Source organism: Chionomys nivalis, chromosome 4, assembly GCF_950005125.1.
Source record: "Chionomys nivalis chromosome 4, mChiNiv1.1, whole genome shotgun sequence".
Classification (NCBI taxonomy): domain Eukaryota; kingdom Metazoa; phylum Chordata; class Mammalia; order Rodentia; family Cricetidae; genus Chionomys; species Chionomys nivalis.
Window position 1 is genome coordinate 100,481,840 of NC_080089.1, and position 204,500 is coordinate 100,686,339.

At 43.5% G+C, this 204,500-nt stretch overlaps 4 protein-coding genes across 8 annotated transcripts; 2 read left to right on the plus strand and 2 right to left on the minus strand.

Annotated features, from left to right (window-relative positions):
- The first annotated feature begins 41,729 nt into the window (after positions 1-41,729).
- Positions 41,730-83,477, plus strand: Nphp3 (nephrocystin 3). 4 transcript variants are annotated; one of them, XM_057768436.1, is made up of 27 exons: positions 41,730-42,134; positions 43,676-43,801; positions 44,672-44,822; positions 46,721-46,873; positions 47,585-47,718; positions 50,318-50,478; positions 53,883-54,039; positions 54,565-54,639; positions 56,630-56,803; positions 59,535-59,638; positions 60,012-60,126; positions 61,124-61,267; positions 61,704-61,801; positions 63,192-63,294; positions 66,380-66,462; positions 68,013-68,151; positions 69,591-69,755; positions 71,452-71,546; positions 72,248-72,370; positions 73,817-74,003; positions 74,157-74,398; positions 76,031-76,106; positions 77,100-77,227; positions 78,242-78,482; positions 79,457-79,582; positions 80,113-80,228; positions 81,952-83,477. In XM_057768436.1, the coding sequence occupies exons 1-27, from the start codon at positions 41,754-41,756 to the stop codon at positions 82,130-82,132; spliced, it is 3,978 nt and encodes a 1,325-aa protein (XP_057624419.1). In that variant the 5' UTR covers positions 41,730-41,753; the 3' UTR covers positions 82,133-83,477. The 4 variants fall into 4 exon arrangements, 3 of the variants coding, with proteins under 3 accessions (XP_057624419.1, XP_057624420.1, XP_057624421.1); XM_057768437.1 differs by having other exon boundaries at positions 82,122-83,477; XM_057768438.1 differs by lacking the exons at positions 78,242-78,482; positions 79,457-79,582; positions 80,113-80,228; positions 81,952-83,477 and having other exon boundaries at positions 76,031-76,196.
- Positions 83,478-85,833: 2,356 nt separating this feature from the next.
- Uba5 (ubiquitin like modifier activating enzyme 5) lies at positions 85,834-103,126 on the minus strand. Of its 2 annotated transcripts, XM_057766346.1 has the most exons (12): positions 102,767-103,126; positions 100,378-100,423; positions 100,175-100,264; positions 97,128-97,237; positions 95,766-95,852; positions 94,262-94,346; positions 93,384-93,488; positions 93,117-93,244; positions 89,720-89,855; positions 89,396-89,474; positions 88,925-89,031; positions 85,836-87,477 (listed from the first exon to the last, which is right to left on the minus strand). In XM_057766346.1, the coding sequence occupies exons 1-12, from the start codon at positions 102,907-102,909 to the stop codon at positions 87,394-87,396; spliced, it is 1,200 nt and encodes a 399-aa protein (XP_057622329.1). In that variant the 5' UTR covers positions 102,910-103,126; the 3' UTR covers positions 85,836-87,393. The 2 variants fall into 2 exon arrangements, with proteins under 2 accessions (XP_057622330.1, XP_057622329.1); XM_057766347.1 differs by lacking the exon at positions 100,175-100,264 and having other exon boundaries at positions 85,834-87,477.
- A 214-nt stretch (positions 103,127-103,340) lies between these two features.
- Acad11 (acyl-CoA dehydrogenase family member 11) lies at positions 103,341-182,824 on the plus strand. Its single transcript, XM_057766345.1, has 20 exons — positions 103,341-103,811; positions 114,882-114,981; positions 118,084-118,209; positions 118,760-118,921; positions 120,988-121,152; positions 131,799-131,940; positions 132,627-132,748; positions 133,633-133,739; positions 134,893-135,019; positions 140,491-140,568; positions 141,298-141,436; positions 145,799-145,906; positions 147,933-148,031; positions 166,703-166,769; positions 167,533-167,618; positions 169,360-169,431; positions 170,214-170,368; positions 177,982-178,098; positions 178,866-178,975; positions 181,730-182,824. Exons 1-20 carry the CDS (start codon positions 103,669-103,671, stop codon positions 181,842-181,844), a joined length of 2,340 nt encoding a protein of 779 aa, XP_057622328.1. The 5' UTR covers positions 103,341-103,668; the 3' UTR covers positions 181,845-182,824.
- Ackr4 (atypical chemokine receptor 4) lies at positions 147,843-153,998 on the minus strand. The gene is made up of 2 exons (XM_057766348.1): positions 153,536-153,998; positions 147,843-150,492 (listed from the first exon to the last, which is right to left on the minus strand). Exon 2 carries the CDS (start codon positions 150,481-150,483, stop codon positions 149,431-149,433), a length of 1,053 nt encoding a protein of 350 aa, XP_057622331.1. The 5' UTR covers positions 150,484-150,492; positions 153,536-153,998; the 3' UTR covers positions 147,843-149,430.
- Positions 182,825-204,500: the final 21,676 nt, after the last annotated feature.

Below are 204,500 nucleotides of genomic sequence, written 5' to 3' on the forward strand. Positions count from 1 at the left end.
AGCTCAGACAGGAAGTAAGGTCAGGAGCTAAACCTTTAACCTCTCCTCCCCCAGCCAGTGAGCCACCTCTTCCAAAGGAAGCTTCACCTCCTAACAGTTCCACCAAAACAGCACCACCAATTAAGAGTCGAGTGTTCAAACACATGAGCCTATGGGGAAACATTTCACATCCAGACTGTTACCTGATTTAGGGGTCACAGCCCATGACCCAACAAGCCAGGTTCAGCACTAGCCCTCAATAACCCAATTAAAAGAGCCAGATTAATAGCGAAAAAGAGAAAAAGGAGATTTGGTCAATGTGGACACGTTGAGAAGAAAGAAAAGGAGACTCAGTGACTTCCCCCACGGCCATCTTCCGGGGCCCTGATAGAGTAAGATTTAAATAGAAAGCAAGAGGAATGCCTGATGGATCAGCCCAGCCAGCGTGTGGGCCCTGCCCACCACTGCCTCAGCTCCAAGACTATCCTGCAGGGTCATCAAATGAGCCGTGGGGTTTGCTCCAGGACACAATCTCCCTCCAGATGCCACCAGGGCTTCAGCCATTTCTTCTTCCTAGGGAAGACTGGGGAAAATCTAATTTCTTAGGCTCATTCCTTCAATAGTCTGATAAGGAAATATGCCCTTAGGTTATATTCACCCCTGCCAAACAGGTGGGTTATAAAACCACAGCACTTTTATTACATTCTTGCTATTCCTCCTTAGACGGCATTCTCAGAAGATAAGAAACAGTCAAGAACTACTGAAAATTAGATGAATCTCACAGATCATAGCATGTAGGGACCATGTCATCTTTCTGCATCTGGTCTCTTTTCTGCAGGACTGGGCTGAAGCAAATGCCTGGCTTATTTGGCTATGCAGCACTGTCCTGGCTTGGGAACTGCTTGGTGAGCAACCTAAACTTGGCTGCAGCAGGATGAGGTCCCAGAACAACCAGTCAGGAGAGAAGGCTCTGGCCGCTGTCTGGGGATTTCTGCCTCTTTGAGATGGAAGAACAATTTAAATGGCAGAACATTTTGAGATGCTTCGGATGCAAACACTTTGAAACCTAGGATAACCTAGAAAAATTCTTGTTTTTATCATTATAGGTAAGAGATTTAAAAAAAAAACTAAAGATATTTTAAAGCCCTTGTGGGAATGGGGAGACAGGGGTTAAGAGTGAGTATAGCAAAGTACAATGGTAAAAGTGTAAAGAATCATAATAAACCCCATTATTTTATACACTAACTGAAAATTAAAGGGACAGAAACCAATGAAGACCTTATTAATAAAACTAGTTAGTGATGTGGGATTCCCCTCTGTATGCTGTGAATTCCATCGGTTAATAAAGAAACTGTCTTGGGCCTGAGCAAGGAATAGAGTTAGGCAGGGAAATGCTGGTTAATAAAGAAACTGTCTTGGGCCTGAGCAAGGAATAGAATTAGGCAGGAAAATGCTGGTTAATAAAGAAACTGTCTTGGGCCTGAGCAAGGAATAAAATTAGGCAGAGAAATCCTGGAAGGAAGAAGGCAGAGTAAGGGAGAAGCCATGTAGCTCCGCTGGATACAGATGCCAGAAATTTGCTGGTAAGCCACTGCCACGTGGCGATACACAGATTAATAGAAATGGGTTAGGTTAAATTAATATGTAAGAGTTAGCCAATAAGAAGCCAGAGCTAATGGGCCAAGCAGTAATTTAGTTAATACAGTTTCTGAGTGGTTATTTTGGGGCTAAGCAGCTGGAAACCAACAAGCAGCCCCCTCCTCCTACAATTTAGAAGAATCATTTCTAGAAAAATACTTTAAGTAAATGTAATACACACACATATATTATGCTAGACTAGAAACTCCCTTTTAAAAATGTCTATATTAACAACTCATAAAGAAAGAACTGGTGAGTATCATGTGCTCTGGTTGCTTTAGTTCATCTGCATTCATGTTTCGGACCCAAACCTTCTATTTCTATCAAAGTTCCCAAATTAAATATGCAACTTTCAGATAATCCACAATAAATATTCATGATATCAATCTAGTTTACTTTGTTTGTATGTGTGTATATGTATATGTGTGGTATACATACATACATATATATACATACACACATGTATATGTGTGTGTGTGTGTGTAGGGCAGTGTATGCACACGTGTGTGTGTGTGTGTAAGGTTCCCTGGGCCTGTGTGCATGGAGACAAGAAGAGGACATCAGGTGTCCTGTTCTGTCACACTCTACTTCAGTCCCTTGAGTTAGGGGTGTGCCACTCAACCTGAAGCTATGTCCTCATAATGGATTGTGGGATCTCTGTGACTACAGAGATAGCTAAATAGTCTATCTGAGTTTGTAAACTCCCTAGGTGTCCAGATTCCAAGAAAATGACAGCTGACATGAAACCAGACCTTGGACATCTAAAGGCTGAAGCACATCCCAGCCCATGCTGTGCACACCTGAGGTCTCATTCCTCCACACCTCTGCTGCATCCTCTATATTCCTGCCTCTCTTCCCCACAGCAAGACACTCCCTTCCTTCCCCATTCCTAATGCCTCAAAGTAGGCTTCTTTATTTTCTATACTCCCTCTGGCCTTAAGGCATGTGGCCCCAAGGGGTGATCTTGTGTCTCGTGTGTCTGAGACCTACTACCAACAACACCTTTGTGAAGCAGTTATTTCTATGCTAGTTCTGCTCCTGTTCTCTCATGTTTAAAAAAGAATTCTGACAAAATACTAAGACTTCAGAGCGCCAAATTGCTCCAGTTTGTATCCACTGAGGGTAATAACCTTGCTGAAACACAAGGTTAGTCGGAAATGGAACAATTACCATGTGAATAAACTAAATTGGTGATTGATGTTAGCAGAGTTGCTGAGGGCCTGGCTTTACCATCCAAATGTGCACAGCGACCTAAAATAAGGAATGAGAGAAGGAACTAACTACAGAACAAACAAGATGCTGACGAGCACATCCTCCCTTCCAACCCAAATAAAGACTTCCATTTTTTTTCTCACTCATATAATTGTAATTCAAAAGCTCAAAAAAGAACCCTGTAGAAAATACCAATTAATGTTTTTCTATGGATAAATTTTAACTTGGTATTCTGGAAACATGTGGATTGGTTCCAGCAAAATGGTCTCTCCTGGTTGCTAAATTTCAGGCATGACAAACCTAAAATGCAAAAGAGGAGATGAGGATATAAGTCAGCAAGATGCCTTTGGCCACCGGGACCTGTTCAACCCCTCAGAACCCACATAAAAGACAAGTGTGGCAGAGGGAAAGTCATGTCCAGTCAAAAGAATAAAATCTCTCTGGCTTGAGCGGAGATTCAATGTTTCAGTTGGGCTGGTTCCATCCATCACCTGGCCCCGAGAACCCCCCCCCCCAGGAAAGCAGCTCACCTTGTCATGCTGAAGAAGCGGGTGGAATGATTCCTTCTCTAATAGGAGACTGTGCTTTTCCTCCCCAGAATCCTCACCCCAGTGCAGCAGCCGAGTGGGCCTCAGGATGGCAGCAACACAACCGCCGTGTAGCTTGCAAGCCTGCTGCTCTTCTGAATAGGTGGGGAAGCTTCCCCTTTTCTTCTTTCCACATCTTTTCTAAGTGTGCCTTCCTTAACACTTTGTACTTCCCCCAACACTGTGGACTTCCCCCCTCTTATTCCCAAAGCCTCCATCGCTTCATGTGGTGGCCTGTCTACCATGTATGACCTCCAGCTTAAATGCCAGCTTAAATGCCAGTCTTTTCCTTCTCTCCTCTATTGCCCTCCTCCAGTTAGCAGCTGAAATTTAGCTAGGCTGCTCCAGGGTGTAGGGACATAGCCCCACCCATTGGGGGCGTGTTCGCCTCGGGCTAATGTTTACGGATAAATCTGCCGGGCGTGAGCCCAGCAGCCCTTTTCTTTTGCTCCGCTTTTCCGGTACACCGCGGGAACCTGTGGTCCTGTAAGTTTATTTCCTTATTAAAGCTGTATATATCTATATAATCTGTCTACATTCATTTGCGCCGCCACATTTGGCGCCCAACGTGGGGCCCGAACCCACGACCCTGAGATTAAGAGTCTCATGCTCTACCGACTGAGATAGCCGGGCTATTTTGCCCCCGACCCGGCACAGGGGGGGCGCAAGCTCCACCTTTCCCGGCTAGTTGCCTGAGCTCAGGAAGGCGATTTACAGCGCGCTCCCTGCTCGCTTTCCCTTCCCCCACTCCAGGCCACTACAGTCGCAGAGCAGCGACCCCCCACAGAGCAGTTAATAGCTCCCTGCTTCTTCCAAACCCTCACTGCCTGATTTAAGTGAAGCACCCGCGGTTTTGAAGTAAAAGCCACCAACCCCTTCCCTTAACAGGCAGTACAATAATTTTTGTTTTGAGTTAATTGTTTCAGACCGGCTCTGGCTTAGACCACGTGGACTCAGGTGCATTTCTTTAGCCACCACTGGCAGGAAAACTTCATTACAGGTACATAATTTTCTTTTATAAATAAGAAAAATGTCTGAAAACATTACCATTCAAGACTTTAACAGCCTTTTCAGTTGTACCATGTGGGAGATTTTACAAGAAGTGTCTGTCAGCCCACAGATATGGATCTTTCTGGGATTCGTAGTTTTCCTTGGTACTGTATGGTTTGATAATAGAAATATGATAAAGTCTTTACGAGACGAGGTTGAACGCTTAAAAACAATTGAGAATGACAACAATCTTCTCAAAAATCAGTTTGAAGTTCTCCAGGCAGAGAACAGATCTTTGTTTAACACAACTCGACAAACTGAAAAAAATTTAGAAGAGGTACAGGCTGATGTTAAGGAGAAATTCATTACTATGGAAGAGGGAACAGCTGATTTGGATCGTAAGCTTCAGTCCCTTTCTGAAACATTAACGGCTGATATTAAGGAGAAATTCATTACTGTGGAAGAAGGAACAGCTGATTTGGATCGTAAGCTTCAGTCCCTTTCAGTAGGACCAGAAAAATTAACTGAGAGAATCAAAACTGCTGAATGTGACAATCGGATTTTGTCTAAAGCTTATGACAGATTGACAGAAAGATTATCTATACAAGAAGGCACGGTATATGCTATAAAACTTATGTCCAAAGATGAGACATTATCTCTAATGGACAAACTTCATACTTTAGAATCCTCAATGAAGGCTTTAGAACATAATTCTGGACAGGAGATTCAGACATTAAAGAAGGCAATGGTGAATAGAATTGAAAAGATTGAGGAATTTCTAAATTCTGAGGAAGAAGAGCAAGAGGTAGAAAGGCATATTTTAACTAAATCTGTGGGTAAATCCCTCCGAGACAATTCCCACAAAGCTCTACCTACAGTTCTACCTGCCTTTCCAGTTGTAACAACAGAGAAAGTAGTTGGTTCCAGAAACCCTAGGGTCATCAAGGAAGATACATGGGAACCTGTCCGTATGAATGATCTCAAAGAAATTAAACAGGCTGTAATGACTTTTGGAATGAATGCCTCTTTTGTTAAAGAGATGCTAAGATCTTGGGCCACGACGAATAGGGTCACGCCCAATGACTGGTTTCAACTGAGCTCTGCTGTCCTTGAGAGTGGAACGCAATTGAAATGGAAATGCTTATTCAGGCAAGAGGCTAGACTTTTAGAACAGCAGGAAAGAGCAAAGGGAATTGAGATTTCCCTAGATCAAATTTTGGGAGAGGGGCTATTTTCTGAGCCTCAGGAACAAGCTAATTTGAATGAAAACATACTCTCCGTGTGTACTACAGCAGCCTTAAGGGCTTGGGACAGGGTGCAAGACCCAGGACAGAGGATGGAATCATTTGTCAGAGTTAAACAGGGTCAGAGAGAACCCTTTAGTGACTTTTTACAAAGAATAACTAAAGCTGTACAAATAGGGATATCTGACCCAGAAGCAAGACGTATAATGATCGAGACTTTGGCTTATGAAAATGCAAATGTGGAATGCAAAAGGATTTTGGGACCTTTAAAGCTCAGATCAGCGCCATTAGAAGAATGGGTCTTGCATACACTAGATGTTGATACATTTGACTATGGCACTGAAGCATGGGTAGAAGAAGCAATTTCCAATGGTAAAAGGAGACATCAGAATACCAAATGTTTTAATTGTGGCAAAATGGGTCATATGAAAAGGAATTGTAGACAACGGATTTTCAGAAATAATAATAATGCATCTTCTAGAAATAACAGAAATAGGAGGACTCAGCCTTCAGGTTTATGTAGAAGATGTGGAAAGGGCAGACACTGGACGAATGAGTGCAGGTCTACAAGAGATAGACAAGGCAACCTGATAAAGACGGGAAACGTGAGAGGGGGGGCCTCACAGGCCCCCATGGCAAACATGGTTCAGTCATTTCCAGTTACTACAGAGAACGTGACTCGTCAGGACAATTAGAAAGCCCCATGCCTACTGTTACAAGCAATAATGATCAGAAAGATGAGTTCCGTGTGTTTTGGCAAACTTCTATAAATGACCAAAGACCAAAGCTGAGAGTGTGTGTAAATGGCATTTTTATTACTGGCCTGCTGGACACAGGTGCGGATGTAAGTATCATTACCCCAGAATCGTGGCATCCATATTGGCCTCTTCAAAACGTAAATGTTCAGCTCCTGGGAATTGGAACCCTATCTCGAGTAAGGCAGAGCACGAGATGGGTTGAATGTATAGGTCCAGAGGGACAAATAGGAAAATTAAGGCCATATGTAGCCAATATTGCAATGAATTTATGGGGTCGTGACCTATTACAACAATGGAATACCCAAATTAACATTCCTGCTACTTCTAGAGCCTATATTTCTGGGGATAATATTAAAAGATATTACAAACGGAGAAAACCGGCCATTCGGGCTGTACAAGAACAAGCAATTGATGTCCCTTCAGAGATACCAACAGCCTTGCCTTTAAAATGGTTGACTGAGAAACCAATATGGACAAAGCAATGGCCTTTAGCTGAGGAAAAGTTACAGGCTTTAGAACAGTTGGTACAAGAGCAATTAGATGCTGGACATATAGAAGAATCTACCAGCCCTTGGAATTCTCCTGTATTTGTGGTTAAGAAAAAATCAGGTAAATGGAGAATGGTGACAGATCTCAGGGCTATCAACAAGGTTATTCAACCTATGGGCCCTCTGCAATCTGGAATTCCTTTGCCCTCTTTATTGCCAAAAGGATGGCCTCTCATAGTTATTGATTTAAAGGATTGTTTTTTCACTATACCTTTACAAAAAGAAGATAGAGAAAAATTTGCCTTCACAGTGCCTACTTATAATAATTCTCAACCTTCGAGGAGGTACCACTGGGCCGTTCTCCCCCAGGGTATGTTAAATAGCCCCTCCCTGTGCCAATATTTTGTGAATCAACCATTGCAAATAATACGCAAGAAATTTCCCAAATCGATAGTATATCATTACATGGACGACATTTTGTTATCCGATTCAAACATGGATACCTTGAACAGACTGTTTGAAGAAATAAAAATACTTTTACCAAAATGGGGATTGCAAATTGCTCCTGAAAAGATTCAGAAGGGAGATTCTGTTAATTATTTAGGTTATAAAATAGGTTTACAAAAAATTAAGACACAAAAGGCACAAATTCGGAGAGATCGCCTACGGACTCTTAATGACTTTCAAAGACTATTAGGGGACATTTCCAGTCTACGGCCAGCTATTGGGATAACACCTGATCTAATAATTCATTTGAACAAAACCTTGGATGGTGACAAAGATTTAAACAGTCCCAGAGAATTAACAGCTGAAGCAGAAAAGGAACTGACGATGATTGAGGAAAAATTACAACAGGCACATGTGGATAGGGTAAATCCAGAGCTCGACTGTATTCTCGTCATACTACCGTCAAAAATTTCCCCTACAGGAATTTTAATGCAGAGAGATGATATTATCTTGGAATGGATCTTTTTACCACATAAACCAAGTAAGAAACTGAAAACTTATGTAGAAAAAGTCTCTGAGTTAATTATAAAAGGCAAGTTGAGACTTCGTCAACTAGCAGGCATAGACCCAGCAGAAATTATAGTGCCTTTCACTGCTGATGAACTAAAGAAATTATGGGAAGATAATGAACCATGGCAAAGAGCTTGTGCTAATTTCTTGAAGACATTAATAACAACTATCCAAAAAGCAAGAGGCTTAACTTCATAAAGAGAACTTCTTGGATCCTTCCTCGAATCGTCCGTGATACTCCAATAACTGGAGCCCGTACGTTCTATACTGATGCCAATAAATCAGGGAAGGCAGGTTACAAATCAGAAGACTTGGGTAAGGTGGAACAAAGTCCTTATGATTCTGTCCAGAAGGCAGAATTATATGCCATTCTTATGGTGCTAAGGGATTTTAAAGAACCTATTAATATAGTTACTGATTCACAATATGCAGAAAGAGTTATTTTACATATTGAAACTGCTGAATTTATACCTGATGATACAGAACTAACCTCTTTGTTTATCCAGGTGCAAGATTTGATTAGGAACAGGCTTTGCCCTATGTACATAACACACATCCGATCCCATACGGGTCTGCCAGGTCCTCTAGCACAAGGTAATGCAGAAATTGATCAATTATTGATTGGTAGTGTGCTACAAGCCTCTGAATTTCATAAAAAACATCATGTTAATAGCAAAGGTTTGAAGAAAGAGTTTTCTATTACATGGCAACAAGCTAGGGAGATTGTAAAGAAATGCCCTACTTGCTCTTTCTATAACCAAACGCCACTGCCTGCAGGGGCTAATCCAAAGGGCACCCAAAGGAATGAAATCTGGCAGATGGATGTGTTCCACTTTGCAGAATTTGGCAAATTAAAATATGTTCATCACACCATTGACACGTATTCAGGCTTTCAGTGGGCCACGGCTTTAAGTTCAGAAAAAGCTGATTCAGTTATCACTCATTTATTAGAAGTCATGGCTATCATGGGTATACCTACACAAATAAAGACAGATAATGGTCCTGCTTATGTCTCTAGGAAAATGAAACGGTTTTTTGATTATTACAATATCAAGCATGTTACAGGTATACCATACAATCCTACAGGTCAAGCAGTCATAGAAAGATCAAATCGAACTATAAAGGATATGTTGAACAAACAGAAAGGGGTGGAAAACACCCCCAGAAATAGGTTACATAATGCTTTGTTAACCTTGAATTTCCTCAACGCTAATGAGAAGGGAACATCGGCTGCAGAAAGACATTGGATAATGGAAAAGTCTACTGAACTAAATCAACCAGTTTATTTCAAGGACGTGCTGACCTCACAATGGAAGCCAGGAGATGTGCTGCGTTGGGGAAGGGGATTTGCTCTTGTCTCCACAGGTGAGGAAAAATTGTGGATTCCAACAAAATTGATAAAGGTTCGTTTTGATGAAGAGAAGCCAGTTGGGAAAGATAAATAACAATTCAATCACATGGATGGCAATCATACTGATGGTAAGTAATACAGATAGGTTGGGGGTAGGGTTCTCTTCTTATCTCCACAGGAAAATATCCATCTTCAAAGAATTTAAGGTACCCCTAATATTTAATTACTGATGGAGGGACTTGTTCTGTAAGTATTAATTTATATATATATATATATATGTCTTAAACTTTCTTTGCTTTTCCTCATATCTGTGTCTTTCTTTATATGTCAGTATATGTTCTTGTTGTTAATGTTTAAATTTCCCATAACAAGCAACAAATTTTCCTACAGTAATCTTTGAAGTTTCCAGGATGAAGATGGGGCCCCACAACATCAACTTCATCTGGTTTTTATGACGTCATGAATTTTTTTTTTAAAGCGCTAATATTAGACCTGTTTTTTGGTACCAACTACAAGAGACAATTTTGAATGGTGCACATTTTTGACAACACTCTGGTCGGACCTTTTCAAAACGCTCTGAGACTAGTTATAATTTTCTTAGGTCAAAGGTTAATTTGGGAATTTTACCATCATTTGCTTTCACAGGACCCCCTAAGAAGAACGTCGCCCCCATGTCAGCTAGAAGCAATCTTAGAGGACGATATCCCCTCTCCCAACAGAGTTTGCCCTCAGGGTTGGGGACATCTTTTAATGGTTGGTTTAGGGTTGAGGGGATGGGGTGATATTTTTGGAAAAAGAAGAAGAAGAAGAAGAAGAAGAAGAAGAAGAAGAAGAAGAAGAAGAAGAAGAAGAAGAAGAAGAAGAAGAAGAAGAAGAAGAAGAAGAAGAAGAGGAAGAGGAAGAGGAAGAAGAAGGGGGTAACTGGTTTTTTGGGATGATTGGTATTTGTGAATTACTGTCTATAGAAAATTGTACTGGTACTGTTTCTTGTATATTGATATGTTGAATATTGAATATGAGTGTTCCTACCTCTATTTTTGTATGAGTATGCTTATAACTTTGTCCATATTGTATTGATACATCTACCATATTACATTGTACATTTCTACCTCTGATACTATGACATTGTTTACAGTTGAAGATCATTGTCTTCATATATTGCACAGTTGTTTATTCTTTTAGTCTTCAAAGTTAGATAGGTATTGAGAATTATATGTTTGTCATATTTATTTTTAAGTTTATCAGGTCTTTTAGTTACATAGAGATTATATTTAGTATAGATAGTATGATCTTCAGCCTCTTCGAAGAGCTGTAGAAAATGGCCTTTAATCTAACCTAAAATTTCTATGCCAAAGAGACACAATTACTCCTGGCAACACCACTCTACTCCCGAGAGAACGTTGAGCACCAAAGACACTCCACTGGGAGCTTGTCTTCTTGGCAGAACTGGCCTTTGGGTTAAGAAAAGCCCATACCTCAACTTCTGACAAAGATACAGAATATCCCTAAGTGGATGAAACAGGATTGTCTTATCTTGCCAAGACAGGGTAGGATAGTCCTAAGAAAGTTCCTTGCCTTTAATAATGGTATGCCAGTTATGTTAGGCCTTAGCCAAAGTTGGTTGACTCAACATTGCAAACGAGACTTTGGGTGATTGCCCAGGTAGTCAGTTGTCTCTGTCAATTGTTGCACATTTTGGATATCTCTCGATTGTTAAGTAATCTTTATTCCCTTCTCAGATCTTTGACGGAGTTGAAGATTATATAATTGTAGTTACTCTCTATGTTATTTAGACTCCTTGAGATAGAATGTTTAGCAAAAGTTTTGTTCTCAATATTGTTTGTTATATTTATTATTTGTTATTATTGTATATAGTTGTATTTGGTTTGGTTTTATCTTATTTAGACAAAAGGGGGAGATGTAGGGACATAGCCCCACCCATTGGGGGCGTGTTCGCCTCGGGCTAATGTTTACGGATAAATCTGCCGGGCGTGAGCCCAGCAGCCCTTTTCTTTTGCTCCGCTTTTCCGGTACACCGCGGGAACCTGTGGTCCTGTAAGTTTATTTCCTTATTAAAGCTGTATATATCTATATAATCTGTCTACATTCATTTGCGCCGCCACACCAGGGTTTTTCTTTCCTTTTATTATTATTTTTAAATTTTTATTATGTTGTGTCTATAGATGTTTGGTGGCTGTACACAGTGTGCATGCAGTGGCCAAAGAGGCCAGAAGAAGGTGTCAGGTCCCCTAGAACTGGAGTTACAGATGGTTATGAGCTACCATGTGGGTGCTAGGAATTGAACACAGGTCCTCTGCAAGAACAGCCAGTGTTCTTAACAGCTGAGCCATCTCCTCGGCCCAAGGATTTTTCTTTTAAACACCAATAAAATTATCCTTGAGCTTCCATCTGAGTCTATTCTTAAATTCTTTTAACAAGCTATAAGCTCCAAAAGGGAACTCTGACTTCTTCTTTATCATCAGCATGTGCCTGTAACCCCAGTGCCAGTAGAAATGGAGACAAGTGGATATTGCTGGCCAGCCAGTCTAGCCAAGCTGGTGAACCCTGCGTTCGGTGAGAGACCCTGTCTAAAAAAAAGTAATGTGGAAAGGGATTAAGAAAGATGTTGTAGAATATTATTTTAACAAGGCAATGATGTGTTACAATTGTTTATACTGCAGAACATTAACTGTGTTAAGGCATGTTACTTTTGTTTATGCTGCATGTGTTTAACAATGTAAGGATGTGTGTTTAATTATGTAAAGATATGTTGCATTTGGTCCACGTTGCCTGCCTAAGGCACCTGATTGGTCTAATAAAGAGCTGACCGGCCAATAGCTAGGCAGAGAAAGGACAGGGGCTGGCAGGCAGAGAGACTACATGGGAGGAGAAATCTAGGCTAGGGAGGAATGAGAACAGGGGAAGGAGAGAACTAGGGCACTGTCTGGAGCAATAAGTCAGGCAAACGCTGCTGGCCAGACATAAAGAAGTAAAAATAAGATCTACAAAAGAAAGAAAGGTAATAAGCCCCCAGGCAAATGATAGATAAAGAGAAACAGGTTGATTCAGATGAAAAGAGCTAGCCAGAAATGTGCCTAAGCTAAGCCTAGCATTCAAAACTAATAATAAGTCTCTGTGTCATGTGTTGGGAGCTGATTGGTGGCCCAAAAGAAAAAGCCTTACTGAATTATACCCAGTGCCAACCTCTGACCTCCATATACAATTACACACCTGAATGCGCACTTTTGTGCAGATATGCCCACAAATAAACACATATAAAAGCAGACAAAATTCAATAGAAATAAATTCACTCATTGAGACATTGGGCGGTAGTCACCATTCTATTTGCTGAACTCCCGGAGTTTAAACTCTGAGGCGGTTTCTTATTTGACCACCGGCTTCGCTGACTTTGCAAGATGCTGCATTTCTGGCTAGAGCTGTGAGGTAATCAGTCAGCACGTTCTTCCAATCTTTGTCAGAGACCATCTTTAAGTCTACATAGTATGTATCTGCACCCCCCACTCAACCGCCCTAGGCCAGCAAGACCTTTGATATCCTTCTTGATACAGCCAAGATCCCTATTTCATAGAAGCATCGTAAAGTACACCCCAAACATTTCTGTGGCAGCCACTCTGCCAACCCCCACCCTTGCTAATATCAAAGCAAGACTGTGGGGGTTCTAGAATGTTCTAATATGGCCTGCCCTTCTTTAATTGTCAGTTAAGCCGTGACGGTTCTGGCTTTAGAATTCTCTCTTGGGAGCACTTCCAAATCTCCTGAGATGGAGTGCAATATTTTTCTTTTGACCTAGAAAAAGGGAACTATAAAAGGTTTCCTGCTGAGTTAACTCCCTAAAAAAGAGCTGTTTGGTAAATTTAGCTGTTTAACAACATCTCTGTTTCCATTTTCATTAAGAAAAAACTGTGGCAAGATGAAAAACAAAAACCACCTCAGTATGACCTTGCTCAGGATTGGAATAGCTGAACCCACCCTCCCCCCTTAGCCTGGGGTCACAGGGTCAGCTCTGGATGGTCTCTAGATACCAACTCAATCATTCATTCTTTCCACCTTCCAAGAACGTTATAGGGACTGTCTGTCATGGCTGAGTTTATCCACCTTTCAAGTGGGCTCAGAGTGGAAGCCCCACAGTAACTCATGCAGATTATCTATACATAGAGACATTGGCTCAAATGTTTTAAAAGTAGACAGTTAATTTAGTAAAATGGCCAAAGCCACTGCCAGTATAGGTACTGCAATTTATTCTGTGAAAATCTAACCGGAAACTTTAATGTTCTGCAGGAGAATGGGATGGGATCAATGGCAGCTTTGTTAAGCTGAGCTCATTGACTTAAACACAATGGATGTACTTGGAACACAGTTTACTCGGATTCTCACTTCTCAATCAATCTTCAGAAAGATCCTGAAAGAATTTTAGATTCACCCATGTTCTAGTATTTCCCCAGCTTCTGTCTAGGTAGAATACCTTGTCGCTAATCCACAGCTGCTAGAAATGTAAGTTCCTTGGAAGAAATGGGCCTGGGGTGTCATGAAAATGACCATACAATCCAAACCATGTCAACAAGGGGAAAAAGTTTCATTTCTGCAGATGGATGCAAACCTGTGTCAAATCAAAGGGGCAAGCACACCCAGTGTGGGTCCGGCTGGGTTTCTCTTCCTAATGCAAAAAGGTCCTCTGCCTCTCTCTGAGTGGTCAGAGCTCCACCTCGAATTCTTGCAAGGCTGGCCGATTTGAAGCAGCACAGCTGATAAGCAGAGTGCAATTTTGAGCCTGGAGGGCAACCTTGAGCATGTATATTTTGATTTCAAGAAATGCTGACCCTGGTGGAATTTGAATTTCTGCCAAGTGGCTTCTTCACCTTTCTTATTTTTCAATATGGAGTTTGTCTCACTTAACCATTGCATGGAAACACATTTCATTTTATTTACACTTCCCACATTACCTATCATAAGATGCATCTATAGCGACAGGCTTGCACAGGGCTCCCAGAAAGCCACTTGCTCAGCAAAGGTCAGCGGTGCTGGGTCATGACTCCTGCTCGGCGGTAATTGGTTAAGAGTGTGGGTACCGTGTGGGCGCCGTGGTTAAGAGTGTGGGTACCGTGTGGGCGCCGTGGTTAAGAGTGTGGGTACCGTGTGGGCGCCGTGGTTAAGAGTGTGGGTACCGTGTGGGCGCCGTGGTTGTTTCTTCGTCTCAGACACTTGGGCCACAGAACAGAGCAGAGACTCAAGAGCGTAGCACCGGGCTCACTTCTGATTTAAAAGCTGCATGCTTCTGACAGCTCTGAGCGGTGCTTTTTATGGCTTTGTTTACCTTGTTCTAAAATGAAATGGCAATTCATTTTTCACAAACAAGCTGAAGACTCTCTGCAGCAAATATTTCCTTTTCTTTGAAGTAAATTTAAGAGAGGCTCGGGGATGCATTTCTAGTTTCTCCTTAGACAGCAAGTGGAAAATCACCCCCAAAACTTTGCTTTCCGACTTCCGGTAGGAAGAGCCGCAAAGCGAGGTCCAGTCCATGGGCAAACGGCAAACTTCCCAAAGTCCTCGCTTGTTCTCCTTTATAAACACCGTTTTTCACGTGCTGCGTTGTGGTAGCCTGTTGTATTAGTTATTTTGTTGTTGCTGTGGTGGTGGTGTTTTTGTTATTGTTGTTGAGAAAGGCTCTCATTGTGCAGTCTAAACTATCGTGGAACTCTCTTGCCCAGGCTGACCTCAGATCCTCCTACCTCAGCCTCCCAATCACCGGGATTACAGTGTGAGTCACCACATGTGGTAAAATCATTTTTTTAGAAGGAGAAGACATGTTAGCACTTGGACTAATGGGCTGAGTGCTTAACAGTGCGTATTTGAAGCTAAAAGTACATCCATCGTGACTCAGCAATACCACTCCTTGGTATATACCAGTCAGACTCAACATCCTGCACCACAGATCCCTGTTCAGTCATGTTCATTGCTGCTCTGTTCAAATAGTTAGGAAGAGAAATGACCTAAATGTCCTTCAGCTGATGAAATGTGTTTTGAATGTGTGTACAAAGTGCCCTACAGCCAGAGGAGACAGAAAGATATTCAAGGTTCTGGTCGAAACTCAACCAATAGTTTTTAGGAAATACTTGTTTGTGAGAAAACACCCCAAAAGCTAAGCAAAATCATCTTCAAATCTTTCAGGTACACAATGAATCTATGATGTCATAATTCAAAGGAAATAACTTTATATGAGTACAATGTTTTCTATATATGATGAATATTTGTGGATCTGGTTTACCTAGCAACAGAGAGAGCACTCATGGTAAGGCTTCAAAGAGTGTGAGTGATGGCTAATCTCGATAGCCAACTTGACATACCTGGGAAGAGGGAACCTCAATGGAAGAACTGCCTCCATCAGATTGGTCTGCAAGCATGTCTCTGGGGGTATTTTCTTGATTCATGTAGAAGGCTCCAGCCCTTTGTAGACAGTGCCAACCTTAGGCAAGTGCGCCTGAGCTGTATAAGGCAGAGAGCTGAGCAAAGCAGAGAAAGTGAGAGCAAGCTAGTACACAGCATTCTTCTGCAGCCTCTGCTTCAGTTCCTGCCTCCAGGTTCCTTCCTTGAATTCCTGTCCTGGCTTCCCTTGATGATGGGTAGTCAGCTATAAGCCGAAATAAACTCTTCCCTCACCAAACTGCTTCTGGTCATGGTGTTTATCACAGAGGCAAGGAGTAACTAGGAGAGAGCACAGTGTCTTCACATGCTAGGAGAGCACAGTGTGTCTTCACATGCTAGGAGAGCACAGTGTGTCTTCACATGCTAGGAGAGCACATGTGTCTTCACATGCTAGGAGAGCACAGTGTGTCTTCACATGCTAGGAGAGCACATGTGTCTTCACATGCTAGGAGAGCACAGTGTCTTCACATGCTAGGAGAGATAGTATGTCTTCACATGCTAGGAGAGCACAGTGTCTTCACATGCTAGGAGAGATAGTATGTCTTCACATGCTAGGAGAGCACAGTGTCTTCACATGCTAGGAGAGCACAGTGTGTCTTCACATGCTAGGAGAGCACATGTGTCTTCAGCATGCTAGGGGAGCATAGTGTGTCTTCAATATACATCTTCTTCCTTAATCTTACCTTCTTTCCTTAATCTTCCAAGCCTATTACATATAATGGCAACTAAATCTGTTTTTGGCAATACAGCTTGTGTCATTGGGAACTGCTTTTTATAACTTTGCTATAAACATGAAACGATATGTGCATATCTACTACATGTTTATCTCCTACAAAGATGGAAAAGGGAAGAAATGGGGCTTGCCTAGTGTATAATATGAACTCTAGAATAACTTAAGGAGGGGCACTTTGCATTTAATTATACTCTCACCCAGGAATCTCGTAAATTTTTAATACTGATCTGTATTTCAGACATAGAGAAACAAGCTGAGGACCAACATTAGACTCATGAATACACAGCCATTGCTAAGCAGATCAAACACAGGAAGGCCTCACTTTGCCATCCTCATTGTGATGCTATACTTCACCTGTTGACCTTCCCCATCTCTGAGTTCTTACAATTGTACACTCATAAACATCTGCATAGCACTAGCAAAAAATTTACTAGGTCCACTAACAACATTAAACACCACATGTAAGCAATCTCACCAAAAACTGAAATATGTGGCGTGAAATAAGTGGTAATATCCTTCATATGTTTCTGGGAGAGACTCAAAAGGAGTAAAGCAGGGTGCCTAAAAACAAGCAATGCCTAAGTGAACAGTACATATAAATGAGCCATTCTGTGAGTTCGAGGCCAACCTGGTCTACAAGAGCTAGTTCTTTTTTTTTTACTGAAAAAAAAATTTTTCCGCCTCCTCCCTGCCTCCTATTTCCCTCCCCCTCCTCCCGCCCCTCTTCCCCTCCACCCACTCCTCTTCTCCTCCCTCTCCAGTCTGAAGAGCAGTCAGGGTTCCCTGCCCTGTGGAAAGTCCAAGGTCCTCCCCACTCCATCCAGGTCTAGGAAGGTGAACATCCAAACTGTCTAGGCTCCCACAAAGCCAGAACATGAAGTAGGATCAAAACCCCGTGCCATTGTCCTTGGCCTCTCATCAGCTCTCATTGTCCGCCATGTTCAGAGAGTCCGGTTTTATCCCATGCTTTTTCAGTCACAGTCCAGCTGGCCTTGGTGAGCTCCCAATAGATCAGCCCCACTGTCTCAGTGGGTGGGTGCACCCCTCGTGGTCCTGACTTCCTTGCTCATGTTCTCCCTCCTTCTGCTCCTCATTAGGACCTTGGGAGCTCAGTCCGGTGCTCCAGTGTGGGTCTCTGTCTCTATCTCCATCCATCGCTAGATGAAGGTTCTATGGTGATATGCAAGATATTCATCAGTATAGGATAGGGTCATTTCAGGTTCCCTATTCTCAGCTGCCCAAGGAAATAACTGGGGACATTGCCCTGGGCACCTGGTAGCCACTCCAAGTTCAAGTCTCTTGCCAACCCTTAGGTGGCTCCCTCAACTAAGATATGTGCTTCCCTGCTCCCCTATCTAACCTTCCTTTATCCCCAATCATCCCAGTTCCCCAAGTTCCCCCCATCCTCTCCTTCACACTTTTCTCTCTCCATCTCCCTTTTCAAATGGGGGTAAGAGCTAGTTCTAAAGCTACAGAGAAACCCTGTCTCAAAAAACAAAAAACAAAACAAAAAAATCTGATTCTGAATGAGGAAAGTGAGGCTGATAAATCTATTTTAAAACTTCAATTTGGGGCTGAAGAAATGGCTCAGCAGTTAAAAGCACTGACTGCTCTTCCAGAGAACTCGGGTTTAATTCCTAGCACCCATATGGCAGCTTACAATTGTCTGTAACTTCAGTTCCAGGAGACTGACACCCATGGCAAAACACCAATGCACATAAAAAAAAAAAAAAAAACCTTCCAATCTGATAATAGAAGAAATATTAAGTGACATTGCAAAAAATACCTTCTTAAACACATTAAGAAAGATAACACTTGAAGGCAGAATGCAATGAGCTAAGTATTGTCATATTGCTCCAAGGAATTGATTTTATTAATTAATTAACTAATTGGTGCTGGGGATTAAGCACAGTGCTTTGCATATGCTAAGTACACAGTTTACTACCTAGCTACATCCTTCATCCAAGCTGGAAGGCATTTCAATGATTAAAATTTTTCTGGAATGCATTTGAGAACATGATGATTATCCAGAGTCTCAAGATATTTCATACCATTTGGCCCAGTAATTCATCTTTGAGAAATCAGTCCAAAATGCACATCCATGTGCAAAAAAAATTGTTGCAAATATTATTGAGAAAGAACAACTTAAATATTGCAAAATAAAGGAAGGCTTAAATACATGCTGTCTTATCTGTGACCTAGGAAGTCAGAACAGCCTCTGCTGTTACTTAGGAAGCCTTCCCATCAATGTGTGAAGAGGGAGATGAAACGGCTTCAGGTAGAAGCAAGAGTCAAAGCTTTGTAAACAGGTTTGTTCATATTAAGATATACTATAGGCCTAAACAGGCAAGTAAAAAAGAACCCCAAATCTTTTCAAAGGAAGCAGAGACAGTGTTTTTATAATGTTATACGGGCCTTGTAAATAGAATGTAGACAGAGATAAACAAGAGGAACTTCTTGAAAAATTGGATTTCATCAAAATTTAAAACTCATGCTCATCAAGAGTTAGTGTAAGGAAAAGAAGAAGCAGGAGGGCTACCTGAAACAAAGGGACTGGGAAAATGCATTGAAGCCTACTGCCATATAGCCCAATTCAAAAATCATTAAAGGGCTAGAGAATGGGCTCAGCGGTTAAGGGCACTGGCGGCTCTTCCAGGGGTCCTGGGTTCAATTCCCAGCACCTACATGGCAGCTCACAACTTTCTGTAACTCCAGTTTCAGGGTATCTGACACCCTTGCAGATGATGTGCAGGCAAACCAGCAATGCACATAAAAATAAACAATCTTAAAAAAAAATAAAACCATTTAAAAAAAGAAAATATTTTTTAAGAAAAAAAAAGTAATTCAAAGATAAATAACCCTTGTAGTGAGATAATGCTATCCCTGGAAGCAGTGAGACACTAAAGACCCCAGTCCCTGCCATGGGCTGCCTTCTTAGGAGCTATCGGCCAAGTGACCCCCCAAAGACCTGATATTAGTTACTCTTCTTTGGCTGACATGATATCATAACCAAGAGCATCTTCTAGAATGGAGAGTTTGTTTGGGCTCACAGTTCCAGAAGTGTGGTGGTGTGAATGAGAGTGGTCTCCATAGGCTCCAATGTTTGAATGCTTGGTCCCCAGTTAAGAGAACTGTTCAGGAAAGATTAGGAGGTGTGGCCTTGCTGAAGTAGGTGTGGCCTTGTTAGAGGAGGTGTGTCACTGGGGGTGAGCATTAAGGCTTAAAAAGCCCATTCAAGGCCCCAGGGTCTCTCTCCTCCTCTCTCTCTCTCTCTCTCTCTCTCTCTCTCTCTCTCTCTCTCTCTCTCTCTCCAACTTGTAGATCAGATGAAAGTTTTCAACTACTATTTCCAGTACTATTCCTGTCTCTCTGCCTCCCTGCCTCCCTGCCTCCCTGCCTCCCTGCCTCCCTGACTCCCTCCTGTTGCCAGGCTCCCTGCCATGATGATCATGGACTAACCCTCTGAAACTGTAAGCAAGCCCCTAAATTAAATGCTTTCTCTTATAAGTTGCCTTGGTCATGGTTCCTCCTTACAGCAATACAACAGTTTCCTAATACTAAGTGTAGTCCAGAATGGTGAAGAAGGCACAGCAGCAGGCAACTGGAGCAGTAAGCTGACTGGTCACATCTGCAACCACAAATACAAAGCAGAGAGTTCAAACGGGACATGGATGAGGCTCTATAGTTAGGATATAAATCCTCAAACCCCAACCCTAGTGGCATACTTCCTCCAGCAAGGTTCCAACTTCTAAAGGCTGCATAACCTCCTCAGTCAGTACCACAAAGTGGGGACCAAGTGTTCAATACCTGAGTCCATGAGAAACAGTTCTTACTCAAATCACCACAGGTCCCCCCCCCAAAACAACACAGTTGTTTTCAGTTGGTTACCCACAAGAACAAATGATAAGAACTCCATTGTTGATGATGTTACATGCCTTGTTTGCAAGATGTGAATAAACCAAGAGGCTGGAAACCTCCTTCCTGCTAGCTTTCAAAGTGTGAAAGTTGTTATGCAGGCTAATTAAGAGATTCATGGTCTTATGAAAAAATTGAATCTACAAACTATGATATCAACATGCCAGGGAATATGCACTCACACATACAATAGTGGCACCACTGTTTCGAAGGTAACCCACCACTTTATGATTGGATTTGAGGTCTGCCACAGAGTGCACCTATCCCTAACAGTGTAAGCCTGATCAAAAACCCATGCTTCCATAGGTTGTAGGCATTGGAAAACATGACTATTGACATTTAGCTAAATAGTCGTAAAATCAAGATGCCTTCTAAATATCTGTATTTACACCCTTAGACAAAAGCTACTCTCAAGTCTAATGAGAGAAGCCTCTCTTTGCAGTGAACCATGGTAAGGGCAGCATTCACAGCTGCCCAGTGCTAAGAATAAGAGCCAGAAGAGGGCTCAGCCCTAAACTAGTCATTTCCACCATCCTCTCTAAGACTCTGGAAACATTACAGAAGAGCGATCAAAAGAATAGAAGAGCCAGAAAACAAGAAGGACAGTGAAATACCACCATCTTGACAAGACACAATCAATGTGATCATGAACTCATAGCAGCTAAAGTTACTTGCACGAGACAGACCCTTTTCTCTAGGCTCAAGAGAGGCTCATGAGCCCCTACCCCTTACTGCAAAACTGCAGGTGATTGATAGACTTTAGGTGAGAGGGAGCCACTGACTTCAGTACACACTCACTGGTGGGCCTGCCAGACTTCAATGAATAGTTCCAATCCCATGTCCATATTGTCTTGGCCAAACCCAGGGGGGACACAAACCAAACAAAAAGACATGAATCTTGGGAAGACACCGGGAGATGACTATACAGGACTAGAAAGGAGATAACAGGGAATAGAAGTAATGGCGTTATATATATGCTTGAAATTTTCCAAGAGCAAATTCCGTTAATCAAAAAGAAAGGGAATAGGCATGCCACAGAAATACAGAAAATATCCTAGGCCATGAGTCTGACAAAGGACTTATATCCAGAACATGTAATGAATTGCTACAAGTTAATAATAACAATCAATTGAAAATAGGCAAAGATACCAAAGACATTTCACAAAGGAAAATTTACAAATGACTAATATGCAAATTAAAAAGTAAAATTAAAATGTCATCTACATCATTAATTATTAAGAAACTATAAGCTAAAATCCCTGTGAAGCATCCTTACACAGCCATGGCTAAAACATATACGGCCTCTTTTTAATACATGGTATAAAATATACACACCCAACAATTCCACAACCAGACATTTACCCAAGAGAAATCCAAATTGCTGTGTACTAAACAAATTGTAATAATACTCAAGACAGTTTTACTCACAACGACCAAAAGTTTGACCCACATGTGCCTACAACTCACCTGAGAACAAATAAATTATAAAACATTCATGTAATGGAATACTACTGGTTACGAAAACCTAAAGAACTGTTTACTATATAACAACATAGTCTCAGAGACACGATACTGAGTCAAAGAAACAACAAAAAGTAACAGACTAAGTTGTGTCAGCTCTATAAATTTTAAAAAGAGACGACACTAATATAAGGTGTGATGGTTAGTGTTAATTGTCAAGTTGGCAGAATCTAGAACCACCAAAAGGATGAGTCTCTGGGCATGCCTGTTGGGGATTATCCTGACTGTATTCGTTGACAAAGGAAGATCCATCTTATCTGTGGGCAGGACTGTTCCCAGAGCAGAGGATCCTGTTCTCTGAGCAGAGGATCCTGTTCCCTGAGCAGAGGATCCTATTCCCTTAGCAGAGGATCCTGTTCCCTGAGCAGGGCATCCTGTTCCCTGAGCGGGGCATCCTGTTCCCTGAGCGGGGCATCCTGTTCTCTGAGCAGGGCATCCTGTTCTCTGAGTAGGAAATCAATCTTGACCTGTACTAGCATGAATGTATCACTTTCTGCTTGACTGGGGATGAAATGTGTCCAGCTTCCTCAAGTTTCTGACTGTGTGGCTTCCGCCATAATGGACTGTAACCTGGGACTGTGAGCTAAATGAACCCTTCCTCCCTCAAGTTGCTTTTGTCAGTATTATATCACAACAACAGGGGGGAAACCTAAGACACGAGATTTAAAAACTAAACACAAACAAAAAACTAAAATACTATCTGCCTAGAGAGCAGAAAAAGAAGGATGGACAGGGTGGACTAAGATGTCCTAGGATGGTCTGGGTGGAATAATATGTCCCCTAGGTATTGTCTTGGTGGACTGGGAATTAAGGCTTCAGTAGTGAATCTGGAGTTGACACAATTTAGTTATTAACAGCAAGGCTATACAGATAGCCTTTTGTCAAAACTTTACAGCTAAGGTTTGTTTTTCAATGTTTATAAATTATTTCTTAAATTTTTGTAAAAGTAACAACTGAGGATTAGAGATTGGGTTTAAGACTATGTAAAATAATTATCAATTGAAATAATATCCAAGTAGTGAATGGTTTTTAGCTTGGATGATGGGGGGTCCATTATGATACCTACTCCATCTATATAAGTCATTCTATTTACATATGCTTGAGATTCTTTTAAAATAAAAGGTTTAACAAAAAAAAGAAAAATGTCGTGCATGGTAAACAATACTTTCTTGTTAGAGATGAAAGTTCTATGTGGCACTCTCTTGAATTAAGATTAACCTCAGCTCTGTCTATAGTGAGTATCTCAGGAAGGGTCCCTTCTGAGCTTGGCTTATGTACTGATTGTTTTTCTGTTGCTGTTGTGAAACCCAGGACCACAGCAACTTATAGAAGAATCTGTTGGTGTTCCCAGTCTCGGGGGGTTCAAGTCCATGATAGTGGGATGCAGGCACGGCGGCAGGAACAGGAAGCTAAGGGCTCACACCTCGAACCACAGGCACAAAGCAGGGAGAATAAACCCAAACCAGCCTGAGTCTTTAAACTCTCAAAGGCCACCTCCAGTGATATCTTTCCTCCAACAAGGCCACACCGCTCAGGTCTCCCCAACAGCTCCACCATCTGGGAACCAAGCACTCAAATGCCTGAGACAATGGGTGTCATCATATTTAAACCACAGTTTACTTCTCAGGGATGGATTCATCATACAGAGGTATTAAAAGCATATATAAATTATAAATTCCAGTTCCCTTTCTTTTAATATAGCTGCTTGTCATGACTTTTTACTCTTTTTTATATTAACTTTTACCTGTGGAGGTAAAATTCTGTGGGTCAAGGTGGTAATCATCTTCTGGCAGAATTATTTTCTAGTGGAAATCTTCTCATTTAGTGGGGTTTCTGAGAGATTAATATGCTTACGAAAACAGATGACAGTGTGGAGAACGTTATAAAATGAAACGACTTTCAGTGAATTAAATTAAAATTCTAGTACAATAGGCAAATATAACTAAACGAGTAAATCCAATATATGAATTCAATAGATTATTTTAAGGCAAGTAAGATAAATATTGCCAGAAGCAAAGAGAGTTCATTATAAAATATTCAGACTGTAGAACAATCTTAAAATTCTGGCAGGAAAAAAAAAAGCCAAGACAAATAAAATAGAGTAAAAAGGTCACACATATATTTAACCAAAGAACTAGAATAAAACGAGGTAGGAAATGTAGTAAAGACTGGATGTGAAGAGGAGCTGGCTGAGAATCTGCAAAAATTGTCAAGCTAAAATATCAAACCAAATTCCAAGCAAGATGCCCGTAGTCTGAAAGTGAGAGATAACAAGAAAATTTTCTAAAGCACCCAAGAGAAAAACAAGAAGCATTAGCTTCAGGGACTCAACAGCAAGACTTACAGACGACTATCAAACAGAAGTAATGGAAGTTACAGGGTTGGGACATTGCTTGTTAAAAATAATAAGGAAGGGGGTGGGGGATAACTGCCTGTCTGGAATCCTACAGCCAGCAAAAACATGCTTCTGGAGAAGAGAAACAAAGATATTTAAGACCAGCGAACATGGATGTGTAGACTGAAATGCTACAGGTACACAGATTTTCAGGGACACAAAAATGACCCCAAAGGAAAGCAGGGAAATGCTGCAAGGAAGGAAGAGCCACAGAAAGAGGGGCGGGGCATAAATATGAATGAGTCTTGACTACATAAAGATGATTACAGGATAGGATTTAAGATTATTATAGAACTAAGATGTCCCACAGAAAGAGCAAGCACATACGCGCACGCACACACACACACACACACACACACACACACACACACAAGAAAGCAGGGTAAAGAATACATTTTCTTTTTTTTCTTTTTTTTTTTTTTTTAGATTTATTTATTTATTATGTATACAAGATTCTGCCTCCATGTATGCCCGAATGTCAGAAGAGGGCGCCAGACCTCATTACAGATGGTTGTGAGCCACCATGTGGTTGCTGGGAATTGAACTCAGAACCTCTGGAAGAGCAGCCAGTGCTCTTAACCACTGAGCCATCTCTCCAGCCCCTAAAGAATACATTTTCAAGTTGCAACATTGTTGAGAGGACTTCAAAAGTTGGTAGCTCATGGTAAATTCAAACAAGCCAAGGACACATGATGAGATGCCTGGGGAAACAATGAAAATTGGAAGATAGGAAGGAATGTGCAGCGAGCTAGCATGCAGAGGAAAGGTGATTTTTAGCACTGATGGTTAATCTAGAGGAAGCTAAGGTGTTGTGATGGTTATTGTGGTCAGCATGACAGAATTTAAGATCACCTGGGAGACAGGCCTCTCAGAATACCTACGGGAGAATTATCCTGATTGCTTTCTTTGAGGTGTGAAGACAAGCCCACCCTGGGCAGTCCCACTGTGGGATTCTGGGTCATGTAGGCAGAAAAGGGAGCTGAGCGACAGCACACATTCCTTGCTCTCTGTCTCTGAGTTGTGGATACAATGTGTCCAGCTGCTTAAGCTACTGTGTCTACTTCCTTCCCTAACATAAGCCACGGTGAACTGCCAGCTAAGCCCTTTCTCCTTTAAGTGGCTGTTTGTCAGGATGCTCTATCACAGCACCAAGAAATTAAACTAAGCCTGAAGCCTTCCATTTATCAACTTTTTTCTTTGCCTTTTAAACAGAAGCAGAACTCAAGAATTTGTTAGATGTCTGTATGAGAGGAAAGGAAGAGAGAGATAGAGCATTTACTGTTGATAACAAATATTCACATATACTAATATATTGACTTATGTAAACATTGTTTTTAAAGCCATGAAGACACAGAAGAGAAATGACCCGTTATAACTTTCTGATAGAGCTCATAATATGTGGGAAATATTTCTAAGAAAAGAAAGGGAATTCAGAAACATAGCTAGTTCTGGGAAAGCCAATTTTCTCCTAAAAGCCAAAGCCTTCAGAATAATTTAATGTTGTCAGGAGGACAAAATTACTTTTCAGGCAATGATGGGAAGCCTGAAGTTTTATTTCTTAAGGTAAAGATGGATCTAATTTACTCAAAGAGTGTTTGTTTCTATCCCAAGGAAAGGAACTTGATAATGTGGTTCTGTCCTCTGAGGCTTCACTGTGGCAATGTTCTACGAAACTGTACTAGAATTAAAATTGCTTGTGTGTTAGTAATTGAATCTCCTAGTATAGAGTCCAAAGGCAAGGTTCTACTACAATATATTATATAAAAATCTCTTAGAGAAGGTTATATCCCCCCTCCCTTGATATGACTGGAAGCAGCTAGCATCACAGATGTTTTACACACTGAGATTTCAAGATAATTGAAAGTTTTCTGATGAAGGACCACTAGTATATTTTTAGAAAAAACATAGCCAAGGAATGTGGTTCACACCTATAATCCCAGGATCAAGAAGACTGAGGCTAGAGCAAGTCTGAAACCAGAACTGGGTAAGATAGTGAGTCCTGGGTCAGTCTGGGCTACAGAGTGAGACCCTGTCTCGAAAACCCTTTAAAACAGAAAAAGAATGATTCTAAGTGACGAATGGCATGCCACAGAAGAAAAACAAAGATTTTAAGTAAATCTGAAGTTTCTACTCGGGTGGGTTTGCTCTTGCTTGTTGGGTTTTTGGTTTTGGTTTGTTTCTCTTTTTTTCTTAATTTTTTGAGAATTGAAAGCATCCACCCTTCCCACAACCACTGTTGGGATGTCGATGACCTTGATCTCCTGCTGTCACCCCCAGTTCCGTGACAGTTTTGCCCCCTATCCTCCCTGACCTCTGGCTCTAAAGATCTTTGCACCCTCATCTTCCACTACCCTAAAGAGAATCGCGAGCAATCATGAAGGATAGAAAATAACCTGTGTGAGGTATAGAATAAGGCCAGGCCAGTGGACTTGAATCTCCAAAACTCATCTAGTGGCTGGAAATCTCATAAGTTTGCAGAAGCTGGCATGGATAGGTGTTATCAGATCCTACTGATTAGGTCACAAACAGGGACAGGCTACTAGAATTGAGGGGAAAGACTGTGGTTGCTATTGGGGGAACATATTAGAAGACAGGCTTTTGCAGGTTTCATAATGTGAGTATAAATGGATGTTTTGTGGAGGGAGGAGCAAGATAAGAATGAACAGAGGGATGAAGTTGCCGTAGGTGGTTGAATTCAAATATCACCTGTACACACATTTCAAATATCACCTGCACACACATAGCAGCCGACCTCACCGCTAAAGATAGAACCATACAAAGCCCAGAGGAGCTAAGAAATGCAAAGGGCACAGTTTGGGGGAGAGTTCAGAGACCCACTGAGTAGATAAAACTTTAATTATAGATAATAAAAAGAGATTAAGCAAACTATTCCCTACGTGTTTTTACAACCTGTAATTTTGTACTAGCAATTAATGCTTAAGAATCAAGGTGGAAACCGTATTCTATCCTGGTTGTGTTTCCTCCACCATAGAACATAACCTTGCCTTCCACTTTCAGGGTAGTGGTTGTGTGGGGGTGAGGAGTGGTGCTTGTTTCATTTTGTAGATAGATTTTTGAGGGTTTCGCTTTGTAGCCCAGACTGGACATCTACTTAAGATCCTCCTGCCTCAGCTCCTGGAGTGCTGGATTCCACCACAAGCACACACCTCACCATCACCAGGTTTGGAGGACTCTGCTGTTGTTTGTATCGGATTTGGTTTGTCAGTCTGTGTACTGGCTATCTTTCCGTTGCTATTGCTATGACCAAGTTACTGAAAAGAAGCAGCTCCCAGAGGAAGGGCTTCTTTCGCCCCAGGACTTAGGGATACATGGAATTACGGGAAAGCAGCTGGTCCAAGAAGCAGAAAGCAGGCAGGATGTAAACCCATGCTGTAAAATCAGAGTCCACACCCAGGGCCCTGTTTCCTCCAGCAAGGTTCCACCTCCTAAAGGTCTGACAAACTTCCAAAACAGGTAAGTTTTGAATCCCCCGTTATTGGATATCTGCCACTGATATAATAAGCCAATCAAACCAAATTATTGAATTCAGGTTTAATGAACAGAGCAAAGCAACTCGTGGATAGCCCTCAGAAGGGCACAAGAGGAATCACGTGGCAAATATGGCCACCAGGTCTTAAGCAGACTATAGGTGTGGTCTTGAGCAGCCCCCAGGGGAGGAGCTGACCCTTGGTGGGCTTTTTGAGGGGGCGGAGTCTGGAATGGGAGGAGTGAGATATGAAAGTGGAATGGGGCCCCAAGCTGGAGCTCCTCAAACCCATGAGCCTTTGAGGGCAGTTTACACTCAAACTACAATAATTGGTTGTGTCTAGTAAAGTGATGTTTGGAGGCAACTCAGATGCTACCCAAAAGAAATTGGAGGTGCTGGGGGGATACCTCAGCAGCTAAGAGCACTAACTGCTCGTATGGAGGACCTGGGTTCAATTCTCAGCACCCGTATAGGAGCTCACACCTGTCTGTAATTCCAAGATGTGACACCCCCACACAGACATATATGCAGACAAAACACCATTGCAAAATAAATAAATAAAAACTTTTTTAAAAAAAGAAATTAAAGAAAGCGTAAGAAAAGCAGACAGTTATCCTGTGTTCACGGGAATTAGTAGTTACAATGTCCATAATGACAATCTACAAACACAGAGTGACCCCATTAATACTGACTCCTCGCACAAGTAGAAGGGGAAAGAAATTCTAAGAGCCATGTCAAACCACAGAAGACCCCAAAAGCCAAAGCTATCTTAAGCAGGAAGACCAAAGCTGGAGGCATCACGCTATTGGATTTCAAAATCTGCCATGAGGCCAGAGTAACAAAGGTAATAATAATAATAATAATAATAATAATAATAAAGGCAGGATGGTGCTGGTACAAAATCAAGGATGTAGACAAATAGAACAGAATGGAAAGCCAGAAAGAAGCCCATGAGTTGGCTGTACTGGCTGCTAGCAAAGGTGCTGGGAGTGTACAGTCGGGAGAAGGCAATCTCTTCCATAATGGAGCTGGGGAAACTGGGTGTCAACACGCAGAAGTAATGACACTGGACCTTGCCACCCCCAAATGTACAGAAATCAACTGGGAAAGAGGAAAGACTAAAATACAAGAACTGAAGTCATACAACAGTGAGGGAATAGGAGGAAAACTCCTTGATGCTGTCCTGGGCACTGTCTTCTCAGGAAAGGTGCAGGCAACCAAAGCAAAAGCAGACAAAGGGGGCAACTGGATGGTTTCTGCAGATCAAAGGAGACCATCAGGACAGTAAAGAGAACAGCTAGGAGAATCACGTGCAAACTGCGCATCTGCAAGAGGCTAGGGTCCTGAATACATATGGAAGCCAACTCAACAGCAAGATAACAAACAACTTGCTTTTAAAACGGGCAACAAACCTAATTAGATATTCCTCAGAAGAAGTCTGATAGCCAAGAGGTGTGCAATAAATGCTCAGCATCACTAATCAATAGGGGAGGCCAGCAGCAGCGCAGTGCAGGGACATCTCTCTCCTGTTAACTGTGACTGAAAAGATGGTGGACGAGCGTTGGCAAGGTTGTAGAGAAAATGAAGGGCTCACACACAGCTGGTAGGGATGCAAATTAGTGTTTCCATCAGGGGTTGCCAAAATATTAAAAACAGAATAAACATATGATCCAGCCACCCAACTATTGTGTGTGTCCCCAAAGGAAATGAAAGAAGTGTGTGAAAGGGACAGCTGTATGCCCATCTTATGACATTCTTAATAACAGCCTCAAAATAAAACCAAGCTGGGTGTCCATGCAGAAGAATGAGTACCACCTGACCTCACTTACATGTGAGATCTGAAAAAGAACTAAGGAGAAGTCTCAAAGCAAAGAGAGGAGTGGCCTCATGAAGGCAGAGTTATCGGCAGGGATTAGAGAGTCATTGGCCAATGGGTATCAATTTTCTGTTAAACTGGAGTAATAAATTCAAGAGACCTTTTATGTTATGATGACTATAAATAAAAAATGTGTTATATTCTTGAAAATTGCAAGTGTTCTCAACACAAAAATTATTAATATATAGGTTATTAAATATATATAGCCATTCCATAACTATATATATATAAAGATAGCATGTTGGACAAAGTAATATACACAATTTTATTTATTAATTAAAGATTAAGAAAAGGCAGGCTCTGGTTATTACAAATAATGCTATTATTATATAGTTATATAATTGAGCACATGTCCTTGTGGTATGATTGAACATTGGGGGTATATACTCAAAAGTGTTATTGTTTGGTCTTGAAATAGATTATTTCCTAATTTTCTGAGAAATCACCGTACTGATTCCCAAAGTGGCTGTACAAGTTTGCACTCCCACCAGCAATGGAGGAGTTTTCCCTTTATCCCATCCTCTCCAGCATAAGCTGTCATCAGTGTTTTTGATCTTGGCCATTCTTACAGGTGTAAGATGGAATCTCAGAGTTGTCTTGATTTGCACTTCTCTGATGGCTAAGGATGTTGAGCATTTCCTTAAGTAAAATAACCTAGATACCCCTCAACTGAAAAATGGGAAAAAAATGTGGTACATTTATACAATGGAGTACTACACAGTGGTAAAAAATGACATCTTGAAATTACAGGCAAATGGATGGATCTAGAAAAACACCATATTGAGTAAGATAACCCAGACCCAGAAGGACAAATATAATATGTACTCATCATAAGTGGCTTTTAGACATAAAGCAAAGAAAAACCAGCCTGCCGTCAACAACCCCAGAGAACTTAAACAACAAAGAGTACCCTAGGAGAGACATGCATGGATCTACATAGGAAAGAGAAAAAGACAAGATCTCCTGAGTAAACTGGGAGCATGGGGATCATGGAAGAGCGTAGAAGCGGAGAGTAGAGGAAGGGAGAAAACTGTATAGCTCAATAAAGGCAACCAAAAAAGAACTCATATATGCAACAAAAAAAAAAAGAAAAGAAAAGAAAGAAAGAAAAAAGAAAGACAAGATGGGCAGGGTGGCACACGCCTTTAATCTCAGCCCTGGGGAGGCGAAAGCAGGCAGATCTCTGTAAATTCGAGGTCAATCTGGTCTACAGAGTAAGTTCCAGAATAGTCAGGGCTACATAGAGAAGCCCTGTCTCAAAAAAACGAAAGGAAGAAAGAAGTTGTGTTTGCTGACTTTTAACCTCAGAATTCAACAGATTCATCTCTGCAGAATGGTCGTTCTTGTGTTCAAAATAGGATAGCCAGAACCAGTAAAGAGATGCTCTTTTAGGATTTGTTGGCTAAGTGAGGATGCAGATACTCCAGTGTCTGTCAAAGGGCTGGATCTTAGTGAACTATCAAAGTGTCTCTCAGTCCTCTGAAGATGCAGTACACCTGTCAGTGTTGTCTTGGGGTTTTTCGTGGGGGTTGCCTGGCTAAGTTTCACAGAGAAAGCATGGAGCTAAAGAAACTGGGTTTGGGGGTAGATGCTTGGTTTTGGTCTTGTTCTGTGCATCTTCAGGGAACAAGCTAGGACCAATTCCAAGTTCCTGGTTTGGCTGTCTATAATGGCCATGAAGTGAACTATTCTTGTTCCCATTTTCAGAGGAGGAAATGGGAAGATGAGAAGCCAAATGACACGCACACAAAGAACTTGCCAGAACTGTGCCCCAGAAACTGTAGGACAACCTGTTTCCTTGCCTATCCTCCAAGTCTCCTCCCTATAGCATGGTGGGTTATACCCACTTACCTGTGTAAGGTGTACTCAGTTTTTAAATTTTTATCCTGTTCTATTTTAATGAAATAGGGCCACATGTGATACCAGCTGGTCTTGAACTCACTCTCTGTATATGAACTCCTGGGAAGAAGCTGATTGCATAGGCCAATGAGGGGTGAGCCTTCATGACTATGGGGAGTTCGGGGTGTTCCTATAACCTTGTTACCACTTCTTTTGATAGCCTCCCCCAACATCCTTCCCTTCCCCACCTTTGCATCAGACCTAACATTCTAAGAAACAGATAGAAACTTCTGGAGGCTATTAACAGAACCCTATTCCCCACCCATGGAAGGGCTAAGAATGCCATCAGATACCATCTGAGGCCTGTGGTTAAGACTCCTCAGCCTGACGTAACTGCCCACTTATTGCTTCCACCAATGTGTTCTTTTAAAATGCTTCAACTTATAGATTCTTTGTTCTGTCTCTATAAAACTCCATGAAAACTGCTTCCGTGTTGGAGCACTGCATTTGAGAAGACCTAAATATACGTTCCGGGGCCACGGTCACTCATGTTTGACTCCGGTATGAACTATCTTTTATTGCCTTTGAGGTAAAGCTCTGTTTCTTGCATCAACAGTAGCCATGGGTAACCTTTAACTCTCGATCCACCTCTCTAATACTGGGATTACAGGTATGCGCTCCCATGTCCAGCTCCAGTATCCAGGATCTTCATAGAGCCTAGAAGGCACAAACATGGACAAAGAGCTGACTCAGATTTCATACCCTAAGGGCAGATGCATTGCTGGCTTCTCAGAATTAATCTGCAGAAAGTACACATCTGTGCAATGCGTACAGGAATGGAGTTCCAGTGGTTTTAATTCTGCACTTTCTGTCCATAGTAATTATTCAGCTCCGTGCTGAATCAGCCACAGGTTACCTTATTTAGCTTGGTTTCCCTGGCAATACGCTGAGAGTACTAAGGAAGATTATTGGGTTGGGGCCATGGCTCAGTGAGTAAAATGTTTGCTGCATGGCCATGAGGGCTATAACTCCCATTCCCAGCACCCATGTTAAATAAAGCTGGGCGTGGCAGTGTAGATGGAGAGTTTTCTCCATCCTGCGGTCCTGCTATACTGGTTTCTCTCCATCCTCGGGGTCCCCACAGCCGCTTATGAAATAACCACTCTGAGGTTTATTATCAGATACAATTGTTTGGTCAATGGCTTAGGCTTCTTACTGGCTCTCTCTCTGTCTCTCTCTCTCTGTCTCTCTGTCTCTCATAAATTAATCATTTCTACTGATCTGTGTATCACCACATGGCCATGGCATTACCTCTGTTCTGACATCTTTCTCCTTAGGCAGTTGTTGGCATCTCTCTTCTTGGGTGGCTAACGGGGCATCTTCCTGACTTCATCTTCTCTCTTTCCCTATCTTTGTTTCGATTTCCCACCTAGGTATATTCTGCCTAGCCACTGGCTGCAACAATTTTATTCATCAACCAATAAGAGAAACACATAGTCACAGCACACAGAAGGACATCCTACATCAGCAGTGTGCCTGTAATCCCAGCCCAGAGGCAGGAGGATCCCTAGGACTTGCCATCCAGCCCATCTAACCAAATTAGCAAGCTTTAGATTTTAAAAAGCTTATTTCAAAAAAGGAGGGAGACATATAACATATTTTCATTATTTATTCTTCTGTGGAAGGCTATCTAGACCTCCCTGCTGTTGTAGATATATCTGAAGTAAACCATGGGCTTGCACCGCTCGGGTCTGCTGTTTGGGGTATACCGTTCAAAAACACCGTAATGACATCTAATACCTTGTATGCTGATTTTTTAATTAAAAAATTAGAAAAAAACTAAGGAGGAACATGATTCGAAGAAGATGTCTGCTATCAACCCCTGGCCTCCGCATGCACCCACACACTCACATGTTCACACACAGAGAGAAAATAGAGAGAAAAAAATCTTAAATTAACCATCCAACACATAACACAATGAAAACAAAATCTATCAATTTATGATGATAATTATTAAAATTTTAGTCATGAATGGAGACTATCTAAATGATGAATCCTTCCATTGTTAAGCTCGAAGTTAAGATCAACCATTTTAACACACACATCACTTGTGAAGGGATCTAGTTTTCATTTGTCTCTTGCAGATAGAGACAGCAGCCAACTCTAAGTATTGTGCGGTGGGTGCTACTTGTGACTTTTCCTTCTCTACTGTTTCCTTTGGTCATCTTCCCTTCCAGGAAGGATGGAAAATTGTTGCAGGAGGCCGCTTGTTTGTTTCCTGGCCACCCAGACTCCCGAAATAATCACTCAGAAACCATCTTATTTGCAATATTGTTTGGCCAATTGCTTAAGCATATTTTTGGCTCTTATATCTTAATTTAACCAATTTTTATTAATCCATGTAACGCCATGAGGCTGTGGCCTACCATGTAAAGTTCCAGCGTCTGTCTATGGCAGAGCTACATAGCTTCTCTCTGACTCTGCCTTCTTTCTCCCAGCATTCAGTTTAGTTTTCCCCACCTAGCTAAGTTCTGCCTTGCTATAGGTTCAAAGCAGTTTCTTTATTAGTCAGAGGTATTCACAGCATACAGAGGGGAATCCCACATCAGAAAATAGGCTAGGTTGTGCCAAGGTGGAAGACATTCCCAGTACCAGGCTTTGTACAGACATCTCTCCCTTTCCTCATCCTCCTTGAGACAAGGTCTTGTGTAGCCCTATAATCACCTTTAGGGTGTGAAATTACCGACTGTGCCACCATACCGTTTTTGAGGTGTAGCTTTTGATTAAGCATGGGGCTTCGTGCATGCCAAGGCAGCGCTTAGCCAAATGAGCTTCATCCCAGCCCCAAACGAGCCCTCTCTTGAGAGTACCTATAACCGGAACCTAAGCTTTCTATTTATATCTTCTACATTGTGGGTAGTTATTCAGATACTGAGGATATATTATGCCAAGCTGAGCCTTATCTACAGCTCCCCAAGAGACAGTTAACTTTATTTGGAGCTTAATGTTTCCTTCGGTCACAAGGAGGATTTTTTTTTTTATTTTTTGTTTTTATTCCGTTGTATGAGCACCACTCATATTTTGATCTAGTAAACTCGATGTATTTAAGTTTTAAGCAGTTCTGAAAGCCACCCAAGCTTGAGGAGAATTCCCCTCTTCACGCCAGGACTCGGGCTCAGTCCCACGCTTAACTCGGCCAGCCACTTGTGACTGCACATAAAGCTTTATTGGACTATAACCACGCCTTTCTTTTGTCGATCAGTAGGGCCATTTTGTGATATAATGACAAAATTTAATGATTATGACAGAGACCATATGATCCTCGTGAACTTAAATATTTCTTATCTATTTAAAAAGAAATATGGAGCCCTGCTCTTGTCTGTTTCAAACCTATTGCTGAGTCACATTATTACTTCGGATGTAAACTAAGTACAGCAGTGTAGTCCTTAGTGACTAACACACCACCCTAGGTGGATACCTTCACTTCAGAAAGATGATCCTTCCTAGAGCAGGCGACATGCCTGCCAAGTTGCTTTTTCCTAAGTTATACTGCCACCTACTGGTAGAAGTGTGAAATCACCGATGGATGAACAAATCCTCAATTGGTGATTCCCCAAATTGGACTCTTGCTTATGGACTTTGTAATAAGGAGGCCTCACTTGCGTAAATGAAAAAGACTGAAGTAATTAAAAGGTAATGTTTTTCTCTAGAAAGACTCAACTGTAGCATTTACAGACCATGAGGTACTTATTCCAAGGTGCTATGTTTGTGATAAAGACAGGTGCCTCTTTTTAAGGTTCAAATCAAATGCTATTGAAGACAAAATTTTCAGATTCACTCCCTATCTCAAGATGATAAAGAAAGAATATTAGAGAGAATGAATCTTATCAAAGGGGACCGTGCACACATTAGCAATAAGGAGACAGATGGCAGAGATGAAACCATTGATTTTCAACCTGGATTACCAATTACAAGGCTTGTGGAGCTTTTAAGAAGCAATGGTGTACAGACCTCATTCCTTGGAGGTCCTGGCTTAACAGTTCTGGGTTGAGGCCTGGACATCAGCTTTCTTTTTTTTTTCAAGTTCTCCAAGTGATTTTAATGAATGATAAGGCTGAATCCTTATTCCACAGCAGTGTCTCAGCTGATGGGGTATATTCCAACATCATGATTCCCTGTTCTCAGCAGTGTGTCTCTGCTGATGGGGTAGATTCCAACCATCATGATTCCCTGTTCTTATCCTGCAGAGTGTAATCCATTAGCTCCGTGATGACATCTGAGCAGTGAATCCCTATTCAGAGTCATGGTGTGGGTGCAGTTAGGGAGCTATCCTACTAAACTCAGTAAGGACGTAAGTCTTTCCTATCCATATTTTTATGCAAACTCAGTGGTGCTGAGATTGTAAAGTAGGTGTGTATCTCCTGGGAGCTAACTGAACATGAAGATTTTAAAAGTCAAAACTCAGAAACTCAGTATCTGTCCATTTCTAATAAGTACCCCAAGTAATTCATTCATCATTTCTTTCTCTTTGTTCTTCTTTCTGTTCCTTCTTTTTCTCCCTCCTCTCCTCCTCCTTCTTGAGTGTGTGATAGCCTTACACTGAACTCAGGTTGGCCTGGACTCATGGCAATCTTCCGGCCTCAGCCTCCTTAGTGCTAGGAGATCAGTGCTAAGCCACCACACTCAGCTGTCCCAGGGAATTTCAAACCAGAATCTGAGAACCAAATACATGGTGTCATTTCTTCCAAGTCCCATTTTGAATAGCAGCATCCCTGTTTGCTCATCTGACCTGTCACTCAAATCAAATGAATGCATTTTTTTTTCTTCTTCGCATGTGAGAACAAATTCTTCCAAAAGGTGGTGGCTGGAAGGAAGAGCGGTTTCGTTCTATTTCTGCCTTCCTTAGTTGCCAAGTGGCTCTGCTCACTGTGGAGTGCACTGAAGTCACTCAGCACCCGGATACTAAGTGGGCTGCTCAAAACTGAAAAGATGGCTTTATCGCACGTGGGTTGGGAAGGGTCGCCGGAAGTCTGGGCTCAGCTGAGACTGCCACTGGCTCATGAACTCACCAGCCTGCCAGTCTGTTTATAGACTCCCAGGGAGTTCCAGGACACTCTAAATGGAGTGACCATTCTCTCGGGGACTCATCTTAGAAACTGTAACAATGTCACTTCTGCTACAGTATTTTGGTCAAAGCAGTGGTAGTCTCATGTGACCCCATGAAGACTTCCATATGCTGGTCCTCAGGGCCCCACACTCAAAGGGCTGTGCTTTGGGGCTAACACTCTGATGCTGTTGCTTGGAATTCTTCATGCTTTTTTAACAACGGCATTACATTCCCCTTTGGCACTTGGTCCCACACATGTAGCCCCTTCTTGTTGTAAGCTGTATCATCTTTCAATGAGCAAAGTGTTAAAATTGTTTGTAACCAGGGCAGGTGTGGTGATGCATATCTGTAATCTAAGCACACTGGAAGTGTGGCCTGGAGAAAGCAAGTTGAAGACCAGGCTGGGCTACAAAGTGAGACCCTATCTCAAAAAGTACCCACTCTTATGCTATCCTTGTTTGTTTGTTTTTGTTTTTGTTTTGTTTTTCGAGTCAGGGTTTCTCTGTGTGTCTCCGGCTGGCCTGGAACTCACTCTGTAGACCCTGGCTGGCCTTGAACTCACAGAGATCCGCCTGCCTCTGCCTCCCCGAGTGCTAGAATTAAAGGCGTGCACCACAAGCGCCTGGTTTATGCTATCTTTTTAAATTACCCTGTGGCATGCATTTGTGAGTCAGAGAACAACTTTCAGGAGTCAATTCTCTACCTCTATGACATGAATCTCAAGAATTGAACTTGGGCCATCGGTCTCAGCAGCAAGGGCCTTTGCCATTTCTCTGTCCCCAAAGCATCTATCTGTAATCAGTCACAGGCCACCTGCTAGAGATTTTACTCCTCGGTGTATCTTTATGTTCAATGTTACACTTTGAAAATGCAGAATCACGTAGGTAGATTCTATTAAGCATTAAAAAGAACAGATGATGAAATTGAGATTAGACTATATTTTTTACCATGCTTTAGGATTAATAAACTTGGTGGAGATCTACTACCAGCCCCTTCACATGGTCATCTTTGAGCTCATTTACTTGGTTTGCCCACCTTGGCATTGATGAATGCTTATCCAAGGTGAACATGAATGTATGTATAGTTACTTGATGAAAAAGATAATGTCTTTGTCTTTGTCTCTATAGATGCAGACAGCTTCGGGGTCTCAACAAACCCAGATTTGTGTCTGGAGAATCTACAAAGCCATCTGACAGTATTTGAAGATGGTAGTGACAACTAGTCTAGTCTGTGAGCTCTGTGAGAACTGAGGTCATATGATGTGGGAGGTCCTTCAGTGTGTGTTGCTTTTATTGGTTGATGAATAAAGCTGTTTCAGTCAATGGCTTAGCAGAGCAAAGCCAGGTGGGAACTCTGAAGAGAGATATAAAGAGTAGGTGGAGTCAAGGAAACGCCATGTAGCTGCCAAAGGAGAAGGATGCCACTGACGCCTCACCAGTAGGCTACAACCTCGTGGTGACACATACATTAATAGAAATGGGTTAATTTAAGATGTAAGAGCTAGCTAGGAATATGCACAAGTCATTGGTCAAGCAGTGTTGTAATTAATATAGTTTCTGTGTGATTGTTTGGGTCTGGGCGGCCAGGAAACATTTGAGCAGTCTCTGGCTACAGTCGTAATAGGTCTTCCCAGAGTGTCAGTTATTTGTTCTACTGCACATGCTCAGGAGAGAGCCCATAACAGCTGGTGAGCAACAATAACAACCAAAAGTTACAAAAATAAAAGTCCCTCCTAGTTAGCAAAATGGTGCGTTAATTTTCTCATTGCTGTGACAGATAGTAACTGAAGGAAGGGAGGGAGAGAGGGAAGGAAGGAAGAGAGAGGGAAGGAGGGAGGGAGGGAAGGAGGGAGGGAGGGAGGGAGGGAGGGAGGGAGGGAGGGAGGGCAGGAAGGGGAAAGGAGAGAGGGGAGAGAGAAAAGGGGAAGAGAGGGAAGGAGAAAGGGGAGGGAGAAAAGAGAGACATGAAGGAGGGAAATGAGGGCGGGAGGGAGAGAGGGAGAAAGGGTAGTTTTATTTTGGCTCACAGCTTGAGGGTATAGTCCCTCTGGCAGGAAGGCAAGAAGGTTTTTCACATTGTAACCGCAGCCAGGAAACAGAGATGAATCCTGACTGTCCAGTTGCTTTCTCCTGTGTACTCACTCTGGGGCCCCAGTGGGAAGAATGGTTGTGCACACTTCACTGCTGTCAGTTAAACTTCTCTGGAAAATGCCCTCACAGACATGCGTGTGTCTTCTAGAGTATTCCGAATCCTGCCAAGCTGACAGTGGAAATCAGTCCACAAAAACGCAGATGCAGCTGATGCAGAATGGAGTTAGGAAGAATGTGGTTCTTGCACAGGGTGTGCCATGATTGCTAGAACTGCTGCCATGGGGGGGGGGTGAATGCTCAACAGATAAGCTCGTCCAGAATTCTGGATAACTGTCGGAGAAGGACACCACATTCTGAAGAAATGGGGGTTAGCAGCGAGTACCACAAGGAAACAGCAGCCATATAGGAGGCAGAAGGAAAGTGGCCCAACAAAGGTGAAATACATGTCAAACAGAGTTCATCACCAAAGAGGTGAAGGGAAAGCAGGGATTGGTTGATTTGGGGCTCTTAGTGGGATCTAAGCTCCCATATTGTCATCAATTAGTGTAGCTCTTTTCTGTCACTTTTTAGAAGGGGTGGGTGATGGCTAGTATGCAGGCACACTCATAGATGTCTCCAGCTGAGCCACATCCCAAACATGAACATTTTCAAACAAATTGTCAGGTATCTAGAGAATGGGACAGGGACGTGGGACAAATCAATTATGTCTGGCAAGCATATATAAAGCACTGGGTTTGAACCCAGCTCTGCTTAAACATACCATGGTGGCATCTAGTGGCAATCACAGCACCTGGTAGGTGGAGGCAGGAGGATCAGGAGTTTAAGGTCATCCTTGGCTACATAGAAAGATCGAGGCCAGTCTGAGCTATGGTGCACCCTGGTTTAGAAAGAAAAGGAAAGAAGGAGGGAAGGAGAAAGGAAAGAAATCTAGAGAATGGTTCTTAAATCTCTGATCTATGTTGATGGAACTGACATCAGAAATTAGCAACCAAAAAAATTTGAGAATGTAGGGAATTCTTTGGGTTTTACGGCAGAGGAAATATTTCCCCTGAAAAGTCTCATGGTACTACCTGAAGAAATTAATACGTAACCCTTCAACTCAGAAAAATACAAAGGCCAGCAGAAAAGATGACCAGCTACTTTGGTGCAAGGAGTTCAGGCGCAATTATTGTTCATAGGTTGGAACAGATCTGCATTCCCAGAGTTCTCTGGAGGAAAGACTGTTTGCTATGTGGTAGAGGTGACTGACTGATTCGACTTCAGCTGCTAACAATGCTGTGAGCAGACCACTCTCAGCCATCAGTCTCCTCCAGCTATAGAGAGCAGATGACTAGATTAAGTGAAGTATGAAGTCCTAGCCCACAAACCAATTTAGAACAATCTACCGGAGCCATCCCAGCTTTTACAATCTGTGCAGAACAGCTGAGGTCCTTGTCGGGAATGCGGCAGAATGCAATCTCTCCTTCTGCCCAGTCTGCCTGCTTCCCTTTTCTCGTCCCAAGTGCCGGGCCCAGTGTTTCACTGTAGACGTCTTGTATGGTTATCTCAGCTTTCCAGGAAACCCGACAGTGTCTGTGGGTCAAATGGAACCCTATGGTCATGCGAGTCGCCATGCAGGAAGCTCTGCATGGACACATGCCTAAAATGCCACTAGATTCCTTGCAACCAAGGAAGGAGTAAGCAAGAACTGGAATAAAATTATATCACGCTTGGGCAAGGGAATTTCCAGTAATCAGAGAATAATGGCAGATCGGAGAGAGTGGCTGGCACTTTAAAGAATTTCGGTACTTCCTAAGAAGGAAAGGACAGGCATAAAGAGTACCAGCTCACAGCTCACAACAGTGTCAAGCAAAGTCATCTCTGCCCTTTTTGTCCCCTCTAACCTTGGCCACCAACTTGGAGTGGGTAGGAAGACAAGCTAACAGACCAAGGGCAACCAGGAACAGAATCTAAAATGATAGCAAGTGTTCCCTTCCTTCAGACTCTATAATTGTAATAATTTCCTTTCGTCTAGTGTACGATCCCCAGCGTCCCAGGTGCCATGAGTTATAAAACCTGATCTTATCAAAGGATGGACCCCGTGGTCTCATGTGGTGGTGACGCTTTGAAGTTTTTTCCTGGACAACATTATTTGTTACATGCATACTGAGAGACACACTAGGCCCTGATTTGCCTCTAGGGAGAGGAGACCCTAGTTTGGGACAGCAGAGACAGCAGCGGTGGAGCAAGTCTGAAGTCCTCCCTTCTAGACGTCCTGGAGTATAGCTCCTCTCCTGGTCCAACCCCCCCCCAACCCCCACCCGGCTTGCCCAACTCAATCCTGCAGCCTGTTACTGAAAAGCCAGCTCTCAGGCCCGCCAGCTCCGGTCCGTGGTACCCACTCCGCTCTTCCCCACGCTCCTTTCTCGCAACCCTCCCTCGTCCCGCCCCTCTCTCCAGGCCGCTCTCTGGCAGAAGCTCCAGCCCGGCTTGAACGGCCTTGCTCCTGAAACCTGGCTCCGCCCTCTGGGTGCCGCTCTTTTCTCCTGGCCACGACCCCTTTAGCTATCACGCCTGGACCCTCCCACTCTGACTCTCCCCGGCAGCCACATTGCGTCCCACTTACCCGGTCACGTCCCCAAACCCCGGCCCCAACTCCACTTCGGGCCCTGGCCTCACCTGACCACGCCTCCTCTCGCTGCCACGTCCCACCCCTCTCTGCAGACCACGTCCTCTCCTGCAGCCGCATCACGCCCTGCTTGTTTGTTCACGCCCCTAAGACCTGGCTCCGCCCCTTCCTGGACGCCTTCTCTTTGACACCACGCCTCCTCTCTGTGCCACTTTCCGCTCCTCTCTCCTTCTCTCCAGGCCCCACTCACGACAGCTCTGCTCCTCTCTCCAGCCCCCCTTTCGCCCTCCCCGCTTCTGCACCCCGCCCCACCATTCGGCCACGCCCCAAAGTCTGGACCCCGCCCCTCCTGGCCCCGCCCTTGCCTCCTGGTCACACCCCCTCGCCGCCGCGCTCCGCCCTGCTTTCCAGACCCCGCCCTCTTGGCCCCACCTCCAACTGGGACCCAGCGAGCCGCCGCGGCTGGCCGTGGGCACTATGGGGACAGCCTCATCTCTGGTGAGCCCCGCTGGCGGGGAGGTGATCGAGGACACGTACGGGGCGGGCGGCGGCGAGGCCTGCGAGATCCCGGTGGAGGTGAAGCCCAAGGCCCGCCTGCTGCGCAGCTCGTTCCGCAGGGGTGCGGGAGCCGGGCCCGGGTCGCTGCCTCGCGCGGCGGGCGGCGGCGGGCTGCTGGGAGCCAGTTTCAAGTCCACCGGCTCGTCAGTGCCAGAGCTGGAGTACGCGGCAGCCGAGTTCGAGCGGCTTAAGAAGGAGTATGAGATCTTCCGGGTCAGCAAGAACCAGGAGTTGCTGTCCATGGGTCGCCGAGAGGCCAAGCTGGACACCGAGAACAAGAGGCTGCGGGCGGAGCTGCAGGTAACGCGGGACAGAGCCTGTTGTGAGCTGGACGCCTGGGGAAACTGAGACCCGGGTGTGCCGCTCAGCCACTTGGTGGCACCACCATCCTGTCCCAGGCTACAAATCAAGTTGTTTTCCAAGTTGGACAGAAGCTGCTCCTTGTTTAGGAGGAATCATTATTTGAATCTAAACTAATTTCTTATCAGCTTCTCCCCCCCCCTTTCAATTTCCGGTTCATTCATCTAGACACCTTGAATCAATCATCCCAAGTCCTGAAGCCGCAAATGCCACACTGTGATGAAACTTCATACAACTCCTCCCATTTAACGTATCTCCAACATGGAGCGCTTGGCTCAGTTTCTTTGCGACGTCCTGCAGTTTTGGGTTTTAATGATATGATAGGAATTTTTATGGAAACCTTCTAGTTTCACCGTTTTTAACTCCTGTGGTTAAAAACCTTCCTTGAGAGTACTCAAATTCCCTTAGTCCATTTGGCTAATAGACTCATAGTTATTTTAATGCTTTGTAGGCCTTACAGCAGATAGGCTTTAGTTCATTCAGATAGTAGGTAAAGCAAAAATTCTCAGAGCGAAAAGTCTGGGACTTGATGCCAGGGACCCGGAGCCTCTCTGGTGGTTATATGTTTACTCCTTTCTTTTCCGTGGGTGAGATCTCTGACAGCCCAAGAGCTCCAGGGCCCATCGAAGTAGGCATTAAATAAACAGCTCAGGCTTATTTGCATAAAAGAAGGCACCTTCTTTTAGTCAGGCATCATTTCCATCAGGTTTTATGAAGCCCGCCCTTCGTTATCTAGTATGCCATTAGCATATTCTCTGGGAAGATGTTCCTCGCTGCAGCTCCTGCTGCCCTCGGGTTCCACTGGCTGACCAATGCACTTGCCCATATAAGGTGGACCTGTGCATTTCCGGTCTGATTTCATGTGTGCGCATTACTGCCCACTGAGAACCATGTGGGATGGCAGGTAGGAAGGGGCAGGATGAAGCCAGCATAGAGAGGGCTGGCAGACCCAAAGTCACAAGTCACTGGTCAGCAATCCCAATTCCTTGTGTAACCTGCTGTTCCTTTCTTGCCTGCATAATCTTGAGGAAATTTTCCCACATTTATTTCACTCAGCCGTGTTGACATTTACTGGAGGCCCGCCGTGGAATCAGACTGAAAGGCTCAGGGGACAGTAAAAGGATTAATCTATAATGTCGCGGAGCATGGAAACTTTCGTAGTTAATTATTCTTCAAGCCGAGCCGTACAAATTGTATTTCTTATTCTCTTAGAAAACCCGAGGCACAGAAAACTTTGAGAGCTGGTGCAGTATTTCAAAGAAAAGGTGTTCGTGCCCACTGAAAGCTCATTGCTGCAGAACCTGCTTGCTAGCATTCAAACATGTTTGCATTTCTTCTATTTTGCGTGAATAAAATGATGACATAGACATGCTTGATAGTTGATAAAAATAGTGAGTAGAGTATTAAATTCTAACATATGTAACATATATGTCAAAAGGCAAGGCTGTTTTTGTTAAGAGATAACAGGAGAATTATTCCAGGCACTTCAGAAAACTTATCAGAAGATACTGCGGGAAAAAGAGGGGGCACTGGAAGCAAAATACCAAGCCATGGAGAGAGCAGTTACATTTGAACACGACAGAGACAGAGTTAAAAGGCAATTCAAGGTAAATTCCTTATATTTCTACACACATCCCCAGAGTCACAGATTAAAAACTATTTTTTTAAAAAAAGTGTTCATTTGATCCAGATGTGCCGGCCCATGCCCTTAATTCCAGCACTCTGGAAACACAGACAAGCAGACCTCTGTAAGTTCAAGGTCAGCCTGGTCTACATAATGAGAGCTTGTCTTGAAAAACACAACAGAAAAAAAAGTTAATCTGCTATCGTGATGAACAGAGATAAATGAAGTAACATGTATGAAGGTCACAAGAGCTGGAGAAGAAAGTGTTTGGTGTTTTCAGTTGGGTGTTGTTTATTTGATAGAGAGATAGGAAAGTGAACATTTTAGATGAGATATTGAAAGATTAAAGAATGAATTTTTTAGTTTTATTTTTAATTGTGTGTGTATGTATGTACAAACACACATGGATGCAGTGCCTGTGGGGGCTAGAGTCGTAGGATCTCTTGGAGCCAGAGTCACAGGCCAGTGTGAGCTGCCCAACATGAGTGCTAGGAATCAAAAGAAATCAAAACTCAGGTTTGCTGCAAGAGCAGCATGTATTCTTAGCCACTGTACCCTCTCTCCAGCCTCCAAGAATGTGTTTCTTCGTGAGATGGAACACTTGGAAATGTTTGGTATTTAATATGAAGGAACAAATTTGTTAGATGTCACATAAGACTCACATTCATGCAGCGAGACTTCCAGTGGATTCAACTGGGAAGCAATAAAAGGTCTAGGATGTCATCTCAGAGGAGACTGAGAACCAAATGAAAACTGACTTTATGAATGAATGGCTTTTTTCCCCCTGAAAAGTTGGTGGCACAACTTTGTGATTATAAAAAGAGTCTCAAAATTAAATTCTACGTTTTAAAAGATTTTTAGGGAGACCAAAGAAAATGAAATCCAGGACTTACTAAGGGCCAAGCGGGAACTGGAGAGCAAACTTCAAAGGCTGCAGGCTCAGGGTATCCAAGTTTTTGACCCTGGAGAGTCTGATTCTGATGACAGCTGCACGGATGTCACAGGTAAGCACATTTCATGTTCACGTTACCCTTTCTGCAGGGCCGCTGTGATGCTCAGAACCGACTGCCGTATTCCCTTTACTCTCTGTGTGCAGGATTAGTGCGTGCCATGCTCTTACAAACAGAAGAGACCTTTTGGTCCTCTCTTAGCTGCTTGGACCTCCTGTCCTTGGTAGTTTGGGTTAGGCTTTCTCTTGTCCTCATGCTCTGCCAACCATCCTGGCCCATGGTGTACATGTGCGCTCTCTCTCCACACGCCTATCCCCATCCAAGGTACCCACTACGAACCACACCTACATTTTTCTAGCAAGAAAGAAAAATCTGTAATCACAGAATTCAAAACATTTCCCACAATTCAAGAAAGTATTAATGAGCTGTGATTAGTACAAGGTAAAGGAAAAGCTTCCTGTAGGTATAAGGAGATGTTGTGATCCTCCTGTTTATAAGGGTGGTATTATAGCCTTACAAAGGGATGCACTGGGGAGTAAGATACAGCACCTGGCTGTTCCTGACTTATTTTCATTTTATTCTCAATGGTTGGGAGCAGCATTTTGAGAAAAAGATGCAGTGATCCCAACTAACCAAGAACAGCTAAGAAAGTGCCTCCTGCTGTCACATGACTTAGTGACTGCTTCCATTCCATATTGGCTTCTTCATATGTACAATGTATCAAAGCTACTGTAATGTTTTGGCAAGTTAAAAGACACAAGCCAATGCTGCCTTCTTGGTCCTTCTCATTGATACATCAATTTAAACCTAAAGGACACAAGTTATCAATGTCCTGTTGACAGTCTGTGTTTAAAGTCCCTTCAGAAGCTGGGCATGGTAGCATATTGTAGGCAGAGACTGCTCATTTGTTTCCCGGCACTCAGACCTGAATAATCACACAGAAACTATATTAATTACAACACTGTTTGACCAATAGCTTAGGCATATTTTTATCTAACTCTCACATCTTAAATTAACCCATTTCTTTTAATCTGTGTATTGCCATGAGGTCGTCACCTACCAGTAAGGTTCTGGCTGGCAGCTGGCATCTTTCTCCTTTGGCAGCTACATGGTGTCTCCTCGACTCCACCTACTTTCTCTCTATATCTCTGTTCGGATTTCCTGCCTGGCTTTACTCTACTAAGCCATTGGCCAAAACAGCTTTTCTAATAACCAATGGTAATAAAACATATCCATAACATATAGAGGGGAATCTTACATCAGCATATGCCATTAATTTCAGCACTCAGGGGGCAGAGGCAGGTAATCTGTATGTGTTTAAAGTCAGTCTGGTCTACATAGTGAGTTCCAGGACAGCTGGGGCTTCGTCTCAGGGGGAAAAAAATTCCTTTACATTTTAACTGATGTGTAAATGTCCATTTGCAAGTAGATTTTTAGAATTGTTTGTGGTGTTTTTAAACTGCCTCTTTTTCATTTCATTTATTTATCTTGAGTATATGTATGTGGGTATGTATGTGTGTGCATGTGGCTGGAAGTGCACGTGTGTGGAGGTCAGAGGATAATCTGTGAGAATCAGTTCTCTCCTTCTGCCAGTTGCACCCCAGGTATTGGATGCAAGTCCTCAGGTTTGGTGGCAAGTGCCTTTGCCTACTGAATCATCTCACTGCCCTAAACTGCCTCTTACTAAAGTTCCTTTGTTTCTTTTTCTCTTCCTTCTTTCCTATTTTAATCCTTTCTTTGAATTCGAGATGATAACCAGAATTGTGCTAACCAGAACTGAAATGCTTTGCCAAAAGTCAGTGCCAAAATATTTTGAAAACCATTATTTGAATGCTTGTTTTATTTATAAATAGAACATCTTGACATGAAAAACACTATTTGACATATGTAATGAGTTTTAAAATATTTGGTAGCTTGGCTGTTTTTGAAATTCCAATTCCTTGTTGCAACAGCTACTGGAACCCAATGTGAATACTGGCCCAGCAGAGCCTTGGGAAGCGAGCCTTCCATAGGCAGCATGATCCAGCTTCAGCAATCCTTCAGAGGCCCTGAGTTTGCCCACAGTTCTATAGATGTGGAAGGACCCTTCGCAAACATCAACCGAGGTAACCGGCCCCTTGCCTGTGACTGTTCGCGCTCTAGAATCTTGTGCACGTGATGTTGGTGTTCTGGCACCTTCCATTGGCAAGCCAGCATGCACAGAGACTACGACTGACCAAGCTGAGGTGACACACTTTTCATCAGGGTAACGTGGCCCTCCTACTATCCTGGCCACCCATGTTCTAGTAGCTGTGCTATTCTCAGAATTCACGGGTGCTTTGTTGAGCCACAAGGATACGATGTAGTTTAACTGAGAAACAATATTTTTATATTTGTTATTGTCAGGTATTTTATAATTTTTCCTTCCCACTAAATAACATAAAACTACTTTTCGTTTTACACCATTCTCAAACTCTCTTTTAGCTTCATTGGAGTTCAAGACTAGGAAGGCAAAATGACACATCACTTGGGAAGGCAGGCTCCTTTCAACTAGCAGAGCAACTGAGTGGCTCACGAAAAATAGAATTACAGACACTACCCTGGGGATCCATTGTCTCCAGGGGAGACCACTGACATTCATTACCTTAAATCCCAGAGGAGAAGTTGAGGCTAGAAATTAATTACTTTCTAATACGTTATTCTGGCTTTGGTGGTATTAACACATGACAGCAGGTTCTAGTCTATGTCTGTTATGCTTTTCTCAGACTTACTTGGAATTATTTTGTCAGGTGTATGGTGGTAAGGTTTTCATTGATTTATGGACATTTTACTTCCAGATGACTGGGACACTGCTGTGGCTGGCTTATTGCAGGTCACGCCCTTGTTCTCACGTTCCCTGTGGAGTCACTCTGTCAGATGTTACCTCATCTACACAGACGAAACCCAGCCTGAAGTGGAACTTTTCCTGAAGGTGAGATATTCATAAATTGTGTACTAACTCATTGAGAATACAGAGTCTGGGGCTGGAGAGAAGCTCAGCAGTTAAGCGCTTTAGCTGCTCTTGCAGAGGACCCTGGTTTGTTTCCAGCACCCACACAGTGGCTTACAACTGGCTCTGATTCCTGTCACAGGGCATTGGATGCCCTCTTCTGGCCTCTGTGGCACCAGGCATGCTCATAATGCATATACACACATGCAGGCAGACACCCATATGTATAAAATTTTTAAAAAATATCTTAAAAAAAGAGAGATAAAGAAAAGAAAATACAAGTTAATAGCTGAGATAGTGGCACATATCTGTAACCTCAGCACTCAGGATAGAGGTAAGAGGACTGAGGTGAGTTGGAGGCTAGCCTGAACTACATAGTGAGATCCTATCTCAAAACACAATACAAATTAATGTTATATCCAGAATATAATCACATTTAAACTAAGTAGCTCGCTACCTATGAGATTTTCCAGCTGAATAAGCATTAATAAGGCTTTGCTTATGATGCACTTTGGTTCCGTATTCACGTGCGTAAAGTAGACATTGTGTTAAGGCTCCTAGTTTTCATCTAATTTACTAGTAAAGTAAGGACAGGAGCCAAGGCATGAAGATGAAACTAAGATGTTGGGATATTCTGGCTTCTTTCTATTTATATCTAATTTTATACCTAAAATATATCATTAAGATCCTGATGTCTTAGTGGTACACTCCTTTAATTCCTGCACTTGAGAGGTAGAGGCGGGTGGAGCTCTGTGAATTCAAGGCAAGCCTGGTCTACAGAGTGAGGTCCAGGACAGCCAAGGCTACACAAAGAAACCCTGTCTCATTCCAAAAAACAAAACCAAAAACAAACAACAAAAAGAGATGCCAATGTCTTAATGTAAAAGTACAAAATATAGTTAAGAATTTGTGTATTAAAATGGCCTTTTCATATTTCATTAGCTATTGTCTTCCATGTTTGAGCCCTTCGTTGGCCTTGTCTGATGTAGTTGCTGTCCTTAAAGCTGTTTCAGATAATACTAAAGTTTAATCCTTATCACGACTTTGAATTTCTCAAGGCATCCCATGGAGTTATTCAAAAGCAAAACTAGAGTTCTGTAAACTACAGCATGTGGCCACTTCTGGCTTGCTACCTGGTTTCATATGGCCCAGAGCTAAGATTTGCTTTTTTATTTTAAAGCAGTGGTTCTCAGCCTTCCTAAACTCCACAACCCTTTAATACAGTTCTTAATGTTGTGTGACCCCTAGCCATAAAATTATTTTTGTTGTTACTTTTACGAATCACAATGTAAATATTTTTGGAGATAGAAGTTTGCCAAAGAGTCTCGACCCATAGAAGACTATTTTGTTAGGTGAAAATTATATGAAATCTACACTTTAACGTCTATAAAAAAGTATTATTGGAACACTCACAGGCTGTGTGTGGGGTGTGTGTGTGTGTGTGTGTGTGTGTGTATGTGTGTGTGTGAGAGAGAGAGAGACACAGAAATCCATGGCTGGACTACCAAAGCAGTTAATTGGAAGAGAAACCAAATATTTAAAAGGTCCCTACTAAAACAGATGAATTATTAAGCATTATTATTTTTAAAAGATATTTACCACCTGACCTTTTGTAGGAGAACTCTATCTCTACTGTCTCAAGTGAATTTCAAATACATCTTCATTCCCAAAGATAAACTTGCTAAATCCATGGGCTACAGGCTGTTAGTAGATTTACTTAACACTCCTTTATGATATTACTAATCTTGGTAAAATTGTAGAATATTTTATAGTCCACAGCTTCCATCTCGTAGTTGGATATAAGTTCTTCCCAAGGACAACTAGAGGGATCTGACTAATTCCTTTAATAAAAATCATCATTATTTGCTATAGACCAATATTTTTTTATTAAGATTTTAACTTTTTATGTTTCTGCAATGAAATCTCGGGCTTTTAATGCAAGGCAAGCCTGCTGTCATTGAAACTGCGACTCCTAGCTCAGATCACCGTATTCCACACATGCCCGCACACACACGCGCGCGCACACACACGGATTTACCTTTGAATCCTTTAAAACAAGAAAGCAAATTATCCCTGATAAAAATAATACCAAGAAGCCGGGCGGTGGTGGCACACGCCTTTAATCCCAGCACTCGGGAGTCAGAGGCAAGCGGATCGCTGTGAGTTCGAGGCCAACCTGGCCTACAAGAGCTGGTTCCAGGACAGGAACCAAAAACTACGGAGAAACCCTGTCTTGAAAAATCCAAATAAAATAAAATAAAATAATAATAATAATAATAATAATAATACAAAGAAATACCAAATCAAACTAACCTAATACTTTGTTCTGTTGCTTGATTATGAAATAAATAAATCATTTTATGCACTAGAAAATAGTCATGTTATTAAGCTATTATTTTTTGTGCTAGAGAGAAATTTACTTTTGCTCTGTAATATTTTCTTTAAAATATGATCTTTTTTGTATTAGGATACTGCTTAGAATATAGGCTGTTCTAAAATATATCTTTTGAGTAATAAGATCCTCTCTGCACCCCTATCAGTTAACTATATCATGCTTTAATATATCCTGATTCATTTTTAGGACCATTCACCTAAACTTAAGAGAATGTGCGAGACCATGGGATATTTCTTCCAGGCCATTTATTTTCCAATAGATGTTGAAAACCAGTACCTCACTGTAAGAAAATGGGAACTCGAGAAGAGTTCTTTAGTTGCTTTATTCCTTCACTCAACATTACCAAGGTAAGCTGAAAAATATCTCTAGTTTACCATCACATTAGCTGTAAAGTTCACTGCCAAGGGAACTTCAAAGATGAGTCCTGATTCCATTCTTATAGTCAAAAGCAGTGTGTGAAATCTAATAAATCTTTTAACTCCCTCACACTCAGATAAAAAATGTAAAGCTTTATACCATTAGATCTATCAGCATCATTAATATAAGAATTGCTTTGGGCAGCAGTTGGCAACAGTGGCCCAGGGCTAACCCTGCCCATTGTCAGCTTTTGTAAATAAAGTTTTATTGGAACACAGTCACATTCACTGATTTGTGTACATGTTTTTAGTAGCTGCTTTCATACTATAACAGCAAAATGGAGTGTTCACAATGGAAACTGTCCTACACAGCCTAATGTTTACCGTCTGAATTACAGGAAAAGCTGGTGGCTTCCCGTATCAGTCTACAGGCAACCCTGTTGTTTTCTTTCTTGGAATACAATTTGAAGTTTCAATGTGAATATTATTATAATATAATGAATCTTACCTGTGGGTGTTTCAGTCAATCAAATACAGATGGTGTAGATAAAAGACAAAATGGGACAAAGAGGGGCGCGAGCTGTTCCGTCTAGCCTTGTTGTCTGACTGGGTTTAGCCTTGCAGAGTGTGAGTTGTCCTTGACTGAGCTGTTCCGTCTAGCCTTGTTGTCTGACTGGGTTTAGCCTTGCAGAGTGTGAGTTGTCCTTGACTTTAATTGCATGAGATGTCCAGTGCCACCACTTTCCCTGCAGTAAATTCTGTCCTTGTCCCTAAGACTCTGCCTTGTAGCTGGGCCTCTCAACTGCTCAGCAAACGGCGGCAGGAGGATTGCAAATTGCAGCCCAGCCCAGGCAACTTAGCAAGATCCTGTCTCAAAAGAACTCAAGGTCTAGATATGTGGCTCGGTTGGTGGAGGACTTTCCTGCCGTGCACGAGATTCTGGGGTCAGTCCCCAACACCTCACAAAATCTGGCATAGTGATGCACGCCTGTAATCCCAGCACTCAGGAGGGGGAGGCTGGAAAAAAGGAGAGGAGAAAACCCAGTGGTAGAGTAATAATTACCTTGTGTGCATGAAGCCTTAGATTCAATGCCCAATTACACACACACACACACTCACACATACACAACACACACAAACATACATATACATACTCACACCAGACACACACATACCACACAGTTATTCACACAGACATACACACTCACACAGACACACTCACTCACACATACACAACACACACTTATTCACACACCCATACACAACACACACACTCACTCATACACAACACATACTTATTCACACACACACCGTACTCACACATACACAACACACACATTCCCACGCACACAAACACACAAAAGAAAGAAGGGGCCTACAGACAACTTAGCAGCTAGGTGGAGAGAACTAACAATTTCTCCGAGTGTGTCTACAATGCCCTTCAACTGGTTGCTCTCAGCGGAATCCCATTTCTCTACTGTTCTCTCCTTGCTTTCATATTCATTAAGGGTGTATCATTTTTAATACATGATGTTGGGGTTGTATCTTATGTCATTTGGTAATACATGTCCTTCATTGTTAAATTATTCTTCTTTAATTCTTATTTTTAATCTACTTTTTCTTTAAGACATTCACTTGTTTAAGATAACTCTCCTCTTGATGCTTTAGCATTTGTTTCTGTCTTCCTCATTTTAAACTTGAGTTCCCCCTTCCATTTATTTTCTATTATTTGTTTATCTCCTTTAACTAAAATTTTGGTTTTCTTAAATGATTCTTTTAGTCAGGCAGTGGTGGCACACAGCTTTAATCCTAGCACCCAGGAGGCAGAAACAGGCAGATCTCTGTGAGTTCAAGGCTAGCCAGGTCTACAAAGCGAGTTCCAAGACAACCAGGGCTGTTATATGTTACACAGAGAAACCCTGTCTTGAAAAAAAAAATTTTTTAAATAATCAGAATTTTAATTTCTTACGTTTCTGCTTCAGCTTTCTTCTGCTTGAATTTCCCTCATTTTATTGCATTCTTTCCTCTGTTCCCTCGGACTGTCGTAGTGGTTGGGGCTGCAAGTGCAGCTCAGTGGTACAGCACTTACCTTGCATGCACGAGGCCTGGGTTCAATCCCCAGGGAGCCTCCCTTTCCATGAACAAATACCCAGAAGTGTGACAGGAGCAATGAGCATCAGGCCACAGATACAGCTGCTGGGGCCTTTATTCTTCTCGGATTACTCTGCTTCTGTTTGGCTGACTCTCTCAACTTCCCAAAAGACAAATCTAGGAAGAGCAGCCCCAAACAGCTTGGGAGCTTCATAGGGGAGTACCTTCCTGATCAATAATTAGTTCCTCTGTACATATGGGTTGCACAGTTTCATGAATCTGCTTCATTATTTCTAGCCATGCACAAACAGTATTTTTTTGAGAATTTGTATGCTTAAAATAAATCAATTATGAAGCTTTATAGCTTAAGACATAATTTATAGGTCTATTCTCTCTGGCTAATGAACATATATATTTTTAAGACCATGTAAGAATAGTAGACACAGACTCGGAAGAGCAGGGAGATAATGCCCGACATTAAGAACGCACTGCTGACCCTGACGTTGATAAAAAGGAAAGAAAAAAGATGGTCAAGGAAGCCCAGAGAGAGAAGAGGAAAAATAAAATCCAGAAACATGTGAAAAAAAGAAAAGAAAAGAAAAGAAAAGAAAAGAAAAGAAAAAACAGCCAAGGCCAAGAAAGGCAAATAGAATGAAGAGCCGTGTTGTGGGCATTCCTCAGCTACTTTTTAAACCCCAAGTAGAAGCTGTAGCTGGAGGATGGCTTCTTGACTGCACCTGAGTCCTTACCATCTCTCTGTTGAGATGACTGCAGTGTGGTCATGTGATTGCCTCAAAAGCCCAAAGCCCATAAAATGTCGGGATCCAGCCACTGGTCCTGCTCTTAATAGATTTATTAAAGAACTATTTTAATGAGAAAAAAAAGAATAGTACTGTAAAATGACCCAATTTGGGAACTGGAAAGATGGCTCAGTAGGTAAAGTGTTCGTCATGCATACATGAGAACCCAAGTTCAAACCTACATAGAAGTTGGATGCTATGAAGATCTGTAACTTCAGCAAAGGGGAGGGAGAAAGGAGCACATAGATCCCTGTGGCTTGTGACCAGCCAGGCTAGCTGACTCAGTGAGCTCCAGGTTCAGTAGAGAGTAACACTGGAGGACATTTGACACTGATGTCTGGGCACGGGCACACAGAGAGAGTGTGTGTGTGTGTTTGAAAGCTTTTTTCCCTTTATATCTGGGCCCTTTCACTATGGTAAAGTCCATTTGGGCACTTAGACTGGTCACTGAGAATCTGCTGCCACAGTACAGCGTAACCCGAGAGATGGCGATTTCCAATCTAGTTTTCTACTAGAAGACTGTGAGGAAGCCTTTCTGCAGAACCCAGAAGGAAAACCACGATTAATCTACCATCGTTTGGAGGATGGGGAAGTCACTTCCGACTCCGTCCAGCAGTTCCTGGATCAAGTTTCTAACCTAAGCAAGACCAACAAAGCCAAGGTAAAACACAGAACATATGTCACAGAGCATGCGTGGCAGAGTTAAGCCAGAGCCAGGAGGTGGATGAGTATGGGAAAGGAAGCCAGCATGTCCAGAGAGGGCACATACAGGAAGGTGGCCCAGTTAGATCAGTCCTGAAACACCTCAGACCTGGCGTTTTCCCTTGGAGTGGGGCTGGGAGTATTGGTTGGCACTGAGCAGAATGTCAGGGCCTGGTGTGAACCTCTGCCAGCGATGTCCGTGGTTTGGTGAGAATAGTCTGGAAGGTAGCAGGCGTCTAGATGAGAGATTCCGGGGGTCCTAACCCAAGGGAGAGGGTTGAAATGAGACGCCCCCACCATATCCCTGTGTGACCTCACACCAGCCTTTTAACTTGCTTCGGTTTCCTCTTCTGAACAAGGCTACAATCTAGTATCTCTGTTGTAAGGAGTTTGCTGGGATAAAAAAGTTAAAATGTTGAAAGACTTCTCCTGCTGCTGCCGCTGTTACTGCATGTCCATGTTACTTCTGAGCCCTTTTCCCTAGATCATCCATCACTCAGGAGATCCTGCGGAGGGAGTGTATAAAATTTACATCAGTGTGGAAAAGATTATTAAACAGGTAAATATGCTTTCCTCTGTAAGCTTTCATCTAAAATACCCTAATAGTATTTTCTTTAAAGAGTTTTCCAGACAAAGCTACTTGTATGTCAGTTTTGAGAGTAACACCCCAGGAGAGCGCCATTGTTCTTTGGGAGTTGGTCCTGGGGTGAGACCCTGGTTTTGTCAGGACGTGCCTCACAGAGCTGGCTGCCTTCAACACCTGCCAGGTGTAAATGTATTGCAAACTCGAAACTCCAGAGGAGAGGTATTTGAGGACAAATGGGTATTGTACTCCTCAAAGAGGCTTCTTGTGATCTTTGTGGACTTGGGTTTTTTACATATTTGGCATGCCCCCACCTTGCTATTTCTAACAGCAGAAAGGACACATTTTGGGAGAACAGGATATGGACCATGGAGGCATCTGGAGCTAGAAGTTTTGTTGAAATCTTGTGTATTTTTTAAAATGCATATGCTTTCTGTAGCTGCTTGATATTATGCCTGAGCTTATTCTTTCTGCAAAAAATCATTTCAGAATTGTTTTAGCAAAAGCACCAATAACTAATATCAAAAGGCTGGCAACACTGTTATCTCCAAGTGAAAGGAGCATGATGGGAAGGTGTGCCATGTTGGCCTAAGGATGCACAGCTCTTCCCAGGAGCCAGAGATCTCACTGGAGAAGGAGGGGGCTCACGTCATCTTCTGCTTTGTTTTGTTTTTGCTTTTTGAGACAGGGTTTCTCTGTGTACCAGCCCTGGCTGTCCTAGAACTCACTCTGTAGACCATGGTGGCCTCGAATTCTTAGAGATCCACCTGCCTCTGCCTCCCAAGTGCTGGGACTAAAGGTGTGCTCCACCACATCCAGCTTCATCTTTTCTATTTAAATTGGATTGCAGATATGGAGATTTGTCATCAGAGAAGAGTGAGCCCAAAACATAACGAGGCGACCAATGGCAGCGCATTTGCATGCTGATCTTGAGTAGAACGATTGCCAGGAGGATTCTGAGCTTTTCAGTCTTACAAAACTTAGGACCAAGATAAGCAAAATGAAATAAGCTGTACTTATCATCAATATATTTTCAGTGATCTAATATAGAGATTAAATGTGACGGTAGAGAGGCCTAAAGTCAAGAAAGTCCATCTCATGCCAGGCGGTAGTGGTGCACACCTTTAGTCCCAGTACTTGGGAGGCAGAGGCAGGCAGATCTCCAAGTTCAAGGCCAGCCTAGTCTACATAGTGAGTTCCAGGACAACCAGGCTACACAGAGAAACCCTGTCTCAAAAAAATTTTTTAAAAAAAGAAAAAGAAACTCGATCTCAGGAATTCAGTCTTATACTATATTTCTTAGGTATTAATGTGGCCTTTGAAATTATTCAGTAGGGGGCTGAAGAGATTGTTCACTCTGTAGAATGCCTGCCTCACACACATAAGGACCCAAGCTGGAGTCTAAGCACGCACTTAAAAATACCAGGCCTGGTGGTATGTGCTTGTTATCCTAACACGGGATGTGCAGACAGAAGGATTCCCTTAAGCTCTCTAGCTAGCCATGGTGAGCTCTTGCCAGTGAGAGACCCTATCTCAAAGGTGGTAAGTATTCCTGAGGATGATGCCCAAGTTAGTCTTTGTCTCTTGACTCCACACTTACACACACACATACACACACGCACACATGTACACATACACACACACTTTTTTAAAAGTGATTCTCTAGCCAAATATAATTACAACTATTACATGACATTTTTCAGAAAACAAATCCCATCACACAAATAGTATTCTGCTTTTATTTTTAGTTGAGAAGAACTCTTAATCTTTATATTTTAGTGTTTTCATTTTAAACTAGGGTTCTTATGGTTACAAATTTATTCTTGGGGGTACTTATAATAACTCTTGTTCTTAGAAGCCTAAGTCTGGACTTGCACGCCCTCAGCAGGTAAGGCCCAGCAAGCTGACCCCAGCTTCAAAGTCTCTGAGTTTCATTTGCTTTCCTGTACTTGTTCTTTGTACTCAGGACATCCTTGGCCTTGAGATCACAGACGTGGAGGTGAAGGATGTAGGTAGTGAGGATTCCACTCCAGAAGAGGACGATTTGGGGGATGTGCTGTGGGACATACACGATGAGCAAGAGCAGATGGAAGCCTTTCAGCAGGCTTCTAATTCAGCCCATGAACTGGGATTCGAGAAGGTAAGCTTCTGAGACACTGGTCCAAGAGCCATCAGGTGCTGGCCTTGGGGTGGCACAGCTGGGAAAGTCCTTCTTACGTAAGCATGATGGCCCAAATTCAGATCCCAAGCACCCGTGTCAAAAGTCCAGAGTGGTGGCTCTGTCTGTAACCCCAGTGCATGGGGAGGGCAGAGGCACAGGACGATCTAGGGAGCTCATTGGACAGTCAGTTTGGTTAATCAGTAAACCTGGGCTAAGGAGAGACCCTATCTCAAAAAATAGACACCAGATGTTAGCTTTAGGACTCCATGTGCAACTGCACACAAACACACCTGTGTGCACACAAACATGCACACATACACACACAATTAAAAATAATAAAAATAAGTTATGGCTTAAAGGTTGTCAACTAACAATTCTTTCACCTGAGTATATTCTTGTTGGTGACTATGTTACCTGCTCTCAAGGCTGGACAACCCACATTGGGATGCACTTAGAGTTGTATCACGGAAAGACTATGTGACTTTGACATGTATTATGAACACCAATATTGCTAAAGATGATGATTCATCAGCCATACACCCATTATGCTGCCATCTGCGACTCCCCCAGATCAGGCTAGGGAATGTGATGGTAGCAAAGCCAGGCTGTCAGTTCTTCCTAACTGCCACAAGAGTGAAAGTGCCAAATGTTCAGAAAATAAACTCTGGTCATTCATTTAATAGGCAGGATCAGCCATTCATTTTTGGTCTAATCAGCATTTATAAGGATCTAAACAGATTAACAACCTGACATCTACTAAGAAACATGTCCGACTTAAAAAACACTTAATATCACAAAGCAATGTACAAATCAATTTTTAAATTTAGGTGGCATTATGTAGTAGGGGGCACACATGCCGTGGTACATGTGAGGCTATCAGAGAACAACTTAAAAGAGTTGGTCCTCTGCTTCCACCATGTGTGTCCTGGGAATGAAGTCGGCCGTCAGGCTTCATGGCAAGCACCTTTAATGGGCTAAGCCATCTTAACTTGAGTCTACAAATTAATTCCTAAGGCTGGCATGGAAATTAACATGAGCAGACGCATTTTTATAGAGCTCTTTGAGTTTAGACTGCTTATTGCTTGATTGAGTCAAATCTCTGGTCACTCTCAACTTGACCTTCTTATCCACAAATGGAGAATAGCTAGTGTTCCTTCTCTTGCAGGGCAATGTTGCAAATATTAAGCCTGATGACACCCCTAAAACAGACAACAGTAGTTGGCATGAGGTTAATATTAAGTAGTGGTTGTTTTGAGAGAGACTGATACTACGGTATAGAAGAAGAAACTGAAGTCTGACATGATTTCCCCATGAGCACACACGGAATAAACGTGAACTGTGGTCCACATCTGTAGTGATGAGGCAAGCAGGCCTGCTTTTTGTCCCGCCTGGCTCCCTCACGGCTAGCTTAGCCCCGGAATAATTACACAGAAACTGTACTCATTTAAACACTGCCTGGCCCATTAGTTCTAGCCTCTTATTGGCTAATTCTCACATCTTGATTAATCCATTTTTAATAATCTGTGTAGCACCACAAGGTGGTGGCTTACCAGGAAGATTCTAACCTTTGTCTATCTCGGGCCGGAGCTTCATGGCGTCTGTCTAACTCTGCTTCTTTCTCCCAGCATTCTGTTCGGTCTACTCCACCCACCTAAGGGGTGGCCTATCAAAAGGCCAAGGGAGTTTCTTTATTAACCAATGAAAGTAACACATAGACAGATGGCCCTCCTACACCACACATCCTTCGCAGCAAGGAGCCCCAACGTAGGACTCTAGATCTTTAAGTGGGTTTCTATAGAACCATGGACCGAGTTATTGGGATAGTTAGGGTAATAAGTCAACAAGGTCTCCCTCTGTTCCTTCAGTTGCAACACCGCTCTGAGCCACTGGGGATCCTTGGCAGTTGATTAGTATCTAGATACAAATGTCTACACCACAGATGATGCTTTCCTGCAGTTGGAGATTTTACTGCTGTAAAACCAGCCCAAAGCCCACCACAAGCTATTGGGAATTTAAAACATCATCAGCAGTCAGTTAGATGTTGGTAGACATAGCAACACTAAGCTGGCTCCTGGCACTCCTAAGAAGTATTGTGACATTTTACTTTTCTGATCATAGCCTTCCTGGTCTGAGCTGGTTTTGCATGGCTGGGGAAAACCCGGAAAAGATGGGTTTTTGGACTTTGCAAAGATTCAGTTTCATGAAGATTTCAGACAGCCTGACTGAGCTTGGCTCTCCAGGGCAGCCTGGAAGACTGGCAGGGAAGGGGTTCAGAAGAAACCTGAAGCCTCCTTTTGTTTGTACCCATAAGCCCTGGAAAATGAGGCAGGCTCCGAAACTCCCGAGTTCATTCTTCTGCTGAGGAAATCTGGGGTTGCTGCCTGGGTCTGCACAGCAGGGGACACTTCCTGTGGTCGAGGGGCTCCAGTGTGACCGATGTCCTCTCTGCAGCATTTCACCAAACATCTGAACACTGTAAAAACCCGCCACAGTCCATACTCTCCCTCACACTGTTGCAGCAAAACCACGGGGCTCATCTCCTGCTTTAAGCAGCCATGCACAGTACAGCAGCCACGCGTGTGCTGTTGGCCCGCCGCAAGTCTGTTCCCTCTAGTGTTTTCAGAGGACCTACAGAAGTCGAGTGCCAGTTCTGCTTAGTGTGCTCAGAGGCGTGTGCGATCTTACAGTGTAAATCCTTTTTTGTTTCTAGTATTACCAGCGCCTGGATGATCTGGTGGTGGCACCAGCCCCGATCCCACCCCTCCTGGTGTCTGGAGGACCAGGGTCTGGAAAGTCCCTTCTTTTGTCAAAGTGGTATGACCCAATGCTACTAAAGCATTCTTTTCTCAGTCTTGTTTTTTTTAGAGATAGGGTCTCATGTAGCACAAAATGGTCTGGTTTCAGCCTCCCTGTATAATTAAGGATGACCTTGAACTCCTCACCTCCCAGTATCCACCTCCTCTAACAGCCTGGTTTAGTTAAAAGTCAATGCTCCTATTATTAACCTTTTATGTTAATTAACATCAGCTGCTAATTAAGATGAGGCTATTAGTTTAAAAGCTTCTAAAAATAGAATGGAATCACTAATCTCCTTATTTATTAAGGACACTGGCGCCACATTTGATGCCTGGCTCTGTGTGTATTTGTTGTTGCGGAGAGTTTATAAAGTCCCGTGTTTTTCCTTCAGGATTCAGCTGCAGCAGAAGCATTTCCCTAACACGCTGATCCTGTCTCATTTCGTGGGGCGGCCCATGTCAACCAGCTCGGAGCCCTCCTTGATTATCAAGCGGCTGACCCTGAAGGTATGTCACGCATGTTCTGAAGCCACCTGGATATTATGCAGATTCCGGGGCTCTTGGGGCTGAGACAATAATAGTAAGCAGGCTTTCGGGATTGTAGGTAGAACATCACTAATTTGAAATCGGAGCTGCTAAAATCTGAAACTTTTTGATAGCTGTGGAGATTGAACCTGGACCTCGTGCATGCAAGGCAGGCATTCTGCCACTGAGCTACAGCCCCAGCTGACATCTGGAACTTTTTGAGTATCAACATGACAGCTCATGTAGAAAATTCCATATCTCATCTTATATGACATGTCACGGTTAGAACACTGGCTCACTTTGGGAGGTTTAGAATTGCCTTCAGGCTCATTGTAGAGGGTGTTATGAATTTCATATTTAGACTTCAGTCCTGTTCCCAAGATCACTCACTATCATATGCAAACATTCTCCAGATCCCCACAATCTGAAACACTTCTGGTGCCAAACATCTTGCATGAGGGGTATTTAACCTGTGATGGTTATTTTGGTTTTGTGTAAGGTTTAAAAAAGTAGTCCTTGAGGCTGGAGAGACAGCTCAGTGGTTAAGAGCACTTTTGCCCTTCCAGAGGACCCAGATTCGGTTCCCAGTACCCACCTTGAAGTTCAGAGCTGCTATGTGTGCAGACACCTGAGTTTGCAGCCCAGCATTCATGTAGACGGGGTAGACAGAGACAGGAGGATCCGTGGGACTTTCTGGCCACTAGGCTAGCCAGTCAGTGAACTCCAGGTTCTGTGGGAGACCCAGTCTGAAAAGATAAGGTAGAGAAGCCACTGAGGACACCCAACATCACCCTCTGACCCCCACATGCAGGCGCACACATGTACACTCACACACATGCACGCACGCACACACTAGTACTTGACACCACCACCTTGGGGAGTCAGTGTTGATGTTCACAGTGAGGATGGAAAGCACTCTCTGCTGTCATGGAGTACGGCTGATTTACTTTGCACATGGTGTCACCTTGTCACTCCGCAGCTGATGCAGCACTTTTGGGCCGTTTCTGCACTGACGCCAGATCCTGCTAAGCTTCTGGAGGAGTTTCCACACTGGCTGGAAAAGCTCTCTGCTCGGCATCAGGGCAGCATCATCATCATCATCGACTCCATAGATCAAGTTCAGGTGCTTCTCTCAGTGTGTTCTATTAGCAGATGCCTTAGACGACCAGAGTACCGGTGATGTCTGCAGCAGGCATCCCAGTTCCATGCTGGGGGAAGGGAATGATGCTGTTCCATTCGGTTCTACTTAACTGCAGGGGAAGAAGTGTCTGAATTAAAATATACACTGTATGTTCACAGACAGTCGCATTAAGTAAATCTACATACTTAGCAAAAAGTATTTATTTTGACATATTTTTAAGGCAAAAATATTTCCTTAGATGTTCAGTTCAAATTTGGTGATAAGAGTGTTTTGCTAACCTAGTAGGATCAACCATTCCCAAATAAGAGTTGTGTCCTTTATAAGGACAGTGTAATGAGAATGGTACCCTATTGGAGAACTCCGGGGATTGCTCTGAAATGCTGTTGTTATAACCTGACTTCCGCTATCTGTTCTTAAGCAAGTGGAGAAGCACATGAAGTGGCTGATAGACCCCCTGCCGGTGAATGTCAGAGTCATCGTCTCTGTGAATGTGGAGAGCTGCCCGGCAGCATGGAGGTATGTGGAGTGCATGGAGTCAGGTCCCTCAGAGTGAGAGTCTGGTCCCTCAGACGGAGAGCTGTTTCACGGGCAGGCAAGGGAAGGTCCTTGGTGTACAACCCCAGTGAGGCTGGGGAGAGGTGGGTGACCTCAAGGAGAAGGCACCATCTGCAGGACTTGGGGGTGAAGTCAGCTGAGGTGGGAGGAAAAAGGAGGAAATGGGAATGACTGCAAGTTGTCTGAACGAAGAAGTAAAAGCTAATTGTGACTTCCTGGGCTGAAAGGGAGACACAGACTGGGCATGTTTGCAGGGAGGAGCTAGTAGGTTTGTTTCTTCAGAGAGTTTACTTTCAATTGTAAATTGTTAATCCAAGTAAGGACATCTAGTAAGTAGGTGAATTTGTGGGTGAGAAAAGTGGACAGGGGGTTGGCTTGAGAATTGCGGTCTAGACACCCGCTATTCTAGAATGCAGGCTCACTTTTATTGACAGCCCTCAGAAAAGTCATATAAAGGTTGAATTCTGGAGGACAGTTCCTTAACTTATTTCTTTTTTACTCAGAGAAAAACCTTGTAAAGGTCCTTTCCTACAAGAAAGCCTTTTTCCACCAATCAAGCCTTTTAAGAAATTTTAATGCTGTGTGTATGCACTTATGTCCGTGTGCATCTATAAGCAGATATGTGTGCATATTTGTACTTTGTACATAAGATCTTTCCTATCCCCAGTCAGTTGCCCTGTAAGAAGTCGAGTGCAGAGACTGTCTTGAACTGCTCCTCCCAAGCACTAAGTACCTGCGTCTAGTTTAATACAAGTCCTGAAGGTAGAAGTAGAGATGTTTCCCGCTTAACATAAGTATGTAGCTTATGGCACTGCGATTTGATTATTGGTCGATGTAATGGTAAACCTTAGAATGAATTAAGCAGCAATTTAATGGGATTTACTGATTTCATAGGTTTATTTTATAAAATCGCATAAAAATAACTCATCTAATTTTTTTGCATATTATTATTACAAATTTTCACCTCCTCCCCCCTCCTATATCCCTCCCCCTCCCCCCATCCCCTCTCCCTCTCCCTCTCCAGTCCAAAGAGCAGTTAGGGTTCCCTGCCCTGTGGGAAGTCCAAGGTCCTTCCCCCTCCGTCCAGGTCTAGGAAGGTGAGCATCCAAACAGACTAGGTTCCCACAAAGCCAGTACATGCAGTAGAATCAAAACCCAGTGCCATTGTCCTTGGCTTCTCAGTCAGCCCTCCTTGTCAGCCACATTCAGAGGGTCCGGTTTGATCACATGCCCTATCAGTCCCAGTCTAGCTGGCCTTGGTCATCTAATGGTTTTAACGGCGTTGTGGTGGATTATGGTCTTTGTTGCATTGTTAGAAATTTGTTTTCTTTTTTTCCTCTTTAAACAAAAGGTTGTGGCCTACACTGCATCTCGATCCTTTAAGCCCCAAAGATGCAAAATCCATAATAGTTGCAGAATGCAGCTCTGTAGACACGATGCTGAGCAGAGAGCAGGTGAGCTTTCCCACCCCACTACTTTCTCTACTGCCAGAAGACTTCAAGTTCAATATAGGAGCTCTGTTCTCATGAGGAAATCTGGATTTCTGTGATTATTTTGGTAATAATTCTTCCCTTTAAACTATGTGTGTGTACTGTGCATGTGTATACCTGTGTGTATGCGAGTACATAACCCATGTGTATACCTGTGTGTATGCGAGTACATACACCCATGTGTATGCATGTGTATACCTGTGTGTATGCGGGTACATGCACCCATGTGTATACCTGTGTGTATGCGGGTACATGCACCCATGTGTATGCATGTGTATACCTGTGTGTATGCGGGTGCATGCATCTATGTGTATGCATGTGTATACCTGTGTGTATGTGGTGCATGCACTCATGTGTATACCTGTGTATACCTGTGTGTATGCAGGTACATGCACCCATGTGGTGGAGGAAGGTCATTGGTTAATTAATAAAGAAACTGTTTGGCCCTGATAGGTTAGAACATAGGTGGGTGGAGTAAACAAACAGAATACTGGGAGGAAGAGGAAGTGAGGTAAGATGCCTCAGACAGATGCGATGAAACTCCGACCCAGGATGGACGTAGGCTAGAATATTCCTGGTAAGCGCACCTTGGAGTGCTACACACATTAATAGAAATGGGCCAAGCAGTGTTTATATGAATACAGTTTGTGTGTTGTTATTTCGGGGCATAAGCTAGCCAGGCGGCTGGGAGCTGGGTGGCAGGAATGCAGCCCGCAGCTCCCACAACACTCATGTGTATACCTGTGTATACCTGTGTGTATGTGGATGCATATGGAGTGTTGTAATAGGAGCAGCAGGGCTGCGTCCCCGGCACCCAGCCGCCCGCATGGCTAGCTTATGCCCCGAAATAATTACACGGAAACTGTATTCTTTTAATCACTGCCTGGCCCATTAGTTCCAGCCTCTTATTGGCTAGCTCTTACATATTGATCTAACCCATTTCTAATATTCTGTGTAGTACCACGAGCTGGCTTACCAGGAAAGATCTTAACCTGCGTCTGTCTGGAGTGGGAGAATCATGGCGACTCCTCGACTCGGCTTCTTTCTCCCAGCATTCTGTTCTGTTTACTCCACCCACCTAAGGGCTGGCCTATAAATGGGCCAAGGCAGTTTCTTTATTAAATGAAAGTAATTCCTCCATCATTTCCCCTTTTTTTGTTTAAACAAAAAAGAAAGGCTTTAACTTTAACGTGGTAAAATTACATATAACAAAATGGTTATCAAGCAAGAATTACAGTTACAATATTTATATCTATTTTATCTCTTATCATAACTAAGGAAAACTATAACTATCTATCCATTCTTTAACTCCATCAAAGACTCCAGAAGGATATAATATTACCTAAGTAAACAAGAGATCCAAAACTCTAGAAATGACAGAGACATCTCACTGCCTGGACAGTCACCCAAAGTTCTTTTGTACTGTTGGGGCATCCATCTTCAGCCTTCAGGCCCATAGTTTTTGCAGACATTTCCATGAAGCAGGAAAATTCCAAAGACAGTTTAGTCACTTTTTGCTGTGTTCTGCAGAATGTTTCACAGACTCTTTTATGAGTCAGGAACCCCGAAAAGCCATCTCACCTTTAGGCAAGTTTAGCAGTCCTCTTTCTGTGGGTTCTCTGTGTCCAGTTTATGCAACAGTACAGGCAAGAGCAGTTTCTTGCCCAAATGGCTATCAAACTCCTTAAGGAGCCTCTTTGGTGCCCATCTTCCTCTTGAAGTAGATTGGTGCTGTCAGGAGCAGATGTGTCTCATTGTCATAAAAAGCCCTAAATTATTAAAACACTTAAATGCCATATTCTGCAGCCTTTGAAAGATATGAAGAATGCCTATCTAACTGAAATATATGTATGCTCATCTAGAAAATCTAACTAGCACGACTACAAGCTTTACTATTATCGATGATTATCCATTAGCAACCTATATTTCCTAATTATATATTACATTTTTAAATGAACTACACAATCACAATACCTTAATCAAGATCAGAAATACATATACACATAACAAAATTGATCTTATAATCCATACCAATGTAAATTATTTATACTTTTTAAGCCCTCTCAGGTTTTACATGGAGTTCATTAGCACGTTGGGTGCCACTCTGTTGTAATATGAGCGGCAGGGCTGCTTCCCACCGCCACCCGGCTAGCTTTACCCGAAATAATTACACGGAAACTGTATTCTTTTAATCACTGCCTGGCCCATTAGTTCCAGCCTCTTATTGGCTAGCTCTTACATATTGATCTAACCCATTTCTAATATTCTGTGTAGTACCACGAGCTGGCTTACCAGGAAAGATCTTAACCTGCGTCTGTCTGGAGTGGGAGAATCATGGCGACTCCTCGACTCGGCTTCTTTCTCCCAGCATTCTGTTCTGTTTACTCCACCCACCTAAGGGCTGGCCTATAAATGGGCCAAGGCAGTTTCTTTATTAAATGAAAGTAATTCCTCCATCAATGGAGGCTAGAGATTGGAGTCAGATGTCATCCCCTATTGCTCCCCCATTTTATTGTTTTGAGCCAGAGTCTCACTGAACCAGGTGCTCAGCATTTGGTTAAACTAAATGGCCAGCAAGCTCCAGAAGCCCGCCTGTCTCTGCCATCCCACCCTGCCCCTATTCCACCTCTCACTGCTGGGGTTACAGGCATATACCTCCACACCCAGCTTCTTAATGTGGGCTCCTCAGAATCTGACCTCAGGTTCTCATGGAGCAAGCTATTTATCCCCTAAGCTACCTCCCAAGTTAGCCCCATTCTGTTTTTAATTACAGACATAGAAGAAGCAACCCAAATATCATGGCATTTAGGAAGAGTATGTAGTGTTAAGTAGGTATTCTTACAAAATGAAAAGTGTCTCTCTATTGACTGCATCTTCCTTCGGCAGCTGGAAGTCTGGCTGCAGCCAGGCTCCTTCCATTACACCTGTGACATCAGGGTTAGCAACAGAGACAGTTTCCTTCTGCTGGGACATCTGTGGCTGGCCCAGGAGCAATGAGCCCAGGCTGCTTTCCTTACTTCCATTTTGTTTTCTTTGGAAACTGGTGCAGGAGAAGCAGCTGGACCAACACTGCCGTTCCGCCGCCACCTGCAATGCCCTCTACATCACCCTTTTCAGCAAAATGATGGCGTGGTGAGTGGGCGTCTCCCTTGGTTCTGCTGGGGTTCATCTTGTTCGTCTTGCTGCAGTCCACTTTCTCTGCAAAGTGAGGCTGCTCAAACTAGCTTCACTGGCCTCGGATGTCTCCCTGTTTCCTGACGTGACACACACACTCACTCCGGAGACTGTGACTTAGTGTTGAGGACGGAGTGATCAGGAGGGGTCTTCCCCTGTCTGTTCTGAAGTCTAGCCATAAAGAGCTATTTTCCATTCCAGGCAGTAAACCACTTTCCATGAGCACTGGATGGCTGGGCTTTGGTGTCTTCTTCCATCCATCCTCACTCTGCATAGTCCTCAGGCAGAGATGTAAGAGAACTATTTTTTAATATTTGTCATAATAGAAATCATCCTAGCCCAGCCTTGTTTACAGACACTGAATCTAGCATTCTTGTCTTTTAATTCCACATTCTCATTTTGAACACCAAATCTGAAATGAAATGAAAAGAAAATCGTATAAGATTGAGTTTCCTATGACATGCATGTTCTCCAGTCTTTCCGTTGTTACTTGTGGCAATACAGTGAGAACTGTAGAGAATGGAGAGCCTCTTCCATACAAATGCATGGTGTTTGTTACAAGAATCTATTTTCCCATTTATTAAACATCGATTCTTTCTTACACAATATGTTGGAATACAATTTCCTCTCCCTCTACTCTTCCCAGTTCCTCCCCACTTCCTCTCCCATCCAGATCACTCCCTTTCAGTCTCTCCTTAGAAAAGAACAGGTTTCTAGGTGATAGCAACAAAACAAAATATAATAAGATAAAGCAAAACCCATCGTCTTGAAGTTAGACAAGACAAGCCAACAGAATAATAAAAGAGCCCCAAGAGAAGGCACAAGCGTCAGAGACCCACACATTTAAACATTCCAGAGTCCCATAAAAGAACTAAACTGAAATCTATAGTATATGTGCATATGTGTGTGTATGTGCATGCGTGCGCGTGTGTGTATCACCTATTTGCTCAGTGTATTTATTTTGGGGCCTTATGCACACTAGACAAATGGCCTCCCTCTGAGATGGGGTCTCACCAAGTTGTGAGACTGATCTTAAACTTACTCTGTACCTTAAGCAAGTCTTAAGCCTGGGATGTTTCCCCATTGCTGGGGTTACACACTTGTACCACCAGCCCTGGCTTTTTAATTTCTTTCGTTTACCCTGGTGTTCTCAAGACCCTGGCTCCATACAATTTCAGCATGCATGGCTATCATTGCTATTGTTATCCCTTGTGTTCTGCAGGTAGGTGGCATGCGGGAGGATAAGAGCCAACCCTTCCTCATTTTTATGTTCCACAGTGAACATTAAATTAACTCTCAGCACATGTTCTTTGAAATGGATTAAATGGTATAATAAAATAAACCCAATGACTCTGGCAGTCCCAGAAAACTATCATTTCTCTGTATTTTTATTGAATTCCCATTATAGGTTATAGTGCAAAAATAGAGGTCATTGTGTTTATGTGCCCCAGATTCCTCACAGATATCAGCAGCCTGTATGAGATTCGGTCTGTTCTCAATTCCCACAGTGCCGGGAGAGCAGGCAACTTGGATAAAACCCTTCGTCAGTGCCTGCAGTGTCAAGATACAGTTTCCCTGTACAGGCTCGTGCTCCGCTCCATCCGGGAAACCATGACAAGTGATGTGGATAAAGAGCTGATGACGCAGGTGAGGATACAGTGCCCCCCCCCCCCGCCAGAGAGCAGCACCCGCTGGAGGGCAGCACCCGCCAGATTATCACTGAGATTTTGCTTTCATGGTTATTCATTGTCCCATTCCTGGTGTTTTATATGACAGGGTTGCTCTATACCTCTGGGTGTCCTGGGACCCAGGCTGGTCTCAAACTCACAGCCATCCTCCGGGGCCAGCCTTCCAAGGGCTGGGATTATAGGTTTGCACCACCATGCTTGACTTTTACTCCTTATTAAATTAGATTTCTTATTCATCTGTACTTGTTTTTCTTTTAGGATTCATTTTGATTTTTTTTTAAATTCTGTGTATGGCTGTATGTCTGTTGGGGTGCATATGTGAGTGGTGGTTCCCCAGGAGGCCAGGAGAGGGCTCTGGATGCCTTGGAACTAGAGTTACATGTGGTTGTGAGCCCCCTAGTGTGGATGCTGGGAACTGAATGCATGTCCTCTGAAAGAACAGCAAGTGTTTTTAACCACTGAGCCATCTCCCCACTCCTGGTTTTCTTTTCCTTATTGGTCTGAAGTTCTTAAATTTTCATACTGAATGCAAATTGTGTGTCTTTTTCCTTTGTGTCTTGTAACCTATGGTAGTGTTTATTTAAATTTTCATTTTGGTAAAATGAAATTTACCAACAGTTCTGATCTGATGTGTGTTTTAAAACTTCATTGTTTTAAATGGCCCCTGTGTAGTGTATGTTCATGTAGTTTCCATCAAAAACATTTTATAACTTGTGTGTATGACTTTAATTCATGTGGATTCATTTTAGCTTATGTGAGAGAAAAATATCTACTTTTTATTTATGCTTTCATTATGTGGCTATCAGACTGCTATTTTATGAAATGATGTATATTCTCTTCTGACTTGGAATGCTGCCTGGCAGATATCAAGTTCACGTGAAATTGTGGGTCTGTTTCTAGGCTTTTCTATTCAGTTTAGCTTTTTCTCCAATGATTATATTGTCTTAGAACCTTCAGACAAGCTTTCACACTTCATTGAGCAAGTTGTCTTTTTTTGTTATTTCTTGTGATTGTCTTGGCTAAGGGGTGTGTGTGTGTGCATGTGTGTGTGTGTGTTTGTGTCTCTGTGTGTGTATGTGTGTGCATGAGTGTGGGTCTCTGTGTGTGTCTGTGTGTGTTCGTGTGTATGCACATGTGTGTGTATCTGTGTGTGTACCTGTGTGTGTGTGTGTGATATCTGCGTGTACTTACAGGTGTATGTGTGGGAAAATGCACTTGCCAGTTTGTACACATGTGGAGGTCAGAAGTTGACATCAGAATGACTTCTTCAGTTACTTCTCTACTTTCTTTGAGACAAAGTTTGGATAAAAAGTTAATAAGTCTTAACAAGTTTTAGAAATTCTTGGCTGTGGTTTCTGAGGTGCCCTGTAGTCCCTGTGTACTCTGCTCTCTGTTTAGATTCTCTGCATCATTAACATTAGTCACAATGGTGTGAGTGAGTCGGAGCTAATGGAGCTGTATCCAGAGATGTCCTGGGCCTCCTTGACCTCCATTGTTCACAGTTTACACAAAATGTGTCTGCTGACTTACAGCTGTGGCTTGCTCAGGTTCCAGCATCTGCAGGTAAATATTATTTCAAACGTCTTTTTAATGCAAAGGGGTTTTTTTTTACTTATAAGTATCACTGTAGCATTCCATACTGTATTATACTATGTTATGTTAAACGTTTCCAATGTTAGCATCAGAAGCCAAAATTTGGCATTACACTTTAGTTTTATGCGTTGGCTTTAGATTGCATGTGAGCTTCTCTGACACTAAGCATTGTCTAGTGCCTTCAGGAGTCAGCTGTTGCTTCAAAGGTGGTACCAAGGGGCTTTAGTTCTAAAGATCTGCTGCAAAATATTGTCTCTGTCGTTTACAATGGTGTGTTGTACACTTACAATTTTACTAAAAGGAACCAGGCTCAGTGGCACATACCAGCCATTCTCCCAGTACCTGTGATGTAGATACAGAAGGATCAGGAGTTCAGGACTAGCCTCTGCTATGTAGTCTAGCCTGGGCTGTATGAGATCATGTCCCAAACCCCACAACATTTATTAAGAGGAACTAGGTATGGTGGCACAAGCTTATAATCCTGGGAGGCTGAGGAAGGAGCTTTGTAAATCTGAGGTCAGCTTGGACTACATAGCAAAATGTTGTAAGTCTCTAAATAAATAAATATATATATAAATAAAACAATTAAGAAAGTATCTTTCATGTTACATGTTACACATAGAATGTTCAAAAAAGAAAGGATCAAAATTCAAGTCATAAAATACATGAAGCAAAATCAGGGAGTTTCTTCCTAAGGATGCAAACATGAGGAAAATCAGCCTCCTTTTATAGCCCTTCCACCCAACTCAGATGCTTTTCTGGGCTAGCCCCAAGCTGGGCAGACTTTCCAGCTTCTCACAGGGCTGTGAAGAGACTGGAGAGGTCCTTGAAGGTGTCAGACTTGCTATGGGCCCACAGTTGTAACTCTTCAGAAACTGCTGACTAAGAGAATTCCTATCATATGTCTGCCATGACTGAGGGTGCTTCGTCACATCTGTCACTGTAAATGTTTGTCATTTCACAGCTTTGTTCCTTTGTCACTGTCTTAGTTAAGGTTTTATTACTGTGAAGAGACACCATGACCATGGCAACTCAACACACAGGCATGCGCGCGCGCACAAACCAAACAACAACAAAAACCTCTTCAATGTAGCCTCAGGCATACTTTTTAGACAAGGGCAGAAAGCAGCCACGCTCTTAACCAAAATATCCCAAGAATGTTCTCTAGGCCGCACATTACATTCTTCTCTGAGCCCGCTTGAGCCAGGTCCCCACAGTTCCAATCCCCCAGCACCACTGTGTTCCATGCTCCTTCTAGTATGGCCCAATAAACTCCATTGAGAGCATTCAACTTCTTTTCTAATCCACACTCCCAAGGTTTGTAGTCCTCCAAAAAAACATGGCCAGGCCTCTCACAGCAATGCCCCAGTTCCTGGTACCAACCTCTGTCTCAGTTAGGGTTTCTATTGCTGTTAAGAGACACCATGACCACAGCAACTCTTGTAAAGAAAAGCATTTAAATTAAATTGTGCTTTAAATTCTTAATTTTTATACTAAACCGAGTTTATGGTATTAGCATATCCTCAATTTAAAAATATTGTAGGGCTATTTCTACTATATAACTATAAAACTGAAAGAATTTTATATAAATTGCATTTTGCAAATCCACTGTCAGATGTACAGTGACTCGAAACAGAATCCGGTGTCCTTTTCCTTCTCTCTCCAGGCCTGGGAAACAGTGAGGCTGGAGTACATGGAAGACCCTACCCTCATCTCTTCATACAGGCAGAAGTTAATCAACTATTTCACCTCCCAGCTCAGGTACCAAAAATGTCCTCCCTGTCCTTCTGCAACACACTCTGCCTTTGAGTTCTTGTTTTTCTCTCTTAGCTTCTAAGTTAAAGTGTAAAATTCAGCCAGGTCAAGTGGCACAGGCCTTAATACCAGTTACTAGGGAAACTGAGGCAGGAGGAATGTAGGTTTAAAGTCTGTTTGGGCTACTGAGCGAGTTCAAGTCTAGCCTAAATTGAGTGAGACCTTCCTTCCTTCCCTATCTCAAATTTAAATAAAAAAAAGAAACAAATAAATAACTTTAAAGGCAAGAAAGTAGTCCAGTATCTACCTACTATCAAGAAAAAAATGCCATTTTATGGAAATTTTCTTATGACATTGTTACCTTTATTTTTATTCTGTTTAAATAACTAAAATATATATCATACATGTGCATGCTCTCTCCCATGCGCACACACACAAGTACATGTACCTCTGTGTATGTATATTAGGTCCTTTGAAGGTCTTTTGCCTTGGTTTAGGAAGAGACCTTTGGCCTGTGGAGTTTGAACGCTCTGGGGCTTTCACTTTCTCAACCCCTTCAATGTTTCAGTGTTTTATTTCTTCCTCATAGTGGTGTGGGGAAGAGTCCGCTCCAGAATATCAGGGGTTTATCTCACAGTGGGAATGGTAAACGTTTCTGATATTGGCCTAACCGAAGGTCTCACCTTGTGACCTCCTTTCTCCCGCAGTCAGGACAGAGTGACCTGGAGGAGCGCAGACGAGCTCCCGTGGCTTTTCCAGCAACAGGGAAGCAAGCAGAAGCTGCATGACTGCCTCCTCAATCTCTTCGTGTCTCAGGACCTTTACAAAAGGTCCACTGCTCCTTCCACATCCTCTCCCCAGAGGGCGGATTTCAACAGTTAGTGGTTCTGCTTAGCAATGCTGACAAAATGGAGTTGTTTTTGCATTTAAATCAGAATAGTTTCAGTAGCACCTGAAATACAGACAGTGGGTGGGGTTCGGGGGATTCCATGACATTTATAAATTGTCTGGAGATCTTGTTTGGTGTGTGTGTGGGGGGGAGGGAGTATGTTCTGCTTTACAAAAGTCAGCTGCAATGACCCCGGGGCAATTTTGTCTTATTCTTGCAATTAAGCAGATTTTAAACAATGGGGAGAAATTATCTCTACCGTGAGCTTCTTGGGGCTCCAGGCCTCTCACAAGTGCACTTCAAACCAGATTGGGGGCTCCTAGTGAAACCTGACCAGTGCTAATGTCAATACTGCTCTGCTTTGGCAGCATCTTCTGCTGCCCCTCTGGATACATTTGAATGTGTTAGTGGTGTGACCGTCCTTTTATTAGCCCCGCTTCGGACCTACTAAGCCTCAGGAAGGATTTTTTTGCTTTCTTATTTCTGCCTCACTCAGGAATTTAGAAATAGACATATAATTTGATTTGCTTCTAAGCAAACACTCAGAATTTCATTCTTGGATCTGTTGAGCTCCATGCCAGCTGTTTGTGATTCCTGTGAAGTCAGGTTTGCCTTTGCCTTGCCATCTCTCTCACCCTCCTCAGTTACCTGCAGATGAACACAGTCACACACATGCACACACACGTATACACATGCACATGCTCGCATACACACACACACCCATGCAGAGGCAATCACAAGGTAGATTTGCAATGGGAGTTGATCTGCTTCACCAGTTTCTGCTATTCTAACACGCACGCACACACATTCACACACGCACACACACACAATTGCACACACACCCACACCCATGTAGAGGCAATCACAAGGTAGATATGCAATGGGAGCTGATCTGCTGCACTAGTTTCTGCTATTCTGACACACATGCACACTCACGCACACACACACACATGCACAGGCAATCACAAGGTGGATATGCAATGGGAACTGATCGGCTTCACTAGTTTCTGCTATTCTAACACACACGCATGCACACACACACACACACACACCCATGTAGAGGCAATCACAAGGTGGATATGCAATAGGAGCTGATTGGCTTCGCTAGTGACGGCTGGCAGCTTGCAAAGGCCTTCCCGCCATGCTGTGCATGCACACAGCAGGCGAGGCTGACAATCCCTTTCTGTGCAGACAATGGTGAGGGGTGGGGGGAGGTCAGACAGTCTCCTCCATGCCACAGCTGGGAGCAGTGGGACAAATTGTCACTGTGCTATGATTGCCCCTGCACAAACGGTCATCAGCTCCCTAGAAAGGAATTCCGGAGTTTTTATTTGCTGTAGATTTTAAAGTACAGTTTCCGTCAAGTTAACATTGTCTGTTGGAACAGAGGACACTTTGCCGAGTTGCTGAGTTACTGGCAGTTTGTTGGCAAAGACAAAGGTGCCATGGCGGCCGAGTACTTTGAGTCCCTGAAGCAGTATGGGAACTGCGAAGGCGAGGAGAACATGCTGTGCCTAGCTGACTTGTATGAAACCCTTGGCCGGTTTCTAAAGGACCTCGGCCTTCTCAGTCAGGTAACCTCAGTGATTCAGAGGCAGGGTGACTCTCCCTGTTTCCTTGTTCATATGTCTCTTCTTCCCAGCCATTTTCTTTCTGGTGCTGAGATCTGTGGGGTTTGATTAGCCCTTTAATTGCCGCGTCGATCAGCCTCTGTCCTTTGTTCCCAGGCTGTGGTGCCCTTACAGAGGTCCCTAGAGATTCGGGAGACCGCATTAGATCCGGACCACCCGAGAGTAGCCCAGTCCCTCCATCAGCTGGCCAGTGTGTACGTCCAGTGGAAGAAGTTTGGGGATGCAGAGCAGCTGTATAAACAGGCCTTGGAGATCTCGGAAAATGCTTACGGCACCGACCATCCACATGCTGCCCGGGAGCTCGAGGCACTGGCAGCCTTGTACCATAAGCAAAATAAGTAAGTCTTCCGTGCCTCACACGCTGACGTCATGGAGGGGGCAGGTGTTTCTAATGCTCGGAAGCGGTAGGCTTTGCTTGGGGCCCTTTATCCTATGGATCGTGTTCAGGTGGCATTTCCTGGTCTTCCTGGGATACAGAAAAAAAATTAGAATCCCTGGGTCTTTGGTTTTTGGTTTTCGTTGAAGATGCATGAAGGATAGAGCATGAGTGAGGAAGTAATGTCGTTTGAGGTTTGAACTCTGACTCTTCCACCAGCCATCACTGTAAAGTTGAGCACATTACCACTTCAGGGACCATGAGCCATTGCCTAGTGGCCACGTCCAGTTTGGCAAGAAGGTTTTATGGACTCCCAGACACATTTTTTATTTACATTTTATCTGTGGTTGCCTCTGTGCAAAGGTTTCCTTAATTTTGACAGAGGCCATGTGTTCACAAAGCCTAAACTATCAAGCACACGCTCTTTATAGGAAATGTTGGCTGGAGAAAGCATAATAAAAAGGCTGTCAAAGCGAGGGTACATGTCAGCAATAGAGCACCTGCCTAGCTTGTGTATGTCCCCAGGTGTGATCCCTGATGGCCATTTGAGTAAGACAATCGCCTTTTTAAAGACTTTTCTACCTATGGGGCACCCGTTGAGTGGCCTCTCTTCCTCTCTCAGAAATCCTTCCTCTTCCCCCACCATTGGAGGGTTTTCCTGGAAATTTTTCTTTTGAACTTCTGTAAGTACGGTTTTACACTAACTTTGTCTGGAGTTTTGCATCTATAGCTAACCCAAAATTAGCCTGTCCAGGTAAAAGGTGCTTACTGCAAACCAAACTTTGGGGGATTTTCAGTCCTAGTGGGCTTTGGGGGGATCCCGGACAAGCCCCCAAATGTTATGCCCAAATCTGCGCAATCCCACAAACCAGCAAGGAAACCAAGTCCCATATGTAAGAGCAAAGAGCCTTTATTTTAATCAAGTTTGCAAACTTGGTCTCTCTGCATTGGAATAACTGGAGAGCCCCAAGCTCAATTAGAATTGGGTTTTTATAGTAGGAAAGGTGGGCGGGGTGAGGTTCAGGACCCCTGATTGGATGACATTTGTCTAGGGGTGTCCTGGCAGGTGATCCTACCTACAGCGGTTGGAATGTCAGGCATTTCCTTTGAATGGTCTGCTCTTGAGTGGGGGTCGGGTTATCTCAGCTTGTGGTTCTTTCCTGCTCCCAGGTATTGCTTCAGGGTAAACTACTGAGACACAGGCCTCTTATTAAATTTATCCAGGGCCAGAGTTCTAATCTGGAAGGTGATAATGGTTGGAGGTAAAGAACTTCCTTTGGATGACCTGCCTATGCTTAGCTTACCATGGCTGGCCCCCACAATTTAGACTTCTAGAGATTCAGACTGCATTAAATAAGTCTAAAACATTTAAATGTGAGCCTTATAGAGGACAGTGTGGGTTTCCTCATAGATTTTGAACTGCACAAGCTGCCACTAGACTTCTGTTGTTTTAACAATTGAAACCACCCCAGGCTGTGCCAGAGTGTTTTCCGTCTCCCTGAATCATGACTATGCTCTTGGAATATGCTCTTTTCCCTGACTCACATTTCCCCTCCCCCTCTCCCCCTTCCTCCTCGCTCTCATTTTTTTAAAGATATGAACAAGCTGAACATTTTAGGAAAAAATCCGTTATAATCCGTCAGCAAGCCACAAGGAGAAGAGGCAGCCTGGTAAAGAGACTGCGTCCTTGTCCTTTGAACCCGAGGGGAGGATGAGACGGGAACTCAGGAGTGCATACACCTCGCGCTGGAGAGCTTCAGGTTTTCAGACTTCGAGCGAGGCACTGACTGGCCTTTTCCCCTTATTTCTAAGCACAGATTGAGAGTGGTGCTGGTGAACGGCCCAAGCCGAGCCGTTAGCAAGCTCAGCTGAAGGTAGACTCTGGGAGGTGCCGTTCAAACTACTCTGACTCTTTTCTACAAAGAGTTGGGGAACGCAATAGAAGTTCAGCATCTTCTGTGAAATCCAAATGAGAAAAACTGTTTCCCATGAGCAAACATAATATTTTAAATGTTTCTAAGTTGCTGATAGAAACCTAAATATAGCATGTTTGGCTTAAAGTTCTCTGTTCCTGGGCCTGAGGAGATAGTGAGCAAAATGCTTGCCGCACCAACGTGACGACCTATGCTGGATCCCCCACCCTCACATTAATAAAATCAAAGGCAGGCCTGCTGGCATTCCTGTAATCCCAGCACTGAGAAGGTAGACACCAGAGGATCACTGTCACTTTCCTAGCCTAGTTGGTGATCCCAGTGAGTGACACCATTTCTAAAAATAAGGTGGGCAGAAACTGGGAGTCAACACCGAGGACCTGCCGTAGCTGGCAGCTGGCTTCCGCCTGCACGCTGTGCGCATGCACGGTTATTGCAAACTGAAAGGACCTGATGTTTGTATCTGTAGCACCAGAATTGGTAAAGATCAGTGAGCTGTTTCTAATCTTTTCTGAAGTGCTTTGACATATACCATACTAAAATACCTCATAAAGTTTAATGAATTTGTGAACAAGATTCCGTGTAGAAATACACGTACTCTTCATAAATGCTACATTCAATGTGCTACTTAAAATAACTGTCATCAAGACGAAAGAGAAAGTTCTGTTAGGACACCAGTAGATGCTTCCAGAATGGAGGTTGGTGCTCAGTGTTTACGCTTTTGTGTTGCAGTACGGGTTTGCCCTGCTCCGCAGACGGGCTTTGCAGTTAGAAGAGCTCACGCTAGGCCAGGAGAAGCCTGAGAATGCCCGCACCCTCAACGAACTGGGTGTCCTTTACTACCTTCAAAACAACCTCGAGTGAGTACCAGGGCATTCAGAACGAGATTAAGTACTCACTGTGGCTCTTTGGTAGGAAGCTGTTTTACATGTCAATCAAGTCCAAAGTTAGGGGAAACAAAGATTTAGACAAGAGCTCTGCCAGGTTCCTGTTTGATGGTTTTTCCTTTCCATGGAGTCTCTGAGCCTCAGGGTTATTCTGCAGCTCCCCTGGTGTGGCCTTTGTGCTTGTGAAAAGTGGGTGCTCATATATGAGACCTCAGAGGCAACTCCAGAACTGTGAGGAGCTGGTAGAAACGGTGCCCGGCTGCTGCCTCACCCTTTAGTTCACGTGAACAGAAGAGCCTCCACACACTTCCACCTCCAGTGTCTGAAAGCCACGTGTGTATAGGTCTCTTCAGCTGTTAGAAACAGCCAGCAAATTTGAAACTTCAGAAAAGTGCAACTCTCAGCTGATGCCACACTAGTTCAGAATTATTTATGATAAAGGGGTATTTATTTAGGAGAGACTCACAGATCATAGTACTAGACTATAGTCCTCTGTACAATGGGGAACAGGAACAGAGTCTAGGAGCCAGAAGGGAGAGCTGGAAGCCAGAGAGTGGGTACAGGCTTTACAGCTGCATTTATAGTGTAAGAGACCACGCCCAAGTGGGCTGGTATCTTTAAGGCTATTGGCTGAAGGAGCTCCCACAGCATTCATCCACTTCACTAAGTTCTGTTTACTAATAGGTTTTGTTTTGTTGGTACTAACTCCTAAGGAAAAGTAAGGGATGCCAACGTCTTTCATTGGCACAGGTCTGATCACTATAAAGGTCTTAGGTTCCCAAAAATAGCTGTGGGATTTTCTGGGAGAAGTGGATGGTGAACTGATGCCTCATGGGAAGCAGAGGCTGGGGAAGGTGGAGGGCTGGGTTTGGCCTGACTCCTTCACTTTGGTGTGTCTAGGGAGAAACAGGTTTCTGTTCTCCACATCACTAGGGCTTAGGAAGCTTAGAGAAGAAATTGTCTAAGGCATTTGGGGGTTTGTTCCAGAACGGCAGAGCAGTTTCTGAAGCGTTCCTTGGAGATGAGGGAGCGGCTTCTGGGGCCAGATCACCCAGACTGTGCCCAGTCCCTGAATAACTTGGCGGCTCTTTACAATGAAAAGAAGCAGTATGATAAAGCCGAGGAGCTCTACGAGCGAGCCCTGGACATCCGCAGACGAGCCTTGGCGCCCGACCACCCTTCCCTGGCCTACACAGTGAAGCATCTCGCTATCTTGTATAAGAAAACAGTAAGTCCGCCCCACCATGCCTGCATGCTTTATAATGTGCCAGAGAAGCCATGACTGCTCCAGCTAGTTAGTTTATCCCGACGGGAGGTTATTTCAGGTGAGCTTTTTAAAACAATGTTGTTTAATTACTAGCAGATGAGAATGTGAAGGTTTCTATTGTTTCAGATTTAATTCAATTAAGATACTGATTTAGTTTTCAGAAAATACATTCCAACTAAAAATCCACCAACATTGTAAATGAGCTCCTTTCAAATACAAACTGTTTCATCAACATTATGAATGTGATCTCTTTTTATATTACAGCTCAGGAATTTTCAAACCCCCTTACTGTACTTGCTATTAACAAAAACACACCAAATGGCCAGCGGCCAAGGCTGCATATTATTAATTAATTTATTTATTTTTACAAAATTGTTGTTTTATTTTACTCTTCTCTGAGTTTACCTACAATTAAATATCAGCTCTTTGCCTTGGGGGTAAAGTTTGGGTTCTTGTATCTGTGCAAAACAAAAGTTGGCCACAGTCTGCTCTGAGTGGTGCAGTGGCAGAGCAGTCGGCTCTCCTGAGAATTGGGTGGCTCCCTTGCTGGTGGCCCCGGCACCGAAGCTCATGTGGTGAGTTCATGTGCTGTCTCTCAGGCCAGCTTCTGTGGCTAAGAAATCACCAGGAAACCCCAGGGGGACTTGGCAGTTAGGAAATGGTTTTATTTTGATGCCTCCATGAGTTAAGTATAGCAACAGATCTACGCTGTTGGGCTTTTCTCCCACCGCAAACACTAAAGAGTAAATAGAGCGTTTTCCAAGTTATCAGACAATAGCTGAGTTCCCAACAGCTCCATTTGGTCTATTGGGTTTTCAGCTGTAGAAAGTGCTTCTGCATCTTTGTTTGATGCATTTATTTCTGGGGAGAGCTCTAGTCAGACAGTATCTATTATAGCTTTCATATTGTTGTTAGATTACGTTCTTGTTTTTTAGGGAAGAGTTGACAAAGCTGTACCTTTGTATGAATTGGCTGTTGAAATTCGGCAGAAATCCTTTGGCCCAAAGCACCCCAGCGTTGCTACTGCCTTGGTGAACTTGGCAGTCCTTCACAGCCAAATGGTAAGCATCTACATTTTCAGCTGTTTACAAATGAATGATCTGAAGGTTAAAAAAAAATATGGATAAATGTGAGTTAATGGCACAGTAAAGAAAATAATGCTTTTTACCATTTAATGCTTCTCTTTTAAATACCTCAAACATTATTGAAGTTAGACTTGTAAGCTGGTCTCAGCTAAACACCAGCTGACTGCTGGGTTCAGGTTTGCTTTTCACCTTCTGGGGACGGAACCCTGTTACCCACAGGACAGTCTCTGAGCATCTGCCCAAGGACCTGCTGGGTTACAAGCAGGCTTGTGCTTACATTATGGATTCGGGTCAGTTGGTACTAGGACAAGTCTAAAACTTAAAGGAGTTTTTACTTTCTGGTGTACCGATTCTCCAGTTAAAACTGGTCATAAAATGTTTCCTTGCATCTCATAGGAGGATATTAAGATTTTTAAATGCTGACCAAAGTAGGCCAGCTCAGTATAGAATACATTAATAGTAATTTCATAACAGTATGTTTAAGCGAGCACTATTTTTTTAATAAGAAAAAACACAGTGAAGCCCTGCCACTTTATGAAAGAGCACTGAAGATTTATGAAGATAGCTTGGGGCGGATGCATCCTCGGGTTGGAGAAACATTAAAAAATTTAGCTGTGCTCAGGTAAGAACTTTCCTGGCTTCTCATTTATCCCACTTCTTGAATCGTTTTGACTTGTCACAGAACAGTATGAAATATTTATTGCTGAGAAGTCTTTCTTGGAGAGAGAAGTAGTTGTTTAGGTCTCATGTAGCTTTAGATACTCAAGTGATACTCAGAACCAGGGTGAGGTGGGCTTACTTTTCGTGTATTGTGGCCACTAGTGAAGATGGCTTATCTGGCTACTGCCTCTGCCTGATAGGGCCACTTACGTCAGAGCTGATGAGGTAAGTGTGCTGAGTTTTGCTCACTCCTGTGTGTTCATCTCGGGATACAGATGATAACAACACTTGTTACCATTACACCATTACAAGATGATTTTTTTTTATTTTTTTATTGAAAAAAAATTTTCCACCTCCCATTTCCCTCCCCCTTCTCCCGCCCCTCTCCCCCTCCCCCCCCTTCTCCTCCCTCTCCAGCCCCAAGAGCAGTCAGGGTTCCCTGCCCTGTGGAAAGTCCAAGGTCCTCCCCACTCCATCCAGGTCTAGGAAGGTGAACATCCAAACTGTCTAGGCTCCCACAAAGCCAGAACATGAAGTAGGATCAAAACCCCATGCCATTGTCCTTGGCCTCTCATCAGCTCTCATTGTCCGCCATGTTCAGAGAGTCCGGTTTTATCCCATGCTTTTTCAGTCACAGTCCAGCTGGCCTTGGTGAGCTCCCAATAGATCAGACCCACTGTCTCAGTGGGTAGGTGCACCCCTCGTGGTCCTGCCTTCCTTGCTCATGTTCTCCCTCCTTCTGCTCCTCGTTAGGACCTTGGGAGCTCAGTCCGGTGCTCCAGTGTGGGCCTCTGTCTCTATCTCCATCCATCGCTAGATGAAGGTTCTATGGTGATATGCAAGATATTCATCAGTATGGCTATAGGATAGGGTCATTTCAGGTTCCCTATCCTCAGCTGCCCAAGGAAATAACTGGGGACATTGCCCTGGCACCTGGTAGCCACTCCAGGTTCAAGTCTCTTGCCAACCCTTAGGTGGCTCCCTTAACTAAGATATGTGCTTCCCTGCTCACCTATCCAACCTTCCTTTATCTCCAATCATCCCGTTTCCCCAAGTTCCCCCCATCCTCTCCTTCACACTTTTCTCTCCCCATCTCCCCTTACCCCCATCTCACCCCACCCCCAAGATTCCAAGTTTTTGCCCGGCAATCTTGTCTACTTCCCATAGCCAGAAGGATAACTATATGTTTTTCCTTGGGCTCACCCTCTTGTTTAGCTTCTTTAGGATCACAAATTATAGACTCAGTGGTCCCTATCCACGGCTAGAAACCAATTATGAGTGAGTACATCCCATGATCTTCTTTTTGGGTCTGGGTTACCTCACTCAGGATAGTATTTTCTATTTCCATCCATTTGCATGCAAAATTCGAGAAGTCATTGTTTTTTACCGCAGAGTAGTACTCTAATGTATATATATTCCACACTTTCTTCATCCATTCTACAAGATGATTTTAATGGTGCACATACAAGAGACAGAATTCCCCAGTGTACATAGGTGAGTTTGGGAACTCTGGCTAACTGGTCTACCTGAGTGAACACACATATACACACATACACGAGGAGAAAGAAAGTGCAATGGGAATGGGAAATTATTTGCAATGCAGTTTTCTGTGCCTAGGATGGCTATTTAGGAAGGAGAGCTGCTTCCTGTAATAAGCCTATTCCTTGTGTCTTTTTCCTGGAAAGCTATGAAGAAGGGAATTTTGAAAAGGCTGCTGAACTGTACAAAAGGGCAATGGAGATAAAAGAAGCAGAGGCATCACTTTTGGGTGGAAAAGCTCCTTCACGGCAGTCGTCAAGTGGGGACACATTTATCTTTAAAGCAACTCATTCACCTAATATTTTCCTTCCCCAAGGACAAAGGTAACAGTGCCAGCTTTTTGCAAGAATACCTCAGGATAAAACAGACATCTGGAACATTTGAATTCAAAACAGTATTTTTAAAGAAAATCATTTTTCCTACTTAGTGTTATTTAACTGGTATTTGTATGAAGTTGTATTGGATTACAATGAATTATTGTGTCCGGTTTAAATTGATTAAAGAATCCATTTCCCATGGGATGAGATCCAGGTGTAGAAATCATCACTCTAATGGCTTGAGGAGTGGGTTGTCTCTGAACAAGAGCTGGCAGGAGCCCGGGGTTTAGGAATTCCATGATTCCTTGGCTCATTGGAGAGCAGCCTTAGCCCTGCCTGCCAGTCACTGGTGGAGTCCCCAGCAGGGCTCTGACCCTGTCCTCTACCTCAAACAATGCCCAAGGGCGAAAGGGATATTTATGAAAGATCTGAACAGTCTTCAGAGAAATCAACTAGGTGGGAATTCTTTCTTTCTCTGGGTTTGTATGTGAGAATATGCACACACATGTACCTGTACATGTGGAGATCAGAGGTCAGCCTTGTTTTTTTGCTTTTTGTGTGTGTTTGTTTTTGTTTTGTTTTTGAGACAGTGTCTCAGTGACCTGGTGCTCACTCACTTAGCTAGGCAGACTGGCCTTCCTGCATCCTGGTAACCTAATCACCTGTCTCCATCCCTATGTCCAGCTTTCTAAAGGGGGTTCTGGTATTGAACTTAGGTCCTTATGCTCCCATGGCAAACGCTTCACCGAGTATCTCCCCAGCCTCTTACTGGGTGTGTGAATCTGTGCAGCTCAGGTTGATCATCCCTCCTTGGCCTCCTGGGTGCTGGGATCACAAGTGCAGGCCTGGCTTTGCTTTCCAGTCTTCCTTTCTGCTAAGCTGCTTTAGTCAGCCCTTGCTTTCTGCGCTGTCTCTAGGGAAGCTTAGCACTGTGCCGCATGGCAGTGTCTGAGGGCAATTACAGGCTCTGTACCATTCTGATCTCACTGTGGCACAGGCCAGGCCCAACTCCCACCTGCTCACAGGCCTCAGAGTTCTCAAGGACAGACAGGGCCAGCATAGAGTGAGTTCAAGGCCAGCCTGGGCAACTTAGTGAGACCTTGTCACAAAATAAAAATGTAGAGCTGGGGACATAGTGGTGGCATGCATCAGACCCTGAGTGTAGTCCTCAACACACAAAAAAGAAGTCATGACAGTTCTCTTTCCTTCTTAAGTGATCTAAATCAGTATTGCTTTACCTCAGTCAATTAGCTGTCACTTTTATACTGAAAATTAAATATTTTTATAGATTTTTATAAATATTGCCACATTAGTTTTTATTTGTATATTTATAGTAAAATTTTCATCAATTTAAAATTTTGTAAGATCTCAATATGTATTATGAAGATGATGCAGAAATTGTATTCCATTGTTTTAAAATAAAAGTACAATTGCTAATTCCTCTTTTTTGCACTCTGTACTAAAGGGCTACACTTTGCACATTCATTTAAGAATAAACATTGACCATGTTTTAGCAGACCTGAATACTGGCCAAGTTTACTCAGTACTTTGACCAAGTTGAAGAACTGTAGTGAGCGCAGGCTGGGCCAGCGCCATTGCCATCCAGAACTGACAGACTGCAAGGCCTCGCCCTGAGCCACTCAGAGGCAGCCTGAGAGCTAGGTGGCCAGGTGACTCCTGAGCCTGTGAGCTTGAGAAGCACCGCTAAAATCTAGACACCATTATGGCGACTTAAACTAGACAGGGATGCACAGAAGAGGCTCAAGGTTCAGGAGGAAAAAGCTAAAATATAACTATGACTTATCTTTTGGGGTTTGCCCCTGTGAAAGGTGAAAATAATTGAATTCACAAACAGATATTGATCTTACAACTAATTTATCAGAGCTTAAAATCTGATTATTTCATGATTAATTTAATACACTAAAAGTATCGTATTTACCACCTTCAAACAACTTCAGTAATTTGTGATCAGTACTCTAAAAGAATCTTCAAAAAAGCATAATATTCTTTGATCTTCCAAAGTTTAGATCTGATAACTCTGAAGTGTTGGGGCTGGAGAGATGGCCTAGCGGGTAAGAGCACTGACTACTCTTCCAAAGGCCTGGGGTTCAATTCCCAGCATCCACATGGCAACTCACAGCTGTCTGTAACTCCAATTTCAGGGGATCTGACACCTTCACACCAATGCAAATAAAAAATTAAAGGAATTTTTAAAAAACTTAAAGTGTTGAATTTATGGCACACATTATAACTGAGGTGGTCACCCATATATATATTTCAAATTAAGTATTAATAAAAATTATTTTATCTATTATTTTTATCTCATTATTTACTAGCAGTATTTTTTGCTTTCATGAGAATGCCTAAAACTACAACAAACATTTGTATAGATCTGCAATCTGAACAGTAAGATTATGTTCACACTAACATAGATGTGAATCTCGGATCATGTTCACACTAACGTATTTGATTCACAGATTACACTAACATAGACGTAAGTCTCAGATCATGTTCACACTAACGTATTTGATTCAGATTACACTAACATAGATGTGAGTCTCGGATCATGTTCACACTAACGTATTTGATTCATAGATTACACTAACATAGACTTAAGTCTCAGATCATGTTCACACTAACGTATTTGATTCACAGATTACACTAACATAGACGTAAGTCTCAGATCATGTTCACACTAACATATTTGATTCAGATTACACTAACATAGATGTCTCAGATCATGTTCACATTAATGTATTTGATTCATAGATTACACTAACATAGATGTGAGTCTCAGATCATGTTCACACTAACGTATTTGATTCAGATTACACTAACATAGATGTGAGTCTCAGATCATGTCATTAACATACACCTCCACAGCAAAATGGTAATTTTCAGACCAGTCCCTCATAAACAATTGGTAGGAACCAAGTTTTGCTATAACTTATCCTCAGTACTTTTTAGAACAGGAAACAGGAAAAGCAAAACTGTGATCTGAAGCAATCAAAGCTTCTCTGACAAAGTCTTAGAGCTACTGCCTTTTCCTTTTGGCTCACATTTGTGGGTGTCAGCGAGTATTTTCATGAGAAAATACAAAAACCTGAGCAGAAACACAGATTACCATTCTACTAACAACAAGAAACAAAGTGATGAACGGCTTTACTACCGTCTAGACTCTCGGTATTAAGATGATATTGGGACTGCTCGCCTTTCTCATTAGGATTCAGAGTATTTACAAATTTGGCCAAACCTCTGTGGTAATTCACAACTCAGTGTTAATTCTCATCCACTGCCTGCTACCCCTTAAGTCTCTGTGGCTACAGACTATGGGGTGAGCAATATGGGATCAATTGGTGCCTACTGCTGTATTTTATTTTTACTTAATTTTGAGATGATAATCCAGTAGTTTCTAATGAAAGATATTAGCAAAGTGAGAGACATTAGAATCTGGTGCAGCTTAAGAAACCAGAAAGAGCAGATCTGTAGAAGACAGTGGATCCTATGCTATGTATTGTGCCTTAACCAAACCTGAAAGTTAAACAATTTCAAGTAAACCTTAGAAAATTCATGAGCCACTATTTCTAAATTTCTGAAAATAAATTTCATTTTAAAAACTTAAAACATGTCTAGCGATTTGAAAAGTTATTCTCCAATCTAATATGCTAAGTTCTGTGAAAATATTTATAAAAATTTACCAAGGTAATATAAATGTTAAGTTTCAAAGTTAGGCACACTCTCTTCCTGACTTCACAATAAACATGAAAAAAGTCACATTTAATTCTAGAATATCAAAGTTAGTACATTAAACTGATATCTAGAGTTGGTCTTTACAACTTTATTTTAGAAATAAGGAATGATACTTTTAACTTTTGTTAACATTTCTCAATACACACAATTTAGACATTTACAGATTCAATTATCTTCAAGGTAAAAATCATCAATAATTCACATCAGTCATGAGTTTACAATTTAAGAGGTCACAGTTGGAAATGGAACCCCTTCCAGGGAACAAATACCTGTCATTCATTGCAAAGGCAATTTCGAGTTCTTCATTTTGCCCACTACTCAGGACAAGCCTTGCTAACATCTCACTGTTTAGGAAATCAAGTTGAAGTATTCAGGAGCAGCCTATATGATGTACACAGTCTCTATGATGTACACAGCCTAAATAATGTAGTCTCTATGATGCACGCAGTCTCTATGATGTGCACGTGGTTTCTATGATGTGCACACAGTCTCTGCACACGGTCTCTGATTGCCAACAGTCTCTATGATGCACATAGTTTCTATGATGTACGGCACTTGTGCCATTGACTGCAAGGTACTTAAGCCTCCATGGTGCTATTAAAGAAGGGCTTTTGTACCAGCGATTGGAGGTCCCACTGAGATTTAGACTCGGATCGCTGGATTCAGAGTCCAGAGTGCTTACCATTACACTGGTACAAAAGCCCTTCTTTAATAGCACCATGGAGGCTTAAATACCCTGCAGTCAATGGCCAACAGGTGAAAATCCCATCCTCTGATCCTCTAGGCAAAGCACAGCTTTTAGTAACTTCAATTAGAAGGCGCTAGCAGGGAAGAGCAGCTGAAGGCCAGGACTCAATTAGTCCCAACAATGTATGGCACTTGTGCCTGTTATTCAATAACATGGCAACTCGAGGCATTTCTGTTACAGAAGGCAATGCCTTTTTCTTGGTTAGTGAAAATTAGAATACAATTGATGTTTTTTTCTTTAACGTACCTGTCTGTCCACAAAGACAGCTTGCATTTATCTATGCTTTGTCTTAAATACTTAATTCACAGGTTCACACACTGCCCATGAGGAAGACACATCTCACTGAGAAACATCTGAAGGGATGTTTTATTCTATAGGCTGACTGTGTGAAGTCACCCCGGTCAGGTTAGTAGCAGTGGGTAACTGGCAGGAGGCTATCCAGACACTCAAGACACTTGCTGGCCACAGCCGCCAGGCTAAACATCCCGTCCTCCATCTGCACTGCTTAGAGTCCAGGGCCTCAGTCCAAGGAATTAATTACTGTAAAGGAAATTATGGAATGGGATTGGCCTCTCCTCTCCTTTCTGTGGGAGCATTACCGATTCAGTTGTAGAGGGAAGCAAGAAGCAACCACTAGTGTTCCATACAGCATGATAACTCAGTAAAAATCCACATGCCAGTTAAGGCGGCCCTAAGTTTTATTAGTTTTGATTTATTTTAATACCAAGGGGATAAAATAAGTACAGAAAATAAATCAAATGCTAGTCCATGGTCTACATGTTCTTCATCTTGGCCATGAGATCTTCCAAGCTTTCACCAGAATCTTCCACTGTTACCTCAGAAACAGAATCCTCTTGCTGTCAATGAAAGGGGGAAATGTAATGAAAACAGAACCATACAAAACTGCGTGTCCTTAACAGTTTGCTTTACCCATGCTCAACATGGTTAAAAAGCTGATTTTCTCTGATAAATACATTTTGAAATATTTAGGGAAAATGCAGTTCTTTATATTCCTCACCAAAATTTTCTTCAGGAGGCAGCAATTTCAATATTCTTGACATTTCTACTGAGCGCATTTTTAATATAAAATTACTGTTATATATAGTGGACCATGATGTTATGGTATGTGTATATACTGTGTGATGTTCACCAGGATAACCATTTCTTTGTAATGAAAACATTCAAAATCATTCCTTCTACCTAACATACAACAGTGACTACCTGCAGCTACCCTTCTGGACAGGCAACAGAGCTTAATGTTCCTAGAAAACTGTAACTTAAAAGCTGCTGGCCAGCCTTCCTCCCTCCTCCCCCACTCACCAGGAGCACTGCTCCACTCTTGACTTCTATAACATCACACCTTTTAGAGTCCACATGAGTGAGATCATGTGTCTGTCCATCTGTGCCACTCGTATTTTACTTAATTATATCCAGTTTCATCTGTCTTTTCACAAGTGACAGGTTGCCATCCTCTTATGGCTCAATAGTGTTCCTTGTGTGTGTGTGTGTGTGTATTCATCGGTGGGCATTTTGGCTATATATACTTTAGATACATACCGCCCATGAGAACACTGGCTCACATACATCACATATATGGTAATTCTTTTAATTTTTTGAGGAGCTTCCACTATTCTGTTTTCCAAATCAGATGCACTGTTTTTCATTCCTGATAGCAGTGCATGGCTACATCCCCAGCTCCCTCTGTGCACACCCTTACCAGCACTGGCCTTTCCACTCGGAGTGGCATGCACCTCACTGTTTTCATCTGCGTGCTCTGATGATTAATAATGTTCAGCAACTTTTCAATAATGACTGCTCAGCTGTCTATCTTTTTGCTCTGTCTGTATTTCTGTAGGTTTACTCGTGTGCCTGCTCTCTTTCTCGCCCTCCCACCCACGACCTCTGCTTCCAGGTCTTATTACACACCCAGGTGCATCTCCAACTGCAAACCATTGCCTGTTGCAGCCGCCTATGTGCAGGGCCACAGGCGCACACCGTCACCCTTTCCTGAAGGAGTTTTACACGGGTTTGTAGCTAAAATTATCAGGATGTAAAAGTAATATTTTAATTTAAACTAAATCTATTATATTGGATACATCCGTGGATTTTTTTTGAAGTCTCTACTTTCTCAGTTTCCAATGAGCTGTGCCTGTCTCCTTGGCGACAAGAGTACTTCTCAGCACCTCAAGGCTGACTGCATAGATATCTAGACAGGAAACACCTCAATAGCCTTCCGATGTAAGATGAAGCTGAAGGAAGATACGTATTTTCTCTTCTCTGATATTTACATATCAGGGTAAATACCTTCTTTGGGACTGTGTATGCCACTGTGATTCCTTCTGGTAAGGCGGGAATGGGACCTGAAGAGTTCTTCAGTTCCTCTTCTGAAACCTCCGACACCAGCTCAATACCTGGAGGATTAAATGTGATCTGTGTGGCGCACGCCTTTAATCCCAGCACTCGGGAGGCAGAGGCAGGTGGATCTCTGTGAGTTCGAGACCAGCCTGGTCTACAAGAGCTAGTTCCAGGACAGGCTCCAAAACCACAGAGAAACCCTGTCTCAAAAAACAAAAAAACAAACAAACAAAAAAAAATGTGATCTGTGCTCATTCTCGAGAATCTAAGAATCACTTATATCTCTGGACACTCTTACACCCCCACCCCCGTCCCTGCAGAAAACAGTCTAAGAATTATCTGAAATTTCGTGTAGTCTAATTCTCCCTCCCAGCAAAGAGTGTGCTTCCGAAGTGAGGCCGGGGCACGAGGGCTTCCTACCCCACTCGTTGTCTTCGTGGACTATCTCCTCCTCCTCCTTGGGTACAGCCTCCTGTGTGGGCAGGGCTGCGGCCTTCTTCTGTAGAAAACAAACGGCACCAAATTTCGGGATTTCTTCTCAGTTCTCTGCAGCTGCACTACACAAGAATTCACTTTTATCTTACCGAAAACAAATGGGTGTTGTTCTGAAGTACGCTAAATTAACTATAAAACTATGAAAATCCAGAACCATTTATATTATATTGCAAATCTGTTTCTTTTCAAAGTTACTGGCCTTGCAATGTGATCCTAAGACTTCCTAACCAATCAATTGGTTGTGTATACCTTGTATTCTTCTTGTTGCTTCCTGCAGTTTCTGTCATCACACTGAGGGTTTGGCTTCATGGACATGGTAGGGAAAAAATCCTGCATTGCATTATATCCAAGGTAAAAACTGACAGTGCCAAAATTTAATAGAAACCTGGAAAAGAAAATCAAATTAGCCAGGCATGGTGGGGGCATACCTTTAATCCCAGCATTTGGGAGGGAGAAGCAGGCAGGTCTCTGTGAGTTCCAGGCCAGCCAAGGGTATATAGTGAGACCACATCTTAAAACACAAAAGAAAAATCAAATTATACTTAATAAAGAAAAAAAAAGTATTAGAAGTCAGTGAATTTCTAAAACACACTTTGGGGCTGGAGAGATGGCTCAGTGGTTAAGAGCATTGCCTGCTCTTCCAAAGGTCCTGAGTTCAATTCCCAGCAACCACATGGTGGCTCACAACCATCTGTAAAGAGGTCTGGCGCCCTCTTCTGGCCTTCAGGCATGTAGACAGAATATTGTATACTTAATAAATAAATAAATATTTAAAAAAAAAATAAAATAAAAAATAAAACACACTTTGGAGTAGATAATGAGTTTTCTAACAAACAACCTAGGAAACAGCGACTCTGTCCACCTTGTTCATAAAACTCGGCTCACACGGCTGCTCGCGCGACTGCGGCATGAAGAAGGGAAGGCAAGGCACTACTTCTCATGGCGGACAGTGCGCTCTAACAAAGATAAACTGCTGCCGAGTAGAGTATGGCAGCTAAACCGCAGAGCAGCACACGGACCTCAGGGAAACTGCAGCATGAGAGATGTGTTTTTACACCTGAGCTATCGGGGCTTGGGAGATAGTTTAGTGGATAAAGGACTTGCTGTGAAAGCCTGAAAGTCCAGGTCTGGGTGCCCAGCGGCCAATAAGAAGGCAGCCATGGCACCATGAGCTTGTAATCCCAGACTGAGATGGGGAGGGCTGGAGACAGGCAGATCTCAGGGCTTTGCTGTACAGCCAGTGTAGCCAAAATGCTGAGTCCTAGATCAGTAAGATACCCTGTCTCAAGAAATAACGTGGAACACACCTTCAGTGCAAGGCATAGAGAATGAAGCTGGAAGTGAGCTCAAACCTCTTCCCATTGGCTAGCTTTTCTAGTACCAGGTGCTCTACAGGCTCCTGTGGAAGAAAAGGCATCAATTGCCTTACCTAGTTGCAATCCCTACATTCAATAATACTACCCTGCCAGGCAAGATGGGCCCACGGGTGGAGTGATGGCACTACTGTTGGCAGAGGTGTGGGGTGAGAACCACCCCCTCACTGACTGGATTTGAGGCCTGCTCCACAAAAGGGAATTCAAACCTACTACCATAAATGCAGTCAGAAACTAGTGGTTAATGTCTTAGGCCCTATGGGCAGATTACTACTGCTGTTTGGGTAGCCTAGGCAGCAGACTGTCTTCTAAGTATTTAAGCTTGTACCTATAGGCAGATGCTCCCCAGTCTTCCTGGGAAAAGCCTCTCTGCAATGAACAGCATTGAATACAGACACAGAGCTGGTCACTGTGCTGAGGATAAGTGAAGGCTGAGTACTCAGCCCTAAGTAGCCATTTATAGCGCTCCATACTGCTCAGGAAAAACTGCAGGAGACAGGGAGAAGGGCTGAAAATGCTGTCTGCTGGGCAGGGCACCCACAGAAGCTATGGCTGTTTGCAATGGGTCTACACAATACCAATAGTCAGTCATGGGCCCATCCCTCTTCCCTGCTGAACTGCTGTCTACGGGTGGGTTCTGAGGAAGGGTAGTTGTTGTCTTCAGCTGCGTACCCACTGAGTGCCCACCAGGCAGCAGCAGACGTTCCAAACACATGGCTGTACAGATCCTGGCTAAATAACAACAAAGCCATGGATGTGAGAAGATGTGTAGGGGTGACAGTGGAGAAGGAGAACAGAGAAAACAGAGAGGCGGTTACAGCAATCAGACTGCACTTCATACATGCATGAGACTGTCATCAATGAGGTCAGTAAAAGTCATTTTAAAGGTAAAGAAATAGAGGAAGACACAACAGTGCCCTCTGGCCTTCACACATGGATGCACAAAAAAGCATACTTCATACAAATGTGCACACATGCATAGCCCCCTACACACACAGACAAAAATCTGTGTCATACTAAATCTAATTTTAAAAACTGGTATTACTATCAACTATGCAATTTTAAGTGCAGTACACGTAAAGCTATACTTAGTCACTGATGTAAGTCAAAGAGCATTTCCAATACCCATGGAGCTCCATTGTGACCCCTCCCTGTCAAACAACATTCTAGCGAAAAGCTTCTGTCTTGGTTGGGTTTTTGACAACTTAACATAAGCTGGATCAACTGGGAAGAGAAAACGCCTCCATCACATAGGTATGTAGACAAATCTGTGGGGGCAGTTTTGTGATCAATGATTAATGTAGGAGTGTCCAGCTTACTATGGGTGGTGACACTCCTGGGCAGGTGGCCCTGGACTGTATTAAAAGTAGGTTAAATAAGACATGGGGAACAAGGAAGTAAGCAGCACTTCTCCACGGCCTCTGCTTCAGTTCCTGTTCCAGGTTCCTTGAATTCCTGCCCTAAGTTCCTTCAATAATGGATGAAGATGTGGAAGTGTAAGCTAAATAAATCCCTTCCTTCATGAGTTGCTTTTGGTGATGGTGTTTTATCACAGTAACAGAAACTCTATGACAGCTTCTGTATAGAAGATTGTGCATAAAACTGAATGAGAGCTGAGGAGATGGTTCAATAAGCAAAGGGTTTGCTGTGCAAACATGAGGACCTGAGTTCAGATCCCCAGCATCCACGTGAAAGCTTGCCAGTTGTGCATGACTGTAATTCCGGTGCTCCTACAAGATGGGAGGCATCCAGGAAAGTCCCTGCAACTATCCTGGTGCAAGCAAAGACAAACAACAAAAGACCCCACCTCAAACATTGTGGAAGGCGAGGACTACTGACTGAAGCCATCTACTGATGCTATCTACTAGCAGTACAAGTGCATGCCTGCACACACAATCATGAATGTATGCATACCAAAATGCCTAATGGTACATTCTCATAATATAGCCTTCTTGCCCAGTGATGTTCTGCCAATGCTCTAGGTATACAGAATATTCTGTATCATTTTTTTAAGTTATTCCAAATGCAGGAAGTAACTGACATTTAAATAAACATGTATGCGTGCACATACTCACATACATACATACATGAATGTGCATGAGTGCGTGCACACACACACACATATAAAAATCCATGTATGTATGATATACTTAAAAGAAAGTTTAAGTATAAGCTAACTACTTAGTTGACAATCTCAACTCTGGGAGTACTTTATGAAATATATTTTAATCAAAAGCAAACAACACTATTCAGAAAAATCAGCCCTTACTCACTTTAATACGTTTTGAACCAAGATCCCTGCAACCACTCCCATGGTGGTGGGGAGACTGGCTGCGCAGACGCCTTCTCGTTTCAGGGTCTTTTCATCAATGTTTGCAGCAACTACAAGCGGTGGCGCACACTACATGAGAAAGAAGACAACAATTACAAACAAAATGGAGTACAATTATCTGAAATGCTCCAGATAGTATCCCAGCACACTCCTTTGCTCCCCTGACTTACAGACTCTACCAGTGACAGTGAGCCGAGACAATGCTTACCGCAAAACACGCCGACTCTCCGGGGATCATGAGCTGGATGTGCCCGGAAACTGCATTTTCACTGACACCAGATTCCATCCACGTCTGACCAAGTTCATTACAAGCCTTAACAGGAAAAGGGGAAAACACAAAACAGCACGAATTACTGCCATCCTCCTCTGTGGACTATCAGGTGTTATCTAAACGGATCCTGAGGCTTCGCGGTCCAAGAGAAGAGTTGCAATAATTGAGATACAGCGTCCATATTCCAGACACAGGATGCTCCATTCCTTACACTGAAACACTGCTTCCTAGACTTCTCCAGATTAATAGAAAAACTTACTTTTCTAAATCTTCAATTCAAAAATCTTAAGAATCATTTAAAAGTGATTCAAAAGAAAAATATTTTATCTTTGGGAAATGTTTCCAATGTATATATTTAATGCTAGTAAGACAAAAAGACAAAAAGTTAAAACCAATGGAGAGCTGGCAGGATGGCTCAGCTGGGAAAGATGCTTGCCTCTAAGGCTAATGACCTGAATTTAATTCCTAGATCACACACGGTCTCATCCCACAGAGATGCCCTCTGCAAGTTGCCCTCTGACCTTCACAGGAATATGGTGGTACGTGCACACACATGCACACACTCTGAATGTAATGAAAACCCAGTGGTGACTAGAATAAGCATCATAAAATACTCATATACTTGAAAACCACACAGCAGAAACATCTGCTACTTTATACACAAGAGAGTGAGACATTGTAACACATCACAGGCCAGGCCAGAAGCTCTCATCACACATTTTAAAGCAGGCTGCGCAAACAGTTTGAATTAGAACTACACTCAGCTAGAACACTCAGGTTAGAGCCAGGGCTGCGACCCCTTCCGTAACACTCACTGTATTGATGGCCATCCGAGCTTCAAAGTTGTCCACACAGCTAAGAACTAGGTCAACAGGCTTTCCGTCTTCTAAGCCACCATTACTAAAGAAGGAAAGTAAACTGTATTTGAAAACATGGAGGATACGAAATACATTTCTTTTGTTCTACGGGTTGGTGGCCGACACCTGTAGGCCTAGCACCTGAGGCTGAGGCAGAAGGACTGTCACTGGTTCCACCATTCATACAGTATGAGACCCCACCTCAAAAAACAACCAGAGGCAAACCCAAATCCCATGGCCCATATAAACCCCCACTGCTGCTTGAAGCAAGATCTCAAACTGTGATCCTCCTGTTCCCGCCTCCCAAGGGCTGGATTTACAAGTGTTCACCACCACACCCAGTGGAACACAAGGCACACCAACTGAATTGTATTTGTGCAGTCAGTTACCTTTCATAAGTGTTTGAACACAATTATAGCATAGTATTTAATGTTAATGATCTCACATAAAGGTTAGAGCATTAATGACTCCATTACTAGTAAAGGAAGTGTGAAGTCTATTCATGGGGTTGTCATCTCTCGATGGGTTCTCATAGATTTTTGTTTTTTGTTTTTTTGTTTTTTTTTTGGTTTTTCGAGACAGGGTTTCTCTGTAGCTTTGGAGCCTGTCCCGGAACTCCCTTTGTAGACCAGGCTGGCCTCGAACTCACAGAGATTCACCTGCCTCTGCCTCCCGAGTGCTGGAATTAAAGGTGTGCGCCACCACCGCCCGGCTCTCACAGATATTTGTTTTGGTCCAGTTTTTTGGTTCTGTTGGGACAGAAGTCAGGGCCTCAGGCATGCCAAGTAAGTGCCCTGTGAGATACATAGAACATAGAGGGCTATCTTATTTTATTTTTTTATAGTTTTGAGAAAGGGTCTAGGTTGCCCAGGTTAGCCTCGAACTTATGATCAGATTATAGGCCTGTGCCACTGAACTCAGGGAGTTTCACTGCCTTGTTTACGCTTCCCTACAAACATACATGGAATAAAGCTAATTGAATCAATTACTTCAGGGGTCCCAACAGACTGAAGACAATGACTTTAGAGCACAGACATAAAGCTGAGGGCCGCCTGTTGAATCACTGTCATTTCAAAGGGATTTTTCCTCCAATTTTATTTTTTGGAACATATATAAGTTTGTGTGTAGACTGCAGTCTAATACATAAATGTTACACAAAAATTACTTTTCCTAAAAGCTGAAAAAAATTGTCAATAGATTTTTCTAGCCTTTGTTTTTTTTTTTTTTTTTTGGTTTTTTGGTTTTTTTTTTTTTGTTTTTCGAGACAGGGTTTCTCTGTGGTTTTGGAGCCTGTCTTGGAACTAGCTCTTGTAGACCAGGCTGGTCTCGAACTCACAGAGATCCGCCTGCCTCTGCCTCCCAAGTGCTGGGATTAAAGGCGTGCGCCACCACCGCCCGGCTCTAGTCTTTGTTTAACTGAGCTGAACATCAGGACGTTACACAAAACCTTCACAAATTTCACCTTATTCTGCTCATGAAGTGCTCAAAGTGCTCCACGGTGGTGATATTGTAGTTGTGAACTTCAAATGCGACATCAGGGTTAATGTTCCTGAGAGGGAAAAGCAAATATTACAAACCCTCCTACTAAGAAGAGGACAGAAGGACAGAAAAGGCTTCTACCTACCAATGTGAAGACAGATGGGCTAGGGTGACACACCTGCACACATCTGCAGATGGCCGGCCAGTGCCCGTGACACACCTGCACACCATCTGCAGACGGCCAGTGCCCGGTGATACACCTGCACACCATCTGCAGAAGGCCAATGCCCGGTGACACACCTGTACACCATCTGCAGATGGCCAGTGCCCGGTGACACACCTGCACACCATCTGCAGACGGCCAGTGCCCGGTGACACACCTGCACACCATCTGCAGATGGCCGGCCAGTGCCCGTGACACACCTGCACACCATCTGCAGACGGCCAGTGCCCGTGACACACCTGCACACCATCTGCAGACGGCCAGTGCCCGGTGACACACCTGCACACCATCTGCAGATGGCCGGCCAGTGCCCGTGACACACCTGCATACCATCTGCAGACGGCCAGTGCCCGGTGACACACCTGCACACCATCTGCAGATGGCTGGCCAGTGCCCGGTGATACACCTGCACACCATCTGCAGACAGCCAGTGCCCTGTGCTATTTCTGACAAATAAACAAAGGAAAAGCAGAGAAGAGGGCTGAGGCAGCGAGGAGGATTTAATGGTCTGAAGAAGATCCAAAGTCGTCCTCTGCTGCCGTTGTTGCACTTCCTAGATGAAAACGCGTGCATCGTTTGGGTCCAGCCCTCTGCCCATGTGCTGCAGCTGCCGCAGACGAGCTACGAGAGCAGCTCTACACTGCACTTGTGACTATGTTCTGCTCAAGGCCAATGTTGGATACCCTAAAATGGACTTCTCATAAAAGATTTCAAGTATGCTCCCATTCTAACCCAGAACAAGCTCTGTGCTGGGAATAAAGCCTTAGCCCCAGTACAGCCTGAGAGTTTCTTTATGTCTTTTTCAGTTTAGTCCAAGAATGTTTGGGATTGGCAAATCACAGTGTATGAGCCAAATCTGGCCACTACCCAGTTTGGTATGGCCTTTAAGAATAGCCTGGCTTGGGTTTTTGTTGAGTCTATGCCTTGCCATGCAGCCCTGGTTGGCCCAGTACTTGCTCTCCAGCACAGGCTGTCCTCAAATTTGCACCACTCCTCACATGGCCTCAACTTCCTGTGTGCTGGAATGTGCAGCATATGCCACACACGCCACAATAGTAAGTAAAAAATTCATTTTCTAACAAGACCCCACTGCGTGCGGCCCTCTGCTGCAACTATGATTACCTCAAGGTGTGTTCTGCGGCTTCAACTTTACTCAGTCCTGCTTGATGAGGCTGGAAGAAAAGTCGATTCATGTTGGCCAGTTCCACCTTGTCATAGTCAAAAAGCAGTAACTAAAATGAAAACGGTGGTATTTCAGTGAAAATGACATGAAACTAGTGGACTTTCCATTTGATAGGCTTAATGGTGGTGGTGTAATAACATAGTTAATTCTAAGACACCCAGTGCCTTACAGAGATTTACTAAATGTCCTGTGAGGAAAATGCACAGCATCTTTTATCTTCAGCTTAGTGACAAGGCGGCTGGGGCCTTGCTGAACAGAGCTCAGCTGATGCAGGGCTATCCCTGACCCCATGCTGTGCTGCTTCTACAGACCAGCTCAGTGAGAAAGAGAAGCCTGCTCCATTTCCTTGACTCCCTTTGTATAGCACACCACACAAACAAGCTGAGGCTAAAAATCATTACCAAAGAGAATTAGCAACCAGTTAATTATTATTTCCTGCTTTATTCTTTCTTTCTTTCTTTTTTTTTTTTTTTTCAAGACAGGGTTTCTCTGTAGCTTTGGAGCCTGTCCTGGAACTAGCTCTTGTAGACCAGGTTGGTCTCGAACTCACAGAGATCCGCCTGCCTCTGCCTCCCAGGTGCTGGGATTAAAGGTGTGTACCACCACCACCTGGTTCCTGCTTTATTCTTGTCTACTTCAGTGTTTGCCACTGTACACACATCACTTAAAATGAGCAGATCACATTTTTCTTCAGAGGTCAGATTTTTTTTTTTTTTCAGTGCTGGGGATTGAACCTGTGACCAAATTCATGCTAGGTAACTGCTCTACCACAAAGCTATATCCCCAGACCTGAGTTTATGCTTCTCAATACAGAAACTTAAAACAAACAAACAAAAGCCTGCCCAGAGAACCTTAGTATCTTGCTAGCAAAGATACCACTTAGGCCCTTTATAACTCCAAAGTTCCTAAACTATGGCTCACTCAATAATACTTAGTAGGTGAGACAGAGTACTAAATCTGAGTTTGTGGCTCTTATTTGGCTTTGTGAAAAAAGTGGACAATGTAACACTGTCGCTACTTGGCTTAGGTCAACTTTCTGGAAAGCAAAGCTGCTGATGCAGATTTAGTCATCCAGGGAACTGCAGCTACTTGCAGAGATAAGAAATGGGCTCTGGGTTTTCTAGGCACCATTTCCCCCCCAAACTTAATAATTAGCTTCTTGCTTATCCGTTTTACAGAAAGGAGAAAGAATTCTGAAACTTAACTGTTTAGTCTGGTTTACAAACCTGGGTATACAGTGGGATCACCAGAAGAGTTAGTGAAAATGCAAGTGTCTGCATCTCAGTGCCAGAATTCCTAACTGCCTATCATGGGAGTAACTGGACATGGCGCTAGCCAAGTCTTCCCGGTGATTCTCATTACAGCAGTCCTTTGGAGTGACTGCTGCGGCCTCATCTAGCAGCTTCTGCACCACCTGACACCGTTACTGGGGCAAAGAGCACTTCCTCAAGACTAACATGCAGCGTCTACTAAAAGATGGATTCTGATCAGCTGTATGAACTGCACCTTAAGCCTTCCTTCCTAGCGAATGCCTAGGCAAGGCCCCAGTGGTTCTCAGTGTTTAGTTTCTGCACTGTCCGGATTGCCTGGAATCAGTATGACAGGTCTCAAGCTCTCACACCTGCAGGACTAAAACCACAGAACAGGTCTGGCAGTCTGCTCTAACATGGCTACCACTGACCTCGGGCATCTCCAGCATTCCACCAATCAACCAGGTACTCAAGTGATCAGCAAGCAATATTTTGGCCTGCTTCTATAAATCATTTCAAAGATATTAAGATAAAAAAAATAAAAATAAAAAAATAAAAAAATAAAAAATAAAAGATATTAAGATTATAATAAGCATTTTAAATATTTTGTTGGCTTCATTTTTATATTGATAAACGAGGGCCAATTCTGCAACTGATATCGTTAATATTAAGTTATTAACAAAGATATTGGAGAATGCATGTTTTATGGAAATAACATAGGGCAGATAATTGTGGGAAACTTATCTATTCAACTAAGTAATATCAATAGTCCTTGGCTTTATACACCTAAGACTGAAATCAAATTCTGGCCAAAAGGGTCTACAATTCAAGTCTGTTTTTAAAAGAAAACAAAATGGGCTAAATAAAAAATCTAAAACATCCCCGGTTCAAATTCAGTGCTTTCCACTCTCTGTGTTTAGCTGAGCACTTCATCTGCACCTTTTATCCACTTAAATGTCCTACAGTCTTTTGTATCAAAGGGTCAAATAAGACAACACTGTTTTAAAAAAAAAAAACTGTTGTGTGTCGGGGGGACTTAGAGGAGTGAAGAATGGGAGGCTGCAGTCAGGATGTATTGTACAAGAGGATATATAAAAAATAAGAAGAACTTTAAAAATATTGTAAAGTGGTCATTTGGCAGAAATTCAAATTCCTCTAGAGTCAGCATTTCTTAAAATCAAAATACATGCTCAAGGTTGTATCCTGTTTCCAAAAGTTGTACTGTGCTCATCAGCTGTGCTATCTGAAGTTAGTCAGCTATGTAAGAGTGTGGGGCTGAACTCTGACCACACAGAGTGGGGTACAGGAGCCCTTACATTAGGAATAAAAACCCAGCAAAACCCCCACTGGGTGAGCCTGCCTGCTGGACTTGGCATAGCTATACACCCTCCAGCAGAAGTAAAATTTTTGCCTTGCTAAAATACTAGGAATCTGTTAGGGGGAGCACCCCTGAACCATTTCTAACAGGTTGTGTATCTACAATAATTCCAAATTAATTACACATTACACTACCCTAAACAAAAGTTCCTGAACACAATTAAATGCCCTTTGTTTAATTAGCAATAACATGAGCCTTTGTTTGGAGAGGGCTATGACTCAGCCTCTTGAGAAGAGCTATTCAATAAACAAACAGAAATCAACAAAGCACTGATTGAGCAGAAGAGCGCTAACTTGTACCTGATTTGCTGCAGGGGTCAACAGTTCCCTACTGGACGGGCAAAGAGAAGTCTTTTTACCTTGCCAATGCCACATCTTGTCAGCATTTCGGCAGTCACACTGCCAACTCCACCAACACCTACTATTGCTACAGCGTAAGTACGAATTTTCTGTGAACACAAAATGATACTTGTACTGGTTACTGCTCTTCATTTGATTATTCGCCAGAAATTATTCTCATCCACTGCGATCGCGTTCAGAGGCTGGGAAAGGTTTAGCATACCTCATAGTCACCGACAATCCCCATCCGCTTCAGTGCCATCAGCCGGCTTCAAGAAAAAAAGAAGAGGTTCAGAGCTCTTGCAGTCCTTTTTATTTCTATTTTTCATATGTATGAGAAATTTGCCAGTATGTGCGTATATGTATGTATGCATGCAGTACTGAAGGTACATGCAGTGCCTGCAGAGGCCAAAAGCGGGCATCAGATACCCTGGGGACTAGAGTTAAGGATGGTGAACTTCCCTGTTGGTGCTAGGGATCAAACCAGGATCCTGTGGAAGAGCAGTCAGTGCTCTTAACCACAGAGCCATCTCTCCAGCCCCACACTGTAGCGACATTTTGTTTGTGCTCTAACAAATAAAGCTTGCTTGAAGATGAGAGTGCAGAGCTAAACCACTAGTTAGCCTTAGAGGCCAGGCAGTGGTGGCACACACCTTTAATCCCAGCAAACAGATCTCTGTGACAACCTACTGACCTTAAAAGCTAACTTTTACTAGGTAGGAATAAACCACTCGGTAGGTTTAAAAACATGGACTTTCCTGAGCGTAGCCTGTGAAACATTTTTCTTCTAAAGAACATTCTTTATCCTAATGTATAGTCAAGATCTACACCTAATAGTTCAAATGTTGAGGGACAACATGAAATGTCATAATTTTCCCGTGCTGTATTAGTATATAGAGTGAAATAAGCTCATGGTTTCTGTTCATGATGGATGATGTCTACTTTTGGAAGCATCTGTTGTATCCCAAGGATTCTAAGCACTTCAGCCACTGCTCATCCGCTCTATTACCTGTGTGTGTGTGTACTCTGTGCGTGTAAACATATGTGTACACACATACTATGTACATAAAATGTGTTATATAGTCTGTTCTTGACGGCAGGGTGGATCTCGGGCTGCTAGAAGTCAGCAGTCCTCCGGCTGGCCCCCTTCTCCCCTCTTTCAACTCCATGTGGCCGTGTCTATAAATGCATACTACTGCAGTATTTTTCCCTGCTTGCTTTTCAGTCTTCTGAAGATGTCACTCATAAATGTCCACTCCTGCTACCAAACACTTCCCACCCCTGCAGCCTTGGCCAGATCATAAGTGTTCACCGCTGGGTGGCTGCTTTAGAACTTTCCCTTGCCTCCCTAGCCTCCAGTCCTCAAGGCGGCAACTGTGTCTTCCTGATGCCTGCTCTTCTACGTGCTTTCACTCGGCCTAGCCCCAGCAGGTCTCTAACACACCTCTGCACACATTCACCTGCACGAGTTTCCGACGTCAGAACCTGAGAGTGTCTCTAGACCCACTACACACACTGCTCTCTTTCTAGAACTTCACTTATGTTAAAACCACCCAGTTTCTATCCGCACTACTCACAAGCTTACAGACTTATGGGGGAGAAACCTAACACCACCCAGATTCTATTCTCTACTACAATTTATCTAAAGCAGCTCTCTAACACTCACTTCTCTCACCTATGGAATGAGCTCGAAATCACAGCAATCCCATAGTGCTACGGTGAGAAGAAAAACATATGTAACCCAAAGGTCTACCCTGCCTGCTCCTAGAACGCAGTCTTGTACGAGGCTTGCCATGTACAACTGCTGTTTTAAGAACTTCACATAAACTGACTGCTTCTGTCTTCATAACTATGACAGAAACGGGCATTCCTATGGTCCCACTTCATAGTAAGGAATCTGAAGCACCCTAGCAGCTGTTAGACGTTACTGGCTATTTGGTACTCTGAAAAATGAATTCACTCCATCGTGATGCTGAGACTTTCTTCCCCTTAACCATTGCTCTATATTCTCCCTCATAAACTAGAAAGTCCTTTAGGGAGAGCAAAGGACAGGAATAAGCAGGTCTAGCAAAGTCGATAGTCAGAGATGTTTCTGAGCCCCCTAGTAACCAACTCTCCCTCGCCCTGCCTCATCTAAGTTATACTGAAAGGTCTTTCAGTAACTGTAATCTAGCCTTGGTAGCTTTACATAAGATATCATGTTCTGACAGAGCTCGCTAGCAATCAGTCTTATGCACAGCGAGGTAAACTAATAAAGAGTCAAGGGTGACAGAAAACTGGGCACAGGACAGCAGGCACAACAGCTGAACCATATGGATGCCTGCCTTGGATTCTCTTTGCAGGAGAAAGGGGTCTCACGATACAGCCCAAGCTGGCTTAGAACTCATTATGGAGCCCAGGCTGGCCTGGAACTCTCGACAACCCCACTACCTCACCCTCCCGAATGCTGGAATGAATCGCGAGCCTCTACGCTCGGCAAGGATTATCTTCTGACTAGCGCTAAGACGTGGCCTTGCTCATCTAGGGACAGGACAGCCACAAGAAAGGTGCCGCAGGTGGCCTGCTGTTCCCCGCAAGAGGAGCGTGGCCCTGCCCGCCCCGCCATGGATCACCTGTAGGGATTGGAGTCCACCACCTCGGAGCTCATCTTCTCGATACGGGTCCGGCCGCCCACGACCTGCCGGCTTCTCTCCCGGGAGAGTTCTTGTTCCAGCTCCTCAACCCGCTGCCGCAACCGCTCCACCGACTCGGCCATGGCTGGGCCCCCGGCAGCCGCCGCTGCCAGCCTGGGCCTCCGCCGCCGCCGCCCCACGCTGCTCCGCTGGGCCCACGAAGTACAGGTGGACTAGGCACAGCCTTCCGGGTCCCGACAGCCGGGAAAGAGCCTCCAGGCATCCCAGTAAGACGCGTCTCCGCCACGCCCGCCAGTCTTCCGGCGCGCCGCTTCCGGTGCGCCGCCGCCATGGCTTCCCCAGGCAAAACATTCCTCAAAACGGTTGCAGTTCTCCTCTAGAACCGCTAAACCACGTCGCGGCAGGGCCAGCGTCTTGAGTGTGCAGATCAGGCCGACAGCGATTCTGCCTTTCTAATCTAGGAGGCCATGAGGAACACCGAGGTCTTTACTCCGGGACCCCAAGGTCGTGGGCGACCCTCTTCTTAACCGGACCTCACAGGGTTTCCGCCTTGTGCGTCATTAATCTAGAGTGGAGGATTTCCCCCAAGTGACGTTTGTGACCTTGTTTTTCCATAAAATCGAGGCCTGCAGCTCTGATGCTGATTTTAAAAAAAAAAAATTCTCAGTTGGGGCCCAGAGCAGGCCCTTCCTTCATTTTCCACCAGACCCCGTCACTAGACTCAGCCGCCCACACTGCTTAGAAACGGCGCCCTGACGGTGATTGGCCTCCGCTAAGCCCCGCCCTGGCCACGCCTCTAAGCTCTAAGTGTAGTTCCTACCTCCTTGCTGCCGCTGTCTGTGGATTCTGCGTCTCTGTACCCTGTGACAGCAGTGGCAATCATGGAGATGGATGTCACCAGTGACACCGTGGAAGTGCTCCCCCAGCACAAGTTCGACGTCAGGTCCCTGGAAGCTTATCTGAATCAGCATTTGCCTGGCTTTGGGGCAGAGCCCCGGGCTGTGCTCACTGTTACTCAATACAGGTATCTATCATAGCCTTCGCCTTCAGCTGGAGTAAGTCTGTGCTTGGTACTTTTCTTCTTTTGGCCCTGGGTGGGTTTCTCATTTTTCCAGTCGCGATTGGTTTCCCTGCAAGGACACTTCTGCTGTATGGCTTCTCCTTGAATCCCAGGTTAGTCTGAATTAGAAGGCAGTAGTAGAGACAGTGTCCATTATGCAATACAATCTAGTTAAGGACTAAAATCATTTGCCTAATTTACTGAGATGGATGAAGCTGGACACTTTTGGAGAAAAAGATGCTTTCTGTGACCTTTTGTGCTACAATCTGAAGATCATTTTCTGGAAGATTGGTGCCATTTTAATTGACCGTAGTCACTTGAGGCTAGGTTAATAACACCACTTGAAGTACTTTAGGCCCAAGTTCTTGAAAGAAGGGAATTAAATTGGATGAGATGACCCTGAGGGTGCCAATCCCCACTGGTAAGTGAATCTGACTTTAATCTGACGTTTTACAATAAATAGTTTTTCATTTTTATATGATTCCAGTGTAAAACCATTTTATATGGTTTCACTATAAACCATTTTATCTGATTTTATAATGGTCCCAGTCCATTGTGTGTTGCCCTTTTCTCTGGAGATTTAACTGTAACATAAATTCTGAACCCAAAGTTGTAGCATTTACCTGCTCCTATTTGTCTTGGTAAGGAAATCCTGAAGTATGATGAAGTAATGTAGGTGAAAGGGCTTGAGCATTGACATATCTGTATAGAGGTGAAATAAGGAATGGTTGACACTTGTGCTTTGTGTTTTAAACAGACTGAAACAGATCAAAGTTTAAACTTCAGTGGTTGGTCCAGTCCGTCTGGAATTTGGCCAGCTTGTTATCTGACCATCCCATCCTGCTCTGAGATAAAGGTCATATATTCTCAGGCTAATGTGGTCCTGTATTATCTTGAAAATAATTCTCAATTAAGTTGCTATTCATCAAAATCATGGTCATGAAATGAAATTAGGGGTGAAACAGAACTTATTTCTGAAACCAAGCCTGGTGCTACTGGCTTTAATCCCAACACTTGGAGGCCAAGGAAGGATGATAGTAAGGTCAGCCCAGACTATGCAGCGATCACAGGTCTCAAAAACCGTTTTTCCAGAACCGTTATATAGGCTTGGTTTAACATATATGCATGGAAGTACAGATTCAACACAGAAGACACATTCATTCCCCAAGATGAAAACATTTTAAAATTCAAAATATACTAGGCCACAAAAGTATCAAAAAAATCTTTTTGAACTTTGGGCCAGTGAGATGGCTTATCAGGTAAAGGCACCTGCTGCCAAGCCTGATGCCCTGCGGTCAGTCCTTAGAAACCGCATTGTAGAAGGAGAGAACCAGTTCCTGAAAGTTGTCCTCTGACCTCCACTGTGCCCCCACATAAGTAAATACAAAAACACACACATTTTCACAATATAAGGGCAGGCTTTTTAACAGGACAAAAACAGCAAACAAATACCATGTAGAAAGTAGCGTTCGTATGTTGGTGAGCCAATGAGCAACATGGTGATAGTTTGTTAAGATAAATATACACACCACCTGCATTTCTATATCTTAGCAACAGTCAGAGTATGACATTCAAAAAGCTCTCATGAGAACATGTTTTAAAAAACCATTTACCTAAACACCAGGCTAATAGGTATGCAAGACCTTTTTGTAGAACATGACAAAGACTTATTAGGAATTTTTCAAGAAATTTAGAAATTTAGAAATAACATACATGAAGAGGAAAAGTCAGTACTGTAATTTTTCCCAAGTGATCTATTATAGGTTCAAACAATGCCAATGAAAATCCTCTGGTTTTCTCTAAAAAAAAAAAAAAAACAAAAAAAAAAACAAAAAAAAAACAAAAAAAACAACAAAAAAAAAAAACTTCTAAATTGTCTGCAAAAGACCAAAGGGTTAATAGAAGCATTCCTAATGAGGAATAAAATGGGAGGTTTGGATTAAGTACCATAGTATTAGCACACAAGTGATTAACTGTGTCGGTGAGGCAGGGTTCACAAAGGACCCACTTTTATAGAACTGGTGTGAGAATGCTGATTTAGAAATCAGCTTGGGAGAAATGGGAAGAGCCATAGAGAAAGACTTTTCAGGAGCTCGTGGTGAGATAACTATTATCCCTATGAAATATTGCTGGGGTCTACCCTGGCATGGATAACTATTATCCCTATGAAATATTGCTGGGGTCTACCCTGGCATGGATAACTATTATCCCTATGAAATATTGCTGGGGTCTACCCTGGCATGGATGACTATTATCCCTATGAAATATTGCTGGGGTCTACCCTGGCATGGATGACTATTATCCCTATGAAATATTGCTGGGGTCTACCCTGGCATGGATGACTATTATCCCTATGAAATATTGCTGGGGTCTACCCTGGCATGGATGACTATTATCCCTATGAAATATTGCTGGGGTCTACCCTGGCATGGATGAAACTAAGTGTTTAATCCCAGTGCCACATAAACCAGGGACGGTTTGTGGTGCAAACCTGCAGTCGTAGCACGGAGAGATAGAGACAACAAGAGTGGGTGTTCAAACCCACCCTTCAACAACTTCACACAACTGTCCTCTGACCTGCTTTTACAGATGGTGGTGTGCATGTTCACACACATCAGGTACGTGCATGGTTAAGATATGAGACCTTAAAGACTCATTAAAGTATGAGTCACTGTAACTGCCCTTGCCCAACCTTTGACATTATTCTGTAAAACTGAGATTGAGAAAATATGTATGCCCTTTGCCCCAGTGATCATTATTTCTTAGAATCAAGAAAATATTTTTACCAGGCTATGAAGAAGTCATCTACAGACTATACATCGTGTTGCTTATAATAGAATAACTTTAAAACGATAATATTAGTAAAATGAAAGAATAAATTGCCCATGTACATAGTGAACTGCCATACATTAGTGAAAATGATTCCCCCACAGCTGTACATAACATATATAAAAGCAATGGACAAATATAGAGCATGTGGCTTGAGGAGTTAAACTTCAAGAAAACAATAAGCATGAAATTCAAGGAAGAGCTACTCAAAGGCCTGGTAATTTCTACAAGATAGAATATGGCGTTTGTTTGCTGTAGCTATTCTGTGCCTTCTAGGTTTTGTAAACATTCTTTTTAGTTATTCAAAAATCTTAACTTTCAAATATTAAGTCATTTTGGGAATATAAAATATAGTTAAACAGCAATGTAAACATTACATAGCTTGACAAAATAAGCTGGGTGGTGGTGGTGGTGCACATCTTTAATCCTAGCACTTGGGAGGCAAAGGCAGGTGGATCTCTGTAAGTTCGAGTCCAGCCTGGTCTACAGAGCGAGTTCCAAAACAGCCAGAGCTACATAAAGAAACCCTGTCTCAAAAATAAAAACCTTCGGCCGGGCGGTGGTGGCGCACGCCTTTAATCCCAGCACTCGGGAGGCAGAGGCAGGCGGATCTCTGTGAGTTCGAGACCAGCCTGGTCTACAAGAGCTAGTTCCAGGACAGGCTCCAAAAACACAGAGAAACCCTGTCTCAAAAAACCAAAAAAAAATAAAAATAAAAAATAAAAACCTTCTGTCTTGTAGCATTGTGCCTAATGTGTACCTAGCTCTGTTGTTGGTCTTCTGCATGCTCCACTCTACATGAAAGAAGATAGACAAAAAAACATGAATGATTTCTAAGTATTATTTGCAGGTTTATGCTATTTGCAGTGTTATGGGGTGCAGAAAATGTTGAGGACGAAGCAGGAAGGCTACATTGAAAAGGTAGCAGCCCACAAAGACTAGAAGGGGTTGAGGATGAGACCATGGAAGCTTCCAAGGCACAGGGAACCGCTGAAGCAAAGGCCAGGCATGGGGAGTGTGGCTCATGTGTCAAAGAACACAGACTAAGTACTGTAAGCAGGTGTAACAGAAGCCCTGTCGATAGCCATAGGGACTTTGCCCTTCACTTTGAGTTAAAGTGGGGAAAATTGGAGATTTTTGAGTAGAGGAGGAAATAATTTGCTGTCCTTATTGTTTTCAGCAGAAACTCTGCTGTGTTGAGTTTGACTGGAGAGAGCAAAGTTGGAAACAAAACCAGTATGTTAGAGTTCCAGCAGAGGCGTTTGTGGCACAGGCAAGTGTGGTGGGGTAAACCAGGTGACAGGAGATCAGATCACAATCTAGGTAGATTTAGAAAGAGCGGCTAATAATTAGATGCAGGTTAGAAAAGGGAGAGATGTGGTTGCTCTGGTTTTGCTGTGGTACCTAAGCATGGGTTATCATGAGCTAAAATAAAGGTGAACATAAAAGATGTCATTGTTTGAGGGGAAATGTCCCTGCAGGCTTATGCTTTGAACTCTTGGCTGTTGTAATACAAGCGGCGGCGGGGCTGCGTCCCAGGCACCCGGCTGCCCGCATGGCTTATGCCCCAAAATAATTACACAGAAACTGTATTCTTTTAAACACTGCCTGGCCCATTAGTTCCGGCCTCTTATTGGCTAGCTCTTACATATTGATCTAACCCATTTCTAATATTCTGTGTAGTACCACGAGCTGGCTTACCAGGGAGGATCTTAACCTGCGTCTGTCTGGAGTGGGAGAATCATGGCGACTCCCGACTCGGCTTCTTTCTCCCAGCATTCTGTTCTGTCTACTCCGCCTACCTAATTTTCTGTCCTATTAAAGGGGCCAAGGCAGTTTCTTTATTACTTAACCAATGAAACAACAGATAGAAAGATGACCCACCTCCATCATTTCCCCTTTTTCTGTTTAAACAAAAAATGGCTTTCACTTTAACATAGTAAGATTACATATAACAAAATAGTTATCAAGCAAGAATTACAGTTACAATATTTATATCTATTTTATCTTTTATCATAACTAAGGAAAACTATAACTATCTATCCATTCTTCAACTCCATCAAAGACTCCAGAAGGATATAATATTACCTAAGCAAACAAGAAATCCAAAACTCTAGAAATGACAGAGACATCTTGCTGCCTGGACAGTCACCCAAAGTTCTTTTGTACTGTTGGGGCATCCATCTTCAGCCTTCAGGCCCATAGTATCCAGCAGACATTTTCATCAAGCAGGAAATTCCAAAGACAGTTCAGTCACTTTTTGCTGTGTCCTGCAGAATGTCTTGCAGACTCTTTCATGAGTCAGGAACCCCGAAAATCCATCTCACCTTTAGGCAAGTTCAGCAGTCCTTTTTCTGCGGGTTCTCTGTGTCCAGTTTATGCAACAGTCCAGGCAAGAGTAGTTTCTTGCCCAAATGGCTATCAAACTCCATAAGGAGCCTCTTCAATGCCCATCTTCCTCTTGAAGTAGATTGGTACTGCCAGGAGCAGACGTGTCTCATTGTCATGAAAAGCCCTAAATTATTAAAACATTTAAAATGCCATATTCTGTAGTCTTTGAAAGATATGAAGAATGCCTATCTAGCTGAAATATATCTATGCACATCTAGAAAATCTAACTAACATGAATAAAAGCTTGACTATTATTGATGATTGTCCATTAGCAACCTATATTTCCTAATTATACATTACATTTTTAAATGAACTACACAATCACAATACCTTAATCAAGATCAGAAATACGTATACATATAACAAAATTGACCTTAAAATCCACACCAAAGCAAATTATTCATACCTATATCATTTCCCCCTTTAAATGTAAAAGAACATTTATAAACAATATTTGGGAACATGGGCGCAGTTTTGCTCTCCAAACTGCTTCCTGCTGAATGGGGGCGCTGTATTCAGATCTTTCATGGTGTAACCTGTGTGTCAGGGTCATCTCAGTCGGCAGTTGAGTGAAGTAATTTTCTGAAGGTGTTCATAGCAACCTTTCAGGAGGGCGTGGTCTATCATACCATATTGGGATAGAAGAAATCCACAGGGTTGCATCCTCTGTGAAAACAAAAGAAGACCCTCTCCAAAGCATCATATCCTTAGACCCATATTCTGAAATCATAATACCCTTATATCCATTGTGGTTTAGCTTGGCAGCCCATATAATGAAATGTCTCTCTGTACTTAGCTCCTTCACAGTCAAAAATTTTAAAGAAAACACAATAATACAAAGAATCCAGACTCTCTGTGAATTTTCCATTGTTACGTGGCTTATTTTTCTTTATTTCTTTTAATCTACAACTATCTGTACTCTGTCTCTTTAAAGACTTTACCCTTTTTTAAGACATTAACTTTATTCTTTATATATATTTTTTCTCTCTCTCAAGCCTACGTACATTCATCCAACAGTGTCTGAATCAGTTCTATTGTGAATCTGTAATTTTTTTACTATCCAGGAGCACTTTGTTTTGTGCTTTTAAATCGCTAACAAAAACAGGTACTGCTTGCTTGCCCCGCCCAGTCCAACATGGCGGAGCCGCTCGTGCCTCTGATCCTTGCACATTGCACCAGTAGCGTGGTGGAGCTGCATGTGCCTCTGAGCCGTTTGGTGCCCCTGAACCACTCACAGTTCCAGGCACACAGTAGTCCACATTGCCATCAAGTAAGCCGTAGCACTTTACTCCAAATGCTCCATTCAAAGACTCTGTCTCCCGCAGGAGCCAGACAGAGATCGCGATGGCGGCACAGCCCAGAAAGCAGGCAATTTTAAAACAGCCAGTTTTTTCCTGTTGCTGAGTCAGGACAATTTCTTTGCCGCACGCAACCCACAAACAGCAAAAAGCTGTCTTAAATTCTCTCTCTGTGTCCCTTTTAAGCCCTCTCAGGTTTTACGTGGAGTTCATTAGCACGTTGGGTGCCACTCTGTTGTAATACAAGCGGCGGCGGGGCTGCGTCCCAGGCACCCGGCTGCCCGCATGGCTTATGCCCCAAAATAATTACACAGAAACTGTATTCTTTTAAACACTGCCTGGCCCATTAGTTCCGGCCTCTTATTGGCTAGCTCTTACATATTGATCTAACCCATTTCTAATATTCTGTGTAGTACCACGAGCTGGCTTACCAGGGAGGATCTTAACCTGCGTCTGTCTGGAGTGGGAGAATCATGGCGACTCCCGACTCGGCTTCTTTCTCCCAGCATTCTGTTCTGTCTACTCCGCCTACCTAATTTTCTGTCCTATTAAAGGGGCCAAGGCAGTTTCTTTATTACTTAACCAATGAAACAACAGATAGAAAGATGACCCACCTCCATCACTTGGCCCCTAGCTGCTTGAGCTACTTCAGTGGTTGTGAAACTGAGGCAGGCAAATGTAGGCAAAATTTAGACACTTGGCACTCCGAGTGGAGACCCCTTTTCTAATCACACACTTAGCACCTGGGAGCCCTACCTGAATCAAGCTGAGTGTACATTCTGCTCCAAACAAGGCTGTAGCTCAACTCTTGGGTGACTGGCATTTTTTGCTTGGTGTCCATTCGTGTGTGTCTTGGAACATATTGAAAATATCCTGGAACTAGATGCAAAAGGCCACTCTGGTCTGCGTTCGATTTGGGGGTATAAATAGTAAGGCGAATTGTGTTCTTTGGTAAACTTTTAGACTTGTATTTACCATTGTATGCCTATGCTTGGTTAGGCATGTGTATGAATAAAATCAGGTTCTTCGTGGGAAAGGACATTCACAATAAACACTTGCATAACCCAAGCCTGTCAATCAAAAGCAAAGCGCCCACAGTATGCCCCTTAGCAACCAACTCTTCCTTCTCCTGGATCCCATGGAAGAAAGTCCCAAAGAATAACCACTGCTTTGTGGCATTCTCGCTCAAGTAGCCTACCATTTCCCTGTATTAGGCCCAGCGCCATCTCTTTACATCAAACTTCTTGGGCCTTGACATTGATGTGTGCTTTTTCAGTTTTTGTGGGTAAGACACCCCATACCTGGAAACACCCAGACCACTGACAACAGAACCCTTGGGCTTAGCATATAGAAGTGGGGTGTAGGGGACAGGCCTTGATGGTCATGTGTGCTTCTGATGCCACCTGGAGCTCTCTGCTTCCTGGTTTGCTGAGAAATGGGAAGCAACTGCTGCAATCTCTTGTCACCATAGACTGAGCCATTTTGACATGCTTTCCCTCATGAGACAGACCACATATCCTGAAACTGGGAGCTCCCAAAAAGGGTTTTTCTGTCTATTGCTTCTGGCCAACACTTTATCATAGTGATGAGGAATGCTAGTAACACGGAGGAAATGGGAAGGAAGTTCTGTGCTGTGACGTTTAGGATGGTTCCTAGACTCTTCAGTGAATACGTCAGAGTGACCAACTGGATATAGATCAGGGCAGAGGCCTTGTCTAGGCATAGGTTTGAGAGTTGATAGAGAAGGCATTGGAAGCCACAATGCAGAAAGGCTTACTTGGAAAGAGAGTCTAAATAAAGTGGAAGTTTGGGGTTCCAGCCACAGTACCCCAGTAATAAGAAGTTGGAGAGTTAAAGGAAGGCTGAAAAAGAGTTTGAGAAGGAGTGGCCAGATGGTAAAAGGTGTCATGCATTGTGCTAGTGATCTTGAGAAGGCAATATCAGTGGAAAAATGGGGACGAAGGCTTGATTGGAGTGGGTTCAAGACAAACTTTGATTAAGACAGTTGCTGTGGAGCGGAATGAAGAGGGGCCAGGAAAAAAACAAATAACCAGTGATTAAGAATTTGTGCAAGAGAAGATTCTAGAGCAAAGACGTTGAGAAGAAAAGAAAAGCTCTGGAGGAAAAGTTATCCTGTCGTTCAGAAGCCAGGCTCTACCTACCGTTCTGATAGAAAGGTATCCTGGCTGTCAGAAGCCAGACTATACCTACAACTTTGATGGAAAGGTATCCTGGCAGTCAGAAGCCAGGCTTTACCTACAGCTTTGATGGAAAGGTATCCTGGATGTCAGAAGCCAGGCTCTACCTGTAGCTGCGAAGGGAATGGTATCCTGTCGTTAAGAAGCCAGACTCTACCTACAGTTCTGATAGAAAGGTATCCTGGCTGTGTTCTGGTGGGGGTGGTTTCACTGCAGGAATGTAGCAATCCTGCTCCTCTCCGAGAGAGCTCTTACAGCCCAGCTCTGCTCCACTCTGCCGGGAGAGTTTCCCCACAGATATGCCCATTGCTTGTCTGCTCTTGCTCTGCTCCACTCAGGGAGTTTCCCAGCAGAGATGCCCATGGCTTGTCTGCTCTTGCTCTGCTCCACTCAGGAAGTTTCCCAGCAGAGATGCCCATGGCTTGTCTGCTCTTGCTCTGCTCCACTCAGGAAGTTTCCCAGCAGAGATGCCCATGGCTTGTCTGCTCTTGCTCTGCTCCACTCAGGAAGTTTCCCAGCAGAGATGCCCATGGCTTCCTTGCTCCAGTGAAAGTTGTTACTTCTCTGCCCCACTCCACTCTGGCAAAAGAAGATTTTCGCTCAAAACTCATTCAGGAGTGGCCACCTCTGCCAGGGTGGAAAAAGGCAGCTGCCAACTGAACAGGCACAGGGCTTATATGGGGCTTCTTAGGGGAAGTTTTTCCCAGGGTAAAAATTTTCAGGGTGTGACTTGGTTGGATTTCAATCCCTGAGTTTGTATAAGCTCAGAAATGAGCTGGATTTCATGCTCAGGGGTTGGTTGGTTTTGTGTTCGGAGATAGGCTGGTTTTTCTGCTTGGGAATTGGTTGGTTTTGTGCTCAGTTGGTCAGGGGTAGAATGTTTCTTTGGCTCTGGTTTCAGGGCCAAAGTAAGAGTGTGTGTGTGTGTGTGTGTGTGTGTGTGTGTGTGTGTGTTTTGGCTCTGGCTTCAGGGTCAGAGGGTGTTTCTTTGGCTCTGGTTTCAGGGCCAACATGTTTTTTCACTGGCTCTGGTTTCAGGGCCAGGGTGTTTGTTTTTTGGCTGACCCTTTCCCCTACACCTTTACCCCTGAACCATCTCTCCTGCTCCGTGTCACTGTCTTGAGGAGCCATCCCTGGACTGTCAGAGCCTCCTTTGGCCTGAATGTTGTATCCAAGATGACACTGAGCCAGTTTCAGGAGAATAACACCTGCTCCTTATTTGCTTCAGGCAAGACAACTCTCAGGTGTGCGGAGTTCGCCCCATGTCCAGCTCCCATGTCGCACCCATGGGTCAGGCTGACCACTAAATAACTTTGTCTAGCAGTGTACCCTTGCGTGGCTTCCTCCCCTCCCAGAGATCTGCCTTGCCCCCTTCTGTGTGGGGATATGAGAGGCACCATTTATAAGGTAGCAGGTCATCGCTGCATACCAAGTCTGCTGGCCCCTCTGCTGTGGGCCTCTGAGACTGTAGAACCATGAGAAGTAAGCTTTTGCAGTTTATAAACTACCTAGCCTACGGTGTTTTGTTTATTGGCATGTGCGGACTATGGCAGGCTTCTCAACCAGGATAGGACCCACACAATCACCCTTTGCACCTCACCTGTCGCTGCAGGGGTACAGGAGACGTAGAACAAACCCTACATGTCTGATGGGTTACTACAAGAACTCTGAAGAAATTCATATGATTCTCTCCTGTCTGTATGATATGACTTATCTTTATTTGCTTCTAAGAGGCTAAGGGTGGCATATTAGGGTCTTGTGATATTAATGGATAGCCAGGATCTTATCAAAATAACCCACCCTAGCTGTCTACCTAAACAGAAGGATTTAGTCCTTATCAATAGTCAGAGTACCATCTCTTACAACAGACTTCAGCAATTTCTTTAGCACCAGATATCTTGTTCAAGTTCTTAACGGTCATAACTATGAGCTCAGTGGTTTGTACCCTGAGGTCATGAGTGCTTCCCCACTGCTGGGGTCCTGCTGGGTGGGGTGGGGAGATTTAACCCGTGCTGTGTTGAGGTGCTGATAGTCCCCAGTGCAGGGGGCTTCTGCATTTGTTTCCTTACTTTTGTCCTTGTCAGAACTGGAGAAGGCATTTCTCCTGTTGCGTCCGCAGAATCCTCAGCTGCCAGCAGGCTGCCATCTGTTTGGTGTCACCACGAACTCACCCTCCTCCAGCTGCTCGGGGCACCCCTGGGGCCAGCCCAGCCTTGAGATACATTTATGTTTGTTTCTTGTCTTTGCTGACATTTCAGTAGGATTTCAGAAGGAAGGAGACAGTTTATAATTGACCTTTTAAAAACCTTTTTCTCTAGATCAGGACAGTCCAATCCAACCTTTTTCCTCCAGAAAGGACCTCAAGCCTATGTTCTCAGGAAGAAACCACCGGGCTTTCTTCTTCCCAAAGCACATAAGGTATGGCACAGACACATAGCGAGCAGTTCTTCTACCACAAGAAACTCCCTCTGAAAAACACAACTGCCATTCAAACTGCATTTGAAAGTCTTCTCAGGACTGGAGAGATGGCTCAGAGGTTAAGAGCAGTGGCTGTTTTTCCAGGGGTCCTGAGTTAAATTCCCAGCAACCACATGGTGGCTCACGACCATCTCTAATGAGATCTTGCACCCTCTTCTGACCTGCAGGCATACACACAGGAAGAACACTGTATATATAATAAATAAATAAAAAAGGTCTTCTCACCATTACTGACTAGTGGAAATGCACTTCTCTTTTAATTAAATATTTGCTCCATTTGTATACCCTCTTGTTTGAAAAAGGGGAAACCTAAAGCTGTGTTGAAGCTGTCACCCTGAACCTCTCCAGGTCTCCTGTGGGCTTCATTCTTCCCTGTGGATATGATCATCGCTACTCGTGTCTAGATGATCTGTTTTCCCTACATATGAAGAGTGCCTGTAATGACAATCTTTGCCCGATGATTTACTGAAATGTGTTTGCTGTGGACATCTTATAATCATTCAGTGGTTTAAAAACGACATGAGCAATCATTTATAATAGACTCATCAGGGAGAACTATAAAAAATGTTTGTTACGCCGGGCGGTGGTGGCACACGCCTTTAATCCCAGCACTCGGGAGGCAGAGGCAGATGGATCTCTGTGAGTTCGAGACCAACCTGATCTACAAGAGCTAGTTCCAAGACAGGCTCCAAAACCACAGAGAAACCCTGTCTCGAAAAAACCAAAAAAAAAAAAAAAAAAAAGTTTATTACAAATTAAATTTTCTAATTATTCTGAGTTGTTCACTACCTAATAATATATACATAAACCAAGTTATCATACTGTTGTCTGAGATTTCTGCCCAGTTCCCGCAGTCGTTAAGTCCCAAAGAAATCACACAGAGGTCTACATTAGTTATAAACTGATTGGCCCATTAGCTCAGGCTTCTTATTAACTTTTATAACTTATATTAATCCATTATTCTTGTCTATGTTAGCCAAGTGGCTCGGTACCTTTTTTGACAGGGAAGTCAAATCTTGCTTGTTCTGTGGCTGTGTCAGGACTGCAGAGGAATGGGCTTCCTTCTTCCCAGAATTCTCCTGTTCTCCTTGACCCACCTCTACTTCCTGTCTAGTTGTCCTGCCTATACTTCCTGCCTGACTACTGGCCAATCAGTGTTTATTTAAAATATAATTGACAGAATACAGACCATTGTCCCACACCATCATACTATACCTTATAAATACATACAAACACAACAACTTATCAGTTAATTTCTGAACTAAATCTAAATTTTCCTTTTTTTTTTTTTCAAAAACAGGGTTTATCTTGGGATAGTTAGAGAACAGGAGAGGACATAGATCCAAGTGCTGGAGAACATTATAAGTACTCCATGTGTGTAGATGGTACTGTAATCATGTGCTTTTGTTTATTTCTTTGTTTTCAAAGACAGGGTTTCTCTGTGTAGCCCTGGCTCTTCCTCTGTAGACCAGGCAGGCCTCCAACTTACAGAGATTCTCCTGCCTTTGCCTCCCAAGTGCTGGGATTAAGTGCACCACCACTGCCCGGCTATCATGCACACTCTAGTCATTTGCCAGAGAAAGATCATTGTGGGGTGGATTTAATAGAGTAACAGGAGAACAGAGATTCTGACTTTCTTGGCTCCATCATATTCCTGAAAACATGAAGAAACGTGGATGCTTAAAAAAAAAAAAAAAAAAAAGGTGGTTAACTCTTGTTAATTTCAACATGACATGCTTGAAGGAAAACCCCAGCCCTTCCTAGAAATCTGTAGCTCAGTAGCAGTTCTCTTTGCTTCTCTTCTTGACTGTATTCCACCAGAACACAGCAGAACACGCCATGCTCTCAGCCCAAGCACAGCTTCCTCGGCTTCCCCCTCATCCGTCTCTGTTTTAAAAAGCAATGCTTCTGCTTTGCAGTCCGGGTTGTAATCCCCTAACCCTTTGTGCCCTGACACATTCTCGTTTCCTGGCACGAGGGCAGTTGTACACATGTCTTACAGTAGCCATTGGTCCTATTGGCTGTTCTCACCTCAGGTTTAATTACTTCCCTGCTCTATGGCTGCATCACTCCTTGATATCAAGGTAAGCTACATGGTTTTCCCTCCTTAGAACTGATCAGTCTCCCTTGCCTCTGGAACAAGGCACCTTCCACATGCATGAATCATCATTGCTCACCTGTGTCACAGCTCTGCCCTAACCCACGTCCTTGGGTCCCTTCTGGGTCTGCATGGGGGTCCTACCCAAGGATGGCATTTTCCCCCTGGTCTTACTTGGGCTCCAGCTTTAATAGCAATTTTCTCTAGCTGCTTGGTTTCCCCCAGAGCTCTCTGGATCCCTACAACAGGCCACGTACCTGTAAGGGTCCCCATGCTCCCTCCTTAGAAGCATGCTTCTCAGCCGGGCGGTGGTGGCGCACGCCTTTAATCCCAGCACTTGGGAGGCAGAGGCAGGCGGATCTCTGTGAGTTCGAGACCAGCCTGGTCTACAAGAGCTAGTTCCAGGATAGGCTCCAAAACCACAGAGAAACCCTGTCTCGAAAAACAACAACAACAACAACAAAAAAAAAAAAAAAAAAAAAAAAAAAGAAGCATGCTTCTCCCTTGATGTCTAACAGGGATGGGTGATTTTTTTTTTGTTCCCACAACCACCACTCACCTCCCCCAGCCCTTATTTCTTACTAGAAGAAATTTGTCCTGCGCCTCTTGAGAAGTATGAAGGGAGAGCCAGCAAGCAGGGAACTTCTGAGAACAGAAGGATTCTCTAACAAAACCTGTGAAATACAGCCAGACCGTTACCCTCATGCTACGAGAGCAGTATTGAGCCCTATGCAAATGCTTGTCCTTTCACCCCAATTAAATGGTCATGCTTTAGAGCTTCCTACTTTGTAACTGATCGAATGAGTATCCTCTGAACAGGGAACTGTTACTGTCAGCCCTGGGTTAGTCTCTGGCACAGTTTTGTAACCGATAACCTTAGTTGTGATTAGCTCACATGTAGTTATAAAATTTCTTTGTTTCTGATTTTTAATAATCCTATCTAGATTGATAGAGAATTCAAAGTCCAGAAAGCCTTGTTTTCCATTGGATTCCCTGTTCCCGAGCCTCTACTGTACTGCAGCGATGCTTCCATCATAGGAACAGAATTTTACGTGATGCAGCATGTGCAGGTGAATTCACAGCCTTACCCGGTTGTTGTTTTTTCAATTATGGGGCTAATTACAGCATGACATTAGTTGAATGTTATTATAGTCATAGCTGATGTTGTGTACTCCACTTTTTAGTACAGTTCCTTTCCAAGGGCTTACAGTTTTGTTTCAAGTACATACAATGAGGGAGAACAGAAATGGACTAGGTGCAAATTTAGTAAGTAGCTCTCAATAACTTGTTCTTAAACACTCCTCTAGGTGTCAGTAAAGAGCTACCACAAGGGCAGTAGCCAAACAGGAAAACAAATTATGTATGCAAGTGTGTGGCTGAGAGGCTCTTCCACACAGAAAGAGCAAGTCATTGAGAGCAAATTCAAATTGTTTTTTAATTTAGAGATGTGGGTTATAACCAGTTTGAAGCCTTCAGGTTCATCCTGGCATGTTCTTGTATTTTGCCTTTGGCATGTAGCCTCTTACATATTTCACAAGTAAAGTTATGCCTATCATACTCTATACAGTGTATGTTTTGCTTGTCAGCTATTTAATCTGGCCATTGTGATCACTTTGATAGGGTCGCATCTTTCGTGATTTTTCAATTCCCGGAGTTAGCCAAGCAGAACGCACAGCTATATATGTGTCTATGGTAGAAACCTTGGCGTGGCTACATTCGCTGAATGTGAAGTCACTGCAGCTAGACGGATATGGTAACGGAGTCGGGTACTGCAGACGACAGGTAAGCTGTCTACATTAGAACGTACGTTAAGCTCCCAGAAATAATACACTGTAAGTGGCTAGTCAAAGTACACCCCATTATTGTGTGGCTCTCTGAAATCCTGCCATTTTAACTTCATCCTTGGTAATATATCCAGATATATTTTAGCATGAAATAATGTTGTTGTTGCTATTGTTGGTGGTGATGGGGTGTGTGTGTGTGTGTTTTGAGCAGGTGTACATGTGTGTATAGATATGTATGTAAGTATGTGCACATGGATGTGGAATAGAGGCCAGAGATCAACCTCAGGTGTCATACTCAAGAGCCACCCACCTATGTTTTTGAGACAAGGCCTCTCATTGGTTGACCTGGAACTTCCTAGTTAGTTCAGCTGGCCAGTGAGCTTTAGGGTCTTCCTGTGTCTACTCCTCAGTGCTAGAACTCCAAGCATGTACCACCACACCTGGCTGGCTTTCTTCGTCTTCCTTCTTCCCTCCCTTCCTTTTTTTATTTTCTCTTCATGTAGATTCCGGGGAACGTGCTTAGGTCCCCCTGATGACCTAGCAAGTCCTTTACTGTCTGCACCATTTCCCCAGACTCTGACTTTATTCTTTAGTTAACTTTTGTTCAGTAAAAGCTTCCGTTTCAGCTCTTCACTTGGTTTGCCAATGGATTTTCTATTTGATTTTGTCTCTTTGAGTTGGGCAAAGCAAATATGTCATGTGTTTAATACTTGTGAAATACTTTTTTGAATATCAAGAAAGCAGGAATAGATTTTTGCCCTAAAGAAACTTGTGGTCATTTTTGAGAGACCCATTCATGAATCTCATATAAACGAAGCTGAGAAATGGGCTATTTCCCTGAGTGTATTACCTGTTTGTAAATTGTTCATTGTTCATCCCAAGAACTGTACGTCCAAGGCATGGAGATTGGCATGCCTTTGCTTGGATGGGAAAAACTCTTTAGGCAAGAAATAACATAGAGTGCTAAGAACAAGATGGTGACTCTTGCCCTCAAATACAAGTGAGACCAGCTATGTGTGGCCTGCATTTCTTATGTGTATCCTCTGAGGGTAGGGTGGGGAGAGTCAGAGTATATTCACCATTTATTGTGTCACAGGCTAAGTGAGCTGTAGACATTCTCATTTTTAACTCTCTGCAAACCCCACAAGACATAGGTATTGTCCTCATTTTGCAGACGAGGGCTCTGAGGTTTACACTGACCCAATAATACACAGGTAAGAACTTAGACATAATATAAACCTCAGTCAGCGAGACCCCAAAGTTGAAGACCTTTGCTGTGTTGTACTAAATTGAGCAGATGTACATTGGGCAATGGAGAGAGATGAACAGCTCAATAATGTGGTCTTCTTTGTAGAGGACTCGGAGAATAGGTGGATTTTGTTTGCTCTTAATTCTCTGAGCAATACAAAGTCTGATCGTTTTTAAATACCTGTACGTGTATTTAAATACTCTGTGCGTGTAGGAAAGGTTGTTAAATGGGAAAATTTCTGTCTAGCCTTCAGGTCCCCTTTTCAGAGAGAAACTGTGTGTGTGTGTGTGTGTCTGTCTGTCTGTCTGTCTGTCTGTGTGTCTGGTCTCTCTCTCTTTCTCTCTCTCTCTCTGTGTGTGGTTTGTACGTACCTCGTTACTACATGAGGACCATTCTTTTTTTTTTGGTTTTTCGAGACAGAGTTTCTCTGTAGCTTTGGTGCCCATCCCGGAACTAGCTCTTGTTGACCAAGCTGGCCTCGAACTCCCAGAGATTCGCCTGCCTCTGCCTCCCGAGTGCTGGGATTAAAGGCGTGCGCCACCACTGCCCAGCATGAGGACCATTCTTGACAGCTATACCAGCATTTATATTTCTTGTCTGATAAAGGCCTAGGCCGGTAAAATGGAGCTAGCTGGGAAGAAACTGAAGTGTTCAGGATTTTAGGCTTTCAGAAGTGCTTCAGGCTTCGGGAATTTCAGCTGGTGAATGTTTTGTTAAGTGTTTAGGAGTGAAGTGGACTTTGGCACAGGAGAACTTAGAGTCACTGGCTCCCACATTTTATCTTTACTTCTGCCACTTTCTCATTTATCATTCAGATATCCACCTGGACCAATCAGTACCAGGCTGCGGCCCATCAGGACGTCCCGGCCATGGACCAGCTCGCCAAGTGGCTAATGAAGAACTTGCCAGATAGTGACAGCGAGGAGAGCCTGATTCATGGAGACTTCAAGCTGGATAATATAGTTTTCCACCCCAAAGAGGTAGTCATCTGTGTTTGTGACATGTTGCTTAGGTCTGACCTGAGTCTCCAGAAGGAAAATGCCCCCCCCCACTCCCCAGAGTGCTAAAGGAGCCCAGATCAGTCTGTTCCTCCCCACAGCGCAGACAGTCTCCAACTTAAAGCCTCTGAAAATGAGTCCTGCAGACTTTATAGCATAGGATCCTGTCTGCTTTGGGGACCGGTCCCAATCTTAACCAGTATCACAGCCATCACTTAAGCCGGACTTGGAAGTTGCCATGTGTCACTCTTGTCAAAGATTTCAGTCTACTTAAGATGCTTAGCTTGCTCACATTCTAGCCCCTCCTTCTAGTTCCCTAACATTGCTCTGAGTGCTTCTGTCCTGTGTCATGAGAATCTTTTATTTGTTTAGTATAAACTCAGGGAGAAATCCCAGGAGCCCCCTTGGGACTTGCATCAAGGAGTTACGTGAGATTAACCTAACCTTTCTCTGTGTAAATACACACAGTGCTGCTTTGGGTAGAACCCAAACAAATGAGTATTTATAGTTCCCCAAGTCTTACTTCTTAGAGGAGGATTTTCTAAGCTGATTAATTTTCTCAGTGTTAAGTGTTTGTAGGACTTGTATTGCACATGTCCAGGGTTTCTTACTTCCTAGCCCTTCCCTTTAGGAAGAGTACAGGGAGAAAATACTATATAAATTGCATGATAGGCATAATTAAAAATAGAACTACATTACCTGACTTTTATAAGCACATATAAGCACATTTTCCAGCAGGACAGTTAAGTTTTCCTAGAGAAACCAGCTTGGATGTGGTTTTATAGCCCCTGTCTTACAGTAGGGGTATAGCCTGATAGCTAATAGAAGCTGAAGTAACCTAGTTTGAAAATAAATTTAGGATACCTGATCTACTGAGCATTGTTGTTAAGCAGCACAGTCCTCTCTAGAATGTCAGTTGCTTACCTGTGTGTGTCTGCCTGACTGCCCAGCATGATGAGAAAGTGCAATGCCTCAGGTTGCTAGCAGGAAAGATGAAAAAAGTGTGGTTTATACCAAGTATAAATGATCTCTGTGCCACTTTAAAGTCAGAAAACCATTGTCTAACCATCAAATGTAATGTGAGTGTGTGTGTGTGAGTGTGTGTGAGTGTATGTGTGTCTGTGTGTGTGTGTATACATCACTGCCTAGAGGAAGGGGCAGCCTCCAAGCAGCTTAGGGCTCAAAAGGAAGGCCACAACTTAGGCATATACCAGACATTTCTGAGGAGGTTAGGGAAAAAGACGCTCACATACTCTCTTGATGGTTTCCTTCAAACCTTTTCTTTAGTCTTACTTTGCATTCTCTATTCCTTCTCTCATTCTTGATGTTTTCCTTCTAACCCTATCTTTCTTGATATTTTTCTTCTCATTTTAACTCCATATCTCTTCTTAATGTTTTCCTTTCTAGCTCTAATTCTTGATGTTTTCCTTCTAACCCATTTTAACTCGTTCTAATTCTATCTCTATTCTTTCCCTTACAGCTTATATACCCAGAAAAATCTTTCAGGCAATATAAAAATTACAATGTGGTTACACTCTGCTTTTCAAGTGAATGATTTTAAGTAAAACCAGCATGTCTCCCATGTCCCTCGCATGATTAAACATTACATATTACATTACGTATTACAGGTGAAAAACCAATTATTCCACGCACCCAGGTATATCCATACCCAAGAAACTTGTTACAGATTAACTGTGGGGGCAAGCAAGATGTTCTTGTCAGGTATTTTATTGACAGGTTTCACTTTGCAGTTACAAAGAAAGGGCCAATTACTTTATAATGTTTTATTATCTTGAAAGGTAACCTTATAAGGACTCTTAAAGGAATCACACACCTAAACTTTTATATATGAAAAAGAATCAAGCCGGGCGATGGTGGCGCACGCCTTTAATCCCAGCACTTGGGAGGCAGAGGCAGGCGGATCTCTGTGAGTTCGAGACCAGCCTGGTCTACAGAGCTAGTTCCAGGACAGGCTTCAAAGCCACAGAGAAACCCTGTCTCGAAAAACCAAAAAAAAAAAAAAAAAAAAAGAATCAGTCATCTCTACTTTAAATCTTTGCAGTACATACCAACTCATCAATATTTTTTTATATCAGAAGATTGAGGGTAGAAATGGGTATAGGGAAATAATTTTCATCTTTGGTCGTCAGCCAATCTTAGCACGGAAAGTACATCAGCTAGAAACAATTTGGCTACTTTGTGTTTTTGACCTCAGCTGTGTCCTTGTGAACTTTAGATTGTTTTCTAAGGTTTTTCATCTCAAAGCTATTATCACAACATCTGACCCAATCTGAAGTTATTTTAAAACTTTGTTTCAGCTAATGATTCACACTGAACCCTGTGGCTGCATCTCTCAGCATTAAGAGAATTAGAGCCAGCCTGGCTCCTGGAACTCACTTGTTTTTCTTTTTTTTTTTTTTTGGTTTTTCGAGACAGGGTTTCTCTGTGGTTTTGGAGCCTGTCCTGGAACAAGCTCTTGTAGACCAGGCTGGTCTCGAACTCACAGAAATCCGCCTGCCTCTGCCTCCCAAGTGCTGGGATTAAAGGTGTTCACTTGTTTTTCTTAATCATTAACTTGAGCTACAGTCTAAGCAGCTTCTTAGGTGAAACTCACGGGCCCTGTGTAGTATTTCCTTGTATTTGTTTTTATTCTTTAAAACTCCGTATAAGCTAACATTATTATTATTAAACAGTACAGCTTAGCGAGGAGTCATCCTCGTGACAACCAATAGGTAAAAATGCCCATTAAAATGGGATTTTCCATGGGATAAACACAGTACATTACAGGCAGCGGGGGTCTCCCCACTCACACCGTGTCAGATGCCAGAGAAAGATCACAGCAGCAAACATGTAAAGGCACAGCAGAAGCAAAAGACATTCCCGGGGTCTATGGTGTTGGGAGCCTTGTCTAGCCGAGATCGACCTATCAGAGAGTTTCTTCCTGGTGGGCTGACGCCTTGAACGTCGGTTACCACCTGCTGCTCCTCTGACACAGCCACCAACGTGTGTATGTAACTTTTTATCAATAGCACTAATTTCTGATATTAACTTTGACAGTTTCCCACCTTAAGCTTAGGAAATAAAGCAATGCTAATTTTGCCCTGGAGAAGTATAACAGCTTATCCCCTAAATCATCAGAATCTGGTCTGTCTTTAATATATATTATTTGATTTATTTATATTTTAGAGCCTGTCTTTCAGTATGCAAGCGTCCTCTATGTTTTGTAACCCTAGGGACTTTTAGTGTTCATTTAAGGCATGCAAGAAAACAATGTTTTTGACTAAGATACTTAAATTTTAGAATTAGTCCTAACATACTGAGTCTGATAGTAAATTATAGTAAATACTAGATTGTTTTCCGCTTCTGTCATTGGTCTCTGACTTTAAACCCATTTATTAAAGACACAAAACACCAAACAGGCATCATCTGTCTTCAGAGCAATGAATCAAATTGTCTGGCAAGGGTTTGTTTTTAAAAAGAAAGCAGTGGGGATCTGGAGGGATGACTGGGCAATTTCTGCACTGTGGCTGCTCTCCCACAGGACCTGAGCTCAGTTCCCAGCACCCACTTAGGGAAGCCTCCAACCATCTATAATTCCACTTTCAAGGGAGCCAACATCTTCTTCTGGCATCTGTGGGCCCTGCAAACAGGGCACACACATACATACACACACACACACGCACACACACACACTTAAATAAATAAATATAAAAAATAAATCTTGTTTTTTAAAAAAGAAATCAGATGCAGATTTTATTTATTAAGCTGCAATCCTAATTTGTGAATGTGTACCATTTCCTTTGAATGTTTTCAGGTTATATGGTAGTTAGTAAAAAATTTTTCTATCTTATACATAGTAATCTCATAATCATTAGTTAAACTGAAGTTAATCAACTTCTGCCACTAGTAAATAGTGTTACTGATTCTTCGTGGAAGTAACATGTGGTGGCAGAATTCAAGTCAGCGAGCACTCCCCGGTTACCAACTCTCCTCTGATGCATTCGCAGGAAGGAAATATGTAGTAGGGGCTGCGGGCCTCTTCCCACAGCCTGGCTCATGGTTGCCTGGCTAGCTTATGCCCCAAAATAACGACACACAAACTCTATTCTTTTAAACACTGCTTGGCCCATTTCTGTTCATGTATGTAGCACCCCAGGTGCGCTTACCGGGAAGATTCTAGCCTACGTCCATCCTGGGTTGGAGTTTCATCACGTCTGCTCTGGAGAGGAGAGCATGGCGTCTGTCTCTGAGAGGAGCTGCCTTGCATCTGAGCTCACTTCCTCTTCCTCCCAGCATTCTATTCTGTCTACTCCACCCACCTAAGGGGTAGCCTATCAAATGGGCCAAGGCAGTTTGTTTATTGACAAATGACCTTCCTCCATCAGAAATAGGTGCAGAAAACACAGGTGGAGAGAAACAATAACCGAGAAGCAGCACCTGACACAAACGGCCCGGCACGTGCACTAAAAATGTTGGAATGGGGGGAGGGGTTATAAGAGACCCCTAATGGCTCTGTAACCGTTCTGCAAGGTTTAAGGTTTGTTTTTAAACTAGTGTTATGTGTTTGTCATTAGAATACTGTGATTGGGAAAGAAAAGAGAAACAGTTTTTGGTGCTGAACCTCCCAGGAATGTGTGGGGTAGGTCAGAACAAGCTCATTACTCAGCCTTGCACGCACTCTGGTTACTCTGTGCAAGGAGGCGCAGTAAAGAAACTGCCAACATGACTTATGTTATGAGGGGAAGGTTTCTGTTGTGAATAGAGAGATAAAATATCCAGAGGCAATTGAGAAAATCCAGAGCAGAGAGAAAGAGATCATCTGGGCCCCTATAGCGTTACAGACTTAGGGGCTTGACCAGCAAACAGGCATGTCTCACAGTCCTGCGCTGAGGAACCCAAGATTAAGATGCAGCATCCTCTGGACTTGTACTTGGCCTTCTTCCCAGGTCCTCACGTTGCCCCAGGGGTGAGTGGAGAAGGATAAAAAGAACTTCTTTTCCTTCTGTGTAGGCTGAGCCCAGCAGGAAGGCCTGTGACCCTAACTAGTAATGCCAGCCCCTGAGGGTGGACTTTAAGCCTGTGACCCTGCGGTCAGTTCGTGGCAGCGGTGAAATCTGATTTCCACCTTAGACCTTCAAACTTAATGCTGCATGGGCCCCCACCCACTGCAGCTTCTCGTGTAACTGATGAGCTTCAGTGATCTGAAACAGAAACACCCTGTTATCATGCATACCTTACTCTCTACCCTTTTATTTCTTGTTTGAGACAGGGCATTGAAATGTAGCCCAGGTTAGCCTCACACTGTTTCTTTGGACTGCCAGCTCCCAGATAGTGATATGGAGACTTTTTATTGATTATGAAGTCTTCGCCTTAGCTTAGGCTTTTTCCCAACTAGCACTTTTAACTTAAATTAACCAGTTTCTCTTTATCTACCTTTTGCCTTGGGGCTTATTGCATTTCTTCTGTATATCTTACCTTCACTGCTTCTCAATGGCTGGCTGGCTGGCTCCTTGTCCCGCGCGTGTGTCCCTCCTCTCCTCCTCCTCTCATTCTTCTTCCCTCTCAAGCCTAGGTTTCTCTTCCAATTTATTCTCTGTCCACCAGCCCTGCCAATCCTTCTCCTGCCTAGCTATTGGCCCTTACTAGACCAATCAGGTGCCTTAGGCAGGCAAGGTGAAACAGATGCAACACATCTTTACAAAATTAAACTCACATCCTTTCATTGTTAAACTAATGCAGCAGAAACTAAAGTAACACACCTTTACACAATTAAAGTAATATTCTCTAACAGACAAATGTATCAACTCTTTGCCCAGTTAAAATAATATTCCACAACATATGTCTGTATGCCACATCTGTGCCTGGTACTCATAGAGATCAAAAAAATGGTATGGGGTCCCCTGGGACTAGAGTTAAAAATGGTTGTGAGCTGCCGTGTGGATGCTGGGAACCAAGCTCAGGTCCTCTGGAAGGGCAGCTCGTGCTCTTAACTGCTGAGCCGCCTCTCCTGCACCTTCCCGTAGCTCTTTCTACCTCCTTTGAGATGCTGCAGAATTAATTGCCCCTTCTTCAGACTCTGTGATTCCCAGACGACTTCATTTGACTTTTTACCATGGAGGGGTAATAGTCATAATCTGTTATTTCAAGAACTGTTGGCTTTAGAATTTAGTTAATTAAAATACATAGACTGGAGGTATGTGTGAAAATTAGAACATTTCCTGAGTATAGGATACTAAATATTTAAACCTTTCATTTATTTTTCTCTGCATAATATCACGTGGGCTATAACTTTATATCTTAATCAAATAAGACTTTTTTTTTCAGTGCCTCTAGTTTGAACCTAGATCCAGGCAAGCTCGTTACCAATAACCTGTTTCCCATTCCTTTACTTTTTTTTTTTTTTTTTGAGACGGTATCTTTACTCTGTCACCTAGGCTCTGATTCAACCATAGATCTGTGTGATGCAGTTCCCACAATAGCCCGCGACACTACAATGATGTGTCTACGTCTTTCCAAAGAATCAAGGGAATAAAGCTGCACACACAGGTACTTGGAGGCTTGGAGCCCCCGACTCACACTGCTGTTTCATCTGGCAGTGGATCATTTACCTAAGTCATTGTTGCAGTCCCCTCAGCCTGCCATAGAATAGCATGTGAGGTGACCCTTTCAGAATACAAGTCACATGACGTCATGCCGCCATATAGAATCCTCTGAATTGAGGTGTCACTCTCTGCTTTTCACCCCCACCTCAGTTACCCCCCCCCAAGACAGAGTTTCTCTGTGTTACAGTCCTGGTTATACTGAAACTCAGTCTGTAGACCCAACTGGCCTTGAACTCACAGAGCTAAACTCACTTGCCTCTCCCTCCCAAGTGCTGGGATTAAAGGTGTGCGCTACCACTGCTTGGCCAACCTCAGTGCTTTTAAGTAGGGCATTGCTATTAGTTTGGTGTGTATCATTTCAAGTTGGAAGTTTATTTGGCAACCTTCAACATTTTTTAAAAATATATTTTCTTATCTTGTGGTGAGTTTAGGGCACACATGCCACTGTGTGTGTGTATGTGTGTGTGTGTGTGTGTAGGTCAGAAGACAATTTGAGGGTGTCAGCTCTTTGCTGATTAGTTTATATAACTTACTTTAAAATATGATTGCTGTAATGATATATTTATTTTATAGCTAGATTCATCACCAGAGCAAATGCTTCCTTATACATTCTTTTTTACTTAAAAACAATATTATTTCAGTTTACATACCAATCCTAGTTCCTCCTTCCCTCCTCCCACTCCCCACATTTCCCTTCCCCACCCCCCAGCCACTCCTCAAAGAGGGTAAGGCCTCCCATGGGAAGTCAACAAAGTCTGACTCATCACTTTGAGGCGAGCAAAGTATCCCTCCAAAGAGAATGGGCTCCAGAAAGCCAGTTCATGCACTAGGAATAAATCTTTGTCCCACTGCCAGTGGCCCCACAAGTGGCCCAAACCACAAAACTGTCACCCACTAATTCTTTTTTTAATCACTAACAAATTTATCATTTATTTTTATTTTTTTTAATTTATTAGATTTTTAAAAAAATCCAAGTTCTCAGTCCCTCCCCTCCTCCCATTCCCTTCACACACCCTCCCACCGCACCCCTATCTAATCCTCAGAGAGGGTAAGGCACATTGCCTTGTGGAAGGTCCAATGCCCTCCCTACTATATCTAGGCTGAGCAAGGTATCCATCCAAAGAGAATAGGTTCCAAAAAGCCAGTACATGCAGTAGAGATAAATTCTGGTATCACTGCCAGTGGCCCCTCAGTCTGCCCCAGCCATGCAACTGTCAACCACATTCAGAGGAACTAGTGTGGTCCTATGCTTGTTCCTTCCCAGTCCGGCTGGAGTTGGTGAGCTCCCATTAGCTCAGGTAGACTGTTTCAGTGGGTGAACCCATCATGATCTTGACCTCTTTGCTCATATTCTCATTCCTCCCACTCTTCAGCTGGACTTTGGGAGCTCAGTCCAGTGCTCCGATGTGGGTCTCTGCCTCTCTTTCCATCAGTTGCTGGATAAAGGTTCTATGATGATATTTAAGATATTCATCAGTCTGACTACAGGGCAAATCAAGATTGGGCCCTCTCTCCTCTATTGCTTAGGGTCTTAACTGGAGTCAGCCTTGTAGATTCTTGGGAATTCCTCTAGGGCCAGGTTTCTGCTAACCCTATAATGGCTCCCACAATTAAGGTATCTCTTTCTTTGCTCTCATCTCTGTTTTTCTTCCATCTCGACTATCCCATTCCCTCAAATTCTCCTCAGAGCCCAAAAAGATGAATATGGTATGTACTCACTCATAAGTGGATATTAGCTATAAACAAAGGACATTGAGCCTATAGTTAATGATCCTAGAGAAGCTAAGTAATAAGGTGAACTCAAAGAAAAACATGTATAGATCTAACCTGGAAATTGGAAACAGAAGATTGCCTGACAAAATTGGGAGTATGGGGGTTGGGGGAGAAGGGAGGGTAGAAGGGGAAGAGGAGCATTGAGAACTTTCAATTTGAATGCCCTTGATCTCCTTTTGTTGTCTTATTGCCATTGCCAAAACTTCAAGAACTATATTGAAGAGATACGGAGTGGACAGCCTTGTCTTGTTCCTGATTTTAGTGAAATGTCTTTGAGTTTCTCTCCATTTAATTTAATGTTGACTGTTGGCTTGCTGTATATTACTTTTATTATGCTTAGATATGCTCCTTGTATCCCTGATCTGTCTAGGACCTTTATCATGAAGGGGTGTTGAATTTTGTCAAATGCTTTTTCAACATCCAATGAAATGATCATATTTTTTTTCTTTAAGTTTATTTATATGATTTATTACATTGATAGGTTTTTGTATGTTGAACCAGCCCTGTATCTCTGGTATGAAGCTGACTTGATCATGGTAGATAATTTTTTGATGTGTTCTTGGATTTTGGTTTGCCAGTATTTTATTGAGTATTTTTGCATCGATGTTCATAAGTGAGATTGGTCTGTAATTCTCTTTCTTGGTTGAGTCCTTGTGTGTTTTTGGTATCAGGGTAACTATAGTCTCATAAAAAGAGTTTGGCAATCTTCCTTTTGTTTCTATTATGTGGAACATTTTGAGGAGTATGGGTATTAGCTCTTCTTGGAAGTTCTGGTAGAATTCTGCACTAAAACCATCTGGCCCTGGGCTTTTTTTGGTTGGGAGGTTTTTGATGACAGCTTCTATTTCCTTGCAGTTTATAGGTTTATTTAAATTACTCTCCTTGTCTTGATTTAATTTTAGTATATGATATCTATCTAAAAATTGTCCATTTCTTTTACATTTTCCAGTTTTGTGGAGTACAGGTTTTTTGTACTAATGGTTCTCTGAATTTCCTCAGTGTCTGTTATTATGTCCCCTTGTCATATAATAATCAAAACACAAAACATATACAATAAATAAAGAATATTAAGAGCTACAATGGAAAAAGGTCACCTGTTCGTTTTTTCTTGGTTTTCTTTGTTTTCTTTAAGGGATTTATTTATTGCTTCCAATTTTTTGTTTGTCTTTTCCTCCATTTCTTTAAGGGAGTTTCTCATTTCCTCTTTAAAGGTCTCCATCATTTTCATAAAGTTACGTTTAAAGTTGTTTTCTTTGCTTCTCCTGGGTTAGGATGATCAGGTCTTCCTGTTGTGTGACCACTGGGTTCTGTTGTTACCATGTTGCTTTTTAGGTTGTTGGAGGAATTCTTGCATCAGTGTCTACCCATCTCTTCCTCCAAATGAGGCTGGCAGTGTCTTTGCATTTCGGTCCAATCCTTGCAGTGTTTGGGAGCTTTTCTTGGTCTGCTCTGTACTGTCAATGTCTGTCTCAGAAAACCTCTGAGGTCTCTATAATCCTGCTCTCTTGGTCTTCTCTCCTGGTTCATTCTCTGGGTGCTCTTTCTTGGTCCCCTCAGTGTTGTAGCAAGCTCTTTGTTCCCTCAGTATTGGAGCAAGCTCTCAGCTCTTAGGCAGGGTGTTACTTGTAGCTTGGGGGGTGTCCAGTGGATAAGGTTGGGTTTTGGGGAAATCCTATTCCCAGGAAACTCCCTGCTGGCTGGCTAGAAAAGCCAAGGGAGTTGGGGGAGGGGCCTGGGGTTTTGACCCACTGTGGAGGTCCTAGAGAGTGGGGTGTCCCGCTGTGTGGCTGTTTACTCACCTCTTAAATCCCCTCAGTATTGGAACAAGCTATGTTTTGTAGTTCCACCGAGGCTGCAGGTGGATAGGCGAGTTTGGGGGCAGGGTTGGGCTAGTAGTTTGTAGGGGCCCCACCCACTAATTATTAAAATATAATTAATCATTAGAATTTCTTCCTTACCACAATTCCTCCAGCTGAAAAGTTTCAGCTATGCTGCATCTGTCTCTTGGAGGAGATGTCAGGGCAGAGCGCGGGAGGATGGGCAGCCCTCAGTAGAACCAGAGGCCTTGGCTCTAGACAATTGCGACTGGTTGGCTTTCATAAATGAGATGTGCCACCGTGGGAAAGGACTAAACTATGGCCTCATGCTGCACGTTGATGGAAATGCGATTCTTGAATGTTCTATGTCCTCTGCCTCCTTACTCTGTTTGCTTTCATTGCAATGTGTCAGAGGCCTGTGTGCATCTTGTTGCAGAGTCGGGTCATCGCAGTGCTGGACTGGGAGCTTTCGACCTTCGGCCACCCTTTGACGGACTTAGCTTATCTGTCCTTGTATTACTTTTGGCCCAGGACACTGCCCATGCCAAATGGAGGCTTTCACATTCAAGAGAACACAGGTACAGAGGAGCAGCTATCTAAACTGCTTTTCATATTAATCCTCTTTATTACTGTCGGAGTTGAAAGACATAAATTTCTTGCAGGTTTATGAGGATTTTGTGCCTTAAAACTGTCTCTAATTCGGCCGGGCGGTGGTCATCATTGCCAGCAACTTGATATGCCATGCTTTATTGACTCCCATGGGAGGCCTTACCTTTCTGAGGAGTGAATGCGGGGTGTTGTACCCAGGAGGTGGGAGGAGAGGAGGGAAGAGAAACTGTATATTTAATAAACAACAACAACAACAGCCGGGCGGTGGTGGCGCACGCCTTTAATCCCAGCACTTGGGAGGCAGAGGCAGGCGGATCTCTGTGAGTTCAAGGCCAGCCTGGTCTACAAGAGCTAGTTCCAGGACAGGCACCAAAGCTACAGAGAAACCCTGTCTCGAAAAAAAACAAAAACAACAACAAATAAAAACTGTCTCTAATTCATCTTGCTGGTTTTCTGAACCTAACATTTCACTTTTCATAATCTATGGCAATACACATTTTTTTTGTGTTATTTATGGAATCAGTATTAAGAACAGGCTTATTGGTGACTGTGTTTGCATTACAAACCATATTGTATCTTCTGTGCTATATCATGTCATTCTGAAGTGTTCACTGGTATTGTTTTTAAAGTTTATGCTGTGTGCTCTTTTTTATAGGAATACCATGGATGGAAGAACTGATTTCAATATATTGCCGTTGCAGGGGAATTGATCCTAATCTTCCTAACTGGAATTTCTTTACAGCCCTTTCTTTTTTCAAGTTGGCTGGAATCGCGCAGGTAATTATTTGAAGCAAGTGTTTTGCCATTTCTTACTGATGAACTGTGAACAATGTTTTCTGGTTCTTGGGCCACTGTGCTCTTCCAAAAAGACACGAGTCAGATATGAGTAACATATAAATTTAGAATTACAAAAAAAGACTTCAGTGGGAAGAAAATTTGAGGCTCACCTGGGCCGTGGCTTTTTGTAGAGCAAACTGGAGGGACAGTGAAAGAAGTCTTATGATGATACCCTAGGGAGAAGCTCGTGGGAGCAAGGGCCACTGTGAGTGTCTGCTGTAAAAGCTAAAAGTCTATGTGAAGACGCAAAGTCTTCTTCCCTTGTAGTCTGGGGCTGCACACGGCACCACCTCTTTCTAGAAATGTGCTCACAGACACATCCACAAGTGTGCTCCCATGGTGATTCTAAACTGAGTCAGCCTGACAGTGAAGGTGAGCGGTCACGTGGGAGAAGATGTGGAGAGTCGTGAAAAGGCTGATTGGCATTCTCTGACACTGCTCAAATTGGGAATCAAAATGGTATTAAACATCTCACCGCCTTCTCCTTGGTTTTAGCGTTTGATTCATTTCGACAGCTCTGGAGGGAAGCAGTGGTCATTACAGATGATGTGGCTACAGGTTGGCTTTTTGGCAATGGTTTGGGTCATTTTCTAACTTGGTTTGAGTTATCAGTGCCACGTCTGCCTAGATTAGTGTCAGAACTACGTGATACCAGTGTGACTCAACCCTGAGACACACAGTCACCTCCGCATGTGAGTTTGCAGGCTTCGTGGTCTGGTTGACATCTCTGGCTCAGTGGGTTTAGCTCATCATGTGGAGGACAAGCTGGAAAGACTAACTGGATAGTTGAGGCCATTTTCAATAGATTTTTATTGTCCTTGTAGGGAGTCTATAGTAGATACCTCTTGGGAAACAATTCGTCTGAGGATAGCTTTCTGATGGCCAATATTGTGCAGCCTCTGGCAGAAACCGGATTACAACTCTCAAAAAGGTAAGGAAACCAGAGTCTTTTGGTAACTCAGTTTATAGCCTCTGTTAGCTAGGTCTCATACATTCCCAGAAAACCAGGAAACAGCCTGGGGACTTTATTCTTTACTTAAATAGTTATTGGATATGGGAAGGTTAAAACTTTAAGGAAATGGAAAATTATATCTCTGCCCAGACTAGAGCTGCTATTGCCAATCAGGAGAATGTTCTAATAAATCCCTGTATACCTAAAAATAAACTGACTTAGAAATATAAATAAAATGCCCATACTTGTGATGAAGTGTATTCTTTGCCAAATTGGATGTATAACCTTTTAAGTATGTAGATGCACATGTTTCCTTACAATTTTTGTTACTTACATGTACCTATTTAAATGATATTATTAGATTATTTATTAACTTAGCAATACTACTTTTCCTTTAACATTTTGCAAGTGTCTGTGATACTATGTCTCGACAAGGGCAGCATTTCTGAAGAGTCTAACACTCTTTTCCAGTAATATACCTGTCTCTCCTATAATGTATGTGTAATGCTACCCCCAGGAGCATTTCCTAAACACCCTTATCCTGACACAACATCGGGACAGTTATTCTTCACCACTCATTTCTAGATTGTTCTGTGTGATTTTCCAATAGAATAAGGGACTAGTTGTATTTCTTTATTCCCCCTCATCTTCAGAATGCCCATGGTCGTTATCTAAGAGACAAGTGTGGAGAATGGTTGTCAGATTTCTTTACACCTTCCTTTTTCCTTTGTGGTTGTGACAGCTGATGTCACTGAAACTAGCACTGTTTGAAGCATGTGAAGCTTGTGTTTTCCCAAGTAGCTCGTTAAGCATCCAAGCTTAGTGTTCAGAATAAAGCAATTCTATGTTTACCCCATACTACAAACAAAACAAGAAAAGGTCCAAGGCTGTAGCGCAGCAGTAGAGCAATTGCCTGGCATCTGCAAGGCTCTGGGTTTGCTCCCTTGAGCTGTAGATAGTAACAAGGCAGAATTCAACAACAATAACCCAAGCCTCCCAGATATGGCAGCTTCTCCTAAGGATATTTTTGGTTAGCTGGGGAGATTTTGCCTTGTTTTAAGAAACATATAATAATGCTCTTGGTCATCTTTGTAACTCTCGGGTTCCGTTTGTTTGTTTTCCTTTTGCCAAGGACTTTGAGTGCTGTGCCGCCGCGGGCCGATCCTAAGAACCAGCTCTTTGCCCAGAGCAGGCGAGGCCAGGAGGTTCTTACTAAGGTGAAGCAGTTCATGAGGCAGCATGTCTTCCCTGCTGAAAAGGTAGGGTGTGAAAGGGTGTCAGCGAGCCCTAGCTCGTGGTGGGCAGACAGCCCTCCATTCTCCACGGCCCTTAGAGCCGAGCTCTGCAGACACTTAGAGCTGGAATATGCCCAGGGATGTGCACACATCTATGGGAGTAAACCAGGGCCAGAGGGAGCAGGCAGTGAGGGCCTGAAGATATGAAGTAGAACGTTACATCTGGGTGCTTTTTGCTGAGGCGGTGATCTTCGACTTTTGTTATTTTAAATCTGGATGCTTTGAGAGTTTGAGAACTGTAGTCTCCCCAAATAAACATGAACATGATCTTTGGCCTGCCATTTCAAACCACACTAGTTCTACCTTTTCTTTTCCATAAGCTATTGCTGCAAGGGGTCACATAGAGGTTCATGGGTTGTAGAGAGGCAACATCCGTTCAGTGAAGAAGGATGTACTGGGTGCCTTGTGACAGACTGGACACCTGGGGCACAGCTAAAGACAGACAGGGCTTATGACCTTATGGAGAGATAGGCGGTAAGAGAGGACATGTGCCGTGAAGGAAAGGGAGAAGGGAGAAGCACTTTTGAGAGTATGTGAGAGACGGGTGCGTGTGTGAGAACACAGGGGCAGGGCTTGGCTCCAGTCCATGTCTGCTGTGCTGGTTAGAAGTACAACAGCAAATCTCTTTGTAGCTACCTGTGGTTCTGGGGTTTCAGACGGGACTGGCAGAGTCAAATGGGGGGCTCCAAAGAACAGGATTCTCCCAGAAGTGCTCAGGAGTAAGATGTGTTTTTAGGGACATCAGTGTTATGAGTTATATGAGCAGTTGTATTGGCAAATATCTGGAGACGAACATTTAGCATAGAGTGGGATATAGTTTCTTAAAAAAATACTGAAATATTAATCTTAAAATTGTCACCTCTCACACCCGGTGACATGGAATACTTTGTGTTCTAGCTAGTGTCTGTCCAATCTTGAATTTTAAAATTAAACTTCTGTGTATCAAAAGGGGACAACCACTCTTTTAATTCAAGATGGTAGTTGGAATTCCCCATTCCCCTTCCTCAAATAAAATCCAGTTAAACTTTTAGGACAATTAAATAATAGGGCGATGGACTAAATCAGTGAGAGCAGAAAAGGGGTACACCAGGGAAGCGAAAGCAAATCAGATTTGGAAAACAGTGGTTATATCGAAAAGTAGATCATCATAGAGGAAGAGACATCTTGAAAGAACTTTGGAATGAAAGCGGGCTTTTTCCGTAGCGGTGAGATAGGCGATTGGCTGATGAGGAGAGCAAGGGGCAGAGAAGTCAAGGCGCTTGAATTCTTACCCAGTGTCTAGGGCTGATCCCTCAACCACACCCAGCAGTAGTATTTGTCCCAAACCGAAGTCTAGAACACTACTTGAAAACAACAGAACCCTTCATGTCTTCCAGAAGCCAGGGCTTCAGCAGGAAGGTGGATCAGCTAGAGCAGCACCCGCTATTGTTAGGCATTGTGTTTGTTTTGTGGGATTTGGATAGAGAGCCCAGCTCACCAATCAGTTCATCTAATCATGCATGCTCACACTAAAACAAAGTCTGTCTGCTGCATGCCCGTGCCTGCCACTGGCCCATGATCCTAAAGGCAAGTCGAGATGGGCAGAGGGAAGCAAAGGGTTTTCTCTTTCACCGGAAAATGTGAGCAGGTGCTCCAGGGACCCTGTGGCAGGGAAGGGAGGGGTCAGAGAAAGGTTGGGATGCCTCTGAATTCAGTGCCATTCAGCTGCTAAAATATGTGTTAAAAAAAAAAAAAAAAAAAAAAAAAAAACAATTAAAACCCAAACAGTCTGTAAAAAGAGAAGTTTGCCCGAACTTGTATGGCAAGGAAGCCACCTGGTGTTGGCGGAGCCTGCAGATTGTGTTTCTGCATCTGATGGTGTGCACGACTTCTTCATCCAAACACGTGTGCCAACGTGTGTGCTTTATCTATAGAGAAAACTGAACAGTGCTAAGCCCCAGATGTAGGATGTACACATCTGGAATTATTTATAGAAAAGTAAATAACTTTTTTAAAAATAAAAGGGAGAAAACCCTAAATTCTACTCAATGTTATTATAACTGAGTTGCCAAACCTAAATGGTCATGTCTAGAAAATAAGATAATATCATAAACTATAGCAGCATTTTACTATCATGTATCTTTAGCTTCTAAAGCTCTTTATTTAGCTACTAAAATTACTTTTTCTTTATGTTCTTATGTATTTTCCAAAATGAGAAAAAATAAAGTTGGCAGGACTATTTCTATGACCTTTGGAAACTCCTTGGATAGCATAAAATGGACACAACCCATGTCTCTAAAAATGTGCCAAGTCGGTTCTTCCTCTTGAAAATCTGTGAATAACACTAAAACACATGTGCATGACAGGAACAAGCAACACAGTGTAAGGAGCACACACGGGTCACAGTGATAATGTCACAGTGTTTGAGGAAGTCCCTTCATGGTCACCAGATGATATGGGTGACCAGAAGGCTCCTTGTGGCGTTCACAGTCTCATTCTTAAAAGAATGAGATAGAATAAAAGAATGTGTAAGAAGAGACTCAGATGAAAGCTTGGGGGCAGCTTTATTAGACTTAGAAAGGAAAGCACCCCAGGGCAGCCACACTGTGAATCTCAGCAGCTGCCCAGAGAGAAGAAAAGCCGTGCCGTGACACTTAGGACAGCATAGAAGTCAGCCACATGGTCACACAGCCACATGGCAGGGAGGAAGGCAAGAGAGCAGAGAGGAAACAATGTACCAGAAAAGGCATGCTTAGGTTTGGGCCAGCATCTGAAGAGAAGGAACTGGCAAAGTTGACTCAGAAAGATGGGTGGACCCAGCTGAACCTCAGCCATGGCTCAGCTCATGGGGATTCAGGCTAGGGGTAGTTAATTCTGGGAAGGAAAAATATAGTAGTTCATTAGAGGAGCAATTAATTATTCCTCCTATCTTTTGAGCATGGCTTCAGATGAAGCCGCCCTCCCAGGGCATGTAAACACAGGTATAATTTGATTTCTCAGAACTGTGTATCATAAAGAGGTAGTCAGAATGGGGACATCATAAGCATCTTTCATAACATATCAACGACCAAACACAATAGCATTGACTTCTTATGGCAACTCTAGGAATCGAAATAAGATGCGACCTTAAACAGGAAACCCGATTTAACCGACTTCGTGACAGACGTGACAAGTGCTCTCTCCAGGAGCCTTGGAAAGTGCAGACCTCTGCCTCACACAGCACTGCACCCCAGACCAGCCCTGTGTCCCCAAGAGGAACGTGGTCGTCTGGCCAGAAGCAGCGCATCTTAGAACGGTCTACCATAACTGGGTGATTGAGACACGTGAAAAGTTTTGACAATACCCATGGCCCTTAACCCCGTAATTCTCTTAGCCAAAATGTAAGGAAAGCAGTGATATCAGGATGCTATAAATATTTATAAATGTATCTCTAGACTGTCAGTAATGGTCACACAGTGTTTTCATTGTACTCTTTCAGTTGTACAAATCAGAGGTTAGCGTTTGGCCCGAATAGTGTTACTTAGATTTACCCGTGTTGCTTTTCCTTTTCATTCATTCATTCTTGCAATGTAGATGTTTCCCCTGGAGCCATGTACCTTTGCTAAGAGTCGGCTGGGGCTTTTGTTGCTGTTGTTTGATTGATTGATTTTTGAGGGATTAAATAGTACCTTGCCTGTCGATGATACTTTTATTTTGTCCTAATTCTTTGAAATTTGGTGTTATATTGAGACAGAGTCTTCCTAGTTATATATCAGTCTGGCCTCAAACTTGTAATCCTCCTGCCTCAGCTTCTCATGTGCTGGGTTATACGTATGTGTCCCACCACCCCCAACCAAAAAAAAAAAAAAGTTGGAATATGAATTCTAGGTTGTTAATTACTTTCTCTTGGTAGTTGAAGATATTCACCCATTAGTTACTTTTTAACATTATTAATTCATTCATTTGTTTGGGTGTGCACACACAGAGGTCAGGTCATCAGGCTGACAGCAAGCACCCTTACCTTCTGAGCCATCTGACTGTCCTCTCCCATTGATTTCACTGTTGCCATGGAAGTAAGCGCTCAGCCTCCATGAATCTTCTTTAGATCTTCCTTCCAGTGTTTTTTTTCTAAGTGTTCTTGGGTGTTAGCTAACTCTGGAGAACATGTTAAATGCCTGGAGAGCTTTTAAGGAACAGAAGCCCAGACTCACCAAAGTAATTTAGAAACTGCACACTTGCTCCACTGGACATCGGCTCCATCTGTCCAGGGTACCCAGGGTCTTCGGTCCCACCAGTCTTTGAGAAGTCATGGATGGTACCATTCTTAAGCTTGATTGCTAAGATTTTTGTTTGGGCTGTGGTTTGCCCTGTCAGTTTTTTTAGCCCATTGTCGTACTTGTAATTCCTTCCTTTGTTCTTGGAATCTACTGCCCACAAATATGCTGTGGTGTGGATGTGAGCATTATCGTTGTTTCGAGGAAGCGTGATTGCTTTTGTTGACCGGCTGTTTTTGCTGATTCTTGCCTGTGGTGGCTGGTTTCCCGGAGCGATTAGTGATTTGTCAGGGTGGACTGTGGGATGAAATTTTTTCTAAGGACTTTCCTACAATGCTCGTCCCTCCAGGGGGCCCATTTTGTTTCTGCCCATCCTGTTGCCCAGAGGGCAGGCTTAGCTCCCATCCTGTTGCCCAGAGGGCAGGCTTAGCGCCCATTCTATCACCCAGAGGGCAGGCTTAGTGCCCATCCTATCACCCAGAGGGCAGGCTTAGTGCCCATCCTGTAACCCAGAGGGCAGGCTTAGCGCCCATCCTGTCGCCCAGAGGGCAGGCTTAGTGCCCATCCTGTCGCTCATCTGAAGGGTGAAGCTGTTTTGTTATTTTCTCTCCAGAACAACTGCACTCTGTGTGATAGATCTTTTTTTTTTTTTTTTTTTTTTTTTTTTTTGGTTTTTCGAGACAGGGTTTCTCTGTGGTTTTGGAGCCTGTCCTGGAACTAGCTCTTGTAGACCAGGCTGGTCTCGAACTCACAGAGATCCGCCTGCCTCTGCCTCCCGAGTGCTGGGATTAAAGGCGTGCGCCACCACCGCCCGGCTGTGTGATAGATCTTTAATTGGTAACATTTCACCCAGCAGGTTTAGTTGAAGGGTTTCTATGCCCACTGGTGTATCATGTTGCTAGAAGCAGAACACTTAAATCTTGGGTATAAGATTATTACTATCTAATATTGAGGCAGCATAATTTTTGGAGGAGTAAACAATTAGAATTTTTGTTATTCTGCATCTAGTATTAAAAAAAAATTACTAACCAGGGTGATGATACCAGAACCTGTAATCCCAGTGTGAAGACAGCTGATGTAGAATTTCTAGTTCCGGCCCATAGCATGACCCTGTCTCGAAATATTATACACACACCACGTCACGCATGATGTTGTTTATTTCGTATTAACTTGGCTTAATCATTTTCCTTTCATTGTCTTAAGGAAATAGCAGAATACTATGCTCAAAGTGGAAACGCAGAGGCAAGGTGGGGACACCCCTCAGTGATTGAAAAACTAAAGGTAAGACAGATAAGAAAGCACTCAATGCCAGAAGATGCTCATGCAAGGATTTGTGAGGGGGGCGGGGAGGGAAAGGGGAGGGGAGGGGAAAGGGAGGGGAAAGGAGGGAAGGGAAGAGAAGGGAAGGGAAAAGAGGACCAGCTATCAACGTTGAGCTATTTGGGATCCTGACTGTGGTTCTGATGAAGATAGCCTCTTTATACCTCTCCTTGCTGTCCATCACTGAAGGGAAATGAAGCCGGAGCAGGGCAGTGAGATGTGGAGGCTGGGCTGTAACTTGGTGGAAGAGCTCTCCTCCTGTGCATGCAAGGCCCTGGGTTTGTCTAGCAAGGAACAGGAACAGTGCAGGATGTTTGTCCAGAGTGTTATCAAGTCACACTCCATGTTTTCAGTTCTTCCCAGCAGCACATTCCACGCTTGGCAGAGTTACACTCGCTGTGGGGGTGGGAGTGGGGGTGTAATCATTCTGACTGAATGAGAAACACCAAAGTATGCAAATTTAGTTTTAGAGCCAAATCTAAGGGATCCTGGAAAGCAAGACATTTCATTAATTATTAAAAAACTACAGCCTTAATGAGTTAGTACCATCTTGATTTAACATAGTATAGAATACAATGAAATAACTCCATAAATGTTTTTAAATTTCAAAAAAAACATTAACAAAATATTTATTCAAAAATAAGCTACTTTATTTGACATTTTTTGATCACTTGTCCATTCCCTTGACAGGAAATGGCCAAAGCAGAGGGCCTGTGGAACTTGTTCTTGCCAGCTGTGAGCGGTCTCAGCCAGCTGGACTATGCCTTGATTGCCGAAGAGACAGGAAAATGTTTTTTTGCTCCAGATGTTTTTAACTGCCAAGCACCAGGTTACTACAAGCATTTTTCTCTGATTGTTTGAACAGTGTTTAAAATATCTTTATTATAAGGAAATTTTCCTATACAAAGTCATTTATTTACAGATTTTTGCCATAATTTTACAGCTACTCTGAATGCTATATAAAGTGGATTGAAGTTCTCCGTGGGCTGTCATTTTAATCAGTATCATTACATTAAGAGTGCCAGCAGACAAAAGTAGCCACCAGGAGAAGTGGTTATATAAACACCCACTTCCTGACTGGGGCTGGGTACGTCTATGGCTAGTCGTAAGGGAGAGGCATTCCAGGGCTCTTTGTTAATCCCCGATCTCTCCATCCTGCAAAGCTCTTTCTCCCAAAACGCGGGCTTTGTTTCTGCAGGGGCTTGCAGCTGTCGTTGCCAACACACTGTAAATTTAATTGGCGGGATATCCTATAGTTCCCGTGCTCACGTGTCCTCGGGGCTGCCTTTATTGTGTGAGTTGGTGCTAATGCTCTCCCAGAGGGTTAGTGCCATATGGAGCAGACAGAAGGGCTGTGGCAGTGGATTTCTGAGAAAAGGGTCCAGGTCTAAGCAAGTGGCTCCCTGATAGACTTTGACTTGCTTACCTGTGAAATTCAAGATAGTTCTTAGGCTTCTGGTAATGGTGCTTATCCTGGCATGGTTTCCCTTCTGTCTGTACCAGTTTATCACATCGCTGTTGTCCTCCACTGCGATTCTGTCAAGAGCTATTGTAAGAGAAACGTGTCCTCGCTGTTTGAAGATCTTATCCCAAGTCTACGATGCTGTTAGGACACACTGCACATGCTGTGTGATTTTACAGAACAGGGATTGAACTGCTAATCCTGACGTTCAACGCTCTTCTTCCTGTTCTCACTAATAAGACATAATCTATTTGCAAATCAATGTGTAGCTTATATAGTTGCACACATAGGTTTGTAGGTGGCGGGACAAATATCCCTCTGTGTTGGTGAAACACAGGACCCATGAAACCCGCTTTCCTTACGACGCATAGCATTCGGATATTTTCTAGACCTAGCATATTCTGTATTGTTATGTTTTTGTTTTTATTTGGTTTCTTTTTCAAAATCTATTTGTATTTTGCGTGCATTGGTGTTTTGCCTGCATGTATGTCTTTGTGGGGGTGTCGGATCCCCTGGAACTGGAGTTCCAGACAGTTGTAAGCTGACATGTGATTGCTGGAAATTAAGCCTGGGTCCTTGGGAAGAGCCACCCGTGTTCTTAACCTCTGAGCCATCTCTCTAACCCCCTTGTTATTGTGGTCTGAGGCTCCAAGTCAACCCAAGAAGACACAGAGATTACCGAAAGGCAAGATTTAATGCAGGCACTCAGGAGGTAGAGGCAGGCAGATCTCTGTGAGTTCGAGTCCAGCCTGGTCTACAAGAGCTAGTTCCAGGACAGGAACCGAAACCTACAGAAAAACCCTGTCTCGAAAAATCCAAAAAAAAAAAAAAAAAAAAAAAAAAAAGATTTAATGCAGGACAGTACAAGAGAAGGGAGCATGAGGAGGGACCTGGTCCATCAGGGCTGCAGAACAGAGGACTGAACTGTGACCCCGAATGCTAGTTGAAGCAAACATTTAAGCACAAAAATCACAAACATTTTTTTGCCAAGGAACAGTTACAATTTTCACCAATCAGGTTAGGGGCTTCCTGGTGTGTTCCATCATTGTCAGCCCACATACATTGCAAGCTTTCAGTCCAACCATTTTGTCAGCCCACATACATTGCAAGCTTTCAGTCCAACCAGTCAGATTCATTTGTGCTTTCTGTTGTTAGGAACAGCACAATAGTTTAAAGAACTAAGGGACATAACAAACCATTTCCATTGTTTAAGGAGGAGCTTGGTCAGTCATTGGAAGGTTCCCAGTTTCACTAGGGCTTGGGAACCTGAACTTTGGTTCACCCTTACAGGTAAAGTGAAGTCTGAAGTCATTAGGACAAGGTGCTTTTTTTTTTTTTTTTTTTTTGCCTGTTCCCACCATCACGTTTTTAGAGCGTGTTAGCCATATTCTGTTAAGTAGATGTGTGACACAATAGTTGGTCACACATAGCACTGCTAGGCTGCGGGAAGCTGGCTAGCTGCTCTGCTGTGGCTGCTCCATTTCACTTGCGGAGGCACCAGACGCTCGAGGAAGATTTCCTAAGACTGAAGTTCCACGACTCTGTTTTTCTGTTTAAATAATACCACAAGATTGTTGAACATTTTAGGTTAGTTTTTGACTGAGAAATGACTAAGCAACTCTCTCAAATAGAAAGAAGGAAAATCAAGAAGCCATGAGTCTCCCTTTTGTGGTAGAGCTATTGCAAAGGCCTGGGACGCTGTGTGCTGGGGTGTGTTCCAGGCAGACAAACAGGGCGTTGTGACTGGTGCCGATGACATTCTTTGGGAGGATTCTTCAGTCTGAGTGATTAATTTCTACCTAGGCTCTCCAAAACACTGCAGTTATCAAAGCTTAATAAACATATGTAGCCTTCTAGTGTGTCTTTCTGCTTTCTCCCTTCAAAATGTCAGACAGTGTTGTATATTAGAATACTGAAAATAGCTATTTTTAATTTCTAAACCTGTCACTAAAATAATTTAGGGCCTCTGGGATGAATTTTTTTAGGTCTTTCCCTAAACCATAAACAAAAAATTGGCCAGTTTCTCAGAGTAAAGATGATAATTTTAGGTTCTTTCTTTCTCTTTTAAGTAAGGTCTCATGTAGCCCATACTGTCCTCATGTAGTCAAGGATGGCCTTGAACTCCTGATCCTCCTGCCCCTGTCCTACCCCACAAACAAGTGCGAGGATTATAGGTGTATGCCATTGCTCCCAGCTTAATTTTGAAGATCTTTAATTCTTCATTTTGTTTGAACTATAACAAGCAACTCTAAATTTCAAAAGAGCAAACAAAGCAAATAATTCATTCTGTTAATTATAACTGAGGACTTCTTTTCTCCCTCACTTGTTAGGTTTGTATTGATCTACTAGGAATTTTGTGCCTCTCAATTCAGTATTAGTATCTGAACAGAGTACAAAGGTATATTTTAAAGGATGGTTTTAAGATGTAAAAACATATATGTGTGCGAGTCTCCTGAAGAGGATGTAGGATTCCATGGAGCTGGAGTTACCAACTGTTGTGGGCTGCCTGACGTGAGTGGTGGGCACTGAACCAGGTCCTCTGCCCTTACCCCCGAGCCATCTCTCCGGCACTTACAAATCTAGCTTGACTTGATTCCAAACTGTCAGTTTTCATCAGCGTTTGAGCAGCCAGCCTCTAAGTCACAGGAGGTTGACACTGTAAATCTTCCTTAAAATTTCAAAAGGATTCAAGCAGAATTCAAGAGATGTTACAGGCATGGAAATCAGAGAAAAGCATCTCGAACCTTTTGCTCACAATAAACAGTATGCTTTTCCAGCTGCAGAAGGTGGGGTGTGGGGTGGACTACACAGCACCCCTCAGGACTGGAGTGGATCCGTGAGGGTTTCTGCTGCTTTACGAGGCAGGGCTTTTGTCGTTCACAAAGGAATGGGGTGCACAAATTAAGATCTGTCTTAGGGCACACCTGTAATCTCAACATTCAAGGCAGAAGCAGGGGCTTGATGGCAGCCAGGACTATGCAGAGAAAGCCTGTCTCAGGAACAAACTGAATCAACAACAGAAACAAGCTATGAAAGGTGAACGAAAAATGCTGTAGCTCAGAGCAAGGAGGTCTTTTAGAGAGGGTGAGTAGAGGTTCTTATGGAGAACGTAACTCATGAGCAGTTTCCTTACCCACACCAGCAGACTTGCACAAGGCCTGGCCCAAGCCAGCTTGTGTGCCTGGGGAGCAGCATGGGAGCTGGAGGCTCCTCTCCAGGACCGTGGAAGTCACTCCTGACATAGCATACAAGCACAGCAGGCAGAGTTTAAACCAGGAACAACCACTTCAATCCTAACTGAGTCAGACCTCCTTAAAACTGCGGAGGGAACTGGGCAAGCCCCCAAGAGTCAGGAAAAGTTAAAGAATAAAGAGCTGAGTGCCATGGACTTATATGATACAGCATGCCCTCGTTACGTGTTAAATTTAATGTACATTCCCAAATATTTTCATCAACCAACATTTTACTTCAAAAGATATAGTCTGAGCTGGGTGGTAGTGGCACATGCCTTTAATCCCAGCACTTGGGAGGCAGAGGCAGGAGGATCTCTATAAATTCAAGGCCAGCCTGGTCTGCAGAGCAAGTTCTAGATAACCAGGGTTACACAGCAAAACCCTGTCTCGAAAAACAACAACAAAAAGAAAAGAAAGCATCATTTGTATTATCTTCATAAATGTGGATTTAATACTGGTAGTTTTAAATGTCAAATAACACTTTCTTCACATGTAGACACAGGCAACATGGAGGTGTTGCACCTGTACGGCAGTGAGCAACAGAAGCAGCAGTGGCTGGAGCCCCTCCTTCGTGGAGATATCACCTCTGCATTCTGTATGACAGGTAGGAGCAAGTCCCAGCCCTATCTCCTTTCATTGTCATTCTGGGGTCATCCTGGGTGGATCACCTGAACAGTGTGGGGTGTAGCCAACTTTGCCCACGGCCTGAATGTGTTTGCTTGGAGCCTGGTTTGAAATGCTGGCATCCTTGAATGCTCAGGATAGTCACCCCTGTCCTTTGGGGTAGCTCCAGATGCATTTTGGTAGTCTGCTTCAGCATCAACAGCGGGGTGATGGCTTCTAAATTGTGCTGTTTCTACAACTGCTGCCCGTGGATATTCATCCTTGTGATGTTTATATGACTGTAAACTACTCAGCTATTCCATAATCCTAGCAAGCCAGAACGTAAACCGGTAGGCATATTGCTGAAAGCACGGAGTAGGGAAACGATGATGACAATGGTGTTGGTACATTTGTATATTGGAAACGGGAATTTAAAACTTCGTTTAAAGACAAAAATCACATCTCGACTTGAGTTTAGAAATAAGTTCAATTTGATTTAGTCATAATGTGAAGTTCATCTTGACCTTTCACTCATGACCAGATTATTTATTTATTTATTTTTGGTTTTGATTTTTCAAGACAGCATTTCTCTGTATAGCCCTGGCTGTCCTGGAACTCACTTTGTAGACTAGGTTGGTTCAAACTCAGAGATCCACCTGCCTCTTCCTCCTGAGCGCTGAGATTAAAAACATGCACCTCTACCACCCACTAGATTTGACTATTTTTATATAATATACAAATATTATACGCACATATATAACTGTTTATATAATAACAAAAGTTCTTTCTACTTAATTCATCAAGAGGTGTTTATTGTATTGAACGCCTACAGAATGGTGTGATGACAGTGTTTCCACAGCACCAGCCTCAGGCCACAAAATAAGCTCGCCGTCCCTTCTCTGAAACCAGCTTCTGGAGTTTTAAAAAGAATCTGTGAAGCATCCCAAGGACTCAGTTAAGAGAGCAGAAAAGGGGCGGGGACACGGCTCAGTCTGTAAAGTGTTTGCCACACAAACATGTGGACCCGAGTTCCACTCCCAGGATCCTCACAGATGTCACATCTGATGTGAAGTGACACACAAGTGTAAGCACAGCACTGGGGTTGTTACAGGAAGATCCCTGCGGCTCCCTGGCCAGCCAGGCTAACCAGTCACCACCGAGTACCGGGATCATACCAGGCCAAGCCAATGAGAGACCAGAGGAGGAATGACAACTGAAGTTGTCTGGTCTCCATATACACACGTGTTCCAGCGTGTGAGCACACATACACATATAAACATACAAAATAAAAACAGGGACAATACAGGAGCAAGGTCAAAGCTGATTGGTCCCTATATGCCATGCAGTAAAGAGACTTTAAGGATATTTACAGGTGTTGCACAGAGAGCGTTCAGGAGAACTGAGTATGGAGAAGACCTGGATGTCGCTGGCAGATACATTCCCAGTAGCACCTTTAAGGCGCAAGTGGGAGTTGTTGGTGAGAGTAGAGAAACCCAGCCTGCCCTCAGTTAAAGCAGATTCCCACTGGGGCAAGTCAAAGGCAGTGTTATCTGGTTTTGGTGACTGGGAAAATGCTGAGTGAGTTGTATATGGATTCAGACATCAGCAAAGCCTCCAAGGATACAGTTGTCAGTACTAATCCTGCTGTTCATCCCTCTGTCTTCCAATTCATATTTATCGAATGCTTACAGTGTGTCATTAAGAAAGGGGTAAAATGGAAAGATTTAAAAAATACAATAATGATGGCGCACGCCTTTAATCCCAGCACTCGGGAGGCAGAGGCAGGTGGATCTCTGTGAGTTCGAGAGCAGCCTGGTCTACAGAGCTAGTTCCAGGACAGGCTCCAAAGCCACAGAGAAACCCTGTCTCGAAAAACCAAAAAAAAAAATAAAAAATAAAAAAATAAAAAATACAATAAAAACCCAAGGTGCCTCTGTCCTTGACGAGCTTGCCTTCTCTTGCCCAAGCCTCTTTGGCTAAAGACTGATTTCTGCCTGCCTGTTGATCAAGCTGTTCTTCCTTTCTAGAGCCCAATGTCTCATCAAGTGATGCCACGAACATTGAGTGTAGCATCCAGCGAGATGGAGATGGCTATATAGTTAACGGCAAGAAGTGGTGGAGCAGCGGTGAGTGTTCTCCGTGGTTCTGCTAGCCCTTTGCCAGAGCAATGCCACGATTCCCGGTCACTGCTTTGCGGTCACAGCTTTAAGTCAGCCTCTGAAACACTATCAGACTTAGAAACAGTACCAAGAGAAAAGGTAATTTGATAAGTTGTAGAGTCTGGGGTGTAGTTCAGTGTTGCTAGAACACAGGCTGAGCATTTGTTTGGGGTTCATTCGTAAGTATCAGTACATGTAAAATCAATACAGTAAATACATGTACTGATCAATACATTTACTGTATTGATTTTATTGCCTAAAATATGCATGGTTAAATGAAAATTAAACTTTATATATAGGATAGTATATTTGCTCATCAGTTCTTAGTAATAGGCCAACCTACATGGGGAAATTCTTTAGGAACTTATAAAATTAGACTCTAGATAGCTATGAGTTTCAAGGCTTGCTTCTAGAATGTGCATAGTGAACCCAGAATGTATTTGGATAATTTTCTTTGGTGACATCATCAGAGCAAATTGCATATATAGGCACTTGCCAGAATGTGTGAACATCTCAGGAAAGTTTATGGGTTTGTCCTTCTTTTAAAGGTTGGGATAATTGCCATTTTATATTTTATAAAATCGCTTATAAATTATGAAACAAAAAAATTAGAGTAAGTTTTGTTGCAATTATTTAAATATTGGAATTTTGCAGAAAAATATTCTTATTAAAATTTAAATAATTACAAATACTTATAATTTCCTCAACATAATTTTCTTTATTAATTGGTTTTAGATCACCTGACTAAGAGCATGATGGGATTTTTTAACTTTTTATTTTAAAGTTGCTGTCTACTCAAAGGAAGTTACAAAATAGTACAGGATGATCTTGGGGGCTCTTTACCTAGTGACTTATCACACAGGATGGTCCCGAATAACCCTTACCCATGACTTATCACACAGGATGGTCCCAGATAACCCTTACACAGTGACTTATCACATGAGATGGTCTTGGGTGCTCATTAGCCAATGTTTTATATTTCATAATTACAGTTGCTATCAAAAGTAGGCAGTTGAAATTTCTATGTGGCACATCTAGATTTGAGTAGCCACCACTGTAGTCAAGATGAAAACACCCCACCGCCATAAAGGCCTCCTCTTTAGAGTACAGCATTTTTCTCCTTCCCACCATGCTGTTTTCGTGTAGTAACTTTAATTTCCAGGTTCTGCCCATTGGTTGTTTACTCTCTGGTGTCTGTCTTTGCCACACCCCCACCCTTTGCTCCTTCTTTGTTATCCATTGCAACAACAGTCTAGTGTTGGACATTTGAGTCTCAGTGTAACACAAATATTTTATTTTGAGTAAGAAACCTCGTGTGTGTGTGTGTGTGTGTGTGTTCAAGCAAAAAGCAGAGAGCATTTTATATTTAAATGGTAAAAGAACTGGTTGGATCTGTAGGAGCCTCGGAATCAAAAGGAATTTCCTCTGCGTTCTGTCTCTGTCTTCTCCAGGATCCATATTTCTTGGCCACTTTCATGATATAGTTTTTGAAGGAGGCCCCCATGAAGACATACAGGACAGGGTTGAGGCAGCTGTGGAAGAGTGCGATGCTCTCTGTGACTTGGATGGCGACATCCATGCGCTTGCTCATGTCACAGTTGGTGATCAGCAAGTAGATGGCATCTATGGCTTGGCAGAACTTGACAATGTTGTAAGGCAGCTGGGTGACAATGAAAACTACAACCACTGTGAGCAGAACCTTGAGGGGCCGAGACTTTTTAATATTCGGCATCTTGACGAGCGTCCTTGCAGTGATGGCATAGCACACCCCCATGATAAGAAAGGGAACCACAAAGCCGATGCAGATTTCCAGCATCTGAATGGATGCCTTCAGGGATGTTCCCAGGTGGTGCGGGAAGATGGGAGTGCACCTGGCATTGTGATTCACGGTATAAAAAACCAGCTGGGGTATACTCAGCAGGGTAGCAGCCACCCATACACAGCCACATATGATCCAGCAGGGTCTCCCCGCTCCTGATTGGCTGGGAGCCTTAGTGATTGCCCAGTATCTGTCAATGCTGATACAAGCCAGGAACTGCATCCCAGAGACGAAGTTTACCGTGTACAGGGCCGAAGTTACTTTGCACATCATTTTCCCTAGAATCCACCCATGGACTGCGTTAACTGCCCAGAAGGGCAGTGTCACCAGAAGCAACAAGTCTGCCACAGCCAGATTCAGGATGTACACATCTGTCTTGGTCCTCTGTTTCTTGTAATAGGCGTAAATTGCCACAACTGTGGAATTCCCTGCCAGTCCGATGACAAAGGCTATTGCAAAGAAGGCAGGGAGGAAGACTTTTGCAAACTGCCTGACCTCTTCTTTTATGCAGATCGTTTCATACTGGCTGTAGTCGTAAGTGTCATTCATTTCGTTTCCCTCGTAGTAGTATTCTGTTGGCTGGCTCTGCTCTAGAGCCATGACACCGAGCTGGACAGCAGGAAGAACACAAGACACTCACTTGAGCATTGCTTAAAAGGAAGCAGCTTTACCCAACATATGGTTTGTGTTTTCTCTAGAGAATAGCTTGTGGCTATCACATGTGTGAGCCTGGATTCACTCTGAAAACTTTAATGGGAGCCACATTGAGCCAGTTCCCCCATCCTTTGTTCTTACACGTCTGTGTGCAGGAACTGGCATTTGTCCATGGCCAACAGACAATATCCTAAGGGATTCCCTTAGTTATTACTAAATCCTAGATAAAGTTGAAGACTTTTAAGTAAATATAAGTTGTTTAGTTTTGTGGGATTTTTTTTATGTGTTTGTATGTGTGGTCTGCATGCATGTGGGTGGGTGTGAGGGCACATGTATGTACATATATCTACAGGTTGGAGTTGGCATTAGGAGTCATTAGATTACTCTCTACTTACTTCTTGAGGCAGAGGTTAGACCCAGAGCTGACCAGCAGAGCTGTTCTAATAGCCAGCTTGGTTCACACATCCTTCCTCTATCTTCTGAGCACTGGAACTGTAGGTGGGCTGCAAGCCCACTCCTTATTTTCATATGTGCTAGGGACCCAGACTCAAGTCCACACGCTTGGACAGCAAGCATTTTAACCACAGAGCCAGTGGTTAAAAACCCAGTCTGGTTTTTCTTTGTTTTTTGTTTTTCGAGTTAGGGTTTCTCTGCATTAAAGTCCTAGCTTTCCTGGAACTAGTTCTTATAGACCAGACTCAGTCTGGTTTTTATAATAGAAAATTTCATCAAAGAACAGAAGAAATGTTGTAATTTTTACAAATAACTTGTCTTGTGGAGTTAGCTATAATAAATTAAAATAAGTTGTCTTGCTTGAAAAAAGGAATGTTTTAATTTTTATTCTACTATGACTATAATTTAAATTTAAATAAATTAACTTGGCATTTGTATAGAGCATTAATGTTGACTTTTCTACAGGAAAACCTCATTTAGTCAGCTTGCCTCCCATGCCTGTAACTACTTGTGTCCCCTGGTCCCTCTCGTGTCCCCTGGTCCCTCTCGTGTCCCCTGGTCCCTCTCGTGTCCCCTGGTTCCTCTCGTGTCCCCTGGTTCGTCTTATGTCCCCGGTCCTTTGAAGCTGAAAATTGGCACTGTCCTGGACTTCTTGCTTACCTAGATCCCCTTGTTTCCAGTTGATCTATAAGTTTGTTTATTCTTGCTTGCTAGCTTTATTTTTTTCCCCTGAGACAGAATCTCACTCTGTAGCCCAAGTTAGCAATCCTCCTGCCTCAACCTCCCCAGTACTGGGATTATAGGTGTGAGCCACCACACCTAGTTTGCATGTTCAGATTTTACCTTGCAAATGGGTCTCAGACCTTCCTGCCCTTGCGGTCTTTAGACTTGTGCCATCTGCCCACTGTGGCCCTTCTCACTGTGTACGCGCGCACACACACGCACATGCATACACACACACACACACACTCACACACTGCACTGTCTTCCTAGCTGGAATCTGACTGTTGTTCATCTTACTCACCAACCTTCCTGTGAAAACCATTCTTACTGCCTGTCGGTATTGTACCTCTGACTTGCCAGTCTAATGCCCCCTCATCTAGCTCTGCACCCGGAAGCACCTCCCTTCCTGAGAAAGAGACAACACAGGGTCCACAGAGTGGACTCCAAGGCTCCCCCTGCCTCCTCTCCCCTCCCTGTCCCCACACAGTAGACAGAAGTGTGCTCCGTTGCCAGCTGTTGGAGACACAGGCTGCTCTGATGAGCATCACCATCGTTCCTGCCTGCCCTTTACCCAGCACTATTTTCTGCCCTCCCTTTACGAGCAAGTTAGTTTGGGTTTTCCTCCCCAGAAGATTCACCCTCGATCAAGGATGTGACTCCATCCTGTGGAGAAAATGTATTTCCCAGCTCCAAGTTCTCTGCAGTCTGAGCAGTTTGATTTCTGGTTGTGGCTGAAGCATTTATTACATACCAGGCACTCTAGCTGCTCACTAAATAGCTGCCAGGTTCTGACGCAACACAACATAACGTACGGAATAGGATGTCGAATGTGTTAGGGGTCTCCTGTCTCAAACTCAGGAATCACGCACTGGCCCATATCACTGCAGTGTATCAAGAAAAGCTTGCACTGAATTCACAAATATTACTATGAATATTACAATGACTTTCATTGTTTTTATTGCCTTTTCTTTCTTAGCTTCTCTATCTTGATTGGACATTTTTGCCCTTCAAAGAATCCCAGGTCTTACAGAATCACTCATGAAAACAGCATTTTCAAAGCAGTACAGGAAAGAACATGAAGTTTCTAAAAAGGTCTTTAACTTGCTAACTCTTCTTTGGATGAATAATGTGAAGGTGCCACTTAGGGAAGGTGCTCCCTGAGGCAGGTGCTGCTGAGGGGTTTTCTTTATCATGCAGAAAGCAAGCAGCAACAGTTTGCAGTGGCTACTTTGTCGTTAAAGGCGTTGCAGAAGCTGCAGTGGCAGCCTCTTGTAGCCTCCACGGTTTCTGCTTTAATTATTAACACAATATGACTTGGTTCTTTCCTCTCTGTTATCACAGAAATCTTGAACTAGATGACAAAGAGCAACAGAACGAAATAAAATATAGGGCGAGTATTTGAAAGTATGACTTTTCCAGCAGTATAAGAAAAATCAGACTAGAAATAGAGATTATTTGCAAAAATTACCCTTCTGAAGATAGAGAGGAAGACTTTCAACTGTTTTTTAAATTATTTTCAAGACAAAAAAATATTTATTATAAAGAACAGAAAGAAATGATCTGGTAAACTCTATTAGCTCCCTGACAAACCAGCAATGGTATTGAAAATAATATATTCTTCTTGATATATTCATATTTTCACTTCAAGGTTAAAGTGTAGAGATGTTCTTAAATAGCTTTTTTTGGCCCATGTAAATGTTTAAACTCCCATGCACCAAGCCCCCATCCCTCACTAAAATAAAAATGCAAAACCTTTGGGCTTAAAAAAAATTTTTTTAATGCATATTTAGGTCAAAAGGAGAAAAAGAAAGAAGGAACCAACCTGTTTGAGCTGGGAGTCTGCATGCAGTCTTGAGTGAGGAGGAGAGCGAAGGAACTCTGACTCACAGGACGCTTGTTTTCCCTTTTTACACCCCGCCTTTATCTTGGATCCAAGAGGGCTTTCCTGAAATTTAACCTCTGGAGCACTTGATTAAGTGCTCTGTAAAGCCTTCCTGTGGAGTCCAGCCAAATTCTTAAATGTCTGGATACAGACGGAAGGAATTCCAGTTTGGCTCCGAAACTGCAGGATTGTCGGGTCCCGCTCAGCGGAGGGGAGGAAGAAAGTGCCTGTAGCTCGCCAGCTCCTTCTCGGCCAAGAGGGGGCACTGAGAGCCGCACCTCGAGGCCACGGGCGCTGCCGGGGAAAGCTACAGAAATACTTGAGAAAGTTACTTTGTCTAAGAAGTAACTGAAATGATTTAAACCCCGAAAGTTACCCTTTTGAAAACCAAATTATGTAAGATTAAGTTCCAGGCAGTCCCAGCAGAACTTACTGTTTCCCTTCAGCGAGAGTTTGTCTACTTCAGCAGTAGGCTCACTGTGGTGTTCTCTCCGGGGTTCAAAGTGTGTCTCTCGTGGTGGCTTTCTCTTGTTTTTCTTAGAACCTTTTCATCAAGGGCCAAATACAAGCCTTCCGAAGTCCTCTGTGTGGAGAGGCTGTTTTCCCGGGCTGCCGAGCAAATGCACGTTAGACAAGGAACCGGTGCGTGTAGAATTGTCCTCCTGCCCTGTTTGACCTCCGCTCACTTCACATTTGCGTAGCATTGCCTCATTTTCTCAGGCACAGGCAGCCCAAGAACCCACCTGCGGAACTTATTTTAGACCCAGGCCCTTTTTGTCCTCTCAGTGAGTGTTACAGCTTCCGTGTTGATTCATGCAAAAAGAGACCCAGGTGTATCTGCCTTCATCCGTATTTCTCCCAGTATATGTCTCGGGGTCAAGGTAGACCTCCTCCACCTCTCTTTGAGGAAGCATCATTTGCATGCAGCAAAACCAGCTTACCACTAATTCGTGCCATTTGCCACTTTCCATGGTGTAAGCATTCAACCATAGCCCGTCTTAAGAACCAAAGTAAAGCCACTGAATGAGAAGTCTCTAACAGAGGCGCATAATCAGCGCTTCTGAGCAGGTGCTAACACCCTTTGTTCTCTTTGTTAATGCTTGTGGGTGGTTTTGCCCGCCTGTATGTCTGTGCACCACATTCCTGCAGTCAGGGCTGCTGGAACTGGAGTTACAATTGTGAGCTGCCGTGTGGGTGCTGGGAATTGAACCCTGGACCTCTAGAAGAGCAGCTAGTGTTCCCAACTGCTGAGCCATCTCCTCAGGCCCCAACTAGTACTGTTTTACTGGGGAGCTAGAAGCACATCCATGAATAGGTAAAGACAATGTAGACTTGGGAATGTAGCTCAGCTGGTAGGTACAAGCCGAGCATGGCAGAAAGCCCTGCCTCGGTTCTCAGTCCCATGTAAGCAAGGTATTTTGATTCACATCTGTAATCCCATCTCATGAGCCTGAGACTGGACTGACCTGGGCTATATGAGCTTTGACTAAAAAGAGAGAGGGAGGCTGAGGGAGGGGAAGAGGGTAGAAAAAAAAATATATGATAGGTGTATACATATGCACAATGGACTTCAGTGCTGCTATAAAGAACAAAAGTCTGTCATTTGGGGGGAACTGGATACAATTATGATCATTTCAAGCAAAATAAACTAGACCTAGAAAAAATATATATATTCTCTTATTTATGAATGCTAAAAGTCAAAGGGGGGCTAATTGGAAAGAGGAAGGAAAAGGGGGTGTGGTTAAATACACAATAGACTTGGATAAAGATGGCATCACACAACCCCTTGGCTTTGTAAAATGTGCATACCTGATCTTTTAAAGTGATCTTTCCCACAGCTGGTCATCCTTCCAGTCTCTCACCCCCTTCAAGAGGACGCCGCCTTTCTTGCTCCCCTGCCTGATCTAGTGTACCTGGCCTCTCTTCCCTTACCTCTAATCTTGTCCTTCTGTACATCAGAGATAGAGAAAGTAGGCATCCAGCCCTCCACGCAGTTAGCAGTGGCTTATGATGCCCCTCGGGTTTGCCTCTTCCAGCCCTTCACGCCCCTCACCTCATCTTAAACTGCTCACTCCTTTGCCTGCCGTGTCTCTCTCCTGGCTGTTACCAGGCACAATTCTAAGGAGGTCTCCGTACTGTCTCTCCAATCCATCTACAATGTGCCTTCTCTCAGTATCTACAAGGCTCACAACCTCGTCCTTAGCTCCCTTTCTTCTACAGTTCAGGACCGTCTGACCAGGGAATAGTGCTGCCCATATGGACCAGATCCTCCTGTATCCATTAGCAACCAACGCAATCTCCCAGAGACATGCCCACCTGCTTGTTTTAAGCTGATCTTGGAAATCTTTCAATGAGTTCCTTCTCATATGACTCCAAGTGACAGTTAAAGCTGACGAGGATGCTCTCATAGACCTCATGGCCCACTCTTAGGACTGTATGATAGCTCCTGTCTTCCACAGCTGTCTTGTCCGTTGTGTTTCTCCAGCATTTATGTTGTTATCTTAGTCATGATGCCAGTCTGTCAGATAGTAAACATTGGATCAATGTATCAGTCAGTTTACCTTAGAGGTAGTTTGATACCAGGATTAAAGTTCTTTCTTCACATATGCAATGTTAGACTTTCCCCATTTTACCATGTTATCTCTGACACATTTCTGGTATTCCACGATGCTACCTGTTCTGTAATCCTAATACTGCTTTATGTATGAGGGAATATATCCCCTCCTTCTTCTTGTTTATCCTACCCTAAGAAACTACATATTTTCTTATGAATTGGATTCTTATCTTGTGAACCAGCTGTAAGTTTATAATAATCTGTACAGCTTTTGAATTAAAAACAAATAATTTTCTTCAAGCATAAATACTCAGGACATAAAGGGTGCCAGGACTGAGCTGGTACTTGTGGCATGGTGCCCTGGGCTCCAGCTCATTTGAGTCATGGTTAATAGACCCTTGGCTATGCCGTGCTTTCATTTCTCCAGATACAGCTAGGGTCGGTGGTAACGGGTAATTTGATAAAATATGAAAGGCAGCTGGGTGTGGTGGCTCAGGCTTGTAATCCCAGCTCTCTGGATGCTGGGACGAGAGGATCACAGGTTCAAAACCAACCTAGGCTATACAGCGAAGCCTGACTCAAACCAAACAGCAGATAAATAAATTAAATACATAAATAAAGAAGGGAGGAAGAACTGGTAGTCACATGAACTGAAGACAGAGCAAAGCATTGCCCACGAGGGCGACTTTCAGAGCACTCAATGCGTATTCGGTTGGATTTTTCCACTTTTAGCCTCTCTTCCATTTCTTCTCAGAATCTTTATGATTCTCGTTTTCTTCAAATGCACTGTAAAAAATTATCTCCTGTCTTAACATAGCAGTGCCTTTGGGCCCCTCAAGATGTCTGTCTGCATCCATTTCTGGCGCTCTGCTGGTGGTCCCACTTTGCCTGCTGATAGGTGTTTGACCGAACTGCATGCTACCTTGTCACCTAGAACGCCACTGGTGCTGGGCTGTGCAGTGAGCGTTGCTGAGACAACCTCAGCTCTTCTTCTCTAGTGTCCATATTACATGTTTAATTCATATTATAGGCATTTTTAATGTTTCATTTTTGCTTAACTCACCATCAATGAGCTTCAGCAGAAGTAATAGTTTATTGCATGTATTACCATAATTTGCTTTATTATTTCTTTAGAAATCTTGCCTTTTTTAGTGTTATAAATCACATCTGCAGAGTGATATCTCTGTAGATAGTGCGATGAAATGAACTCAGTCTAAGAACTTTGAAAACTGTAATGAGGTATATATACGTTAGCCTCTTGTCTTTTATGCCAAAGAGAGTGTCAGCATGATTCGCTTGTATTCGTGATCTTGAATCCTTCCATGTTGGTGTGTAGAAAGCTCCCATATCCCATTAGAGGCCTCTGTTGTGGCCGTAGCACAGCAAGCTTCCACAGTCCTGTTGCACGTTGACTGGACACTCTTCACAGTCAATACTACTGCAGTGAATATTAACATGTCGCTGCCATTCCACAGAGGGACAGCCATACATTTACAGAGCCAGAGACTGCGTGAGTCTGTACTTTTGGTGGGGTTTGCCAGTTGTGTTCCCTAGGAATGGTTTTACTTTGTTACTCCACCAGCGGTGTGTGGAAATGCCGGCTTTCCTCAAAGCCTCCACAATAGACCGTAGTGTAGTAACCCTTTCCTTTCTACGACGCCCAGGCCAGCCCCATGTGAAATACCGAGTCAAAAGCTGCTGTAAATAGTACTTTTGACATTTAGCTAGAAAATGGTATTTCATTGTTGCTTTATTCCACTTTGATTTGGGGGACTGATAAAATTAAATGCTGGCAAAGTCTCTTTTAATTCTTCTCTGTTCCTTTTGTAAATTTGTCCTTTGCTCATCTTTACAGTGGGGCTCAGATATTTTAATACTCTAAGAAGGTATTAAATATTTCGTTTAAAATGCTGAATGATTTTTCCATTTTTCTGATATTTACCTTTATCTCTTAATATAAAATAACTTTATATTGACAAATAATTCGATCCTGTACTTTCACTTATAGTTTTGTGAGATTGTTGATTTTGTTTGTTTTTATCTTTCTCTGTTTGTTGGGGGGGGGTTGTTTTGCTTTGTTTTTTTGAAACAGAGTTTCTCTGTGTAGCCGTGGCTGTCCTGGAACTTAATCTTCTGTTAAACCAGGCTGACCTTGAACTCAGAGATTCACCTGCCTCTGCCTCCCTAGTGCTGGGGTTAAAGGTGTGCACCACCGTACCTGGCTGTTTTTTACTTTGGTTTGTTTTTTGTGTTTGGTTTTACTTTGGTTTGTTTTTATTTTGAGGAAGGGTCTTAGGTAGCCCAGGCTTTCCTTGAACTCAGTACGTAGCCAAGGATGGAACTAAACTCATGATCCACTACCTCCATCAACTGAGTGCTGGGATCACAGGCACACACCAGCACACTTAGCCTCATTTATATTTTAGATTTTAAAATTCCAACCCAAAGATCTATGAATATTATTTTTTACTTGTTGTTTGTGGGTTAATTCTTTAAATGTTTTGAAAGCTTCAACCCTAGTCTATTTGGAGTTCATTTTGATCTGGTTACAGCAGCATTTAAGACTTAGCAATCATCAGTCTTTCCAAGGCTGGCTTAACATGTGCTGAGGGCAGATTGCCCTGTAGAAATGGTGTGAGCTCTGAGAAAACACATTGGATAATTTCCCTCTTAATCATGGCCTTGGACGATAAGCTTTCCCAAGTGGGAATTTTATCATAAGAAGGGTCTTATCTCACAATGTCTTCATCCTGATTTGAACCATTACTATTAGAGCTGAAGCCAAATTAAGTATAAGTGTTTTCACTCGAGCAAGCCCGTGTTGGTAGATATCACCTCGAGAGCTCCGGGTGACTGGCTATGCTCTGTGTGGTACCATGTGTTTGTGTCACTTTCTAGACACAAACACAGCGGTCATGATAATTCTAGTTGCCATTTTTCCTTCTGTGGGAAACTGATCTTTGATGGATAACCATGTGAACTGGGAGCCTCTGAAGTTAAGCTCCTGAGCAAACGTCATGGGATAGAATTCATAGTCTGACTGGATGCTGGCACTTGAACCGTCTCGCAATAGTCTGCAGCGCTGAGAACAAACATCCTTATCTTGAGCATCTGTTTTCGCTCACAAGGCCTGTGACCCCAGATATGCTGGCGTGTTCTCTGGACTCTGCCTTTCCTATGGCCTGTCTCATTTCTGACATTCTGTATCCTGTTCAGTAACTAAAACACATAAAAGAGGGGATTCTCTTTTCTACAAGGGCGTTCCAGCTGCTACCCCTGCCAAGTTCTGCCTGGAGCTCAGGGAGCTTGATATATTTATGAGGATTTGCATCTCGTTCTTCTGAATCAGCCAGGTTAATTGCAAAACATTGCAAGTCTTATTGATTGTGTATTCCCCGACTTGCTCTATTTAACAGTCAGCAGAAGAGCTGACTTAGATGTTTTCTGTTTTAGAATCTGAATTATTCAAAAAAGAATCTGAATTATTTTCCATGTATTAATGAAAAAGATAAAAATTAAAGAATTGTTTGTCTAATGTTTTGAGGTTTTTTTTTTTTTTTAAATCAATCTGTGATCTATTGAGGGGTTAAATGAGGAAGAGCCTAAAGCATTTTCATTCTGAAAAGCATGGTTTTAGAAATTCTCATTCTAAATAGAAAAGAAAGAGGGTTGTGAGCCGAAGTTCCAGGAATGGTAGAGATGATGCTTCCTTGTTTCACTGACACAGAGTCTCATGAAGCCCCCAGGCTGGCCTTCAACTCAATATGAAGCTCAGGATGACCTTGAACTTCTGAGCCTCCTGCCTCTGCTTCCCTTCCCAAGTACTACGATTACGGGCATACTGCTGCTCCCCGGTTTGTTGTATTTATTTATTTATTTATTTATTTATTTATTTATTTATTTATTTATTGCGGTGTTGGGGGTTGAACCCAACTTCACACAGGCTAAGCTAGCACTCTACCCGCCCCTACCCCCACCCCCAGCCACAGCTCCAGGCCAGGTTGCTCTTCTGACGGTGGCGGTGTCAGCTTCTTATAGGACTGGTAATGAAAATGACGTCAGTCTGTCCAGATCCAGTCTTCAGCAGTGTGCTCACCGAGAAGGTGCTATGTTGCATGGAGCATGGAGAATTAGCCTTGTGGCTTATGGGCCTCTAGGTTCTGGCTCTAACTAGGAAAATATTATTGAGGAGTTCAGAGTGAGTTGTTATATTAAAAAAATTTTACTCTGCAATTTCTAAGAAAGAAAGCATGACGTCATGGGGCCTGGAGAGACTGCTCGGTGGTTAAGAACACAGGACTGGAATTCGGTTCTCAGCACCTACACTGGGCAGCTTACAATCCAGGGGGATCTGTGGGCTCCTGCACTGCACTCATGTGCACCCCCCCACACACACAATTTAAAATAATTGTTAAAATCTGAAAAGCAAAGCATAACTTCAGGTGATTACAGAGTCTGTGCAAATCAAAGGGGGACAATCTCCCAGATGAATATTTTCCAAGAAGGAGTTGTAGCTAAACAGTAAAACTCCTCTTTCCTGTTGGTTTTGTTGGTCAATTGTCTGTCACTAAGCTTAAGGCCTTGAGCTGATTAACAGGGAAGAAAGGTTTGTTCCTGCTCAAGGCTGTAGAGACTCTGGTCAATGGTCAGATGGCCCTAGTGCTCTGGACCCCTGGAGCAGATGCTCAGTGGCAAGGGGAGGGGTGCAGAGGTGGCATGGGAACATAGCAGAGCAGAGCACTTAGCCATAGCCATGAAGTAAACAAGGAAGAAGAGAGAACTGAGTCCGTGGTCCTCTTTCCAGGCATATCCAGCATGACTTAATGTCTAAGCCCCACATCCCAGGGCTGCACTGCCTCCTATTAGTGCTCCCCAGCCACAGTCCTTTTTTAACACAGGGACATTTAACGTTTAAACCAGGGCATTGGTGACATAGAGCAAGCGTGCTCTGCTGAATTGAAGCCCCTGTTGTGCCATGCCAGCACTGACCCAGCAGGCTACTTGAGACATGGCAATGTGTTTTATTTCAGTAACCGCGTTTTTCCATATTTATTCTTGTACCATTGATCCTTTTTCTTTTAATGAAAAACACACATTCCCTTTTAGTATAATAGTTTCCATTTCCCTTTCTTTGAAGCAATTGGATTTAGTAATAAGATTATGTTGCAAATGCCCAGCAGGGTGGAAAAACGATTCCCGTTTTGCTATTTAAATTTCCCGTTTCACTTAGTTAGAAGACACCTCCCTTCCTAGTCACCCATAGAGGTCACATGTACACATCTCTGCATGTTCAGGCAGTTCTGGTGGCTGTGACTGTGGAGGCATCGGAGCTATGATTCAGGCACAGCTGAGGTGTGCCCTTGACTTGATGCCAGCCTGAGAACGAGTGGAGGCGCTTGCTTTATGCTCACTGCCTTCTCCCCAAGCCTTCCCTTTCATGGAGGAAAGCGGTTTTTTTGTGGGTATTTTTGTTTGTTTTTTGTTGTTGTTTTTTTTTTTGTTTTTGTTTTTGTTTTTCGAGACAGGGTTTCTCTGTGGTTTTGGAGCCTGTTCTGGAACTAGCTCTTGTAGACCAGGCTGGTCTCGAACTCACAGAGATCGGCCTGCCTCTGCCTCCCAAGTGCTGGGATTAAAGGCGTGCGCCACCACCGCCCGGCTGTTGTTGTTGTTGTTGTTTATTAAATATACATTTTATCTTCCCTCCTCTCCTCCCACCTCCTGGGTACAACACCCCGCATCCACTCCTCAGAAAGGTAAGGCCTCCCATGGGAGTCAATAAAGCATGGCATATCAAGTTGCTGGCAATGATGGCGCACGCCTTTAATCCCAATACTTAGGAGCCAGAGGCAGGAGGATCTCTGAGTTTGAGGCCAGCCTGGGCTACAGAGCTAGTTCCAGGATAGCCAGGACTGTTACACAGAGAAAACCTGTCTCGAAAAACAAACAAACCAACAAAACTAGACTATTTTGTGTTTTTAAAATCCATTTAAATGTTTCAGTAGGCAGAGTGTGCATGTAGGATTTCTGGAATTACACATCATCACATGTGAGGAAGTGGCCCTCTGTAACAGGAGATGTCCCCACTGTTTGTGGGTTGTATGTTCAGATTAAAGAAAAACTGGAAGAGAAAAATGAAAACCACATGCAGCCTCCCTCTCCCAGCCGGAATCTATAATCTGTTTATAAGATGGCAGGCTTTGCTTTGCTTTCCTCCTTTTTGTGGTGGGGGTTGTTGAACAGAGTCTCACCAGTAACTCAGTCAGGTTAGGAACTCAGGCTCCTCCCACCTCAATCCTGCTCCCCACGCTGAGTTCTGGGATGGCAGGCATGTGGTACCGCACCCAGTTTGGCACTATACCCTGCTTAGTTTTGTAATATTTTTTTAGTTCCTATTATCTAGTTGAAATGGTAACAAATAAGAGCAGCTCTACCAGCTTGCTCATCCCCACCGCACCATGTGGCAGTGCCATGCCCTGGGGACAGCAGTGGCTGCTTTCTGATTTCCACTTTGATTCAAGGTGACCAGCTTTTCCCTCATTCCCTATCTGATGTGGGTTTCGCTGCCTAGGGGATCAGCCTCCAGCAGGGTAGGGCTTAAAGTGACTTTTTTTTAATGTTATGGAAAAGACATACATTCCCTTGATGGTTTCCTTTATTCCTTCAAACCTTTTCTTTATTCTTCTCTTGCATTTTCTATTCTTTCTCTTATTCTTGATGTTTTTCTTCTAACTCATTTTAACTCTGTCATAATATTCTTTCACTTACAGCTTATATACCCCCACAAAATCTTTCAGGCAATATAAAAATTACAATGTGGTTACATTCTGTTTTTCAAGTGAATGATTACCATGACTACAAGTCAAAAATAGCGTGTTTCCATATTCTTTAAATGATTAAATACTTTATGTATTACAGGTAAAAACAAATTATCCCAAGAACCCAGGTACATTCATACCTAAGCAGCTTGTTATAGATTAATCATGTGGCAAGCAAGATATTCTTCTCAGTCAGGTCTTTTACTGGCAGACTGTGTTTTGCAGTTACAAAGAAAGAGCCAATTACTTTATTATTTATATTGAAAGGTAATCTTATAAGGAATCATAAAGGAATCACAAACCTAAACTTTTATACATAAAAAACAATCAATCAGCTCTGCTTTAAATATTTAGGGTGCATACCTCCTCAACAATAGTTTTTTATATCAGGAAATTGAGGGCAGAACTGGATACAAAGAATTAATCGTCACCTTTGGTCATCAAACAATCCTAGCAAGAAAGAGCCATCAGCTAGTAATAACTGGGTTACTCTGCCCTTGTTTCCTGACCTTAATGAGTTCCTCACTCAACCATGTGCCTTTCTAAAACTTTAGGTTGTCTTCTTGGGTTTCTTACCTAAAGCTATTATTAAAACATCTGTTCTAACCTGAAGTTATTGTAGGGCTTTGTTTCAGCTAACAATGCATAGCAAAACCTGTGACTTCATCTTTCAGCATTCGGATTACAGGAATTAGAGCCGGCCTGGCTCCTGAGACGCGATTGTTTGTCTTAGTTATTAACTTGCACTGCGGTCTGTGTGATCTATGCAGCTCCTTAGGTGAAACTCACAGGCCCTTTTCTTGAATTTATTTTCCTTCATCAATACTCTATTACTAATACATCAAAATCTAACATTATTATTATCAATTAGACAGTACAGTTTAGGAAGAAATCATCTGTATAATAATCCATGTTGGTAAAAATGCCCAGCAGAACAGGATGTTTCCGTGAGATAAACACACACTATCACAGGCAGTGGGAATCTCCCCACTCCCATTCACACCATGTGTAAAGACAAAAGACATTCTGGAGTCCGTGGCCTTGCAACCTTACTTTTCCAAGATTCACCCATCAGGGTTTTGCCTCCTGGTGGTCTGAGACCCTGAAGTCAGTTGCTATCCGCTGCTCCTCTGACATGGCCACCAACTATAGTGAGCACAGTACTTTCGTCCTCCAGTCTGTCATTCTTATGGGAATGCGAGCTGCTCCATTTTTCAGTTAGTCCTTGGCCACTTTCATGTCCTCCTTTCCTGGTCCCTCTGCAGGACTCTGCTGCCTCTATTTCCCTGGTGTTCTCGCCCTCACCCACCTCCCAGATACTATTGGAATCTCTCATCTCTCAGTGGCCACCAACATCCCAACCCTGCTTCACTTCCTCTTTTTCCTTTTCTCTACAGTTTTGCCTTCACTGCATTTTGACATCTTTGTCTCAGTGAGCATCTCAGCAGTGTTCTGCCATTTTGAATCCTTCCAGACTGTTTTTAGGAAAGCTATCGGCTCAGTTTTCGTGTGTGGGTTGTTTGTGGTGTATAGTGTCCTGTTTCCCTGGTGTCTCCTCAGATTGAAAACCCGCAAGAGCTACAGGGCTGTACCCACTTTATCCTGCTGCGTCTCGAGAGCCACAGACCCAAATGTGAGGCGCTTCAGATGGTGTGAAAAACAGATGCCTCCAATCCCCCCCCCTTTCTCTCTCCACCCTCACCTTCCAAAGTCTTTTCTCTTGTTCCCTCTGCCTTCATCTTTCTAACATTTAGCATCTTCTCTGCATCCTCTCCCAGCCCTCTCCAGCCTGAAGAGGGAAAGCAACTGTTTGTGGGGACAGTCTTCGCTTGCTGTTCCCAGGCCCTCCCGGCAGCCCCACACTTCTTCCTAACCGTGCCGCAAATGGTAATCCTCTAGGAACTGGTGTTGAGTTGTCTTGAGACTTAATCATTTCCAATTCACAACTAGGCTTGCTTTGTCTCTACTCCCGTTCCTTCCTTCTCCAGATTATTTTGAAATAAATCCCAGATGTCACATGATTTTCTCACAGATGTTTTAGTGTGTGTCTCAACAAGGGCTCTTCATAAATATGACCATAATACCATTAGCACACCAAAGCTACTAAATGCTCTAGCAGATCCAGTGAGTGCAAATGTCAAATCGTTTCATAGTTGCCACTAATACTCTTTGTTTTGCTGCATCGAGCTGGGATCCCAGTGAAGCCCAAAAGTCACTGTTGGTTGATATGCCTTTTAAATCCCTTCTAAATATACAAACTACATCTCCATCTCCTGGAATTTTATGGATTTTTTTTCAACTATTTGACGTAATTCGTTATATGTCTCACTAAATGTTCATTTGATTTGAAATCTATTGAACTCTCTTTGTATAAAACAATTAGGAAAGAGAATTTGATCATCTGAGAGTCAGATAGATATGGTCAGCAGTCTGATACAGTTCTTTTTCGCTGTGTGATTAGAAAGCTGGTCAATTGGTAGTTTCCTCAAGGGGCCAGGTGTTATTATTTTTTATGCGGGGTTGTTGTTCGGGAGGGGGAGACGAGACACGCGGGGTTGGGGAAGGAGAGACGAGACACGCGGGGTCCCACGTGGGTAAACTTTAATGGGGGAGGGTAACATACAAGGAGCGGGAGTGAAGAGACAGAAGGGAAAAGAGGGAGAGGGCGGGTTGGAACGCCCGTTCTTAAAGGGCTCTGGGCATTCTGGGAGAAAATGTCCTGCGCGTGCGTGGTTTTCCACTGTACCACTGGGGTTTGTAGTCCACTTGGAGACTGTATTTTCTGCGCATGCGTGGCCTTGTCTCCAAAAGAACAGCACCAGGTACAAAGAATTACAAAGTGTTCTTTTTTAAGAATCACATTTATGGCCAGGTGGTTGTAGCGCATGTCTTTAATCCCAGGACTTGGGAGGCAGAGAGAGATAGGTGGAGCTCTGTGAGTTCGAGGCTATCCTGGTCTACAAAGAGCTAGTTCCAGAACAGCCAGAGATGTTACACAGAGAAACCCTGTCTTGAAAATCCAAAACCAAAAAAAAAAAAAAACAAAGAATTACTTTTATTTTGCAAATGAATGCAAGTGTGTGTGTGAGTGTGTGCATGCATATGAGAGTGTGTGCATGCGAGAGTGTGTGCATGCATGGAGGATGCGAGAGTGCATCCATGCGTGGAGATCAGAAGACAACTGAGTTAACTCAGATCGTCAGTCTCAGCTTCACCCTTACCCTCTGAGTCCTCTCGCTGGCCCTTCAGTGTGCCTCTGCAAGGTCCTCAGGAGGAATTCTCACCAACCCTGAAGTGTGATAAAGTAAGATTTTACATTCAAAGTAGAATAACTTTATGGTGTCTAATTTTTACCCTTAGTAAACCTATAAATAACCCTACCATCTGAGGATGGAATCAGAGCCTAGAAGATATTACATCAAACTAATAAAATTTTACAGCCTTTCCTGTGAGCGAATGCCTCAAGTGGCGTGAATGAGAGCGAGGCCGCTTTTGCCTCGCGATCACAGCTGTTTCACGTTGCTTTGACGTCTGTGTATTTTGGCACAGCAGCTTTCATTGATGGAGTCCAATCTTGTCCTTGCCTAATCCTTCTTGAATGATGCACAGCATGGACGAAGTGTTATTTTAATGAATCAAATAATCGCCGAACTAAACTTGCAGAGAGTAGAGTCCTCAGAGTGAAGTGTGAAATAAGAACTCTCTTTGTTCACTCTGCTCACTTTCTCCTGGTCTTAGGAGCTGGGAATCCCAAGTGTAAAATCGCAGTTGTTTTGGGAAGAACGGAAACTGCTTCTGTATCCAGGTAACAAAGCGGTTCTGATGGAGAGGGCCATGAAAGTGAGCCAGGTGTTCTTTATGTTCATCTAGTCACTTAAAGTGTACCACAACAGGAGATATGTTAATAATTCATGTTGTAGATCTGCATCTCAATTGTTTTACTTTCAAAATCTATCTGGGAAGCAATTTAGGGATTGAAGCTGTGCACTATGCAGGAGTGGCTGCTGTGGCTGGTAGTGCAGGCCAGTGACCTAAATACTCAGGAGGTGACAGAGGCAGAGGATCAGTCCAGCCTGCTCCAGATCAGCCTGTAGTGAGACCGAACTGAAGGGGGGGCGGGGAGGGAGGGAGGGAGGATAAAGTGTTCATGAGCCTTGAAAGATATTTGGATAAGGTGACTAGAAATTGAAATTTTTATTGTTCAGTGGCAGAGAATTTACCTGTCCTGTCCAAGGTCTTGGTTCAGTCATTGATACTGTAGAAGAGAGGGAGAGAAATAAACGTGTTCAGAGTTGTCTGAAATACGGAAGCCTTTGAATGTATGTATTAAAGACAATTGTCTTAAAATGTTTAATTTGGGATGTCAGTTGGCCTTTACCATTGTGGAGTAGTGAGGAACCTCCAGGTTTGTTCATTTGTGAACCCTTGTTTCTGTCCCAGTTCGCAGCCTGGGACAGACTGGCTAAGCACGTACCATTCCAGCCGTCCTTGCTCATGTGATCTCATGACAATAACAGTCGTCTCAACTCTTAGCACCGTTTCCCTAATGTTGTCTTTCCTTTCTGCAGACACAAACAACACAGCATGATTCTTGTTCCAATGGACACACCTGGAGTAGAACTCATAAGGCCTTTGCCAGTGTTCGGCTACATGGGTGAGCACTTATAAACAAGCCTGGGTATCACATGCAGGAAGGTGGAGTCTGCAGAAGCGCGGAAGGGAGTCAGCAGGGCTGCCAGGCAGGCCCGAGATGAACCCTTAGGAGTCCCTCCAGCCCCATCCGCTCTTCATTGTGCTAGGGGAGGTCCAGATGGAGCAGAAAAGGAGCGGGCTGCGGCAGCACAGCTTCCTGCCTCACTGCTTACACTGTGGAAAGGGCAGGTTGTCCTCAGAATGCAGTCCTGACTGGCAGCCTACTCTTTATGTGTGTTTGTATACTTAGAAAGGAAACCTCAATTGTGGTTTAAAAAAAAAAAAAAGAGTCAACATTTAAAACATTGAAAGTGAGTAAGCGGTGGGAGTTTCTCATCTTCTCATCCTGGAAATGAATGCCTGGTGACACAGTGGGTCTCTTCAGGGGAGGATGAAACATGGATAGACCAATTTGACATGATCACTAAAATGTTTTATTTATTTTTTTATCTCTGTGTTCAATTCTCTTAACCCATAAGAGTTGTTAGTAAACCATGTGATGGGTTTTGATTTATTTGAGTACAAAACACTTCCTTTGATTCTGCCCTTGGGTGGAATTTCTAAGTAAGGCTACTTGTTCCCTGCCACCCATCCTGGGCACACACCCTGTGCTTGTGGCACTAAGGTCATCTACTCATCGAGAGGTTTTGTGACTGCAGTAGATCAAGGTCCTTCCACTTGGGAGTTTACACACTGGGGGAATGAAAGACGTGAAGGCGAGAAGCATCCCAGCTTATAAACTAGGACCTCACCAGTGCAGACCAAGGGTGGTAGACAGAATGATGATTGTATTTCTGCTTTGTCACCCACTGAGCCTGCCTGTCCCCTTGACCTAGGCATTCTTCAATATCAGTTTCCACAGCAAAATAATAAACAAACAAACAAACTCCAGAAACGTTACTCGCTTTCATGCTTGGAGGGTTTTAATTTTCTTAATTTAGTTTCTGTGTGTGGAGGGTATCATGCCTGTGTGCATGTATATCTGTGTCATGCATGTGGAAGCCAGTGTTAGCATCAAATGTCTTCCACTGCCCAGCTCAACCTTGTCTTTCAAGGCAGGCTTTCTCACTGAATCCAAACTCTGACTCTGCCTGTCTCTGCCCTACCACTGCTAGGGCTACAGATGTCCACGAGCATCCCTGGGATCTATGTGGGTGCTGGGGATTTGAGTCTTCATGGCACTGGGCAGACCCTTTATCAGCTGAGCTGTCTCCCCAGCCATCTGTTTTGGATTTTTAGATTTTCTTTGAATCTTTTCCCCCAAACCAACTGACCTTTGGGTCACATGTATGGACATGTATGCTGTGGAACCTTCCATTTCCATAGCTTTACAACTTCAGATGACAGATTACAAACCTCTATCAAATGGTTTCTGAGACCTCTTCTAACTCCAACAGTTGCGTTTGCTGTGACATCGAGTGCTGTGTCCTGAGGACTGAGTTCTACCCTGGAATGTCCACAATATATTCATCTTTGAAATGCTACTTTCACTGAATAATTATGATTCTATTATATAATTATTAACATATTTAACATAAAGTATAATTGTGCAATATAAATATAATAAATATAAATATGTGGTAATATTATATAATTATACCTTATATAATAATATAAAATATAATTATACTTTATAGCAGAGTCACTGTGACTTCTTTGCTCAACTTATTTTGTATTTTAAATGATCATTTTCTGTTTTGTAGATAATGAACATGGTGGGCACTGGGAGGTCCATTTTAATCATGTGCGAGTTCCTGCTACCAATTTAATACTGGGTAAGTATTCCCCCCCCCACAGTATTGTGTATTTCTATTCCCAGGTCTGAATCTGGAAAAGATATACATCGTGAGTTTAGATATCTCCCATCTTATTCCAATTATCAAGGAAAATGTTCATTCTGTGCATTTTTCTTCTCTGGGTTGATATGTTTTTATCTGAGTGTTAAATGAGAGTCTTGTGTTTTATAACATCTGGAAACATAGCTGAATACAAACATTATCCAACTGAGAGCAACATGCTTTTCCTAAAGCATGGTCATGGGCTCCCTACTAGTTTTAAGAAAATGTCAATACTTGCATTGAATTCAGATCCAAGAGAGAATAGACGGAATAAAATTTTACATGTTCACTACATGCCTGAGATGACTTCATCTCTCCATTCACTGGAAACCTCCCAACCGTCAGAGTGGTTTTTCCTCTCATTTCTACCCCTACCACACACAGGCCCTGGGATCACAGTGGAGGACAAACTGCCCCTCCTTTGCCTTTCCTTGTCTCTCTGTGTCTCCCTTATTCACGATCTTTTTTTCTAGACTCCAGATTCCTAAGGCAGGGACAGCGTCTCAGCTTTCTTTGTAGCCATTGGCACTTTACTCGGGACAGTCCTTTCATTAGATTGGAATCCAGATTCCCCTACAGCCTAATGAACTTGATTGCAAACTTGACTCTTTCCTCACCGGAAGACTGTTTATAGTAAGGACAGCTCCGCCTTTCCTAGAAGTCATGATGATAAAAGGGACTGGCTGGTCCATCCTCACGTTCTGCTTGCCTTCTCACAGGTGAAGGCAGGGGGTTTGAAATTTCCCAAGGCCGCCTTGGACCTGGAAGAATCCACCACTGCATGAGAAGCGTGGGTTTGGCCGAGCGCATTCTGCAGCTCATGTGTGAACGGGCAGTACAGAGGGTAGCCTTCAAGAAGAAGCTGTACGAGCATGTAAGAGGATCTTGAATGTCCGGGAGCTTGCTGTAGCCTGCTAACCTACTCTGACCTTAGTGAGAGGAGCTGCTGGAGCGGTTTCCTCTAAGTGAGCAGGAGAGTCTCTGCTGAGGGCGTGGTCACGTCCTGCGTGAGAAGCTGCATTTCCCCTGTGAAACATTAGCAAGTCATTAATGCTTCAATACCCAGCATAGAGAGTGTAGAGGGTCTAGGACATAACAGCTCACTGAGAACTTGGGGGGATTGTCATAGAAAAAGAACTAGCCTTTTCCTTTGGGTTTTGGGAGGGAATCAGAACAGATAAGTGTAAACATAGAGGAAAACAGTACAGTGTAGGCAGAGTTTTTCATGAGGACCACTGATCAGCTCTGTCACACCATCTGACTCCCAAATAACCACACAGAGTTATTGTTAATTATAAATGCTCATCCAATAGCTTAGGCTTATTACTAACTAGCCCTTACATCTAAATTAACCCAAATTTCTTATCTACTCTCTACCAGGTGGTGGTACTTTATTTCAGCAAGGCAGTTTCATCTCCTGCTTGATCCTACCCTTCCTTCCTCCCCTGTACTTTCTGTATGCAAGTCTTGCCTAACCTCTTCCTGCCTAGCTATTGGCCAGTCATTTCTTTTATTAAACAAATCAGAAGGCACCTTGGCAAAGACACATCTTCACAGCATACAAAAAGATTATTCCATAATAGTACATAATTTAGAGAAAGAAGCATTCTGTGATAGATTAAATAATGGGATGGGCTGACTCTGGAGGAAGCCAGTTTGCTACTAATGGAGAAACATAAAAATGGAACCAGCATTTAATTGGTGGTACATGGTTTTTGAATTTTCATCTATAAATTATATACTGTTGTGTCTGTTATTAACAACCCACTATGAATATTGTTACAAATATACAGAAAAATTAAGTCATGTGTATCAGCAGAGGGAAGTGGGATAGCTGCAGGCCCTGGAGAACCTACAAGAGAGATGTTCTCTTCTAATTTTTAAGAAACCAGAAACTTAGTATTAGGTATTTAATCTTACTGTTGCTCACATGCTAGTATTAGGTCTATCTTGTGTTGACGGAGGTATTGTGCTTGATGCACACATGTGTTTTATTGCATGAGTCCCCTGCACAGCTATAACCTCAGAATGTTTCACAGTGGCTTTTTTTTTCTTTCTTTCTTTCTTTTTTGTTGTTTTGTTTTTGTTTTTCTATACGGTTTCACTGTGTAGCCATGGCTATCTTGGAACTCAGTTTGTAGACCAGGCTGGCCTCAAACTCAGAGAGCTATCTGCCTCTGCTTCTGAAGGGCTGGGATTAAAGGTGTGCGTCACCACTGCCCGGCCACAGCAACTTTTTGCTTAGGTTTGTTTGTCTTGTTGCTTTTTGAGACAGAGTCTTTCCTTGTAGGTCTGGCTGTCCTAGAACTCACAGAGGTCCACCTGCCTCTACCTCCCAAGGCTAGGATTAAAGGCATGCAAGAGCACACCCAGCTTTCCCGTAGGTTTTTATAAGCTGTGTTTGCCTTGTGAAGCACTCCATCTTCAATGTTGGTTTTGAGAGCAATGCTTGAAATTACCTGGCGCCAGTGAGAAGGAAACACAGAACACACAACAAACCCACTTAGGAGTTTATTAGAGGGGGCATGCACAGGCCTGGGGAAGTCAGTGTGCAGAGAGAGAGGGAGGGAGGTGGCATGTCCAGCTTTTAAAAGCTGCCTAGCGCATGCGCACAGGGGTTGATGTCACTATGTCATATGCAGATGACAGGGCTCACTCATGTACACAAGGGTTTAGCTGAGTCATACATGGATGACGCACCCACGCATGTGTGCAAGCCCTTAGCTGAGTCATTTGTGGATGCCTCACAGGGGGCCCTTTTAACATCCTTGGGGGCCCTTAGGCACTTCTGCCTGAGGGTTTGTCTGCACATGCATGACCCCTAGAACCCGGAAGTATCAGCCTTATGTGGCTGAAATCATTACAATGCTGGTACAGATATAAATACAAATGCTAACAATAGTAGCATTGTAGCAGAGGATAAACTGGAAGGAGGGGTCTGCAAAATACAACAGCAGTAGTTACTTAACACTAATATTTGTGAAGTGTTCGTGCTCACTCAACATGGGCATGGTTTGTTCACAACACTGTTTTTAAGAAGAACGCAGCCAGCCTCGTACACCTATGCAGTAACGATCTGGAGGAAGCCCCTTGGTGTATAGAGAGGACGAGGAGTCAGCAGTCCAGGAGCATTGTGGGAGGATACGGGGACCATGATGAATATGGCCCTGTTGCTGCCAAAAAGGGACTTCTGAGTTGCCGACAGCACTGGCCATGACTTCTTCCCAGTAGCTTTTTGAGCTTGTCATGTAAGCGCTAGAGGACACACTAGGGTGTCCAGCAGGCCTCTGATAAAGTTAAAGGGAGAACCTGATGGGGTGTCCAGCAGGCCCCCTGATAAAGTCGAAGGGAGGACACAGTGGGGTGTCCAGCTCTGCCCCTCTGCCCCTCTGCCCCTGCCTCCCAGTGCTGTAATTAAAGACATACACCACACACCTGACCTGAGTGGTGGTTTTTTAATTAATTAATTAATTTTTATTTTATATGCATTGGTGCTTTCCCATGGGTATCGGATCCCCTGGAACTGGAATTACAATTGTGAGCTGCTGTATGGGTGCACGGAATCAAACCCAGATCCTCTGGAAGAGCAGTCAGTGCTCTTACCGCTGAGCCACCTCTTCAGCCCCCCGAGTGGTGTTTGAATGCTGCACCAGGGAGGATTCCACCCCTCCCTCCCCGTCCTTTAATATATCCTACAACCCTGGTGAGGGCTTAGAATGTGTCTCCTTCTCCTGGAGCCCTCTCCCATCTGGCTCGAATTAATGGAGCTGGCAGAAGCAGAGAGAGAACGTGAAGGCATGTCACAAACAAGAATCCGCTCCAGTTCTTTCCTTCAATTTGTAAAAATGACATTTTGTTTCCTTGAATGAGGAGATTCCTTCCAGCTGCCTTCTAGATTACTCCAGCTCTGAAATAGAATTTCATCTTAGTCAATACATTTGGGTATTTCCCGGAGTGGTGTCCACCCTTCAGTGCTCTTCAGCAAATCTGGGGTCTGAGGAGACCCAGCTGGGAACTCGGTTCTTCCTTCTAAAAGCTAAGAAGGAGGAACATTTAAGTCTATTCATGAAGTTGTGATTTCCCTGTTCGCCATTCATCAAAAACAAACAAACAAAAACAAAAAACAAAACAAAAAAACCATCATCTTCTGGCAGCCTGCTTGGAATTAGTTCTGGGCCTGTTTTCACCCACCGGGCCAGTCCTGCCCCGAGTCAGGACCCCAGAGCACCACCATGCTGAGTCTGTGGCTGCGGTTTTGGAAAGTAAGAGGCAGCAGATGGACATTTTAACCAGGCGCGGTGGCGCGCGCCTTCAGTCCCAGCACTCGGGAGGCAGAGGCAGGTGGAGCTCTGTGAGTTCGAGGCCAGCCTGGTCTACAGAGCGAGTTCTAGGAAGTCAGGGCTGTTAGAGAGAGATCCTGTCTCGGAAAAATAAATATTTTTCTACTTGACCCAATACATGTGATCACAATGAAATCGGTATAAAAATAGGATTAATGGAGTAGTTTGCATTTTAAAATTGAGTGCATATTTTACATTTTGTGTTACATTTAGACACACTTCAAATCTTAGACGCCACGGGAAGCTGAGGAAGGATGGCTGAGCATAAGATGACTGTGGGAGATTCCCACGGTTTGAATCAAGCGCTGTAATTGCTGAGCAGGCTTAGCAAGCATCGTAAACAATAGTTCTGTGTTTAAAATTGGGAACCCAGAAAAATCCATTTTGATCATCTGGGATCATTTACTATGTCTCCTGGACTCCCATGCTGAATTCTGAATGTCCAGTTGCTTCTGAGATGATGTTGATGTTGTCATGGATATCGTTAGGCTACAGATTTCCCATCAGCATAGGCTCCTTTAGGCTGTCCTTTCATGAAGCAAACTCACTTCCCTCTCAACACCATCTTCAGTGACTCCTAGCAACCATGACCTGCTCCCTTTAAGGCCTTTTTTCATTCCAGACATGGGATTATATAATATGTAAACGTTTGGGGGTTGACTGTCTCCCTCAGTCGTTGTTCTTTGGACAACCACAAGACTGTGTGATTCAGTGGCCAGCAGTACCGCCGAGCATCATCTCTTTGCTTAGCCTCTGTAACATGAGGGCCTGCTTGTTGGGGTTTCTGTCTTGCCCAGTTCCCACAGTCGTTTGGTCCCAAAGAATCACACAGAAGGACTACATAAATTATAAACTGATTGGCCCATTAGCTCAGGCTTTGTATTAGCTCTTATAACTTATATTAACCCATTATTCTTATATATGTAAGCCACATTTCTCAGTACCTTTTTCAGCAGGGCAGGCCACATCCTGCTTCTTCAATGTCTGGGCAGGACTGCGGGAGGAGCTTCCTTCTTCCCAGAATACTCCTGTTCTCATTATCTCATCTCTACTTCCTGTCTGGTTTTCCCGTCTATACTTCCTGCCTGGCTACCAGCCAATCAGCGTTTATTTAAAATATAATTGACAGAATATAGAATTGTCCCGCACCAAGCATCTGCTAAGGGACACCTGCGCCATTTGTGGTTTTATGTCTTGGGTTGTTATGAATCTGGTAGTGGGTGAATACTAACATCATTACCCTGAGATGCAAGCCGAGAGAACGGTTCCTGGGCAATGTGTCATTGTCTGTTCAGCCCACAAGCTGTATGTGAGTGGTCCAGTTTCTGTGCATCCCCACCAGCATGTGATGGTACCAGCGTTTTCTTTATGTAGGCATTTTGATTGGCTTATACTAACTAATATGTCAAGTTCTTTATGTCACCCTTATAGGGACATCTTGTCATTATTTGCCACATCCTTCCTTTGGGCTTTTGTCTGATGCCCATAGTCTACCTTGATAGTTTGATGTTTTCTACTGAGTTAGCTTACATTCTGGGCACTGTACTCTACCAGCTCTGTGGTTTTCAAGTGTTCACCCCCCCCCTTGGCATTTTTCCCCATCCTTTAACAGGGTCTTTCATGGAGCAGAAGTATCCTACTGTAGTGACCCTCACTTGTCCTGTTGTCTTTGTGGCCCATGTTCGGGCATCAGTCTGAGGGCCTTTGTTTTGCCCGTCTGTGACAGAGGTTCTATCTGACTGTTTTCCCAAGATCCTGCACTTTGTCCTGGAGAACAGCAGTCATAATGTAGGGCATGGGCCTTCAGAGTCCTGTTCCTGTCTGTTCGTTTGTTCCAACACTTGCTGGAGAAGTGTCTTTCCTCCATCTAAGTGCTCTTGTGCCGCTACAGAAGTCAGTCGCTGCTGTTTTATTTCTGGTTCTCATATGTTTGAACTCTCTATGAGTCTTTGTCTACCAGCACTGCACATTTTTATACAACTCGTCTCAAAATAAGCTGGACTAAATTCTCTCACTTCACTCTCCTCTTTAAATGTTCCAGGTACTCTAGACCCTTTGCTTTCCCACGCAGTTTTGCTTTGAAGTTCGCTTTCCATGCCGTCTGATTATGTTTGCATGACACATCTTTCCCCCCTTTTTTTGCATTTTTTGCTATGTCATATTTCAAGAACATTTCTTCAAGTCTTGTAAGAACAGACTTACCAATAGCAAATAAATACATCAACGGAAGATCAAAAGTGCCAAGAATGCAGGCTGGTACCACTGTGAAATATCTCTGACTAAAAGATTGCTAACAGTACCCAGTGCTTGGGAAACATCTAGAATTGTCAGTCAGCAGTATAAACACTACCTAGTACAACCATTTAAACCAACTCTCTCTCTCTATATCTATCTATCTATCTATCTATCTATCTATCTATCTATCTATCTCCTTTTCTTTTTGATTTTTAAAATATGATTTCTCTGTGTAGCCTTCCTTGCCTGTCCTGGAATTTACTACCAGGCTGGCCTTGAACTCAGAGATTCGCCTGGCTCTGCCTCCTGAGTGCTGAGATTAAACATGTGCACCTCCACTGCCCGGCAGCCAATTATTTCTTATAAATGTTATCCATTGGCAAACAATTCTACTTCTGGTGTTTCCTTTTAAAAAAATAAAATGAGGAGGCTGGAGGGATGGCTCAGTGGTTAAGAGCACTGACTGCTCTTCCAGAGGACTTAGGTCAATTCCCAGCACCCACATGGCTGCTAGCAACTGTCTCTAACGCCAGGGTCTGACACCCTCACACAGACATACATGGAGGCAAAACTAATGCAAATGAGATAAAAGTAAATAAATTATAAAACAATAAAACGAAGAAGTCGTACTCATCCCAAAGCCTGTGTGGAAAGGTTTACAGAAGCTTCGTCAACCAGAAGTTGGCACGGTCCCAGTGTCCCTCGGCAGATGAGTGGGCAAGTAGACTGTGTTCATCCCCAGAACAGAGTCATTCTCAGTAACAGTTAAAGAACAGATGGACTTGGGTAGAATTCAAAGCATTACACTGGGTGAAAGCAGCCGTTCCCCGTCAAAATCATGCCCAGATGATCTAACTGCATAGCGTTACACACCCTGGAAAAGGCGAAGCTATAGGGCGACCTGTCACGGGGGTTGGGAGTGTAGGGCTATGAGAGCTTGGGGGAGGAGACTGTTGTACGTCACACCTGTGTGTTAAACTCTCAGAGCTGTTCCCACAAGGTCTTCCCGCTTCTCTGGGGGTGGCCTCTGTTTGTTCGCTATGTGTATGGGTGTTTTGCCTGCACTGTGTGTGAACCAGAAGAGGGCATCAGACCCTCTGGAACTGGAGTTATAGATGGTTGTAAGCTGTCGTGTGGGTGCTGGGAACTGAACCTGTATCTTCTGGAAAAGCAGCCAGTGCTTTTAATCACCAGGCCCTCTCTGCAGCCCTGGTTGTTTCGTTTTGTTGACAGGGTCTCATGTAGCCCAGGCTAGCCTTGAACTCCTGATTCTTCAGCCTCTACTTCCCGAGTATTGGGACCCGAGTATAGGCACAAGACACTTCTTCAAGGGGAAAGGTCATTTTTAATACAGACCATCACGATAAAGGCGTGGGTTGTCCTAAACGTGTTCTGGGAATGATCGAGTCTGGTTAGAACCAGTTCCTCCGTTTTACACTGCAGAATGTCAATGGGGCTGTAATTAGTGTTCACAAGGACCACAAAGGGTGGTGTGGCAGTAAGACAGTAGCTCAGTTCAGCCATCATCACAGCAGAAATTAAGAAACCCAAAATAGGCATCTGCCACCATGCCTGACAACCTGAGCTTGGAGATCATGGCACAAGATGTGCACAGATGTGCGCGCGCGCACACACACACACACACACACACACACACGTGCGCGCGTGCACGCACATATGCACATATTCTAAAACACCCAAAACAAATTATTTTTTCTGAGCAAGCAACACTTCTACAATCTTCTCATTTTAACTGTGGTATTTCGCAGGTTTGTAGCTAGGCTGGTGTATATCAAGAGAATCAAGTCTATATAAGCAAAAACTATGCAGCAGGGCTTGTGGGCTACCACTGGCCCAGAAAAAGTCGACCAAACTTCAAGACCGCACTGATCCTCCCCTCGCTCTCCTCCAGGAGGTTGTGGCTCACTGGATCGCTAAAAGTCGCATAGCCATCGAGGAGGTCCGCTTGCTGACCCTGAAAGCAGCGCACAGTATAGACACCGTGGGCAGTGCTGCAGCCAGGAAGGAGGTGAGCTGCCCACCCACTCCACCCTTGCACCACCAGCTGCAGGGTCCTCTCCGCCTCTCCCACCCACTGGCTGTTTCAGGGTCTGTGCCCCCGAATGACACTCAGATTACAGGAAGTCTCCGTGTTGTTTTGGTTTAATGACTGAATGTTTGTCACCTGCTGGCCTAACCGAATGGCTTTCAGGATGCAGAGTGCCTGAAGTCCTGGGCTGTCTGCATACCTGGAATCGATGGTGCCCACTGCACCTTGTGTCCAAAGCATCTCCAGTATCTCTCTGCCTTGGGCATCGGGCTAGATGATGGGTATGGAGTGTATGGGACAATTCCTCCACGCTGTAAATTCCACCTATTGTTGCCTGCCTTCTCATGTATCCAGCTGATCTGGAGTGAGGGCGTACTTATTTTATTCTAAAAACTCATAATATTTCTAAGAAAAAAAACCTGATTAATGGAGCAAAGACCATGGACTTTGTGTGAATACAAACAGTCTGCATATGAAATCCCTTTGGAAACAAGGCAGCTTAGAAACAGATGTCGCCTGGAAGCAAGATCCATCCCTTCCCAGAACATCACCGCTGACTGAAATAAAGCCCTTGCTTTAACGCTGCAGCCTTCTGTTGGCCTCCAGCACAGATCCTGTTTAGTGGTGACTCGGGTGTGGGAACGTTTCCTTGTTTTACTTCACAGAGAACTGCCAATTCTTTCAAATGCTGGCACACTGTGTATGGTCTGAGAGAAGAACATTCTTTTCCTATCTTGCTTTTGTAGATTGCAATGATCAAAGTGGCTGCCCCCAAAGCCATCTGCAAAATAGCTGACCGGGCCATCCAGGTGTATGGAGGGGCAGGCGTTTCCCAGGATTACCCTCTGGCTAGAATGTAAGTACATGTCATCTAAGAATATTTACATCGAGTGTCGGGGAGATGATTTGGTTGAGGAAATGCTCTCCATGCAGGTGTGCGATCCTGAGTTTGAATTGCAGGCACCCAGTTAAAGATCTGTAGTTTCAAGCTGGGAGGCAGAGGCAAGGGGAGCCAGAGAAGGCTACAGGCCAGCTAGCCTGGCTTCCAAAACAGTGAACAAAGGGGAAGGTGAAGACCAGCACCCACGATTGTCCTCTGATCTCCTCATAGGCACCGTAGTGTGTGTACGTACCATACACAAAAATTTTCAAACTAATGTACTTGAAAGGATTGACATTAAAATATGAAGATTGAAATAAGTGTCAATCAAAAGATAAAATCAGGTTTTAATCTACAGATGCTTTGACGGTAATTGTTAGGAAAACAATAAGGCTGCTTCCCGCGTATTATTGAGAGTGCAGTGACCTGGGGGGTTACAGTGGACTTCCGTTCTAAGAAAGCTGCTCTTAGCGCAGCTTTGTTAGCCTTTGCCTGAGAGGTGTACTGAGGGCTTCTGTGCTCCAACATGGAGTTCCACCTAGAAGCAGGAAGAAGGGGAGGGCTCAGAGTCGTGGAGGGGCCCAGAGCCAGGCCCTGTGTCCACCCACCAAGAGGCAGCAGCTGAGTTTGCAGCATTGGTGGCAATGACCGTCTAGTGCTGGCTACTGGGGACATGACGGAAAGTCCCCTGTTCCCCACTTGCCCTTCTCCACGCCGGCACCGTGCCGTGTTCTTGTCTCACTGTGGGGGCTGTCTTATACATGTCCGTCTTTAACCTAAGGAGCTAACGGCACCGCCATCCGGCTGGCTGCTGTGACTGTCATCAGAGCTCTTGGTTCCCGTCAGGTCAGATAGTGCAGCAAACCACGCGTGAGAGCAGCCCACTTAGGCCTTGTAAAGTTTCGCCCTTTGGCCAGCGTGGTGGTACCGAACTGAAATTACAGTCCTTAGGGGTTGGGTAATGACAGGAAGACTGAGAGGGACTTCCGCCTGGGCCATGTCACAAGTTAGAGACCAGCCCTTGCCACACAGAGAGGCCCTGCTTGAAAACCAAACAGAGCATTCTGCTTTCCCCGAGTTGGGGCTTTTATTAAGTAATGTGTTATCTAGTTACATGTGTTAACTATATATACAATAGACAATGGAGTTCATTATGACGTTTCCACATATGTATGCAGCCTGCAGTGATGGATGGGAGTTTTTTAAAAAAAAATATATTTATTTGTTTGATTGAACTCTCACTTTTTTGTTTGAGATAAAAATCTCCTGTAGCCCAGGCTAGCCTCAAACTCAACTTGCTCTGTAGCAAAGGAAGACCTTGAACTTCTGATCATCCTCTTGTCTCTAACTCCCAAGTGCTAGAAATATAGGCTTGTGACATCACATCTGGCTTTGATGCGGTGCTGGGGATCAAACTCAGGGCCCTTGCATGCTAGGTTAGCACCGTGCCAAAAGGGCTACCCCTAGCTTATAGAACTGCTTTCTTTCACTTCTGGGTGGAGGACTCCCTGACACTTGGTTTGTAAGCCTGTCTGCTGGGCGTGATCCCCAGCTTCTGCTTGTTGTAGAAAGCGTCTCCCATCCGTTTCTAAAAGCTAGCTCAGCCGGGTACTGTGATCTTGTTTGGCAGCTACCTCCTTTCACGACTGGAATACATTCCTTCCTGGCCTGTGGTTTTGTGCTGAGGAATCTGTGGATAGCCTGAAAAGGATAGCCCTCCATGTGGCTGGGCACCGTTCTGTTGCAGATACAATTCCTGTTCCGTCTTGTACCATTGGCGGTCGCATACAGTCTGCCATGGTGATAGCCTCTCCTGTCATTTCTATATGAGGTCCTATGTCTCTTTACTGTTTCACTGAATGGATTTTATATCCTCTGAGCTTTTTCCCCTTGCCTTGTACTCTAAAAATGTATTCAGTGGCACCTCCAGAGCCCAGAACTCTCTCTCTTTCCTTTGTATGTCCTCTGTTTGATGGAGCAATACAAAAGAGAGTTGAGAGGAACTTTCCTTGGGTTCGGTTCTCTCCTCGGCATGCAAGAGTCACAGCCCTGCTATCTGGTCTGCTCCCATCCCTGTGCCTTGTGCTCCCACACACTACTGTCAGGAGCAGATGTGAGAGTAAAGAGAGGGTTGATGATGCTGCCTGCCCACATGCAGCATCTGGCCAGGGACCGCTGACTGCTCAGGTCCACACACACCCAGCCCCTCACTGCTGAGGGCAGGGACCGCTGTCTGCTCAGGTCTACACATGCCCGGCCTCTCACTGCTGAGGGCAGGGACCAAAACTAGCAGCAACCCTCCTCGAGGAAGTTCCTTTCACCCAGTTGAGATCACGGCTTAGGGTTACTGCTCCCACTGTCGGAGTAGCCACACAGAAAGAAGCCCACACCCAGTTCTGTCTACACCATGGTCTGAACTGCCACCGTGTCCCCACTCCTGTGTGGTGTGTGGAGACAGTGGATCACTCTGATTCTGCCACCAAAGTTCTCAGCCACAATAAAGAAGCTCCCCTCACTAGGATCAGTTCCCACAGTCCAGTTATCTGCGCCTCAGGGCAGCCATCTTGAATCTTCCTGAGCTGGGAACGTTAAAATGGCCGCTTCAGAAACCCTTGGCTTTCTCTCGTCGTGTTCCTTGTATTCTTTCCTTTTCTTGGATTGGGGCGAACATGACCTGATAGTATCGTGTTCTTTGAAAAGTCTGTGACCCCCGCTCTCTCACCCTTCCAGGTATGCTACAATACGCACCCTGCGCTTAGCAGATGGACCTGACGAAGTCCACCTCTCTGCAATCGCCAAAATGGAGCTTCAGGAGCAGGCTAGACGGTTGACAGCCAGGATGTGAGGGGAGCAGCCTGCCCCATCCCACCGCTATAGAGGCTTGAACTCAAGTCTTCCGTTTCTGCAGGAGTTTGAGTGCAAGGCTAATCATTCACTGTGGTAAAGCTTTTAGTATCTGTTTTGATAATTGGGCTTTATAATGTTAAAGATCACACAGATGTGAGGTAAATAGGAAATTCCATAGCTCTCATCATTGAGTGTAGCGTCTAATGGTTTAGCATTTGCCTTATACACGTGACCTGTGATGACCTGTGATGAGGTCGTACAGGGAATGGCAGAGCTATCTCTGGATTGTGAGCATGAAAAGCGATTTGCTTTGACTTTTAGGAACTAAGCCATGTGAATAGACACCCAGACCTGTTTCATCTTGTCCTGAAAACATATGTCGTGGTGCCCCCTTTGAATAATGTTCTGGAGGTTCGAGTAGCACCTCCGAGAAAGACATAGCTGGAAGTTCTTCCGAGTTCCCCTGCAAAGCCTCTTCCTAACCCAGCAGTGTTGTCAGGGGAACACACAATCAAGAACACTTAAGTTAAACAGAAAACGCCACAGAGAGCCATTGCCAGCTGCCGCCGCTCAGAGCTCTTCAGTCCGTGAGAGCCAGTCTGGCCAGGTCGGCCTTGGGGCTGGTCCTGTCAGAGCTGCTCCTACGGTGCAGCTGTTGCCACCATGGTCCTCTGCATTGAAAGTTTAAATACATATTTGCAGTTCAGTTCCTGGGAAAACTGTTAAATGTAACTGGGTGTTACGTATATAAGGCTCGGGTGGGTGGATCTACTTTTTCAAGTGTGGATGTTTTCAAATCTCAGTACAAAAAGAAGTATTTTAAATCAAAATTTGGTATCCAAATAATCACAGGAAGTGTAAAGTACATACTGGATTTTGAAAACTTAACTGAAAATAATTTAAAATATCCCATGGATAAATACCTTTCTATATTGATCATATATTGAATTATATTTTGGAAATATTGAGTTGAATAAAATATACCCAAATCTTCTCTGTTTCTCATTGCCATTTTATGGTGTGAATACATTGGGAAAACAGCTGGGATATTATTTAAATTTTCAAACCAAAGTATTTTCGGGTGTAAAATCATTAACCTTTTCATCAGAAAGTGTGCTCATGGCATTGGATTGTGGATGACCGGAGATGCTGTCTGTTGTGGTTGAGTTTCTTTTAGGGGGTGCTGTGTAGGGGAAGCCCGGTCTGCCACAGACCTGGGCTGGGAGCTGTGTCATGTGGACTTTACAACTTCTGCCTCTGCACCCTCAGCTCCCTCTGACTCCCTTCCTTTACAATACAGTGGGATCTCCTTTTTAATCCTGGGCTTTTGTTTCCTGAGCTACTGTGAGAATCCCGGGCGTCATGGAGGAGCAACTTGAACCTGGGACCACAGTAAAGCACTTTACAGTTTCCTTGTCTGTAGCTCCTCAAATCTTAGGAGTAAATATACGTACTCTTCACTCTTTAAAGTTTTGGGTTAGGAGATATCAGGGGGATTGTTTGTTTGTTTGTTTGTTTGTTTGTTTGGGTACCTGGCCTTGAACTCCGAATCCTCCTGCCTCGGCCTCCTGGGATTGTGAACATATTATACCACCATGTCTGACCTAGGGTTTTCCTCTGTTGGCTTCATTTTGTTTTTAGCTATCTGAATTAAGGTTCATATCTTAAAGTCTCGTAAGCACTTTCTCTGTCTCTGAGGAAATTCAGCTGCATGGGCTGCAATTCATTCCAGCTCATTTATCGTCGTCTTGACGCTTTTCCTCAGCCTGGTCACTGCTTGTGACCCACACTGTACACAAAAATCCAATCCAATGTAAAACTGGTAGTTGCTTTCTAAAAGTCAATCCAATAATCTACCTTTTTATCTTCTCATATCTGTATCATCCCTTTTTTCTTTTCAGAGTAGATTCTGCCCTTTTATCCTATCTGTATATTTTAATAAATAAAGCTTGCCTGAAGATCAGAGAGTAAAACAGCCACACTGGTTTGCCACACAGACCAGGCAGTGGTGGCACACACCTTTGATCCCAGTAGCCACACTAGTTCACCATGGAAGCCGGGCGGTAGTGGTGCACGCCTTTAATCTCAGCACTAGAGAGGAAGATAAGATGGGAGGAGACAGCTCTCAGGTTCAGTCTCATTCTGAGGATTCATGACGGCAGGATCGCCATTTCAGTTTGAGGTAGGGGTAAGAGTCAGTGGCTGGGTACTTTGCTTTTCTGATCTTCAGGTTGAATTCCAATACGTTATTTGTGTTACACCGCATCTCTTTCCTTACCTTTAATTTACTCAAATAAAATCACATTAAAATGATCAAAGGAGCAAAGCCAATAAGATGGCTCAGTGGGTAGAGTCACCTGCAGCCAAGCCTGGTGACCCGAATTCAGTACTGAGTCCCACATGGTGGAAAGAAGGAATCCCATACATACTCATACCATACACACACACACACACACACACTCATGCGCATACCTGCGCGCGCACACACACAGAATAAATAAATGCAAAAAAAAAATGCCAAAAAAAAAAGATTTTTTTAAGTGAAAAAGTCCCATTATAAAATAAGAGTGAGGGACCCAGGCATGATGAGAGAATGAACTTATGATAAGCTTGTGCACTTGAAGCCATCTCTAGGATGCTGTCCCACCCTGTACAATACACACACCTGAGGCAGTCACCAGAAATCACCATGGCCCTCCAAGATTTTTCTCGTGGCTTGGTAGCAGAAGAAGATGGGAAGACATGAGCTCCATGTGGAGAGCAGGCACAGTCATTCTCCTACAGGACACGGAGGGATTGCTGTGTGCTCCCAGGGGAGTAGCCAGTTAAGCTCCTCTGCCCTGTGGACAACATGGAACGGCTACAGACAAGCTGAGCCCTCACCAAGCTGTAGCTATTTAAGAAGGCTTTCCCACAATCAGTCCACACCCTCCCCGTTGGTCCTCAGTTGGACTGTACTTAACCTGCCACAGGCACGCTGCTATTTCACCAGTGAGAGCAGGCAAGTCCCGTGTGAGACTGTATTCATGCGTGTCTTCATTTATCATCCCCTCCCTTATTTGAGTCAGGGTCTCTCATTGAACTGACTGATCAGAGAGCTCCAGGGATTCACCCCACCCCCACCCCAGAGCTAAGGTTATAGTCATACACTGTTGTGTATATGATCACATTCTGACAAAGTTTGCTTTGAATCAGAGGGAGGAGCTAGCTACTAACTGACCAAAGTTAACCATAGAGGTGTTGTGTTGTCGGAGGCTGCTCCTTCGTTCCTGGCTGCCCAGACTCAAAATAACCACACAGAAACTGTATTAATTAAGTTACTGCTTGGCCTATTCTAGTTTTTACTGGCTAGCTCTTACATCTCAAATTAATCCATTTCTTTTAATCTGTGTAATACCACATGGCTGTGGCTTACCAGCAAGGTTCTGGTGCAACTCTCTCCTCTGGCGGCTTCATGGAATCTCTCTGACTCTGTCTACTCTCTTCTCCTCTGTCTTTTTGGAATTCCTGACTTGCCCTATTCTGCTAAGACATTGGCCGAAACAGCTTTATTCATCAACCAATAAAAGCAATATATAAACAGAAGGACTTCCCACACCAGTGTTGGAGGACTGAGGACTTTTAGAGAGTCAGGAAGAAGTTGGGTAGGACCTAGAGAGGATCTGACTGATTTTGGATGGAGGAACGGAAGAGATAGGTGGTTACTGGTTGCTTCTCCACTGCTTCTCTGACCATTCAGGTTCCTACACCAATATCTGACTCCCGACTTTTTAATTGATAAGCAATGATTAGATGAACACCACAGTACCACCATGCCTGGCTTCTTACATGTCCTCATGCTTACACAATGGACACTTTACTGACTGAGCCATCTCCCCAGCCCCCAAATATTGGTATTTCAATGGACACGAGACTTGCCAACAACTACTTTTCTTCATAAACCGAACTATGGCATTCTTTAGAAAGCTCAAAAAGACGGGGGTTTGAACTTGTGACATCTATAAATAAAGCACATCATCAAATGAAAGACAGTCACGAAAATGTCTGCTATGATGGATACCATACCATTACATCAAGCCAGGTCGCCTTGCACAGTTTCTCCACTTTACAAGTGGAAGGAGGTGGTCCTCAGGAAGGAGCAGAGTGCCAAGGATATAGAACTAGACAAGGCTGTGGGCTTCTGGCTTGTCCATCCCTGGCAAGTATTTTTTTCACCTTCTTTTGGCCTGGGTTTCTGCAGCTGCCTCCCAACTAAACATCCAACCACAGTCTAACAGTTGGCTGCTGCAGCCCTCTTGAGTGTGTGTCTGGCTTCCCCCTGACCAAGGAGAGTTCTCACTTCGGCTGTCTGGGTTTCATCAGAGCTTGTCCAATCCTGAGACATGATCTCCATTGCCTGGCCCATTCTAGCATCTTCTCCTGGTCTCTGTAGCAGCACACTTGCATACCCAGACCCCGGAGTCTTGGCTCATGCTGCTTTCTATGTTTGGAAGAATTTCCTGAGATTTTCCAGAAGACCTGTTCAAAAGCCAAATGTTCTCTCTTGGCCATTACCCTACACTGGCTCATCCGTCATCTCGTTCCTTCTTTTATACTCACGGGGTTAGCTCACTCCTATCATATTTGTTTATGGTCTGTTTTTCCACGAGTGTATATGGGCCCCCGTGCTCTTCCCTCCAAACGTATTTATTTCATGTGTGTGTACACATACGAGTGAGCACGAGTGTCTGTCTGTGCATGTGTGCGTCATGTGTGTTCATGTGCACCTGGCATCATTACCTCTTACTTGTGCCCAGAGTTAGGTGTGAAGATAAGGCAGGAAGGCCATTCAGAACATGCTGAGACCTGAAGAACTGCGGTCTGAGTCCCAGGCCAGAAGTGAACTTGGGCAGCTGACCGAGACCGACTTGAGTAGTGAAGAAAAACCAGCCCTAGGAAACAGCAAAACACCAGCGGCCGGACAAGGGCTGGCCAGAGTCTGGGCAAGGAACTGATGACACAGATATTCAGTGAGCAGTAATAGCTAAGGGGATATGCGCTTAGCTTTTCTCTTAGTATCTAGTCAGCCTGAGGGCTGTAATCCACTCTAGATACAGGGGAGTCAGGACACCGAAGAGAAACAAAACAGGTTCTGGTGACAGCTGGAATTCCCCAGGTTCACAACTAAGTAGAATTCTGGGCAGAGCCATCCCTTAATCCATTGCATATTTCTCTCTTTGTTTTCAAGCATGCCTTTCTCATGATGGCATTTGCATGTCCCTTTTAAGATAAACCTACTCACAGCTAGGACTGGCCAGATGGGGGACTGCTGGAGACAGCTTGAGGCCACCATCCTCCTCTACTTAGGCTGATGCTCCTGATAAGGGAGAGGTGGAGACTGCAGGCGCCTTCCTCCAGCCCCTCTCGCTGGGAAGTCAGGGTCGGTGCTCTTTTTCCTTCCTCTGCACCAGCTGGGTTAGCCATCTGCGGCTCCTCCAGGGTCCAGATGTTGCGGGATAATCTTTTTGTACACCATGAAGATGTGTCACTTGGATTGGTTTAATAAAAGTCTAAACAGCCAATAGCTAGGCAGGATTTTCAGGGCAGAGAGAATGCTGGAGGAAAAAAGGGAGATGATGCCAGGGACACAGAGCCAGCAGCATGGGCTTTACATAGTAAAGGTAACTGAGCCACATAAAAGAAAGTAAATGAATAGAAATGGGCTAATTTATGTTATAAGAGCTAGTTAAAACCATGCCTAAGCTATCGGCTGAGCTTTCATAATCAGTAAGACGTCTTCATGTGGTTATTTGGGAGCTATCAGGTGAGAGAAAAATCTGCCTACATCTGGGTATTTGTGCACCCTAGGGTCTTTGCCATTTGTTTACTTGAAAGCTTCTCTTGTCCCATTCCATGTGCTCAAGGATTATTCCTATCCTGCAACTGTGACCTTCCAGTTACTCCTTATATGGCCACCCCTCAAACCCTCGCAACACATGTGCAAACCCTCCCAACACATGTGCAAACCCTCCCAACACATGTGCAAACCCTCCCAACACATGTGCAAACCCTCCCAACACATGTGCATACCCTCCCAACACATGTGCAAACCCTCCCAACACATGTGCAAACCCTCCCAACACATGTGCAAACCCTCCCAACACATGTGCATACCCTCCCAACACATGTGCAAACCCTCCCAACACATGTGCATACCCTCCCAACACATGTGCAAACCCTCCCAACACATGTGCAAACCCTCCCAACACATGTGCAAACCCTCCCAACACATGTGCAAACCCTCCCAACACATGTGCAAACCCTCCCAACACATGTGCAAACCCTCCCAACACGTGTGCAAACCCTCCCAACACGTGTGCAAACCCTCCCAACACGTGTGCAAACCCTCCCAACACGTGTGCAAACCCTCCCAACACGTGTGCAAACCCTCCCAACACGTGTGCAAACCCTCCCAACACGTGTGCAAACCCTCCCAACACGTGTGCAAACCCTCCCAACACGTGTGCAAACCCTCCCAACACATGTGCAAACCCTCCCAACACATGTGCAAACCCTCCCAACACATGTGCATACCCTCCCAACACATGTGCAAACCCTCCCAACACATGTGCATACCATTAACCCCTTTCCTTTGGGTTTCTTACAACTTCCCTTCATCGCATGCACTCTGGATGTTTTTCTTGGGGTTTATTATGCCCCCTCTTCTCTTACTAAAGAGTGCATTCTTAGAGGCAGGCGGATCTCTGTGAGTTCGAGACCAGCCTGGTCTACAGAGCTAGTTCCAGGACAGGCTCCAAAGCCACAGAGAAACCCTGTCTCGAAAAACCAAAAAAAAAAAAAAAAAAAAGAGTGCATTCTTTTTTGTCCTCCCCCTCCAGGATCTTGTGATGCCTCCAAGGTTAGCCTTGAATTCACAATCTGCTGCCTCAGCCCCACTCATACACTTGGGCTGATAAAGTCCTTCTCTTGCCTGTTCCTGGGATCTGAGAATGTGCCTGGAACACTGAGCAACATGGTCCCCAGTCAGTATGTGTGTCATGAGTACATGAGGGCTCTTCGGGATCCTGGGGGGTGTCATCAGCCTCTGCAGGAGAAGGGCAGCGTCGATAGGTTGATGTTTTTCACTGGCCATACAGACACTAAAAAGTTATTTTTAATTATATTTTTAGAGAGGATAAAAGGAGGGGGAGAGAGAGAGAATGTGTTTGTACACATGTAGAAGTCAGAGAACACCTTACTAGAGTTTGTTCTCTCTTCTACCAGGGATCTAATGGGTTCTGGGGCTTGCTGGAAGAACACCCCCCCACCACCACTGAGCCTTTTTCCAGCCCCCAGAGCTGAGCATCAGGATTGCCTGAGGAGCCTGACATACATAAAGCCCTTCCAGCCTCGATGACTGTAATTTTGGCAGTAACAAGCTTCATCGGGAGTCCACTGACACCAGGGTTGAGGTCGAGACTTGAACCCTGAATGCCCATTGTGTCTGTGAGGGTGTTTAACCAAGCAGGGACTGGATAATGGGAGCCAAAGGATTAGTGGGGTGGCTATGGGACAGGAAGCTAAGGCTGGGACAGGCAGGAACCAGGTGCCTGCAGGTGGGACCAGTGGGAGCCCCCTCTGAGGTGAGGACCTCTATCTGCCCAGTCAACCTGAACCATCTACCCTTGTGCCTTGCTGAGATATGAGCACAGTACTCAGCCACATGAGTGACAGTCCAGCCATGAAACTTTCTGAGAAAATAACTTGTCTGGTGCTACAATAGTAATATAAAGCAGACTGCACATCTAATTTAAAACTTTAGGTGACAGGAAAAGGAATGCCCCAGAATTTTATGCTTCCCTCTCGAAATTTTCATCAAGGCTTCACCTCAAAATTACATTAAACAGTTTTTCCATTAGTCTCAATTTTCCACCCTTGATGAGGTATTATTTTCCTCTGGGGTAGGAGATCTTTCATGTGGAATTTTTATCTTCTTAAAAAAAGAAAACAAGAAGCAAAGGCCACGATTATTCTTTCATCTGCTTCTTTCTAGTGGCTCTCGTTCAAGGTAGTAAATATGTCAGTGTGCGTGCTCTGAGGGCTTCCGTAGACAGAGGTAAATCTGCTTAGACTGGTGGCCAGTGATTAATGCTTTGTTATTTCATCTTATTTGGGGATGAGATAGCCAGTAATAAATTAATTTATTATAACTTTGAGAGTGTAAAGTATCTAAGAGATTTGGGTTATGATTTTTTTCCCCTGCTACAGACTGAACCCAGTGTCTGGTACATATTAGGCAATCATTCTATCACTCAGCTGTATCCCTAGCTTGGGGAAATTTTGGGGGGTGGGTTGAGACAGGGTTTCTTTGTAGCCTTGGAGCCTATCCTGGAACTAGCTCTTGTAGACCATGCTGGCCTTGAACTCACAGAGATCCACCTGCTTCTGCCTCCCGAGTGCTGGGATTAAAGGTGTGCGCCACCACCGCCCAGCTTTTTTTTCGGGGGGAGGGGCTATTTTAAAGTAGATAATTACAAAATACAGTTACTTTTGAAACATTTGTTTTAAAAATTGGATTTTTTTTCTCATTGTGTGCATAGTCTGTGAGTGTGTGTGTGTGTGTGTGTGTGTGTATGTGTGTGTGTGTACATGAGTATGGGAGCCTTAGGAGGACAGTGGCATCAGGCCTCCTGGAGATGGTGTTCCACATGGCTGTGGGTCACCAGACATGGGTGCTGAGAATCAAACTTGAACCTTCTGCAAGAGCAGCAAGTGTTCTTAACTAATGAGCCATCTCTCCAGACCCCTATTTTGAAATGTTAAATTTGTAATTATTTAGTTTGCTTTTAACAATTATGCTTGGCATTTCCATGAAAATTCTATTAAGACATTGAACATACAGCCATCGCTTTATTATTCTTTTTGGTGAATATTGTTAAATATGAATAACACAAGTTTATTTTACTAATAAACCTAGACAGAAAAGACGTGGTCTGGTATATATTTAATGCCAATAACTCTGAAGATATATCATGTCTTTTGTTTATTTTGAATTTTATCATTTGCATTTTATTTTAAAATTATTATTATTAAAGCCCACTCATGAATGGTGATGGTTCTTGATGGCTAGGAGTGTCTACAGTATCTAAATACTGTAGGAACCATAGAGTATGGCACACCAAGTTTAATAGACATTCCATTTCCTGTTTGTCTCATGGGAAGGGAATGATTCTTTTTGTTCACACATGATCAGTTCTCAAGAAGTCTTATGTGTGTGTTTCTGTGTTCTTTTATCATTATAAAAAAATTTAACAGAAGAGACAAAAGCATCAAAAGGAAAAATACAAGAGAAGATAAGATATCTAAGAGCAAAGAGAACTATAGAACCCATGACTGATCAGGGTTGTCCAGTCCCCTCCCACTCCTCCACAAAGAACCTGAAGGGCAGGTGTATAGATGTATTGAGTGACCATGCCAGAGAACTGTAAGTCGTCAATAAAGAGACTAGTACCCAGAAATAATGAGAAGACCCAAATAAACAAAGTTACAATGGGAAAAGAAGACCCTAGAACTCACCCCACAGAAATACAAGGGATCATAGAAATTAAGAAAAGCCATTAGAAAACCCAAAATAACTGGGCAGTGGTGGCACATGCCTTTAATCCTAGCACTCAGGAGGTAGAGGCAGGTGGATCTCTGTTAGTTTGAGGCCAGCTTGGTCTATAGCAGTAGTTTCAGGACAGTCTTGAGTTCAAGACAGAGAAATTCTGTCTCAAAAAACCAAAAGGAAGGAAGGAAGGAAGGAAGGAAGGAAGGAAGGAAGGAAGGAAGGAAGGAAGGAAGGAAGGAAGGAAGGAAGGAAGAAAACCTAAAAGAGACAAATGATATTCTGTACACATATGACCCATAAATTTATCCATGAGGATCTAAAAATCCTGAATGATTCCCAAATAAATAAGAGATTGAATCAGCAATAAAAGTTTCCCAATAAAGAAACACCCAGGCTTCCTGATGAATTTTGCTAAACATTTTAAGAAAAGCTAATACTAAATTAGTCTCAAGACTCAAAAGGGAGAGAACCCTTCCAAACTCTGTCTGTGAGGCCAGAGTTATTCTGTGAGCAAAAAACAAAACCAAACAAGGATATAGCAAGAATAGAAGACTAAAGACTAATATTCCTAGTAAACATTGTACAAAAATTCTCAGCAAAATGCTGGCAAACCGAAGTCAATAGCAAAACCATTTGTCATGATCAAGTTGATTTTATCCCAGGATGCAAGGATGGTTCAATAGGTGTGATCAGCAGACATACGGCATCAACAGAATGAAAGATGAAACTCATGTGTCATCTCAGTAAGAGCAGTTGATAAAATCAAGTGCCTTTGAACAGAGACCATGGTTCAGTTGGTAGAGTGCAATCTAACATGTACAAAACTCTTGGTTTGGTCTTCAGCACTGCATGAATCAGATGTGGTGGTGCAGGACAGCCATCCTAGCCCTGGGGGATAGAGGAAGAAAAGCCAGAAGTTCAAGATCATTCTTGACTATTTAATGAGTTCGAGGCCAACCTGGGCTACGTGATACACTGTCTCAAAAAAAAAAAAATCAGTACCTTCAGATTTAAAAGTCCTGAAGAAGTTAGGTATAAAGAACCATACCTCTACACAAATGTAGGGGACCATACCTCTATAAATATTACAAACTAAAATCATATTAACCAGGGAAAAGCTAAATAATTCCTTAGAAGATGAACAAGAAAAAGTACTTATTTTCCTTTTACACAGTATAATACTGTAAGTCTTAACTAAAGCAATTAAGCAAGAAAAATAAATGGCATAGAAATAGGAAGGGAGAAAGTGGAAATATCTGTGTTTGTACATGATACACTTCTGATATGTAGAAAAATCTAAAGTTGTAGATGTATTTTTCTTAGGGGAATCATCTCATAAAAAAGCAACATAGAGACTTATTACTAATTATGAAAGCTTGACCTTAGCTTAGGCTCCCATTAGCTCATATAATTTAAATTAACCCATATCTTATAATATATGCTTTTATATGTGACTTTGATACTTTTACTCTGTACTGCTCATCCTGCTTCTTCAATGTTGTTGACTGAGGTTTCTGTCCTGCCTGGTTTCTGTCCTCCCACCGGGTCCCACAACCATTTAGCCCCAAAGAAATCACACAGAGCTCTATATTAATGATAAACTGATTGGCCCATTAGCTCAGTCTTGTTAGTAACTCTCATAACTTACAGCCCATTATTCTAGTATATGTTAGCCACATGGCTCGGAACCTTTTTCAGCGGGGTAGGTCACATCTTCCTTCTTTGGTGTGTGGGCAGGACTGAGGAGGAATGGGCTTCTTCCTTCCCAGAATTTTCCTATTCTCATTGTCCTGCCTCTGTTTCCTGTCTTGTTGTCTCACCTATACTTCCTGCCTGGCTACTGGCCAATCAGCATTTATTTAAGACATAATTGACAGAATACAGAATTGTCCCACAGCACTTCCCCCTTCTGAAAATCCTGACAGTGATGCATGTGTGTGTATGCACGCACGCACACACACACACACACACAAACACACACAATCTGAAGGAATTTAGTAGGTGGTGGTGGGAAACGTAGATATTCGTGTGTGTAAGACTGACACTTCATTCTTATTAGCAATAAAGATTTAGTTCAAAATGGATCAGGTAGCCAAATAGAAGACTTGAAACCGGGGGGTGGGAGGGTTGGACAGGGCAAACACATGAAGAATCTGGTTAGAACCGCAAGCCAGATGGAATGACAAACTAAAAACCGTGCAACTAAGAAAACAGTCAATGGGATGAAGACACAGCCTGAAAAGTGGAAGACATATAGGCAGAGTAGTCACCTAGCAGAGGGTTCACACAGGGTTTAAAGACTTGAAACAATCAACAAAAAAGGCAAAGGAGAAATGGTCTATAGAAAAGAAAAATGCAGATAGCTGACAAATATGCAAAAAACACTCTCACTATCATCATCTGTCAGGGAAATATAAATTAAAATTACACATTACTACAACTGGGGAGTTGACTTGGCAAAGAGCATATTCTGCTCTTGTAGCTTCCAAAGGTCAGTTCCTATCACCCACACCGAGTACCCTACAACAGCCTGTAACTCCAGATCTAGGGATCCAGCACCCTTTCCTGTGGGCACCTATGCTCATGTGCACATATGCACACACAGGCAAACACATAAATTACTACGAGGTTGCCAATTTACTCTCATTAGAATGGCTATTCTCAAGAGATAAAAAGAGCAATTGAGCATGATGGAACAGACCTGTATTTCCAGTCCTTCAGAGGCTAAGACTGGAGGATTGCTGAAAATTTGGGGTCACCCTGAGGTAGGTAGTGAGAATCAGGCTAAGTAGGTAATTGATATTGAGACAAGATATTGAAACACTTTCAAAAACAAAACAAAACAAACCTGAAATACTAGTGATGAAATACAGAGAAAGGAATTTTTATGCAATATAGAAATGCAAATGAGTACAGCATTGCAGAAGACAGCATAGGGATCTGCCGAAAAGCTAAAAACTACGAGATCCAGCAATACCACTTCCAGGTGTATGTATGTGTGTGTATGTACATGAAAAGAAACCATCATAGCACAGAGAGCATGCTCATGTTTATTGAGATAATATTCATAATAGCTGAGACATGGATTCAACCATATATGCATCACTAAGTGCATGGATAGAGAAAACATCATATATAAACAGTATTTAACCACAAAGAAAAAGGAAATGGCATCATTTACAGCAAAATGGATAGAAGTAGAGGATAATAGGTTAGTGAAATAAGCTAGACAGAAAGACAGCATCATGTGAAAGCCAAAAATCTACCTGAATATAGAACAGTGGTTAATAAAGAATAGGAAGAGGGCAGAAGTCAAAGTAGGAAGAGAATGGTTAGGTTTAATTGGTGAACAACATAGACATCTATGAAAATATTACATAAATGTGTGTAGTTTATAAATTAATAATATACTGCACTTAAAATTATCTAGTGCTGTATTAAAATATAAAAATTAACTTCAATCTTATTTAACCCAATATGTCCACATATTATTTCAACATATAATTAATAAAAAAATTTTACATTTTTCTTCTAATTCAGAATGTACTTACGTTCCTTTTCATCTAAATATTTTTTTTTTATTTTTATTTTCAAGACAGGGTTTCTCTGTAGCTTTTTTTGGTTCTGGTCCTGGAACTAGCTCTCGTAGACCAGGCTGGCCTCGAACTCACAGAGATACGCCTGCCTCTGCCTCCTGAGTGCTGGGATTAAAGGCGTGTGCCACCACTGCCCGGCTTTCATCTAAATATTTCAATGGAAATACTTGTTCTGTAAAAAATTAACTGCAGATTTCATAAAATTTATAATAAAATAGGTTTGCATATCTAAGTTGTTCTGGATATTCTTAAAAGTCTCCTAAAAGTTAAACTGCTGGTTTAAAAATTTATACATATTAATTAAAGTAAGTTATTAATTTATTTCCTCAGGCATGTTTAAATGTGCATGAGTGACATGTGCCCAGCCATATGCAAATGCCTTTGCCCTTGGTTTGCACAGCCTGAGAGGTCATAGCAATGTGAAATCACTCAGTTCCAGTAAAAGGCTTGCGGCATCATTAGCACGGGGAAATGATCAGCCAAAGCAACAGTCCATGCTAGTCACTAAGGGTGGAGAGTGATCTGTATCCCTGTCACTTTTGTTTGGAAAAGACTAGAGCCCATATCTTGGATCTAAGAAAGCAAAAATTCAGCTCAACAGGAAGTTGCTAAGCAGGTCTAGTTTATCAAAGACCCATCTTATAGCAAAAGCCTCTTGGAGGTCATCTGAGGGCACAGTAAGATTGGTTCATGGTGATAAATGACAAACAAAGCACCTTGGCTCTGATGTCGAGAATGGAAGCCTATGAAGTCTGTGTCTATGATATCATGGTCGACGTAGGAGCCAGAGTCCTCCCAGCTCCATGAGAGTTAGTGATGATCTTGTCATGAGAATAGAGGAAACAGTTTTATAAAAGTCAAAACTGTAATCATTATTCTTTCTGAGTCTGTTCTGTGGAAATGGCTTAAAATGACATTTTTGGCTTGGGGGAATTGGCTTCAGAAGACTGACTTGCTGTGTTATTGCATTTAGTGTAGGCCACACTACTCATCTCTGCCTTCATGACACCAAGTGAACTTCCTAGTATGACTAAGCTATAGGTGGAGACTATTCACTCACTTCCCGGCCACTCAAACCCAAATAATCATACAGAAACCATAATGATCACAACACTGTTTGGCCTATTAGCTCAGGCTTCTTATTAACTAACTCTTACATCTTAAATTAATCCATTTCTATTAATCTGTGTATTGTCACGAGGTTTTGGCTTATCGGGTAAGGTTCTTTCTGTTCTGGCATCTTTCTCCTTTGGCAGCTACATGGCGTCTCTCTAACTCTACCTACTCTCTATCTTTTCCAGCCTGACTATAGTCTACCCTGACATAGACTGAAGCAACTTATTAACCAATGGTAATAAAACATATTCATGGCATACAGGGGAATCCCACATCATTAAGCTATAACACAAGGCTGCTCTTTAGCCATGTAAGGCCCCCACAGAAAAGCTAACCTTTCCTCAGGAGTGAGAATCTAATAAGCTTCCTTCCTCACTGTGGCCTGGCTTTTGCGTGCCAGGCTGGATGAAGAGAGATGTGCTGGTCTTAGCATGACAATTCTACTAGGATGGATGCAGGATACTGAAGGAGCTGTCTTGTGACTTGTGAGGCACACAGGCCCTAGCATTCTGGCAGAGTTAAGGGGATGGCTGATAACCCCTAGGACAAGATGGTATTTCTACAGTGACAGTAGTTACTGTTGAAATGTGGGTTCTGGGAGTTTGGAAGGACCCAGTGTGAGTTCAGTCTTTGGAGCATGGCAGTCACTGAGATAAGCCAGCTGCCTACATTGGATATGAACCTGTGAAACACTGTGGAATACTGTAGTCAGAGCTGGTGGCATCTAGGTGTGGTGGCAGTTTTCTTTACCGTTAGTGGTGTGGAGTTCATGCTGGCCCACTACCCCAATCAGGATTGAAGTTACAATCGGTTTGCTTTTCTCTGTGACAGGGGAAGACGGTGCAACAGCTCCTCCATCTTGTATTCTTGCTGAGACCATTCAGGTTTAACTAGAATTTGATGTCCTTGATGGAGAATCCCCTGGAAAATTTCCCAAATCTATTCTAGGAACCCAAGGTCAAGATGCCCCAGCTAACTTATCTTAGAGCCTATTAAATGACCTGATTGTGCAAACCTTCCTCTTTCAGCTAACTGATTAACTTGCTTTATGTTAAATTGCATGCTTGTACAAACTTCCCCTGGTAGCTGCTGAGCTAGATAATAGGATATGGTTTTTGCCTTTAAAAGTCCCTTGGTCTAAATGCTCAGAGCTACACTTTGGTCCCAAATACTTGAGTGTAGTCCCAGATAGAATAAAGATTTTCAATTGACTATACACTGTGTATGAGTGGTCATCTCTGGTGGGCTCTCCATAACATTTTGGAGGCCCCAGTGAGATTCCCAGAGTGGATCCCAACACATAGGGGCCATAGGACTCCCAGGAGCTGGACAGAGTGTACTAGCTAGAAAGAACTATTGGGGTGTGCACCCTGAGATATTCAAGGGCCCCAAGGAAACTCTCTCTGACCAAGTGACCAAACATTCTGAAGGCATCCTGACACTGTTGCCAACCCAAAAGAAAAAGTCATCTGATCTGAATATCTCAAGGTAAGTTTGGTCTGCAAGAGGCACTATTTGGAGCCAGGCAGTGGTGGCGAATACCTTTAATCCCAGTACTAGAGAGACAGAAGCAGGCGGATCTCTGAGCTTAAGGCCAGCCTGGGTTACACAGAGAGTTCAGGACAACAACAAAGAGGCACTATTAGGACCCAAGAGGAGAGGAGATCATATACAGCTGCAGATCCTATGTCCGGGATCCATGTGAGATCATATACAGATGCAGATCCTATGTCCGGGATCCATGTGAGATCATATCCAGCTGCAGATCCTATGTCCGGGATCCATGTGAGATCATAAACAGCTGCAGATCCTATGTCTGGGATCCATGTGAGATCATATCCAGCTGCAGATCCTATGTCCGGGATCCATGTGAGATGTTACCGGACTCCCCTGGTATGTTCAGGTGCATGACGTGTGGTGACCACGCCAGGTTGTCTTTATTATGTGTCTCTCTGTATAACTATGTCATGTGTTGTGTGCTCCTGTTAGCTCTGTTGGTTGGAAAAACATCTAAAATGGAAGGGGGAGTGAGCTGTTCTGGAATATTCAGTTCACTAACCTGCTGCCCCCAAGGCAGTGGATGATTTCCTGTAAGGTCCTGGGCCATGCTGGACTGTGGGCTCCTCATAACACCTTCTCTAGTTCTCTCTGGCTCTCTTCTCTGTGCTGTCTAGGGTGCCCACAGCCCCTCATTCAGTTCCAGATATCAAACTCGAGTGCTCAGAGTTGGTGGCAAACCCCTTTATCCACTGAGCCATCTCACTAGCCCACTGAGACTTGTATTGTTGCTGCTCTCCTAGAGCTCTGTCTTCTAATATTTAACACTAATATCTGTTTTCGTTGTCTTCATCTAAAACTGCATCGGTGTTCCCTAGCTTCGATAGCAGACGTGGGCGCTTAGAAGATCAATTCTGAGTAGCAGATGTGGGAGCTTAGAAGATCAGTTTTGAGCATGCTTCCCCTTTATTTTCTAGGTAGAGCCCGTTTGTTTCCCAAGGCTGAGGAGAATCAGCTCTATCTAGTAAGGAAGGGTGGGGTTGTTAGGCTGAGAGTCAGATGAATACACTGCCTCCCGAGGACAGAGACAGAGCCATTGTCACTGAGCTTCCTCCATGGGCATCAGCAAGCAGTATCAGACTGGCTGGTCCCTAGTCTATATTCATTTCCTGCTGTTTCTCCTCCAGTCTGCCTGTATTGTGTTATTTCTGCTGGAATCAAAACTGTATTCATTATAACAGACTTTAAGTAAGATTCATGAGGCAGCAAAAATACCACAAAATGGGAAGGAAACAGCTTGAGTCCCACCCATGCTTGACCCTCCAGGAACTAGGGAGGTCTCTTTCCTCGTCCATGGCCTTGGGCTATAACTGCTGGTGCAGGATTCTGGCTTCACTAACCCCAATCCACTGGGAGCTGAGAAAGGTCTCAACCACGTCTGTCTCAGACACGGCTACCAGGCCCCAGTATCACTACCACTTACCCACAGTGTGGCAGGAGAATTGAGACTGGAGATATCTCCAAAAGAACATAAGGGGCCAGCAAAATGGCTCAGCAGGTAAAAAGGCATTTGTTACCGAGCTTGATGACCTGAGTTTAGTTCCCAGGACCCACAGGGTGGAAGGAGAGAAGGGACTCCGACTAATTGTCCTCTGACCGCCACACACACAGTGTGGCACAGGAGCACACATGCATACATATAATAAAAAGGCAATAAAAAACTAACATAAAATAAGCCAGTTGACATTGAGACTGACAACTCTTCCCTACCAGGTCTGCAAACAAGGCTCAGAGCCTGGTTAAGAAAAGCTTGTGATACACAAATGTAGGAGAGGGGGGTATGTATGGCCTATAAAGGTTTTGTGGCTCCCAGCCTAGTGCTTTTGGGCTTTTCCCAGAACTCACAAGCTCACCCCCACTCACTGGAATGCTTCCCTTTTCATAAAACTCTGTAGTTCTAGTCCTGTGTCTCTGATCCAGTTCTTTGCTTTGGGATAGAAGAACCACAAAGCCCCATCACAAGTGACATTCAAAGTCAGACCTGTGCCTATAATAGGCTGTAGAAAAGCTCTCCCATTGGACGAATGTCCTTGGAATTATGCTCCAAGGTCATCCTCTTCAACCTGTAGGACTCACGCTGCTACAGAGGCCTGGAGCTCCTAATGTCTATGATTTCTACTGGAACAGACAGAGACTGGCCAGGGAGTAGGGTTGGGAAATGGCGTAGAGATAACACACCTCACAGAAAATTCCAAAGTTGGAAGTAGTCTCTGGGGCGTCTATGGGGTGGCGGGTGGAGGATTCTTGCACTTGCACACTAATCCCCAGGCTGGGAAAGGTTCTTTGTTCGGTGACACATCCTTTGAAGAATTGCAGAGCTGAGAGCAGCTCTGTCTTCTGGTTCGAGATTTTCCTTTGGCATGACCTCCCGTGTCGCTGTTATCACAGCAATTTTGCAAGTGGGAAAGGGTGATGGGTAAAGGGAGGAGGAAGTGTCTCTGAACGCCTCTCCCTGCCAAGAGATTAGGAGACAGTGTGAAGTCTGGTAGGCCAGGTCGGCCAGGGCTTTGTTTACATTGGGTATCAAAGTCCAGCAGAGGGCGGTTACTCCTTCCTGTGAGGCACAGCTCCTTCCCCGTGGATTTACTTTTATTTTCTCTCTGTAATTAAGAAAAAAGTGTGTGTGTGTGTGTGTGTGTGTGTGTGTGCTCCATGTATACTGAGTGTTGAGTGTGTGGGTGCAAACACACACAGAGATGAGAGCTGCTGGGTCTCTCTTGTCTCAACCTTGCTGTCTGAGACGGAGTGTCTGAGGCAACCCTAAGCTAGCATTTCAGAGAGGCTGCCAGGACAAGGTGCTCTTGGGATTCACTTGTCTCCGCTCATTACTGTCGGCCTCCCAGAGAAGTCATTACACAAGAACATGTGATGTTTGGGTTTCTAGAGACGCAGACTGTGGCGGAGACCCTCTCAGCTGTACAGAGACACAATAAGCGCCGAGAGCTGGGGAGATAGTGCAGAAAGAGCATCTGCCCTGGCAGCATTAGGATTTGAGGTCCAACCACCAGTACCCTGTAAATCAACCAGCTGTGTGTGGCTGCACATCTCCTACACAGTCCAGCCTTGAAAGGAGCCAGTGTTCATGAGTCACTTGCATTTGTCCCTTGGGACCTGAGAAAGGTACTCTCTGGGTCTCACAGATCTGGGAAAGCCCTCAATCTTTCATGTTCAAGAGGATCTATACTATGACAGACACAAATGCCCCTACCATATTGTCCCTACGGCTCTACCTGCCTCAAGGACCCCAACACAAAGGCTGGGGCCACAGTTAGGTGTAGAATGCTGAATCCAGATCAAAGTGCCCAGGGTAAGCCATAGAAGGACCGATTTCCCCTGAAATCTGTTATCTGCCAGACCTCATTAATCAGCCCTCAGAATTACAGGACATGGTCTAAGATCCGGAAAAGCCCACATTCCCTTCCTATTTAGGGACATTCTGATCAAGGTTCAATGCCATGAAGGGGGTAGATGCATCTTATCTAGTGCTCCTTTCAGCAGAACTAAAATCCTCCTGGGTCTGTTTCTCATTGGGTCCCATTGTTCACATTCACGGCTCCCTCAGCCTCAGTCACAACCAGTTAGCATCCTAGAGGACAGGAGCACTGAGAAGTTTCTGCACCCCAATAAACCTCTCTGCCGGTGCCATAATACAAATCAGGCCAAGCCAAACCGAATCAGAAAAAGCCCAGGTTAAATGGATGCCAGTCCTTCCCGGGTGGCTGGGGAAAGTAGACAGGAAAAACATGTGTTTGTTCTCTGAGGGGCATTTAAATACCCCATGGGAGTGGTCTTGAGCCTCTCTGGAGAGGGGTCACCATTTGATGGGCTTTCTCGGAGGTGGAGTCTGGACTGAGGCAACTCCCAGAGCAGGGGGCTCGGGATGGAACTTTCCACTCAAACAAGCACCAGCCCTTTTCCCATCAGATTATTTCCTTTCCTTCCCAGGGATGTCTCAGTAACGTCCATCTCTCCCTTGTAGCTATCACTAATACATCTCCTGAAGTCTACGGAGAGAAGCGTTCAGGTGGGTGCCATGCTCTCTGTAAGACCACCAGAGAACTCAAGGTTATGAAACATACCTAGCCATTGCACACTCAGTGGCCACCTAGGTGGCTGGAAATATTAAGGAAGGAATAGCCTCGTGGACAGTCTTCTTGATCTAGAATCTTTAAAGCAGTCTTTATGGATTAGGACCAAATTTGCTTAACTGGCACGAGACGTTGATAAAATTAGAAGCTTTGAAATGTTCACCAAACAGCTATAGAGAAACCATTGTCACACGAAGTCCAATTCTCAAACGGCTGCTCAGGTGGAGCGGTTCGGGTGGCTGACATTAGCACTGTCCTCCCCCAGCTCAAGCATCTCTCAAGTTGTTGATAAGTCTAAACAGACCCTCTCATTCAGGCAGTCCATAGCCTTCTGGGTTCTCAGGTGAGACGAATCAGAACCACCCAGTCTGGACAGAGTCCTGGCCATGGAACTCCGAAGGCATCACTCCCTGCGTCTCCTATGACACCCCGTCCCCCGCCACCTATAACCTCCACGTCTCCTATGACCCCCCATCTCCATGACCTCCACGTCTCCTATGACCCTCTTGTCTCCTATGACCCCGTCTTCTATGACCCCCCATCTCCATGACCCCCACGTCTCCTATGACCCGTCTTCTATGACCTCCCCATCTCCATGACCCCGTCTCCTATGACCCTCTTGTCTCCCATGACCCCCCCATCTCCTATGACCCCCATCTCCTATGACCCCCCATCTCCTATGACCCCCCATCTCCTATGACCCCCCCATCTCCTTGACCCCTTCGTCTCCTATGACCCCCATCTCCTATAGCTCCCTCGTTTCCTATGACCCCCTTGTCTCCCATGACCCCATCTCCTATGACCCCCCCATCTCCTTGACCCCCCATCTCCATGACCCCCCATCTCCTACAGCTCCCTCGTCTCCTAGCTTCTTCCTTCATTGAGCCTACAATGTTCATCTGATGCTCTCTCCTTTCTCTCCGCTGTGCCTTGAACTCTCTAAAAGCTCCTAGGACTTCCTTGTCTCCACACTAAAACTCCACAGTGTGCATTTGTGAAGATTCAAGATGCTCCATTATACTGGGTCCTCCCTTCTGGGAACATGTTTGATGTTCTTGTTTCTTACCCCCTTTTCAAAACTAGTTAGTGTGTTTTTCTTAATTGATTTCTTTTGACTTGAGGGCATCCTGGGCTGGACTTGTCTCAATTTTGGTATCTCTGTCTCTTTGGTTTTGTTCCATAACCAGGTGTGTGTGTGTGTGTGTGTGTATGTGTATGTATGTGTGTGTGTGGTCTTGTGTGTGAAGATGTGTTTGCAGGTATGCATGCATATGGATTCTTTTTTTCCTGTTGTTTTTCAAGACAGGGTTTCTCTGTGTAACAGCCCTGGCTGTCTTGGAACTCACTCTGTACACCAGGCTGGCCTCGAACTCACAGAGAGCTGCCTGCCTCTGCCTCCTGAGTGCTGGAATTAAAACTGTGTACCACCACCCGGTGGCTGCTATCTTTTGATTGCTCTTCATTTTCTGTTCTTGAGACAGTCTCTTACTAACCCAAAAGCTCATCAATTTGGTTTCAGGAACTGGCCAATGAGCTTTAAGGATGTGCCAGTCTCTGTTTCCTCATTCCAGGGTTCTAGGAGACACCTGTCACTCCTGTGTTTGTTTTCTTTTCTTTCTCTTTCTTTCTTCCCTTCCTTTTTTTTTTCTTTTTGAGACAGGATTTCTCTGTGTAGCTTTGGAGCCTGTCCCGAAACTCTCTGTAGATCAGGCTGGCCTCAAACTCACAGAGATCTGCCTGCTTCTGCCTCCCCAAGTGCAGGGATTAAGGCATGCACTGCTACCACCTGGCTTGTTTCTTTTTAAAATATAGCAATTTTATTTGTCCTTTGAGAGTTCCATGCATGCCTGCATAATTATATTGAAGAATATTCACCCTCTCGCCTCCTTCTGGAACACCCCCCCCACGTTCTCTCCCAAGTTAGTTCCATCTGTCCTGCTCATATACTCTGGTGTGAGGCTGCCCTGACCTTTTGTGGGTTCCAGAGGTCTGAACTCAGGTCCTCATGCTTGAGTGGCAGGCACAATACCCACTGAGCCATGTCCCCAGCTCTGCCTTGTTTTGAGACAGCTTCTTACTAAAGCCTATACTAGCCTGAAACCCGTAAGCCCCGAATTACAGGTATTGCTGCCATGCCTGGCTCATGGGCTTCTTGGCAACTTATCTTTCAACAGAGTGTATTTTCACTGCTGCTATTTTTTTGCTCTTTAAAATGTATATATGCCCTGAGCCAGCGAGATGGCTCAGCAGGTAAAGGTGATTGCTACAAAGCCCGATTGTCTGCGTTTGATCTCTGGGCCTCATGTGGTAGAAGGAGAGAATCAAGTGACAGCTATCTTGAGATCTCCACTTGAGTGCTATGGCACACACACGCTCATAATAACACACAAGTAAACAAAGATAACCTAAAAGTTATAAATCCGGATTTTAACTTTTAGAACAAAAGAATTCTGCTTTCCAAAGTGGCATCCTGTTGTCTGGAGGATAAAAATGTTCTCCTCTGAATGACGGATTTAGTTTTGTGTGCTCTTCCTTCATTGTCTGCTCCCCTGCTTCCGCAGCAGTCCCTTCCTGTTTGGCCCAAGTCACATTCATGCTCTCAGGCTGAAGAATACACCTGTCAACACTCAGACTAGGGTCTTATTGCAAAGCTCTTTCCTCCTGCCTTTAGGAAAGTCCCTGCAGCAGGAAGGGCGTGGCTATCAGAT

Bases quoted from the DNA above. Each gene is read 5' to 3' on its own strand.
- Nphp3 (XM_057768436.1), top strand. From the start codon at position 41,754: ATGGGGACAGCCTCATCTCTGGTGAGCCCCGCTGGCGGGGAGGTGATC. The intron at 61,268-61,703 runs GTGCTTCTCTCA...TCTGTTCTTAAG, and splicing joins ACTCCATAGATCAAGTTCAG to CAAGTGGAGAAGCACATGAA. The intron at 78,483-79,456 runs GTAAGTCCGCCC...CTTGTTTTTTAG, and splicing joins CTATCTTGTATAAGAAAACA to GGAAGAGTTGACAAAGCTGT.
- Uba5 (XM_057766346.1), bottom strand. From the start codon at position 102,909: ATGGCCGAGTCGGTGGAGCGGTTGCGGCAGCGGGTTGAGGAGCTGGAA. The intron at 94,347-95,765 runs GTGAAATTTGTG...TTCCTTCTTTAG, and splicing joins CACTTCATGAGCAGAATAAG to TAATGGTGGCTTAGAAGACG. The intron at 93,489-94,261 runs GTGAGTGTTACG...TTTCCTGTTAAG, and splicing joins CTCGGATGGCCATCAATACA to GCTTGTAATGAACTTGGTCA.
- Acad11 (XM_057766345.1), top strand. From the start codon at position 103,669: ATGGAGATGGATGTCACCAGTGACACCGTGGAAGTGCTCCCCCAGCAC. The intron at 103,812-114,881 runs GTATCTATCATA...CTTTTTCTCTAG, and splicing joins CTCACTGTTACTCAATACAG to ATCAGGACAGTCCAATCCAA. The intron at 169,432-170,213 runs GTAAGTATTCCC...GCCTTCTCACAG, and splicing joins TGCTACCAATTTAATACTGG to GTGAAGGCAGGGGGTTTGAA.
- Ackr4 (XM_057766348.1), bottom strand. From the start codon at position 150,483: ATGGCTCTAGAGCAGAGCCAGCCAACAGAATACTACTACGAGGGAAAC.